The sequence below is a fragment of the Polyodon spathula genome, chromosome 14, assembly GCF_017654505.1.
Source record: "Polyodon spathula isolate WHYD16114869_AA chromosome 14, ASM1765450v1, whole genome shotgun sequence".
Classification (NCBI taxonomy): Eukaryota; Metazoa; Chordata; class Actinopteri; order Acipenseriformes; family Polyodontidae; genus Polyodon; species Polyodon spathula.
In genome coordinates this window covers 33,302,475-33,519,974 of record NC_054547.1, presented here as the reverse complement: position 1 = coordinate 33,519,974, position 217,500 = coordinate 33,302,475, and the positions used below count along the sequence as shown (strand labels likewise).

The following is a 217,500-nucleotide window of genomic DNA, read 5'->3' as shown; positions in this document are numbered from 1 at the left end:
TTTTTTAAGGTTATAATATACTGATCAAATGTAAAATTACATTGTTATTATTTAAAAACAAAAATAAAACTGCTACCCTCAGTCAAGTTTTTAACCATAAGATAGATATTTAAGTTGGGCATTCCTTACCTGTTCTTAAAATATAGGGTGTGTGCCACCCAATACGAGACACAAAATTGTTGCTCCCAGAAAAAAAGGGCTTGTTCCTTTAACTAAAGTAGTAAATCACACTTATTTTTCAAATTTGTCCACAACAGCTCTCAAGTTACCAAAGGTTATTACGCCCTGTACATCTCTAAATAAAATGGTTCCATTGCACCGTGATTGGAATAGAAATAGCTGTTGCAGCATCAAAAACTAATTTACATTTGGCTAATTGGCACCAGTGTGGATATTTTTTTTTTTTTTTTTTTTGAGGGATGACCTGGCACCATTCCTACAGTGAAGATAATGGAACTGTCCCTGGATCACATATCTGAAGCAATGACACCAGCAAATGGCTCTAGCGTTGGGGCCAGAATCAGGGTCCTGCTGTGCAGTATAGTCACATTCTGGCGCTGCTATCAACACCCTTCTCTCCGTCCTGCGATTGATCGTCTACCAAAACAGTGCTGTTAGCCTCGTCTCGACAGTGTGGATTAAACAGCTGTCCCTGTCCGTGCCCCAACCTAGGCGCATCATGTCTCAACCTGTTATCCTGTTGGAATGTTGACACCAACTACTTCCCTTAGTTCCATCAATTTGTCAAATTCGTTTTTTTTTTTTAATTTTTTTTAAGTCACCAAGTAAATAAAGTAGATTTGTTAAACCCTCCATTCACTTGCAGACCAGGTTCACGGCACAGAAATGTCAACAATTAGAACAGGTAAATACTTGCAGATCAAGTGACTTACATCATCATAAATGGGAACTTATTTTGGTTAGTTTTCATTCATACACCCACACACTGCTCCATTCATCTTGTTACTCACATCTGGTGTAATTGCTTTCCAATGGCTTAGTTTCACCAAGGCACTTGCTTTATGTCACCTCTTTATTATACAGGAGGTATTTTCTTCATCACTCCTGTGAACTGATTAAATACACTGCTTAATCATGTAGGAGTATTTCTTTTGTTGGACAAGTTCTTTTTTTGTGTAATGGATTACCAAATTAAACAACTTTTTTTAAAATTAATATTAAAATACACTACAGCTGTGTATTAAACTGGGCTGACTCTGAATTACATTATTACACCCGTGTAACAAATGTTAACCAAATTGTGCAAGCAGTTCCCAAGATGAAGCCTTTAATTCAAGCAAAAACATGTCACATGACAGATGTAAAACCCTTTTGCGCTTAGTCATACAGAAACAACAATGCCAGAACACAGCTCTTGTGAAAAGGAATGTCCATACCAAGTTAACAATTGGGTATGTGGTTCTCAAGATACAACTAAATAATGTTTTATGTCTGTGGAGATCTATGAATGTTAGGCTCCACTAGATTCATCAGGTCCAAAGTGTACACTTGTGTGCATTAGATGCCTAAAAAAAAAATAATAATAAAAAATAAATCATTTGGAATGACATAGTAAACAGAATCATTGGTCTTAAATGTAAGCATCTTGCACAAAATAAGTTATTTACATTTATTTATGCATGTAGACTTTTGTATTTTTTAATTTTTTTTATGAAGTGTGATGTAAAACAACTAAAATGTGCATAAAACACAAGAATGGTTCTTGAATTGGCCTACATACATCGCAACACTGACTAACAAGAGAACCCACACCACAATATGCAATGATACACAGAACAATCTATATGCTAGGCAGGTGAGCTTTTCATCAGCTTTTGTAATACATTCCATAGAATTGCAGACCTATATTTTGTTGGTTCATATAAGGCACCTATGACTGAGTAAGACAAATGATTCACATGTGATTAAACACCAAAAAAAACCTTTTAAAAATCCTAAGGGGTGGTGTGTGCATGTTTAAATGCACACATTGAAAATTGACATTTATTACATTTAACATTTTTCAAATTGTATTTAGGAAATGTACAATTTTAATTTAAATACTCTGTGTACACTACACTTGGGATCTGAATGTTGCATTTATTAAATACATTAAATTCTGCAATGTAACAAAACTTTTCTGCATATGAAATTCATAACACCATTTAAATGAACAAAAGATGGCTCACTTCATTTTTCTAACTAGTGTGCACAACACTAGATTTTCTCCATCAACGCCAACTCTTCGTTCTGTTTTTTTTTTTTCCATTGACATTGTTCACAGACTAATTTATGTTTCAATAAGAGTGCTGAATACAAACATGAGGTAAGAAAGTGGTTTGAAGATTACAGATCATGCAGGACATGCTAAACAGCAACAAAAGATTTCTTGTGAAGAAGAAAGTAACTAAAAACTAAAAGTACATAGAGTGTGTGCATTACAAAATAAAATTGAAGTACACAGCTTTGCATCTTTGGTTACAAAGTAGGTTGAACAATTTCACAGCTTTTTTCCCCCCCCACCCCACCCACAGAAAAATGTACAAAGAAATTTTTCTTAAAAAAAAAAAGAAAAAAAAAAAGGGGGGGGGGGGGGGGGCGGGGGGGGGGGGGGGGGGATTATGGCAATCTTTTTTCTTTTTTCCGATAAAGAAACTAGCAACATAAATGAGCAACGTTTTCTTCATCAAAATAGCCCACCGAAAATTCTTTAAAGGTTTTATATCACAAGAACTGGTGTCTATCTGTACAACTTGCTACGTTCTTTATACTTTACACTCTGTACAAAATTTACATTCAAACTGGGTCTCAACTAAAGAAACAATCCTAAAGTAAAATTGCCATTAGTGTTAGCACTATGCCAGGATTCTTTATTATTGCCTATATATATTTAATTATGTTCTCCAATTCCACCCATTAGTTGTATTACCAATTATTTTACATTTCAAAAAAGCTCAATTAAACTGATTCTGTGACATTGTTCATTTACATTATGAAAATAGCAGCCCTGTAATAAATAAATGCAAACAGTTAAACTGAACTTATGTATGTTAGTTACTCATGTTGAAGTATGGTGGCTCTTAAAACAGACTCGCACTTCTTACAACATGAAACAGCAAGGCTAAAAATCGACCCCCTTGGTTTTCAAGAAAATCACACGGTAGCCTCAATTATTTGATGTATACAATCTACAACACTGGATATACAGTAGTTGCCTCAATCCAACTTGAACCCGCCTAGCAATTGCCTTTTGTATTGCTGACACAACCTGGACTCCACTTGCTTTGCATGAGATGTCAACTTAAAGAAAGCTCTTGCAGGATGATTGTCTAATACTGGGAAGGCCAAACACCACACACACTGAAGCACGCCTCTTCACTTGTAGACTGGCAAGAAACCGTGGCAAACACGATATTCTTTTTTTTTCTATGAAGATTAGAAGCTTCACGCAGAGGAGACATTAGGCTGCTGTGGAAGTTGCGTTGGCTGGGAGCCTCCCTCTGCAGGTGCTGCTGTTAGCTGTTGCTGCGGGGGAGAAGTGCTGCTGGGATTGGTCAGTTGAACAGGAAGCTGGGATAACTGGTCATTATTAGCAAGGGACTTTAAAAGAGCATTCTCTCGTTCCAGTACAGAGTTCCTCTCATACAACTCCTTTATCTGCTCCTTCAGTACTTCGACTTCCTCTCTGACTGCATACATTAAATGGCTTTTAACCAAATCCTATATTTAAAAAAAAAAAAAAAAAAAGAGTAAAAATCAGTCAGCAAACAAGATCACACACTAACAGAATTAACCTAGTAAAAATCTTTAGCAAACCAGGTATAGTATCCACATAATATTCTAATATAATAACTCAATACCATCAGTACAATTTTAAACTACTGTATCAACTAGTGGAACTAAAACACAGAAGCATTTAAAACTATTGCTTGTGGATGGACTACTGTAGGAAACCATTTCCCTTTTTATTATTTGTTTATTCCGCATACACCTTTATCCAAGGCGACTTACACAGACTAGGGTGTGTGAACTATGCTTCAGCTGCAGAGTGACTTACAACAACGCCTCACCCGAAAGACTGAGCACAAGGAGGTTAGGTGACTTTGCTCCCAGTCACACGGTGAGTCAGTGATTGAGCCGGGGGACCTCCTGGTTACAAGCCACCAGATTAACCACCAGACAACACAGCGTCCTATGATTAAGACAGATTCAAGAGTACACAGTATTGTGTAGACTGTTTTTACTTACCATTGCCTGCTCTATTTTGTTATCGATGGCTACAACACTTGCTCCAGATGTACTGTAAAACAAAAACAAATATGAGCATCAGATGAACAAATGGCAAATATTAAATGTAGCATATTCTTTGTTGTGCTTATCGGGGACTTTGACACAATAATAAATAAACCAACTTAACCCCCTTTTCAAAAATACAAAAAAGTGTCATATGTAATGGCCTGCCCCCTACAAGGCATCACCTGTCCTTCCACATGTAGCAGAATTGCAGTTCTGTGAAAGGAAGGGAATTTCATGAGAAGCATTCTTCAGCATTTTGTTTTCTGAGCCAAGATATGAATCATTCTACATGCCCTTACAAGAAACTTCCTGACAAAACTATGAGATCAGCTTCCTTCCAGGTTCTAGCATCAGCCCTCTCCCAAAAGCACTGATATGCAAAATTCAAATTGTTCAGCTTCCTATGGACTTACTACAAACTGATGCCAATTACTAGTTCCACACCTATTCGTTAACCTTTTCAAATTTGTGTTTTTGCAAAAAAACACTTGACAAGACACAACCATGGTTGCTTCAGGACAGAGAATCGGGACAAAAACTGACATCTTATCTACAGTGTTAGTCTGAAAAATATATGAAGCTGTAAAAAACAACTTTAGCATTCCAGTAATGATTAATGTTTAGGATCAATATGGTTTAGGCCAATATGCTGGAATGCCATGGGGATTTGTAACAAATCAGTGTGGGTGACAACAAGCTTCCTTCCACGTACCTTGAAGTATATTTTATTATCTCCACCCACTCACTAAAATTTGGAGAAATAAGGATCTGTTGATACAAGTCACCCCCTATTTTGATAACCATCTTCTGCCTTATCTTGTTTTACTACTTTTAGCTTCTTTCCTTATTCCAAATACAGATACTTGAGATGAGTTTTTATACATTAAAATTAAAAAAAAAATAACTGGCATTTACTGCTAGGAACACTTTTCAGCTCTCTAGATACTATAACACTGATTAGACGCCAATATTTTGCAAATTTAGTAGGGAAAGTGCTAAGTAAACAACACATTTCCATATTTTTGTTTTTAATGTTAGTGTAAATTCAATGGTTTAGTTGAAACAATACAGATTTTTCTAACAGTTACTATATACAGTTCCCTTCATAGCCATCTTACTGTTACGCTAACATATTTGTATTTACGTATGTAACATTAATAAACGTACAGGGATTTATTATTCAGATATACATGTAGTCACTAAAAGCATTACGTCGTGTTTCACTGCCGATGGTAATTGTACTCAAATACAAGCATACTTAACGATTTTATTAATAAAGCGATTAAATAAATAAATAAATACCTTGATAAAAAGGCCTTAAGCAAATACCAATTCCGCATTGATTTTTTTTTTTTTTTCGCTTTCCGATCTATCGGTCAACTACAACTGATTCGTAAGGTTCCAGATGTTTTGGTATTTTGATTTAAATTTTGATTCGGTGTCTCAACGCTCAGTATTTCTCTATCAGTACCGCCCATCACGCAGCAAGCACAGCAACAAGAAGCTCAGACCAAGACAAGGTACACGAGAGGTGCGAGAAAATCGTAATGTAACCCGAGAATACAGTATCCCTGGAGGAACAGATTTCATTGACAAAAACATGGCAAATTACCGTTGTATGTACTGTTTTTACTTACTGGACTACTTCCAATCAAAACAGCCATACATTGCACAGAATGGTGGTGAAAATAATGTGTCACAACACAGTTGTCAGCGCTCTGGGTGTCTGTCTGTATGTAACGCTTTCCGCTGCCTGAAATGCTTGACCATGCTAAGATTTTATTTTGTATAATCTTACATCTGATTGTAACTTGCCAACTACAGTACAGTCGATTCGCTGTAGTAGGCAGAACCCCTTTACCGTTGCAAAGGGTTCACAGTAATGCAATCTGATGACTGTACATTGTTGTATGTTTATTGTTTTAATGCAATCGAATAAGAAGGAAAGACAGATCAACCTTTAAAATCAAAACGCCCGTTAGAGTTTTTTTTTTTATTTTTTAAATCAAAATTGTGAAACAAAAATCCACTACTTTCTCATGTTTCCTGCTCCCAGATTGTAACCTAAAAACACAAATACATTAAGTTATCGTTAGGCGGACCAAAAGACATTTCTGAAGAAAGCGGTTACTCTTCAGAGACGTGAAAATTGCATAGCACATGACGTCACATATATACCATCAGTTTACTAGCAGTTACTTATGTGAACAGAAAAATCAACTGTGTCATCGTTACGTAAAATATGTTAAAGCATAACATTATACACTAACTGTACATGACTGCAAACAATGCAAAAAGTAAACGGTTTTTATAAGTAAATTACCTGCAGCGTCCACGGTAGTGTGTTAGGCCCCGCGAATACCGAGGAGACAAGCCAGGCGAACTGAGCATTCTAGGGGTTTCAAATGTGCTACCCATGGCAAAGAACTTCGGACCAAAGTCTGCAAAGTCTCTGATTGAACTAGTTTCGTCCACTGATCCACAAGCGACTCCTCAGCAGGTACTGGTTGCAACGCCTGGTTATGCAATGTTCTTGTAACTTGAGAGCCACATCATACCCACCCACCCACACACACACTACAAATATGGACATAAGTTAGGCATGCTATTTGTATTTGCATGTTTAGAGATACCAAAAAGAGAGGTGGATTAAGATCAGAAAGACAGACAGAATTGATACACCTGATCTAAAAAAAAAAAAAGACACAGGACAAATGACAATAGTACAAAGCAGCAACTGAAATGAACCACTGTTATTAAATGGAGTCCCTCACGCATTTACGGGTGCTTTTAACCATACTAATGCAATCAATCAAAAAGCCTACATTTCCACATTGTTGCTACGTTATATATAGGTTATTCGCATTTTAAACAAACAGTCACAAAATGTTACCATTCACTACTTGAACTTTAACAAGTTTGGTTCAATAGATAAGAATGTGCACGAAGAGAAAAGCAGGTGCTGACCAGTCCTGGTGCCCTTCCAAGTGTTGTTAGTTTGTGCAAAATTAATCTGACCTTTTTGTGGTGAAGGCGTTCACATGGAGATAATTGGTCCTTGATTAAATGTCCAGAGCATTAAAATAAACAGCATGCATTTTAAATACTTAAGATGATTTTGTTGTGGTTGAGGGTACAGGCAGATGCACAGACAGACAGAGACAGACAGAGAGAGAACTAGGGCGCTGCCAAATCTTTCACCATCAATATATAACTTTCCAAAAAAGCTGATGCATAGATTCATCCACATTATGAAAGTTTTTTTTCTTTTTTTAATGTAATGTGCAACATTGCCAAATGTTAAAAATAGAACGCATAAAAATACAGTACTTGTGACTGTAATTAGGTAGTGTGTTGCTGAGAAAAAAATATTTAGAGAATTAAAAATGTACTGCAGCTTACTTGGACTGCAATAAAATAAACTACATTATCATGAAGCTGGAGAAGGATACAATATGATTTCTAAGCTTTTGAGTATCCCAATTTCAACTATTGTTTCTATTATCAAGAATTACAACACTCATGGTTCCCGCAGTCTGGAAGAAAGAAGGTTCTTTCACCAATAACACGCAGAGGAATTGTGAAGAAGGTTAATAACAATCAGAGATTGACTGCCAAAGACATTCAAAATGAACTGGCTGCAAGTGGGATTGGAGCTCCCATTTCAACCAGAGGTCAAGTATTCCATATTGAAGGTCTCAATGGTAGCAGGCCAAGGAAAACGTCACAAGGACAATTGAGAATCTTTGGTATGAGTTGAAGACGATTGTGCACAAGAGAAGTCCTTTGAATTTGAATGAACTGGAACAATTTTGCATTGAAGAATGGTCAGAAATCACTGAAGAATCATGCCAAAAGCTCACTGACAAATATCGTAATTGTTTAAGACAGGTTACTATTGCTAAAGGTGTCTCAACTGGCTATTGATTTAAATTTTCCTTGTCAGGGTATGAATACTTTTGAATCAGCATTTTTGCAAAAAAAAATTGGGGTATGTAGACTTTTGACTACAACTGTTTGCCAATGCCCTCTTGCTGTGGAGTATTTCATACTGAAAATAGCAGAACTAACACGCTGCAATTAAAACTTGTTTTCACTGAAAAATAAACGGTAACACGTAGCTGTCTGTGTTACATGTTGTCAGATTAGGACATGACTAATGCTGAGCATGGGAGCTGCAGCATGCTGTACAAAACCAGGCACATATACAGTATGGGTCTCCTCCAGCTAGATTCATTCTAATCAAAGTACTGTATGAGCACTACAGTACAGCATCAACCTCCGAGAACACCGATACATTGGTGTGTGGCACTACAGTACAGAATAGCAGTGTAATCAAAGTTTATACAGATGACCGCATTCAGCAAAACAGCTAACCAGGTAGACGGCTGATATTACTCAGCCTTAACTTAGTAAGATGTTGCATCCCCATCATTGGTTGGTCAACAATATGAAAACACCCAGTTAGGGACAATGGTTTACTGATGGCCTAATGATTTACATAAATCCCCACTTTTACCATCATCAGTTCAAGTATCTGCAATTCTGCATTACAGAGAAGACATATGATACATAAACATTATGCCTTCACCTGAATAACACTAAGTGTAACTAATTCATTTTAGGTGATAAATACACACACACACACATCCAAATCTAAAATGTATTAGTTACACTATGTTCTGAGGTACAATGCTGCACATATGTACGTTTTGTTCTTAATGCAGAACTGCACTGGAATGAATAATAATTAAGAAAACACCAGGTTTCACATTAACCCTAAAAGAACAAAACTCCTGTCCTTACCATAAAAACCTAACTTTTCTTGTATGAAGCCTAATTTTAAAAAATCTGAAGCACAGCCTGGAATTTAAAATGTGCAACAGCTGGAAAAGATATTCGCAGTGTGTAATAGCTGGAGGACAATAATCTCACACCCAAGAGATTCTGAGAAAGAAACTTGTTTTTCCATTTACCTGGACATGGATTAACTCTGTCATTCCAAACAAATTAAGGGGCGAAAAAGGGAGACACCTTATACTGTGCAAATTAAAACGAGTAACCTTAAATCTTACTGAATTTCAGCAATATTAATAAACAGAAAAGTGCATACAGAAAAGCAGGGCTTGGCCACACTGTACCAGAAATATGATTACTAGCACCATCTAGTGGTTTATATTGTCCTGTTTCCACTGGAAGGAAAATGTAGTGTTACACTAGATCAAGGCTACTCAACTCCTGGAGGACCACTGTTTTAGCACACAAATAACACAACACAGTATAAGAATGTACTTTTTTTTTGCAATAATTTTTTTGCGTCAGAAAAGGCATCCACAGAGCATTGGTAGCACAAGCAATTCATAAAGAATACTTGCAAATGCTGAAATGCAGATGGTAAGGCCACACCTGACAAAAACAAAGCGACAGAGCAAGAGTCTCCACAGCAGCCCTGCTTTGGCTTGTTGCTTTGACTAAATAATTGTTTCAGTCTCTTGCCTCAGGTGAGGACAGTCAGAATAAGGTGTGTTTTAGATATATTTGATGAATTGCCATTCTTTGCCAGGTTAATGAAGTAAATGCTTCAATACAATTAAATACATTGATTTTTCTTCCCGTCTTAAGATCTTTGACAAACTTTTTTAATTTGTTTTAAGTTTGTTATGATTGTTTAGGGACAGGGTGTAGGCTTTTTTTGCAGGCTATTCCACATCTTCCCATTGTGGCAACAGCTGGGGGGGTTAAGTGTTCATTCAGATCTTTCACTGTAATGCAATGAGTCAATGACTTAACCTCTTTCTTTGCTGATGCACAGAAATTTGCTTAGGCCTACTTGTTGTAATCTGTCTTTAGGTTTTTTTTTCCATAAATTTTTCTACATTACTGCCAGGAAAAATGACAAACCTTTAGGTTTGCCTTAGGGTGCAGGTTAATACAATGCATCAGGAACAGCAAAAGTTGGCAACGGAAAGGAGCCTAAACAGGTCTCTCTAAATAAGGTTTGGCAAGACTCAAATTATAAAAGCCATATCTGAAAAACTAAATATTAGCTTGTACTTTTTTTTTGTATTTTAAATCCCACCGTTTTTAAACATAACTTGTTACACAACACAGTATCTCATTACCATGCACAGATCATGTGCAAGGAAACAACACAATATATTAACAGGCACACCTCATAAGCAATTAATAGCAATTGATTAATGCTGATTAATTGAATAGAAGCTATTCATCACTGGCCATAATGGTAATCTACTGAGCTTAGTTTCTGTTAGTTTTACTTTCCAAGTTTATGTTAAGTGATTGAAGTTGTGAATGACAGTTTTGTTTGTGGGTATCCAATTAATTTGAACACATGTGTAGTTCATTGTGGTATATGCTGTATATTTTTTTTTTTTTTTTTTTTTTTTTTACAAATGAAGAAACTGTATTTAAACTCTACCAGTTTTTCATTTCATATATAATATATAATGCTCTGGAGAAAGTAGTACCAGCTATGTGCACAACAAAAGAAGATGGCAAGAGTCACCACGAGAATATAAAAAGTGCACCAAGATGTGGAATTTCGTGCATACCTTTCCCTGGTTTAACCTTACTGTAATTTAAACAAATCACTTCCATGATTTTTGAGATTTAGCAATAAATGCAGAGAGCTATACAGTGTACTGAAGAATCTGAGGCCACTGTAAAAAAAAAAAAAAAAAAAAAAAAAAAAGAAAAAGATTAAACATCTTACTTCTGCCATCTAAATATTGGTTTGATAAATGTCAAGTAGTAGCATTAGGTAAGCACAACACTATTTCACGCTCATACATTTCGTCGTTATGGTGAAACTAATTACGATTAGATTTCCACAAATGTTTCCACTTAGTGTTTCGAGAATCACCCACAGTACTGCTCAACCCAATCTCACTGTCACTTGATGTTGGTTTGGTAGTAAATTATTTAGAGAGACCTGTCTATAAAGCCACATATAAAAGGCACTTGCAGTGTTTCGGCGTTAACCCAAACATCTATTAGCATGAGTTGTTACAATGACATTAATTGGTGGTGGAGCACTAAAGATTGAGGTCATGGTGAAGAATATCCTTTTATAGATCCTGATCGCCTTGTGCGTTTGTATCTAGATGTGGTGCAGTACCAGTCTGACTTTTCACTCTAACCTCCAAACAAACAATTTTCAGATACTGTACTTTAGTAATTTTGAAGCATGCAGTTTGTGTACCTTCAAGCAGTTCATGACAAACATCCTGCCTCATTGAGAGGAGATGGGCTACAGATGTTTTACATTGTTAAACAAGCAGCCCCTGAAACACAGATCTTAAAAAAAAAAAAAAAAAATCATAATAATGATAAATCTCCCAAAATAAAAATTGATGATCCAAAAGGACAAAATAGTGTGCAATAGTAAAGTAAACCTATTTTTAAAACATCTTTTAAATGTTCATTGAGAATGTTGAGACAGAAATGGTAAACCTCAACTTCCTGTATGCACATTTCTTTTGCAGTAATCTTTCATATCTTAACCGCCTACATTTTTGGTACACTTGTCTAAAGAACTACACAGCAGTAACTGAATGCTCTACATGCAGTACAGGCTGATCTGTACAGAGATTCAACACAAGAACTATCACCAGAATCAAACAGATTTTAAAGGGGTTTAAAGGACTGTTTTTGCTCAATTTAAAAAAGACACATCCCAGACTCCTGGACCACTATATTTATTTATATTTAACATATGGACATGTTACACCATTTCTTAACCTCGAGTTAAAAAATAAGTTATCAAGTATAACAAGAAAACATGCAAAATCATGTACAGATCCATGCTATTAATTCCAATCAAATTAATTGTAAAAAGCACAAATAGCTGGATCAATGAACATTTAATGTCAGCTGGTCACCACACATTGTTTTATTAAACAAGGTAATTTCCTCAGTGTTTTACCAATTTTCTACATACATTTCAAAGACCCTGGAAAGTCACTAAGCTAAACGCTCCCTTAAGCAGCCCCTGGGCTAATCATTAGGTAATTAGACAAATCCAAATATATCTGACTGGCTAATACAATCTATTAGTATTAAGAAATAAAATCACTAAAATAATTCCAGTAAAAGTACATGACTAATTTATTGCAAAGTTATTTCACCGGATGTTCAGACTACAATTTGTTTAACCAAAATACCATGCAGTACTTAGTTGGGCAGACTAACCAGAGTCATTGTCAGTAGTATATTAGCTAATTTATTACTGATAATGTACAAGTAGCTGCATTAGTGCATTCAGGATGGTTCAAGACATATGCTTACTTGTTACCGATTCAGTATTAATAAAAATGTCAGTACAAAAATAACAAAGCTGTCTACTGAGAGCGCAAGGCAAGACAATCAGAATGCCAAGCTTTCCATGCAGACTCAAGACTCACGACTCACAAGCCCTTATCTGCACACACTACAGTACACACTCATACCTATTACGGGCCTTCTTTGAATTCCGTAACTTGTTACAAGGAAATGCTTGGTAGAAAGCAGTTGATGGATTCCTACATAGTTAAGAACCAAACAGAAAGAAAGAGGGAAGTGAAGAAAATCACACAAAAATAATCTAAGTCTTTCTAAAAAAGCATGCACTTTTCCCCCTTTACACAAAAGATCAATAACTTTTAAAAATAAAAACCCAATATAATCCTTACAATTTAAAAGAATAGAAAAGAACAAACATTTTTATAGACTTTTTTTCTAATTTGGTCTTGGTAAAATTTGCATGCAAAGTTCTTTGTATTATAACCTCCCCTCGATTCAGGGTTTGGCTTGCTCGAGATTCACAGCAGGGTTGAAAGTTAGGTTTACCCAGTAAAGTTAGAGCTGATTTATGAAGAGCGCTCGAGGGTACAATTTCTTACTAAAAAGCGATTTTATTTTCGGCTAAACTAAAACCCTTGGTTTGGTCGAAACATGACACTAAAAGTTTTGTCATGTTTTAGAAATCTTTAGATTAATATATATATATATATATATATATATATATATATATATATATATATATATATATTATTACATATTTCACTGGTTTGGGGTTTTGTGTAAATTGTTCATCACCTGCAACAGCTAAAATAAAATTAAAAAATCAGTGCCATCTGGTACATGAAAAATGAGATAACCATGATTTAAATCCATGGTATGCAACATGTAAAAATGATAATGACTGATGCCTTCATTTACCCCAAAGTGCTGCCAATAGCTTCTACATTTTTATCATAATTGAGTAAGTGCTACTCTACATACATGTAAAAATGATCCACTTAACCTCCTTTAGTGTGTAAAGACAACTGGGTGGACAGAAAGACAGCCTATATCTACTTTGAGATCATCCAGGCATTGTATTTTTTTTAGCTATGAACCCATGGCGCACCCATCAAATTTTACTTAAACATATCTGAATTGTCTTACAGCTCAATTCAAAGCAGCTACAGCATACCCCATTTACTGCATCTCTCCCTTAGTGTCTCAAGAATGTTAAGCATAGGCACTACCCCACCCACTACAAATGCAAGGCCAAGTATTACTCATCCTAGAGGAAAAGGTGCTGAAATGACAAATATCTGGAAACAGACTGAAATCTTTTAACAAAAGACACACACACACTAGATGCTAGGTTCAAAAACCTGCTGCTTTTACCAACATTCATGATGTGGACAGGAAGAGGAAATGTTATATTAGGTTTGTAGACAGGAAATAGTTCAGCGTTGACATACAATACATCCGTAAGCCTGCAAATGTTATCAGATTTATAAAAAAAAAAAAAAAAAAAAAAAAAAAAAACACATTTACTTCATAAACTAGTTTACCACAGTACTGCAGGACTGCATAATTCAAACTACTAATCTGTCACAGTTAGAAAGAACTTTACCATTTCATACCCGATTGTCAGTTACAAAAGTAACCAAACTGTTTGTCCTCAATTTTTCAACCTGCTAAGAGAATGAAACTTTACCCAGCATAATTTATTGGTTGATTTCAAACAATAAAACTGCTTGCCATGCCACTCTGAAATTCTAGCTCTGTGCTTATCAGCTCACTGGCAACATTCCAGTTAGTCATTCATGAATACTGTTCAAAGTATTTGGCATAACATGCCAGCATACCTCTGAACGCATCAAACTGCCTTCATTACTACAAATTAAGTTTTAGATTTACTAGAATATTCCTTCTGAAATCATTTACTTACAAGAGAAATCAAGATATTCACCTGCTTGCAGATGCACTGATATTGATCAGTTACGTATGATAGAGATCTACATCTATATAAAGAAATTCCTGCATATGTAGCTGGAAACAGTAAACAAACCTATATTCTTAATGATAATTATGAGTTTGAAGCAATTACTTGGGAAGGAAGAGTCAGTGGAGTCCAATTACTAATACTGTAGGTGCTTGCCTTAGTCATTTTCCTCTGACTCAAACCACCATCTCATTTCTCATACTTCTGCTGGGTCAGCAGCAAAACAGGATATATAGAGTACAAAACAGTTTACATTTATTAGAAAAAAAATGTAATACTTGAATACAGGATCGTGGTGGAATGTGACTGACAATACATTGGGCCAACTTGATGTATTTGACAAATAAGACAATCTACTTAAAAGTTTCTTAATCAACCTCCTATTTCACAGAGTACTGTTTCTCTCCTTTTTCCCATTTGATGTGCAAAGCTGGATGTTTGCTAGAGGCTAACTGGCTGTGGCAGGACTGGTATATCAAACATCAAAGGGTGTGCGTGATTTATTCCGGCTTTGTATTTGAAGGTGCCATGCAAACCGCAGAATAAAAATTAACTGTACAGTAATTTAGCTGTATGCAACAGTAGGGAGTGGATACTGGTTGAAAATTATTTTTTTAAAAATTATAATTTTAAATATATATATATATAATATATATATATATATATATATATATATATATATATACACATATACACACACACACACATATAGATATATATATATATATATATATATATATATATATATATATATATATATATATATATATATATATATATATACACACACACAAAATACACACACACAAAATAAGAGCTGGTTTCTCCACTTAAACATTTTAAAAAATATATATACTTTACATGTAGGAGTACTGAATACAACACTAGAGACAAGAAGTTCATTTAATGTGCTACCACCAATATAAGAGTTTCTATTTTTGATTTTTTTTTTTTTTTTTTTTTTTTTTTTTTTTTTAAAGTGGCGTGGATTTCAAATCCTTAGTTATCACTTGTTTAATTGATGTAGACCACACATTACCAACATGAACATATATGGTTGGGATGATTTCATGCTAGAATTACATTTATCAGCATATACATTCCACTTCTTGTTTACATAGAAACACTAGCACTTGGTAATACATTTGCTGAATACACGTGACTGCTACAGTAGTTTAAAAGAAAACCTGACTAATTATCAAGAATCCAGTGGAGGCACTCCTATTTTTCAAATTCTTTGTCTGGCCTCCAGAATGACATCAGTTAATCCTTGCAATTGATCACATGACCCTCTACCCCTTTAAATACTTACTGCATGCTGCACTTGAAGAAACAAGCAAATTACTACTGCACAGGAAAGAGAATTTAAATATAACAGCTTCAAAATGGGAGGTGAAAAAAGCTGATTTTATATATTATACACACACACACACACACACACACACACACAAGTAGTTCTGGGTACAAACCTAAGAGCACAGAACCCTTTGAACTGAAAACCACCATTTACAGTCTTATTAAATGTTTGTATTTACTTTTGTAATGTTAGCTTTCCTTGTTTAAAGCCAATCATTAACTAAAAGCCATTTGGCCACCCAGGTTAAGGTGCAGAAGCAAGTAGGTCACAGACCTTACATTAACCAACAGGCTTGTCCTCCTCCAGGATATACCAAGCCGCACTTAATCTCAAGTATGGCATGACACACACTTCATTCTTTTAAACCTCCCACAGCCAAACTGCCATTACATACATTAAGACAGACACTTAAATCAGACAAATTATTGCTCTCTATACATTATTTGCGGTTAGCCAATTCTTGGTAGCAAGTGATCAGATTATAGTTATATATTTCAAGGAAAACTAGACTCCTGTATTTCTGTATTCACAACCATTACTTTACATAGACAATATAGCATCACATTCCCTGAACTATACTGAGTCTACTGGTATTGACAGAACTTTAAAAACTGGACTGGCCTGGTATTTGATGACTTAACTGGATATCACTGTTTTCCCAAAATTCTTCTATATCACTTACTGTGCGACAATGCTGCAGATAAATACAAATGCAGGGTACACATTAAACTTGTTACTTAGAAATTGAACATAGGCAAGACAATAATGCATATTAACATCAATGTAACCAAAACCTGGTGCAGTAGATGTCACTAGGTCCAAAATAGTTGAGATCAATCTACTTTGACAATTTGCGTTTCGTGTTATACAAAACTGAACATACATACACTATGTAGTGTATTTATAATTAATTTCCCTTTTGCTGTCACTTACAGGCAAATGATACAATGATGTACTTCCTCTTTTAGTACAGGCAGTTTGTATATGAAAAAACTTTAAAAAAAGGAACAAACTTTAGGAGTAGGAAGTTTGTTTTTTATAATCATCAAATTTCCAAGTGACTTAACCCACTTTTGTCAAACTTAATGAGGAACAGCTTAGTTCTTATAATGGCAAAAAGTTTAAGTGCAAAATTATTTAAACTGTGCAAGGATTATGCTCAACACCTATTAGCACAACAAAATTAAGTATCAATTAAAGACTACAACTTAACATATTTAATAAAATCTAACAATTATAAAAAATGGTGTCATTAGGAAAGCCAATACTTATGTATATAAACTACTAACTAACATAAAAAGGATTTACCTTATGCCTCTGGTACAGTATACAGTACTTTTCAGCAATAAACTGCAATAACCTTTATTTTTAATATAGCACCTGTCAATAAAAATTGCTGCAAAGCACGTCACATGAATAAAAACATTAATACTCATAAGAGAATGCAAGAAAAGCAATAAAAACAAAAAGAAACACATAGAACAGTAAAACAAGGCAGATAATAAAAGAAACAATTTTGCCATAAAAAGAGTGTGTTTTTATTCTTGTTTAAAAGCAGTGACATTTGGTGCTTCCCTTACAGAGCTAGGCAGATCATTACAAAGTTTTGGGGTCCTATAACTGAAAGCAATAACCCCCAATTCTTGGAAAATATTCAAACAAAAAAGGAACTGAGAAGTCTCCGCCTCCTGTCGAGAGTAATACCAGCATTAAAGACGAAGCAAATATCTGTATTTTGCATGAGTGATACTGTACATTATTATATTTGTTAACTAGACAGAAGCAGTCGCTTTTCTATGAGTGGGGTTTGCTTATTGGGATCTTCTGCATCACATTTTATTTATTAAAAAAAAAAAAAAAAAAAAAAGCACTAGAAAGCCAGACTACATTAATGAACAGCCATAATTAGCACCATCGTCTCTTAACAGCTCATTAACTGAACAGTGAAAGACACCCAGGGCAGAGCCCCCACAATCAAGTACTGAGACTGACTCAATGCTGTAGTGGACACTTCACAATCACAGCCATTCATAGAGTTTCTGGAATGTAGGCTGTGTGGTTCATGCAGGTCAGCTATCTCTGGAAAAATGAGCTGTACTCTTGTCTCCATTCCAACATGCCTAGAAAGGCTCCACCAATATATGGGCTTCCAGCGAAACAGGACGTTTAAACAAACTACATTACACCAATCCACTAAAAAAAACACTAAAACCAAACCAAATACTTCAACTCCAGATAAACATCCAGATTTTTTGTCCTCCTCCATTTTTTTCCTAACCTGTTTTAATACTGTATCCACTCAAGACTAAAATGGCTTTTTTTAAAAACCATTTAAAATTTATGCCGTACTTCACCGACATCTATTTAGAAAAAAATTATCATTCTAATTCTTTGGTATTAAAATACTAGGAAGAGGACTATTCTTTCAATGGAACAATATCAGTTAACAACCAGAAGTGTCTAGTGAGAAGTTTCCTAATCTGTCCCCACCAAGCCACACTACTCGTTACCTGATAACTGACTGTTGTTAACGGTTCCATTTTTGCTTATCAGACTGCAGTTAAATAACAGTTTACTGAAATATCTGACTACTCACCCAGATGAGGAACTTCTTTCTCAGTAATCAAAATTTGAGAACTGATCATACCTCAGGTTTACCTCTGGGCTTTAGTTGCTGGTTTCTGTCAAGTCCCCGGTGTTATAAAACAGACATCAATTGTTAAACCTAGAATAGTATTCCAAAACCACTGTGCATTAACATTTCAAGACTTAAAAAAAAAAAATGGGGTAACACTATCTTAGCCTTCTCAGTTCTCAAGCAGCTTGACCATTATCATCTTATTTGTACCACGTGTGGTGTAAAATCCCCAAGAACTTTTTTTTTTTTTTTTTTTTAATAACACCATTCCAAAAAATAGTGAAAATAAAATAAATGTGGCCTATAAAATACATCCTGTTTTAACAAATTGGAATACAGCAAAATTTCAACCCCAAATAGAATACACCACCACCAACTCTATTTATTATTTTGAAACTACCATGCACGTACATTAAAAATCAATTTAACCATAAATCTGCTCCTCCCAATAATTAAGACAGCGAAATGTAGGCCCTTGATTACTCAGCACTGAAGAGAAACGTTTCGCAAGCACTGTAGAATCTGAAAGCAAGTTCTGATAAGTGAACGTAACCCTTCACCTCTCTGAACTAGTCGAAATGGTTCTTCCAAACACACTTCCTATTCTGTTCAGCCCTCATTCATAAATGAGGCCCAACAATCAATACTTGTGGTTTCCAGAAATGTCAGAGTTGCCAGAATAAAGGAATATAACCCAACTATGGGTAAAACAGAGTTTTTAATAAATAAATAGCATTTTAAAATGATTCAGCTAGTCAGCAAAACTATTCTTTTCAGCAGTGATATTTTTAAGTGCCATTTGCAAAAGTTTTTGCTGATGTGAATAGTGAAGAGCGAAGGGGGGTAATTTTATGAAGAAGGGTTTGCTCCAGCATTTGGTATAACTAATTAAAAACACCAAGTGCTCAATATATTTTTGCAATGTGTGCCAACATTGTTAGACTTCATTCCTACTCAAGTTGGTATCCAGCAATACAGTTCTTAAAACCCTGGTCTTCCTCCCCTCAAACTTAAAGGACTTTAACTTCCATGAAACACATTGTGTGTGCGCCTTGGAATTATAATCAGCTACTGCGGTATCTGTAACCTTCCATATTATAGTTTATGCTCAGGTTGCTGATTTAAGGCTCCATTTATTAAACAGCAACTTTATACATTGATGAGCAATATCAAATCTGACACACCCCCTTTACAGAACAGTGAATTAACCTTGTATTGGTCATTTTTTAATTCACTCCAATGCAACTTCATACAGCTTGTTTCCAGAACATAAATAAAAAATGAACAATTGCATCTCAACATTTAAAGGGGTATCTTAATATTAGTATTTAATTAAGTATTGTGCATTGTCACATGTCTGATAGTGAAATGTTCAAACCACATTAACTAACCCTCTTTTTTTCCTGGTATCTGAGGACCCCAAAGATTCAGTTTTCTATTCTTAAACAGTGTTTTATTATTTTAAACTCCTATTTTACGTAGACAAAAACAATTAATTTTAGAATTAAATCTGCAGTGATCAATTTATTGCTTTGAACAGTGCAATGTCTAATGACTTTATGAAATCCAAAATAAAAAGCACACGTACCTGTCTTCATCACCATCAATGGTAATGGGTATGCCAAATACTGTTGTTGTTATGCTGTTCATGGGGGTGGCTGCTGACAGATGCAGGGGCTCAGGAATGAAAGGCTTAATAAGATCTTTTCCAGAAATTACAGGAGGCTGAGGTAGAACATCGGAATTTCTTCGGTTCTCATCCACCTGGCTGACGACAGATTGGGTTTGGGCCTGAAACTGGCTGAAATTGGACTGGGGCAGGTTTGAGGCTACACTTGGCAGCCCTTGCACGCCAGACCCTGCAGTCTGGGCTAAGTTTGCAACCCTGGAGGCCTGCGATTGACTCATCATATTGGATTGTCCTATTGTTGGGGGAACATTTGGCATGGTCACAGGATTGCTGGACACACCTGGCACACTTGTTGAACCACTCAAAATACCAGTAGTGGGCACAACAGCAGGCACGTTTTGGACGCCAAGGACCCCTGGGTGGAGGCCCGAGAGTTGATTGCTTCCACCCTCCCCTGGAGCCTGCTGCTGACTCATAGCCTGCTGCTGCAGTTGCACAACGCCAGGCACTGTTCCTACACACTGCTGCACCACACCTCCTTGCTGCTGAAGGACTCCCTGAGCAGGAGCTGAATGACTACCTTGCATGACTCCAGTGCCTTGCTCAGCTGATTCACCAGTCTGAACTGGCAGTCCCAACACTTGGGCCCCACTGGCAGCAGGTGTCATGACTGGCGAGGGACCCTGGCTCACTGACTGGCCCACCGGAAGACTGGAAACCAGGAGGGTCTGTGCTGTTGATCCTGGGGCACTTTGCAGGTGCAGGTGCTGTCGGTAATCCGGCTGACTGCTGGGTAGGGCAGAGGGCTGGCTTGGCAACAGGTGGGCAGGGGGGAGCTGCTGGGGCTGAACTGGATATGCAAACTGCTGGGGCTGAGACACTGGTGGTACACTGGGTGGATTCTGTACCTGCTGATGCCGAGAAGGCACGGGCATGACAGCCTGTTGCACTGTTACACTTTGATGCTGCATGCTCATTCCATTGTGTCCAAGGGGGATTTGTGCAGTAGCAGGCGGCACATTGACCTGTACCTGCTGCGTTGGAACAACATTTTGCTGGATGCCGGGAACAGCAGGAGTGGAATATACAAGGGGCTGAAACGCACCTTGTGCCATAGTTCCACTGGCAGTCTGAAGCCCCATACCATAACCCTGCTGCTGAGAGGGCTGGCTGCTCTGGTCAGCCTGTTGCAAGTGGGAAACAGCAGCAAATGAACTGTCAGCTGTAGAATCAGGTCCCTGCATTGAGTGTGGGGCAGGGCCAACAACAGAACCGCCAGTGGCACCAAGACCACTATCCCTATCTGTGCTGTGTTCCGAAGTAGTAGCATGCCTCATGCTATCCACAGTCCTGGTAATTACAGAGCCTTCGGAATCTCTTTCATAGAATTCCATGCAGGTCCATCTGCCCCTCCTGAAGGGTTCTCCTGTACCATGATCAAGTTTGATGACCCTGAAACGTGAACTGCAAGTTGTCGTAGTAGAAGCGGCGGCGGCAGTGGGCGGAGGAGACTGGGACGTGACTACTGACACATTAGTAGACACTCCAGTGCTAGCTGCTGGTGTAGATTGTTGCAGACCCCCAACTGAAGCAGCAGGGGGCTGGGCTGACGTTACTCCTAGTCCCAAAACTTGTGGATTAACATTGGGAACGGCGGAATGAGCTGTCAAAACCGTGCTTCTTAATGCCACTGGCTGCCCATCTTGAGGTATATTCGGTGTAATCGCACCAGAGGCTTCAGTCTCCCCAACATTATTTAAGGTTTCTTCAGATGAACTTCGCTCGCAAACTTCTTCTGGCTCCAAATCTGTAGCCCTGGAGACATCAAAGATTTCCGATGACACGTCCTCAGTCCTCGATTCGTCCGGGTCATCTAAACTCTCCGTATCGTCCGTGATGCTGCTAGCAGCCACCTGAGCCTGAGTGACACTTGTGATCTGAAAACAGCTCTTCTTTTTCGCCGGCATTTTAGACATTTTGAGAACCACAAAAGAAATGACTCCACACTCCCCTTCTATGATAAAGTATATACAGTCTACGAAAACAACAACAAAAAAAAAAGATAACGATTTCACAGTGTATAACTGTTAGAAACACGGTTATACATCATCTTCCTTCCTCTTTCCTCCTGTTGCTCTTACGACTTCAAAAAAACATATATGATCCAACCTTCTCTACTCCAGTCGTGCAGTTCCGCCGCTACGTCTTCTCTGTCCGACCGTAGCTTCCTTTTCTTCTCTTCTCAAAAGCCGGCCTGCTCAATCAGCTGATCACCCGGCTCCCGAGTTGTCAGCAGGCCGCTGTCGCAGATATGGATCCCCAGCTGCAGCAGCTACTTTAGTCTGAGGCGGGCCCGCTCTACTCAACTCTCCTTTTTATAACACTTTTTCTACCTGGGAATTAGCATATACGACATTCTGTTGACAGAGTATAAATTCAACGTCCTGCTCAGTGGAAGCTGAAGGTCTCAGCTGTTAGGAAGGTTAGTAAAGACAGTTATACAGCTTTCCCGAACTCTTCGTTCTTCTCTTTTTCACAGACTCAAGGGAACTGAATTTCACAAACTGCCTCCCTTCCTCGTCTCACTCGACACAAGATGGCTATGTGAAAACGCACTGCACTATGGGACTCCAGCGCCGCTGGGTGCGTGGTTAATAGTGAATACAGAACTTGCGCAAGTCTCTGTCTCCTCCTCCTCTGCATCCGCCACAGCTGACAATCAACGCACGTAATTTTGAAATAACGTTTTCGTGACGTCACCGTATATTCCCCTGCACCCACAGTAGGTACATAAATCAAAATTGAGCTCTTTCCTCAACACGGTTACATGATCACTGGTGCTCGTCTTAGTGTTGCACTTGCTGCATGTCCCTACCACGATTCAGTTTTCCACATCAGTATACTGACTACCCTAGTCACATAACCAGTGAGATTCTTACCATCAAGCAAATGTAACTGACAGGCAGGGATGGGCAGTATTGAAAATACATGTCATTGAAATACGTATTTTCATTACATTTGCATTTTTTGTAATTTGTAATGCAAATGAAAATGCTAATGTATTATATTTTGTATTTTGTATTGAAAATACAGTTGCCTGAGTATTTTGTAATTTCAAAATACTCAAAAATACATTGGATTTCATAGGATTTCAGAGACAAACGACCTGAAACAATGTTCACGTATGGTTTGTATCTGAAAAAGAGTTATTTGATTTAAAGCGACATTTTCCCCTAAATTCTTCTCTGTGTGCTTAAAACTTGTCCAGTCAGGAATTCCCACCAGCAGGCCGAAGAAAACTTAACTTGTCAGCACATCAGGTAACAGTTTATATACAGTTGATATACTATTAAGTAATAATAATAATAATATATATTATTATTATTATTATTATTATTATTATTATTATTATTATTATTATTATTATTATTATATTATTCTGTTATATTTATAATTGTGTTCAACCTTTTAAAAAATGATGTAAAAAGAAACTTAGGAAAGTAAAGTCAAGTTTAAAATAAAGATTAGTACTTTTCATTTCATTCTAAAAATAACAAAGGTCAAGTGAGTTAACATCAATCGTGTTATTTATTAAAAATAAAAAAAATAGTTTGTTCGAGTACGTGTTTCGATTTAAGTGAAATGGAAAGTTGATGAAAAAAACTCCAACTTCCTATGTTTAATAATGTAGAGTTAAGGGTGGTTCATACTTCAGACATCATTTCTGGAGTTGAGGGTCTCTGGCCCTGTGAGACAGGTTGGAATTACGTCATTCACACTCTTGCAACGTGCGTCTTTTTTGGAAAGCCCTACTGCCTTTTCTCATGCGTCTGCGACGTGAAATTGCATAGGGTCAAATAATGTTGAAAAATGTCAACATTTGCTGCATGGTCGGAGTGAATCTGCACAGCTTTTATAGCTGTCTGTGCCTGATGTATCGCATTCGTCTGAGACAGAAGTATGAACCAACCCTTGGACTTCTCAATGAGTCACTGCTGAGTGCTGAGGCCCGTGGCCACTGCTATAGATCGCCTTCAAGGTAAGAAAACCTGTTACTATGGTAATCTTATCCCTACTCGTTTTGCTGTGGTAAAAATGATTGCAGTCCACCAACCTACACCAATGTTCCAATTTACTGCAGGTCATCATAACTGGATTCCAGAAACTGTCTGGCAGTTTTCTTGAGCTGAAGACTGAGGTCAATGACAATTTTGACCACAATAACCCTTCGTGGCCCTCCAAGCCAAATTATCTTAGATGCTGTTTTTTTCCACCAAAAGACTCCAGACAGTGGTTCATGGACAATAATTTTGAACATTTACAGTAGCTGCCGCAGAGTTACAATTTTCAAAAAATTTCTAACATTTACAGTTTTGCAATGCTCTACGTACTTATTTAGTGTCTCTTATCATTATGTAATTATTTTATTTAATGTAACCATGTTAAACCTCAGGGACTTTATATGTCTAATGTATGCTGGGCATAATGCAATATAGGTTAAAGCGCTAATTTGACTAATTGCTGAAGTTCAGTGTGAATGTCAACACATCTCTCAGCTACTGTCTGTCACAGATCATTCACCCCTCCTGCTGTGGTGTTCCCTTTCACTGCTCCTCTGTCCTTTTCCATTCTGATTGTTTATATCACAGCTATTCCCTTTCCCTCTCAATACAGCCCAGTGGAAGAATGCTGGAATTACAGGACCTCTAACTCACACTGAGATGCAGGACAGAAGAGTGCTTTTCACATAGTAAATGTAAATGCGTGTTTGTGATCCTTTTAAAAATGGAGGGGGGGGACTTTCATAGGAAAAGGCTTCCTAATAAATTGTCCACAGCCTCACCTTGGTGGAAATCCTTCCTGCGGAACACCAGGAATACTGTTCTGGTTGATACAGTTCGTTCCCATCTGCATTTTGTGTTGGTTTGGTTATTTTTGTACATATTGATAGAGGCCTTTCGGATATCAAAATCCTCTGTATCCCTGTGACAGAGATAGAATGATTCTTGGTGTTAGATCTCCCTCCCAACCTGAGAGGGCACTGTGTAAAGGGAAGAGAGTGCCCTGGACTGGATGGCCCGACAATTCATTCCCAGGGTTAGGTGGAAGTCGGCCATCTACAAAGGGAGCCAAGCTATGGTACACTAAATCATCAAACCGGAAGGGAAACGATGTGGGAGCTGCGGATTGGAGGAGCGGTTGCATTCATTAACCAAGGAGTATGGGACATATATAAGGGAACATAGTGAGGTGATCTGTTCCTTATTATGGTTATGCTAAACCGAAAGGACCTGTGTTATTTGAAAAGAACTGTGAGTGCTTTGCCTGTCTGTCTAAAACCCACTGTCTGTTTGTTTAATAGACTAGACAGCTAACGTGATCCAGAGCTGTCGCTAATGACCAGCACTAAACCTGGACAACACAGCACTATTGTTCACGAGTCAATTGTACTTTCACCACAATCACTGCAGCACTCACTTTGGACTTGTGACCTTGTTTGTGTTTTGTGTATGTACTGCATTATTATTTATCATTCATGGGACTGCAATCAAGAGTTTATTCACTGCGCAATACACTTCGCTGTGTATTGCCAGCCCTCCTTTTGTTTACTGTAGCGGTCATCAGACCATTTGAATTATAAAATAAAACAGAAACCATTTCACCTTTACTTTGCTGTCTGTCTTTCATTACTGGAGTACTACACCTGCCCTGCACCTGCACACTATTTACCACTTTGCCACACGTGGTGTCCGAGAAAGAGATGGACTGGGCCACAATGTCTGCACTGCTGGAAGCGCTGGACAACAGACAGGAGAGCGCAGAGAGACGGAGTGAGTAATGGTACACTGTGCTGATTGAGAGGGTTGGTCTGGCAATCCAGCCCACGGTACCAACGGCTGATATCATGATGGCCCCAAAGGCAAGGGCACAGAAAATGACAGCGGAAGATGACCTTGAGGCTTACCTGGTCGCTTTCGAGCGGATGGCTGCCACCGCGTCATGGCTCAAAACACATTGGGTGAGCTAGCTGAGACCCTGCCTGATTGGAGAGTACTGAAGATCCCCAGATACGTGCCCCAGGGAGGTTGCACAGCAGTTGTGTGTGACCACATAGTGCACTGGCTAAGGTCCACCCAGAAAACGAGGATCAAAAAAGGCTTGTCCAGAATGTAGTGCAGCATGTGCTGCTACTATGAGATCACCTGGATTTGGTCGGTTGTTCGGCCCAGGACAATCTCGAATCGGCTCTTCGCCTGCAACAGCAGCATTACAACCAAAATGCACATATCCGGACCTTTTGGCCAGGAGACAAGGTAATGCTGCTTCTCCCTTCATCAGAATCGAAATGATGTACTAAGTGGCAGGTGCCATATGAAGCGATTTGGGCTGTAGGAAAAGTGAACTTAGACATCCCGATCACCTTCATTAAAGGAAAATTTATCAATAAAGCCCTGGCAGGCAAGGGAGGCCTTATTTATAGCCCCAGGCTAAGTAAAGGATGATTTAGGCCCCTGTCTAGAGTCCCCTAACACTAAAATCATTTCGATGGGGGAACAGTTACTTTCAGATCAGCAACAAGAGCCGCGTAAGCTTATTGAGGAGTTCTGCAATGTTTTTTCTGACTTGCCCAGTAGAACTAACCTCCTTGAATATGACATTATCTCTCCCACAGGTGTCACAGTTCGAGAGAGACCTTACCTTACAAGTCGAACTTGGGGTGATTGAGCGTTCCAGGAGCGAGTGGTGCAGTCCGATCAACTCCACAAAAAAGAACGAACATTTCAATGGCGCCATGTGACCATAATTTGATTTAAATGTTGATTTAACTTTACAAGGCTTTAAGCCTTTAATTGCTCCCATACAACATTTCTGCTGTAATACACGTTCTGCACATAGCTCTCTTCCCTTTTATGTCAGGGTTATTTTGGAATTTTATATTAGATACCTGTACTTTTCCTCATAAAACATCAAACCTAGGCAAGCTTTACCTTGCTTCTTTTGGCAATCATTTTTAAAACGTGTAACTCGTTTTTGGGAACTAAAAGCTGAAAACCTCTTTCTGGAAAAAAAATGAATTCAAACAGTAAAATAAATATGCCCTTTTTTTTTGTTGTTTTTGTTTTTGTTTTTTTTTTGTTTTTTACCGAACTAATAAAAACTCTGTCCAATGTCTTTGGTTCAGATCACAGACAGCGTTTCTTAAAGGAGGTCTTTTATATTAGCTTCGAATTACATACACACAAGAACTGAAGACTTCCTTCTATAGGCATAGACACATCGGACATAGGATATTAAAAACCTTGTAAAACACATAGGTTTGCAAATGGCTTTCACAAGGCTATGAAGTTTACTTTGAAGCACTTTTATTTGAAAAGGGCTGTTTCTCATCCCCTTAAGCCTGAGATGTATATTGAGAGGCAGCTTGGTCTTGCAGGTTTATTCACATTTACAAAACTATTCAAGGTATTCCCATGATAAAATGTGCTTATCAAAATAGAAGCAAACATATTTATAGTGAAATGTAGATAGATGTGGATGATTTTAATACATAATAGGGTGTTATGCAATTGATTTAATAAGCAGGGGTGCATTTTAATAATGCTGCTGTTTAAATAATTAATAATGGCACATAGTTTTAAAGAACAAATTTCCAAAAGTGCATGTCTCTTTAGTTTATTTATATGAAAAAAATTTATTTACTTTAACAATTTCAATGTGATGTGTTTGTATGTGATGTGTTTATATTGCCACTTTTTAGATCAGATAAATGAACTGATTTTAAGTATGACGAACATTATTGCCAAAATGTTAAACCAAATCTCTAATTCAGCTCAGCAGAGTTAAGAAAAGTTATCTGGAACATTAAACACTCCAACAGTGTCTGCTGTTAATGTTGAGGGTTTTTTTTTTTTGTTTTTTTTTTACACATTTAAGCTTGCAAACTTGTGTTGAAAATATGGTTGAGTAGTTCTTGTAAAATGTTGTTATATAGCAAAACGTCACAAGAAAATAGGGAATCTCCTTTTAAAATGTCGGTTCTACTACAAATATAACAAATCTGACAATCAACGTATGAAGCGAAAACTCTATTTTAAAGTAAGCTTTTATTATACATAGTTCTCAACTAGGAGAGACAAGCAGCAAAGCTTTCTGTCAGTTGCCATACAATGCTCTCTGATCCTGGAACATTACAGACACTCTGTTACAGTAACACTGCTGCAGTACAGAGATATTTTATAATGAATTACATTAAAAAACAGAAACTCATCGAACTCAAATGAGTCACTTAAACAGTTCATTGATATGCTGTGCAAATGCATTTGGAGAGTAATGACCATTTTATCCTAAGTGTCCTAAGTACTGGAACTGAAAAGCCTTCCTCGTTTCATTCAAATATGGCAATGTGGCTTTTTGAACTCTTCTCATCCCACTTACTCTACATATATTTATGCACAGAGTTGGTGAAAATGACAGAGCTGTGACATAATTTTAATGAAATGAGGAATGCTGTTAGTCCCAAACCTTGGGGATCTCCAGACAAGCTCAAAGCAATCTCCAAGCCAAGTAAATACAGATTTAGAGAATAGGAGTCCTTACGTGAGATACGTGACATAACTCCTTATGTGAGTAACAGAACCAGGAATCCCTCACAGTTATTGCAAACAGCATACAACAGGGAGAGACCTGAAAGAAAGCTATAAAGGACATCTAAAGCTACATACAGCTATAGCCAAATGTTTTTTGCACCACCTACAATTTTAGGATTGAGACATAATATAAGTTACATCTTTTATTTAACATCTTGTAATTAAAGAGACTGCAAAATTACATTGCAAAAGTCTACTTGAAGCCATAATAGCAGTACAGTATTTCACGTTAGATTTCAAATTGTCACATTTTTTTAAATTGATGTCAGTTTTTTATTAAATACTATGGAAAACTACAAAGCAGTATGTAATTTAATATGTTAACGTAAAATTAGTCAGCAGATTTCAATTCACTTTATGAAGCAAAATGAGTTAATTATATAGTGTGATGCCAAACAATTGGCCATAGCTGTACTCTTTAAATAGAGATGTGCCATTTGGTAGCCTTGAGTTATAATGGACCAGTGCCAGCCTTATTGAATTAAAGAGCTCACAGAGGAAGCATGATGTTTACAGTCAGTGTTCATTTTACATTGGAGTTTATCAAATGATAGCTGGACTCCTTCATTCCTCAACTCCAAGTCACAAGATATCAGAGCTGCAGAACTCCATGAGTCACTGCTACTGAATACTTAGGCCAACCACTAGATTCCTCCCCAGCAGTTTTTGCATGACTGTGGCATTACATCATACAAATGAAGTCATCAATATCATAAGATCACAGCACATGGCAAGCTTTGCTGCATGAAAGAATAAAGACTGACCCATATCATTTAAAAAAAAAAAAAAAACTTTAAAATGTAAAATTTAAAGACATAACTTTTCAGTAAATCCATCTGAAGAGGCTGTCATAAATATGATGTCCTGGAAAAAACTGAATGTCTTGTGCAAAACTAGAATGTAATAGTTGAGGCATTTGCCAATAAGGGAAGTGTTGTATTGAATAACAACCCTGGCCACTCCAACAGCGCAGTATACATTTTGATATGAAGAAATTATTATTATTTGTTTATTTTTTAGAAGATGCCTTTATCAAATGTGACTTACAGAGACTAGGGTGTGAGAACTATGCATCAGCTCAGAATCACTTACAACAACGTCTCACCTAAAAGACGGAGCACAAGGAGGTAAATGACTTGCTCAGGGTCACACAGTGTGTCAGTGAGTGAGCTGAAATTTGAACCGGAGACCTCCTGGTTATAAGCCCTTCGCTTTAACCACTGGATCACACAGCCTCCAAACATGTGCTCTTCCTGCATCATGACTTTTCCAGGAATTTAGAAGGAAACTTGTCATTTCTGAGACTGAGCTCAATGCTCAGTCAATCAAGTCCCATTAAATCACAGGACTCTGTGCCCATCTACACTAGATTTAATGGGCCTGCCAATTCAGAGGCAGTGTGCGACTTTAATTACAAATGGATTGATGCTACATAGCTAAAATGTAGGCGTGATATTTTTAGACACACAGATAAAAAGAAGATGATGCAACTGGAGAAAAAGCTTTGTAAATATGACCAACAGTGAACCCACAGTTTCAGAAAAAGTTTAATTACAAATAGATAATTAAGGAGTGTCTTTAAAAAGCCAATACTGCAGCTTTTCAGGCCCCTCTGACGGTAACTTTAACGATTTACCCCAACCTTGATCTAAACACTTCATAAATGAAATTGGATATTTTGTCAAAAATTGCTTTCGCTTTAAGGTGATCTTTACCTTAAATTAAATTTTTACTTAAAACATTGGCCCTCTTTTACTAAGCGGCAGTAAATCGGTCAGAATTGACGGAGGAGATTGAGACTGGTCTTTCCCAGTGTCAAGCCCTGTTTAGTATTTAGAAGCAAAAACACTGGTTTGAAAAATTCTAATTAGCATACAGATTGTGGGTGGAGCCTACTTACTGGTGGCAGCAGGGATAAAAATATGAGAGAACGTAACCTCCCAACTTTGTTCAAAGTCAGACCCTACACCTACATTGTAGCTATGTTTAGTTACAATTTAGTAACTATGTTTAATTACAACTGTGATGAATCTTGTAACATTGTATCAGACAATTGAAATTAGGTTCTAACACTGTTAGATCAATAAAGGTATTTGAAGGCCATTTTGGTTATATATATAGTTTCATTACGTGCATCTATGTGGAACCGCATGTTCGGCGGTTTTATGAATAAAGGTTGGTGAAATAAAAAAGCTATGTGAAATAAAAGCTATTATTATTATTTATTTGACGTTTTTTTCTAAAGCAAATTCCAATTCGTTTTTATACATACAAATTCTGGTACACATGTATACAGTTTGGGTTTTAGTGGGGTAAAGCAGCAGTAGCGGGGTATTGAATCCTCCAGTCCGGAGCCCCTAACCGCTACTCTACACTGCGTACATATGCGCACCTCTCAGGACTACAACTCAGGACTACAACTCAGGATTCGAGTTCAAACATTTTTTTGCTACATGTTTTTTATTCAGGTTTTGGGGAGGTGTTTCTCAATCGTACACAGACTCCCTTATGCTCTCCGTTTTGCAGCAGCATTCAGTTGGCGGAATTTGTGGGTTCTTTTTGCTTGCGCAAAATCCTTGTCGGACCTTCGTAAACAGCTCGTGAATGTATTGCAGCTCAATCTGTGTTTAACATGCTGCTTTGCATGCGTAAACATCGTGAATTCAATACAAATGAGGTATTCCGCCCTTTTGCACCCATTAAATCCTTATTTTCCATACGGAAATGAGAATAGTAGATAGGACGGAGACAGAACTACACACGGTAATCATGTTTTGCATACGGTAAACTCTTCGTAAATGACACCCTGCTGACTGAATTCCCTTGTACTATTATTATGAAAAATAATTTCAATGCTTCTGTCCCTGTATCTAATAAGAACCAGGGAAACTAATAGAATGGTTGATTGAGTATGGAGTATTTGGGGGACGAAACCCGTTCTGAACTGAGAGATGTGGTCACATACATTACATATACATTTTTCACTGTATTGCCTATAGACTAGGAGAGGAGATGTGCACATAATGAATACTATAGCTGTATTTTCTCTCTATATCATACAGTGCCAAATGTAAAAGCTAAGAGCCCACAGCTAACTCAGCTTCAGACTGCTTTACTGTTAGACTGGTTGCAATATCAGAGGTTGCTATGTGTAAGCTATTAGGAGAACATGGCTGGGTCTTGTTTCTCTGATCTTAATAAATTGGCCTTGAGCTGCACTCCTGGCACTGGAACCATTTTTTAAAGTGGGGGTGCTGAAAGCCATCCAACAAAACTTTAACCCCTGTAATATTGGTATCCCAATGGGTTTGGTAAGGAGAATGTCATTAAAATAAAGATGCTGTTTATTATTGTTTTGGTAGATTTGCATTTAGTATTTCTTTATTCATGCAGATACGAAGACTCCTAGGAATCAGATTATACATTCTGAAAGAAAGATCCTCTGCTGGTTGTTCTTTGATCTGATTCAGATAACCAGATTTACATTTAAAGTTTATGACAGGTGTAAAATGTATAAAATCCTACAACCAATGTTTGGACTGGAAGTCTTTCTCAATGCTATCACTGAGATTTGGTTCTCATTGTTACATCCCAAGGTTTGATGTGCTATTCACCAGCATGTGACACTGTTTTAAACTCTCCCTCTTGCAGTCCCATTAAAAGGAATGTGTATGCTGGTTATTGCACGCATTAGACATTAACATGTGCAGATTTGAATAGGCCAATTCTGGCTAGATGCACTTCATAATTTAGGCAAGGGAGGAAGAATGCATGACACAGTAACGTAAAAAAAGTGATTTGAATATGTCAGTGAGTGAAATAAAGCAAAGCATGGATATTATATAGGTAAGAGAAAGGTCTAGGAAATTTAGAAGATACGAAAGAGTTAAGAGTAAATAGGAATAAAAAATAAATAAAAGAAGGGGTGTGTACTTGTTGTTATTTTATAGCGAAGAGATTTGTGGTGTAAATCCGAAACTGCAGATAGGACTGTATGGGCCTTTGCAGTAGAACTGTACACATATCAATAGAGTATAGTACCTGTGTATTATTGCATACACATACAGATCAGAGGTGGAAAACGAATACATTTGTATAAAATCAGCAGTGTAATCTGTTAAGGATTTCACCACAGTACAGCAAAGCAAAAAAAAAAAAAAAAAAAAAAAAAAGTTAAAGTTTCTGATTTCAGCAGCTGTGCATACGCCTGGAGCCAGTTTAGCAAGCCCAAGGGAAGCATGGAGAATGTCATTTATATTGTAATCAGATACTGTACAGCAACAGATCATTCTTGTTTAACTCTTTCATCACTGTGAACCTCTAATAAGTCTACTCAACACAGCAGACCAGTGTATAAAGGCTTGGCGTTCTGGAACCCAATTGAATTTGGGGGTGGTAGCGCTGCATGCTTGTAGAGTGAAAAAGTAAAAAAAATATCTGTTTTGGTGGGGGTGACTGAAACCTTTTAATCACCTTCCACTGTAGCAGTAGTTCAATAGTTCCCTAGGCTATATTTCAGTTGAATTTTCATATCAGAAACCTCCCGTGTCTTAATCTCTCATGTGTCCTCCCGTATTCATCTTTGATTGTTCATGCATGTCATCTGATCTGAAGAAAGGTTTTGTTGTCAGCAAAGCATCCTACAACATGCATTGTATAACCATCCTCCAGCAAGAACATATTGAGTAAAGTGAGTCCAAATCAATAAAAGCAGCAGGAGCTGCATTTGTAATGTGAAGTTATCAATATGTTTGCATTTCATACTTGGTTATACCACGTAAATGTATCGCACTAGGGCGTTCTGATCGTCCGCTAAGCCCATGCTAGATTCGGGGACGAATTAAATCATTTGCACTGACGTAAACTAATGTGCACGTGTTTGATACCCCTTGGTTCAGTGTAGGTTATATATATAATATATATATATATATATATATATAATATATATATATATATATATATATATATATATATATATAATATATTATCATAAAGTTAAATTAGCATTTTGTAATTAAATAGTCATATTTAAAAAACAAAACCACATACCAGCTGTTTGTGTTCAATATTTTTTTTATGAGAATGTGGAAATTGTTAAGGGAATAACAGGGTCTTTTTAAATACTTTATATTTCTGTAAAAACTTTATTATTAATAAGCCTGCCTCTCCTAAGAGTACAATTATCTATATGTATTTACCAAGACTTCTCCTAGTACCAAACACAACATGGTAACAGATCTATCCTTAAAGAAAGGGTTGAATAAAACCATTGGGATTTCATTAGTCTGCTTTACTGTACCCTACAGATAATCCAGGAAGATCCATTAGCAGACCCCAGTATTACCAGCAATGGATGTGGAAGAAATATTGAACACTGAACCCAAGATGCTAGGTAGCTGATCTAGGCTTAGCATTGCATTGGGTTTATAAGGTGTATTGGTTTGTATACTTTGGATACCATTGTTATATGTGGTACCTTTGTACCATTGGCATATATCGTAGCTGGCCTTTAACTAACACTAGCCCTCAGTGAAGAACCTTTTCATTGCCATGGAAAATGTTTGGTAAGAGTATGTTACTCATATGCAATTATAGGTTACCAGGAGTGGATTGGAAAAACAATATGCTGCATTGGGTTACAAAGTTCTGTTAGTTAGGGCAACAGTGGACATTCCTGAGGGGAAGTAATACTTGATGTGGTCAGTGCACTTTGATACCAAGTATAGAGCCTCCTGGGGTAAACAAAGGGTTCCCTAGTGAGTCACAGCCCTCCGAGGCAAATAATAATAATAATAATAATAATAATAATAATAATAAGAAGAAGAAGAAGAAGAAGAAGAAGAAGAAGAAGAAGAAGAAGAAGAAGAAGAAGAAGAAAACTACTTGAGAAATTACTTACTGTGCATTGTATAGCTTGAGCAAACCGGAGTACCCTGAGGGAAGAAACATTGCTTTTCATCCTTAGATGAGCAGTGATCTTTGATAGCTTCTAAAAGTCATTAATTTCAGGGGGGATTAAACCCCTGACCCCACCCCCTTAGTTACGCCACAGCTAAAAGGCAGCTTTATCACATGCGGTATAACAAGCAGCATGGAACCTCTCTATGATCTCATCTTCTGTTCAAGCAGCACCCCCAGTGTTGAATCAGAGTTTTTCACAGAATGCGGTCCGGAGGATGCTGTAGTTACCAAAGCAGTCCTCCAGATGGCTCCCTAGTGCACGAGCAGGAAGGGATAGCAGAGTTGTGAAATGCCGTGAAATGTGTTTGTGTGTCGTCATTAGCATCAAATAATTTATAAAGTGAAATGACAAAACTGAAATTAATAAGACAGATATGAAAATAATATTAGAGAACTAAAAAGAAACGCCTTATGTTTATGCAGGAGACCTTAAAACGAACCACTAAGTGCATTTGGAGTTTGCTCAGGGGCAAAGGTATTTAAATCTGTCTCCGGGTAGCTGAAAACCCCCCTGAAGCTCGGAAAGCAAAAGCACTTTAATTATAAAGCTTATTTTCCAGTGTTTGTAGCTGTATTAAATATGGCTACAGTTGCTAAAATAAAATAGCTGTACCACTGCTATCACACTACTACATGTTTTATGATATACCATTATTAATAATGTAAACCTGAAAAAATCACTTAGGAAAGATGAGAATGTGATACGCTTGTCTGCTGTAGCTGATCATCAGGCTCTTGTTTAAGATGTTACACACCAGCGTATGTAAGCACCTTGAAGCCAAGGAGACTGCATTTAGCTGAAGGTGCATTTATTTGCATCACATTTGTGAATGGAAAGACACAACATTATTGTTACAGAACTAGTAAGAACAACTTAAATGCGCCTTATTGATTGTTTCTTGATGGTAACCTTTTTTTTTTTTAACTTTCACTTTGATTAAAACTACTGTAGATCATACATTGAAGTACAATTTTTTGGAGAACAAGAAAAATGTGGCTTTTTATACAGCGCTCCATGCGTTTTCCTTATTTTTATATAGCGCTCCCTGCGTTTCCTTATTTTTACAGACAGAAAAAAGACTAAATAGACTAGAATGCGCTTATTTAAATATTTAAACAGTGATGTAATTTAGATATGCCGCCATGGTTTAGATCTATTGAATCGACCCAGACACACTTACCAAAGTAAAATACATTAGTTCTTAAGAACATTTTCTTGACTATGCTCTGCTAGTCAGTGATTAACAATAGTGTGTTGCCATATGTTTGTGCCAACGAATTACGCTAATCCTTGGATTTGCCAATTTATAAACCTTATGTCACGACCCATTCTATCACAGCATGTATCGTCTGGTCACACAGAGATACTGAGTTCTCGTACCTGGCTGTAGGTCTCTTAAGGTATCAGAGAAACAGGAGGACTGTCAGGTTAGCGCCCAGACGTGCATGTGTGATATAGGCGTCTAACAGAAAAGGAGAACGTTCCAAGTTTGAGGATGTCCCAGGAAGAATCTGGGAATCCTGCCATCTAAAAATCCTGTCATCACAATTTAGAGGAGATGGAAAATTAAAAGCCATCCCTGCCACAGTCGAGTCTGGAACTACGAGAACCGTGGCAGTCTGTAGCCCAGGAGCAGCACAGTGGCAATTCTGAAAGGGAAACTGTTGTTCCAATTGACTTGGTGTGTCCCCAATTTCCAGGGTCAGTCATCACTGGGTAATTTGAATTCCCATGGCCTGTACAGTGCCCTTGTGAGATCAGCAACATATAGATTATATAATATAGTGTTGTATAGTATAGATTCATGTGACTTTAAGGAACTAAGGATAATATCATTTTGATATAGTATGATATAATTTTGACCATTTCAATGCATACTATAGCTAACATTTCATCACCACGCCACTGAGTTTTAATGTGGACTGTTTACAACAGTGTGGAAATTCATATTTTTAAAAGGGGAAATTAAAATAGCCTAATTAAAAGCTAATAAGAAACCACATGTGTTCATTTCAGAAAGTTTCTTTCAAGCTCTATGATATTTCTAGTGTAGCAAGTTACTGCACCCAGTTATTTCTTCAAACATTATATAAAATCAGGTTTCTCAAAAGATTTCCTGCATAATTTAGAGAAAGACAGGTAATTATATTCCTAAGTAATACATTCTACTTTGAATAAGTGGCAAGATGAATTGGACTGATGCAAATAACACAAATTTAAACCAGATGTCTCAGGATAAGTCAAGGGCTAGGGTTACCCCCAGATGCTTACTATATTGACTTGAAGGAATACAGTTTTCCTGGTATGGCGCAAGGATTCATATTGAGTCACTGTAAAAATGTATGACATATGGTTACCCTCAAGATGTTTTATTGAACATTCTGCCCTTTTAGAAGAAAGTGAGCAATATCCTTTGAATTTAGTGTAGTCTTCATATTTCCTTTTGACATTGTATAAGAAGAAATATTGTCTGTTTCCATGTGGGACTTTGTGTCTTTTCCCAATCAGATCATCCTCACTTGTATAACAAAAGTATGTGGAACTATACAGTATTTTTGGCCACTGTGATGTCATACTGTTTAGAACTTTTTTTTTTTTCAGTAGTATGACACCATAATCAATTGTAGCTTCTGAAAGCACTGAACTGTGTTCAACTAAGCAAAGGCTTGGCAAGATTTGTTAGTTTGCCACACCTCTCCAGTCTGTCAGCATGTCCAAATCAATGTTCTTGAGTGTCTGCAAACTCTTGCCTTCTTTTGCAGGGCTGCGTTCACCTAAGCTGCTGAGGAATTTTTGCAAAAGTCTTGCCCAGGTTCACACAGCTTTCTGAACTTAGAGTCACATTTTGACTGCTTTGTCAAGCAACCCTGCCCTTTAAACCACAATGCATCAAACCATTAAACCATTAAGAGTTGTCTGGTGTATAATTAGAAAATACAACAGGACTAAGTAATCCATTACACTTTCCTCCACTTGTGAGAAAAGGCCTGTATCTTGTAGCTCTGCCATAAGTTAGTTATTAGGCCTTCCTGATGAAAAATCTGATACATCACTGGGTCCCAATATCTATTCTCTTTCCATAAATACAGTATTTCCCTATAGAATACATACAGTAGAGCCAGTTGGTCCTTCACATTAATTGTGCAAAGACAAACAGAAGAGCTGGTGTGCTGTTGAATGCTAAACTACAAACCAAAGAAGTTTGAAATGAATAAAACTGTATTTGATTGATCAAAACAAACTTTTAAGGAGCACAAAGTCTTTAAATAACCCCCAAGCTGAAGCTCTGCTCTATTTGTTTGAGAGAAGCTGTTAAGTAAGAGTTCCCAGTGCTACTGAGTTTTATCAGTCTCTTTTTCTTTACTTTTCACCGCCAATGTGTCAGATCCAAAATGAGTTTTTTTTTTCCACTGTTAGCTGCCATTGTTCAGGTCTGCCTTGCTAGGATGCAGCTGTTCCCTATGTGTCAAATAGCTTCCTCTGGCTCTGCTCTTCTGGACTGTTTGAAATTCCAAGACAGCATCTGATTACTGTATGATCACTTTGTTTATGTAAATAACAAAGAACAACTAAAACTATAGTTTCACCCTGCCATTCATCATGGAAGTTGGAACAAATCAAACTTAGAAAGGGTGTTGGTGGCATTTACAAAGCCTGATCAGTCATAAAAATACTGTCATTAAAGGGCTCTGTGCATATACTTTACCCTGTCTTTGTTAATCTTGCTTCTGCAGCAGTACCCATATAGATGAAACATTGTATCTCAGACAGATTGCCTGTTCAGAATCCAGTAGGTGAAATAAATATGTGAATAGTACAATGCACAAGCAATACAGCAATGCTATTGACATTCAAGTTTAGTGCAATTCAAAGAAATCGCTAGACGCTGACCAGTATCAAGACATCTAGGTACCTTTATTAAAACTGAGGGCTGAAATCGTTGGTGAATCTTTCATAGTAACAGTGAGCTCTGAATCTATTACACTGAGGTGAACATTTGCTTTCTTTGTGTGCAATTAGCCTTTATTGTGGCCATCTATCCAATCTGTCCCAGTGAGGTCCCAATGTGCTATTTATGTTTAAAAGAAAAATAAAAGGCGTATTTTTAAAAATAAAAAAATTAAAATGTTCTTTTTGGATATTTAGAAATAGTGAGGATATTCATCAGGACATTCATGAGGAGGGGAATGTTTTTAAAGGAGGACCCGGATACCTGCTTATTGCATTACAATAAGAGGCTCCTTTCGTCACCCAAAGACAATGACTTCCAGTACCCTTTCACAAGGCCGTTAGGACTCATCTTCAGAGATAATGCTTGCGACAGTTCAGGGGTCTGCCAACAGGTGGAGACATTGAGCACCCACAATAAAGTCTATGCACTGTACTTGTGGAGCAGAATAGCCAATCCAAATTGAATTCTGTAAATTGGCAAGCCATACAGCAAGGGCTCAAACTGGATTAAGTCATAAACAAATAACACATATATTTATCTAGGGACATGCTGTAACTGGTTTCTTTGACAGGGTTCTTACCTTAATGACATCTGGTAGCCAAATGCAATTATTAAGAGTCAAATCCGAATTTCTGTACATTACAGTTGTTATAAAGTGTTACAAAGCTACTATATATATATATATATATATATATATATATATATATATATATATATATATATACAGATACAGAACTGTAATACAAGACAACAGAAAAAAATAAAACCTTGATAAATAACAACTGTCAAGGTTGTAATCATCAAGCTAATTGAGATTGTTATTGCCGGCTGTTTAATATTAAGGATTGCTGAAAATAATTACTACTTGGTAATTAACAATAGTCTTGATAATTAGAGTTACATAGTGAACAATAGTAAATGCATTGGCTCAGCACAGCAAGTTGCTGTGACCTAGTGTCGCTTAGCAACACAGGAATTTACAGACAGAGAGGGAGAGAGAGCTCTTCAACACATTCTACACCTATCTAAGGTGTTTCTCAGGTATCTCATTTTTGCAGCATGGTCAGAAATATTAGCACAGAATTGTGGCTGATGAAAGTTTAATGGACAAGAAATGAAGACTAGGAGTATACTCAAGGAATGACTGTATAAGACTGTAAGACTATGTTTGACTATATAATATGCAGCTGTATATCACAGACATAAAGATATGAAACATGATACTGCCATTGTCCAAAAAAACAACAATTTGCCAGTAGAACAACATTGGAGATGCAGGGCAAACACCTGCTGTATTGTATGTTACTTCATCCGTTCATTGCTGTCAGAAAACAATCATTTTGTTGAATTGTTTTTTTTTTTTTTAATGTATTCATAGTGAACTTCACAACATGGGCATTTTGTAATGGGGGGCAGAGGTTATCATCCAACCCCTGAACATGTTTCGTAGAGTTTTGTGGCCTCAAACATTCTAGCAACTTCGCCGGAAACTTTTGTCTAATTTTGCCCCGTGATTCATAGTTATTCAGAATTGATGCAGAACAGCACTGCACCATACAGTCGCATCCAGCCTGATTCCTGCCCTTGTCAGACCTCAGAAGCTCAGTTGGGTTAACCCTGGTCAAAACTGCCAAGGAGACCTCCATGAAACAACGGGGGATGATTTAAAATGTGCACAAGATGGAGATAAAACATTGTTTTCACCGGCACAATGTAGCTTTAAGAATCAGCTAATAAATATCATTATATATGGTCATGTCAGTTAACAGATTCCTGTAAAGCAGTCAGAGGGGTTATGTAGCAGGAACGCATTTTAAAAGAATTATGATGCAAATAAATACTGAGAATTATTCAGGGGTTTTGCACTTGTACTTCGCGGGTTATTTCACCTTAGCAGTGTCTTCTGGGTTGAAGCATGTTATTGGCTGAAAGTGTAACAGTTTTCTTTAACCAAGTGTAGTGCATGTTTGCTATATAATATGTGTTTCTTTCAATACTGCACATTTGAGACATATAAAATGGAACTATTTTGTTAGCTACAATTACTTGAATAAAAGATAAAGGATACCATTGTACTACCTATATTCTGCCACTGAGACATTCAAAACATACATTTCTGTGCAACATAGTTTGTTTTATTGTACATGTCACTATGAGCAAAAGACACAGTGTTGAATTTTCATTCTACCTAAAAAAAAATTTAAAAAGATAAACGATAATAAATGATTTGTGATAAAAATGGATTTGTGATTTGTTGCATGTCAAAAATTAAATGGGTTTTGAAAAACAAATGAGTGCTGGCAGGGCTTCCCTGATAAAATGCTTACCTTTCTGCTCTGTGTTAGTTTCCGTACCAGAATGCACCTGGAACAGCACTGCACAGCTGACTGCACACTATTGAATTATACAGAAGCACAATCTCACCCATTCAGTCACACCAAACACTGATTGAAATGGCTCTCAATGACAGCAAATAAGGAGGATATTGAACATCTGAGAACAGGCCAAGACACTTCCTTTAACACCTACCTTTTCATTTTATTCCTAAGCTGTAATGCACACTACAAAAAAACTTTGCTATTTCTGAAGCTCTCATGTATCCATATTTCACACCATTCCCAGATAGAGCTCTCATAAGATATGTTTTCTTTACAGTGCATGTGGATCAGGTGCAATTTAACCCTATTTGAATCCTATACAATTATTAGAAGAACAAGTCCTGAAATTATTCTTTTTTTTTTCCACCTTACCCCAGGGCTTGGCAGCGAAACAGACAATAAGAAAGCCATCATCAATGCAGAACTCAGCAATAGGACTCTATGGCTGACAAATTGCAAATTGCAGAGTTTTAGCAAATAATTTTTTACTGAACAAGTTAGGTTAGCTGAAATAAGGCGTGTGGTATTAAATATAAAGTTGGATGAATTCCAAGATAATAGTCACCATCCAAAGGTTAAATTCACGCAGAGACATGCAAATGGTTTCAGAAAGAGAATAGCACAGGATTCTCTGGCCATAGTTAGATGTAGTGCACCATGTATTCAAATGTTCCTCTCGGTTGCAAATCAAGTTGGTTGCAGCAAGGTTTTTATTTTAGAGCTCAACAGTCAATGATGGTTTGACGACCGAAACCAGCCTAGTGTTTATTTCAGTTTTGCAAATAATAATGGATAAACTAATGATACTCTTGATAGTATAAACTAGTAAAAGGGTTAACATGTCCTTTATAAAAGTGTACTGTTGTACACAGAAAATGATAGTCATTCTCTTATGGTTAATGTGTAGTATAATCATGGAAAAAGCATTGGAAACTACACAATGACAGGGTCAGTAAACTTACCAGATATCTTTTTATAAGGGCTCCTGAAAGAAAATTAAAATGCAGTCTTCACGCACTTTTGTAAAAATGCAATCAGCTTGTCCTTGGAGGGTCAATTAGGAGAAATCCTGAATAGCGGATATGACCAACATCAGCTTTAAGTGGCCCTGAGGTTCCTGCAAACGATGCACTGCTATCTTCTATATAAACTAGTTCATTCTAAAATAAAATGCACAAAATGGATGTACAAGGGAGGTCAAGCCAACTCACACCGCCATGTAAACACAGACCTACAGTATGCTGTGTAATTGATTCATGCTTTTATGACATTGGTTGGAGTTGGTGGAGTGATGTCACACCGATACACTGATTAATACAACCAGATAAATGGCTCTGATCAGGTCCAAGGCTACAGTGGGGTGATTATAGGAAACAGTGGTAACCTCACGCTCTAGTCCAGCTCTAATGATTCAGATATTTGGGTTGTACAAACAGTATGGATACTCATCCACAAGCTGATTGTGTGTGAGAGAGGGGGAGCGGGGGATAGATACATGCCAATCAAATGAGTTTGCAGCTGCACTAGAAAGACTTGCTATGCACTGAGATAACTTCATAGAATATGACGCACATACATTCGGACTGCAAGGATGGCATTTGTTGTTATCGCAATCTATTTCTATTTAAATAAATTAATTAATTAATAAATAAAAAGAAAGTTTTTTTTTTAATAAAACATATATATATATATATATATATATAGATTTATTTATTTTTATTTTACATCTACATTTCTATGGTGGCTTCATGTTGATTTTGATTGATATGATAAAGTCAGTCCTTTTACTTCAGTTCAAAATTAATTTACATTTATTTCTATGAATATTGGCTGAAATCTTGACAGCCCTTTGTTGAATAGAGAAATAGGAAATCTCTGTATTGAGATCAAGTTTTTTTTCCGCCTGTCATCGGTGTTCTGTCATAGAAAAGTCATGAATAAATCTATCTTTTATGATAGACAGCTTACAAGAAAAGCTCTGTGTGAAAGTTGAACACCCGCTTCAATCACAAGCAAAAAGTTGCCAATGCAAAGCGATGCTACCACAGCATTGCAAGTCTGCTCAGTTATAATAATCTTCATATGGCTTTGATTAAACATTTTTTTCAAATTACAATATGAAAAAGACATCATGCTGTTATCTATGGATTTCCCAGGTCCTAACAAAATACCCTTTTAAATAAACACATAAATGTTAAGTTTTAAAGGATGACACAATTGAATTGCAAAATCTTTACAAAATCAACACTATGTGACTGATTGATAGACAATGGCTGCAGCATTCTGCCACATTGTACTGTCCTGTGACATCGCTTCATGTAGGTGTTCTTCATACATTATTGACACAGAGCGAAGGCAATTGGAAAAATCAACAGCATGTGGTCATGCCTCCTCACTGCAAGAAGACTCACAGTGTTAATTGCAGTCAGGCAATACATATTTAATGAACACTAGTTTCGCACTTCTGGGAATGAGTGGATTCATGTTTACGGAGATTAATCATCAAACATTGTATACGGTTTTCGTCTATTGGTTTGTTTTTGTCAAGCCGCTTCTTTAGCTGACAGGCAGGGGGATTGGGGAGGGGCTGAGAATTCCTAATCCCTGTCAGTGCGGCTCCTCAGAGGAGATCACCCCCAGCTGACACCAATGCTTTTGTTTTCTAGTTGTCTGCAGCTGAATTTGTGATTTGCACTAATTTGCAACTGCATGGATTTTTCAATGACAATTAATCGCAATTGAAACTTTGAAATCCGAATCTACGGTCCTTCCATGTCCCACGGGTACGTCAATCTTTATATATAATAGAATATATATATATATATATATATATATATATATATATATATATATATATATATATATATATATATATATATATATATATATCACACACCAACTTTAGCTGAAAATATATTACTTTTATCATATCAAAACTTTTTTTTTTTTCTTCCCTGAGATAAAACAGAGATTACATGTGGCATAGGGGGTTGCTGTTTAGTTAGCAAAGTGGTTAGATAGCTTTAATGTCTGCAGTGAAACCTAGCTTAGGTAATGTAAACAAGCTGGTAAGTCAACAATGGTGAAACATTGCACAAAAGGTGAAGGTATCTGCTTAAAACATGAATAGGAAACATATTTTAGTGTAAAATTGAACATGATTGTAGGACACATCGAATTTAAGGCTTTAAAATCGATGGAATTACCTCTTATTAGCATTTTAGCAGCATAGCATTGGAATTAGTGCTCTTACTTTAGGCATTTTAAACACTGTTACATTTTTCATATGGCTGCAGAAAATGGAAGTGGATTATGTCTGGTGTTGAGCAAACAAGGAATTCCTTCAGGAGGTGTGATACTCAGTGACACAGCGACAGGATGAAAGTTGCCTGGTTAGCTCCTTTATCCTTTGACTGCCTGCCAGGGTTCCTTCAGTCTCACTTCCTTACTTTACACATAGTTTCCTGCTGCTTGATTAACCTGTGAGTTGGTATATTATCCTTTGCAAGCAATTCATTTCCTGACCGATAAGGATCCCGGAAATCCTGGTTTAATTGAAAATGGAAAAAAATGAAGTTTCAAAGAAAATGTGAAAATGCTGACTATTGTGGTGGCATTCTAAAGCTTGTCTTGTTAAATTCCCTTTGAAAGATGTTACTCCACATTGATTTCTCAATTCAATTTTATGAAGATTTAAAATAATTTTACATGGAATAACAGGGGGAAAATCAAAGTAATACTTGCTTTTCAGCATCAGGGTTGAATTCTTATATGGGGGATATTTATATGAAAATGATGACTGTTTTCACTGGTCACGTGGATTTCTTAATTACCCCTTCACCATAAAGCGCTAATTAATGCCATTAAGTCCAAGTTTTCTCGTGATCTTATAATTGGCAGGTACATTTAAGATCTCTCCACAGTGATAATGGTAATTTAGTCTTTTTTTATCATAAAGCTAAAGTGATTGATAGATACTGGATCCAAAACACCTGCATCATTTTGAAAAATGTAATCTTCAACAGACTTCGTAATCAGTCATTTCAGCTAAAAAGTATGTTTGAAGTTCAAAACTTTTAGAATAAATACAAATATCAAAAAGGCAGGAAGTTCCCTTCAAGTGTCAGAATATTTGCTCTGAAAAGGTCTCAGGACATAAAGGGTTAAACCAGAATAGCAGAATCTGCTCTGGACTATGTGCCTTGAAACAAATCAGTCTGGAATTAATTTCTGAAGGGACCATTCCTAGTAGCGCAATAGTATGGCAGGGGTAGCTCTACTACAATGGCATGTACCACTGGTAGAATTGTACCCCAGTTCTAACATGTTTGTAGTTTATTCTTACCTTTTCGTGTAAAATCACAGATGACCATGAATTCATTCCAATGTCCCTATGTTCATGTCAGGAGTGGCAGCACTCTTACTGGTTTGTCTCTTCCTCGTTTCAGTTCATCTTATGCTTCTACGTTTCAGGTTTGAATCAGTGACCTCATAGCTTTGCAACAGCTCTTTGGACATTTATTACAAGTGAGTGCTCTCTCTTGTGAACTAGCTAGTGCAGGGGCAGATGAGGCAGTCTCTGTGCCTTCTCAGGGAGAACAAAGCAAATGGACGACTGGTTTCTTTCAGATGCTTATCATGACGTGACAGAGTTGTGGAAAGCAGCACAGCCCCTGGCAAGTTGGACCCAGCACAGCAGCAAATGAAGGCTGGCTGGTCATGCATCACCTTGCACAATATTGATCTTTATGTGTAAAATCACAGATAAGCACAAACATTACAGGCAGCTATTTTGGTGGCATGATTTGGTAGGAGATGTCAGGGAGAGGTCATCGAAAGGTTATGGAGTGGTCGTGGCTGCTGCCTTCAGCTCTATTCATCTGATACAGGAGCTGCTCTGTCTTATTGCTTCAACCAGCTTCTGTACATACACTGTTGTCATATGCACGAATGCATTTGTCACTCTGAGGGTCCAGTCTTATGAAAGGGCCCTAGCCAATTATCTTTCTAGCTAATAACGCTTTTCAGAAATATCCATGCCTATAATGTTGGCAGTGTTAGACATGTTGAGTCTCATAACCTTCCTACACAAAGAGACCTATGTTAACAATTTCACCAGCAGCAGTATTGATCTGTAGTAGAGAGAAAACACATCGCCCTGGTTTTCAGTGAAGTACCATCTCAATATCAAGGTTTCTTCCTACATATCTTTAGCTGAATTTTATTTCATGAGTCAAGGTTTCAATGTATTCTTTGTTTGGGTTAATCTGTAAGGTAGAGTCTTTGAGCATCAACAACTTATAATATGCGCCTGATTTCCTAGATAAATCAATAATACAATCAGTGCTCTCTATTGCTTTCATGCCCTAAGGTCTAAAAACCTTAACGTTTGTATGCACCTGAGGAAAACTACACCTGTCCAAATGTTCAATTGATCCTGTATTTTTTTACTTCATTGCATATTCAGTGAGTGCTCCACTGAAAGTAAGGTGAAGTGAAATGACAAAAATGATCATCACCGAGTCAGCTAGAAAGGTTGAAATCATCTACATAACAAATAAAGAGTGCATTTGTCACTAATGGAGGAATTGTGTTGTGTTTGCATGTCATGTTTAAATAAAATAGGTTGTCAACTCTTCAGGCTCTTACAGAATACCAGTGCAGTACCCTGAAGAAACTCAGAACTAAACTGCAGCATTGCCACCAATGGGAACACGATGTATAAATACACTGGCTCTAATTTCTGACAGTACAAAAAATGGATATTTTCCATTAATTCTGTATTTTGAACTTAATCAGATGTTCATATATTATACCTTTAGACTTGCTTTTAAGTAGTGATGATTTGATAAGTAATAATTCAACTGTATTCAATTATTAGGACAACATGTTATAAATAGCAGGTGGAAATGGCAGGAGAATGTGTGCAAAGGTGCAATTATAACCCAGAACAAGATCAAAACTATCTGAGCACCATAGATAATAAGGGATGGCAGTGGCAACTGTGTGAGTTATTGCACTGATCCTAGGTGTGATTTAATACATGTATTTTACAGAGCGATCCATGTAACCTTTGTAAAAGATACCTATCAAGTGCATAAGTAAGAATGCATGTGTGGAGCTGGGAGTCTAGAATTACACAGGCTGTTACATGCTAGTGTAGATGAATAATTCATGCAAAGCCTATGTGTATGGTGTCTAAAATATTCTCTGCCCAGGATGTTATCCTGCATTGCTGAATTTTTGTGGTCAACAGAGCATTCCATGTGGTTCCAATGTAGGCATCCTGTAGACCCTTTATTTGATGAGGCAGGGTCCAGCCTTTCGAATGTTTTTAATACTGCTGTCTGTTTAACGAATGCCTAGCAGCACCACAGTAATGACAATAGAACAAGGGTGTGAACTAAGAAGATAAGTTCCTGAGATATTCTGTATTGAATTTTGGAAGAATGTACAGAAGAATTCATTATTTGTGTCTCTAATAGTTTACCATGGTTAAAGCATAGAAAACTGTAGTAAAACACAGTGAAAGAATGGTAAGGCATGGGCAAGCATGTTAAAGTACAATGAGGTAACGCATGGTAAAAACATGGCAAGTACATAATATAATCATAGGAAAGTATGGTAAAACTGCAAAATGACCATGGTAGGCTTTTTATACAGGATGACAAACTGCACCAAACTAATTTGAGGTTCTGTGAGCTATAACTTCAGGATAGCCTGTTAATACTTTAATTGTTCACTCAATGTTTGTTTTATTGATCAAAATAGCTAACTGCTTTTACAGTTTGTTTAATGTTCATTCCTCAAAAGCCTTTTCCCCTTAAACCTGCTTTCCACAGAGGTGTATTCAACCAAAAACTAAATATTTTACATCTGTACCACAATGGGCAGTTTGATTGAATCTAGCCATATAACAATTAATTTTTTTATTATCTCCACCCCACTATGTGCGCCAAATGAACCTGCTCCAAAAGGCAGCTTCAAACTTTGGTTTTGGTTATACTCAGGGATGATACAGAGACCCACATGCTATTTTAAAAACAGATGAGGTTCATTGTAAGATACCAGCAGTAACCATCTTACAATATTTAAAACTAGCCTGCAGAACTTATTTGTTGCACTGTGTATCTTTCTTTTAAGATGTGAAAGTCAGATGGTAGTTACATCTCCTGTTTTTAATTAAATTGAAAGGCTTATTTATAGTGTTTTTAAAAAGTATTCCTTATCTGATAAAAAAAAAAGCACAGACAAAACATCCAAAGATATCCTACTACTGCTGAATTCAGCCAGAACCAAAAGGGCCCACAGAAATTCATAACTCCAAATGTATTTATAGTACTCTATTATACATGATAAAACACCTTGTACTACCCAAGCTCTTAAATAATAATCAGCGCGTGATCATTGTTTGAATATGACAATGGAAGAAGGCAGTAACCTTATCAGAATGTATCACTCATTGAAATGTATATATTCATATTTTCAAACCAGACATGCGTGCTGGGACAGGAAGCTTAAAGTTATAACTACCTACATTTCATTGTTTTTGTTTTAATACCGTCTTTCCTGTTTTCTTGTAAATACACAAATAGTTATTATCTATTGCTACAAAGGGTGGCACAAAGGGAACTTGTCTAAAATTAGAATGTAGTTTCCCAAACAATCCAGGAAAACTGGGGATAAAATGGTTGTTTGTTTTATTATTTGGTACTTTATTAATAAAGGATAATGGTGCAATAATTGAAATGGAATATTTGAGTATTTTTTAAGCTAATATTTATTTATATTATAACTTCAACATTTGGCTTCGTTCCAAAAGATATAAATAATATTATACATTAACTCTGAATGTGGTTGTGAGTGGATTCCAACCTTTAAATTAAATATAACTCTGGGGATGTTTTTAATATATACTGTGCAAGAGACACAGAAAAGACCTTGCTGCACAGCGAGGCTGATTTAATATAAAAGCTTTGTCAAAGATCTTTGACTATACACTACTTTGTAAATTTGGCACAATCAATATGCTGCATGGTTAAGTGACAGTCTTAGCTGTGATGTAAATGGAAAATGATTCAATAAAGAGACAGAAAAGTAAATAGAAATCACGGGAGCATTTTCCTGATAGCGTGACAGTGAGCTGTAAGCGTTAACCTCCAAAAGCCACGTCGCCACCATTTCTCTTTTCTTAAATTCCACCAATCCGGGTTCAGCATACTACCCTTTCTGACAGGACATGCCGACTACTATCAACAACTGAAACACGCAGTATCTCTATGAGCTTTAAAGCCGTCTGGTGCAGATTACTGCAGAGCCAATTCTACTGGGCAGACACCCTCTTCACCAGAACAGTTTGCCATCAATACCACTGGTCGTCAGTTGCTGTGAGACTGATCTCAGCTTTCTAATGGCAAATGGGTGGCCATTACAATTAGTTCAATGGTTAATTATGAAGGTTTATTATTATTATTATTATTATTATTATTATTATTATTATTATTATTATTATTATTATTATTATTTCTAAATTGTTATCACAATGTAACACAATGTTATCTTAAAATACCGTCCCATCCACGTGTGTCCTTTTTAAAATGATATACCTTTCAGTTTGTTATGTTCATCAAATATTTATATACAGGTGCTCTATTGTTGGGCAGACTATGATATACTGCTGCTAACCTCCTGCTGCTGCATGTAGTGTTAGCCAAGTTAACGGTGCAACAAAAATGGCATGGTTTCAAGGAGGGGTGATACAGTTTGTGTGCCTGCTGAATGAAGTAATGATTTGAGGTAGTTTAAATCCACCACGTGCAGTGAAGCATACCTTCACTTCAGTAATACAATATCTGCAGCAATGTACCTAATTCTGATAAGCATTATGCTGTACTTTTTACAACGCAACTGTCTAATTTATAAAAAATGTATACAAGATTTTTTAATTGAACATTTGCAAAACACTATTCTCGTTTATTTTAGTGTGTGGCACCTAAATGTGCAGTGCATTTTCGAAGTGGGCTTTTTTTTAATGTAATAATCCAAGAATAAATATAAAATATGGATGTTAGATGTGTCTGTACAAACCCCATAAAAGCCACGTGCTCTTGCCTGTGTCTAGTCTAGTCTAGCAACAAGAGGGCGAAGTTGCCAGGCATATACTGTAGCCAAAGCGTTGTGAGTGGTACCCTTTTATCATTCCGCCGGGGCTATGTAATGCATTGTCGACTTGAACCGCATTGCTTACAAGCGGAGGGATCTGGCAGGGACTACACCCAAGAGCAGCCCGGTTGCCCAGGCTTTTCTTTCCTGTCTGAGCACACAGATTAAAGTGGGGACGTGACGGAGCTGTCGGTTCAGCTGGAGACGAAACAGCGTTTGAAATAAATACCACAACAGCAACTAAACCGAACGCAACTCTAGTTAATATTTTGAATACATTGTACATTTTAACAAAAGACGCAGATATGTCCTGGCAGAGCTACGTGGATAACCTGATGGCCGATGGCAGCTGCCAGGACTCCGCCATTGTAGGGTACACGGACGCCAAGTACGTCTGGGCAGCATCGGCCGGTGGTACTTTTGTCAGCATAACGGTAGAAACGGAAATATATATATATATATATATATATATATATATATATATATATATATATATATATATATATAAAATGTATATAAAATATATAAATGTATATTTTACTATTGGAAGCAGAACAGAGAGACATAAGATGCCTGGGGTTAGTGTTTTATGGAGAAGGCCTGTCACTGAAAAAAAAGCGTAGGATTGTGAATGTAGGAATAATTGAGAATCCATGAAATTGATTTATTCTGTAATAGCTGGCAATTTAAGCGAGTCGAGAAAGGGGTAATATGGAAAGCAACGACTAGGGCCCCTTTCCTGTATGGAATGGAATTCTGTTATATTTTTATTTCTAGGAAAATAAACTTCCATGGCAAATCAAAAATCAGTTCCTTTTATACAGACTATTCGGGGATGATAGTGGAATACAAAAGGGAATAGACTGGAATCAAGTTGATAAATCTTGCTTGTATTATTAATACAGCCCCCCCCCCCCCCCCCCCCCCCGAATGCGGTGCGGGTGTGTGTTAAAAAAAAAAAAAAAAAAAAAAAAAAAAAAAGAGGGAAAACAGGATAAAATCAGGCCGGCATGAGTACATTACGCCAATTTACTGACGTAAGTTCCTCAGAGTGTCGAGTTTTTTGCGGTTTTGCGCACTGTAATTTACGTAGTTGACTTAGTGAATCCCGGCCTCGCCGCTGCCGCCACCTTCATGTTCCCCAAGATGGCGCCTCCCCTAGTTGGGTTTATTCATTTTTGATCACTCGGTTCCTGCAATGCAACTCGCCGCATTACATTCAGCTATGCAGGTTTACTGCAGCATTGATCGTACAGGAATGCGGTTGTAAAGCGAAGCTTGAGACGGTAGAAATCTCGCCATTACATTTCATAAACATATACCGACACTCCTCCATTTTGTAGGACAGAAATGGGTTTGATGTATTTAACTATAATATAATAACCACAGAGAGCTCGACTACAGTTACGCAGACGTTGCCACTGGCATTATTAATATCATTAAGTGTATACATTCAGATCAATCTCACATGTCAGACAGCACAGGTGAGGTAGAATGTCCCATGTTTTGGTTTTATACAAGTCGTTGAGGTTAAGACCTGCCAAGATTTGGGGGTTTTAATTGAACTTTTTGCCTAATCCCACCTTTTATTGTGTCTAAGTCATTGCGGGGATCAGAATGGTTGCATACATGTGCACATTTTAAAATTAACTCCACTGCAATATATACTGACAATCGGCGATTATACATTTGACTAAGTATTGAACTTTGGTGTTTTATTTAATTCCCACCCCCCACCCCACCGCACGCACAAGCACACGCGGATTGCAGTGCGTATAATAAGATTTGTTTTAAGAGTGGGATTGTCTGCGTTTTTCATGCCCTCGTTTGAAAATACTGACAAACACCACATTTTTTTTCAAAGGAATTGTGGGGCCTGCCATGACTGTGCAGTTCTTCTGGAGGGCGACGCCTTCCTCCCTGTTAACTTGTCATTAAAATAAACATTCCAAACCGCAGCTTTCCCCCTAAGCTGTCCATAGACATACTTTAGTAATAATTGTGCTGATGCCAAAACACAAAACCGAGGAAATGAGATGACAGTTCAAGCCATGTCTTGATGTCCAGAATACAGATGCAAAACGTGACAGCTGCACCGATTTTTAAAAATTGATTCCTCAGTTAATATATATTTAATTAAAGTCTATTTAGAAACAAAGGCTAGCTAACAATACCGTTAAAAACTTGATGATAATATTAGATTGAAACCGAATTTCTGACTGATTTTTATGAAAAGAATGCGCCTAATTTTTCTTTATAAAGAACGCTAAAAGTTAAACAGCCGTTGCCAGTATACAAAAAATAAATAAACGGTGGCCTCTTAACATGTTAACCAGTGGACTAGAGTTTAGAAGAAAAAAATAACAATTACATTAGCATGTTAAGGGTTATTAGGAAACCATTATGGCAGCATAACATGAACAAATTCAGTGTCATCGCCAAAAAATGTTGTCATTTACCCAACTTTTTTTTAAGCCTTCAGAAATAGATGTACTTGTGGGCAAGGACCGGGAGGGTTTCTTCACTGGAGGCATGACCCTAGGTGCAAAGAAGTGCTCTGTGATCAGAGATAGCCTTCATGTTGAAGGTGACTGGACGATGGACATCAGGACAAAGAGTCAAGGTGGTGAGCCAACATACAACGTTTCTGTAGGCAAAGCTGGCAAAGGTAATTTCTATAATTAACTTTGGTCTTTTTAAATGCAAAAATGTGGGTGCTACAAGTTTTTTTTTTTTTTCTGCCTTGTGAAGTTTACATCTCTTGCTTAGTTTCAGCGCTTTACACATGTGAGTGAAGTATTCTGAAAGGAGAGGCACAATGTCTAAATTATACAAGTGACGAAAAACAAACTGGATAGTAACTCAAGCTGGCGCAATGGCATCCCTCAGTTTTGTAGCGCTATGTTAAAAATAAGTTTAAATGACTCAAAAGGAAGCTTTTCTCAGCATTTGTTTTTTGGCAAAGCTATTCCAGTACAATTACAGGTCATAACTTGCAAATCATGAAGTACTGCAGTTTTATACTGTTTTTTTACATTTTTTTTTTTTTACTAAATATTAAGAGAAAGTAGCCTTATTTTAACTAAACTCTAAAGTGTATTATAGTATTGTGCTAGACTGAGAATCCTAAACATTGTAAAGGAGATATGGCACTTGAAAACTGTGAATCCTGAACCCAGGTGTAGGGAACTTCTATTGGCAGCCAGTCCATAATCACTGATGCAGACTAAATTCAGCCTGCTAGTTACAAAAAGCAAGAGAATATCCAAAAGTGCAGCTGTTGAAAAGATGTATGTGTTTGTTTGTTGGTTAAATATAAATTGAACTATATGGGCAGATTTGCATCTGTTTGGTCCCGTCAGTCATAACTGGTGCATCAGGTTCTTGCTGCACTTTGGGGGAAAGAAAATAAAGTAATATTGAATTGTAATAAAAAGCAAAATCTAGTGTTAGTGATTTTTTTTTTTTTGTTTGTTTTAAAAAAACAAACTAAAACAAGCTAACTATTGTATCGGTATAAAAACAATGTAGTAAGGTAATGGTATATTGAATGTAAAAACTACATGTACTGTAGAGTAGACTGCTTGATTTTATGCATACAGTTGGAGGTCAATTTATAAACAGTAAATAAGGGCACTGTAAGTACTCATCCCTGAGGTATCTATTGTATTTGTTCAGACCAGTTCCCATGGAGATTAACCAGCTGCCCAATACAATAGTGTATTTGGGCCTACGCTGATTCAAAATGCCTTTATGGTCCCTATTCCCAAAGATCCGAGTTTAATAATATAGATATATATATATATATATATATATATATATATATATATATATATATATATATATATATATAGTACCTTATATATATATAAATATAACACGTTCATGGATAGCCATCCCCAGTTTGCTCATGTTTTGGTAAGAGAAACTGCTTGGTTGAGTAAAAACTTGCATGTATATTCTTTAACGTATCTTTTTGAAAGTATAACATATAACAACCCCCCTCCACCCTGTACAGACTCATATTTGCATACTGATAATGTACCAGGAATAAATCTTAAATTAAAATTAAACTTGGACATGTCCAGGCATTTTAAATCTTTTGTTTGTTACTTCACATTAGTAGAACTAATAAATTTATCTGCTGGGTTTTACATATTTGAACATTTAAGTTAGCTGGGGTGGGAAACATTCAAGTATTTAAATTATTATGCTTGATGAGTTAAATATTTGAATGTTTGTCTTTGAATAAAGAATGGGTAAGTTCTTTCTAACCTGTTTCAATTTGTAACTTTCTCCTGATTTTCAATTTCAGCATTCTTTTGTGCTAGCACAAGTTTACAGTATCAAACTGTAAAATCCAACTAACTGCCTGACCACCCTCTATACCCTCCATTATTCTTCTGTTTTTATTTGACTTTCTCTAATCTGAATGCTTTCTTCCTAACTTCTGTCACATGTTTCTAAACTTCCCTTTCCTGTTCTTTTCTTTCAGTCTTGGTTCTTGTAATGGGAAAAGAAGGGGTCCATGGAGGCGGATTGAATAAGAAGGCATACTCAATGGCAAAATACTTGAGGGATTCTGGGTTCTAGTTTACATGCAGCTCATTGTTATGTAGTTAATTGAAGAAAAGAAAAAAAAAAAAGAGAAAATAAGAAAACAAATATATATTGCTATTAATTTCCCATTTAAGTTGTCACATTAACGTCTTGGAAAAATTAATAGCAATGAAAGGTTGTGGGGTATAAGAACCTATGTCTCCTTTTGTTATCCTTGTGTTGGTGGGGAAAGGTGGGTTTTTTTTTTCTTCCCAATTATGTTCAATTTTTTTTTTTTTTTTTTTGTTTCCTTGTGTACTCCAGCATTGGTTTTAGTCATGGGCAAGGATGGTATCCATGGAGGGCAGCTCAACAAGAAAGCATATACCATGGCTGAATACCTGAGGAAGTCTGGATATTAAGCAGCTTCACCCCATCCACCTAGCAACTCATTCTCATCACCACCCAGTTGCGTTGGCAGTGCTACCAGACTAGTTGGTAGTTGCATTCTTTTCTTTTTTTTTTTTTTTTTTTTTTTTTACACTTTTTTCTGATGTCTTTTTTTGATCCTTTTCCCCCTTCCGTGTTTATTTATATACTTTAACACTGTGTACCAAATCCATTCTGGCACCATTGTTGCAACATAGTTCATGAATAAGCATGTTATACATTTTAACATTGCAAAAAAAAAGAAAAAAAAATTACAAAAAAAAAAAAAAAAAAAACAAAAAAAAAATTGGCCAATATGTTAAATCTGGGCTCTGCTTAGTGTTAACATAGAGAACTGTTGGCAAAAATGAAGAACAAAAATTAAATGAAGGACAACTAAATTTTAGTAGTACAATCTTGAATTGATTGATGCACTTTGAGCAGAAACTGATCGCAGTTAGTCTTCCTTTTCTAGAGCTTGTCTGGGAGAGATGCATGCATATATTGGCTAGTTTGACTCCTCCCCCACCATTCTCCTTTGTTTTTCGCTTGCCATGCTTGAACCCAAAGGTGACAGTCCAGCGTTACAAGAGGTGTGCTTTCCTCTATTATTAACCACTCTACCTTTCTTTTCCTTTTAATATTGCAGCTGACATCTGTTTGAGTTGCAGAATCCTGCATCAATGCTTTTTTGCTGTTGCGCTCAGACATGGTCTTGCAAGTTACATTTCGAATAAGTTGTCTGATTATTTCAAGTGCAATGGTAAAACTGCAGGTGGCATTTCCTCCCATGACCTCTTCATCACATGCTTGACTTTATAATCTCCATGGACATTCCATCGTTACAATAGCTTAAGCACTTACGTATTGTTTGCCAGCTCCTGTAATATGTTTTTTTTTTTTTTTTTTTTTTTTTTTTTTTTAAAAAAGGCTGCCATTTTGGAAAGTAGATATCCCAACAGAACCACCTGGAGTGTGTCCAGTTTCAATTTTTTCATAGGACCAATTTTAGTTGCAGCTTGGGATTTTACAAAACTGAACTACATTGTTGTAAAGGACAACTGCCAGTTTCAACTACATACTACAGACACACTACTGTAATCCATTGTCCGATGACCTGAAGTGGTAAAAACTGCACAAACACCAGTGTGTGAGTTGGGGATGGCAGTCTCATCATTTGACACAACCTAAAGCAAATTGATTACTCTTGACCCTGTAAGCCTGTGCTTTAGGAAAAGTGGAATAAATTACCTTGTGCTCTAGTCATCAACTGAAAGATGTGTTATCAAACTGCCTGTTAAAACCCGGTACTAAATGTATGTCCAATTTAAAAATAAAAATAAAAACTGAAGTTTAAGTTCTGTATACATTAAATAAATTGGAGATGGTATTGGTTGGAATAAGCAAACTTGGTTGTCTTGTGAAAAACTTTATACGAAATCTGTGTATCCTGTGCCATAATGTTGTAGAGATATGATCTGTTGCTATTGTGAGATGGATTTTAACTGCTGCCCAGCAAGGAGTCAGTCAGATGGCACCTCCTTAGGGACATTTTAGCATATGCTTGAAATGTTCAGGCCTTGTGGAATATGTACAGATTAAAAAAACAAACAAAAAAATAATAATCTTGTTGCTGTTTTACGTTCATTTCTTTCCCTGCACTTTTTTCTTACACTGGGATAGTCTAACTCATCTGATTTTAATATGCATTTAAACAAAATGCCATAGATTGATAAACCACCTTGTTTACAGACAGATGAAATAAATTTATTCCAACCAGAAGAGCTGTGGGTGTGTTCTTGTTTCCTTTATTAACTACCCTCAAATTCTAAATCTTGAATTCAACATTTTTTTGTGTTTTGTTTTCATTTTATATGAGAAATGGGTACAAATTCTTGAAATATTCTGTTAAATATGTGGATTATCAAGTCACAGTAGACCAAAGGGAACAAGGCACCTGAAAACATGGTATTTAAAGCACATGATATGTTTTCTCCCCTCTGTTTATCTGTGTTTTGCATTTATTGTGGGATATCTCAAATATAACCCATTACTTGGTAAAAGTACAGGAATTTGTGCCATAACAATATACATGTTAACATTATTGTTTATGCACCCCACCCACCCCAACTGTTATCACTTTGTGGGCATGATTTGATTTACCCATAAAATGTGTTTCTGCTATAATAGCTGCCAAGACAGGTATGTTAATGGTAATTAGAAAGCAAGTGGTGAGTTTAATGGACAACTAATGTCGCACCCCAGACATTACTATTCTTTGAAAAAAAAACAGCAGGGTATCTTAATGCTATTTTAAGCCACTTTACATACATAATCCATAAACCCCTAATTTGTGTTTATGAATGATTTCACATTAATTTGAATGTTCAACATTTCACAGTATTCTATAAAGGCTTCAAAAGCTTCACTATGCCTCAGCCTGATGTGTGCTTTGTCTGTATTATTTCCTGTTGCTTAAATAAAGAGAATCGTATTACATACTGATATTTTAAGAATGCCTCTGAAAATATTTAATAAAAGCAAGAAACTGAGTTACACACATCACTTTCCAGGGTAAGTTTTCATAGAGATAATCCTACTCCCCATCTGAATTACATTAATACAAGTATAACATTGATTATTAAAAGTGTAGACCTCATAATGGTTTGAGTTAAGATATTAACTGCATCCAATTGTTTATGTGAGGAGTACACTTGGGTTCTGATGAAGACAATCATTCTTAAAACATTTGATTGAATTTACAGAATACATTTAATTATTTGATTATTTAGGGTTAAAAGTATAAATATACACATACTACAAAGAAAATACGGTCTGCACCATTCAATTGTAGGATTTCCTGCCATATGCCACAAGACAGCCGTGTTAAGAATACATGCAATTTGCCATCAGTTTGATTTTGTCATAATTTTCATGCAGGCATGTGTCTTATAATTTACTTAATGGAATATTTAAAACTAAATCAAATGAGCGGAATAAACTTCGACTCTGACAGAATTGATCTGTTGCATAAGTTTTGCCAGGATGCTCTTGAATTTTTTTTTTTTTTTCCCCTTGATAAATCATACTTAGAATTATGAGGTGCCTCATCACGAGGAACACATACCTGGTCTATTACAGCAACATAGTTAAAAAAACAAAACAAAGGCAATATAAGAGGTCCTTTATTATCTACAGTTTGTGCATTGTGCGTGTTATTAACTTCAAAAAGCAAACCTTATTTTAATCCATATAATTTTTAATGGTGATGTGCTAGACATTGATATAGAACAAGCCCGAAAACTGGCAATACTCCAGACAATTATTTATTATATATATTATTATATATATATATATATATATATATATATATATATATATATATATATATATATATATATATAATCATTTATAATCCCATCTCATTGCATAAAGACAACCTTCTCCTCCATTTATATTACATAATCCCCTATTAAGGAAGACCTAATGAAAATCCATCAGGTTATATACACACACACATACATGCACAGTATAGTATGAAAAAGTTTGTTATGTATAGATGATACTGCTGCAGATTCTGTACACATTACATTATTGCAATTACTTTAGTACTAAATTTCATAACCTTCTGACAGTGGCATACAAAATATGTAAGCAACAAATTTGTACTTCTCTATACATTATATACACTTAAACAGTAGCTCTCGATATTAAAAACGGTATAGATGGGCTGTGTGTGTTTTCTAAGTGCAGATATATGGTGCTATTCCTAAGTATGCAAAATGCACTTCTCACAGTGGATATTATAGTCAACAAAACTTTCACTGTACTGTCAATGCAGAATATGCTGAATAACTGAACTACATTCTTTGGCCATACTTTTAACATGACATAGATATGTAATGAGACCCTTGGAAAATGCAATTTTTAAGATTATCTTTTTCTTTGGTACACTAAATGCAACTGCTAACACCTCATTTAGGAAGTGTTGCTTTTCAACAGAGTAATCTAGTGACAAAAAAACCATAACAAAAAAACTGGAAATAACACCTGAAACCACGACACAATTTAGTATGAAGAAGAATTCGTGTGGAGGACAGTGACGGAATCAAGCATTGGCGTGGGTTTTGGTGGCTGTGTCGCCATCACAGTGACTCTGCTGCAGCTGAACAACCACAGTCTCCACACTCGCTGCTTCCTCCTCGGACTGGCTGCTGTCAATCTCAGGATCGTCGTCATCCTCGTACTCCGAGGACTCTATCGCTTCCTGGCGGGACCGAGACTCGGACATGGTGCCGAACGAGTGAGCGCTGGTGGAGGCGAGAGATCTCAGCAGAGGCGTGCTTTCTGAAACGTCGTCGTTCTCCTCGTGACTGCTGTCTGCCTCGTCAGTGTCAGAGTCCGAATCTCCCTGTGAAGGCACCACCTTCTGCTTGCAAACAGGGCAGGTTTTCTTAGTTTTAGTCAGCCAGGGATCAACACATTTGCAATGGTAAGCTAGAAGAAAAAAAAAAAAAAAACACAATTGCAAAATTATTATGATTACACATATCATGGCATCAGCAAGGTAAGGCGGCTGCTTGGGTTTGAACTACTTTCAGAGATGAAAACTGCTTCTGATTTTTACTTATTCCAGGTTTAAATTAAGGGAACAGCATGGACTGGCTGAAACTGCCATGCAACTACATACTATAAATAAAGGAAAATACAATATATATGCACAACACATAAAAACAATATCTGAAATACAATACCTCTCATGTTGCGCAAAAAAAAAAACACCCCAAAAAAACAGTTTGGATATACAAATGACGCATCATTTTATTTCCAACTCCCTTGTGTACCCTAATGCTAAACTGAGTTTAGGGGAACCTTTTGTTCTATTGCTTCCACACATCCGAATGACAGTGTGTTCATTTACAGAGAAGGAAAGAGCCTTGGGTATTGAACGACTTTTTCTAGAAAAGGTGAAACAGAACTCAGGAAACTAATATGTGCCTCTCTTTCAGCAGCTAAACAGTCTTGGTTCGTTTACTTTGTGACACTGTCAGCCAATTAGTCCAGGGAAGGGTAATTATTCAGCATCTAAGTTGGAGCTTCTTGTGCAAGTTACAGAAATACTCTCTCAAGTCTTACCCTGGGGAAGCTTGGTTTTGCTGCCTCTGGGGTGTCCATCATCCACATAACCCCTGGTGTTAAATTTCAGTTGCTTGCAATTTACTGCAGTAACTTGCTATTTTCAACTGTCCTACAATTAAGAAGTGACAGCTTCACTATATTAATAATGCTGCATTTGTAGAAATCATATATAAATGGAATATTCTGTATATTGTTTTGGACGTCACCTACATCATTTTGACTGTCAGCATTTTCTGCGATGTGAACATGGAGGTGTGGGTTTTAACAAGCTAACAAGCACAAGTCACCAATGGAAACTATTATTATTAATATTATTACTGATCTCTGTTCCCACGTTATTCATCTTTGGGAGTTGTGACTCCTAGTCAGTAACATAAATAATTAATAAAACATAATTAAGTAAATACACACATATATTTATACATGATGTGCTCTCTAGGTGTGCTAGTTGGAGAAGTCCGTGCCTTGTTAAAGGCAGTGCATGAAATCCACTTACCATGGGAGCAAGGTAGCACTCTCAGCTTGTCTCCTTCTTCATAGTCATCTAGACAGATGGCACAAACATCATATACATCTCCTGCAACAACAAATAATAATCCATACAACATTAATATAATTCACTTTCAAAATATGTATAAATACACTAAATTTACTAGAAGACTACAAATAAACAACCTCATAACTTTTAGCTTGAGTGACTAAATATATATTTTTTATTGACACCACCAACATCCACCTTCAAGATCACAAGGTATAGTTGCAATGCTGATGCTGCCCACTTCACATCCCCATTCCTAAGCAATAGGCTATTCAGAGTGTAAAGGTCCCATTGGTCATGTAAGCCTGGGGTTGCTGTCTTTACTCTCTTGGAGTCAGATATGCAAACACACACACAAGCTTAAAAACCTCAACTGCTCTCTGAACAGATTCTGGAACCAGAGATGAAACTGAAGTGTTTTTAGTAAAGGAAAGAGCACACCCAGTCTTCCACTCAAAGCAGAATTACATTTGTGATTATCCAAATAACCTTTCTAGGGAGTACCCTCTATGATTTCTATTTTATATGTAAACAATAAATGGATATAATTCAACTAGCAGCAGGTCTGTTGGCCTGATACTAGAGTGGGACATATTAAAATAATTAAAACTTGCCTCTGGTACAGCAACAATTAAGAGTATACTGTAGCAAGTAAGTTCATGTGTGCCGCGTTAGGAAAAACAACAAGCCAGGAGGAAAACAAAAATAAACAGCGCTGCAAGCAGGAACAACTTGCAATCCCAGTTCAGAAGCAGTAATACAATGAATTCATAAAGACTGAGGAGACTGAAAACAAAAAAAATAGACATGACTACTTTAAAACCTTTAAATGAATTCTTTCTTGAAAAGAAAAACGCCTCGGTAAAGGCGCTCTGCTTGAAGTGCAGGATCCGCCCTATAGCCTGGATGTCGCCGGTTCCCAGGGGGCGGCACACCACTGGCTGAGGGGGTTTGTGGAGAGTTTAGGTTGGCCAGGGTGTCCTCAGCTCACCGCGTACCAGCGACCCCTGTGGTCTGACCAGACGCCTGCAGGCTTGCCTGTAAGCTGCGTTGTCCTCCGACGCTGTAGCGCCGAGGTGGCCGCATGTTGAGTCTGCAGTGAAAAGAAACTGTCGGCTGACTGCACACGCTTTGGAGGACAGTGTGTGTTCGTCTTCGCCGCTCCAGAGTCAATGCAGGGGTGGTAGCGGTGAGCCGAGCTTAAATAATAATTAGATATCCTAAATTAACATTGCAACATTATTTTCAAAGACTTAAGCACACTTCTTAAGACTGACCAGTAAAAATACTCCTTTAGTTTCAGCTTATAAAAGGGGGGGCGCTATCCTCAGCATACCAACTTCAGGAACTCATAATGTGCTGCTTTGGAATTTGAAAACACTTTTCATCCAATTTCTGCCAGAGAAGCTCAACTCAAATGACATTTGAATGTTTATGAAGTTATAAATGAACATGTTTTTCCACGCTCTCCCGAATCCTGTCAAGACTTTGTGACCGTAGAAGGAAGAACCTCAATTATTACCCTCCACTGTATTGATGACTCATTTCTGCTGTCTACTGTGCTTTTCTAGGATAAAAGTAAAGCCGAGATAGAAAAACAAGTTAATAGAAACAAAACTTTAAATAGGAATCATTGATGTTAAAACTGCATTGTATTCTGAAAATTGAACTCTTTCATGGCTAAGAAAGCATTTTAGAAATAGACTGTTTCTGGAGCGCTCTGAGAAAGTGTGTGATCTATTTTACATTACATCTGACCCAGTGATTATAGGGGTGTCAGAGAACACATCTGCTAATTTTAAGATGCAAGTATATTACAGCAAACCCCACAGCTTCAAAACACAACTATAGTCAGTTTGTCTTTTTCTGGTTTTATAAAAATACAGATTCTGTTAGCCAAATGGTAATTTCAAAAATAAAATGTTCAACGTTTTTATATGAAACAATGTGAACACCAAGCCTTTTAAACCCTGTACCAACCCAAATTTTTATATTTATATTTATATTTTATATATACACACACACACACACACGCACTAAAAAAATACTCACTAAATTTAAATGTGTAAAAATATGCATAGCAATTTTGCTGCACAGCTTGTCTGCCTCCCCTCTCGTCTCCCCTACAACTTCCACTAACAATTACATTTCCCAGAATACAATGTCTTCAGTACACCTGTACAAAAGAAAAACCAACCCAACAAACATTATCAAATCTCTGGAGCGCCCTGCTGTCTTTGCAGCCAACTCGCAGCAAGAACAAGAATAAGAAATGAAAACACCCCAGAGTCCAGCTACAAATCCAGCTGGAACCATCATCAGAGGCAACAGCTAAAAAAGGTGTCTATATTAAACAAACTGTTTTATAACTTGTTCATGCACTTCCTTACTTTATCTATCTGTATAGCTTTATACTGAAGTTTTAAAATGCTCACTGAGTTTTTGAATGTTAAAATATAAGCAACATAATTAAATTTGCAGAGTCTGTGCGATACCTCGAAAAAATGCGCAGAGTCAATAAAGAACCTTGTAGAACACATGCGTGGTTGTACAGTAGTTCAAAGTAACATGCTTTCTTCCCTTTTTGCACTAGTTGCTACATAAAGGCTGCATGTATGCAATATACTAACAAGTGTGAGTAATGTTCTGCTATGGGATGTGGAACTGATCATATGAGTAAAGGCAAAGCTAAAATAACTCACTTAGTGATAAAGGCATTCGTGTGTGAATGGTATCAACTTTGCACACACCTAGCAACAATTATGAGGTTATATGTATTTATATACCTTGGTTTCCATAACATTATATTATGTATATAACAGTATATAAAAGAACTTCTGGTAAAGGATGCTTTCGGTAAAAGAAAATACTGGAGAGACTGCAATAATAATGGAATAATGAATAAGCAACTCTTTGCAATTAGCTATGTTAGCCAGATTAAGTGGAGTAAAAAAAAAAGGCAAGCTAGCCCTTATGAAACTTTAATACAGTAATTTTGCTTCATCCCACTTTGCAATGACTTTACTATGTGAAACAAAGAAAAGAAAGACATTGTGACAGGTTCAGAAGGAAAGCTCATTCTCTTCTGAAACATACACATCTTCAGCTGTTTAGGAAGCCCAGGTCTAAAGGAAACACAATTATGACTGCCAATATATCAAAGCATTTAATAAAGAAAATGTATGAGGCCCCCTTATGTCTTAAATGTATGCAATTATAACATTCGTTTGAGATAATTAAGCTGTTAATTATGGTAAACAGGACAATTACAAGTTCACTTTCTCCCCCACTATAATTCCCACAAATTTTGTTTAACATCTGTCAGCTTTTTGTGTATGTGTGTTTTAATTAACTTATAATTTATAAAGCCACAGACTGATTTGTAAACGTCAGCAGAATGATCAATGGTTAACTACTGCGTGCTGATTCAACAGCTGGAAATTTCCAACAGGCTTTCTTTCAGTCTTTGGGCTACTGCTGTTTTCAATTGCAACAGCAGCCTTGTCATCATGCTGAAATAGAATTTGTCTGCATCACACTAGTGCCTTCAACAGCACCAGCAAGACTATGGAAACTGCATCATGAATGCGTTTATTTTCCATTTTGGTCTAGTGAAGTGCATTACAATAGCCACATGGTCTCCAATTCTATAGTAAAGCAGTTCTTAGTTTATTTCCTTGTTGGATGAAAGCAATGCTTTTTTTTTTTTTAAATTACACTCTTATTTTTTTTATTACACCCTCCCTCACCAAACAAACCCAGCAGGCCTTAACTGGGAGAGCAAGCGGATATCATTAAAAAAAAAAATTTTTTTTTGAGGAATATCCACAAGGCAGATCAGAAAGTTGAGGGAGATTTGGTTGCCTGCTTACACCACAGCAATTAACTGGCACATAAACAGCCATTGCAATTAATGCAAGCCAGACTTCCTTCTTACGCAGTGCTGCTCCTCTGATATTGTTGACAAAATGAAAAACCAAAGATTTCCAGAAGGATAGCAGATGCAGAAAAGTAACGTGAACCTTTAAGGCGAGCGTTCTAATAACCCAGTAATTATACACCCACCCCCCGTTATATCACCCCTCGCTACACCGCGGATTCGGACATATCGCGGTCCTGGAGTTGGCTCCCCATTTTTACTGTTTAACTGCATGCCTTAGCTGCAATATGTTCATAGACACTTAGAATTACTGTTCGTTTTATTTCGTACTGCACATCACAAACAACATACAAAACAAAGCATTCATAACGTAGTTATCATATACACACGCCTTGCACAATAACACAAAGCAAATTAAATATCTACCTGCTGAAGCACTTTTTATTTTAGCCAACGAGGTGTTCACATGTGGCAGCAATAGCCACAAGGCAGTAACGTCAGCTCCCTAGCAACAAGCCCCCTATGTTGTTGTCGGGAATGGATAATTTCAATGCAGCGGGCTGTGCATTTGAGAAAGGAGAGGAAGACTCATGAAATTAATTGGAGACTGAAGTTGATGAGAAGCAATTACCCTCTGCTGTACGAATTAAAATGGTGTGCTGCTTTTTATACGAAAAATGAGAAAAAGCAGGTTGAGTAGAAGATTTATACTGGACCCTGACGCAACCCGATAAAACGAGGGAGTGGTTGAATATTTGTTGTTATTAGCCTATTTGTTTTTCTATGGGTCTCTCGCTATATCATGGCCCTCGATATATAGTGGATTTATTTTGGACCCCGACACCCACAATATATCGAGTGGGTGGGTATATATATATATATATATATATATATATACACACACACACACATACACACACACACATACACACACATATATATACACATATACACACAAATGTGAATTTACAACATTTGTATTTTACTTATGATACTGGAATGTAATAAAACAGAGACCCAATCACGGGTGATTTTGTTCAAGATAGAAACAGTGACAGTTCAGTTTCCGTGGCAATTCAGTACATAAAATGGATTGGTTTGTGGTGCTTGAAAAGCGCCACTGTGCAGGTTCTTCAACGTCTTAAAAAAACAAAAGTTTGGAAATATGAAGAAAGTCACTTGGAAAATCAGATTTATCTTAGCTTTCCAACAAAAACAAAAATTGTAATTCAAAAACTGTTCAGAACCCCTGATCGGAGTGCTTGGATGCTACATTAAAAGCAGAAGACATTCTTAATCTGGAGAATTAGGTTTTGTTCTTGGCATCACATTATGGAAAATGGCCTGGCAGCGACGTGACCAAAAAAAAAAAAAAAACATACAATAAGAACCAAGACAAACATACTGACATCACCACAGTCTCTGATAAGGCTGAAGCTGCACCAAACATCCCACATAATAACTCCTGCATTGAACATCAATGAGCTTCAGTCCTCATCTGCAGGGTTACACATGGGAAAGGCGCAGTGCAGAACCTGCATGACATTAAAACAATGCCCACAAGCTACCAATCTGCTGTGGTAGATAATAATGTCACTTACTAGAATTCTCAGGTCAGTCCAAGTGCCGAAAACTATTTATTATATTATCCCCACATACATGAGATACATCAAAAAGGCCACCTCTATATAAAACACTACCAGTTTAGCAGAGCGTTCTGATGATTCAAACCTGTACTAAAAGAAACACTTGTACAGTCAGCAACACTATAAAATTTTCACTTCAGTGATGGTTAAAATGCGTGCGACACATACCTGACTATTTCCTTTTGGCCCGTTCCAACCCTTGTATCTTTTTTTTTGTGTTCCTTGAAAAACAGATAATATCAAAAATACATATCTAAAAGGACTGTTTTAAAATAAGCAGGCTTCCATTTAGATGTACTGCACTGGTTTTGTTGGTAGAGTACTATATTTAACAGAAAAATAGTATTTTAATTCAGAACGACATGATTCTGAAAATATCACTTGCTAAAACTAAAAGAGAGACGACAAGATTAAAAGAAAAACCCCACAACACCATTAAAACATTATCCAACAATTAAAACAGTATCCGAAGTCAGTATTTAAAATCGCAGAATACATTGTTCGAGGAGGCCCGAATCTCACAGTTCACTTGCAAATGAAAAAGCTCAAAAGATCACAGAAGAAAAAAAACACCCATCACAGTACCTAAAATTGTTTAATGATTAACTGTTACATTACCCTAGTTTGTCTTGTTTGCTTTGTTTTGGCTGCATTTGTCATGTGAAACTGGAGGAAACACTGTGTAACTACAAAGTACAAGAGACTGATTTGGCATTACATATATATAAAATGGGGATCGATTTTACTCTTAATACAAGGGTGGTAAAACACTATTGATGTGTATCTATGTAATGGATATCTGAGTGCCGACTGTATACAAGTCTCACCTGGCTGGACATAAAGGCAACCTGTCACTAAAGACCTTGTGGTTCTGAAACAGATTTGACAGTACAAACCATACTGTATGTTTCTAGTCTAATAAATGGAGAGTATCAGTTTTCATAGCATATTCAAAACGGTGCTAAAGGCAGTTACTAAAATAGGAAAAGAAGCTGGAAGTAGATTGAGGCAAAGCATTACAAACATTATTTGTAGATATATAAGATCGCATTCACAGTTTTTAAATGTAAATGCACAAATACATTGCTAACAATGTTAGAAACCTACCTCTTTGCATGAAATCAGGTGAATCTCCAGGGCATGAGGCTGCAGCCTCCGATTAAAGTGACAATGCCGTCCTTTGTGTTGCAATGCAGCTGCAGACAACTTTACGAAGCTCAGAAACACAGGGAGGCTTTTGTTGCCAAGACAGTTAACTTTTGCGTTCAAGGACACAACCACAACCAGCCGCAGTAGCAATCAAATCACCCACTTCCACATCAAATGCAGTACTTAACAGCCAGCAAGTTGTTGTTCAGCCTCTGCTTCAACTTCTTGTTTCTGTGACAGGTCAGACAGAGAGGGGCCTGCTCTTTAAGACTTTACAATTTTACTTACAAGGGGAAGGAGACTAAATGTTCATAGCTGGGTTTAGACACTGAAGACATCTGTGACAGAAGACAGTGTAAAGTGGGTGAGCCTATCTCTTTTTAATTTGAATTCCCAGTGTACAAGAACTGATGCACTTAAGCAACTTAGAGCATCAAATATATGATTCACTTGTGTTGAAAGCCAGAAACATCTTGACTTTTGCTGGCTGCTGTTGAAACAAATCTGCTACACAAACTAACCTTCCCTCATGCTCAGGTTGTGTAAGCTGGTCTGAGTGCCCCAAAGCACAGACTAAGTTAAGCCCCTTCACAAGCCAAAAAAGGAATTTGTTATTTTTTTAGGGAGCTTATTACAAAAAAAAAAAAAAAAAAAATGGGGACCCTTCTACCCATATTGCGTCCATCTGTCTGTCTGTATGTCTATCTATCACACGCTACTTCGGGTGTGTCTAATTCCACTCCAGGAACTACTTCGGCATCTGGATGAGGTTTTTGATTAACAACTTAGCAGCAGTGTTGGAACAAAGACCAGGAGTTGAAGGGCCAGCTTTGGCCACCCCTGCTCCACACAGTGAACGCAGTAACTGCATTTCATTGGGATTGCAAATCCTGTGGTGCAGTAGGGATAAAAAAACATCACAAGGGCTCCCCTTCCCAGCACAGCCAGCTTCTGAATGACTGTGTTGAAGTCAGACTCAAGAGTGCAAACAACTTAATAAAAAACATTCTGCAAGAATATAAATACCGCAGAGAAAGACTGACACTTAAGCATAATGCCAGCCAAGGTAAAATTAGAAATCATACTATTAGATACTACGTATTAGATTGTACCTTTCTTATATTTATGTATAGGCAGCTTCTTTAACTGGTCTTTTTGAAGGCGGCTCCTTCTGGCTCTGTGCCTGTCCTGCACAAACTTTGTAATCTGAAAATTAAACCAACAAAAAAAAAAAAAAAAAAACACACGACACTTAAAGATTTATTGCATAAAACATATTATATATTTGTTTAATCCCAAAAATTAAATAAAAATATATCAAAAAGATAAACAGTATAGACACAGAAACTTTACAAGAATGTAGCAATAAGGAAATTGGGTTCTCAAGGGCAAAACATGCCTGAACTTAAATGTTACTTTTGCCACTTGCTTGTACAGATAAGCAGAATATAAAAAGACACTTACCATAAAAACGACAATAAGGATAAGACAAATCCCCACTATGATGAGAAAGGGAATCAAGTAGTATTCAAGGGGTAGACTGAAATCAGGCAGAAGAACTATGTGACCACTGAAAAAAATTAAAGCCAATAACAAAATATGAATTGGGTTATGACTGGAATAGATTATGTGCTCAAAATAATAACGCCCAAATATGAACACAGTTTATGCAAAAGTATTATTTATAAACTGAACCATTTATAAGAAAATGAATATAATACATATTATTATTATTATTATTATTATTATATTATTATTATATTATTATTATTATTATTATCTAAAAAGCATTTGAGGATGATGGCACAATGCTATCAATTGACCTCACTGCTTTAATGTTACAATTTTACCTGTCAAGATCCTATTGAAGAAGTCACATTCGGCATGTAGTTTATATATTTGTTTTTCTTCCAAAGTGTGAATATTTAGATAAAACAGTGAAAATCAACAGTTTACAGTTTAGAATAACAAATTCATTATTAGTAGTAAAATCAGAAAACTGACAAAATAAAACAGAGAGAGAAATACTATGACAATGGACCCAAGAACTAAAATCTGACTGGATTTATATTCCAATAACCCTGCATGAGAACACATCAACACAAAAATAATGATCTATCCACTGATATACAATATAAACCCCTTCCTTTATCCACTATATCAGAATCAAATCAGGGAGTGCACTGTGGTTTGGCATTACTTCAATCCGTCTAGTAATCTAGTCTATCCTTCCGTTTTAAATCGTCTTGGTAAACGAATCAGAACAAGACTATTCGATTTGCCAGGGCTAACACAAGCAATTATGTAGGTCTTACTCACTTGACACATACAAACTTGCACAAACTTAAAACCATTTCACAGACATGGCATGACCTTCTCAGAGGGAGGTTTATCCCACAAATGAGTAAGACCACTTGTGGGGAAAATGGGGGAGGCATATACAAATCATACTAGGGCCCCTTCAAATTAAAAAAATAAACTTCATTCCATACTTATGTGGAATATTACAGAACTCAAAATAAATGCTATTTTATTTATTTTTATTACAATGGTAATGGTTTAGTTAGAAAGAGTTAAACAATAACCAGTTGAGCTGCTTTATGATGTCATTAACAAAACCCTTGTTACATTACAGAAGTGGCTATGACATCATAATATAGAGATGGATAAAGTTGTATTTCACTATACTGGTACATTGCTTTCTGTTGTGGTTGCATGTTTCACTTTTCTTTAATGTATTTTATTTGGTAGGGAGGCGAGTAAGGCTGAAGTCAAGAATTGGGAACCAATTTTACTTGGCCGTCTCATTAGAATGCACACCAATAACATTTAACTCTACGACAAAAGAAAACAGCATACATTAAAAATGAAAAAGCAGAACACTCACCCTTTTTCGTAGGAGTACTCTTCTTTAAGAAAATTGGCTGTCCCTTCACCAATAAATACTGAAGGAATGTCTATTTGTTTCACAATGTCCACTGAATGTAAATGGAAATAAGGAATTATTAAAAGTCTTTAGAAATTGCAATAATTGTGGTGCAGCAGACATTATGAAAAGACAATGAGAGGCAATCTAAACTGAAAAAAAAAGAATTATAAAAGATGCTCAAGATTTTGCTATCACTTATATATAAACATGGCTCCTATTTGCAAACTGTAGTAGTAACTACTGTACAAGTACAGTCTTCTCAATATCCAAAGCACTGAACGGTCATTATTTTTGATGACAGGAGCTCCTCGGCACACAGCGCTCATCAGGGATGAACGAGAGCAGATGATTACATCTCTTGGTTGGGTGATTGCAGAGGGCATTAAAAGATGGGACTGATGCAAAACCCATGCTGGCCAGAGGAATGCACATAGATGGCATTCTCGTGAAGTTGCTGTATCTTAACAGGTTTGAAACAATATCAAAGTGAAATGAAAACAGTAACAGCAACAACTAGAAATGTTTCTTTGTGTAAAAACAACAAACATGATGTGTGCATAATGTAATTAACATTCCATCACTTAGCACACGTTTATACAACCCTGCAAATATGAAGTCAGTGCTTAAATGGGTCTCAGATATTCACGTACACTATCCCCAATCAAACTTGACCAAGAGAATCCTAGAAAACAGATGTGTACTGAGTGGGAAGCCAAAATCTCAAAGTGTTAGGTTTTTCTAATCCAAACACCAAAGTCACATGAGCACAACATGGCAGCTTCAATAACCACACCCATTCACATCCCCTACAGTACATCACTACTGACTTACTTCTGTGTGAGACAGTCAGACTGTTCTGGCACGTCCCTTTTGTGCTAGAAGTCATTAGATCCTTTTGAATGGAAGGCCTCGGTTGCAAGGGTGTGCGGTTCTTTGATGGACCCAGACTCAGTTAAAATGTGTTTGCCCACTGACAATGGGAATGTGAATATAGAGATGGGAGCCCAGCTAACAAGATTTAAGTGTTTGCAGGTGTCAACTAAAAGACCCTGGTCGCTCACAGCTGTGGTTTAAAACACTGGATGCACAGGCCTGTTGTGGCGAGTCACAGAGCCACTTCGAGCTGAGCCAGGAGGAGAATTTGAATCTTGCTGGGAACAAGCAGACTTATTAGCTATGGATTGAACGCTATAGAATGAAGCACATTGCAAAAAGTAATGCTGTAGGATTCTGTATTGTGTCCGTTTGAGTAAGTCTGTGTAAGGTCTGAAAAAGACATCTCCTTGTATCAAAAGGTCAGGCTGTCCTGCTAAAATTCCAAGCCTCCCTTAACGGGCAAAATAATTTTTTGAGATTAGACTCAGAGCCTCAAAACATTCTGATCCAGAGAGAGCAGAATGGCAAACTCTATGGAACAGAGTTAATATACCAGAAGCAATCAAACTAGGTTCGATTATAGTAAGAAAAAGTATTTAAATAAATAAGAAATCTAATATAATAACATTAAGTAAATGTATGAGCAGTCCTAAGTTTTAATATATTTTCATGTTGCATTTGCTGCCAAGCAGGTGCCTAATTAAAAATTAACCTCGTCTTCTGTGTATACCAAGGGAGTAAAACAAAATTACAATTTGTAAGAGTCTGCTATGTTGAAGTACCTGAATTAATAATACATGTTACACAAGTAAAATAATTATTGTTGAAAGAACATATTAAAAGTGTATTATAACAGAAGAGTTGACCTGCTTGACATATGATGTGTTTGTGTGTGTGTGTATATTATATATATATATATATATATATATATATATATATATATATATATATAATAACACACATAAAAACTTGTATTGTATTTTATTACAGCAAGGATCTTGTGAACTTTGGTTCACCTAAATTTCAGGGAAAGGAGGGGTTGAAAATGAAAACCATGAGATCATGTTCCAATATTTTGGAAAGGAGTTATATCCAATTAATTTATGTTTTTTATACAACTTCAACAGCTTTAAAAAGAGCTGACTGCATCCTTCTAGAATACATCATTAACTCAAAAGATAAGAACTGTCAAGGCAGATTGATGATCAAATTTAATTGGGACTCCTTTTGTATTCAATGAAAGGAAAATCCTATATAAGCCCAGAGCAAGACCCCATTCACTACCATTGAACTTGGATCTTACAAGCTGACGTGGTTCATACTCTTCGGGTCTGTGAAAAACGGATTGCTGTTTGGTCTCTGCCTTTTGAAGACAGTTCTTATTTTTCTATATCCTACACTACACTTCCATATACTGGAAGGTAAGCATATACTTGAATTGATATCTTATATATTGGTGCACTGCTATAAGGTATAGGAATTATGTTTTAGTCTTAAGAGAGTGGTATATTGAATGGTCTAGAACATAGCTGTGGGTGCATTAGCTTTTTGTATTTTATGGCCTGAAGGCCAAGCATATGTTAAGCATATTTGTATTACTGTATTGAAGTATTAACGCTGTTAAACCTGTAAAGGCACTGGATCGCCCAGACTGCTTATTACTTAGGACCGAAGAGCACTACTACTGCTCTGTTGTCTGGACATATAGTACGCCCAAGTTCATGAACAAAACCACTTACATATGTTAAAAACATCTCTATCCTCCTTAAAATGTCTCTTCTGAGTTTAAGAGTGTGGTCAGAGCATGCATGCACGCACACACACACACACACACACACACACACACACACACACACACACATATATATAAAGAGTATGTGCAATTCTGACAAGATGCTGAAAAGTTTGGTTGAAAGGTAACTGTGCTGAAATGGTTTACATTCAACTACTGATTTAAACTACCTAATTTAAAACACACACATATAGCACAAAGTTTGATTGCATGTCACCCAAGAATAATAAATAAATAAATCAACCAACCACCATATGCTGTATTTTTATCTGACTTACTAGTTTGGCATTAACTTTAACTTTAGTGATGCTGAAGCTGATAGCACGGTGAACACTGTCCATTTAAATATATGCAGTTGACCTACATGACAGGGAAAACTGAGCTTATCATTATATCTACTCACCATCATTGGATCCCATGCTAATCAAATCATCAGACTCCACATTGTGAACTATTGCTGCCTTATATCCAGCTTTCTGGGCATTAAGAACCTAGTGGAAGAAGAACATATATTGGCATAACATTAATATACAGTTACAGCATTGTTAGCTCTTTCATCATTCACCACTGCACTTGAAAAAGATGTCCAATTTATAGATTAGTGTATAAAGAGGTTTGGTGGTCCAGTGGTTACAGAAAGGGGCCTGTAACGAGGAGGTTCCCAGTTCAATCCCAGCTCAGCCACAGACTCCCTGTATGTGACCCTGAGCAAGTCACATAACCTTGTTGTGCTGTACTTCGGATGAGACGTAAAACTGAGATCCTAGTAGTAGTTGTTGATGAGGATTCACCCTTTAGTCTTTGTAAGTTACTCTGGATAAAAGCATCTGTGAAAGGATACTGACAGGTCACTTTTTCCATGGGTGCCAGTTGACAATCCCAGGCCCACTGTCACTGAAACAACTCTACTGAAGTTCTCAAAACACTTCAGGATTTAAAAGCACTCTATCAAAACAAAAAGAGCGTTCACTTGAACTGTGATAGACAATGGTTTAATTGTTTGGGGCAAGTGCTATTAAGAGCTGAACCTCTTATTAATCTGGCATTGGTGAAGCAGGATTAAATCTGAAAATGCCTGGAACAGGTTAGTTATTTGTATTACCGAACTTTGACAAAAACTCTTACAAATTATATTTCCTAAATAAATGGTGTGAAGCTGGTTGGGCTTGGAATAGCGAGTTTTCTAATGAATGTTCCTCCCCCTCTCTCTATAGAAGTGGGTAAAGCTTTAGAAGTGATAGTTATCAGCAGGGGCCCTGCTAAGAGGGTTACAGCTACAGAGACTGCTGCAGTGTGAAACAGTAAGGTATGAATTATACAGACTGCAAAGACAGTCCTTAAAATCACATGAAGCCAGGGACACTTCATTTACTTACCTTAAGAACACTTATTAACCTAATGTATACCAGCTAAAGACACCCTCGATAAACTAGTCTCACAGCAAAAAGTGCATGACCCAGTCAGGTTTTGTTTATGGAAAACTCCCAGATCACTGGTTCCTAACTCGGGTCTGAATAATTACATACACAATGAGTGCCAAGAGCAACAACCATACAAAACACAAAAGCCTTATCACAGCTTGAACAGCCTCCAGAAATATTGGATAAACACATTGCTACATCCACATAAGATTCAGGTTCGGATGTCCATACACTGTAGGCATACTGCATTTGTATTCTTTTCAACAAGGTACAGGGTTACTGTACACAACGCAATCCTAAATATTTCAATATACTATATAGGTTACACGCAAATGGAACTAATTCCATAACAATTGGTAAAACAACGTCATGTGTAGTTACCAAGCTAAGATGTATTACGTAGCATAGGGTCATTCCAGCTCAAGCGGGCCAAATTCTGGGTTTCTTCCACTTGTGGTTGAGGGTACATAAACCAGATGAGACTGAGAAAGTGCTGTCAAGGTAGTCGTTGGGCACACGTGAAAGAGCTGTGCTACTCAAGCCCTACATGGTGAAAAGGTTTTTGAAGGTCGCAAATATTCTCTCTTTTTTTTTTTTTAATGAAGCACGTTTCAAGGGATTTCCAAGTAAAAAAGACCAACTAAATAAAATTTGAAAAACACAACTTGCTTCTAAGAGTTGTTTCAGTACAGTAGCTGAACACCATAACTATTACCCAGGTATCTTCCCCATTAATTGTGTCTGCTTCACAGACTCTTCTTATTAAGAAACACATTATCTACCTTGCACAATGCTTCTGAATGACTGAATTGTGACAAGCAGCCTGCTCAAGGGGAGAAAGACATCACTGAGGAGGAGGAATCGATATCTTACAATCCTAATTTTTTATGTTTTGTAAATTAACTCAGCTTAGAGTTTTTACAACACGTAAAAGATTTTGTGTGAGCACTGAGGTGGTAATGGATAGGTACTGGTCCAGGATAATTATAAGAATAAGCTCTCATCTGGGTGTAGTCTCTCTTGCATACTATAACAATGCTGCCCATTCATTCCTAATTGTAAAAAGGACATTACAATATACTGTTAACAGTGGTGACCTTACCAAATAAACATTTAGTATGTATTGTGATGGTTTTCAGATATGTTTGTTTTGTCTGTGGGTTATTGTTTGGCAGAGAAATGTATGCCAAATATGGCAATTTAATATACAGTATGTGTGCGTGGGAGTATATCATAGTTTCAGTAGACATTGTTGTACTGTTTGTTTTGTCTTATGTTTATATAAAATATTTTGACAATAATCACTTTGTGTTTTATATGAAATAAAACAATTTTGAATAGGTGCCTTAAAATAATTTGCGCGACTAACATTCGATGATCACAATGCTCACATGGTGTAAATACATCTTAAGCTGGTAGCACAAAAAAAAATACTTCAGTTGATTAAAGTTATTTTAAAGCTACTGAAAAACAAAACCAAAGAAATGTGTTGTCCAGCTTTGACTTTTCTTTTCCATAAATATTCATCAGAACTATTTTTAAAGATTGAAGAATGTGTTTTGGCATTCCACAGAATTTAAGCTCTTCTTAAATACAGTCTATGAAAGATCTCATATAACCTGAATGGCAACTCATTTTTGCTTCAAAACGCCTGTGCCAGTTAGCCTTTGAATGTGCTTCCTAAGCCCTAGCAAGTGTTGCATTCACCACACACACACACTCACCAACTTACTGACTTATCAGATAGGGAGAAACAACACACAGGCATGGCAGAGATGTCATATCACAGCTTAAATGATTTATAAAACTATTACACAGCACGTTATTCCAGGACCACTGTGCAATCAGAACATGGTTTTTGAGTAAACTTTGAACTTCTGTAACAAAAGCTAAGTTTACTCAAGTTTGGGAGACTATTCCTAAACCAATCAAAAGACCCGATATCTCGCAAATGTACACCCTCATGCCTTCTAGAACGCACGATACGGAATGCTCTTACTGTGCTTCATCAAAACTGGAAAACCAGATTTCATTAAAGGGAGGCAAAAACGCAAGTGCAACGCAAGAACTACCATACTTACAAACACAACTGAACGGTTATGCACCTCCAGTAGATGCACAAGGGGGCAGGGTTATAAAAGCAAACACACTTTATACTGATTATTGCAGCTCCAAAATGGCACATAAAGATACAAAGACAAAAAAATGCAGTTGATTTTCTAACCTTGCTCAGCAAGTTCTTGGAAAAAAAAAAACACCCAAAATCATGCTCTTCCACTCCAGTTCATGCATAAACCCAGATCCTCAAGGCCTTATTTTTTTTAAAGATCATAAATACATTATTTCCAGTTTATCTTGAAAATACAGCACAGTGCACGGTCTGTAAAAAGCCGAGTATAACTTCACTGCTGCCAGCCCTGGAAGTTCTGTCATCACATGCTTGAGTATCAAACAATTACATATTGAAGGATTGAACATAACGCAGGTAGAGTAAGAGAGTGTGACTTACAGTTAAAGAAAGATGTTACTTATACATGATGATCCATTTACCAAAAACAGCCAAATGCCTCCATTTCAATATTCTTAAGTACTACCAAAACACACTGTACTCTCGGATTGGTTGAATTAAAAAACGTTACCTCTGCTTGTAAAATTAGTTTAAAGTGAGGCTGGGCTTTTTCACCACCTTATACCACCCTTGTATTACCCATTTACTACCAATGCAGAGTAACTGTGGGACAAAATACGTTTCTGCAATGGTGACTTCCATATTAAATCTGGTATATTTAATGTACTTCAGCACATATGGTATACATTTCTACATATTCTATTTGTGGTATATGAATGCAGTACCTGAGTGCAAAGAAGACTTTGACTCTTAATTGTACGTTAAACCAATTCAGCAACAGTACTTTCAAGATAGTTAGATCAGGGACTAGGAAAATGATCTAATGCAACACATCTGCCAGGTTTCCTGACCTATTTCTCTAAAATGTTTACTTCTACATAAATGCCTCATTTGTATATGTAAATACCAACGCTTTCATTAACATTCTTTTAAAAGCCCAACAATCCAAAAAACATTGAAAGCTTTTATGCAAATGAAAATTCCAGATCAATTAGCATATGAAACGTGTAAATATTACGCACATACAAATAAAGAACCACAGTAAGCGAGAAACAAAGAACTCATTTCTGTGCAATCAAATGACTCTGCTCTCTATGCTTCAGTGCCATTTAATTTGAAATTTCCAGAAAAAAAATCTTTACCTAGAGAATCATAGCATACAGCTGTGTAGCGAGCATGAAGCCATTACATTAAAGCAGTAAGTCTTTATTATATGAAAAACAAAGTCACATGACCCTTATGGCAGGTCACAGAAGTGACGGGTGTGTTAGATTTTGCCTGGGAAGACAAAAAATTGGTCAGCTTCATAATTGAGATATTAGCAGTTGAAACAGTAGTCATGGAGAATTTTCAAATATATACTAAAAATGATGCTTGAAAACATGCCAATTCCCTGCAATATTTAACCTTTAATGTAACTTTTGATCAGCAGAATTTATTGTTAAATTCCAAGGACCACTAAACAAGCAGATACAGGAATCGACTGGAGAAACTGAACAGTGGCATTATAAAAGAGGACTGGATTTCTCAATGAGCTTTGACAACTTGGTAGAAGATGTAGCTTTATCGATTCGTAAGGACATTGTCAAAGGATGTATGGCCTCCAACTAATATTTTTATTGCCTACAGGCAATCATAGGTAATGTGATCCAGCAAACATTCCAGACTTCACCTGTTAACGCACGAGACTGAAAAGAAATACAACAGGTTAATTATCATCCAAGGAACGGAGTAGAATTATTTTTAAAAGCTTGACACAGAAAGTAGAATTTTTAAAAAAAAATGTCGAGGTATTCAAAATTGAGATTACATGCCTAAAAATGTATACAGCACTTTAGATACAGTCAGGAAAGCAATATACTGTGATAAAAGCTGTTTATGTAAGGATTCTCTTTCTGTTCTCTGATGTTTATGTATTCTTACTGAACAGCGCACAAAAGACTTTTTGGAATTCCAGCAATTTCCTTGGCACAAACCTACATGCTGTTTTGCTACTTAAGAGGTTAAAAGCTGAGTTGTTTTAGATTAGATAAGAGCTATTGAAACACAGGGAGGGGTGGCAACAGATAAGACACATTGAATTTTCAACAATCCTACTTGCTATTTATTCTCCCATTAACACATAGACTAATTTCTCCTCCCCTTCTAGTAGTTTTGGAATAAACAAAATCTGTGTGACGCACCGGACACTGTGATTACAAAAGACTTAACAAGATAAGAATTTTTTAATACTTCTTCCGGGTTTCTACCAGGATAACAGTTTGGGTTTCAAGATGAATAGGATACATAAAACATTGCATTTAAGGCATGCCTCAAGCAGGCAAGTAAGGTTGGACTGACACAGAGATGGGTTTGTTTAACAGCAGGGCTAGAAAGCAGCTGTTTTAAAAATTCAGGGGACACAGGTTAGCAACATTTCTGTGGATACATCTGAATGTAAATGTACCCTATACTGTATAGCAATTGCAGCTGATGTATTTTACAGCAAGACAAAGCAATTCAGAGGCCATGATCAAAACCATATGACACACACATAAGCATTACCAAGTATAGCTGTGGCAGCAACAGCAGCAGCAGCAGCAGCATACACTTTAATTTGATTCAGGCCTTAGTAAAAAACAAAGACTTGTAAGGGGAACAGCACCCCTCCCCTCCCCTAATTGTGAGCAGGAATGTAAATGCAGTGTCTCTGCCAAACACTGCAGCAGCCAGTAAAGGGTTAACGATCTGGCCTTGCCCTCACTGATGTGATGCATTGCAGGGCCTCTTGCTTCAGACACACTGGGTGTCAGGTTTCGTGAGCTGTCTCCTCCCACATTTGCTGGGGTCACGGAGGCCACATAACTGGCACATTAACGCTTACTCAAGGAGTGGCAGCAGAAAAGCACAGACTCCTCCTGTATTTTCTACTTTTGCTTTTCAGGATTTGATTTTTCATAATGTTGTTTTAGCAGCAAGGTACATATAAACTGGAACTGCAATTCAAACACTTCTTAACTCAGTCCCCCATATTTGAGCTGGGCAATTGAATTTCTACGTTGCAAAAACATGTAACATACAAAAGAGGGGGGGGGGGGAGAAAAATTATCCCACTGTAAGTTTATCAAAACAACTTGGTTAGAACTTCATAAAGGAGAGGAACAAATAAGGTCACGTCCATTATTATCATTACAGTGTGGATCGGTTAAAAAAGGGATTTTAACTACGCCATGAAATAATTTCATTATGGGATAAATCCACTTAGTAATTTGGTGATGATGATATTTCAATCTGGTTATAGCATTGCACCTCCCAGCTATATACTTTTTAATGGGAACTTGACTTATGGCAACGCCGTTTGTTTTAAATACACTAAAAGGCATTAAACAAATTACACACAATTAAAGAACCCCGTCTATCTACCCGCATTCACTCTCCCTCTCATATCTAAACTGCATCCCTGTACTCTCCAGGAATGTCAAGAAAGCAGAATGCTCCACTTGCAGCTTTCTAACATCACCACTACAGTCAATGGGCAAACCTTTAAAAGCTCACATTAGCCACATCTGGTGCAGAAGTTAGAAAAACAGCAGAAGTCTGGCAGAAGACATTGTCTCATGTGTTTTGAAAGCTACTGTCCCACAATTTAGGAGGTACTGCAGCTGCATGAAATGTGTATTGTTTCATTCATCATGTGCTTTAGAACGCATACCTTAACGTCGAAATTGCAATCAAAGCGTTTTATCAACACAATGAAGGCACCCGTCGAGTTGTCCTTTAGGGGTGGAGGATCAATGCTCTCGCAGGCATTCTCCGGCACTGCACCCACCAGGAATCCCTGGAAATGGAAGAAACCAATTGATTTACAGTACTGGAACAGAATCTGATGACTTGACTCTTAAATCCTTATGAATGTAGATTCTAAGCAAGCGATGCTTTTGTGTGAAACATCTACAATACAAAGAAACACAGGCAATAGGATAAACACCCACTGCTGCTCAAAGGCCACAATCATTTGTACTGTCGTGTGCCTGACTTAGACAGGAATTAGACAGGACACAGACAACAGTGCTGGGGTATGAAACACGCTGGTTTATTATTAAACAGAAAATTTAAAAAGGTTGAACAAAACAAGAAAGGGCACAACGGCCAAACGCTCAGACAAACAAACAAGGGACGAACACTACACAACAAGTGTCGTACTGGCCCTCCAGCATGACAGCAATTGTTAGATTTACTTTTCCATTTTCTCCTCTCTCCTGTTCTCCACTCACAAACACCCAACCCTGAGTGAGTGAAACAATCAACCTTTCGTGCAGCTGTACCAAGATCGGATTGCTAATCAATCATTCAGTTGGAATCTCGGTACATCTGCACGAGAACTAGTTTGTGCACTTCCCGTGCTTCCATACAAATACCCCTTTTATTGTGAAGTGATTGTGCCATCCTCGTGTCTAAATACAAATATACATTTTATAACACTCGTGCTACCCAACCCCACATTACATCCTGTGTACCAATACATATGCACCAACATTAATACACCACACGTAGCAAATAAATAAAAATACACACAGAGGCGGGGCACACTGTCACATTGAGAAATCGGCAAAAATGAAACACAATGCTTAAGAACAAATAGTGTACCAATGTTTTTTTTCATTAATCCAATAAGTACATTTCACAGCTTTTATGAGCACCATTTCATTCACTATAACATTGGAGAATGATCCCCCCCCCCCCCCCCAAAAAAAGGATAAAATTAGCAAAGCCTTTGATGTAGTCTACTATTGTTACAATTCAGAATACCAGTCACATGGCTCAATAGGTTTCCCAAGAAACAGGTGTTTAGCTCTATGCGGAGCCAATGGTCTCCCATTACAAAATGAATACTGACTTACCCTGCCAACTAAAGGATGTTTACTTTTCTTCAATAACAATGCAATCACAACGTAGATGACAAGAACCACCTGCACACTACACACTGTACAGTGTATCAAAGGTTTCTGGTTTATTTAAAAACACTTCCTCGCCTAAAAACGACTACTTAACACAGTTACCGTGTTTTGTTCCTATGAATTCTGCACAACTGAAGTGACTGCTGTATATACCGCAAGCAAGACAGAAGCATGCAGTTTGTTTTCACACATCACAGGTGTGAAACTGCAAATTGCAAAGGAACTCCCCTGCCTCATGTGAAAACGGATTTAATCTTTGAACACTGCAACCCTGTATTGAGGCATGTGCAGCAATTACTTTACAGACACTTATGTGGCCATTAACAGCAACAAATGTATCTGATTACACACACTGATGTGCATGCTGTATATGTGTGTGTGTGAGGCTAGGGGAACCATCCCAGGATCAGCAATAAGATTATCACCCTGTGAGGACTACCAGCTGCTCTCTCAAGGGTTACTTCTCTCAGTAATGAATTTAGGATGTGCCCCGTCAGTGAGGGAATAGGATTAGTAAGTTAATACATATCCCACCAGCACCCACACCGCTAGATCAGCAGCTGTAACTGGCAGATCCCTGCTCCAGCCTCCATGGTGATCCCAGGAGACGCCTCAGTGCATCAGCTGCAGTACAGAACCTACTGTAGTCTTACATTCACAGGATTGTTGCTCAACTCAAATGGGCTTGTATTTGTAGGCATTCATTTGCCAGTGATTTTCATTTTCCAGTGATTTATCTGTCCTTGCATACATACTTCCTCTCCCCTACTCAGGAGTAGTGTTTTACACTAGCAAACAGCAATGGTGCCCTCTGTTGGCTGAATAGCAATTTAACAGAAGTATTTTTTCTTCTAACCAATGGTCAAACCCTACCAAGAACATTACACCAAAGTGCAATCCACACCATGTGAAAAGGAAAATAAAACTAAACTACTGTAAAAACATAGTGAGTACCCCTATAAATTCTGAAAACTTTTCTGTTCCCCATCCCAGCTCTTACCTCTGTGAATGAAAACCTGCCCAGTTAAATAATTATAGTCTTGAATAAAATCAAATCTGTGCTGGTTATGAATTAATTCACAAACCAGCGTGTAAATCTTCATAGCGACATCACAAAGAGAAGCTGTGCTAGGGTTCAGTTGACAGCTGCACCAGACAGCTGTGATGTCTGCGCAACACGAATCGGCCTTCATATGAGGATTAGAGTTTGTCCATTAATGAGATAATTGAGACAAAACTGTTTGTCTATGTTTTTGTCAGTGTGTTTTTGTGTCGTGTATGCTGGGTGTCGTTTAAAGAACACTGGATGTCTGGACTATTTAATTAAAGGAAAAAAACTATTATAAATGCGAAATTCTTAAGTTATCTTTAACCCAAAGGGAAACTTTTTATGCATTAGATCATCCTTGAGGATTAACCTTGCTGCAGGCAAACCTTGGGCCCAGAACTAAAACATGAGAGGCTGCTGCTTCCTTAACAAGCCCATTAAACCATTTGCTTCAAACACAGTGGATGGAAATGCCTGTATAGTCACACTATTAATTAGAATCTTTTTGAACACACACACACACATATATATATATATATATATATATATATATATATATATATATATATATATATATATATATATATATATATATATATATATATATATATATACATTTTACCAATTCAACACAGCTCTATTATTAATCTTTAGATTAAAGCCTTTATTAATATAGTACACATGCAATAAATAATTTAAAACACTAATATAATTATATATATATACACACACACATATATATATATATATATACACACATACATACACACACACAGTACCAGTCAAAAGTTTGCGTACACCTGCTTGAAACCAGGTTTTTCATGATTATCTATGCTTTGGTGATCTTTATAAAGTCCATGGCAAGCTCAACCAGCATGGCTTTCATAGCATACTTCAGAGGCATGCCATTCCATTCCATCAGGATTACGGCTAGTTGGGCAGTCCTTCATTCTTCAGCAAGATAATGACCCGAAACACACCTCAAAGTTGTGCAAGAACTATCTGGCGAAGAAGGAAAGTGAAGGAGAACTCAATCTAATGACCTGACCTGCCCAGTCTCCAGACCTCAATACCATAGAACTTGTATGGGACGAACTGGACAGAAGAGTCAAAGCAAAGCTACCCACAAATGCCCTACATCTCTGGGAATTGCTGCAGAAGAGCTGGGAAGACATGCTGGGCGATTTCCTGCTGAAACTTGTTAACCGAATACCTCGTGTTTGCAAGGCTGTTATTAAGGCAAAGGGTGGCTATTTTGAAGAATCCAAGATTTAGAGACATTTTTCAATTTTCTTGAACATTGCTTTGATACTCCTTATGTTTTGTATACTGTAACATGTGTTTTCATTTTCAAGTATTTACAGAAACGTATACGATGTAAAACATTGTCAATTATGAAAAAAACTTGTTTCCAGCAAGTGTACGCAAACTTTTGACTGGTACTGTATATAGTTTATATTATATATATTTTACAATGTGTGGTTCAGCAATAAATTTAAAGAGTGTTAAAGTAGATCTGCAAGGAAGCAGTTGCTTGGTCAGCACCCTGGTGTTCAGCATAAAAGGCAGCATTAAATATTTGAAACAGATTATTTTAAGGTTGGGACAGATTTATGAAAATTGCATCCCTGGTAAGTATTCTGTAATAAAAAGACAACACAGCATCTCCATGTATAAAAGTTAGTTTTACTCACACCAATTTGACAGTGGAAGATTGTAGGTGATCAGCTGGAAGGTTCTATTATATCCACTTTGGAGAAAACTCCAGTTAATATTCCTCCCTCTTCTTTGCTAAAGCAAACTAAGGAATGATCACAACCATTTAAAAACACACAGACTCATCAAGATATCAAGCCTGTTCTGGCTGTTCATGGTGGCCCATTAGCCTATTGACAGTGATCTGCCCAACCCCTGTATGTAACATTACCATGCTGTACAGATATCAAAGGAATCAGTTAAAGTATATTGGAATAATTGCTGACCAGTGACTAGTCTTATAACTTACAACAAACAAAACAAGTCTACAGTGCAAATGTTTTGTAAACAGGAAAACTACATAAAAGTTACCTTGGATGCTTTAGACAGAACATGTGTGCATGTTCTCAGCCAATGGATGCAATTACATACTTTACAGTATTATTGTAGTACAGATACCAAGGAAAAGTATACACACATAAATGTAACAATTGTGTGTATTATCAGCTATTGGCTCGTTTACGTAGAATGCTCCGATTGCATGTGTACTTGTGACACAAATCTTCCACACAGAACAGGGCCCACGTTGGTCTACTTAAACCATGTATTTGCACACACTGCAAATTCTTACCTTTAATCCCTCACTGGGAAGTCTGTAACCAAACCTGGCTGGCAAATCATCAAAGGTTTGGGTCTTGTTATCAGAAGAGTACTGCAACACAAAAAAAAAAATATTTTAAAAAGAAGTTTCACAACCACACACAACACTTTCCAGTTTCACAAGTACATGCTGTAAACCCTGATAAGTCAAGTTTACTAAAAAAAAAATTGAGTAAGCTCATTGCCTTAATATAAATAAAGCTTAGCTACTAGTTTAGTTTTTGCTATGACAACTTGTTCTGGGGCTGACTAAACTCTTAACATGTATATTCATGTAACTTAATCCATTTCAGTTAGATTTACTTTTTAATAGTAAAGTTAGTTTGAACATTTATTTAATTTAAACAATAAAAAATAAGTTAACTGAGGTAACAGAATGTGCAATCAACAAGCTATTTTATTAACTGCTAGTGCTGTACTTCTGCCTATGTGCTTATGGCAGCATTTACAAGTGCTGGAACCAGGCAGGTGCAGAGATGTGGACAGGGTGAAGGGAGGGAGGTCACATCCGCAGACTGACCACCGAACGGGAGTGGCCTGTAAGGGAGCAGGCAGGCAAGGGGCTGGAATTAGGGGTGTGGTAGCACCCCTTGGCATTGCACGGCTTCCATCATATATAGGGGTTACAGTTTTGTTAAACGGCTTTTAGCACCCCCACTTTAAAAATTGTTCCAGTGCCACTGCAGACAGGGGCACAAGAGACAAGCAAACACAACACAATTGTGCAACTGCACATACACAAAACAACAACACAATAAACAACAAATAAATTGTACAAGTCCCGCAATGGCTGATGGGAATCTAGTCCCCTGATTCTACTTAAACCACTTACGTTTGAACAACTAAAGTAAATTTGAATGTTCAACTAACTTAAAATGGGTGAGTGTTATGAATTTTTAAGTTAATGTAACTTGATTTAATTTATTTTAGAATGACTTTGGGGTTTATAGTGTAGCTTTGGATAACAAAAAAACAGACAGTACTTATTATATAGAGATGTAACTTGTAACACGTTTCTAACAAGATTGTTATTTCAAACATGAGGGGAATGTAATAATCACATTCTAGGGAGATTTTTGGTTAACCCTTTAGTAAATGTTTGTTAGTATAAAAGTGTTATGAGCCACACAGAGGGTTGGCCATTTTTTGATTTAAAAAAACAAAACAAAAACAAAAACAGATTTGATTTAAATCAGTTTCTTGTTTTTAATATAAAAAATATTGCACTCGCATTAGTGCTGTGATCAGAATACAGCCCTAAGAGTTTTAGTTTATTGACAGTAAGAGTTAAGATGTTTGTGTTAATAAAAGGCTTTTAAAACACACTTTTCATGTAGTTTCCTTGAGAAACTATAAAATAGGTAGTAAATAAACAAAATATTTAAAACAATGATTTTTAAATCACTGATTTCAATTATGATTTAAGTAAGTGATTTAAAAGAGACTTGATTTAAATCAGCCAACCCTGGCCACAGAAGCTTTGTTTCCAATTGAAACATCCTTTTTAAATTCAAGTCACTCTTCAGTGTAAAAGAATTCAGTGAACAGTTGCTGGTTCGTTTCCACTTTCCTCTGAACTGGCACTGAAAGAAATCAAACTCAATGTGAACGCTCTGTGCGATTTCAACAAACTCTGAAAGGGACAGAGACTGTCTGGAGCATTAATATATACATTCCTTTACACTACACTGACCTGCGCTCCGTTAGAAATAAACTCCCCAACGAACCCAGGTGTGAATGTGCCATTGAGGGGCACAGATGCGAAGTGATACTGTGCATGTCAAGCATGAAACTCACGACTGCAATGTCTGCATCCACAGACAGAAGGTTCAAGAAGGCAAACAGCTGCACTGTAAAGATGGTGTAGATCTGTGTGGCAGACAAAATCAGCATTCCCAGGGACAGCAGCATCTTTCATTCTTCATGGAGCACCTGCCACTGGAAAGAAAAAGTGAAACTAATCACCCACTCTGCAAACTGCGAGCAGGCAAACCAAGGATTTAACATGCGCTACATGCGTTCACAGAATTACTGATCCAGGGTTTGAGAAAAAAAAATCTGCTAAGATGGAATGGCTTGTAAATTGCAGGTCCAGTTTTATCAAACTTCAAAGCTCATTGCTGAATCTATGATAGAAAGAAACCAGGGGCGTGTCACAAACCATTAACAGACTCTGTAAACAATACCATGTGAACTGTGCCAGAACAAACACATAACCAACTTATTTGTGTGATATTTTGCGATGTATCTTATTTAGACTTACTCTCTTGTCACAAGAACAGCTAAGTTAGAAAAATAAATAAATAAAAAAATTACACACACAAATTATATAATAGTAAATATATATATATTATAATATATATTATAATATATGGTACACATATATGTGTGGGTGTACATACAACACATTATATATATATATATATATATATATATATATATATATATATATATATATATATATATATATATATATATATATATATATATATATATATATATACATATATATAGTGTATATATATATATATATATATATATATGTATATATGTCATATATATATATATACATATATATATATATATATATATATATATATACACACACACACAATATATATATTACACACACACACACACATATATATATATATATATACATACACACGCACACACTACCAGTCCAAAGTTTTAGAACACTCCCGTTTTTCCAGTTTGCAGTTCAAGTCCAGTGAATAACCTGAAATGGTACAAAGGTAAGCGGTAAACTGCCATAGGTTAAAAAACAAGTTTAGGTTACCAAAAACTGAAAAATAATGTACATTTCAGAGTTATACAAAAAGGCCTTTTTCAGGGAACAAGTAATGGGTTAACAACTTACAGCTGTTCTGCAGCAATGGAAGTAAATTAAGCCTTGAAAGTTGATGCTAACAATTCCTACAGGTGTCCCAACTTTTGTTGATTACTTACAAACCCTCTGTCTGTATAAAAGCAGTGTTGGAACAGACTGTGTTACTACACCCTCTTAAGCATTATTTGGACAGTATTGTACTGCAGGAAGTAGTATATTGCTATCATAATGGCGAGAAAAAGGCTATTAACAAAGGAAGACAGACAGACCATTATAACCCTTAAAAGTGTAGGTCTTTCCTTTAGAGAAATTGCAAAGAAAGCCAAGGTGTCAGTGAGTAGTTTCCTACACAATCAAAAGGCACTTGGAAACTGGAGGAAACTGACAGGAAGAGGTCTGGCAGACCCAAAGCCACAACAGAATCAGAAGACAAGTTTCTGAGAGTCAACAGCTTGCGTGATAGGAGGGACAGGACAACAGCTTCAAGCACAGCTTAACACTGGTCGAAGTAAGCAAGCCTCAGTTTCAACTGTGAAGAGAAGACCTCGACCTGCAGGTTTGACAGGTCGAGTGGCAGTAAAAAGCCATTGCTAAGATGGCAAAATAAGAAAAAGAGGCTTGCCTGGGCCATGAAGCACCGCCAGTGGACTACTGAAGACTTGAAGAAGGTCTTATGGACCGATGAATCAAAATTTGAAATCTTTGGTTCATAACGCAGGGTTTTTGTACGCCGTCGAGTAGGTGAAAGGATGGTTCCTCGGTGTGTGACATCAACTGTCAAAAATGGAGGAGGAAGCGTGATGGTCTGGGGCTCTTTTGCTGAATTTAGAGTCGGCGAATTGCACAGAGTGAGTGGCACCCTGAACCAAAACGGCTACCACAGCATTTTGCAACGCCATGCAATACCCTCTGGTATAAGCCTAGTTGGTCAGGGGTTCATCCTACAGCAAGATGATGACCCAAAACATACCCACAGGCTATGTCAGAACTACCTTAGAAGAAAAGAACAAGACAGCAGGCTTCAAATCATGGAATGGCCAGCACAGTCTCCAGACTTAAACCCCATTGAACTGGTTTGGGATGAACTGGACAGAAGGGTGAAAGCAAAGCAACCTACAACTGCAACACATTTGTGGGAACTTCTGCAACAGTGTTGGGGAGAACATTCCGAACAATATTTGATTTCCATTGTAGAAAGAATGCCACGAGTGTGTTCGGCTGTTATATCTGCAAAAGGTAGCTACTTTGAGTAAAAAATGTAATTTAAATTTTGTTAAACAAAACGATTCCATGATTTCTTTATCTCAAATTGTTTATTTGTTCTATGCTTTAATTTCAGAGTACACTGAGGCATTAAACTGCGTAAATTTCAATAAAAACTGGAACAATGGAGTTGTTCTAAAACTTTTGACTGGTAGTGTGTGTATGTGTGTGTGTGTATATATATATATATATATATATATATATATATATATATATATATATATATATATATATATATATGAGGATTGTAATAATCAAGACAAACATCTATAAAAACAGCCATGCTGAAAACATAGTAAATAAATTGTCATCCTTTATACAGTAAATATAATGTAGTCACCTGCTGAAATGCATCAATTAAGACCTGACTAATTACACATACAGTCCGAAATTGAACAGCAATTTGGGTGATGAACCTGTAAAGCACTGCATGAGGAACAATTTCTGGAGGTCTCCAGCGAGTCATGCGAGACTGCTCTGAATTCTGTTGATGTTGAACAGGTCCAGAGGTCCACATAGGGCACTGCATTGGCCTTTGCTTTTCTGTAGGTGAGGGAGGAGAATTGGCTGGGGAATAGTTCTCCTCATCACCTTTTAGCGCCCCCTAGTGTCCAGTTCGATTTATATGCAGAGCAGCACCACCCACCTGATCTCCCCACAGGCTGTTCTACTGTATGTGCAGAACAGAAAGTGAGAGAGTGCAGGTGGAGCCTCTTACCTGCTGCAAATTCATTGGGTTACAAGAAAAATTGTCAGTAAGCACCAATCAGCTGCAAAATTAGAGCCGAATATGCTGCCACAACCCACCCAAATTCTGGAAAAATTTAACAAAATAATAAAAAGAGACTTGTGAGAATGCTGTTATACTAAAGAGCTTGGTTTTAAAAGCCTTGGGTATTCCAAAACAGTTTTGATCCTTTGAATCTGTCTGACAGATAGTCAGGGACTGAGAGCCAGGGCTTTATTACACAGAGACTTAACATTTCCTAGATGAAGTTTTACGACTTGGCAACAGGTTGACTCTCAGTCAAATGTCAGTAAGCCTTGCAGACACTCAGACTGAGCGTGAGAGACAGTGTCAGTCAGACTGCTTTGCTTCTGATAAGCCATGCAAAACATTGTTTTGCACCCCCAGCCCCCTCCAAAATAATAATAATAATATTAATAATAATTAAATAGTAAAAAAAAATGTCATTTTGTCTATAGGTCAAAATACGTGTCTCTGAAAATATCTGTTATAATGTTTTTTTTTTTTTTTGTTGTTTTTTTTTTTTTTTTTTACTATCATTTCTGCAGGTTTAAACAGAAGTTATTATGGCTTATGATGATAAACGCCTGCTTGGGGGTAGTAGCATCAATGCTGGTTGCGTGGCACTGCAATATCTTGGTGTATTTTGCCCACATGCGAGAAACAAAGTACTGTAAATAAATACAAAATAAAATGTATCCCCGGAGTATATATTGTCGGTAGTGACTCAATGTTACTTTTGGGAGTCCTTATACATTACTATGAATATATGTATGTTTCCTTAACGGTAGTAAGGCTCCAGTAGTGCTATCGGTTCGGTACCGACTCGATTCTGTATACATTGTCAATATACTGCGCATAAAAAAAGAAAACAGAGTGGCATGTAAATGCATCCGTCGACTAAATAAAATAATATTTGAAAAAATTCTGCACTTTTCTGCAAGGCCAAATTGGTGCCTGTTTTCAACGGTAACTAAGTTGAACAGAACAAGTATTGCGCTATTCAAAAAACACCCCACAATGTTAAGACAGTGCCACTGCGTTTCTCCTTACCTTTGTCACAGCGATATTTTTGTTTCTTAAAAAAAAAAAACCTTCCAGTTACGTACTGTCTATTTACACGTCCCGGAATTGCATGTGACCGGGGTCTCTATATTCTCCCTGCTGTGAAGAGAATAGCAGAATATCAACAGCGATCACACACCCGCCCTCTATCCACCGCCTGAGGTTCCGCAGAAACTGGAATGCGGATTGGTGGACAGCGCTGCCAAACAAACCAGCAGTTGAAGCGCGTGTAAGAGAAGGGGGAAGAGGTGGTTATGTAAACCAAGCAATCGGAGGCAGCCTCCAAAATTAACAAGGGCGTTTTAGTGCACGAGAAAGATTGCACCGGAATGCAAATGCAAATCCCCAAATGCACTGGTACTGATTATGGGAACACAGCTATAAATGCATTGTCTTAAGACCAGTAGAGCCATGTGATTTCTAGGTATTGCTGTCTAACAGTACTAAATAACCTTCTTATCCAAATCTAATTCCAGTCTTTACGGTGTGTTGTTGTTAAATACTTTGTTACAACCAGACAGCAACGAGTGAACCTCAGAAAATCTCTAAATTTTAAAAAAAAAACATACATAACAGGGCTTCTCAAATGCAACTTTACCACAAGTTTTCATTTCACATCGTTATGCATTCTGGTATTCGTACCTGTCTCAGGTACCTTTCTCAACAGGACTACACTTACCAGAATGCATTGGGGTGTAAATTGAAAAACCTGAACTGTCTCTCTGTCCTAGTGTACATAGAGTCATATGGTATCTACCACATTATAGCCCAACTAAGAGGTATGTGGAAACAAGTATGAGTAATGGTCTGATGCTAACCTTTGATCTTAAAATTTTTATTTTATTTTTGTTAATTCCAAGTGCACCAAATCATTCAGTTGGTCAAGCTTTTAACTAAGGTCACACAAACAACCTGCAATGCGTACATGATCAGATATGTTTTTCTGTCCATTATATAGAATAGTTATTGAGTACATGAATTATGTATATCATGATGTCGTTATCATTTTTGGGGGTTGTTATTAAATATTTGTTATGTATTTTCAATCAAACATCATGGAGACCATTGATTGATCCAATAAAATTGTTGTCAATAAAGTTTTTTTCAACATATACATTGTCTTTTTTTTTTTTTTTCGTCAGACACTTCTGTTTTCATGAAACGCACGTTGAAGGTTTATAAATGAAAAAGACCACCTACAGTTGCCTGTCTCTATGGCCATCCATTTAGTTGTTACATTAGTGGTTGTTACATTAGTGGTCCTGCCTCTCTTCAACAAGAGCCAAGTGTCGCCTCATCAGGAAGTGTACCACAGCAACCATCCTGAAGCCACTAAATGTGTCGAGAGGTGTGTGCTTTATACAGCTCTTAGTTACTCGTTTCTGCAGTGTATACAGATCCTGCCCCTTTCCATGCTCTTTCTTCATTAGAATGCATTTCAATATAATTTTAACGGATTAATGATTGTAAAGTACAAATTAGAAAACGGGTGCTGAACACCATTCTTTACACATGCCACATTTTAGCGACTGGTAAAATCAGACTTTACGGCAGTATTGTGGGGGTTTTGTACCCTCAGATCACTTTGCACGTATCCTTACATCACCCCCACTGACTCAAAAACAGACCTTTCTAAGACTCGCCAAGGGCAGAAATTATCGCAAATAGTCTTTTTGTAATGTTGTCTGTTTAAATTGAATTCCTGCTCTACAGGGAATAGCTGTAAATTCGTGTTTTTCACTGAGCTAGTACACTTTGTTATCTCTGTTTAGATATATAACTTGTCTAGTCCCCCTTTTAAATTGATACAGAATACAAATTATTTATTTTTAAGCATTGGTTAGCATTTCTTTAACATTATCATTTTAGTTGTTGTAACAGTGGTATGTCAGAACTAAGTAGTAATTTATGAAAACACATAGGCTGTGTAACACAAAGCTGTTTTATTATGGCAAAAAGTTTTTCACAAATGTACTGTATTTTTGGATGCAATGAGATGGCTGGAGATGTTGTCAGAAAGTTGCCACTTATTGCATCATGCTGAGGTACATTACTTGTGTTTAATGCATTGGTTGGTTATCTTGGATTGTTCAGGAATGAAGCTAGTGGTACCACTCTGTCATTCAAGTACTGTAGTTGAACTTCTGTTTTAGTTCCCTCCTTTAGTGAAGTTTAAATAGATCTATCAGCTTTTTTTAAAAAAGATGTGGCCTCATTGTTTGCCCTCAAAGAATAAGTGCCCCCTGTCTAGTTGTACATTTAAAACACACCTCATACATGTCATCTGCTTCCCAGTATTCATTCACACTCTTGTTCTATACATCCTGGTGACCCTCGCAGCACAAACACAGATTTCCAGTCATTGCTAGGTTTGCTTTCTGTATTGCTATAGAAACCAACCGCCACTCAGAGCCAAGCTTTAGTTCAACCATTTAAGCCCCTCCCAACATCAGAACCCAGCTGTGTGCTTGTTAACCCTTTCTACAACATACCACTGGAGAATAAATAAGAAAAACAGTCCTGCATCAAGGTTCATTCATCTCTATAGGTCTGGGCTTCAATACAGTTCAATGTCACTAATGAAATAGGATTTGGAAGTTCATAGCCCCAAAACAGCAGGCAATAAAATATAGAGGCCAAGTATCAGCAGGGCATGAAAACTGCCCTTCCAATGCAGGTACGAGGTGTGTTGCCAAGGCAACGTGGAGCAGGCGATAGAGTAATCTCTAAAGCACCCTGTCAATTCACAGCTTCAATTATTTAATTGAAGGGACCGGGTTGGAACAACGTCCTGGATTGGAAAGGACTACCACTGCCCTACAGGTTGACCAGTTAACTACCGTCTGATTTAGCTTAGCATTATGCTCCGGCACTCACAGTGCGGCATAAGCAACAGCGATATATTAAGTCAGATTTAATATGGGGTTCGTGCCTTATACTGCATTAGAATTAGGCAGGTGTGAATTTAATTTCCAGAAGGCTACAGCTAGTAGCAACCAGGCTTTCACAGTGTACAAACATACTATGATGAGAGAATTCAGAACATCTTGTTGACATTTATATTTCATGTTTACTCTGTATACCGCACAAGCAAGTTTGCACATGCCTGCTTAAACTGCTTATTCATGTCATTAAGAAAGGGTGGGGATGTTAGCTTACCCTGTCAGCCGATGCAGGCAAACCAGCACAGCTTAATAGCTGTCTACTTCGGGGTTGCTGTCAGTCTCTGCTCAGTGAATTCCTTGTGCATCATTAAAGCATCTCATCTTTGCAGACTGCAGACTCTCCCACCCAACCACCCCTTTCTGTCCGCTGGCTGAATCTACCACCTGCTTACCTCTCATCCAATCATGCAGTGGGGAATGCTTGCTGATATTACATCCTAATTCGATATTACTCCACGCAAGCGAGGCAAAGAAGTGGCCTTTTTTTCTTCAGTCATGAGGATTTTCATAGCTTATGAAGGCTTGTGCGAGCCGATTGACATTTCGCAGGATCAGACAGTGAGTGCAGTAAAACTGATGATCAAGGTAATAAAACATCAGCCACTGCTGTTTTATTAGGGCACTTCTTTTCATGCTTCAAGTTGTCTTCCTGGGCTTGCTGTGACTTCTTTTTATAAATACTTCACAATAAGTGTGTCTGGTGTATTTTCACTGTCTGAAAATAATAACACAAGGCTTGTTTTTTGTTTTTGTTTTATTTAGATGATGGTTTCCGCTTTATTATTTCCATCACTGTTGTAATGTCTGGTAAAGCAAAGCATTTCTCTCCTTACTTTTCTTTCATTCTTGTGGAGATGGTCAATAGAATTACTGAAACTGAGTGCATTTTTATAAACGATTTCTATTTTTTCTACCAGTACTCTTTCAGCCCTTCTTAAGGACGCAACCAAATTCTTTAATCAAACTTTACATTTTGTTCTTAGTCCTCAAATCATTTATGCAGCTGTTGCAAAAAATGGTACTGTTACATGTGGATTTAACACATAACGACAGTTCTTTTTTAAAGGATCTATTTAATTAACTTAACAATTTGTTTTCTGCTATAATCTTACATCTTGGTTTTCCATTATTAAAAAAAGCATCTGCAAAATGAAAAAGTAGATCTCTATGATCTGTGGTCTCTATATGCACATGTAAAAATGAAAGTTTGATCAACAGTCTGTCAGACAAATGCATTGAAATACACCGTGCTCACAATAACTTGTGCTAAACAATGAAGCTTAATTACAATGGATGAGCTGTCATCCCCTGCTGGTAATATGAATCCCTGAAAGGGGATCATTAATGTGAAAACTGTACTGCATGTATATGCATGTTATTATCAGGCACTTGTCTCCTCCTAATGCCTTGTGCTCTTTTGAAGGATTACTTCCATGTGCAGCTGTCTGACAACAAACAGGGCCACAGGTTTCTAGAGCTGAGCTATGCAGGAGCCACACTGGAGGATGACTGGGTCCTGGCTGATATGGGGATAATGCCCAGCTGCACCATTAAATGCATCTTAAAGGTATACCGGTACAGAAGAGCTAAGGGTCAGATTGAACAACCCAGTAGCAAGCACATACATAGAACACAATCTTTCATGGCAATGCAGGGTTCTGTGCTAAGGGGCTACAGTTGTATTAGCCAATGTATTGGTTATTGGTCCACACACCGCACCAGTCATATCATTATGATCTACACTGTTGTATGCTTTTGATCCTTTGTGTTACCATAGTACCATATCAGGACCACTGTGCATTTGTTCAAAATTACCATTGGTAAAGCAATAGGTTTATAATGGTGTAGCAAATGGTATTCTTATTCTGTAAAATGAAGAACGCAATCTGCTATCTGTCCAGTTATAATATATGGTCATAATGCAAGCCTAAAGATAGTAGAATAGACAACTCCGTTTATGGTGTTTAATGACCGCTAGCGTCATAGAAATGTGTTGCCAAAAATGCAATTCGTTTTTAAGAATGTATTGGTGTTGGGGGGAGGTTTAACAATTTATGTGGCACAAAGCTTCCTACTCTCGGCTCCCGGACAGTGTTAAAACTAGTATCCCTTCCTGTAGGGTGTTTAATATTCAGCTCATATGGCTGTTGACAGTGCGAATGTGAGAATGCAAATGGTTGTTCAGGGGTGAAGCTGGAATGTGTTCTTGTGAATAGTAGTGTGACTTCATCTCTGTTTAAACCCCTGTGCTGCTTATTGTACAATCCTAGAACATTTATCTGAAAAACCATGACATTTCTATCAAAGTGGCACTGATGAACGATGAAACAAATTAATTGCATACTTCCTATTGAATGAACAAGCATACATTATATGAAACTATGCATAGTAAGAAATGAGTCAAGTTATCCAAAATGTATTCCTTAAAATGATTATTATTATTGTTAGTTTGTTTGTCTTTACAGAGAAATCACACTGTACTGTGCTAGACTTGGTATTAATTAATTAACTAGAACGGGGCTTTGCAAAATGTACCAGTCTGTCCTGTGTTATGCATGTAAGTAAAGAGTCATTGTTAACTGAAGCTTTACTCTAGGTGAGTGGGTTGCATCTCTACCACATTGCAGGTGAAACATGAAGTAAATGTCTGCTTCTATTACAGGAAGAAGATAAGCCAGTCCTCCATGTGTACAATGCTGTTACGAGAGAGACTATCCCCATCATGGGGAGCATATTCCTGTTGACAACGACTGTGTCCAGCTTGAAGAGTCTGGTTTCTCTCAAGTGTGGGCTCCCTGTCAGCATGTTCCGTCTCAGCACACAGTGGGGCGTGGAGCTTTACAGCTGCAACAAGCTGGACGATTACAAGATGGATGCAGGTATGGACATCTTCAACACGTTGCTGCCGTCTCTTAATCCTACTAGGTGACAGATCAGTCTCTTGAGATGACAATGTGCTTTGGATTTTATCATGTAGGCTTCTGTTTAGTCAGGGATAGGAACTGGATGTTGTAAAGAACTGCATCGATACAAGCAATCTGTGAATAACCCTGAAGACACAATATGGTCGTGTTTTTGTTTCCTCTGTACAGGGACAACCCTGCGTCTGGATGTATGGGACGGCTGGAGCGAGTTTTTGAGAGGGTGTTTTCTGGGGCACATATGCACTATCCGGCGCAAGCTCTCTGAGGAAGAACCTATATCCAAGTTTGTCTTTTATCAATACATACTTCAATTTACTGTTCATTAAATTTCAGTCACTAGACACAAACCTTTACATAACCACCTCTAATTCTTGATAAATATGATGGATTAGACTTAATCTAGCCCACCAAAACAAACCCATGCCTTTGTCTTCATGGTCATAGCTGCAATAAGACCCTATACAAGCAAATGCCAGGGTTTGCAGAAGGTTTAACAAAGTTTAACTTTTTTTAACCCTAATCCCATATACATTCCACGTGTTTTAGGTCTTACTTCTTATGAAAAGAATATGTATTGTCATAAGATGTCTGGTTTGTTTTTGCTGTGGGGTAAAACTTTCAAATTATATACACTACTACATAACTACAATATAAAAACAATATTTACAGAAAATACATTTCATTCATTTTGGATGAACGTTACATCAGATACGAGTCATGACAATCCAGAACAAGGCATACAGGCCTTCATTCTGCCCGTTTTGTTGTTTTGGAGATTTTAATTTCAGGCCCAAAGATTTCCATAAGCATTTTAAAAGGACAGCTCAGTTCTCTTCATTGCTAATACAAATAAATAAATAAATAAATAAATAAAAAAATAAAAACATTTTGTGCTGCAGGTTCCAGCAGAGAGTGGCTCTTCATCTTGCAGCTTTCTTTGGGCACCTGGAGCTGGCCGGGTGGCTGCTGAAGAAAGGGGGTCGAGCTGACGAGCCGGTGGGGGTTCACCCTTATCGGGCGTGGTGTCGGGACACTGACCACCCGGACATCAGGAAGTGCCCAGTCCACGTGGCAGCTGAGGCGGGGCAACTCCTCATACTGAAATTTTTCATAAACAATAACCTCCTGTGCCTGAAGGTCCCCGATCCGCAAGGGCTTAACCCGCTCCAGATCTGTATCAAGCACAAGCACAAACACTGCGTCTTGTACTTTGTCACAAAAATGTGGTCTGTCGTCTCGTACCCTGGGCTTTCTCTTCCGATCGGAGCCTACTTGAAAATAAAATGCTGGCTTTGCAAGGCACGGAAACAAATCGCAGCCAGAAAGCTCCTGAGCAAGACCGCCACTTTCAACACGAGGGTAGGGGATATCGTTCTGGTAGACGGCTTCACGCCATTGGAAATGACCTCAAAACCGAAAAGGAAAGCTAACAAAGCAGGTGGAGCAGAGAGAAGCTGTGCTCTGCCAGCGCTGCCTCAGACCCAAGGCCAGAAGGGAAACAACCTGTTTCCCCTTTGCAGCAAAGCATCCCAGAATATCCAGCCGCCTCAGGTGCAGGCAGCTGGCAGAGCTCCAGAGAAACTCAGGAACAGGAAGGTTAAAAGTAGGAAAACAATGGAAATCCTGTCAGTTGAAAACAGGAACAGAAACAGAAACATGTGGAAGAACAGAGTTCCTCTTCCTCCCATCTCACGGGACACCAACCCCCGGCCTCAGTTCATCTACGCATCTCCAAATGCTTCCTTCATCCTGACGTCCTCCCTGGAATCTTTTTCCGAGCACAACGGACGAACGCCCAGAGAAAACGCTATTTACTGTTTGGCTCTTGCCAGGTACTAGTTCTTTTTGTATCTGAATTTGTAAAGGTAGACCAGTAGCTGTCTTTGATTTCCCTGCTGCAGTTGCAATCTGAAATACAGACCAATACCATAGCCTTTACCCATTTAACAGCTAACTACTCCAGACCTATCATACTGCACAGTCAGCCATGCTGCATGCTGGGCATATTTATTTCCTTACAAATGTCTTATAAAGCAGCCACTCCAGTAAGATACCACACCAGAAAGAATTAAGATAAATTGAACACAAAAAAACAGGGATTTACCCATTTCAAGGTAACACAGGGAGCACAGGCTAAATTAATTTCAGGCACAAGCATTAAAAAGCAAGAGGTTTACTTTATGAATACATATATTAGACAGCACATATGAGACCTAGATCAATTTAGAAGAAAATAAATTAATAAACCTGTTTAAATCAATCTAGTATTTACTGAGAACATTAAAGGGGCTTTCTTGACCTCTTTGACAGCGCTGCATTAGTAAAATGTGTAATTACCATATTCATTAATTTTGCAGAATAAATTTCAATTTGTTTAATCTGAGACAGGCACTGATATCTTTGAAGTAAGTAAATAGAAGTAAAATAATTGACTTTTTTTTTTTGAGTAACAGAAATATGTCCTCCTTTTCAGTGCCTTTAAAGAGAAGCCTTGGCTCCAGCAACTTGGAATGGCGAGAAGTTTAGCAAGGAGGGCCGTACTGAAACCTTTATAATGAACTGGACCCCGACGTGTCATCACTTGTGATTTATGTGGTTCCTAGATTACAATCTACTATGCCATTTTCTTTTCGCTTCTAACACACTGTGTGACACCGCAGAGCAACACTTACATCCAAAATGTTGTTTGGCATTAATAAAAGGGATATCTTTGCTGAATACAGAGAGGAAGGGGGGCAATGGGTTAAATGGATTTTAAAACCTCAGTACTACACTTTTTTAGGTTACCGATTATTTATATTTACTACATTCTTTGATAGTTTAGCATCGATTATCAAACTTTATAAAAACGAGAGCAGGCCTTCATGACAGTCTGGTTTGTTTACAACCCTTTTTTCTACTTCAGGTACCTAATGATGTCACTGCGAAAACCAAATATGAATGCTCCAAATAAAGTATTACTTGGAACAACAGTATATATCTTTTAGCACTGCTAAAGGTCCGGAAGCAAAATGTAGATAGTGTTTACACTTTTGAGAGGCTGTCTGTGGCAATGCACAGTACTCTGTGCAACAAGAGGCTGACGCTTTAAAAGATGCAGGGCGTGCTGATAGAAAGCTGGCACATAACCAGATAGCACTTGATAGGTTTGGCACTTCACTTTCTTACATGGCTGTGGGCTGGTTTTGCTTTTGTAACGTTGTACAGTGTGACCTTTTGGCTTTAAATAAAGCAGTGCCAAGGGATAGTAACAGATGACAGAAGCTCAATTCCGAGTCTGTTGCAAACACTTTTTACATTTATCACTGTAAGAACCACAAAGGCTAAGCTTAATAAAGAAAAGGATCTGGTTTGAAATGTGTTGCGCAAGGTTTTTTGTTTTTTTGTACTTTCTCTCTAGAATTTCCTGGTAACCCAACATTGCAGTTAACCAGCCTCCTATTCAGAATTCCCATTCTTGAATGTTTCTCTTCCCAGCACCATGCATTGCTTTCTTTTCATTGCTTCTTGTAAGTGATTCTCTAAAGCAGCACCCCCACCCCCCACCCCCCACTATTAAAGCTAGTCAGGTGAGTGGTGCATTGTAAACACTTGCAAGTTACCAATTGGGCAGACAAACATTTCTACTTGTGTCTTTAGCAGTGTTATGACAGTAGTTGTTTTATTTGTAGTGTTTTTATACATTATGTAACATATTTGACCCAGTCATGTGAGAATTAACTGTGAATATTCCCTATTATTAGGAAAGTATATGTAAAAATAAAATATAAATAAATAAATAAATAGAAGCGCTAAGACCAATAAAAAGAGATACCACTAACAGCACTAGTGTCATAGCGGTGGGAGGTGCCAAGTGGTTGAAATGAGTATGAAGATGAATTTAGTTTTATCCATGAAAAACACACACACACACCCACACGCACACATTATTTTTGTTTTCTTTAGATGTACTTCTCTCTTTACCCCTGCAAATTCAAGATCAAGTCTAAGGTACAGTTGTTTAACGAAGAGTGCAAAAGAAATATTGCTAGTGAACTTCTAAGTCTTGCCTTGTAAACAAATATCGGGTTGTCTTGGAAACCAAAGGCGGATGTGAGGGAATCCCAGAAATGATTGTGAAAGAATTGTGAGCTTTAACCATGAAACTAACCACTGCAAAACCCCTTTCAAACCAACTGCTTTGTAGTTTGTTTGTTTTTTGTAAATGATATAAAAATACACAGGCAGTGTACCTATAAAGTATTATGTTCTGATTCAAGAAGACAAAAAGTTTTGGCTATGGCTTCATCAAAGTTGAAAACAACAACTACTCACCAGTAAGGTATCTAATGAGTGCTGGGTAGTGCAAGGACAATATACAGAATGTCAGGGGAATGGAAGGACAGAGGACTGAACTGTTTTGTTTTCCCGAATCCAAACACTTTTTTCCCCTGAAGTCTACATTCAGAGTTTGCCCAGTATCTACTGTTCTATGTATAATCCATCAAAATAAAAAATATTTACAAAGAGCAATAAAATCCTTATCAATACAGATTGTACATTACAGGTTAAAGTTCTGGATTTCAACATAAGATACCCTCCCAGTGTACGGAGATGGCTGTCTTGAACGGTAGCTTGGTTTAATATCTCTGTGATAACCCTAGCACACTCCTTTGATATGATATGATGGCATCTACATCTGATTAATATGCAGTTCTGTGTGTTAAGTGGAATTCATTTCCATGGTCTATGAGCACTGCTTAAAGGGCTGGTGTTTATGCCAAAGCCAATCTACCTAAAGAAGTAGTACTTGTCACTGGCACCTTTTGATGTGAATCTCGACAGAAGCTGCATTATACTTTTAGTACACACTAGCTACTCACCTATTTCTTTTTCCACACGTCTCACCAGGTCTACAGATGTTTTGCATTGCTCTTCCGGTGTTTGTCCACAAGTCGGCGCCCTTTCCTTACTGTAACTGATCGGAACTGAGTTGCTAGTTTCTTGTTTCACACGGAGCTGGGATCGACAGAAAGTGACGGCAATCGGGTGATTACAGGAAGCGGATGAGAAAGTAAATAAACATTTAGTGAAAGATATATTTTAATGTTTTTATGAAACTACACCTAGTAAGGAAAAGAAAATGCTCTTAGTTCTAACCGATGAGCACAAAGAACATTTGGCATTCCTTCTGGAGGTTGACTCTGCAGGTATGTCAACATCCAGCTAGTAAGAACGATTTCAAGCAGTCCTGAACAAGGTCGCGGTTTAATATCAGGACACGTTGGGCATTTACAATTAAATTCTTTCAGATCTGGTCTGAGGTTTTCCGTAGTAACAATACAATTCGTCACTGAAATAAAAAATATTTAAAAAATGTATTTATCGATGGTATGTAATGAGTTTTTTTGAGGTTCTCAATCTAGTGCAGATCTTGTACTTTGGTAACTACAGTAGCAATATTCGTTGTTTTTAAATACAATAAATGCATTCGCTTCCACACATTAAGTTTCTTGTTTCACACGGAACTGGGATATGACGGCAATATATATATATATATATATATATATATATATATATATTAGTTGAATCTCACTATTGAAGTGTTTAACTGTCAGAATCTTAGGTCTGAGGTTTCCGGGGGGGGTATAAAACAATAAAATTCGTCACTGAAATTAAAAATATGTCACAATGTATTTATCGATGGTAATGTCATGATTTTTTTGAGGTTCTCCATCTAGTGCAGATCTTGTACTTTGTAACACAGTAGCCCATATTCATTTGTTTTAAATACAAATAATTGTTTTGTTGATTTTTTACTGTACTCTCGACAGTTGTAGGGGAATTTGGAAGAATCGCATTGGAGTTTTTAAAGAAAGGATCCAATTCTAAAATATACGAAGGAGCAGCAAGTAAGTAGTATTTGTTCGCGTTTTGATTATATCTAACGACAGGGATAAAACTGCGTTCACTGTTAACCTTCCTCCCCCCTAGGATTAATGTGAACAAAGTGGTTCTTTTCTTATTTTTTTCTAAAGGAAAGTTAAACGTTGCCGTTGAAACTGTGCAGCATGGAGTGGAGGGTTTAATGTACCTCCTCACTGAGAGCTCGAAGCTGATGGTAAGTATGACTTATTTCACAAGGCCAGTTTTTCTGGCAATAATTTCAACTAGTTGTAAAAAACCTGCATTTTTGCATATGTGCGAAGTTCAAGTAACTTTCCTGAAATGGAAAAGTTGTCTGAAATGTTGCTCAGCCATTAGTCTTTAGAGGTTATTTCCAAATTGAATTTTGAAAGTTCCATGAACTGAGTTGCAAGTTGCACCTGGGGTAAAATTAATCCTCAAGTGACCTGGCAGCTTTCCTTGTTAGATTTCCGAAGTGGATTTCCAGGACTCTGTGCTGGTTTTGGGATTTCCAGAAGAGCTGAATAAACTCCTGCTTCAGCTTTACTTGGACAACCAGAAGGAGATGCGGAATATCCTCAGTGAACTGGCACCAAACCTGCCTCACTATCATAATCTGGAGTGGAGGCTGGATGTGCAGGTACAGTGACCCTCACTCTTCGTGGGGAGTAATACACAAGTCAGTTGCCTATTAGCTTGAGACTGGTTTTCCTGTGAGTCTCGATTGTACGTTACCTGTGCAAAAGGTCTGTCTTAATTAAGCTGGAATGGCTCAAACTGCTGTGCAAAGGAAGTCTTAAATTCTTTCTGAGAATGATCTTGGTTTTCACATCAGGCCTGTCTCAAGCTTTAACTGCAGTGACAGAGGCCAGCCATTCATTTAGCGAGCAGTTCCTATTGCAGCAGCAGCTCCTCACCTGATTCTTACAAGCAGGTGTTTCCATTTAAGCAGTAATATCCAACACAGAGGGAATTACCAAAGATCACAGTCAATTTAATGGCAGGTATTTGGCAAACCGTTTCACAATTCTGCTGATTCCCAGCGTAAAGGCTATTTCCCCAATTATGTGGCAGTGAGTAATGGCCATTGTATTGCAGTTAGTTTTGTATAAAAGTGTGAAAGTGTCAGTTGATACAGTTTGAATTGGCTAACTAAATGCTAAAATCAGTTTGACAGCAGTAACACGCTATGAAATCATGGGGAGTTTGTCGATTTACTTGTGCATTATTAAACTAGGTAACAATGCAAGCTGTAAAAATAAATAAAAATGCATGATCAAGAACATCTGGGAAATTGGGGAGTAATTAGATATCTAGGAGTTGTTTTTGTTTGTTTGTTTTTATATGGTAGTGATTTTGTTTCTTATTCTTCTTTGTGTGTTTAGCTGGCAAGCAGAGCACTGAGGCAGCAGATCAAACCAACCGTGACTTTCAAACTGCACCTTGAGCAAAATGGAAAGGAGAGCGCCAAAGTGTTACAGACTGACCCTGCAACCCTCTTGCACCTGATCCAGCAGCTAGAACAGGCTCTGGGGGAGATAAAAACCACTCACTGCCGGAGGATCGTGCGCAATATCAAATAGGGTCAAGGAATAAGGATGCACTTCACGCTTGAAGTACTATACATGCTGTATACTGTAGTTTACAGGAATTCAGCACAAAACCAGAGTAGCATCTTTGGGGTTTTATCCCGGGTAAATTAAAGTCAGACGTTGATAACTATGCCAGCTGTACTTTCTGTGCGCTCAGTGCCTGGGTTGTAGTATTTCCATTCCGCACACAAGCAGCGGTTGTATTGAAGTTAAGTAGATCAGGTGTTTAAATACTGAACTGCAATGCCTTATTGTTATGTAAATAGTTGATTGATATGTTACGTGAAGCACAACGTGTATGTGGAACCATCAGTGTTAAACAAGCAAGCTAGCAAAGTTTAATAAAATAAATAAAATCAAATTAAAATTCCATTTCATTTTCCTTCAAATGTATTATTGGTTAAATGCCCACTTTAGTTCTGAATTTAAATGCCTTGTATTCCAGAAGAATTTTAATAATATCACATTGTTACCAAACTTTCAGACAACCATAATAATTGCTCTAGTGTACTTAAAGAGCTAAATTCATACACTATAAGCTGAGAAGTAATGGACCCATGTGAATGATAATACTGTCTGACACTGCAGATTTGTAATGCAGTATGACCTGCACTGTTTGTCAAGATTGTAGGTTGATTATATGGCTGAATTGTTCGGGTTAACTTGGAAACAAAAGGCCACCGCATCTAGAACATGTCGCAACACTACAGTATGTTTCGATGAGCCTTTACACACTGGGGCTACTCGACATTTCATTATAACACGAAGCCGGATATATGTGACTGCATCGAAACACTTACGTACTGTATGGTGTCCTTCATAACGATGTCATCACAGAACATTACACTGCATGAACACAAGGGGGCTTAGGTCTTCCCTAATTGGAGGTTCATATACCGTTTCTTTCTATATATATATATATATATATATATATATATATATATATATATATATATATATATATATATATATATGTGTTTATATAAAATAATGTTAATTAGAATTAATATAGATTTAAAGATATAAGTAAAAATGATGTCACATATAGAACACCATTACATCATGTAGGAATAAATCATGGATTTGAATATAAACAATAACAAGTAGTTGTCATGCCGTCAAACACCTATAAATACTTCCAATGTTTTGATTCAAACACAGGCTCCCTTGAGAAAGATATGCACAACATATCGAAACGTTGGGCAGCTGGCTCTTTGAGCTAATATATATATATATATATATATATATATATATATATATATATATATATATATATATATATATAAAACACAAATGCTTAAGTGCATGCTTCCCTACCATTCAAAGGGAGCCAAGACTTGGAATTCTGTAAGGCAGCCTACATGGTGCCAAGCAGCAACAGGAACTGATTATCAGTGTATTAAACCACAACATAATAACATACTTAAACAAATAATAATGTCCCACTTTTTTTTTACCTGCTTGATTGAGTGATTGAAGTCACGGCTTCATTAATGAATAGTTGAATGGGAGTTTTAACACAGTTGCCATCAAAAGTCACAATGTTTTACCTGGTAGACAAATAAAAAATTATAATTCAACCAGATAAGGTTTATATTTTCACAGTTACTATGGAAAAAAATCTGACAATCATTAATATATTGGCACCGTGTATTTCTACCTAAGCAAATTTGTAACCGTGTTGGTCAAACATAGAGTTCCTTAATGTGAAGCATGCCCTGATGCCTAACAACAAGTGAAGAAAAACATGCTGCCTCAAAAACTGATATTTTATGTATTAACTTTTTAACAACAAAAACAACTGCATGTCCCCATTGAAAACAAGGGCATGTCATACTGAGCAACTCGGAAAGAGCAAATCCTTCCCTAAAGGTCATTGGTATGCTCTTTACCTTAATGCTGTTAAGCAAGAAGACTATCATCTGGAAGTGTGTGTTACCTGAAACAGAAATATGTTGAAAAGAGATTAAACATACTGTATGGAAATGCATTCTAGACATCTGTGAATCCAGTAGTGACAGTGGCATTAAACTAACCAGAGAGATGAAAATAGATTTTAAAAGCCAAGTCATTTTCCTTGAGAGTGGGATAGCTACAAGCAGACCTGCCCCCTGTATAGACTGACTTTACAATTAAACAATTGTAAGATTAGATAAAAACTGGCGACCACTCCCGGTTCTGGATATAAATGGTGTCCTATAACTGATGCATGCTCTGCATATTGCTACACATGCTATTTCCTTACCAAGTGATCTTCAATTAATAGGAAAGCAACAGTCCTGTACTCCTGGGCAATGGTAGCCTAATAGACAGACACAATGTGAGAATATTAGAATGGACTCAGATTGGTTGTTCAAATCATTTATATTTATATTGTGTTACACTGCATGCTGTGCAGAAGCCTCTATAAACATTCTTTTTATTATGATTATTACTATGAATCACATATGATTTTTATTAATTTTTTTTAATTTAGTCGTCATCAATTTTTTTTTATTATTATTATTATTTTTCTCCCAATCTAGAATGTCCAATGATTTTTTAGCTCAGCTCACCGCTACCACCCCTGTGCTGACTCAGGAGGGGCGAAGATAAACACACGCTGTCCTCCAAAGCGTGTGCCGTTAGCCGCCCGCTTCTTTACACACTGCAGACTCGCCATGCAGCCACCTCAGAGCTACAGCGTCGGAGGACAACGCAGCTCTGGGCAGCTTACAGGCAAGCCCACAGGCACCCGGCCAGACCACATGGGTTGCTGGTGCGCGTTGAGCCGAGGACACCCTGACCGACCTGAGCCCCCCTCCCAGGGGGCGCCCACTGGGAGCTCCCGTCCACAGTCAGCAATGGAATAACCTGGACTCGAACAAGTGACGTCCAAACTATAGGGTGCATCCTGCACTCCATGTGGAGCACCTTTACTGGATGCGCCACATGGGAGCCCACACAACCAGTAAATCTTGTGTTCAAATATCAGCCCGTGCATATAACAGCTTTTCTGTGTTTTATAGCAAATGAAGTGTTTTCAGCCACTGTATTTAGATATCATGCAAATACTTTATGAGAGCACATCCACTGTTGGATTCGCAATAATCACACCTGCTGTTATCAAGTAAGATATGCATACTGTAGCGGTAAAGAAGAAGGGAAATGAAAATATGCCAGCAACTGGTATGAAACACCAATGGGGTAAAGCACTGTGCGACTGTAAACGATGTTTAATGTAGTTTACTACAAGGATTCTACTTCGGTTTAAAAAGGTACTTTGAAAGATCCTAGCAGTATTTTCTGGTTCTGTGCTTAGAAGTTCTTACAATAATTCTCTTTAGGCTCTGAAAAGGCAAGCATAGGAAAGACGTCAATAAGGAAAATGCCTGGTTTGATTCCTTTATGCCACACCATACACAAAAGAACCTTTTCATGTACCGTACACAGCTCAACCAACACAAGTTCAACCAACACAAACAGATGAGGCATTGTGTGGTTAATTATGTTTACAACCAGATTTAAACCATGTATGGTGCTTACATTTTCCCTGAAAACTGCCATTGTATACAACATCAAATGACGTCCCTGTGGGCTTTACTTTGGTCAATGTGAAACTCAAAAATATTCCTGTGATTCTCATACAAAGAGTCATCTTCTGAGATGATTTATTCAACATGTCCCACTATGGCTAAAGGAGAGAGAGAGAGCACCTTCATCCACATTAATGGACTAGTTTATCATGCTGGCCTACACACATTAACTGTATTTAAAGCTGAATTCCTTGTACAGTGACTGGCCAGATAATAGGGGATTGTCCTTATTAACAGGCGGGCCCACGTAGCTCCTGAGACAGAGTTCAAGTGGAAGCTGGTGGGGTTCGCTATTGAAGATTTCTGTGATTTGGGCTGCTGTAGTCGGTCTATTGCTTGTCCAAATAACTGTTATTCTAAAGCCTTGGTTATGATCCCTTGAACCCTTTGAATTTGAGAGTAATAAAGTAACTGAAGGTTAAACCTACATGGCAGAAAGAGTACAAACAGTACATACTGCTCCTGACCCTTTCCAACTTTGATAAGAACTGAAATACATATTTCAAATTGTGTATGATTGTTACAATAGCAACATTCCTGGCTCCATAAATAAATACACACACACACACACACACACACACACACACTGAAAACTCACTATTTTAATAATTAGCTACAACATTTTGTCTTCCTCCTTCAGATAGCATGGTAGATACACCATGCTACCTTTTCATCTTCATTAAATATTTCTAGGGATTTATGAAAATCCTATTGGATCCTGATTCTCCTTCTCTCTCTCTCTCTCTCTCTCTCTCTCTCTCTCTCTCTCTCTCTCTCTCTCTCTCTCTCTCTCTCTCTCTCTCTCTCTCTCTCTCTCTTTCTACCTCTCGCTCTCTCTTTTTCTAGCTAGCTAGTTAGATAGATAGATAGCTAGATAGATAGATAGATAGATAGACATTTCCAAATTATTTAGATCCCATCCCTGAGTATCATTTTACTATTATCTACACACACAGGCACACTACACATAATCAAACAGTCTGCACACATGCACACACAGTAGATGTAATCTGGCTCTTTCATCATTAAAACCTGACTCTAACGACTTTGTTGTCATATGTCCTCGGTCCACCCAGCTGTCTTTGAGCAGGATCCTATAGACTCTGACATGGGGTGACAAGGCGCATGATTGAGGTTTCTCTCCACAGGGCTGTCGAGTGAGGGAAGGCTGCACGCGAGCGAGTTCTGTCCCCAGTGACAGCCTGTTGTTAGATTGCCTGCTTTTAGTTTGGATGATGAAGGAGCTCAGGCGACGATACTGGATTTGTTTCAACCAAGATTAAAAAGACATCTGTCTCTGCTTTTGAAGTCGTCTATATTCCCTTTGTTTAATTTAGGGTGCAAATATACTGGATAAGGTATTACAGACACCATACGGTGTGTGCTGTAAAATATATTTGACTAAATATAATAGCACTTTAAAGATAAAAATGCAGCTGTGTGTGTGTGTGTGTGTGTGTGTGTGTGTGTGTGTGTGTGTGTGTGTGTGTGTGTGTGTGTGTGTGTGTGTGTGTGTGGTTTACTTTGGTCTTTTGATAAGTAGATAATTATCTGTCGCCTCTCAATAAGAAGAAGCTTCTCATTGTTGAAGTAAGGAATTTTTTTTTTTAAAGATGTAACAATGAGTACAGTATGTACAACCATAAGAAATGTTTAGAAATATCAGTTTTCACTGTAAACTGACATTTAGAAACAGAAAACAATGAAAAGCAAGGTCTGCACAGTAAATGCTTTTCTTTTAATCACACAAAAACACCTATTGATTAATGATTTGTTATAATTTTTGTAAAAGTGTATTACAATTAGCAGTGTTACAAAACTAGTGACGAACTACACGAGAAAATAATATATATAACATATATATATTGTAATATATATATATATATATATATATATATATATATATATATATATATATATATATATATATATATATAATAAGATATATATTTAACATCCCTGGAGTAAAACACTGAGATCTGTGTAATTCCATCTCCACTCTTTAGAGGCTGTGGTACTTAATAAAACTGTCACACTAGATTTTGGTACGAATGTGACACCTGTTAACATCATCAGAGGCAGTGTGGTCTTCCAGTGAAGGCCAGAGGAGCTCATGCCAAGGGCATGACCTTTGACCTGCCCGTGCTTCAGTCCTCTCATCATTAAATTGAATTATCAGGGACATTAAACTGCATGAGACAGGTATTAACAGATGGCGAAGAGTGCTATTATGATTTATTATTATTATGATTAATTAATATTAAGGTATAAGCTAATTGTACTAATCTTAACTTAACACCTACCTACCTCAATCTACAGTTTTTCTGTGTGATAGATTTATGTCACTGAAACAGCCCTTTTTTAAACAGTGCTATAATGGACTACAGTCCAACAGCTTTTTTTTTTTTCAATTCTAAATTTATACTACTTTTCTTATTAAAGGATTGAAGCTCTTAATGAGTGATTTTTGGTGAAATAATAAATAATAAATACAATCAAATGAATGCGTTTGAGGATCCCCACACCTCAATCTTGAAGGCAGCCTGAAGCTCTCAAGGAAAATTATTATTTTGTGTTTGCTTGAGTAAGACATTATTGAACTTTAATTGCAGGCATGTGCTGATGCAGTAGGTTCTTGTCTCAACTATCAAATCTGTGTCTTCCGCTCACACTTTTGTATATGCTGAGACACAGTCTGAGAGTTAGCACAGCCTGTGCTGAACAGGATGCTTACTTACAAGTGTCCCCTCTACTACTTTACTTTCATAACGCAGATGTGTTTGTAGTTACAGCAATATTAAGTAGATGATGTTGAAATGATGCATGTTTGAAGGAAGTATGCAACACTCTTATTTATCTGCAAGCATAGCTGGTTCAGGAAACTCGGTTCAATGTTCCCAAAGTAGATGGATAAACCTAGATTGGGTTTCAAGGTGCCATGTTTTCAATCCTGTGTTCTTAAATGGAAATCAAGCACAGGAGTTTTCAACATCAAAAAGGAAACGTTTTGGTGTTTATCAAAAAGATACAGAGTTTAGAGCCAGCCAAACGAATATATGCCAACATAAGCCTTCTTTCAGAGACAACAGGCAACGTGACTGGAAGCTGTCTAGGATGGTTTCCCTGGGCAATTTTGGAATCAATATTTTAATGACACCTGGAGGTTCCTGTTTTCTTTGGCTGAGGTTAGTCAGGACTGCATATCTTGGCCATATTAAATTAAGAATTATTTGTCAGTTATAGTTTTGACATATTTATATGTATACAGTAATTTGTTTATAATTTACACTTTGTTTGAAATGTAGGCCTACTGTAAAAAAAATAAAAAAGGTCACATTATTTTTTTTTTTTATGTTTTATATGCATTTCCTTTAGTATATTATAACTTTTGCAGATGATGTAACTGCAACAATAAAGATAAACTAGCCGTTACTGAAGCTACCTTTGCCCCAAATGATACAGCTGCTAGTATGATGAAACAAAGTTATACAGCAAAAAAAAAAAAAAAAAAAAAAAAAAAACGTATGTGGGCGTGGATTTTACTTACTCTGCCTAAATATGGTAAATTTAGGAGCCACTGGGAAAATTACTTCCAGCCGCACAAAACTATAGAAAAACACATAAATACTGAAAACCTGGGAACGGGTTACTATCTGATTCGACGATCGTGATTTAATTTAGGAGTAAATGTACTTAAACATCAGGAACCAGTAAACCTTATGTTACCTCCGGACAGCTGATGTCAAGCGGGTACAACGTGACAGCTTTGATTTATTGCAAACAGTTTTGTGAGGGGGGGGAGACAGCTGCTGACTTTGTTTTGAACTTTTGTATATACTTTATATATATATATATATATATATATATATATATATATATATATATATATATATATATAGTAAAAACATTTATATCCCCCCCCTCACAAAACTGTTTCAATAGCAGCGTGTCTCCCCCCCCTCACAAAACTGTTTGCAATAAATCAAAGCTGTCACGTTGTACCCGCTTGACATCAGCTGTCCGGAGGTAACATAAGGTTTACTGGTTCCTGATGTTTAAGTACATTTACTTACTGTAATTTACTGGTTCCTGATTTTTAAGTACATTTACAGCTTTTGATTTATTGCAAACATTTTGTAACGGGTTGAGGGGGGGAGACACGACGACTTTGTTTTTACTTTATATATATATATATATATATATATATATATATTAATATATATATATATATATATTTATATTCAGCAAAACAGAGGTCGTCGCTGTCTCCCCCCCCTCACAAAACTGTTTGCAATAAATCAAAGCTGTCATATATATATATATATATATATATATATATATATATATATGAAATAATAACTTCCTGCTTTCCGCAAGTTCACTTTAAGTTTTCTGTATGCAAGTAGTTTTGTTGGTGTTGTTACTATGATCACACAGACCGAACTTGTTTATAACGTTATCCCCCCCCCTAGCTCATGAATAATTAATGAGTTAGTGCTGCCAGAGACGCCTTTAGAAAGTTGAGTTTACAAACTTTGTTGAGGAGAGTCCCAGAACAGTGTAGGAACGTTGACACAGTGGTTAGGGAGAGGCAAGAGAAGTTTTAAATAACTTTTTTCTTCCCAATCTGGGAATACAAGCTACCTGGTATATCAGGAATTAAAGCTAAAATCGATACAATAATATTATTTTTCATGTCAATGATTTGGAGAATCGGAAAATACACACGGGATATAGTCTAAGTATAAAACTTTGTTTTGAAGAAATATAATCTAGTGTAGATTTTGGACGGACTGATCGTAACTAAGCGTAAAGATTTTAAGGATTTTAACGTTTGGGTTTTTTTTTTTGTATTGTCTATTTTCCCAAAGAAAATGAACACCAATTCTCTCCACCCTCTGCCGGGACAGCAAGTCATCCATGTTGCCCAGGACCTCGACACTGATCTGGAGCAGCTCTTCAATTCGGTCATGAACCCCAAGCCGAGTTCCTGGAGAAAAAAGCTTCTTCCAGAGTCTTTTTTCAAGGAGCCAGAGTCCGGCTCGCATTCCCGGCAGTCTAGCACCGATTCGGGCAGCCTCCCTCCCCGGTTGACGGTTCAACACGTCCGATCACATTCCTCCCCTGCTTCACTCCAACTTGGGACCGGAGCCAGCGGGACCCCCAGCCCGGCTCAGCACGCACATCTCCGCCAGCAGTCGTTCGATGTCGCCGATGAACTACAGTTACCACCAGGTTGGGAAATGGCATTCACCCCGTCCGGACAGAGATATTTTCTAAAGTAAGTGTTGCAAAATGCATGCATAAAAGTTAAAAGTTAAATGGAAATGGTGGCACTATTCTATTAATTGCCTTCACTGCGAAACCAATGTTAATTTTAGAACTAAAATACTGTATTTTATTAACCGTGTTTTAAGGCTGCCTTTTTTGACAGGTCCACCACACACACTTTTAGTGAAACCTTCGTGTCTAGTAACTTTACAGACTGAAACTGTTTGGTCTGTAAATGCGTTATAGTACCCATTAATTGTTCATTTTACATTTAAAATAACATTACTGTTTACTAAAATAAGTATCTAATGTGTGCTGTTAATGAATACGTAATAATAATTCAAACTTCTAATACACGCGGCTAATTCTCGGCTCTGTGCTGTAGTTGTTAGATGACCTGTCATGTCGGGGTGTGATAAGTTCCAATAAATACAACACCAACAAGAGAGGGGACGGTATGGCTGCTAAAGGTCCTTAGTGTCAGCCTGCCTGCCCAGTTTGATGGAGTACACGTTCATTGTGTCTTTGTTAACGCACAAACTCAAACCCATTCTCTTTGTAACTAACTGAACTTTTAAGTCACCTCTCGCCCTGCGCTGTGAAGAACGTGATAGAAACCCATATTCTCTTGAATTGTGGCCCTAGCTGGGATTTAATTTTAATTATGGTGTTACAATCCTCATACAAACTGTGCAAAAGATAATTTCAGTTCGGTTATGGTGAAACCTCTAATTTCCCATATCAAAATATCAATTTTCCTTTTATCACATGATTTTCGTCAGCTGTTACGTGGTTCTGCTTCAAAGCCGATTTAAGGACAGTGGCGCCAAAATTTTAATTCAACCAGTAAGTAAGCAGGTGGCCACACAAGAGGGTCTGGAGCATATATACACACTGAAGCAGAAGCCTCCTCCTGGCGGGTCTTGTTTATATTCCGCTGGACTGTCATGACTAGGCTGTTTTGTTTTAGTGCCTGAGTTTGTTTTCAAGGCAGTGTTTAAGGAACGTCTTTTAAGAATAATGCAGTTTTTCTGGCGTCAGATATTAAGAGCCCTATTCCTTTCCGTGATGATCTTGGTGTTGTGAGACACAGCCCATGCTTTTGAAGAATGGGAACGGTTTCTTTCTGTCTGGGCAGGTTTTGCAGCATACTGTAGGAATAACACATAAAAGCGTGTTGGAACTTGTTGAGGTGCTGGGCTTGAGATGAGGAAAAAAAAGTGAAACCAAAGTCTACCCCACCCTGTAATTAAATCTACAGGAAAACAAAGCCTCCATGTTGGGATAACTACCATTCTTCTTAACAGGTAAAAAAAAAGCCTCAATGGCTCTAAGATCTACCCTTTTCCATAATACAGGGCACATACACATTAATGGGGCACTGTTCGATGTAGGGCAGTAAATGTCACTATTTATCACATGCTGTGCTGTTATGTAAAGAAGGCCTCTTTGCTTGGTATTCAAACCAAGAAGCCACACCACAACATCACAGCTGTGGGTTACGGTTTCTGCATTGCTTGTTTTCAGCTGTTAGAAATGTTTTCAGGGAACGTTATTTGTTTTCCCGTACAATTAATAAAGCTTTAAAGTACGATAGGGGGTTAAAATAAGACAACCACACACTTAGGGCGTCATAATGGCCAACGCAAAGCCAGGGACCGTTACCCTTCAGTGTGTGGTTGTCTCATGTTAACACGTTCCCTGGAGTGCCTTAATGCTATTATAAATCAAATTTAAAAATACTACATTTGTTTACTTTTTAAATTAACACTGCAAATTAAAAAAAAAGTTCAATATCAGTAAATATCACTACACACAAAAAATTTGCTGCAGTGTAATGTAAACTAAATTTGTTTAAATGTTTATTTTTATATATTAACATACATGTAATTGTTAATATAGCATGTGTTTATTAATGTTAAGTACATTTGTGTATATCAGTTACATTAACCTGTTTCACTAATTCATTAATGGCCATATATAACTTTGTAAATTGCATAAGTCTGATACAATAATAATAATAATAATAATAATTATTATTATTATTATTATTATTATTATTATTATTATTATTATTATTATTATTAGCTTCTCCAGGTCTGCTGGTGTTATTGGGATAAATACAAAATAATGACTTTAGTGAGTGATCTCTCTGAATTCAGTGGGAAATGTCTAAATGTTTAGTTTAGTCCATATTCTAAACCGTGTACAGCGTGCTCGGGTCCTCTTATAACTGCTAGATACGCAACATATCTAAAATATTATGGGACATACTTAAACAGGTACATTAACTATGTGGATTTAAAAAAAAAAATAAAAAGATAATTCAATTAAACTTTAAACTAAATTAAACATTCATAGGAGGTTGCTCCTAAACACACCTCTGCATTACCTTTTTAAGCTTTATTTTTCCAGGTAAAAAAATGTTTAAATCAAAACAGTTTTGTAAACTTTCCTTCTAAGTATTTTTGATGGTAGACGGTCATGCTTATATCCCTGTCAAAGCTGCCTATGTCTACAAAATGCTGGTAAACAGCACAGTTAAAGACTTTTGAAAAGATCAGGAAAGGCAAATAATCCAACTGTATTGCTTTCTGTACCTTCTGAGGGTAGTTCAACGCAACAGATTTTCTGTTGAACAAACACAATTGAAGACCTCCTTTATAAACCACTGGCATAAAACATACATTACGATCCTCATATCTGCCTTTCATTGCAGAAGTTTAAAGTTTCTGCAAAACTAGTTAATGAATGCCTCTTGGAAACTTCTTGTGTAATTCTTGAGTCTAACTGAAATACCTTTTAAAACTCAGAACTTGTTAATGAGTGAGTGAAGTTCTGAAAGCAACACTGGACCTGTATCTTCCACTGTTCTGTAGTCATAAGGTATGACCTATTTAATTTAGTAAGGTCCGGCAATGATGCAGTAATCGCACTTTCTGTAACTCTTAAATTAATTAAATTTAATATATGTTGCTTAAACCGCTTTATTTAACTTCAATGAAGGGGTATTTTTGACACAGCCTTATAAAATAATTTATATACGCCAACTGTAGTTCATTATGCACAAATAGTACCATTGCTACTCCCTCATACTTGACTGTAAAACTTGTACATAGTGAAAACCAAAGTGTGCATATTATTAGTGTGATAAAAATAATGAACTAAAAATGTCCTGGCAGTGTACTGTAGAGCTAGCATGAGCCATAGTGGAGTTTTGATGTTTGTTTCTCACTTTACCTTTGCTTAACCTGAGGAAGCACGTTCACGCAACATTCCCTCACTTGGACAGGCGACTTTCTCCGGTGACCACTTGATTTCCTGAGTAGCCTGCTCCCCTTTACGGACACAGTAATAACAGCCTGAATAACAGCCTGTTTTATTAACTTCTTCCAGTAAAACGGGGGAGTAGGAGGTTTTGTTCTTGCTGGCCTTTAGTTCTGGAAATCCAGTGATTGAAACGTAGGAAAGGTCAGCTCTTAATAGTCAGTTGGAGAGAAGCGCATTGTGCAAGGAGCATGCAGTGCTTGCTGAGACATGCAGGGGCCAAGGGAGTGCTGTGCGACAGTAGAAGTAGAAGGGGACGAGCAATAAAACTAGATGGATGTTTTGCAATTAAGCTGGTCACTTTTTAATTCAGCGAGGACAACATGCAGCTTCTTAACACACTACACTTGTCATGTAAAGTAAGAGTTTTGCCAAGACATATTGACGAGGGACTGAAATGTGCGGAGCACAGCATTGCCTTGGTTATGAACCATTTGAGATTTTGTAAATGACCGCCCCTTGGGTTTTTCTCAAGACACAAGGTGATTTCTTATACTCAAATATAAAGTGTGGTTACAAGCAAGGCTGTACCTTTTTCATTCAAACTAATTAAGGTTATCCTGTTGTTACACCTGGATTATTCTGCAAGAAGTAATGAACTAGTCAACAACGCAGTACTTTGTTTATAGAGGTCTGTGTTTTATTCCCAATATGTTTGCAGGTGCGGGATCTAATCTTCAATTACATATCAAACAGCACTTCGGGAATTTGTATCCCCTTGTATCCCGATGGAACTGAAAGGCAGTCAGGAGCAGTGGGCAGACAGACCTAGGATGTGTAATCAATATGATAGACATTGAAATCTTTGTTCGCTAAGTTTGAATGTAGCTTACGTTTTAATAGCGGTTGAGCTGCTGACATTTACAGTAGGGATGGTAAACAATAGGTCCTGATACAGATTCCAGAGGTAACGAGTACCATGTGACCAATTTTTTGGACGGCATGCTGTGATTTGTGGTACAGTCCAATTCTGTTTCAGTCTAAATTCCAAAAGTTCTTTCTGAAGTATTGTTTAGGTTGTTTCAAAATATCGTTTTATTTTATAGCAAAGGTTACTATTTCAAAATATGCAATTTGTTGCTTTTGAAGCGCATTTGAAGTACAACAATTTGATAAAATAAAAACACACATTTGTGAGACAGGGCTAACCTTTGGCAGGTAACAAAGAAAGAAACAAGAAAGCAGTTTAATGGGGCTGTCGCAGGAGAAGCAGATGGACAGGATTTGAGCTCTGACTGTGGAAAGTGAAGGATTTCATCCAATAGTGGGTTTCAGGGTTGAGGCTATGTTTGTAGGGCAGCGTTAGGAACCTTTATTGTGCTGTACTGGAAATAATGATCAGTCTTTAGTCTCCCTTGCCATCAAATTTTCAGTAGCACTCAATTTCAGTCATGTTCCATGTTTAACATACGGTGTGACATGTCTGGAAGTTTTATACAGAAATCAAACTTATCCCACTGAGATTCCTAAAGACAGACACATATACACAAGCAAAAAAAAAAAAAAAAATCAATCACCTCAAGAAAAACAAAGGACTTGGCTCACATTTGTAACATCATCTGAAGTCAGACCCCATCTGTTGAACAGACATAATAGATTTGTCAAGAACTGGTCGTTCTCAGCAGAAGCAGTGTGCTACTCACTCTATCATTTCAATTTTTTTTTCTCTCAGACTTTTAGTGGAAGAGCCAGTGGCGAGGCTTGAATCACTTCCTGTGTAGTGTGTAATTTGGAAGGGCTTGAAAACCTGTTTGTTTTCCACAGGCCTCTCTTCTGCTGATGGAGGGTATTACAGGACAAGTGTGTCTTTGTAACAGAGCGTGCTCAGCGCTCTGGGGCCTAGCGTGACTAGGAGATATAAATTGTATGGAAGCAATTAAACTTGAAGGAAATGTCATGTGGGCTGAATTTAAACCTACGGCTTTGTGGCCTGGTTAAAGTTTTCTGTCTTTTTATTTTTTTGGCTGGATAATATAATCTGCTGTATTGTATGTCGTGACTTCAGTTCGGTGTGCTTGTGTTGTAATACCCTCAAACATATTATTGGAAAGCTCAGGTGGTGTCTACTGCTGTTGTGTAGTCATGATTATCAATGCAATACTTTTATCAGAGAATCAGGGAGCCTGTTGGGAGTTTTGTGTTTGTACCTGTTAATTTAATCCTGGCACCCCTTCAGAAAACCTAAAAATAAAATGTGGAGACACACACGCAGAGCTTCACGACGTAAAACGTAGCAGCTGTACAGGGAGGAGAGAAGATCTTCCTAACACTGAGCAAAGGGATGGAGATACACAGGATGTTGTTGGATTTGCAGGGCAAATACATTGAACACTGCGGTTAGTTTTTTAACACTAGTGCCACCTGAAAGTCTCACAGCAGCTGCTGTGTTAGTTTTCTAGATACCCCTGGCTCGGGCCTCCCGGCACAGTTATTCAGTACACAGAAACAGTTTGTTATTTACAGTCAGTGGGAACCAGACAGAGACTGACAGATCCTGTTTGACTTATAACCTTTGACCTTTTAAGAGAAATAACCTCAGATACCAGATCTAGGGCTGTATATAGATCAGGATACACTCTCCAGCCTTTTGCTAGTGTACCATCTGAGCTTGCCATAAAAAAACAAAACAAAAACAAAGAGCAATTAATTACTGTACCTACAGCTATATTAATGGCTGCCAGTCATTCAGTAATGAAATATAACAAACAACAATTAACCCTGTTCTACCTTCTTGAAATGATTGTTTACATTGTAATGTATACTGTCCTGGTAATTGAGTACTATGTGTGAAACTGAAACAAAAGCAAAATATAAATTTGACAGTAAGTACTTAAATCTTGTATGCCTGATTCTGTTCCTCCTGCCATTTTTTTTTTTTTGCCATAGCTTTTTAGTTTTATTAGGGATTTTATTCAGTGTTGGGTTTTGCATAACCAAATGTAGGTGTCTCACTCTTTAATTGTATTATGAAAAGCAAGCCTGTATCTGGATTGGTGTACTGAATCTCACTCACAGATTGTTGCTAAATGATATCGTAAAAGTCTACCGGAAGCCATAATAGTAGTACAGTATTTCATGTTAGATTTCGAAATGTCGCATCTTTCTATTTTTGGGAATTTTTCATGAAGTATATGGAAAACTCCAAAGTGGTATGTAATTGGAACGTTAATGGAACATTGTTCAGCAGATTTCATTCGGCTTTCTGAAGCAAAGTGAGTTTATTCTATAGGGAGTATGGTAGGGCAGGAGCCCTGCACACGAAGAGGGTTTTTTTATGCATGTATATATTGTAAATAGTATTGTGTGTAATAGTTGTAAATGATTTAATGAAGTGCCTGGTGCTTCCGGGAGAGCTTGCCTGCTGCGGGTGATTACCAGCTGTGAAATCTAATCAGCAGTTAGGTGTGTCTCAGCTAGGCGTCTGGTATAAAAAAGTTCCTAAATCTCTATACTTTAAGGGAATCTACAATCCCTGAACTAATCTTGACTTCAATAAACAAACCCCGACTCTGGCTACACATCTGGCCGTTGGTGGTTTCGGTTTCTTGTTTGGGCTCTGATCCCAGGTTACCCTCCTGGCAATCTGAGGCTTTCAGCAAGGTGATCTGAGGCTTGTCCAGGTAGCGTGGACGATCTTCAGCCCCTTGGCTATGGCTTCGCAGCTGCCCCGAGGTGTATAAATGGGGGCCATAGTTGTATTTCCTCTATTGCTCACAGCTTTTACCTTTAACTCGAACAGCTTTTTAGAAACAGGAATGCAGCTGACTGCTTCTTAATAAGTACAACAAGGAAGATGAATATTTTCTTTCATGCAGTTTTATTGCCAAGCAGTTTTTAAGTTTTGGGAGCAGTATAGCAGTCTGATTTAAATGCTATCATTTGTACTACAAGCTTTTCTGAAAATATACTTACAATGGTTTATTTTACAGTAATACCAGATTTTTGCTTGGTATAGATGCCATATTCTGTTTGGTTCAAAATTCTCAGAAGCTATGAGCCCACATTTATAGTAACTTGTGCAGGAATTTCAGATGTTATGTAAACTGGTTTTAGACTTGCACTAAAACTTGTATTTATACAGGGTGATTAGAAAGTAAGTTTACCACATCAATGATATGGTGCGTTTTTGTGGTAAACTTATTTTCGAATCACCCTGTGTACTGAAATCCCAAACAAGGATACTTTTGTAAATAAAAAGTGATTTTTACTTTACGTATTTTTTCTTAAAGATGTCCGAGTGTGCTGTCTGACCGGCTTACCCTTCTGTGATCTAATTGGCCTATTACTCGTGCACGGTATCAGAAGGAAAACACACACCAAGGTTACTTGTTTCTCAGAACCATTACATTAAAATTGTTTTAATATATATTTTTTAAAAACCAACACAATGTTCCATGTCCCCCCCCCTCCCAGTAAGCCCAGAGAAATATCTCTATCTGAGGATAATGAGTCATGGTCATTTTCTTTGTTGCAGGAATAACGGGTACAGCGACAGCATTGCTCGTGGATTTTTTTTAAAAGCAAAAATAACAAACATGATTAGTTTTCCTTTTAAAAAACAGGAAGAAGCAAAGTAGTGCCTCACTGGAAAAAGGAAAAAAAAAAAGATGGAAAAGCTATCCTTTGCTGTTATGAAAACAGAGATATCCTGTTAGGTACTGTAGAGCCAGACAGAGCTGAAACAGCAGTGCATATCTGCACTCAATTTGTACTTCAAGATAACGCTTTACAGTGGTGCAGAGTGCAAAAACACAAACCTGTTTTAAATATTGTTTACATGGTACGCATACAGTAAGGACTATATAATAATGGATGTGTAAAGCTGAGGGAACGTGAAGACACTTTGTGCCTTGGAAGTTGGTTTCAGGAGACTAGGTTTTAGGCCACTGCATGGCACACCAGGGGAGATTTGATGCAGAAAAGTTGCTGCAAACTAGGTCTCCTGGAACCAGATTTCAAGCCACTGTTCCTGAAAAAGTGGCTTTGTGTTTCTAGCTTCTTTCTCAACTTGGGGTGACGGGCAACAATGTTTTATATTTGAAAGTTTGCTGTGGTTTGCCATTAAGCAAATTGTTAAAAAATACTTAAAGTTGTAGGGTGGCTCAATGGGTTAATTCACCAGCCTCTCTTTCTTTAACCTCTGACAGTTGGACTGTATCCATTCTTTGCTTAAGAGGCCCCAGAGTGAATCATGTTTCTGACTGAATTGAAACTGCTGGGTCCATGCTAAATCTGATGCTGACTAATTGCACTTGTATCAGCATGACAAAGTCTCCCCTGAGTCTGTACAGGAGGGTCACAATGTGGAGTTTAACCTGCAGGTACAGAAGATCTGTTTGCTCAAGTTTCAAGCTTCTGATCACCTAAGTAATATACTTAACAGTGGGCAGTTCTGAACCCAGGCCAGGCTGCAGGTGAATGTGGAGTTCAAGCTCTGCTTAGACCATTACAATAACCTTGCATTGACTCTCTAAGTGTATCACTATATGCAATCAGTAAAGTGAACAAGTTGAGTAAATAAACATTTGCTGTAATGGGCAGCAGTTAAAAAAAGAGTGGGGGTGAAAGGTCATTGAGTAACTTCCTTATGGAAAGAAAACAAAAGTAAGAGTTAAGACTTCACAATGATTGTCAGCATTTTCACCAAGTGCTGCTTTAAGCATTAAACCCAATTAGTGCTTTCCTTTGGCCAGTCCATGTTTCTCACAAGCCTTTTCTTTCACCAGAGGGATATTCGCAGATGCAGACAGTAATTCCTTCTCTGTGATTGCACAACATGTCACCTCTTAAACACACAAATAGTTATTTCGTAACTTTAGAAGCACTGGCAGCTGTGCTGTAGAATTGAATAAATCCGTAATGCAGCTCCTTAGGGTTTCACATTTTCTTAGAGCTGCAAACTTTTTTTTTTTTTTTACCTGTCTAAGAGAAATTGAGATTTATTAATATGCTATAAAATAAAAAAAATATATACAAAAAACCTGTGAAATTACATGCCAACCCCCAATTATTAATTTTTTTGTACACACTGTAATATAGAATATATCCAGAATTACACATTCAAATACTGCCAGAAAGAGCACAATTTCCAGGATATCTACTTCGTATGAATGCATTGGGAGGTTTCAAGTGTGTCTCTTATTGAGTTTAAAGCCGTGTTGTGCTGTGCGGTGAGGAGAGTGAGCACTACAGCTGCTGCAGCCCTCTCTGTTCATCACCAGGAATGTGAGCAGTAGCTATGTGGGTGTATTGTTCCCAACAGGAGAAAGGATTTATCAAACCCAACTGCAGTTCTATACTGTTGGCATTTCATTCACCAGTCCAGTGGTTGTGTGCACATTTGGCAGGCGTTGCAAAGATAAAACACCTAAAGGATTACACAGCCTCATTTTATTTCATTAATAAATCAGCTGCCTTTAACCTTTGGACACTTCTTGACTTCACAAAACAGTAACTCAAAGATAAACAGGGAAAAATCATAGGAAATATTATAAATGGGAATAGCCAAGTCTGGTTTACTCACCTGCTGTTTACTGTGCGTTATTGAGTTATGCTTATAGACTTAATAAAGCCTCAATGGATATTTCAGTCAAAAATGAATGGTAGGAACTGGCATATTTTACAGGATTTGTTTCTTAAGACCAACAAGGCAAGTTTAATGCAACACCAGGAAACTTTTTTTTGCTTTTCTGGCAACTTTCCAATCAACTACGGGTTATTTTCAGTAGTTCAAATTAAGATTGTTTATGTATTGTGGCTGAAACTATTCACACGGTGAAAATTGATTAAAAATGTCCACATGAACACGTTGCCCAGAAGTTTCCCGGTAGTTTAACATTTGAACCAATGTATTGGTCTTATTCCTACTGGATACACTGGGATTTCCAGGTGTTCAAGTGGATGTGTCTTGATTTGAGTTTCTGACCGTACAGAGGAAAGAAAGGGCTTGAGTGGCTCAGGGGCCTGGGGGTCCTGGTTAACAGCACATTCTCCTCCTGCCACACAGATGGCTTTCCCAGTATCAGTTTTGCAGTTTCTTTTTTAATTATTACAGCTGTAACATCACATCCTGTTCACCAGGACAACATCAGCTGGTGACAGACAAAGAGTCTTATTCATGCACATAGTTGCAGGATCATAAATCTCAGAAAATCGTGAGAAAGTTGCTCCCGAGCAGCTGTCTCAAGTTTGTTTGTTTATTTATTTGTTTATTTTTTCCTGGTTCACTTTGCCTTGTTGAGTAACATACAAGTTACAATAGTGGCATGACTGTAGAATATCTTTTGTATCCTGGGCCCATTGCATTTTGCAAACACAAGTAGCTTTTGCTGTAAGAATATGTTGCTTACGATTCTTGAATGTTATCACAAGAACTCTCGATTTTAATCCCGCTGTACTGCTTGTGAATTATCCCATTGTTTTGTTCGGTCAGAACTTCTCGGGTTGTTTCAGTAGCGACTGGTGACCAGTTTCAAGTGGTAAAGTGCATTGGGCCATATCCTGAAAGCAGTATTCCAATGCTAAGTTTGCATATGTTTGTACTGTAAAAGTAAATACAAAATGTTAATGCTGCAAAACTTTGAGCAGGTAACTCGGTTGAAGCCAGCATAATCTCAGAAGGTTAATGAAACAACTGTAAGAGTATAAAACTAACTTAGTTGTAATAAAACAGCAATGAAATGGTTGTTTGACGAAGTTTCTTGCTAGTCTTAAACTGTTAAAATGAGTTTTATTCCTCCCAGACATAGGGCCATATACTGTATATGTTAGGAGTCCATGGTGCACATACCCTAGCTCTGTAACATTACCCGTTTGTTTACCGGTGAAAACTTAGCACTAGAGTAAATGCTTTGTGAATCTGTCCAGTTTTATTGGTATTTATTGATCTTGTAATACATGTATGCATATATTTCTTTATTTAAAAAAACAGAGCAGCTTGTTACTTAAATCTACAATGGGCAAGTGCAAAAACAGTGGCATTCAAAGAAAAAATGAGAATGGCTATTACTGACTACGAAAGCTATTTAATTACACAGATTAATCTTAAAAGTCTGCCTTTGTTCGTGGCAGGCTATAAAAAATGCAAATAGAAAGAAATAGGAAAAAAAGCTTAGTAATTGTATAGCAGGAGGTCCCTTATTCAGTGTACATGCGAACATATTTATCTTAAATCTGTACTGAAGGCTGGATTCCTTATGGTGCCTGTCTTCATTGGCATGTCTACTGTAGGGTTTTTTTGTTTATTTATTTTTTTTACAAAGGGCTTATTGTGTCCTGGTATAGCTAAATTCAAAATGATTTATTATTTCTCAGAACGAAGTGTATATTTAAATGTTTGTGGCTGTTGTGTATTGGAACATAATGGTAGAGAGTTCCTTAGCCTGAATGTACAGTACAACAAGTTCTACCACACAAGAAGCAAAGAAAGTGTTATTGGAAGCATTCTAATGGAAGATACTGGTACAGTATGGGCCGTGCAGCTAACTGAACGTGAAAAACGTTTTACAGGCTTTTGTATAGTGTAGTTTTGTCGAAGCTGTCTGAGTTTTGTCATTTTGATGCGTCTTTCCTCTTATTTATAGTACATCATTACAGAGTTGCAGCGATCAGCTCCTACTAGCACAGCACTAATGTTTGCAACCCAGCTGTCACGAAGAATAAGGAAAAATGGAATTTCGGGAAGCCATTCATAACGACGGTGTCAAAAAAACACAGGAGGCCGAGTGTGCAAACGCATCCCCTGCCCAAGGTTTAAGTTCTTGGACCGACACAGCTAGTATGACAAGAGCCCTGCTACCTTTCAAAAGCAGGGGTCAATTAGCTGCTAGCAGACACAGTTTCTTTATTTTGGAAGGGTTTTCTATAGGCACAGGACTTTTTATCCAGGCCTTGCCAAAGTCTGTTTTTGATGGCAACAGACCTTTTTTTCCCTCGTCTTCAGCAAAGAGCGACTGTCTGGTAAGGCTTCCTGCAAACACCACACCAGACTAGCAAGAGGACATCTCTCCAAACGAGTCTCTATGAAAAATTACTTTTAGGCACCCCGATCGCTCCTCACAATGATGTTATTTTTGTACTGTTGTTTTGTTTCAGTGGCAAAAGCTACTGTTTGCTAACATTTGCTAACGTTGCTAACATTCTCTTTAGTACATGATTTGGTGGTCCTTTTTGAACACTTGTGGTTTGAAATGTGTGTAGACAATTGCCTACAGGTATCTGTTGAATTAGTTGTTTATTCATTTTGTGTAAAATGATTGTCTAAAAATAAAGATGAATAATTGACAAATTGTGACATCAATAGATCACAAATTTAACTAGCTACATGTGTGTGTATTTAAAACCAGTGATTTGTTGGGTGTTGCAACTTTCCAGCCATTTTCCACTGCATCTTAAAATCAGGAATGCTGGGCATTGAGAGCTAATACGTGGTAACCATGGCTATGACAGAAATGCAGCTTAGGCCCAGTACATCTCTGCATGGTCCGATTGCACTGCATTCCTATTTTCTATTAAACACCAAAAGAGTGCTGCTGCCCAAGGTCACCAAGGTACAGGCTGGAAGCTGTTACCATTTTCTGTAAGCTAATCAATTTATTGACCTGGAAACCAAGGTTGTGAGAATGGATGGTGTACCAGACTCGGCTTTGTACCAGTGTGTACCTATTTCTCTGTGACCAGCTTCCTGTTTACAAAATTCCTGGAGACCCTGTGGTCTTATCAGCTGCAAATGGCCTGACGTTCAAAGCAGGGAGGAGCCAAGACGGTGGTTCGGACTTCCATAGGGGAACTGCCGTGAAAATTCTGGATCTCTCTTAGTTATCAGTTTCAACGTGTGTAAAATACTGTAGTTAACATCCTTCACTCTTGCAAAGAAAGCACTTAAGCACAATGATTTTAAACTAATGCAGAAATGACAGAAGTTTAGCTGAATACTACCAACTAGCTCCTGCATTTGATAGACTTGTGTCTGTTGTCTTGTCTTGTGGAGTTGATTCTTTTGTTTAAACTAACATATAGACCTGACCTTTTCTTAGATATTCATTTTAATCATTACATGTTCTACATAATTAATACTTTATTAATATGGTGATCTGGGTGACATGTTACGACAGGAAATGGGTGTTTCCTCATTTTTTTGTATTTATTTGTTTTTAATGAGAGCATCTGATTTTGAAGCCAGTGTAATTTGATTTTAGGTGTACCATTTATATCTTCTAGTTGTTGCATGCACTGTGGTTGACATCCTGCGTCACTGTTACGGTGCAGTTAATTATTCCTAACTTTTCTTCTGATTGCCATCATAGGCCATGTTTGATACATATGTCTCTGCTCTACAACTCTATAGAGTCACATGCACTTGTAAGGTAAAGAACTGCCAAAGGATTAGTATACAATTTTTTTTATGATATCACCTTCTGATCGTTTGACGCGCTTATTTGCGGCAAGATTCACTGGGTTGTTTACTTACACAATTTACTTCCGCATGCATGTTGTAATTACAGCTATCTCATGATTTCTCTTATGAACATTTTTTTTTTTTTTTTTTTTTTAGCTTATTAAGTGATTCCTGAGTTGAGATGCTTGGCATATGTTTAATCATTTAATAATGTTCTTAATTTTGAACATTCCTGCAGTGTAGGCTTAGTTGTTAATTTTTTTGTTTTATGTATGTGACATTTTTATGATGTGCGCATATGCTTTTTTGATTTAAAACAAAAAATAAATAAATAAACAGTACCGGCAGTGTTCATGGTCACCCAGCAAGACTGGAGATGCAATTTGATTCTCAGAACCTCTGCAGTGACACCAATGCCCTTCAAACTCTGGGTCTTACTGAGTTCTGTATAGTTTTTAAGATCATACTGCAAATGCATTGTAACACAAGGTAATAAACATGCACATGGAGATCAGGAAAAAAGATCTTTTGTGTTCCCATCTGAAGTATTTCTGCATATGAATGTTTAACTTGACAATTTTCTTCTTGTTTGACATGAGCCCCTTTCATGGAGTCCAGCAGTTATTTAGCATACTGTGCCTGTAGCCAAGCTCTTCAGATTATGTTATCAATATGGCTGAATGGTGCATTTGTTTCTAGCTCGTGCTGCTGTGTCGCTGTATGGTGAGGTTCACATGAATGAATCTAATACAGGAAAATTAGTCTGGTTAGTGTTAGCTGTAATTAATTAAGTCATTAGGAGATTTGTTGACGGCACGCACTGTCTACCAAGCTGTGTCTGTGGTAGTCGTCCTATGAAAGGAGCTGCTTTTAAAGAAGGTTAAGCTAATTTCCTGAACCCTGTTCACTTCAACAGGTTGTTTGTTTCTGTGTGAAAACACTTTAATGGAAAATTCATTTAAAGGGCTTATGCAATTATGTTGCTGTAAAGACAGTGGTGTATATAGTGCAACATTGTGTAGTTATTTTTCACATTTTAACTGGGAGTGTATTGAATATATTTTACTTTGTTAAAATGTCCATATCCTGGTATAATGTTAAGCCAATGAAGATTAAAAAATAATCAAATAAATTATTTGAAAAAATCAAATAATGTTTGTTGCTTTATAGCTGTTTGGAGGTTAACAGAATTGGCACGAGACGCATTGTATATGTGTACGCCCTTGTTTATTTAAAGTAATTCTATATCTACAATATCATATAAGGATTATGAATTTGTAAGAAGGTGTTTACTGTCTTGCGTGTACAGCAATATTCCTCCTTGGGGTTCTGGCTGTTTGAGTTTGATGCCTCACACTGTTTCTGTGCGAGTTCCTACTGTAAGCCCTCAGCTAGTGACTGATACTGGCAGAGAAGTGTGATAGCTATAGTTAGAACGCTCCATGAACAACTGTGCTTCAGTGTCTGCTGCAGGGTTCCCACCAGTTGTTTCAAGGGTAACAAGAGGAGCCACCAGTAGTGCTTTGCAACAGCTGTACAAGTGGACCTGAGGGAAACTAGCCCATCTATGAGCCTACAGATATTCTCAGATCACACCAAGAATACACAGTGGATTAAAGATTAAGCATCGGTATCACATCTGCATATTAAGAAAAGCTTTGCTCAATAGGTTTTATTTAAATTTTATTGCAGATATCGTTCTGTCGTAATGATATTAGTATATTTAATGACCGGATACTTCTTTTTTTTTTCTTAGTTTTAGTTTTTTGCTTGAAAATTCATGCCGCCTATTCATGTATTATTTCAATAGAAACTTACTATAAATCTATAGCACTCACATTCTATGGCATTGTAATCCTAGTGCTACAGCACTGGTGAAGGCATAGCTGAAACATTTATCTTCTTGACTGTTTAATCCTTGGTTAGCCTATTTGTCATTAGTAGAAAAATGTTACCAGCATGTGACGTGGAAAAAAAAAAAACTCATAAAATATAATATTCGTTTACAGTAAGGGCTGAGATTACAGCAATATCCACTTCAATGAAATTCTAAAGCTGATTCTGATTCTTGTGTGCTGCTTTGTTTCAAAGAATTTAAGGGTAGACTTGAGTTCCCAGGTGCTTCTGTATCTGAGACACACACATAACTGATGTTTCTCTTCCAGTGAGAACTTACTTTGTCACAAATAACCCTAACAAAGAATTGGCATGTACTCTATCTCTCCAGAACAGTGAAACACCTTGCAGACTCATCACATTGAATCTGTGCTGATATTGCCAAAATATTAGCAACCTGGGTGTTTTCTAATGTAATTCAGATAAACATTAGGATAGAGAATGACTGACGTTACTTTCTTTAGGTTGAGCAGAGACATGGTTTAAAGTTTCATTCGCAGTTTGAGTTGTTCAGACATGTATTTGGTTGGCGCTGCACTGCAGTCCCATACTGTCTTGATTATCCAGAGCAGCTCTCACAGTGTTGTGTTGGTTAATGGAACAATCTATTAATAGCCCCGCATTCCATTTCCTTCTCCTCCCTCTCTTCCATTTTGTAATTCAATTTAATACATCTGGCTCCAAAATTCCAACTGGTGTGTCTAAATATGCTGCAGCAGCTACAAACAATTTGAACCCTAAGATTTCTCTGGGTGGGGAAACATGTATTTACTCGTTGTACTTTGAATAAAACAGTGGTCAGCAGAATTGCATACTTTTTTATGTAAGTTACAAAATTAAATCAGACATTGATGTGACTATTTCTAATTAATGTGTCTGGTCGAGTGGGGTCCCAACATAATACCTTGCCATAGTCATCAGCATAAATGTACATTTCCAGACTGGTCAGGTTACAAATAAACCTGTATTTTATATATTATACGTATTATAAGGAGTATATTGCCATTAGAAATGTGGAACAGGTTTAGGTATGTATACTGTAGGGCTTCCCTACCATACCCCCAATGTGTGTGTGACAATTTAATTACCAAACCTCACTCTTTGTTTTCAAAAGAGTCTCAGCTTTTGTCTTTGTCTAGAGTTTGCCCTAACAGAAGACTGGGTGTGAAATGTATCGTATTAAAAGGGAGCGGGGAGTTCGAATGAAACCCTTCAGTACTAGATTATTGTTACCTGTCTCTGTCGAGTCCGTTGTGGAATTAAGAGTTATTGAGAGAGGCGTCAGTAGGTATGTAACAAAAGCAAACTGGCGTCACATAGAAGCTACATTAGGGGATCAAAAGCAGAGAGAATTTAAATCCTTTTAACTCCTTCTAGTCCATATCTGATAAATTGCCATGTTTAGGTATCTGATGAATTAATGATTTCATGAATGGTTGCAGGGATTTGATAGTTTGATCGACTCTCTGGTTTGTCTGTCTTTAATAGAAGGCCAATTTTAACCCGATAAGATCTCTTGTCCTCAGAACAGCCATATACCGGCATTGTACTGTTACAGTTTTGTTTGTGGGTCTGTGCCAAACTAAAGGATTACACTGCACAAAAGATAAAATAAAAAGATTGAACAGGTTCTCAAATATCCCTATGTTATTCTGTGAAAACATAAGTTCAAGATCAAGAAGCTTTGCGAATGTCGGTGGCACAGCCCCCATAGCCTGAGACCTGACTCAAAGCCTGATTCCGGTACGGCCCTGCAAAAAGGACACTTTTTCAGTGGAAACGGTATTAGTGCTGTGCACTGACCACTTGACCAAATAGCCTCCCGAGTTAGATAATTCCAAAGTGTCCTTTGACCACTGCCCCTACACTGACATATGCTGTAAGTAAGTGCCTTTAACAAAAACAGCAATGGATCTGGAAACTAGTCTAGAGCAGGATAGAAATTCCCAACAGCTGCCCATAGCTGCTGACTGATTACACCCAGCCTCAGAATCTTCATGGCCTGTTTATTTTTAGTAGTCTTTATCCACATTCTTCAAATAAGTCTGTATACTTGGTATGACAACAGTGGCAACTAGACACCCCATAGGAACTTTAGAATCGCCAATATTATTTTGTATAGTCTTACCAACGGAACTTTAAAATCTTACACTGGCGATCATTTAGGAATCCAAAATTCTGTATTTATTATCCCCCTCCAGAACCCACCATGACTGTAGTGCAGTGGAGATGGCCATACATCCAAAGGTATGACTGTCACACAAAATGCAGGATTAACATTCCATAGCACAAGTTCTTGAAAATCTAGTAAAACATAAATTATGGTTACGTACTTAAACATCATTTCTGATTTGTTGGGCTAATGAAGCCTACATCATAACGGCTTGCCTGGAGTTAATGCATGGACGTTAGCCTATTCTATCTTGGGCTTTTGTGCCAAACCAAGTTGCATTAAGTAAAATAGTATGACTGACACAAGCTAGACTGCTGATGCACTGTTTCGTTTATGTTTTGAACAAAGAATATAGTCTGTAGGTCTGGTCCAAAAAGACTAAGAGCAGGGCGAGTTGAGTTTAGAGAGCAGAGACAAGACTTGCAGTAATTATTGTTCTCCCTCTGACAGGATGTGCTCAGCAGAGCTGATATCTGTCTGGCTTAGATACAAGAGCCACGTGACTGCATGCTGTTTCCCCAGACTCGTGGTTCACAGAAATGGCTTGGAAACATTGTTTCTGTGCATTTCCTTCACCAACAAAATCAGAGTCACGCAAAAACAGAAACAATCACTGCAGCTTATAAAGCATTTGATATTTACACAGCATACAGTACAAGCATATCTAACTAAAAGTCTCAGTCATGTGCAGTGTAGCTCAGATATTGTAACCTGGACCTTCTCATGTACAGTAAATGTGTCCTGCAATAAAACCATTAAATACATTAGGGCTCACGAAGATGCCCATTTTAAATTCTGTGTTTTAGATTTGGTAGTGGCAAAAGCATTTATGCATTCAGCAAAGCGCTAGACGTCCATTGTAGCAGGTGAGACCAAACAGGTTTTTTGACTTCCTGGAAAAGAAGGCCAGTTGATGAACTGCTGTGATTTTCTTTCCTTCTTTCTTTCTTTCTTTCTTTCTTTCTTTCTTTCTTTTCTTTCTTTCTTTCTTTCTTTGGGGTTATTATATTATATTTCTGAATCCAGTAATTTGATCGTTTTCTACATTACTACTGTGATCTGGTAGTAAAATCTGAGACCGGTTCCTCTCCTCTTGGGATTAGTGAGCATTTCGCTCGCCCCTACCCTTCATCCCTCATGGGAGCCTCGCTCTGCAGCTCCGCAGCTGCCCAGCACCTGTTTGGGTAGAATCCTGGGGGTCGCAGGGCCTCCTAAGCAGCAGGGAGTGACTCCGGCAACATTGGCCTTGTTTCTAGAGCAGGCAGGCAGGCAAACCGGGAGAGGGCTGTAGATCTCTCTTGTGGGAAACAAGGACACACAGCAGCTGCACTTTTATTTTTGTGGTGCTTTTATATCTAAAGAAAAGAAAATAATTTGCAACAAGCAGCAATCAATTAGTTTAAGCACTTAATAGGTTGTATCTGTATTTTTATTCAACCTCAATAAACCAGCTCTTGTGTTGTGCAACTGCATTGATTTGCATAAAATAAAGGAGCGACAGGTTTCCCAGTGTTTAAAGTAGGCAGTCTACAGTGCAGCAGGAAGTGGCTAATCTTTTAAATGCATTGTGAATGGTGCAGAGTGAGTCACTCTGTGTGAGTTGGTTGTTGGTGGTGGTGAGTCAAAGATTTGTTGCCTGCACTGCACCGGGTTTTCTTTTAAGTGTGTTTGTGTACAACTGAGTCAAACAAGAGAAACTCCCGCCTCCCCACCTCCAGACACACAAAGCCAGCCTGGAAGGTGAGGTGGTCATAACTTGATTGCTCCTTTGATGCCTGAGAGTGTAGTAACTGCAGGGGCAAGCTTCTGACATGTTGCCAAGGCAACCTGGGGAAGCTGACTCTTGTGCTTGTCCCTGGTTTGTTAAATACTTTGCTGCCAACACTGCAACTTTCAGGAATGCCAAAATGCTATCTGTTTGAGTGCAAAGACCTTGGTACTGCTGGCCTACTGTGTGGTGTTGTAGTTTTAAAAGTCTAATGGTGGTATTGCGAAGTGACAGTTAAGTGTTCATGCTTACTTAAGGGGGCACAGTTATTTAGAACTTGCATTTAGAAAGCTCACCTAAGTGTTGTTTCTAAATGTGGTAATTAAACTCAGATTGCCTATAACTGTGCCAATTGTTCAGGATTGAGTGCAGGGATGGAAAGTGCATAGCAGATTGATCCTTTCCTGGTTTAACTATGAGTTTAATAAGATATTCCTGAGCTTGTTGCCTTTTACACTGTAGCTTATCAAACACTTAGTAATACCGCAAATGGCTGAAACTGCTATGCTCTTATTTCCATCCTCGAAGTGGTGAATTAATTGAGACCAACTGGCCTCCAAAATCTTTTCATTTATCAACAGACTTCAGTTCCCAGATGAAACAATTTAATACGTTTCACAGTACTTTAACATATTAGAATCTGAAACTACAGTACACCCTCGTTATAACGGCTTTCATTATAACGAACCTTCGGCTATAACGAACCTGCCCTCTGGAGCCCAAATATAAAAACATTTAAAAAGATAATATAAACACACTGTCAACATCCCGGTCTGTATGCATGGGATGTCACCTCTGTAGTGAAGTCAGCTCTTTTGTCTTTTTTAAAAAGCACGTAACTATGCCTCAAAGTTGCAACAAAGCTGGAAACTATATTGATTGTTGAAAAAAGGAGTAACGCAGGCATATCTCTGTCGTGAATATAGGTTGTCAAAAAACACTCTGTTTTTTGGCAAAATTGATTAAAAGAAAAAACAACAACAACAAAAAAACTTGAGAATCCAAACTTTTCATGTCAGGTTGATTTTGAATAAAAACGGGGCTTTTGCTTTTTGTACTGTGTTTTAATTATTTAATGAATAGGATCAATCAAAGTCAGAATACTGCATACATGAGACAAACGGGTACATGTAGTTATACTTTTATTCACAATCCATCTCATTAACTTACTCTTGCAGTTTATCGTTTACTTTGATTGTGCTTTCGCTATAACAAACCCCTCGATATAATGAACAAAAGGCTCAGACTCCAACAGGTTCCTTATAGCGACAATGTACTGTATGTAAATTTAAGTCTTCGGTCAATAGCCACATGGTTAAGGAGTGCGACTAATATACCCTTGTTTTTCATGTAAATGGCTTCTCAGAAGAAGTAATTCAGCCAGGGTACAGTTTAAAAGATGGGAGTGCCTCGTTGAGTGCTAGTGACAGGCTAATTATTTCACAAGAAGGGCAAGCCATCAGGCTTCATGGTTTTGCAATTCAGGTCATATATAATGAATTCTGAAAAGTCAACTCTAAATGGCAAAACCTGATTGAAAAACACATAGTGACAGGTGGTAAACAACACAGGACACATTTATAGACCAAAACTGGTGTGTAATATCTGGCTATGTCCATTGTTGGATATTATAGTTTCAATATAAATGCACGACTGAATTCACTTAGGTTTACAAAACAAAATGTGAACATACTGAAAACGCCTGTTGTAAGTATGCGGTTGGAACAATACATTTTCTATAAATTGAAAACTGTTTTTTGCTTATTTAGTAAACTCTGCCAGCTTTTGAAGCAGGAGCCTAAACAATAGTCAATGGGCAAAACAAAATCTATCTTAAAAGACGGGGTTGTTCTTACTTAAGTGTTGATGCAACCTACAAAAATGCAGGACAGCCGGAATTTCAAAAAACAGCAGACGACTTCCGAGGCTGAGAATTTGAGACTCGGGTGCTCAAGGAAAGTCAGCCTCTGTCTACAGACTGAAAAGTAGAACAAAAAGAAAATAAGGAAATGACATTGTCCTCGCAACAGCAGAAGAACTTCCTTACGGATTCCAAAGTATGGATCGACGACCTACTGTAAGATTCAGATAAATCTCAGAACATAATATTGCCTCAATGCTTCCAAAAATATATATAAATGTAGATTCAATTCACTGTCTTTTAAAGTTGTAAGACAACTGAGGATGTGGGTTTCATTTTGGTAGTGGTAAATATTTTATTCTATTGCTCATTAAAACAAGCTGGGGTTGAGAGCTTCAGTAGATCATAAAAGTACAACATGAATGAGGTGCTGCTGTGTTGCGAAAACGGTTTAAGATTCAAGGATAATTACTGATTAATGAAGAGTGTGCCAATACATGTAGGAGGAGCAGTTTAATAAATGACTTTAAACTACAGGTAAAGGATGAATCAGCCATGTTGCATGCTTCCATGACACATTAAATTGGCAGAGACTGAAAGGCCCACCCTTTTAATGAAGATGCCCTCAGACGGTAGACAAATTTATATATATATATATATATATATATATATATAATATATTATATATATATAAATATATGATATATATTTGCCTACATAAACGGATGTCAAACTATTTGGTTTAACCATACTAATACTGTAGATTGCAAAGCAGGTCATATACTGTAAGGGAGTAAGCCTCGAATAAGAGATCTGTAAGCGTATAAGCGCCATCAGTTCCTTCATTATTCTTTCTTGGAATCTTTAAATAAAGACTCTAGCATTATGATCTCTGTGTCACATCCTAGGAACATAATCTTTTTTATTTTTTTAAAGGTTGACCCACCCTAGTGAATTAAAAAGTCTAATTTCTTTACAATTCTGTACCATTACTTTTATGCTGGATAAATCTTGTTTTTAGCATATTTGTTAAACGTAAAATTTTTAGACAATAAAGAATTCGATACCTCACCATTTGGCTTATCGGTGGTCGTTTTCAGACAGTGCTAATGCATCCAAAAGCGTGTGCTTTCTACATAAAAGCAACCATTAACTTTACACACTGTGGTGAGACCTGGCACTGGAGTGTTGTTTTTGAGTCTGGGTGAAAGTCTTCATTCACAGCCATGATGCTTATTGTATGTAACTGTTGGGCAACCTGTAGCATGTAACTTGGAGTTGATTCCTTGTAACACCGGCTAAACATTACAGGGTGGAGTAGCCAATGTCTTATACACCCTGCTGTGCAGCATTCTTCAACTGATGAGTCGATTAAGGAAAAACCTGTGTGTTTTATTTTGTGTACAACTGTAAGTCGTCTTGCTTAAGGGCATCTGCTAAGAAAATAATAATAATAATAATTATTATTATTATTATTATTATTATTATTATTATTATTATTACTATTATTACTATTATTAATCGAGCAAGGCAGAGTGTGTGCTGTCATCAGATAGGCGTTGTCAGTAAAGCAAGGCATAGGTGAAAGATTGAATACACTGTGAGGAGCCAGCATGAGCTTCTGCATTGTTATTCTGAAATATCTTTAGCTACAAAAACATTGTGTCATTGTTTAGCATATAGCTTCTTTTTTTACACGCTGAGTAGTTTGTTGAATTGCAGGACCCCCCCACCCCAGCAGCCATCGCATAAACAGACATAATACACAAACCTCCTTTTCATTCATGCATTTCAAATTTGAAAAACTCTTTTGTAAAATCAATGCCTTTTTAAAATGTTGAACATGAAGCAAACATAACAAGTAATACAATAGACAGTTAATGTGTCTTCTTTTTCTCTGCCCTGTACAGCCACATGGAAAAGATAACCACATGGCAGGATCCACGAAAGACCATGAGCCAAGCGATGAACCAGATGAGCCTCCATCCACCGGCCGCATCCACCCCAATGCAGCAGAGATCGATGGCAATGTCTCAACCAAACCTGGGTGAGCCTCTCTTTTTGACACCAATCTCAAAACGCCAAGAGCAGGGGGTTGTTTGGGGTTCAGCCTGTTGGCCTGTTCCCGTCCAGGGGCGCTCCTCACCTGGACGAGCCACACTGACTAATGCTCGCTGTCAGAGCTTCTCATATTCTAGCCCGGGAGTGTGTATTGGGTTCAGCAGGACTATGCAGTACCAGCATTCCTGTGGGCCCTGCTGTTTCAATATACCGGGCCATATTTTCAAAGCGTTCTGCTCCAATCTTTAATTAAAAGCTGTTTTTTGAAAGCGGTACTCCTGTTAATTTTACAAAACTAGAACCAAACAACTATGTTCTGTATTTCCAAGTTCTCTTCAGCACTCTTGAGGTGTCTTTTGTAACTTTAAAAATATTTTCTTCTCGATTTTAAAGTTAATAGAGGAAGGTCTTTTAAAAAAGATGTCGCATAACTTTTTAATCCCGTGATAGCAACATATTTGTCTCAAATGCTATGTAGATGTATGTAGTGTTCCACCATGCATGTATTTAAAGCTTATCTTGACAGAACGTCAGCTTGCTTTAATTAAATCAACAGTCTTGAATTTACATTTTGAATCAGTTTAGATATAGCATGGTAAATGAATGAGTCTTTGATGTAGCATTATTTTTAATAAGTTCTGTGGCTTAAAACAAAAACAGCTGCTCCAAAGCCATTACGTTTTTTGCTTCAAATAATTTTTGACTTGACATCCTGCTCGCTACATGTGTGTGTGTCATATCTTAGTAAAGCCTAAAATGTTCAACTCATCTAATCCCATTGACTGTACAAACCTTCTATAACTTTGCTAACTTAACATCACTAACATCTGGAGATGGTAAAGGATATGGTTTAAAAAAAAAAGAGGTAGTTTATTTGAGTAACTACAGCTTCTTACGCACGACAGCATGAAACATTAAACGCTAAAGTTCGTCAATTTCAAATATGACTGGAAGGGAGCTGGAAACTAGATAAAACTGAAATCTTGGCAGCAAAACAAGTGGCAACGTGTTGGAAAGAGAGTGTATGACACTTTTCTTTGTTACTTTCCCGCTGAAGGCAAGCTTAAAGAATAGCTGCCTTGCGGCATGTGTTTGAACTATTTCTCCTGTACAGTAAATTACTACCAAATGTGAGTTCCTTGTTAGGCGTCTTGGGATGAAATGGAAAAAGGTGTCTGCGAGTTTTGCCAGTAAGCACTTGAAAAGCTCCTTGAAGCTCTGTTATCTGAAGGCTTATTAGGGTGCCTGAGAGGAATATCAGAGGAATCAAGAACAAGCAGGTGTGTGAAGCAAGGCGTTTCTACAGGGCTTGGGGCAGTGATGGAAACAGGATTAAATACCCTGGAAAATCATCTTACTCATTACTGCAGGATCAGCTCAAGATGCAAGAAACAGGCATCCAGATATATAATAAATCAGAACTGAAAGCAGGCAGTGGAACAACAGGCTTTCGCTGTGGGCAGCCTTCCCTCACTTGACAGCCCTTGAAACCCCAATCGTGCGCCTTGTCACCCCCTTGTAAAAATCTATAGGAACCTGCTCAAAGACAGTTGGATGGACCGAGGACTTATGACAACAAAGTCGTTAGAGGCAGGTTTTAATGATGAAAGAGCCAGATTACATCTACTGCTAAACAAGTGTGCATGTGTGCAGACTGTTTGATTCTGAAGCTGCAAATTATGTGAAAAATGTGCCTGTGTGTAGATAATAGTAAAATGATACTCAGGGATGGGATATAAATCATTTGGAAATGTCTGTCTCTGTCTGTCTGTCTGTCTATCTATCTATCTATAGTGTGTGTGTGTGTGTGTGTGTGTGTGTGTGTGTGTGTGTGCACAGCTTACAGGTTTTGTAAATAAATGGACCACATTCATGAAAGTCACCCTATCGTTCAATATTTCTTATGTACACATGTATAATGTTTTTATCTTTTAATGAGTTGAGCCCTAATGTTTTGGAAAAATATCTAATGCTGTTGTTGGTCGTGAAAAAGCACCAGTGAATACCTCATGATTTATTGAAAGTAAAAGAGCTGAAAATCTGAAGTGTGGAACATAACACCAGATCAGGAGCTTTTCATTACTCCCCTTTCAGTGTCTCTGAGCTGTGAAGTAATTGGTAACCCTAACGCTATTGTGTTAATCAGGCATTCCTAGCAGAAGTCTCTTATGTTTGCTAATTCTTCAGCAGTATTAGACACCATACAAGTCCACCCATCTTACACATTTGGAGACTGTGTTCTATAGTTTCTATTTAAACTGACATTGTACAAAAACAACAACCAAAAAAGCTGAGCTGAGGTATGTTTTTCACAAAGTTGACAAGCTCTTTCTGAAAGGTAAACAACCAAGTACAGTATCACCTTTGTGTGCTGTTCTGTCTACATTATCCTAGCTTATTCTTTAGGGAATGCTAGAATGGATAAAACACTTTTACTGTGCATGTGTGCATGGCAGAGAAAACAATTTACCAGGTGGGGGCGGGGGGGTTTAAAATCCACCTCCACACGTCAACAACGCAGGGGCCCCTTGTTCTGAAGAGGGGAATTTTTTAATCGCCTGACTGCCGCAGGGAGCAGTAAATTCACACTGGGATTCTGCAATCAGTCTTAACAGTGTATCTGGACTGTAGTGTCAACAGGCTGGTAGCACCCCTGTCTCGTCTAGTAGCTGAATGGAACAATGCTGGAACAGATCCCGATGTTTTTAAAGAGCAGTTCTATTGGCCATGTTTGTTGCTGTTATGATGGGTATTTTCCACCTTACTGCATATTTTTTCCTTATTTGAAATGGGTAAAACAGAAATGTAGTAAAATTCACCAATAAGTAAGGATTTTAATCACTTTATTGATCATCTGTTTGTATACAGGGAAACTTGTTCTCTTTTTAACACTGATATATTTATATTCTGTTTTAAGTGTTATATTTATGTTTTAATAGCTGCTGTTAAGTCTGGCAATTTGTCAATTTGCCATGAAAACCAGTAGTAGAGTTTGACATGGGTTATTATCACCAATGAACTACAGAGTGACATTGTCCGCTTTTACCAGAATAGCTGGTTGTTGTTTGTATTTAGTAGTTTGGTTTGAATGTAACCTGTTAATAGACATGTACAATTTTAAATAAATACTAATGTCTGCATCTTTGTAACACAGCGAACCCTGCTGGCAAAGTTATTTCATGACTACCCGTGGAGATTCCTCAGACCAGTCTTTGCTTTTTTTTAGCAGCAGCAAATAGATCATATATAGTTCCCTTTGTCATTAAACAGAACCAGGCAGATATATCTTTTTAAAATGTGTATTCCGACTGGCAGACCTGGGTTTGCAACTAATATCCTTTTGAATGTAGTGGATTAAACCCAATTCTTTCCCTGTGTGCGGAGCGATACGCATGGACTACTGCGTGATACGATTTAATCAGTTAAGTTGCATTGACAGTATTCTATCTTCTTGTTTGAATTCACCTTCAGAATGTCTCACTGCAGCATGGCATCAGCATCACAAACTCCAGGTGTAATACAGCTGCCCTTCCCTAAATTAAATAATTCTGAGCTTGAAAAACACGCTTTAGCACAGACTCGCAAATGGATCGATACTATTGGACAGACCACTGATCAGTGAGTTTGAACTGTTTTCTTGAAGGACATACAGTATTGGCTCTTGATACATGAACTGAATGCAGCGATCTTGGCATTCATTAAAAAAGTAGTACAATACAGCACCAACTAAAATACTCAAAAGTACTCCAAAGGCCTGGAGCCATTGTTGACAGTTCTTCTGATGTTCCTGCTTGAACAGGACAGTTGCATGAAGGCTGGGAACAAGCAACGACATCTCAGGGAGAAACATACTTCATTCACCACAAAACCCAAAGCATGTCCTGGCTCCACCCACGGTTGGATGCAAGTAAGTACCACCGTTGATTGTGACCTGCCCGATCCAAAACCATGGAGCTAAGGAGCAGGACACCTCCCCACCATCATCACCCTGTGACCTGCATCCTACAAACACAGAATTGAGGGACTGCTTTGAAACGTACCCAGATGAGTCTACCAGAGTGTGAATTGAGTGGAGTGCCGTGCACCAGGGTCTTATAACCTGGTCCAAAGATGTGTTTTCAAAATAGCGTTCTGGATTTCTGGTGCTCACTATGCTGTGTCAATAATTGTCAATGAATTCCTTTGGTCATGCACTAGTTCCTGATGGACAGAATCTCAAATTACCACCAATGCCATTTACACCAAAGCAGATTCGTTACAATCCAGGATTTTGAAGTCTAGCAAGGCACTGGAAATGGTGCCATTTGCAAACTGTGTCTTGAAGTCTGGTGCCAGGTGTTGCCAGTTAGTAGGCAGTGTACACGGTTCAAGCAATGGGTGTGCTGGTTTGTAATGTATAGGTCCCATTTTTACACCAAAATCTCTTGGTTGTGAAACTCTGGCAACAGATTGCAACAGTCGTCATGCTCTTTTTACATGCTATTTTGAAACAAGATTAATGCAAAGCTCGGTATCTTTGCTTTATGATAGAAAGTCCTTGTTCTTAAAACAAACAAATCTGGATACATAATTTAGCTTTGAAAAGAAAATTGCTGGAGGTTAAATATGCCTATCAAGGCCTGATGCGAGAACGTTTCTGTATTAATAGATCTGGCAATTTTCATTTCACATAGAAGAATGTCACCATAGAGCAGGCAAAAAAATTACAAGCATTATTTACTATTTACTTGCTTTAACAGGCTCATTTCATGAATAATAAACCCTCACATAAATGAGAAATCTGAGAAATAAAATATCCGGGAGATGTAAGCCTCAATATGGACCCTTTAGAACCCTGTGTTGACCAAAGCTTGGTCTGTTTGAAACGCTTGCGAAAGCAAGTGATTAAGGTGTTATAAACTCTCTTTAAAGCAGGAGGATGTTCATAGAGATCACTTCTTCTTGGTTGGTTTTGGCTCAGGCTATGAAAAGAAGTCTTGTTTGGAGAGGGATACTGCAGGCTTTATGCTTAACAGATTTTTGGACTGAAAAAATCCCCCCCACTCCCCTCCCCCGCTAGAAAGCAGTGTTTTTTGTTGACCGTATTGGATAGCTGACGCTGTTTCTGGGAAATAAATGAATCAAGAAGCTCTTTGTTGGCAGGGCTGGAGTTCTTGCTCCTTTTTCTACAAGATGTCGTGACTACGTTGGGAAAGTAGTTCTGGCAGGCTTTCCTGTCTTCTCTGCAGACATATGTTTTTCATCAGAGTGCTGGGTGACACCTAGTGCTAGCCAGTGGAGATGAATTGAGCTTCAAGCTGCCTGAAAACTGGGCCTAAAGTCTTCCACAGCTGGTCTACTACACTTTAGACACTGAAATAATAACTTGTACAAGTGAGACAGTACATCTGTCAGGGGCAATTTACACCTGTATATTCGGAGTTCTGTCAGCTTTAGGTTAAATAATGTGTTCCCCTTTAACCCTATAGAATTCCTCGATTCATTTGTAGATTCTCATTGATGTCTCATCCGTATGAACCACTCTATAGAAATGTTTGTTTGAATTGAAATGCTATTTTTTTTTTTTTTTTTTTTTTTTTTATTAAATCAGTAAAAGCTTTTCATGGAAGGCGTGTTAAAATAAATAACTGCTTCAGTATTCAGAGCTAGGCCCAGCCAAAGATTCTCATTTGGCATTGAGCCTCAGAACTTCATAGTAATAAAAATAAAATAAACATTTTTATTTGAGTTAAAATTTCAAGTGGAACTAAAAAAACAAAACTCGATACCCTTTAAAATAAACGTTGGTTTGTTTAGTTGAGCTAAACAGCAGCAGATCCAAATAATTTACTGCCTCTGTTTGAATCATTAAAATGGACCCTTTCCTGATCCCAGAGGTGCTTTTTGTTGGTAGAAGTGTCCTGTTTAATTATTCTTGAAGGACTGGAGATAATCTCTATCCCATTTTTTAATGGACTATCTGTGTCACTTCAGTTCTGATCCACAGACATCCCTACATTTTAATCCCTACATTACAAACATATTTGTAATATTCAGTCAGGTACTTTTTAATTTTTTTTTAAAGCATTATCCACATTGTCCACTATTCTGGAAAAGTTTTCTGCAGTTTTAAATGAGATCGAGCAGTGTTTTGTTTTAGCCCAAATGGTCTCCAGCAGTAAAACAATGGGAAAGGAGCTGACGTAAATGCCTCCCATTGTTAATGCAGCAGCTGTAATTTCCTTTTCTTTTTAGCATTCGTGCCATTTTCTAAGAAGCCGATTTCAAGGTAACCCAGGCATTTAGCTGAAACCTCAAGGGGAAATAACTCAAGGGGACTTATCATGCAAACCGTAAAGACCCTGCAAGAAAACAAGAGCTGAACCTGCTTTAACCTGAAACTCACGGTCCAGCGCATGCTCACGTCTGTTTAATTATTACAGTGTATCGGTTGACAGCAGCAACTCGCTGAACCAGCAAAACCACCCTGTGTTTCAGGGCTGACCCCCTCAAGTGTAGCAAAGGTTACATTGACGGCTGTACTTTGTTTATTGCTGGCGCTGCTCTGTCAATGTTCATGTGTGAAGGATTAGGTAATGGTCTAAGGAGACACTTGCATCATTTGATATTAAACAGATCTAAAGGTTTATTTGGAATACAGGCCTGCAGTGTGTTCTTCATCTTCAAGCAGCTGGGAAAACAGCCATTTGACATTGACTATAAGCAAGTTATTTGGTTTCACAAGGCAGATTTCTTTTTCACGCATCTTTTTTTTTTTTTTTTTTTTAAATACCCCCCCCCCCCCCCCCCCCGCCATTTGATTGGTATGATTTTGACTATGTGGTCCACCTAACTAGTAATTCTGTAACAGACCTTTCCTGTGGGCTTGTCTCCCTCTTAATCACTTTACATTATGAATAGATTATGTTAAAGAGAAGAGTGCAAACCTAATTATTCTAATAGTAATGATGGTGCCCATGTGTGTGCGCTGCTTTGATGTGCCCCCCTCATTGATGGTTTACCCACTTAGACAAGATGTTCATTGCTGGCAAGCCTCTTAACATCCATTTTGTTTCCTCCTCAGTAGCTTTAGTACCACAGCTCTTCTTGTTTATTTTATTTATTTATTTATTTAAAAAAAATTTAGTTACTTTTCCGTTTTAGCACCAAAATAGTCAAACTGGTATATTGTTGACCTTGATTTTGTAAATCCTCTGAAATTCAAAACAAATGTGTTTTTGGTCTTTCTGCAGTGATGCACCAGCATCATCACCAGCAGCAGCAGCAGCAGCAGCAGCAGATGACCTCCAGTCCTCCAGTCTCCCAGCAGAACCTCCCAACCCCCAACGCCCAGGCCGGGATGATGAACCTGCCCAATGCGCTGACCGCCCAGCAGCAGCTCCAACAGAAGATGAGGCTGCAGAGGATCCAGCTGGAGAGAGAGCGCATCCGCATGAGACAGGAAGAGCTCATGAGACAGGTAGCGTAGCAACACTGGCCTCGCGCGAGGTGATTTAAAGCAATTTGTTTGTTTAGTCAGCTGCACGTTTTATCCACGTGGTCGTCCAAACGAATGACTAAAGTCACTTTCCCTTTTAAAATGTGTTATCTGTTACCTCTGATGCTGACTGGATTTCTACTTTACCACCTAGAGGCAGAATACTGTAAACCGTCTCCATGGATCTACTCAGAACACTTGTCTCCCTTATGTTCATTTCTCCCTGTAGGTACAATTGAAATGTGTTTAGCTGACAAATCCCCTGCTAATTTATAGAACAGAATTAAGTCTTGTTGACAAACAGAACACTAACATCGTGACATACTGTACTGTGACTTGTGCACGAGACGTTAAATACAACAGTAAAACATGCCATAAATGAACCGTGCATGTTTATGAAGGGTTGTGTTCAGAGGCGGTTCAGTACTGAGGGTGCAGTTTGCACTACTTGCTGTTTGACAGTGTTTGGCCTATAAGGAAGGAATGCAGTTGGCTGGTTGTAAGAATCGGTCCCTCAGTCGCTGCTGACTGGATTTTACTGTGCTGACTGAACGCTGCAGCTGCAGTGTGGAGCCACACCCTGCTCTGAGAGCTTATCTCCAAAATAGCTCCTTTGTACTTCAAAAACAATAGCTATAGAAATCAAATATAGCAGTGGCCACCAGGACAGGGGTAAAATACTTTTGTTATTATTAAATCAACCAGAACACTGATTTCTGCTTTTAATTGCAGATATATACATATTTAATGTCCTGTTATGTATAAAGGGTGCATTGTTTGCAACGTGTTTTGGACACTTAAAACAGTGTTATTAGGACAACAACAAAAAAAAGGAATTAATTTGTATTTGGAAAATTGTGGATTTGAACTGAGAAATATTCTTAACATTTAGGAGTAATACCTACTAGTGCATTTTTTAAGGTAAAGTGGCAGTTGCAATTTCAATACATAAAATATCTTACAATACTGCTGTCCAATTAGAATTTTATTAGAATGCGTTATATTATAGTAGCAAGTGTATTTTTCTGCTCTATTCATGTTTCTGTAAAAATAAACATTGAACCTGAAAAAAATACATCAGTGAAAAATGATCTTTTCATTCATTGGCTTTGCCCTAAATTAGGCACCCCCTCTTGGCGCCTGTCGGGAATTAAAATACAGACGTGGTTTCTCACTAAATGTGTTATCCACTCTGTGACAAGAAAAGGGTTACTTCTAATGCACCCGACTAGGAGCAATTATCTAACATTAAAACAGTGTTGAGCGTCAGATTTCTAGTTTATCATTACCTGTGGTATAAACAGCAGACACCTGAAAGACAGCACTGCTAGCAATTTGGCAGCAAAAATTAGGTAGAAAATTCTTATTTACATTGAGTTATTGATCATCCCTGCCTTGTCAAGAGCTTAGTGTTACACTTAAATAATAGCCTCTCTGTTTGGAAAATTCCTCACATTGATTTTCTTTAAAACAGCACTCTCTTTGAAACACTTTGAAGCATAATTGATAGCTGGATTTTTATAACGTCTTATTGAGATTACAATCTCTGCAACAAAATGCAGACAGGCAGGTAGTGCAGGTGACTAAAATACAGCGGGTTCTTTTCACATTCTGTCGCTTAGTTCCCACCCAAAACCAGAGCCAGACATGTCTGGTTGTTTTACGTGGTTTGAAAATGCCTTCTGAAAGCAGGATCAGAAGAAGACGGTTTTGTTCACACAGGAACCTGGTTGCTAGTAAAACCTTGTTTAACCTTTTTCAAGTGTGGAAAAATGTGCCATTTAGCTGTCGCAGTTAAGAGGGGCAGTAATGCTAACCCTACTGTATGTCAAGCAAACTTCAAAGAAGAGTATTGTTGAGAAGGTTAACTGTGTTGTTTTGCCCCAGGAGGTGGCGCTGTGCAGACAGCTTCCCATGGAATCGGACAATCTGGCTCAAGTGCAGACGGCAGTCAACACACCCGCCATGACGCAGGACATGAGAACCATGCCAACCAACGGCTCTGACCCCTTCTTAAACAGGCAAGCGCTTTCGTGTTTACTGCCTCCCTCGCCCACATTCTGAAGTGGGACCTCAGTACTGGGTAGTAGCTTCAACCCATGATGAACTATTGCCATTATTCTTTGTTGCTTACCCATTTTGAATGCCTCCAAGTGTTCCAGTTGAGTAGGCAGCCCTTTCTTGGGGCCTGTTTGCAAGGTTGCATTTCCAGCTTTGCAAAGCAATTCTGTATTTGTAGTAAATGAAAACCCTATTGAAATATGTTCTGATGGCAGCCGTTTGAAAGGCAGGTTCATGGAATGCGTGGTAATGAAGTGTTCCGCTGTTGTTTTTTCATTCGATTAGCGGACCATACCACTCCAGGGAACAGAGCACAGACAGCGGGCTAGGGTTAGGCTGCTACAGCATCCCCACCACTCCCGAAGATTTTCTCAACAATGTCGATGAAATGGACACTGGTAAGAATGGGCAGATGGATTTATTTTTCTAAATGGCCTGGAATAGTAGCTCATTTCAGATACTGGTTGCTGTGTCTCACTAACATTTTGCATATAACACAGTGTAACAAATTTTATTATTTTTTTGTTCCTGGGTAGTAAGTGTTATTTCCTAATTGCTTATGCCTCAAAAGTATAGAAAATGGCTATTATTCCCCACAGACTTTGCTTTTGTGACCAGGACAGTGATATTTCAAAATATCACTATTTCCAATGGGAAAACGGGCATATGTGTGTCTTTTTGTTCACATCAAGTCAGAAAAAAACAACATATGAATCCAAATTAACATGTATTTATACTAAAGTAATACTGTTATTTAGAAGTGAGCAGTTTTTTGAGATTTACGATTATACTGTATTTACAGGAAATAACACTTACTACCCAGGAACAAAAATTGTGTTACATAGTGTAATCCGAGAATTTAATGCAGATGATTTTGCAATGTGAGTTATTGTTTTTATATCCTTGGTGGGGCAAAGGATCAAATTAAAAACATGTTAGTGGCAGCAGTATTCAGGAAATACAGCTTGTTCATGATTCCGCTTGTTGTATATCGACATTCGCTCTAACTCTCCAGAGGCACATTATATTTAAGTGACTGTTGAATGTTCACATGCGTTTCTGGAATTGTACTAATTATAGAGTGATTGAATAGCGCCACAGAACTAGGAACTAATGCGGTCTGAAATTGTGATTGAGTGTTTGAAGCTGGTGGAAAGCGTTCATTACTGTGAATGTTCTTCACATCCCCTTGCAGGAGAGAGCATGGCTCAGACCGCCATGTCAGTAAACCAGCAGAGCCGCTTCCCAGACTTTCTGGACTCGCTCCCGGGAACCAACGTGGACCTCGGCACGCTGGAGGGAGAAGACCTGATCCCGATCCTCAACGACGTGGAGTCCGTGCTCAACAAGAGCGAACCCTTCCTCACCTGGCTCTAGGCTCCAACAAGCACAAACTGTTCTGATTTCCTTCCGGGATTAGAGGGCGAGGGAGGCAGAGCAAAAAAACACACCACCCCATCCAGCTAACAAGACTTTCTATTTCCACTTTCTCTCCTAGCCTGTTCAAGTGACACTTATTTTGTCATATGTAGCCAATATTTACTACATTTAATGTACTCCCTTTGTGGTCTATCATTCATAACTCTAAGCTAGAATATATACCTCCTCTGCCCCATGGGAATAAACACCCAATGCTTGTTGCTCATAATGAATCAAAGGACACGCTGCATTGCTGACAAAGGCTTGGTTTGGTTCAGGCACACTGATGCAGAGTACAAGTTTGGTGAACTTATTTATAGATGGTACCAAATACTTTTATATAATGTATTTGTGAAAAAGTAAAGCTTTAATGATTATACATAAACTGTATGTTTACAGTTTCTAGTCTTTTTTTTAATTTTTTTTTAATTTTTTTGAAGGCATTACAATAAACACACTTTGCTAGTCAATCAAAGAAACCAATTAGTTATTCTAGTTTCTGGTGCCATTTTAGATTTCTAGATATACAGCCTGTGTTTTGATATTGATCACATTAGGGACATTTTTTTTTTTTTTTTTTTTTTTTTTTTTTTTTATTAGGATTAATTTGAGATGAACCATTGATTTTTAAAAGTAGATGTGTGATGTTTTAAGCACTAGAAGTCAGCGATGAATTGTAAGATTTCTCCAAAAAATATATAATCAATGTATGTTTTGAGAGAAGAATTTAAATACAGTTTTTAGGGCCCACTTAGTAAATTTTAACTTTTGAACACAAAAAATAATAATAATGTGTTTGTATGGCATCATATTAACTTCAGCTTGTGAGAATTTTATATTTGCAAGGTGGACTAGAATTATATACCTAAAGAGAACAACATAGAAGTGTGTGCTGCAGGGATTCTGAAAAAAAAAAAAAAAAAAAAAAAAAAAAAACGTTTTGTATAACTTGGTGTGTCCAAGTATTAATGTACATGAAATTAGTGGTATCTTCAGTTAGAAAAAAATATATGGGTGGGATATCACAAGAAACTCTGAAGTCTACCTGCAGCCCAACTTGATCATTTGTGATGGTAATCTTTAATTTTTTCTTGCATGTTGGACGCCTTACCTGCTATTCCTGATATAGGTGATTTATAATCATGTTATTTATCATGTCCTGTTTTATTTTATTTTGTACAGTCCTATTCATGAAACTGTAGCATATGCCTTATTTAAAGACTGTTTTCATTTTTAATTTGGTATCAATGAAACTTTTCGTTACTGTTTATTAGAGTCTATGCAGTTATTTTTTTTAACAGTCTCTACCTTTTTTAAATGTTTACAAACACTTTAAAAAAAAAAAAAAAAAAAAAAAAAAAGACCGTCTTTGAATGAAGAACCAGCTAGAGTTTCATGTGAAGGGCTTATAGACTTTAAAGGACTGAGAAAGCAACAGAGCTGCTGGATTATTAAAAACAGAATGAATGCGTAAAGCAGTTCCTCCAGCTCTGCTCATGACGTCCAAGCAAAGCCAGCTTCTGTAAACTGAATCTAAAGTATATTAATTTTATTTGTTGGACTCTTTAAGTACACAGGTGTCCAGAGCTCTAGTTCCTGTGACTCATCTGTTATAAAGCTAGGAGATCACAGTCTGCCAGCTTTTCTTGCATGAGGGAGAACAGTCTAAACATTCGCAGGATGTTGTGTTGTGTTTGCACAGGGAGAACTTTTGAGTTTATTCTGTCTGACAAAGGGGGGGGGGGGGGCAGGTAAAAGAGAAGTCAGTGTGAACGTCCTTTGCAAAAGATTGCAGTGTCTTAGAATTAATGGATGGCTACATCTATACAGAAAGTCAGTAAATCATACACTAAATAGAGACAATGCTCAAGGAGTATCCCCAACTAAACTGGGTCCATGGAAATTAAGCTCTGTTATTTTCTATTATATGGTATTATTACGATAAAAAAAAAAAAAAAAATGGTAAAAGTATTAGTTATCCAAATGTAGATAACCGCCAAAGTCATTATAGTAACCAGAATCGCCCCAAAATGGTATTTGTTTTTCTGCTAACGTTGAATTAATTGCTGTGCAGCAGTCCGAAAAATGCCCCATCAGTGAGTTAGATGAACAGGTGGAGCCAGTTGTTCTATAGGTTACTTTCCCAGTCATGACACATGGCGTGCCTGGATTTCCTGGGATGCAATGGCAAGTCCTCCCTGTGCGCTTATCAGTAGAAGGGTGTAGTATATGTGAGTGGTGATAGCATGTTAGTGAATGCTGGAATCACAAACTAATGTTGTTACATGCAACAGTGTGGAGTTCACATATAAGAATGTAATCCTCCATGTGGAGACTGAATAGTCATGTAATGCTATATATATAATGTTTTAATACAATATTGATTGTTGATATTAGATATGTTTCTCTGTAAACGTGAAACATACTGTTTTGCGCCTGTTGTTTTCAAGTGAAGTGTGTTTCTATTGTTGTTTTAGCATACAGAGAGTATGCATGCTAAACCAATCACATTACAATTTATTATACACACTTGTTTGGTACTGGTTTTTATTTCTTTGGTCTTGTACTTGAACAAAAAAAAATGAATAAAAACAAATATAACTGAATTAAACATTCTACCTTCGAAATTATATGTGATACCATGTTAAAAGAAAAATGGGGAAAGTCAGCAACAAGTGAAGTAACAGCATCGTCCAAGGAATAATTATTATCTTATATTTATTTATATATATATATATATATATATATATATATATATATATATATATATATATTATAATATAGAAATATTATATATATATAAAATCTATCAAACTGGATTAATCATGGTGGATTAGTTTGGTAAATTAAACTGAGGGAACGCAAAGCCACTTTGTGGATTGGATCTTGGTTTCAGGAAGCTAGGTTTAAGGATACATGGCACACCAGGGGAGATGTGGGGTTTTATATAGCAAAGTTGCCTCAAACTTGGTCTCCTGTAACCAGGTTTCAAGCCACTGTTCCTGAAAAAGTGGCTTTGTGTTCCCTCAGCTTAGTGGACGCAACTCTTAACACTAGAAAAACAGGCTGTAACTGATGATAAATCCTTGCATCTTCAGCGTTTATTTTATTTCAGTGAACATGAAATATGTATTTTCCTGTGTGTTACACTTGTTCTGTAATATTAACTTTTTAAATGCATATTTAACACATCTATAAATGTGTTATAAACTGTTATTTGTAGTGTTAGACATTTCAAAACTACGTAAGTTAGGTCTCCAATCTGTTTCGAAAGTACAGCACAATACAAATTGACAAATGAAATATATTTACGATGACACCCGAGAGCATGTGCCATAGACAGCACTGCATACATTTACCAAAGTACATTTGGCATCTTCATCGAGACATCTAACTCACAATGTGCAGAGGAGCTCTGGATCCTAAAAGCGAGACCTTTGAGAATCCTAACCTTCGGACGAGAGTTCAGCGGCACCCTGCATAGGCAGCATGAACCTGCGTTAACTCATTTCAGCTGTCTGGTACAAAACAACAAGGAAGAAAACAGCCTTTTCCAACGCAACGTTATGTAGGCTGCAGAATCTATCACTTAGACACAGCAGGGGTTTTCACTGGGCGGTTTAGAAAGAATCTGTAAAAATATGATTCTTCCATTATAAAAGGTGAATTTGAAACCAGGCCATGTTGGCGTGTCTGGTTTGTGGCACATGACTAGAAGTAGGTCTTAATGATAAAGCAGCCCTGCAGCACGATCATTGCTTCCCCAGATTGCGATACACTGCTCCAAACTAACAGATCATTCCTCCTCAAATGAAGTTCTGTAACAAAACGTATTTTCCTCTTAATTTCATACGGAGATCTATTTGGTCAAACTGTAAAATTTTCCCATTTCCTTCACAACACATCCTTAAATATATAAGTTTTAAAAACGCAGACATTACTTTCTTGTTGTTAAATGTTTCTGTTGCTCTGTAGGAATTGTACTCAGGCTGTTAAAACACAGCTAATTTTTGGTCATGCATGCAGGAGAAGGCAGCTGCTTGGAGCTTGTACAGGGCTTTTTTTAATCTGACTCGTAAATCATTCGGGGTGATGGCACATTCGGATTTCATTCAGCTTAATATCTCCATATATAGTAAAAGATGGCCTTTTGCAAAGGGATGGGGATTTCAGGGATCGGACTGAAGCAACAGCAGCTGAGTGGAAATGGCCATGTTATAAGAGGGGCTTGGTTTGTAGTGAGACAAATGCTGGACCACGGTTATTACAGACTATCCCATGGCTTTTTTAATAAATAAACCCAATGCAGTATTTTCTTGCAATAAAGCTGCCTCCTCTTAAGTGCCCAAACGATGGCACTGCCCGTTGCTTTTCACTAGCTCTGAAGAAACTGAGGAGGGAGTATCGTATCTGAATGGCAGTTGCAGGGAGTTTCTAGTTCTAGTACTAATATAAAGAATAAAGTATCTTCTACACAGGACTTTTTTTTTAAAAGGAGATATAATAAAAAAGGAGATATAAAGTCCTAATTAGGAGATATAAAGTCCTACATAGGAGATAGCGGATCTATATATAGATATATATAGTATATATATATATTATATATATTGGCACGAAGATGCGACTAGGATGCTTCCGTTGGGATCAAAGTGTAACAACAATGAGCACAAAACAAGAACTGGTTCATTTTTGCACTGTGTGTTTATAGGTTAAAATCTAAATATGAAACCTTATTCAAACATGCCACTTAGTGGCCAGTATTGTAATTGAGGTTTCTTTTGTCAACCCTTTGAAGAGTAGGCCCTTTTTGAGTTATTGACCTGCCTTTGATTTTTGGGGTAAATGTAAGGTCTTGATATGAAGGATTTTGAGGGCCTATTTTAATGTGAAGCTGTACTTGTAGTAGTTGTACTTTCTTGTAAAAACTTAATTATTTCAGAAGACCCATTATTATTATTATTATTATGACAATTATAGCTGCCAATTATCAAATGTACATTTACAAATGACTAGAAATATATTTTAGATAAATTCCATCAGGGCTTCTATATGCCAGTTAGTTTTTAACAGCCTCCCGCAATACTGATTGATGTCCACTAGATAACGCCACCAATTCCTTTTTCACGAAAGTAAAAATGCAGACCATTTTTAAACCACCATTCAAAGTTTGAAAGAAATCTATACTATAACCCCATCTGCTGGACATAAGACAACATTGTCATGTAATCAGTATACTAGGGGCATGTGTTTTTAATGGTATTGTGAGATCTCAGCTTCAAAGAAAATGGCCCTTAGCAGCTCTCATGACCAATAATACAATAAGAAACCCAACATAGCAACTACGGATGAGCTGGTGACCAAGACAGCATATGTACACTGGCCTCTGGGCACCCAGCAGGTATGTACATATTAAAAAAAAAACATTGACTTTAAAACTTTACAGCAAAAGGAATTTTAATATACAGTAAATGTATTTTCTTAGACCATCTTAGCTAGCTTCTCCACCAACAACCCCCTGCACTGGCTAGACCAGCTTAAAACCAGTAATCCATGCGCTCTGACCAGTACACACCAGTGCTGATCACGGCTGGATTCACTCTCCGCTTTACTGCTCTGCAGATTGTTTTCATTCAAGGAGGCTGGATGGGATCAAGCTAATTATGTCAAAAATGAGTTTTACTTCCACATTTCCTTTTCAGATTCTTACTACACATAAACACTTCACCAACCTACTCGCTAACAAGAACACAGTTTCTAGTAAAGGTCAAGTATCATGAACTGGTTCACGAAATAATAATACGGAACCCATTTTACAAACGGTTTCAAAGTATATCTGGAACTAGATCAGCTCTTTTCTTGAGTGTCATCTTCACGCTGGCTCAACGGTCTGAAAAGAGACAAACACACACAGGTACAGCAATGCGAACAACAAAGTGGACATGCAGGAATAGTTTTTTCAACAGTGTAGTTGTGCCTTCGTAGAACCAATTTTCATACCAATGTACATATATTCAATGTAGATGCTATCTAAGCCAATAACACTTGCTGGGTATATTATATAATTCTTTAAGAAATTACTATAAGAATGTATATCAGGTGTTGCACATGTGGTTAATTGTCTTATTTATGAGTTTATGATATAGCGGGGAATTTACACTCACAATAATCTATTGACCAATATATTACATGAAAGGGATATTGTTCTACATTGGAATGAACAAAAAAGGGAAATTCTTATCTCCTGCAATACAAAGTGCTTTGGAATACCTGCTTCCAGCAGTTACAGTTTCCACAAAGCCCGACCAGCATCCCGTTTATTAACTGAACTAAGCAGAGGATGAACTCCATGCCACTGAGAGCCAGGAGAGCCGAGAACAGAGTCCCATTCCACAGCACGATATTCGCTGGTTCAGTGCATGTTCTCCATACGGAGGGATCAAACAGGTAGCTGTGAAACAAAATAAAAACAGAATCTTTCTGAGCATTCTATTTCTTATTTTAAATGCCATTATTCCACTGGTATTACACGTGTAACATGTGATGGGTTATCTATAACAATGTGAACGTTTTTACTTCATTTTACATTCGGACAGGCCTACATGCGAATATTATTTATATGTGAAGTGAAACTATATTATTTGGTGTTCTTTAATCTTTATTTTTGCTTGCAAGATCTGTGCTAGGTAAGACATATTTCCTAGCATAATAAAAATCTGCAACACGGTTACTGGGAATCAGTGAGTTATAAATAAACATGCTGTATGGTTCAGGTTTGGATAGTACCTGCCAAAGCTATTTGCAAAGGGATAGCGCCATCCTCTGCTGGTTAAACAGTAAGGCCCTTCAGTAAGAGCCAGGGCTGCAACAATGAAACAGTATCCCGAGCCACCTATTCCAATCAGGACAATCAGCAGCCAGCAAAGCATCTGTTGGGGTCGAGGGAAACAAAAACTATTGTACTGTGATACAATGACATTAGCTTTATATTATGATTTCAAGCAAAACGAGTCTTACAGAACAGCCACTCCCACACTCAGCGTTTCCATAGCAGCCACAAGAAACAGTTTTTTCCAAACATGTGAACATGACAGAAGATGAAATCACCTGGAAATTAAACAAACAGAACTTTTATTTGTGGCTAATGCATATATATATATATATATATATATATATATATATATATATATATATATATATATATATATATATATACACATACACATATCTATGTATATATGTGTGTGTATATATGCATGTATGTATGTATACATATACAATATACAAATATACATATTGTTTCTGTCATTATATTAAGTAATGACAGAAACAAAAACTATTATCGCATACAATATATATTTAATTTACATCAGATATAAACATAAAGCCAAAATGTTATTACTCTATATTTAAGTTACAGTTAGTGCAGAGCACCCAAACTAAACAAGACAACCTTTTATGGTAAACTGAAATAGTGATTTGTTATATGGGCAAAGATGTTCATATGAATTTCAGTGTTTAATACAGCACACATCAAGTCTCCAGATCTCAACTATTTGGCTGGAAGAGTCAGATTCAGAAAATGTGTTACCTGTTAAATAGTTCCCACGATGAAATTATTCTGGCAGCATAGTGCCAAAACAGATTACTGTTTATATTTTGGGCTAAGAATTCAAATGTGTAAAAACTGTAAACATTCTTATTGAGACATAATTTATTTTTTTTTAAAATACAGCAAGCTATTTTCCTTTATTAGATGTTTGGAACGTGTGCATTACAATTTTCTCCAGAACCCATGAACATATTTATCATAAACACACTTAGCGGTGCGCTGTAGCATATTGCCTGTATTGAGAAGACTTACCAGAAGCCCGGCTCCAACAATCCCTTCAAAGAACCACACAAAGTTAGTGAGCTTGTTGTTGATGGCAAACTGGATCTCCCCATTGGGGAAATAGAGCAGCAGATCAGCAAGGACACACAGCACAGCCAGTGGAATGAGAGCCACTGCAATGTATTTTGTGCATTTCTCAAAACACATTCCGAATTGTGTCTCCACACCTCAGCATTGAAGCTTCAGAGTTATCAGTTTTACTTCCGATAGTGCAGTATGAGGAAACCTGTACAGATCTCTCCCTCGTTGGTTGTGCACATCTGTCTTCTATTTGTACAGGCCTGTGTGCATTGTGTCTATTCCCCATATTTTATTAATTGATTTGGTTTCTATGGTAGGAGAGTTTATTGAGAGAATATGAGCAAAGCTTCACTTCTAACAACAGAATCTATCATTTGCACACGGCTAGATTCCTATGAAAAATATTAATGAAATGTCTTTTTATTTATTTATTTATTTATTTATTTTTTTAAAAGATAATTCATTTGAGGATTTCGCAATTGTTTGGCCTACAATTCTAATTTGAGTATGGTAGACCATCTCTCAATCTGAACTGGTCATTGATTTGTTTTGTAATGATCCAGTGGGGGCTTCATCCACCACACAAAAGAGCAGTAAGAAAGTCTCTTGTATTACCTTCGATCACCTTGTCTTAGCTGTAGGGGTCAGTCACCTACCAATACTCTCACAACACTTTTACCATCACCACCCACAATATTAGGGTAACAGATGCTTTGGAGTCCAAAAATAAAAAAAGCAACAAGGAGTTTCAGAGACATTACAAACTGAATTACCAGATGGCTTTTCAAGCGTATTCTTTTGGCTTCTGTTTTTTGTCATAATACAGGGGAGTACATTCAATTGATTTGAACAGATCTAAATACTGCCATATTTTAAGGACCAAATCAGTCTTTTTTCTCTAAATACAAAAACACACCAAACAGATGTTGCTCTCAAAGTAGCCCTTTTAGAAATGATTAAACAATGTTGGTTTTTAGATCCTCCATGGTTAAGACCAATGTAATAGTCCCCACAGTGTTGTTATTTGGCTTCTTTGATCTCGTCATGAGAAATGTAGACCATTTTAAGCAGCTATTGCAATTACATGTGCTGGCTGGAGCTATAGCGCCCTCTATCATAGGCCTGTAGTCCTACAATCTTGTAGCCTGTCTGAAGTAAACAAGTGACTTGTGTTATTTATCACAGCAAGTCTATCACGATGCAGTCTGACATATATTAATATATCATTTAATAAACTCAATTGTAGAGATTACATCACTTGTTGTTGATATAAATATTTATTTTTAAAAAAATCTCAGGTCATACAAGATGATGCAATACAATTTCCACAGATGGTACACAGTACATAATGTGTGAACATGTAAACAACCCTGAAATAATAACCTCTTGTAATTGATTTGTGATTAATGTTAATAATATAAAAAAAGACATGCCATATATAATTATATAGCTGACTGAGCTTTTTTTGCTGTATACAAATACAAAACATTAAAGGTAGCATGTTTGTATGTTTATGAGTTAGTTAATGGTCGATTAAGATCTTTGGAATCACTTTAAAATACAGGTCCAATGACTACACTATAGCTACAACTTACACATTACTTACACAGTTACCACTTTGTTAAACACACATGGTTAATGTTGGAGTTTCATGCTCACAGTCATAGAATTATGTACTAAATGGACAGGATAACTGCAATGCCATTATGTATCGTTAATATACCTGTATTTTGAAGTGTATTCAGATCAATACTCCAAAAGACTAAAGTTGAACGTAAATCTGCTAAAGTTTTAATAATCAAAAAATAAATATATATAGGAAAAAAATGGCATCCGTTTTGTGCATCTGTTATCATAAGACAACCATCCTCCAACAAAGTGTAAAACAATGCCCCATTACATTTCTGAAATAGCAAAATAAAATGTAACATTTTTATAAGAGACTTGCCGGCTTGTTTACAGCAAGAAATGTGTCACACTGCCTTCTTTTTATTCAGTGCAGTTAGACAGGTCCATTGCCCTTTAAAAAAATAAAGAATACAAAAATGAATTACATAGAAAACATTTAAAGAGGTGCTAGCATGTGTGAGTGTGTGTTAAGTGCCATGTAATTAACTGGGAATTGAACCATTAATTTTGTCCCCTCTCTTTGTGGGAAAGAACGCTGGTGTGCCTTTATCAATCAAAAAGCAAAGAAAAAAAGAAAATGAGCGAGTGAGAGAGAAAGAAATACTAACTAGAGAGAAAGTCACAATTAATGTCAGTTAAAACATAATTTTAAATAATTGGGATTACTGGGATCATTACAGCCCAACTCTACAGCACAGGTGATCAAAAACAGATACATGTTTGGCCTAATAAAGTTGCATACAGGATTCTCAGACTGTTGTTTGTGGGGTATCCCAGATAAAAAAAAAAAAAAATGTGGGGTACAAAATTTTACAATGGTTTAAGGCCCACTACCCCACAGACAGGGTAAAACATACCTACAGTACACCACATTCATTTTATTATGAAAACACAATATCAACTTTATAGAAACAAACAGAAGTGGAGTGTGTTCATAAAATAGTTACCCCACAGCAGCCACAACAGTCTCCACATATTGTGCCGATGAGCCCGTTAATGACCTGGACTGCGCACAGCACCGCCTGGACACCGGCCATTATCAACAGCATAGAAAAGAGGGTCAGGTGCCAAGTGACAATATCTCCAGGCCCTTTACACTCAGTCCATAGTGTGCTGTTTGACAGATAATTCCTGTAGAATAAATGCATGGTCATTACATAATTCAGTACAAATGAACTTCACATGTAAAGGATAATATATTGCATGGAGCCATTATATATATATATATATATATATATATATATATATTATATATATATATATATATATATATATATATATACACACACACACACACACACTGAGTGATTTGAACGTTTTCTTAGATTTTGAAACAGACAGTTGTGTTAATAATTATATAGAGAATAATGCATGGCGAAGCCCAAGCAGTTTATCCAAGCATCTCTAGGGTGGGCATTACATTCTCATTTATCACACAAAACCCCATGCAGTATTTTTTATAATCTCTGGTGAGCATTTTTTTCCTGCCAGAGTTCTAAAGTTCTGTGTTGCTTGTAGTGGGGGGGGGGCTAGTTAATCTATATCAGTGAGTGATTAGTTAACACGTGTTTTCCGTAATAACCATCCGGTTGAGCCTATTGAAAAATTGCTCAGCAATTATAATAATAATAATAATAATAATAATAATAATAATAATAATAATAAGTCTTCTAAGTTTTACATCACATTTAGAAGCATGTTTCTTACCCATTATCGAATGGATACATATATCCTGTATCAGTCTTACATTTTGGACCTTTATTAATGGCAACAGCAGACACTATGAAAGAGTATCCTGCTCCTACCAGTCCCACTGCAGCGAATATAATAGAGGTGAACATCTAGAAGAACAAGATGCATATACATTTATACAAGGAGGTAGAGTTCAGTACGCAATATTGCGTTATTACAGATCATCTGTCTACATGCATTTCTGTTAGCTCAACAAGGAAGGATACTGAATTGGGAACAGAGAAAGTACAACAAAGGCAGCTACAGTCAGCTTTCCTCGCATGGTACATACAAGCATATCTCAACCCTGCCTGGGACCGACTCCAAGGCAGGGGGTGAGAGGGTCTCCAATTTGCCTATCCAATCTTTCGCCTCTGGGAGACCGTCAGACTACATTTAAAATAGGCCCTCAAAATCCTCCATATAAATACAGTATGACTTTTAGTCACAAACCAGTCCTGGTGCTTGTTCAAACCATGTTCTAAATTGTTTAATTGAACCAATTAAAGCTTCATTCAGACCCTGAAGTAGTTCATTATCTCCTTTTATCTGTTTAACCTGGAGCGGAATTGAACCTCCAGGACTGTGACTGGACACCCCTGCTCTTAACAATGACAGATCTAAATGCTGTCACCCTAAAATAGGGTCTTATTAAAAATACACACATTGGTTTCATGACCTAAGTACATAAAAAGTTCAATTTGAATTAACTTAAAAGAGGCTGTTATTATTTGACCTACTGTAAAGGTTAGAGTGTAATTAATGTCCAATTTCCAATCCACTAGGCCAATAAAAAATAGGAGTTAATTAAAGACTAGCGTTAACGCTTGGAAAATATCTAACACCTGTTGGCTGGATTACTGTACAGCCCCATGAACGGGCCATCATTACGAAGTACAGTCGTTTTGAGGTGTGCTCATATTTGATGTTTTTATTCATTTTGTACCGCAAAGCGTTTCCCGCAGCTCTCATTCCCGCAGCAACCACAGCAGTCATTGTTTTTCAGACCCAGAAAAACCAAGGCAGGGAATATCATCTGCAAAAGAATGCAAAGCACATCTGAATTGAACCCCAGTACTGATAACACATTTCTCAGGATGTGTCGTGATACAGACTGCTTCAAACTGTGCAGTCTGTATAGAGTTTAAATATTCTGTGCATGTAATACAGACACCATGAATTCCAATAACAGGAGAGGCAAAACATTAATAATCGTTTTGAACCTTTTCTAACAAGTTCTCTTCAACCAATTACTTGCAAGTAAATGTTTATTTTGCCTGATTATACATGTTACAAACTGAATTTAGGCAACAACAGAAAAACATCTTTGAATGCAGTTATAAGTAGATCATTCATTGGAAGATTTTGGTCATGCTCTGTCTCCTCTCCACCTGCTTGTGGCCAGAGCATTTAGTTATTTAAAATTGTCCGGTCATACTTTATATTAACTAGGCAATAATTACCAATGATTGCAGTTATTAATGACATAACTGCAATCCTCTCTAATGTTATGATTGAGGCTAGTGTTGCGACAATACCATTTAATATAACTAAATTATTTGGTAATATCAATGGTAATATGTAGTATTAACTAAAACAGATATTTGACTTATTTATGTATTTATTTATTATACTTCAAACTTACTAGAACTCCAGACCCCATTATTCCTCCGAAGCACCACACCTCGTCTGTGATGTGTTCATTGTTACCTGCTGTTTTCCCTCCTGGAAAAAAAAGTAAAATGTTTGCAAGGGTGCAAAGAATAGCAAGAGGAATGAGAGTGATGCCAAGGCATTTGGCAAAGCTACCAGAACACATTTTTCAGAGAAAGACAAAAAAGAAGAGCCAATCAAATATTCTTGAGGTTTGGAATTAAATCTTTTTTCCTTTCTTAAAAGAATCCAATGTAGTATGACAACCAAAAATCTTCCAATAACTTTGATCATTTCTGTTTGGTGGACTGTATATATAGATCCGGATGCCCATGATGTCATTGTGACCCTCCTTAAAATAATTAAGGTCAGTTTCATGCGCTATGGCAACCATCTGCTTCAGTTAATATTCTACTTCACTGGTTGAGACACTGTCATGCAATTTCAGAGATAACCTCATAATGTCTGGGTTATCACAGGCTAATACGAACCCACCCCCATCAGTAATATAACGTTGTGACAAAACGATTTATATCAGTTAAAGCTTTGCTTTGACCAATTAGGAAATACATCTTTAACCATGTTAGGTTAAAACAGAACTGACGTTTGGAACGCTCTATAGAAATATTTAACCATTTATTTAACAAACAAACAAACAAACAAACCTATGCAGGTGTGTTGTTATGAAGAATACCCTAAACAATAATTGAAACTGCTTAGGTCATTTCGTCTACAAGCTGACTTTTTTATTTTTATTTTTTTTTTTACCAAAAATCAGCTCAGCTGCGTCTTCTTCCAAAGTCCACATTAAACATTTTTACAGCCAATTGAAAGAGTTCTAGTGCTATCAGAGCTGTTCCTAAAGTACTTAATGTTGGGTGTGAAAAGCTATAGTACCAACAAAATTAGCAATTATTAACCAGGTGCATGAAAAATTAATATATTTCCACAACCAATAATCATGTTGAGGGTGTGAGACTGTTACCCTTAATGAAGTAATGAGCAACAAAGAAGCTCCTGCCAACTGAGCAGGGAGATGCAGCCTTATATATAATTTGCAAAAAATATATAAAACATGAGAAAAAGGGTAGCCCGTTGATACAACAAACAGCAAGCGTGTGTTGCATTGCAGGAAATTCCCCGTGATCTAAAAACGAAAATGTTTCAACATACATTCCCATTTAAAGCGCTTAACTGTGTTAATGTGACAACCGATCATTAAGGGAAATACTAGTCATGTTAATGAACAGTAAACAGCCCTTAAAAAATTAATTAATTAAAATTAAATTAAATTAAATTAAATTAAAAAAATTAATACAAAAAGTGTACCCTAACACCCTACATTCCCCACAATCCTTTGCAACCTACACCGCTGTTGTTTGTGAAGAGAAAGCTTTCTCTCTTTTCATCGGCTGGTATCAGATACGATAGTTTGTTCGTTGTCGGGCTAGCTATTTAACATTTTATTGCACTGGGATCACAAGGGGTTTTTGCCTTTTGTTGTGTACAGCATGTTTACATGTAGTGTAGACTATTTATAGCGCGTAGTCTTACAACAGAAAGTGACAGCTGCGAGTTAAAAAACAGCACGGCTCTCGAGTCTTTTTAGTAACTTTGTTTTATTGAAAACATTCTAGCACACTAATAATACTAATACTACTACTACTACTACTAATAATAATAATAATAATAATAATAATAATAATAATAATATTATTATTATTAATACGCACACACAGAAAGCTTAGTGTTTGTAATATGCAGTTTTGTTTAAGATGTCACTGCAAGAATAGTGTTAAAGCCTTTTCGCAAACATGATTGCAGAGAGATTATTCATTGAATTGTTTAAATGATTCACAAAGCATGACCATTGAACTTTTCAATCTCTCCGGCCTACTTTTACCTGAAAAAGAGACCTTTGACGCCTTGAAAGCTTGTGATTAATTATTGTTTAGTCAGTCCAATAAAAGGTGTTACATCTCCTTTTATCTATAGGGTGTTCTCGCTGTTGCATTTAGGAAGACATGTCCTTCCCACAGCTGGCTTTCACCTCTGGACGATCACCTGTTGTTTGCACTAATGGCTGTGTTGCCTCAAGCCAGCCATTAGCAACAGCTATTGGCCTGGGTAAGTTGTTTTTTTATTTTTTATTTGTCTTGGATGTTAGAAATAACAACAAAAAACCACTAAATAATAAGTATTACACTGTCTCAAAAACATTAACCTGGCTTCTGCAGGCACCTGGAAACATATGCCTTAGAAATGACACAAGAGTGTGCTTATAATGTAAAACCAGGATAATTCCTCAAGGCTTCCCATAGTAAAATGATATTAATATGTAGCAATGGTCTGTGGTACCATATTTATTGCACAACGCGGTTTATGTTTCTTATTTGTATAATATTAGAAAGCACAACATTAAATACATTTTTTTTTTTTCATTTTTAAGGTAAAAAAAGAGTTTATGAGTTAAACATCTGAAACCTAAATATATGGGTTAATTGCTAGATACCCCCTGAGAGGGATTGTCAAATCTGAAGGGTCATAATTATTGAGCAAATTCTGCTTTTCATTTTACAACAAATGCTGATGTAGAAGATGCACGCAGATATAGAAAAATACACCTTGCATATGGTGCATACATTTTTTTATCGATCTTCAGCAGGGTCAGTGAAATAATCAGGAACTGGTTGGAGCAGTCATGCAATGGAATCGGTGTGTTATAAGCAATTCTGCACAGCTCTTGTGTCTGATTTGCTGGCACTCAGGAACAGTTGATCTTAATGCATTGCAAAGACACATTACAAACGCACAATACTATAAGATTTGTGTATTCCCATGCAAAAAAAAAAAAATATATAATATACATTGTAATATGTAATTATCCAAATCCATTTGACTTTTTTTTTTTTTTTTTTGGGGGGGGGGGGGGGGTTGGGTGGGGGTGCTGTGAAATACCTCCCAGATGTATTAAAGAGAGGAGGGAATGCTGCAGATGCTGCTGTGGCTGTGGCGGCTGCTTTAAATGTGACAGAACCCTGCAGCACTGGCATTGGTGGAGACTGCTTCTGTCTCTTTTACGATGCTGAAAGCAGACAGGTGAAAGGACTGAATGGAAGGTAGGGAAAACGGAATAAAATAAATATCTTCTGCAACTGTCTGAGAACTAGTTTAATTAAATCATTTAATGCCCTGTTTCACAGACCCTGATTAGCACTACTAGTAAAGTAAATAGCACAGGTGGTGTTGGCATTTTTAAAAATTAATTAAAGTGGACATGTATAATATATAGACGTGGTCAGATTTGTTGGTCAGTTTCTGATCACGCCATCTGTCGCTTTTTGAGTGAAAGTGGGCTCCATGGAAGAAGATCCAGGAGGACTCCACTTTTGAAAGAAAAACATAAAGGCACACTGGAATTTGCTAAAATGCATATTGACAAGCCACAATCCTTCTGGGAGAATGTCCTTTGGACAGATGAGTCAAAACTGGAGCTTTTTGGCAAGTCACATTAGCTCTATGTTCACAGACGAAAAAATGAAGCTTTCAAAGAAAAGAACACCATACCTACAGTGAAACATGGAGGAGGCTCGGTTATGTTTTGGGGCTGCTTTGCTGCGCCTGGCACAGGGTGCCTTGAATCTGTGCAGGGCACAATGAAATCTCAAGACTATTAAGGCATTCTGGAGCAAAACATACTGCCCAGTGTCAGAAAGCTCTGTCTCAGTCTCAGGTCATGGGTCCTCCAACAGGATAATGACCCAAAACACACAGCTAAAAGCACCCAAGAATGGATAAGAATAAAACATTGGACTATTCTGAACTGGCCATCTATGAGTCCTGATATCGAATATATATATATATATATATATATATATATATATATATATATATATATTCATGTATTGTTATATGTGTAGTGTATCAGAAGTTTAAAAAAAATAAAAATAATTGTGAGCTGTATTATTGACTGGTTTGTAGAGACCAGTAAAGAGAAATCAGTGAGATCAGTACAGAGAGAGTTTGTTAGCTGTGTTTTTGAGCTGTTAGGTTGAGTGTGAGTGTGCAATCCTTCTCCGTTGTAATTTGTTCTGGTTCAAGATAGGCCATTTGTTTGATCTCTCCCCACAGTGGCAGAAGTCCTCGAGCCCTCACTCTCAGTGTGATTGAGCAGTGTGGTTTTGATGAGGCAAACCCCCTTCATCCATTCCATGCCCTGAACATCACTGTACCTGGAGCAGCAGCTGGCTGGTGTGACACTGTTGATTGCTTTGGCAGCAAAAAGGTACACTTGATATAATGGGCTTGACCTGACATTACTGCTATTAAAATGAAGACCAGAGAGTGTGCAAACAGTTACTAGCTACCAGACCAAGTATAAACACAATGCACAGATGCAATAATGAAATGTAGCTTATTTTTTTGTCTTGTGTTTTTATGTATAGAAACTATGGAGTGGGCAGCCCCAATAAGAGTTGCAACAATAAGGTCCTTGCCCTAAGTAATGTGTTTATTAATACAAAAATAGACAATGTACTATATTTACTCAAGTACACTTTTTTACTTAAGGCAGTGGAAAACTGGTAATGTTTCAAGAAAAGAAAAAACAACCCCCAAATTTATTATGTATTGCCATAGTTCCATATTTAAACAGTTTTATTCTTGGCTTAAGAACAATGATGGTAGATTTCAGGAAGTCCCAGACCAGTACAAACCACACAACTGAACAGTTTTAACTTAGACATACAATAGCCTCATTAGGGACTCACATAAATGTATTATAGGTCTAGAAATGTAAAAAAAAAAAAAAAAAATCCCCTTTTGCAGTTACAACACAAACAGTGTGATAAGTATTCGTTTAACACAGGATTACATTGGCCTGGGAGTATTTTGGATGTTTTAACAAAAATCCAAAAGTTGTTTTATTTTATATGAAAATAAATACATTTTCAAAAAATTCAGCCTCACCGAGTTTGATTTGTTTTACTAACTAATTTATCAGTAATGCACATTTTAAACACATGCTTGTTGCAGCTTTCTCTGAGTGACATTCTGCAGCCTGCCATTGAGCTGGCAGAGAGGGGGTTCCCGGTGGCTGAGATCACTGCATTCCAGTGGGCAAAATGGATGGGTGCCCTGGAAAAATTCGGAAAGAAACCGGAAGCTTTCCTAATCAATAACCAGCCGCCAAAACATGGACAGGTGTTTAAGAACCCACTGTTAGCTCAAACATTCAAGGTATTTATTATTGAGCATATGTGATTTGAATAAAACATTTATTCTGTTCTATTCCGCTGTCTTACTCAGTCAATGTAAACTACTCAAGGTAGGCAGGCTTTCTCTGACCAGCCCCTCAAGACAAAAATCATGGAGACACGTTAAAACACTTTATTACTTATGTTGATTTCAGTCACAATGCGCAAAGAGATTCTCTTGTGTAATGTGGTGCTGGCGCTTGTAGTACATGCTTTACCAACAAAGTAGAGTTCATTACTTTTTTGTATAAGATGAGTCTGATTCATAAGAGTTGGGTGAGGGTCATATTTTTTATGTGGGAATTCTGGCTCCCATTGTTTGCTTGGTATAGTGTAGTTGATAACTATGTCAAAGGCAATCCACTTACTCTGATAATGGCAAACAAATGTAGGGATCTAAATACCCATGTGCTGTGTTAGGCATACTATTAAGAACTGTTTATTTATTTATATGTTTATTTACCTCTTGTTAGGCTTTTAAACTACAGTATGATAACTTAAGTAATTGTTTAATGCCAGCTCTAAAACTAAAATTGCTGTTAACAAATTAATTGCATGTGTATAAATATGTAAAAATGTACTTAAAAAAATAAATAAATAAATAAATAAAACTTAGCGGCAAGCAAGTAGCAGAAAAAGGGGTCTATTAAGTATTTCATTTATTTATTTGTGAAATAAAATGTCACTGTCTTCCATTTTAATAGACATCACAGTAGAGAGTACGGTCTGTTAACTTTCCAAGCCATGAGATGCTTTGGTAATTTATTAACTTCCATATCTCCGCCGTTACTGTGGAAATTCCTGTATAACAATCAACAACAATGACTAGCTCTCTTTCTTTGATTTCTAAATTGGTACTAAAATAAGCAAATTAGCCATTCAGTTCAAACGCTGCGCTGTATATACTGCGTCCAATGTCCACCACAAGGCCTCCGAAAAATACATTTCTTCCATAATATGCAAATGACTAGGTTCAAAAGGACAAGGTGGAACATATTACTTGTATAACTTGATTATGGGTGTAAATTATTTTGTTTTGAACCCATTGTATGTTTTATTTGTCACAATTTTCAGCTTTGTATATTCATTATTTACTGATTTTGAGGGGAAAGGATTCCCTGCCCATACAGTAGTAAAACCATTGACATGTTCATTTTGCCTTTTAAAGCAGATTTTAATGCAATTTCAGTCACTAAATTGTAAGTCAGGTAATGTAAGCAAACATACTTCTGATTAGTCATTTTTGGGGGAATGAATGAATGAAAGAAAACGATCACGACATCAGAAAAAGACTTTCTTCTGAAGAGCTGCGCTTGTGTTTCTTCTCCAGGAGCTTGCGCAATATGGCAGAAGGGGCTTCTATGAAGGAAGAATTGCTGAGGCCATTGTAGAGATCATTCAGCAGAATGGCGGGGTCATGTGTTTAGATGATCTTAAGAATCATGCCAGTTTGAATGTAACGCCGATTTGCACAGACTATAAAGTAAGCAAAAAAAAAAAAAAAAATAGAAGAGAAAAACATGCACAGTCGACCCAAGGTGTACGTAGAATCAGAATAACAGAAAAATGGTTTTGTATGAAGTTTGCTCTTAGAACTTCATTATTATCAAATGTAGATGAGTTTCGGGTGACTATAGGAAGATGTTTATTATACAAATGTATGATTTAGGACATTTGAACTTTGTTACTCAGTTCAGTGGTCATATGACTTGAGTTAATAAACCAATAATTTGTCAAGGGGGTAATGCCACAAAAATTGTACCCATGATTTAAAAAAATCTGAGTGTTAGTTACTCTTTGTTGGTATTGTTGTATATTTTGTTTTAGGGAGTGAGACTCTGGGAGATACCTCCTAGTGGACAAGGAATCACTGCCCTGATTGCTCTCAACATATTAGAAAACTTCTGCATTAAAGGTATTTTACACATATCTATCATGCAGTAGTGATATGCTGACTGGGTAATTTACTCATCTTTTTTTTAAATGAAAGCATAAAATATCTAATGACTGATTAGCCCTTGTAAATATTGTACTCAAATGTGATTACAAAAAAGTATGTTTATTGTGTTTTGAGACGGAACCCAACGATATTCTGTGTTATAGTTTTTCTTTTTTATTCACAGATATGGACCACAACAGTGCAGATTACCTCCATGTTCTGGCAGAAGCACTGAAGCTCAGTTTTTCCGATACGTCTCATTTCTGTGCCGACCCTGACAAGGTTAAAGTACCAGTTCAAGAACTTTTGTCAAAAGAGTATTGCAAACAGCGTTCAGAACTTATCAGCTTTCAAAAGTAAGCTTAAAGTTTAAATGACTAATTGAGTCATTTTTTTTCTATTTTTTTTTTTTTTATTTTTATATTGGGCATGGTAATAGGGAGAAACTATAAAGGGTTTTTGCTTGTACGTGTGATAGTTCTGTGTGAGCACCACACCAGCACCTCCCTTGTGAGGTAACTGCTAGTACCAGGGACCAAATGTTTATTTAAGATAGGAGTGTTTACTCAAATTCACTGATATCTTGATAAGCAGAGCTTGGCCTCTGCATGAGCTGTATAAAGGTGTATATTGATTTAGTTAATAACGTTTCATAAGCTTCTGTGGACTTTACTCTGTTTAGTAGCGTTGCCAGTTTAAGTGCAATTACATTTTTATCCTACTGCCCACCCTATAATGTGACGCTTTTCACTTTATACAAAAAAAAAACCTTCCTCAAGCTGTTCTGTTTTGTCATTTATATTACCTGGTGTTGTATCTGTCTGTCTTTAACCTTCCCAGAGCAAACAGCCAGCTGGAACACGGCATCCCTGCAGGAAGTGACACGGTATACTTCACTGTGGTGGACAAAGAGGGCAATGCCTGCTCGTTTATCAACAGTAACTACATGGGGTTTGGAACGGGCCTAGCTCCTGAAGGTTGTGGATTTACTCTACAAGTAAGCACTAAGGATGAGCTGGCTCACAGCTGACATGAAAATTAATATTTCTGGAAAATGACTATAACTGACTGTACTTAGATGTCACACTTTAGATCTACACTTACACATTAGCTTGTTCAGGGCCTAGCCAATGTTGCCTTAGGTAAGGTAGTCTAAGAATAATGCTAATCTGGGTCTGTGACACCAGACATCAATGGTAAAATCTGATTAAAACGAAAGGAACAGAGTCACGTCTTCCCGAAATGTATCAATATTGCCCTTGTATATTCTAAATGTATGAAGGCTTCATTACTCTTATCACAAAAGTTTATTTAAATATCATAAAAAATTAATATTTTAGGAGAGGTTTGAATAATACAAGATAAGTCTTGTTTCAGATATTGGACTCTTAATAAGTAAAATCATGCTCTTCAAATGTATACACACTTTTATTTATAATGTTGGTACTGTTGTTCATAAATCATACAGGTTAAAACACCGAAACAAAATACAAATAACACACACAAAAAAAAAAAAGAAAACATGACCAGAACTGGAGGAAAAAAAAAAAAAATTGGATTGGAAAAATCTTGATAGCCATATAAAACTTAACAGCTAATTAAACTTTTAGAAGGAAATTGAATGCACAATGATATCGAGTCAAGAAAGAGGCTGACTTTGAACAGAAATCTACTTGCCCTGTCCAGCCTGCCTCTAGTCTACTGTACGATTTCCTGTGGAAAAAATGATTTGAATTACAAACTGTTTTTTTTTTTTTTTTTTTTTTTTTTTTTTTTTTTTTTTTTTTTTTTTTTTTTTTTTTTTTTTTTCCCTCTGTTTCTAATAAAACGGTTCTCTTGTTGCTACATTTAGAACAGAGGGGCTTGCTTCAGTTTTGCCCATGACCATCCAAACTGTGTGGCTCCAGAGAAGAGACCCTATCACTCGATAATCCCTGCACTAGCAACATCCACAGCGAGTGGAGGGCTTCTGTGTTCCTTCGGAGTCATGGGGGCTCTCATGCAGCCTCAAGGGCATGTACAGGTAGCAACTGCTCTGTGACCTGTGACCTGTGGAGCTAAACAAAGAGAGTATGGTTGAGTGATTGTCAGGAAACCATTCAAAATAATAATCCTGCACGATTTGAGACAGTTTAAAAAAATAATTCGGCAGGTTTCATTCGACAAATTGAGTTAATTCTATAGAGCGATGCAAAACCTTAGGCCATAGCTGCAGAGCTTATTGCTATTGTCCTGTCATCTCTACTGAAGAATAATGGTCCAATTTATTTTTCCACAAAGGTGTTGCTTAATATGTTTGAGTTTGGAATGGATCCACAGCAAGCTGTTGATGCAGCTCGTCTTTATGTGCAGTACAAGAAGCCTGGTAAGTCGGTATTAGTAATCAGGGAAGATGTACATTTATACAGTTTTTTGAAGGCTCCTTTTCAGTTCCAACATCTATGCAACAGTATGTGGCTTACACAGCAAGCTTTTATCAAGATACAATAGTCATATGATATCAATGACACTGGAGTACAGTGGTCCCTATTTATCAAAACCTTTTACACCAGTGGAAAACAAATTGTAACATAGGGAAAAATAAGCTTTAAGCAATTATTTTACTAGTTTTGTAACGTTATTGGTATTTTTTCATTTGATCTAAATTGATTCCTGGGGTAAATATCTTCAATAAGTATGGGTTATTGTGCAGATTTACATAATAACACAATGCAATTCCCTAGCAAAAAGCTTTGATTTATTTTTTCCACATTCAAAATAGTTTTCATATTTTTGTGATTCAATAGTTACATTCTTGGGTGTGATTACATGTGTACTGCCTGAATGAACTAAAAACAACAGGGTTTAATCTTTAAAGTTTTCTTTCAATGAGCGAAAAATCGAGTAATCGCATATCTTATAAGTCGCAAATGACATGAAATTGCAATAATACATTTTCATACATTTTCTGTAAAACAAGAAGTTATACTTTAATGCCAGAAGAACAGTTTTGTTTACATACATTATTTTATAAATTTATAACAGCTTATTTAAGTTGTTTAAATCGACCACATTTAATTGATTGATTAATCTTTAAAAAACAAAACAATCATTTATGCTACAAAAAAAAAATACATGGTATAAGACTCATTTTTTAAACCAGTCTGCATTTTTAACACAGACAAAAAATGGCATGTGTCGCTGGAAGATGGAATTGCAGTTTCTGTGGCAGAGGATCTCAAGGAAAGAGGTCATGATGTGCAGTGGCCTGTAACTGGACATGACCGGGCGCAGTTTGGACGAGGACAGGTTATTGCCAATGGGAGTTGGTGGGAATCTTTGAGTTCATGTGATTCCAGTAAACAAGAAAGGGTTCTGTGGGCTGGATCCGATCCACGGGGAGACGGCTGTGCATTGGGATATTAGGGTTTTAACTCTCACCTCCTGTAAAAAAAAAAAAAAAGTTTAAAGTATGAATCGTTTTGATTGTTTAATAATGGTGCATTTTAACTGATTTTAATAAGCTGCAGAACAGTGCTGAAGGCTGGTCTTTGGGTATTTGTACTAAAGTTTATTTAATTTAAAAATCACTCTCAATAAAGACATTTTCTTTTGAAGACTCTGCGTTTGATTTGTACACCAAGGATTAAAAAAAAAAAAAAAAAAAAAGATATCACTGTAACAGATTGTGCTTGGGCGGGTACACTTTTGTTACAGACACTGCTGTCCCCTGTTGGTAATGTGAGGTCAATGCAAAAAATTAAACCTCTATAATGGGTAAAGTATAAAAATTGGTTACTGTAAGAATTGATTTTAAAATATAAAAGAAATTGATTTGATTATCAGTGAGATCTGGCCTAGGGCATTGCTTATTTAAATATACAACCAGCTGGGAAAACAAAGGTGTAAAGCAAAGGTGAATGAACATTATTGACACCAAGTAAAGCTAACTTAACTTAAAGATAATCTAACTTTAGCAAATGCCATATCTTGTTGCGTAGAACTACTAACACCACACCATTGTGTATGGACGTTATGTTTCACCTTCATCATGTGCTCACGCCAGCAACAGGCTGAAGCCTATGTAAAGCAGCACTTACTAATTTGTTTGGGGTATTACCCAGATATAGTTTTACCTCCCATATCTAGAAACGATTGTTGCTGTACAGTAGACCCCTTAGTCTTGTGCGTATATAATGTAACCAACGCTGCAGTGTGTTTTTTTTTTTTTTTTTTTTTTTTTCACTAGCATGTCTAACATGTTCGGGGTGTTTAACAGTTTATGTCAATTCTGACATAGGTAAAAGTCCACAGAACCCACACAATTTAGTACCGTTGTAGGTAGTCCTAACCAAAAATCATCACAAAAATGATTTCAATTAGTGTCTGAAGTTTGAGAAAATGTTTTATTTTTATAAATAAGTTTTCACAAATTGTCTGTTTCAAAAGTTTACAAAGCAAATATGCATAGCCAAAATATATATAAATAATTTTCTCTACAAAGTACACCTTGTTTCCAGGGAGTGGTGGTATTACTGTTCAGGGCTGATAATGCAGTCATTTGTCAGAGATCGGGCATGTTTTTATTGATCTTCAGATTTGCTTAGACAATCCCAGTTGTTATAAAATGTTCCAGAAAATATCCCTTTTTCAATTGTGTTTGCATCGACATTCATATTTTAATTGTTTCTCTGACCAAGGTGGTCGCAATTGTCTCATTTTGTGGCATCACATATGCAGTGTTTCTTTAGAAGAAGACTTGAACTTCTTAGTAGGGTGAAATTAATACAGAGAACATAGGCACAGCATAGGTGAACATGCATGCATGTGTTTACCAAGGTTAAGCATAAGAACAAAGCCTCAGTAGTGATTAGTTATATTCTGTGATGCATAATACCCCCACCTTCATCCTCCCTTCCCTTTAGCCTGGTGACAACTCTATGAATCATGTAAGTGGCATTTAGTGATTGTCATTGTTGACAGAACTTTAGAAGTGCCTGCCTAAACAACTGGTTCATTGCCCTGGTAACCAGCTCTAGTTTGCTGTATTTAAGGACTAGCACTCAGAAGTCCTGAAAGGCTGTTTGTCTGGCTCTGCTCTGATTGTCCATACGCATTTCACTTTCTACTTCCTACCATGTGTTTTCGGGGATGTGCAAAGTGTCTTGGTCACTCCTTGATACCACTGGCAGTGTGCTGCATTGTTGCCAACATTTTGCTTTATTTTCCAAATGGAGAAACTAAATATGCCAACGACAACAACCTGACTAACTTCGTGTGGTTCTTTCATGGAATAGTGGGAGCTGGTGTTCTGGTGAGTAATATTTCTAAGTACATATGCAGTGTATGAGAGTGCTAGCTAGCTTCCCAGGGAAGATTGTGGATCCACTTTTATGGATAAAACCTTTAATGTAAACCTTGTTTTGGTTGTGTTTTTTACAATCTTTTTACAGAACAACACATCTATTATTTAGTCATTAGAAACAGATATACGGTAGGACAAGACAGGTACAGCAGATTTTGTTTTCGGTTTTGAAAACATTCTTTGAAATCATTTATGTTTTTCACTAAGAGACGAGTGACTGACATCTCATAAGAATTGTATACATATCTGTCTTTCTAGTCCTCTGGAGTGGTCTGTTCACATCATTCTTTATATTTCACACAGAGTACAATGGGGTGATATGTTTGCAATATTAAATAGACTGCATTTTAGTTTAAAAAAAAAAAAGTCTTGCTTTTAAAGGAGAATAGCATTAATTTCAGTAAAAGGGAATTCAGTGTGATGTGCTGCAAATGCTGTTAATAAATTAGTTTAAGGTGTGTGATCACCACTGTTTCAAAGAAACGCCACTTTGTAAATATCATTTGTATTGCCCGTTGTCTGTTACCATTGGAGTGAGTATGAAATAAAAAGCCATTGTATTCAGCAGGTGTTCTATGATGACCATATCATCTTAGAAAAAAGCTTGTTCAAACAGTACCTTTCAATATTTCTTTTGCTTGCCAAAAGCACTGTCTTAAAGGTTTAGAAATTAGCAATGTTACATCTAGATTATCAATGCTCTTCTCTGCAGTTTGTCATTAGCACAAGAATAAAGTTACCAGAACAGAAACAAACAAATCAGACATTTTGATTTAAGGAGGGTGGTAAATAATCCTAAATTGTTTATATTGTTTAAAAAAAAAAAAAGAAAGTGTTGAGCAGTAAAAAGCTTTGTGAATCTGCACCCATATTTTAATGGTAATGTAAAAAGGACATCGATTACATTCTCTTAATTAAACTGTTAAAAATGAATGACTGGTGAACAGTGACCTTCCTTAGAACAAGGCTGTTAAAACTGTGATTGCTCAGGAGTGTGAGTGTCTTTGTTTTTAGTTTGAATGCCTTTTAGGAATTACCCATATGGAAAAAAATATATTTCACAAATATATATATATATTTTTTTTTAATGATGTATTTCAATATATTTTTGCGGCCATGTTTATATATATATATATATATATATATATATATATATATATATATATATATATATATATATATATATATATATCTCCCAACATATAGTATGAAATTTAAGGGAACATATTTCAAAGTATGCTTCCATATATTTTTACAACATTTTGATTTATATTATAATATATAATAACATATCGGGGCATTACTTCTGCACATCCGTATCACTCAGAATTGATTTCAGGTTCAACAGAGTTACATCAACCAAGTTTTATACATAGAGCTGAAAAGCATAACACAGGTCAAGGAATTCAACACACAGTATGGAAAGACAAGGGGTCACACCAAACGACTCACACACACTATATGGTAACACATCACACTTACACCAGACAGGACAGGACAGTGGTACACAAAGGGAACTAATAACATAAGAAACATCCAAAAAGGGGAAAAGTCCACCTGTCCTTCAGAACCAATAGAAAGTCAAATCACCCAGTCCCAGCATGCCATGATCTTGAGCTATTATTTTAAGCAGTTGTTGATGCTCACTTGTTCTGTTGTTATCTTCTACCAAAAACAGTGGTGGAGCCTTTCTTAATGCTGCAAGAGCAATTTCAATTGAGCAGTGTTCTAGATTTGATATCTCAAATGTTTCACTTTTCCTCCAACAAATATCCTAAATCTAAAATAATACAAAAAAGAAAGATTACGTCAGATTGCTTGATCGATTCCCTTATTTCTAAATGTCACTGTGTCTGCCTGTCTTACAGGTTGAATTCTGCTGTGCCTTCTCTTTTTCAGAATTTTTGCAATTGCTCAATCATACTTTCAGAATGGGTGTGGTGATGCAATATTCATGGCCACTGTTACGTGTTTGTTTTCCTAGATGTTCCTGCCCGCTGCAGTTTTTATCAGACTGGAGCATGACAACTGTGCCGGTTGCTGTGGAAATTATGCTTGCGGGGAAAGTTGTGTGGTAAGTGGTGGTGTCGCCTGTACTGGAATGAACAGATGGCCAGGGGCTTCAGTAACGTGCTGACCTTGCCTTGCTTCTCTTTAGATGCTGTCCTCCGTCTTGGTGGCTCTGATTGGATTAGCTGGATCTGTGTACTGCTTTATCGTTTCTGCGCTGGCTCTGCAGGAAGGCCCATACTGCAGAACAGGAGCCACGTGGGAGTACCCTTTTGCAAATGGAAATGGAGGGTATGATTGCATTGCATCCTGTGTGTTTTTATTTTAAAAGAGAATGCATATTTCAGACTCAAGGGATGGCTTGGTGGATTACCAATTTGTTGAAGCACCCCACCAGGTTGCCAATGTGCTTGCAGCTAGTTCTGATGCTTAAGATGTCCTGTTTTCACAACTGAACTGGCTAAGAGAAGTATTTTACATTAGGGTCTATTTTAACAATCGACACAGTGTAATATTACATTTATATTTCCTCTGCTTGTGTTATCCATTAGGGGTGATTTGCTGTCCTCTTTCTTAAAATAACTTAAAATATAAATACAGTGGTTCTGCAAAGGATATTATCAGTTTAGATGGCTATAGACACCCTGTTGTCTTGTCCTGAATTGATCATTCATTCGTATAATAATGCAGTGTATTTGAACATTCATTTCAATAATTGACAGGTACCTAAAAGACCACAATATGTGGACCAGCTGCCTAGAGCCTGCACATGTGGTGGAGTGGAACGTCACTCTGTTCTCTATCCTGCTGGCCCTCAGTGGAGTGCAAGTCATCATCTGTGCAGTGCAGATCATCAATGGCTTGATTGGAGGAATCTGTGGACCCTGCTGCTGTGGGCAGGAGTATGGCATGAAGGCATAAATGTAGAAATGCAAAGAGAAAAAGAAAAAAAAAGTCACTCAAATACGGTTCATAAGAAATTTTGGGGCCATCCATAAAAGATAAATCCCCATCACTTGTCCACAGCTGTCTGCATGGTTCCAGTCCCTTCTGCCATGAATGCGCTTCATGGCTGACCTCTTTTACCAAGTGAATTTATAATGAATGAATTGTTTGTTTTCTTTCAGAAGTACTGATATGTAAATTTCAGCCACTTATTGCAGGGTGATTTTTTTTTTTTGGGTGTATGTTTATTTTAAATATTAATAGTTAATATAAATAGTTTGACTATATTTAGGCTGAATATTGTAAAGTACTGTGGGGTGTACAGTATAACTGCAGCTCTAATTCCTGACAGAAGAATTAAAACTAGTCATACAAATAATAGATCTAACACTAAATGCCTCCTTGTTTCCTATTTCGATTTATAAAAATGTTTAAACACTGGGTAGGGTCCTATAATAATTATTTAAACAACTTTGATCAATTGAATTGAATGTGGTGTGTGTCTTCTTGTCACAGGGAATATTGAGTAAGCACTCTCATTTAAACAGAGGGCATGACTTCTGTGTCTACTTTTACAATATATCAGGAGTTCTAGCTAATGGACCCGGAAGCTATAATAACCCCCCCTTTTTTTTAAATATTAAATATTAATATGCTTATTATACTATGCTTATTATACTTTGAGATTTGCATATGTAAGCTACAGTATATACATTTTATATATCATATATATTGCAAAGCACTGATGTTTATTAAATATTCTGTGTCTGTTTTTTCTTCTTTTGAATGCAGTTCTGTAGACTGCAGTAAATATTTATTTTATACTAAAAGAATCTTACATTTTTTGGAGAACAGGGTGAATTGAACTTGTCTATTGTAAGTTGTAAAGAGAAGAGGTGTATTAATAAAAATTTTCCATGTTAATACTTTGTTGGTTTTAATATTAAAATATAAAACGTGTTTCCCGAAGCTGGGTATTCGTTTATTGTTGACTTACTACTTCCTAGGCAACAAGCCAGGCAGTACATCAGACACAGAGGTCATACACTGCCTCAGAGCTAGGATGAGCTGAAGTTTATTCAAGTTACATTGTCAGTGTGTCTCATAGGATCACAGCTTTTTAAAACAAAATGTTTTTAGATCGAAAGCACAATATCCACACGCACTTGAACAGATTGTACCATTACAGAAACTTGTATTGCTGTCAAAGTTTGTGATGGAAAGCATCACTTTGCTTGTAACAGAAATTACATAGATTCTAAAGGCATGTGTTTGTTTAACTGGTGGAAACTGGAGAACCTCTCTGGTAAAGCAGTCTGTACTAAACTGTTACAGAAACTTTACCAAATAGGTATCGCATCAGTTTGCTTCGGACCTTGAAAACTGTTAGGCAATGCTTGCTAGCAAACTATTCAATAACTTTAGTAGTTAAAGACTATATTATTACATTCATTTCTTTTAAAATGGTGACTGTGCATACAAAGGTACTTCTGCAAATAGAATATTTTATTTTTGTGCAAAGGTACAAAATAGCAAAAATAAATTGAAATATCAGCGTTGTTTAATTCAAGTCTTTTGATACTTTATGTTGTTTTTTTTCTTCTTTGTAGTGGATAAATGGATACTGCTTCACCACAAAAGAAACTACTGTGAAAGAACTACAGTATAACAAACTGTGTCAGACCACTTTCACAGTACTGTGCTGGCTCTGGGCCGCCACACATTTAGGTCTGCAACCTCGTTCAAATTTGCAGTTTAAGGCGCCTTTGCGCATTTACATATGTGACGGAAAAGCAGGCCTAAAATGTGGCGAATTGCTTTTTTTTTTTTTTTTTTTTTAAATGGAACGATAGCCTGCACTCAGAATGGAATGACTACTGGGATATACAGTAATGCTTTATTTGTAAAAGATGTTGCTTATTAACACTAGAACCACTGGATTTATGAACTACCCAGAACCGCCACGCAGTCACTTTGACCCATACGTTTTTAAACTGCTTCGTTATGAAAATGAAAGACATACTATCGGTTACAACTGAAAAGTTGTATTTATGAACACCATATCTAACATTTGCATCACAGAAACACTGTATTTAAATGGAAAATTAAACATAAAATGCTTTATTTTTTATAATGAGCGCATATACAGCACAACTACAAACTGAAAAAATATAGTAAAATACACTTTTAAAAAGAAACTGGTATATACATATACCCGTGTATAAGTGTAAATGGGTATATGCACACACAAAACTATAAAACTGAAATCTTTGTTTCTAATACTACATAAAAAATAAACTATACACTGATACCGCTGTACAAAAAGAGCTGTAATCTTTGTATGCGATTATGTCACCTACCAGTCCTGCTGCTGCCTTCCCCCTACAATATAATGCGATATCCCCCCTCTCTCTCTCTCTCTCTCTCTCTCTCTCTCTCTCTCTCTCTATATATATATATCTATATATATATATATGTATATATTCATTGCATATTTTTTTTATTGCAGCACAGTAGCAATTTTATGGTAATTTTATGGTATACACTGTTTTACAAAAAAACATATTTTGACAATGTTATGGTGTGTAACAGGGTTACGGTCCAAGCTTACCCCAGCCCATAATCACATTATTCTCTCAATAACACAGAGGTATTTGGAACGGAGGAAACAGCAACTTGCTGTGTTCACAGGAATAAATATTTATTTTCTTAATGGGTACTCCACTCAGATTGCAAATGACTAACCGGCTGTACCATACAATGACCGACAGTAACAAGACAAGCTCACTACTGACCGCCTAATACAACTGCTCCCTCCTAAGGAAAGACACGGCATTAAATTGAATTGTGCTTTGTTTTTGTGTAAACTCCCTGTGGTGATACTGAAACAAAGAAAACTTGTGAGTTGTATTCCTGTAGGTACAACCCTATCGCTAAACACAGACTCTCTTGATTTGTATGAAATCCTTTTACAATGTGAAATCTGCTGTGATTATCAAATACAGGAAAAACCCTAACTACTTAAATAACTTGTTCTCTTTTATGGTAAATTCAACTACAAACATATAACAACTCAGTACTGTTGAGGTCATGCTGTATTTTAATGATTAAACTGGAGGCCATATTCAGACTGTTTAGATCACTAAACTATGGTCCAATGCTGCAAAACAATATTATTTATATAAATGTGCATAGTATTATTATATGAGTAACCCTATACTGTAATCACTATTTACTGTACTTCGCTATCCTCTTAAAAAAAATCAAACAATCAAGACCCAGGGTGTGTTTCATTAAAACAAGCTTTTATTCATTTGGCCTAAATTATGGAATAGCTAGTTTATTCTAGAAGGTACGAATAGATAAAGCTTTGAAAGCTTTTGTTTATTGGTAGTAACTCTGGCAACAAGGCAAGTGTTATTTACTCTTGTGGCTGCTTTGATAAAAAAAAAAATAACATATAAAACAGCAACTGGTTATCTGAGCCTTGTTTTGGTCTGATTTTCTGATCTTTTCTTTCAATGCAAAAGCTATAAAAGGTGCAGCAGGCCTCACTGGAGAATTCATTTTTAGATGAGTAGGATGAAGAGCCCAGCCATCACAATGGCACTCACATTGCCTCCTCAACACATGTTAGATTATAGATCCAAGTTTTTTTTAGCAGCACGAAGCTTTGGAAACAAAAGCATCAGTTGTTCTTGAAGATCACACCTCCATCGGTAAGCGAATCGTCACAATGATGAGTGCTGATGGACCACATTTTCACACAAGCAGCGCAACGTTAGATAATGAACATAAAGAGGAGCAATGACAAGACAAGTAATCAGACCTGCTGTACATGAAATACTTATTCTCCTCTTTCCTTGATAACACTGGCCAGGTCATTGTGAAATCCTTGTCCTGCTATTGGTTTAAGCAAATAAAGAGCCACTGTGTGACTGACCTATAAAAACCAAACAAGTTACTTTGAGATGAGAAGCCTCTGCTCTTAGTTATATTCTTAATCCAGAATAAAAATGAAATACTTAAATCTCCTTTTATTGTCATTTTATTTTGCTGCTGCTACCGTGTGGGCAGCAAACAGAGTATATTATATAGGAATTGAAGAGATAGAATGGGATTACGCACCGAAAAAAATGAATTTAATTTTGAACAAGTCATTAAGTGAAGACGAGTAAGTATTTTTTACTTTGATAAGACTGAACGTGTTTGAATCTTTTGTTCAGTGGTCTGTGAGCTTGCAAATGTATACACAGTTTTAAAAAAATTGCTGAGAAAATATAGGAGTTATATATGTTTTAAACTAAAAATTAACAATTGTATTCTGATTTCAACGTCTTGTAAATTTTGCAATGCCACTGATTTTATTTATTTATTTATTTTTAATAACTATAAATGACAAATATAAGGTGTATGGGTATAAGTGCAAACAGGTTAATGAGGATTACTTTCATTACAGGTGATACTTCACTACAGTGAGGTGGCATAATACATGCGACTTAGCAATACAACACGCACTCATAAGAAAGCATTATTGTCTGTCCTTCAACGGACATTTTCATATAAAAAAAAAAACTAACAAAACAAAAGGGGCTTATAAATGAAACAGTGCACCTTTTGAGACAGCAAGCTCCAAACACGTTTCATGTTACAGTGAAATAAAAGTTATTTTGTGTTTCCACACACCTAGCCAAGTGCTAATATTTAGAATTGGCAATGATGAGGAACCCAATGACGCAATCATTTCTTTTTACATAGTGGCTCTGTAGAATCTCTTATTACATGGCTGATTAACTGGTACAAAATGTAAACAGATAAGAGAGAGCAAACTGAAAAGAAACAAGAGATTTAAACAAACTATCAAATGAAGCACCCGAGCTTTGCTAACACTTCATCACTGCTTCTCTGGCCTGGATCCTAACAAGAGCCCCTGAACAAAGGGAACTGTCTCTTTTTATACTTGTGAGCAGATTCAAATTGGCAATCAATTATCCAATTTGAGCCTGACCACAGTCCAATATATACAACTTTATTTACAAATGCACACCGGCACACAAAATATATATCATTGTTTACATGTGCAGGGTCTTTATTCTAATCCTGTTCTAAATTGTTTAATTGAATCAATTAAACCTCAATCCAGAACCTGAAGTACAGTAGATAATTATATCATTTTATCTGTTAAACCTTGAGTGGAATGATCCTCCAGGACCGTGACTAGATACCCGAAATTCAGCACTCAAATTCAAAGTCTATTTGCTGCATGTTTTTTAAAGGCACGCTGCCACCTTTCTGCAACGAGGGACAGACCGTATTGGAAGTGTTTACAAGAAGGCCACGTACAAGCAGTATACCAACAGCAGCTACAGAGAGGAAGTGATCAAGCCAAACTGGATGGGATATTTAGGACCATTAATAATAGCAGAAGAAGGGGACACAATTATTATTCATTTGAAAAACTTTGCTTCCAGGCCTTACAGCGTCCACTCTCACGGAGTGAAATATACCAAAAAACACGAAGGTAATGTACACCCAGCCCAGCAACAGCACATTTTAACAAAGAACACAAAGGTTATGTACACCCAGCTCAGCAACAGCAAATTTTAACAAAGAACACAAAGGTAATGTACACCCAACTCAGCAGGACATTTTAACTGCACATTGTTGTATTGTTCTTATAATGTTATATTTTTGCAAATTACAGCAATATAGCTTTAAGGTTTTTGCTTTTTTTGCACCCTTTTCTTCACAGTTATTTGTTTTATGAGGGTGTGTTTAAGCCAAGAGTATTTAGATGTAACAGTCGATCATTTCTCTTTCTAAAACAGCATGGAGTAAAGTTGTTTAGTTTTCCCGTATGTTCTGTGTGCAATTATACTTGCAACTCCACTACAAAATAAAACTTTGATGGAAATTTACCTCTTTACGGAGGAATACAGTGTGTGTGTGTGTGTGTGTGTGTGTGTGTGTGTGTGTGTGTGTGTGTGTGAGAGAGAGAGAGAGAGAGAGAGAGAGAGAGAGAGAGAGAGAGACGTCGTCAAAAGTTTGCATACCCCAATGTGTGGAAACAAACATACGCTGGGGATTTAAACTGTTGACGACAACTTTGTGCTTAAGCATTTGTTTATTTCTTTCTAAATAAAACCCGGCTTCTATCAGAATATTTTTTTCTTTCTTGATTATATATTTTAAAAAATCCACCCGATTTTTTCATTAAATAATTCTACCCAATTTTTAAAGAGCATTCGACCGAGTTTGAAAAAAACAAAATCACCCTTAAATCAGATGCCCTAATAACAAATAAACAGACATTGCAAAGAGATAAATGCAGCAAGTTGTATTTAAGTTTACCAACATGGATAGACTTATCACATTCTGTAGCAGCCACTTAACTTCCTGTCCTCAAACTTTAAAGAACACCAAACACAACACAGGGATACTGGCCTCGTGTCAGGGGGCAAGACGGCATCACACAAGTTAGTTCACAGCATACCAAAGCACTAGTCTTCATTGATGTGACTGCTTGAGGAAACGATCTCTTTAAGTGAGGAAATAATAGCGTGAAACTACTTCTGAAGCTACGTTGTCATTTCTTGATCCTCAAGGTGCATTTTACCCCGACAACACCTCAAAGGACCAAAAGAATGACGATCATGTTTATCCAGGGCAGAACTACACCTATGTGTGGGAGGTGACCGCCGACCACGCTCCAGCGAAGGATGACATAAACTGTCTGACTCAGGCTTACCATTCGCACGTAGATGGTCCCAAGGATGTAGCTTCTGGGCTCATTGGACCTCTGATCACCTGTAAAAAAGGTAATGAATACTGTATTTTAAAATGGGTACAAAGTAGGTAAACGTTTTTGGATCAAAAACAAACAGCAAACATTCCAGTTAGTAAGCTCCTATACACAGATGCTGTCAGGTTCATTGAATATATCATATTCATGGCTTCAGGTTCTTTGAATATATCACATTTTTGCTGTCAGTTTCATTGAATATATCACATATTTGGTTTTAGGTTCATTGGCTATGTACAGTGACAGCAAGGCAGCCTACATATATACCTTGCTGTTTACTGTTACTGATGAAAACCTGAGCTGGTACCTGGATGAAAACATTGAAACATATTGCTCAGCGCCCCCTGGCACAGTCGATAAGGGCAATGAAAACTTCCAAGAGAGCAACAAAATGCATGGTGAGCAACTAAAAAAAAAAACACAATGCAGTAAATAAACAAATAGGCTGTGCAGTGTAGTCCAAAATGAATAGTTAAACCAACCATCTGTGCAGGAGTGGTCAGGGTTAGAAATCCCACTCTGAGTTAGAACTCTACCAAAGAACCGTACTGGTGTGAGGGGCACATTGCCTTTATAAACTAAAGTTCTTGTGGACATTATTAATCATACTGCGTTAACCCAAGAAAGGCCTAAAGTGCCTTTTTGTCCTACTGTAAGGGACTCTGCATATAACCCACCTCTGTAAAGTGCTTTGTGATTGTGGTATGAAAGGAGCTATATCAAAATAAAAATACAATTATTATTATATTCTTTTTGTTATTTATTCCATTTCCCTATGCAAACCTTTTCAATTTGAAAACTACATACACACACACACACACACACACACACACACATATATATATATATGTAATTTTAGTTGCTGTTTTTAAACACACATGACTTGTATTACAGCAATAAACGGTTTTGTTTATGGAAACCTACCTGGTCTGTTAATGTGCACTGGAAGCAAAATACACTGGCACCTCTTTGGAATGGGGAGTGAAGTCAATATCCACTCTGTCTACTTTAGTGGGCAAATGCTAACTGATAGGACCCATCATGTTGACACCATCAGCCTGTTCCCTGCTACATTTGTCAGTGCTGAGATGGTGCCCCACAACCTTGGGAAATGGCTGCTCAGCTGTCAAGTCAATGATCATGTTCAAGGTATGAAACAACATAAACTAGAAATAGTTTAGTAACACTGAAGTTATGAAATTGCCATCTGAAATGGTTTTGGAGAAATTAGCATACATGCTCATACAAACTTCCATTATGTGGATGCTTAATTACTGTGAAATATATATTTAATGTGAATCTTAAGCTACTGCACAGAACATAAATTGTAAAGATCTTTCAAAAGTCTATATTTACAATAAAACAGTAATAATAATAGTAATAGTACAAGAGAAAACGACGACTTTTACCTTGACATAGATGTTTTCAGTTCATATAAAACAACTTTAAACCCACATCCTATGCTTTGTTTCAGCTGGCATGCAGGCTTTCTTTGAAGTGAAAACGTGTTTCCCACCCACGCACAGAGCTATACCTAATCAAAAACAAAGACAATACTACATCGCTGCTGAAGAAGTGATTTGGGATTATGGTTCATCAGGGATCAATCATTTCTCTGGAGATTCATTAACCACTGACAGGTAAAACAATGTCATTGCCATTTAACGATGCATAAGAGCGGCACCTGCAGCTGGCGACAGTGCCACACTGAAGTTTTTGTTCTCAGCTAACAAATATTTCACCATGCTTTTACATCTCTTGCCCTTTTGACTGACTTGACTGTCTCTTCAGTGAATCGCGGCCATTTTTTGAAAAGGGTCCACATAGAATCGGAGGGAAATACAAGAAGGCTGTTTACACTGAGTACACAGACGTGACTTTTACAACTCGCAAGCAGCGGACCAAGGAGGAGCAACACCTCGGGCTGCTAGGTGATAAAAGCTGGCATACATTGTATTGCTGTGCTTCACTGTTATCACGCTGTGAAGACAGAGACAAGTATCTCACCTTTTTTTGTTTTTTGTTTACAGGGCCAGTGATAAAAGCAGAAGTTGGAGATACCATCCATGTCACATTCTTTAACAAGGCGACTCACCCTTTCAGCATTCAGCCTCATGGTGTAGAATTCAATAAATATAACGAAGGAGCTTTCTACATCTCCATTCCGGGAGGTACATTAATTTAAAAACAAACACTCCAGTTATCGGGCAGTATTCATTAAGGAATGTGACCAATGAACTGTGTGAAAAGATTCACTTTGTTGTTACAGTATGTAATGTATTTAACTACCATGTGTGTTTTATCTCAGTAACATTTTGTATGCTACAATATTTACCAACAGGTAATGTAACTCCATCCTCTGCCTCCCATGTACTTCCCGGCTCTAATTTTACCTATGAGTGGACAGTTCCAGAGGATGGAGGGCCAGTCTCTGATGATCCAGATTGTTTAAACTGGCTGTACTACTCCGCAGTGGACTCTGTAAAAGACACCAGCTCGGGTTTAGTGGGACCCCTCTTGGTCTGCAGAAGAGGTAGTCTCAAGTCTGGTAAACAGGTACAGCGCTGTGTTCTTATATACTTTGAAAAGGCAGAAAGCTAAATGTTTTTGCCTTTGACAGCTGTGATTTGGTATTAGCAAAGCATTGGGTTATACTGCCAGTAAAATATCTCTAATGCTTTTAATAGCTGTATACGACCTTGTCAGAAGTCTTTTATGGAGTGATGTGGCTCATCCATGTGTATTACACACTCAAAAGGGCTGTACTTAGAAATCCCCAAAGAAATCTAGTAGAAGTCTTTTTCTTCATTGTGTGGGGATTTTTTCTTTTATTCATCTTTAATGAGGGCTAGGCTTATATCCTCATTCACTGTAACAAAGCCCTTTGTTCCACAGAAAAATGTAGACAAGGAATTCCATCTGCTCGCCACTGTGTCTGATGAGAACCTGAGCTGGTATTTGGAGGACAACATTAAGATGTTTGCAGGGAAGCCTAATGAGGTCAACGTAGATGATAAAGACTTTCAGGAGTCAAACAAAATGCATTGTAAGTGTCAGAGCTTGAACAGTAGTCTGGAAGTGAACTACTTTGTAAAACAAAAAGACAGTCAAGTAGATAAATGTTTTATCTAATGCATTTATGAGCGTCAAATGCCTTTGTCAAAATATTTCTTAAGTTTTGCCTCAGAATTTACCATTTGAGAATTGCATTAATGTTTGAGGTCAGAACCACTTTTTAAGCTATTCAGTACTGGGTGGGAAAGGGTTAGTTCCAATGGTATTGTAGAGATAATCAGCCCTTCATTATCCCTTTTGAAAACTACTGTATAATATCTACTTTTCTAATACAGCGATCAATGGGTACATGTATGGTTCCCTGTCTGGACTGAACATGTGCAAAGGAGATAAGGTTTCCTGGCATCTTAATGGTATAGGATCTGAAGTTGATATCCATGGCATATTCTTCAGTGGGAATACTTTCATAACTAAGGGGACCAGAAGAGATGCGGTCAACCTGTTTCCACATATATCTCGAACGCTTATCATGGAACCGGACTCCATAGGTAATGTACATTTTCCTTTCTGTCACCCTGCACTACCTGTGTTAAGGAGCTGTGGCAAAGTGGTGTGTGGATACAGGTGAGTGCAGTTCAGGTAAGAATCACACAGGCAATTACGAACAGGTGCAAGGGTGTTTATTGAAATTACTGCAATGTCCAGAGCCTTATAGCAAACATCTGTAAATAATATGATGGAGTGATACAGTGGTGTGTATCACTCAGTATTTCTAATTCCTCGGGTTTGACCCGTAACCCAAAAGTCCAATTTTTACACACCAGCACTAAACACAAAACGCAAACACAGTTCCTAGTGACAGTGAATAAGTGCTTTTGGTGTATTTACAGTTCTCCGTGAAATGCAGGGGTGAAAGTGATATCCGGGTTTATGCTGGCTTTCTCTCCAGCTCCAGATCGTGTTACTGGTAGTCTATTAACAAAACACTAACAAAACAAAACTCACGGTTTCATAATACGGCAACACAGACTCCTTGTAGATTAAAAAACTAACCATTTACCAAGGACAGGTCACTTACACTACACCCCTTATTTATACTCTCACTCATGACCCCTAGGTTAACGAGCGCATCCACTCCTCCAATCCTCGGATGCCACGCCGTCTCCAGTCTGAGTCTTTGAGCTTGGGTGCCGTAGCTCAGCCCCCCTCCTAAATGACCAACTTCCACCTACCCTAAGGATTAAATTGCCATACCATTTGATTAAGGGTACTCTGTTCCTTTTACATAGTGCCCTCACAGGTCGGGAGGGAGATCAAACACCAAGAATCATTCGATCTCTGTCACAGGAGTATAGAAGGTCGGATGAGTTTTTATCAAAGACTACTACCTCACAGTACATTGACATTACTTTAAAAATCGGTTCATTTCCTACACTTTTTATTTCCAAAGAAACGCTCACAAATATTTTGGTTGTGATCTTGACAGCAGTTCTCTCCCCTATTACGTTCAACCTAACTTTCCTTAATTAGTCTGAATGACCATCTAAATGAAAACAGACTTGCTTTGTTAAATTTAAAGGGACACTTCAATGTATTTTGTTACACATTTTGATCGCTTTAACACTAACCCCATCTACAGGCTGTAGCCCTGAATTACATAGTGGCACAGAGATTAAAAAGTACAAAATTGATGTCCAGATCATTTTTAGGACCTACAAATAGGTTAAAAATGTAAGATGTCAATGCTATTTCTTTTTGAAATCCATTTTTACTAGATGAGACCTATGCAGGATTGAAAGCTTGTGCTTGGCAATTGCATGGGTCCAATAAAAGGCTGCTCATTCCTAATGAATTCTGGTTGTTTCCCACAGGAATAACACCTGCATAACTGCTTCTGACTTCTGAAGTCCTTCGTTTTCCCTGTTAATTCATCTGGATTAATGTTTCTTTGTATCAAATGATGCTGATCACATGTAGAAGGGATGCACTCATGCATGAATTAACAATTCTCAATTGTTAATTGAGAATTAAAAATTCTCAATTGTTAATTGAGAATTAAAAAAAAAATTTTTAATGCAATAAAATTAAACAGACTCTAACACAACGATGCCTATAACGTCTATAAACAGACTCTAATACAACGATGCCTATAACGTCTACCAACAGAAACATACTAAAATTATACATTTGCTTGCAGGTTTCGATAAATTGTTTACAAGCTCAAGGTTTAAACTTGGTCAGTCGATCAGGAAGTTTTCTTTGTGTTTGTGTTGCAGGAGAGTATGAGGTGGTGTGCAGGACGACAGGCCACTTCACCGGTGGAATGAAGCAGCGCTATAAAGTGGAAAACTGTCACAGGTGGAATACTAAGCTGGACCTCTTTACTTTGCATGAAAAGAAGTTCTACATTGCAGCTGTTGAAATGGACTGGGATTATTCACCGAACAGGACCTGGGAGGATGAGATGCACCAGCTCAGTGTGGAAAGGTATAGAAAGCTGGCCACTTCCCATACAATATATGTTCTTTAATTGCTTGACAATTTAGCTTTAAGGTCAAAATTCAACACCTCTTTGACTCTTATGGGTTGGATCGGTTTCCTTCACTGTTTATTTTCTTTCCAATATCTGTTTTATTTTGAAGGCCTGGAAATGTCTTTCTATCCAAAGAAGATAAGTTCATTGGCTCCACGTATAAAAAAGTTGTGTACCGTGAATATAGCGATGCAACATTTACTACACCCAAGGAGAGAGGAGTCGATGAGGAGCATCTAGGCATCCTAGGTATGAAACAAAATAGACTGGAGCAGTTTCTACTCTACCCCAGCTCTCCTTTCCTTATTGCCCCTATCTCATTTTATTTCAAAGTAGGCTCTGTAATAAACCTGTCTTCTTTCCACAGGACCGATCATTTATGCCAATGTTGGAGACAAAGTGAAAATTCTATTTAAGAACATGGCTAGCAGACCTTATTCTATACATGCTCATGGAGTAAAGACAGATAGTCCCAGCATTCACAAAACTGAACCTGGTAAGGTTACTGCAGGTTTTGATACATCTTTGGAAGTGTGTATCTGAGTATAATTTGTAGTTGTCAGCATCACAAAACCATTACACAATGTGAATTAAGAAGCACCTTGGCATGGTTAAAATTAGACCATAATGAGCACCAACATTCACTTTCCTGCCGTATATCAAGGTAGAAACACTCCAAAGTGTTGTAAACTTTTGTAAAAGCATAGTGACATTATAAAAACAGACACAGCAAGCTTGGTAAATCACAGGTGTATGTCGGGCAAAGCATTGCAAATGTGTAAAAGAAAAAAACATGGCAGGCTTCAAAATGATCATGCAAATTTCCAGGTTAACTTTAAATTCTATTTTTTAATTTAGTTTTCTCTACATATAAAAAAAGTAACCGAGATGTCTCCGTCATCCCCTTCCAAAAAGCAGATTTGGACTACCAAACAATTACTGAACCAATAGTTGAATATACTGTAACTTCATTGCCCTAAAGCATATTTATCTTCTCTTAGGTGAAACTCACACCTACACTTGGAGCATTCCTAAGAGATCAGGTCCTAGCCAAGGAGACTCGGAGTGCAGTGTTTGGGCTTACCACTCCACGGTGGACGTTGTCAAGGTAGGTAAACCAAGAGTTGTGCAGTTATGTTTTAATGGAAATTAAGTTTTAAGTCTGATCATGAATGATTTGTAATTGGCTGACTACCATCTAGTATTCATCAATGTAGACATGGGTTTGTACCCACCAGTCAATGTCAATCTGCACATCATTTTCAAGCATTTCTTTTTCTGATCTTTGTTTTTTCGTAATTCCAGGATATGTATAGTGGATTGATAGGACCTCTTGTGACTTGTAGAAAACGCATTCTGCGAATGATAGGATTGAAGAAGCAATTGCAAGAGTTTGTTCTTCTGTTTCTGATCTTTGACGAGAATGAATCCTGGTACCTAGATGAAAATATCAAAACCTACGTGTTGAATCCACAGAAAGTAATAAAAGATGACAAAGATTTTATTGAAAGCAACAAGATGCATGGTATGTTGAACTGGAATTTAGTTTGAAAAGATTAGATGTTTTTAGGTCTTTGCGAGCTGAACTTCTCTTGATGCTTAGTGTCGCCTGTGTCTAGAAATGGCTGGTTATCTTTTTGCAGCTATTAATGGCAGGATGTTTGGAAATCTACATGGCCTGACAATGCATGTTGGAGAAAAGGTATACTGGTACCTCATGGGGATGGGGAATGATGTGGACATACACACTGCTCATTTCCATGGTCACAGCTTTGATTACAAGGTATGCCATTCATTTCAAATTCAAATCAAATCAGCACCAAAGCTTTATTGATGTAAAATTAATTGTGTAAAAATCTGAGGTGGACGAGTTTGAGACAGTGGTCAAAATGGTTACTTGGAAATTATCTTTGCACCAGGTCATTTCTTATATGAGACTTTTTAGTTGACTTTTTGTCGAATTCCAGTTTGTTTTTTGTCTTTCTAACCAGGTGAGTGGTACCCATCGTGCAGACGTGTTCGACCTGTTCCCAGCGACTTTCCAAACAGTGGAGATGCAGCCTCAGCACCCGGGAACCTGGCTCCTGCATTGTCACGTGACTGACCACATGCAGGCTGGCATGGAGGCCACTTACACAGTCCTGGAGAAAGAGGGTGAGTCAGGAAATAGGGAAGTGTCCTGTACTAAAGCCATGCAGCACCACAGGCTATTTAGAATACATGTATTACTTAACATTTTTTCTTGTGCTGTCTATTTTATCATAGTTTTGTTTTACAATAAATATTTTTGGTAAAAACATCCAAAGCAATAATAATAATTAATACTATTATTATTTTACTATAGATTTAATAAAAAATAAAATAAAATAAAAAATAATTTTACTATAGATTTCTTATGGCTGATTGGAGTGAGTTAGAGCATACAAATATAGTACATTACCAACAAAACCAATACATCTAAATGGAAGCCTACTTAACTTAAAACAGTCTTTTCAGACATGTATTTTTCATATTGTATCTTTTTTTATGCTCCCTGAAAAACAAATAAGGGTTGGAAAGGGCCAAAATGAAATAATCAGGTATGCGTCACTCGCATTTAACTGTCACTAAAGTCAAAATTTTATAGGGTCAGACGTGGGTGCTGACACTATAATGGATAGATGGATGGATGCTAAGCAGTTGACCGATTTTTAAAACAGATCAATTTTCAAAGACACACAACACAAAAAGGTTTTACACACTGTCTTTGTTCTGGATACCTCATTATCAAACATCTAAATGACAGTTACACAACTGCCAAAACCAACACATTTTGTTTAACATTTTTGTCTTTGCAGAGCCCAGTGGCCCTCTATCTAATGTGAAGGTGTTTATCAAAGAACAATGTGGATTCACAAAGGTCTAGAGGAACAATGACAAATACAGAAATAAAACCATTTCATGTATAAAATGCACTGAAGGGTTTTTTTGTTTGTTTTTTAAATGTAAAAGTTGAGCCTTGGTGGCTTGGTATTTTTATTTTTATTTTTTTAAAGTTAATGGATATTTATTGTTGGAAATTGATTTAAGTCCAACAACTGTATCAGGTTTGTCTTATCAGTTTATATGTATTTCAAGTAAAAGCCAGTAAGCAAGTTTGTTTTACATAACACGTTTCTCGCATTCACGCTGTGTTTCTGGGTGAATTTCCCCATACTTTAAATCTGTATATGAAATGTGTATACTGTACAACATATGCCATAATGACTTACTTCAGTACCTTTTTTTATTCAGTTTTCAAATAAAATGATTTTTCTTGCAATACTACAGCAGTTCCCAGTAGTTTATGCTGAACTGCCTGTTATCTGAGAAGATAATAGTTCATACATTTTGAGACACAACAGCGCAGAAGGTTTAAGTCTGAAATTAATAATATAATACTGGAAAAAAACTGGGGGGGGGGGGGGCTTGTGCAGTCCGACACCCGGTGGATTCTTCTAGCCAGTACAGCTTATCTGTATTTCATTTAACGTTTAACAATTCATTTTGCAATAACCACAGAAATATTTGTTTTATTACCAGTTAAATATGTTTGTTTATTTGTTTATTTTTTAAAAGAGTATGTTTTACATACAGAAGTCAACTTCTCCAAAATCTAAAAGGTGGCCAAAGCAGAAACCAATAAATTAAAATGAATGTATTTATATAACACTGGACTTAAACTCATTAATACAGACATATATAATTATTGATTATATAGACTGTATATATATATTTGTTTTATCGACAAACAAGTAATTGCTACAAATAATACTTTTAAATAGTAAATAGCCTGTAATTATGATATATTGATTACAGAACTTGGGTGTAGCAGCAAGAAATCAATGTTAATCAGCAGCACTCTATGAACTGAAGGGATGGACTCCCTAGATGTACAGCCATGGAGTGAATTTATCCCGGGTCAATACCAGTGAATGCTTGTACGGTTCATTTAGCTATTATATGAACCTTGCTGTAGTGCTTTTTTTGTTTTGGTGTTACAAACAATTGTTTCAATAGCGGGCAGTTTTCTTCACGTCACCAAATTCTTCTGACTGCATTCAAGCACATAAGGCACAAAAAATGCTGCTGTTCCATCATCTGGTATCAAATTCAGGAACTCCAGGGGGTCCAGCTCCATGGCAACAACCAATAATGTTTCTACATGCAAAACAACAACAACAAAAACAACATTATCCGAATGAAATAGTGCACACAAAAAGCTTTAAGCCAACACCAGTATATATGACCGTAGTAATAGTCCTGTACAACTGCAATAACTATATCAGGACTAAACAACTCTATGCACATTCATCATGTGCAAGTTAGCGGTAACTGTAGTTATTCTTGAGATAAGCATCATAAAAAGGTAACGCAAACTGTCCCATACCTTTCAGTGAAGACAAGAAAGTGTTGCTTTCATCCCCCTCATATTTAGTTTTTTTACAAAGTTCAGGCAAAACCTTCTGCCACCAAAGAGGCTAGAAAAGAGAAAAAAGTCATTGTAATAACATATTTACTGTAACCTAAATTTATAAGGCAGCTTTTCCACACAGACCTGTTTTTCACGCTGAAGCTCATGGTTTGCATATGGTATAATGGCTTGTGGGCATCTCTCCAGTAGCTTGTCAATGCAGCTCTCATGGTCTCCCAGTTTTGTGGCACAGAGAACATGTATACTGAGCCCAGGGCTCTCGTTATCAGACAGTTGCTCCAGTAAAGGAAATATTGATGATGGATCAAGAGAGGGACCGCTTAACAAAGACTTATGGAAACAAGACAAGTTCAATCAGTGTAACAGCACTCCAAAAAATCTTTGAATAGGTTTAAGAGGCAAATTACAGATTAACAATAATAGTAATAATAAATATATATTTTTAAAAGGTTCGTAACATACCTGTAATTTTTGCAAGTCTTCCTGGTAATGGCGATCCATGTTAAAAACAGACGGGGTTATAACACTCACCCATGGGAAAATCAATCCATAGTGAGAGCAAGAATTGATCTGTAAAAGAGAAACACAAAGAAAACAATCCTTACTTTTTTTTTTTTTTTTACAAAATGTTACATTACTCCGCCAGTACTATTGGGACTCAAACTAGTTACTATATGCAATTAAACTGATATAAATACAACTGCTTACCAGATCTTCTGCTGTTTTTAGTGGCTTTATGCCAGAGTTCTCTTTAGTGGATATTCGATCAATATACACTGTTGACAGTTTAAACAGGAGCTCCTGGATTATTGCTTCCTGGGTAGAAGCCACTAAGAGTGCTTCCCAAAAATCAACTAACAGCTGAGGGCCAGCTTTCTCATCCCCAGTCTCTCTGGAGAGCTCCTGAACACACAGACATGAATGGCACAGTAAAGCATACACTAGATCAGTTAATAATGCTACCTCTTTAAAACAAATTAATAATGGTACCATTTAAAAAGTCAGATGATTTATTACTGATGTATTTCTAACATCCACTAGGGGCAGTGTTGCAGGGGGCCATATTAATGGTTACACTCTGATATACCAACTGTAACTGGAGAGAAGCAATAGAAAACTCAAGTCAGGCGGTTCTTTAAACATTTGTGTTTTAAAATAGCACCAGAATATGATGACGGAAGCAAAACATAATATAGAAACTAAACAAGTATACATCTGTCATGATATTTCATACCTGCACCAAGTTGCTCTTCAAGTCAAAAGATCTATTCACAGACCATTACAAGCAGCATTACTAGTAAGGCATTAAAGACACACCTTGAAGAATGTATCTGCCTCCTCCAGCGTCATTTTGTTATTTTCATGCAGTGCTACTGCCGAAGCCACCAGCAGCCCCTCCTGCGTCTCTTTCAGATGGTGTGCCAGCGAAGTGGGTTCAATGGATTTACCTTCACGATTCAGCAGCAGCAGCTTTGGCTCTTCAATGAAACCATAGACTTGCAGCATCTAGAGAGAAATAAGCTGTCCCTTAGTTGAACCAAAGTGTATGTAAATTGTTGTGTGCATGTAAACCAGTTACCCCCAGCCCAAAACCTGAAAGAGTTTTTAACACCTGTAATTTCTCTCTCTTTCTTGGTATACATACATACATATACATATCTCACCCTTACCTCTGTATGGCACCCCATTTCTGTTTTGTACTGTTGCAGGTTCTCCATTTTCAGTGCAATGGCCGCTTTGGTCAGTGTAACGACCACAGAGGGTAACGTTGACTCCAGCTTCTCCAGACTGGCAAACGCAGTAGCATGGTTTGCATGAAGCATGCATGGACTGCATACAACATGGGGCAGCTGGCTGGGTTCTGCTGTGCTGAAGATGTGCAAAACTTGTCCTGCGGTCTCCTGTTCAACAACCAAATTATATATATATATATATATATATATATATATATATATATATATATATATATATATATATATAATATATATACACACACACACACACACACACACACACACACACACACACACACGTGTCATCTAAGTATATATATATATCTATTATATATATATATATATATATATATATATTTATATATATATATATATATATATATATATATATATATATCTTATATATATATATATATATATATATATATATATATCTATATATATATATATAAACAGGCCATACTTCATATCAAATAAAGTACTGTACATGGATGTGTACATGTCTAGTATTAACACTTTTAAAGCAGGGATTGCTATTAAGTAAAACACCTGTGCGATAACATCAGAGTTTTACATCCTTTCTATAAACAGGCAGGTTTTAAGGCAGCCGCACTTCTGCTTTCAGTTTTGAATGGTCATGTTTCCGCTTCTAGTTTAGCGTCAAACTCAGTTATTCATGCAGATCCAAAATACTGAACAATAACAAATAGACCTACTTCACTTAGTTCTTCGCTTGACTCCTCATAAAGGGAGTGCTTCAAAAAAAACAGAAATCCTTTTCCAAAGCTTTGGGATTTCTGTGAAAACGTAACATTTCTCTCAATGACTTCCGTCACTGACAGACCAGACATCTTGTAGTAGGGAAGGGCAAGATGAAAATCTCTTTTATCAAACCTAAAAAAAATTAATAAAAAAAACTATGTGATGTTGCACGGTGTAAGGAGAATTGACTGCTGACAATGGTTTAAGTCCTCCAGAGAGCTGGGGTCTCCCACCTGCTGTAACAGTCTCCGAGCTGAGCACAGCTCTCCTTGAACGCTGCCTCTAGCTCCCCTCGTGCTGGATCTCTCACTGCAGGGTCCAGGAGAGCCGCCCTCAGGAGCAGGTGGGCCTCACTCAGGAGATGGATACAGCTCTGAGCTTGGGGGCTGTTGGTCTCGTACTTCTTACTGTACTCCACCTAAATCAACACATTTAAGGATAAAAGAAAATAAAGTTTACAACAGTACTTTTAATTACACACACACCCTGCCCCCCTCCCCGAATTAAAAGTCCAAAGTCTGATGGGGAACAGAGAGGCTTAAGATAGGACAGCAAAGAGGAACGTTCACAAGCACATTTTGTATTTCTTATTCAGAAATAGTATAAAAGTACCATTTCACTGTAGAGGTGAAGTGTTGAAACAGTATTCACAATATACAGATTCCATCCGTGGCCACTTTCAGACACCTTTTGCTTTGTACTGGTTGACTTTCTAGACCTGTAGCAGAGTAAAACACAGTACACTAAAAAGTTTAACAAAGCAGGTTTATATGCAGCGAGAACACTGTCTTTACAACGAGACTGGGGATTGAAGACAAAGGAAACATCCAGCCAACATGTCTGTAATGAAAGCACTACCCTTACAGGGATTACAGAAAACAGCAAAGTTACACCCAAGCACAGCACAGAAGCAATCACAAAGTGGTTAAAATTCACAGGATATCAAAGAGGATATTCCTTGGTCATGAATTAGCTCGAACATGTAAGCAGCATGGTATTAGTTCTTTAGTACTAATTTAAAACAATGCCCAGTGGGTTAGAGTAAGTTGTCATCAATACGCTACAAAGACTGCTGAAGCAGAGAGAGGCTGAGAACTTATGAGATTGATCTGGACAGGAGTCTCTCTAGTCCAGGTGAAGGAGATTTTAGACCTATTGCTAGGAACATCCCTGTAAGGATTTTATGATCTTTCACTTGGCTAAAACAAAGTAGTCAGATATTTATGTATCGAATATACAAGTTGCATACATTATAGATTTGCATAAACATTTCCGAGATGAGTTTTTATAAAAGCAACAAGCAGCCCAGTACTAGCCAGTCATTCTGGTTGTTTTTGCAAAACTGTTGAAATATTTTTGGGGGACAGAAAGTATACAAAAATGTTATAGAAGCAAATCTAAGAATGGGACCAGTTAATTGGTCTGCCGTTTTTAGAGTTCAGACCTGCAAATTTGAGAGGTCAGGAAGGATTGTATTTCTGTAGATAGAATTTTGACTTCTCTCTCAGCCTGCCTTGGACCAGTTCCAAAGCGCAAGGATGCTGGTGCTCAGTCAGCAGATGAAATCAAATACCAGACATTTCAAAACACTTGCCTTACCGAGTTGCAGCATTGTGATTTGTAATGCACGCATTACAATTACCTGGCTGACAGAGAGTCATGTCACTTCTTAAGTGATTATTTTTTAAATTTGTGGAATAAGAAATGAGTCCTTTCCTGAGGACAGGTTAAGCAATAAGTAAATACAACTAAAAGCAGTTTATAGCACCTAGAATAGCTGCCTTTAACTATTAACGTCTAGAATACAAAGATGCTCTACATTTTCTAATGTGCACATTAATATTGAAGATATTATCAGATGTGTATTATATGTGTGTATGTATGTATGTATAATATATATTATATATATATATATATATATACACACACACACACACACACACACACACACACACATCACACCCACATCACCCACTCAATACATCGCAGGTGTCGGGGTCCAATACAAATATAACGCGATATAGCGAGAGACTCATAGAAAAACAAATAGGCTAATAACAAATACTGAACAACCACACCCTCGTCATATTGGGTGCATCAAGGTCCAGTATAAATTCTCTAAGCAACCTGCTTTTTCTCATTTTTCATATAAAAAGCAGCACACCGTTTTTAATTTGTACTGTGGAGGGTAACTGCTTCAGATCAACTTAAGTCATCAATTAATTTCATGAGTCTTCCTCTTTCTCAAATGCCGCTGCATTGAAAGAATCTCATTCCCAACATAAGAGGCTTGTTGCTAGGGAGCTGACGTCACTGCCCTGTGACTTTTGCTAGTGCATTGCTTAAAAAACAGCTTCAGCAAGTAGATATTTAATTTGCTTTGTGTTATTGTATAATGTGTGTGTATATCAGCAGTACAATATTAATGCTCTGTTTTTAATTGTTCTGTATATTTTTGGTTGTGATGCAGTACAAAATAAAACGAACAGTAATTCTAAGTGAAATTGCATTGTATATTGCAGCTAATGCAGGCGCAGTTAGAGGACCGTGATATATCCAAATCTGCAGTGTAGCGAGGGGTGATATAACAAGGGGTGGGTGTATACACACACACACACACACACACTTACTGTGCCTTTTTTGGCCCCCTTCCACTCTCTCCATCGCCATCAACAGCAGCTTTAGTGAGCAGGACAACGTGGTTTTTAAAGTGGCACAGGGCTTTCAGTCCAATGAACAGCTGTATCCGGAGCGCACAAACGTCCATTGTAAAGGGAGGGCAGGCCTTAAAGCAAAGCATGTGTGTTGTATTAACTTAATCTCCTGGACTGTTATAAACCATGAGAGTCCTTACAGCAATGCTGTAGTTTCACATGAACTTCATCACATAGGTCAGGTCAGAAATGCTGCCTGAGTGTTGCAAAACCGCAGAACTTCCAAGTTTGTTTTTAATAGCTTTTATTTGTTTAAATGCTCATTTTAAATACTCTGCATGAAGCTATCTGGCATCAAAGACATAACAATTCCTGTTCAACACTGTTAGAAATTCTATGGGAATTGCACCTTCATGGTTGTGTCAATGTAGGGATCCTCAGTGCGGGCTGCTACTGCGCTGCACCTCGCTGTAAAGCACTGCAAGGCGTTTCTGGAAATCAATGAAACACACAGATATATTGTATGGTACCGTAATACTGAACAGTAGTTCACGAAGAGGGGCACTGCCAACAAACTGTTGCACTACTCTTTAGAAAATGAAATACCTGGTGATGACATGCAGGAACTGATTGCTAAGCACGGCCTGCTGTGCCTTTTCTGGATACTGGTAAGTGGAGGTCAGCTCCACACCGTTTCTGATGCTGTACAGGTAGCCAGTGTTTGGCAGCGAGATAAAACAGAACATGCTCAGAGGCTCTCCCTCTTTCTTTTCACAGGAAAGATCCTGGCTGCCTATCAAAGAAACAAAATTTAAATAAGACACAGTATGCCAAACTAGCTGTATAAAAAGTTTCTGCCTAAGGGTAGCAGACTGACGTCTGTACCTCTCTGCACTAACAGCTGAAGGACTTACTGGTTACAGTAAAAATGGGCAGCAACTGAAGAGAATGTAAATGTGTCTCCTCTACAGTATGACCCTGAAAAAAATCAGGAGCAAAACGTCTGAAAGAAAAAAAGAAAAACAATTACGAGCAGTAAAACCCGAGTACTATAAAACCATATAACATTTACCTGTGGCTGTGCCGTGTCATACAATGTACTGCACTCCCCACCAGAAGCTGTAATAAACAGAAGCATGCTTTTACCTGTACAGAACGTACGACACTTCAATGTCTCCAGCCTCAAGTTCCATGCCTGTCCGCTCCAGTGTGACCGACACTCCACATTCCCGTGCCTCCTCTCCTAGCAGCTCCTGGTTTTTCTGACAGACATAGAAATCATCCTGCTCCAGTTGGGAGATGTCAGTCTGGGCCGCTTCTCTCATCAGACCTGAATGATAATGGTAGATACCTAGGCTGCTGCTAGTAAATTAGATTTTACTGAGAGCTCACAACTTCCAAATTCAATGAAAATATGGCACAGATTACCTGTTATTACCTTTGGTAATGTACTAAAATCAGTGCTAAAACATGACTTGTGCAACTGGTCATAAGATTTTTATCTTTGGAAATGTGTTTCTCAGTTATTTCATGTTTCAGTGCCTTTGAACTTGATTACATTTATAGCACGGTGTCTCACAATCTAAAGAGACTGTTTTGTATATAGTCCTCAAAACAAAAAAAAGTCTTATATACACACACACTTTCATACACTCCATTTACCTTTCTCTTCAATATCTATGGAAGTATTAATATCCTTGGGCACAGGAACATTGTCATTTGTAGGCTGTTGATGAAAGTGTTCCAGTTTTACTACTAAAATTTCCAGTTCCATCTGTATAGCCACGTAACCGTCACAGAAACAGACCTGTGAGGGAGTCCAGCCCGGCACATGCATAATTAGGGACCGCTCAAAATCGAGAACAGACAGCGGATCGTTCAGATCCTGTTTCTTTAGGCTGAAGACAACCAAGCTCTTTCTGCAGCCCACGAGAAGATGACCTGTGACAGGACAGCATGAAAAGCACAGGGGAGGGTCGTAGAGGGGAATCTCAATGATTTCCATCTGCTCTTTGGGGGCTACTCGAAAGGATGAGCCACTCAGAAAGTGCCCCAGCATGCGGACAGCCACCCTTGTTTTTTCTACAGCCTGGTACCTCCAGTTTGTGTAGGCCCGTAAATAAGTGGCTTTGCTCTTCTCTTCGATTGTAACAAGATAGTCCCCTGAGAAAAAAGCAGACAAGAGTAAAGATGCATTAACATTCTTTTTTGAGAGCTGGCTTAACCCTTCCAAGTGCTGTTGATGTGATTTTAGCATGGTTCACCTCTCCATAGCAGTAGTGAAAGCAGCCCCCTCATGTTAACTCCCAATAACCACAGAAACACAATATAACAGCACCGTCCAAACACACTAGTTTCCCAAAAGTATACTGCAATACCCTGTAATATATTTTAGGTAACTACATTATATTTTAAATTAAACTATGTTCTGTCTAGAATAATTCCTTCCTCTCACAGGAAAGGAATAGGGATGAGGAGATTTATAAAATGCTTCTGAAAATGTCCCAAATTAAATACATTCCACTGCAAATGTTTATGAATGTACACATCTTGTCCTCGTATTCAATGAAAAACAATGTAATTCACTGTTCTTGGACTTCTAAATGCATCCTATTCATTAAAACCCACATGGTCTGCAGCATGTGATTTTTAAAAAACGAATTTACTTTCTGTTAAATTGTCGGTCATCTGTGTTTATATGCATACACACTGCGGGGCATTTTTGCAAGAATCCTTAAATTGTTTACAATAGAATCAATGCCAAGTCTAGTGATTATTATTCCTAATTTTAAATCATCATCATTATTAACCAAATATGACTAGCTAATACATGGAGCAGAAATATGTTAATTTATTTATGAAAACTGAATAGTGCAACAACTTTTCTTTGTCGAACCTAAATTGACCTGTTTCAGAATACAATGCACAAGCAAAAACAGCTACACCAGTTAGCAATATTTATTTTATAACGTGGGGGCTCAACTCGTTTGTATTTGGCATTCGGAATACTACCTATTCCACTGTGGGCGATGCTCAGCACTTTCCCCATCGTTGCAAATCTGCAAAGAAGTGTGCATTCTTCCTCTTCCTGCAGCTGAAACACCTCGATTCTACACCCTCCCGCAGACACCACGAACAGAGCATCGCCTCCGCAGCAGAACAACCCGGGCTCCTGGTCTGTGGGCACAATCTGCTGGGATGCAAACGGGTGGCAGTTGTACACGTGAACCATCTTCTCATCTATCCACCAGTCACACATTTACAATCCATAACATGCTCAAAACGACAACGTCCTTCCGTGCTCGACAAACCGCCGTGTCAAGTACAGTCTCACTGCGTGTTCCAGCTGCTTACTGGTGACTTCCGTGTTGGCTTTTGCGTCGTCATGTCACATGGGCTTTTCTGTCTTGTGATGCCCTTGTTTGTTATGAAAATCGATTCGTTCCGCCTTTATTATAGCGTCGATGGTTACATTTTAAACCAGGACTGCTGTAAGCAAGACTAAACTTATACGATTGCTGTCAATTTTAATGTAATGTGTTGATCACAGAACGTCGTTTTAAACTTCAATAGTACAAAAAGCAACCAACTTGTATGTGGGCGGAGCCATTACTATTTGCAATCTTGTACGATATGTCAATCGCCTTGGTCGCTATTCCTCTCTTTAATAAAACATGAATGATATCTGTTGGTTAAATATTAAAAGTCCCGCCCATGCTTCATCGATGGACAGTTTAGATTGGTCAGCTGACCAGCGACCATTACCACCTGCCATTTTTTTTAAATGTTTTCAAAGTAGCGGTTGGTCTTCAAAATGTATTTTTTTCCCCAGATTTTTTTCTTCTTGCAACTTTTGATGTTATTCAAGCAGAATACCAAATAGGCACTAATGAAACCAGTTTGTAGTACCACATCTTTTAAACCGTACTGCGAATCAACTGTGTACCATAACTTTAAAGGCGGAAGGGTGTGTGTGTGTGTGTGTGTGTGTGTGTGTGTGTGTGTGTGTGTGTATATTCATATTTTGCATCAAGGAGGTTAAGTACATACATATGTGGGTCTGTATGAAACCTTATTTTAGGTGCTTTGAATGAAAGACACTTGCTATGTCGCTTATAATATGTTAACTCCTGCTGGATTTAAAGGTAGGGAAAGTTTTGCCACAGTCCTCAAAGTCTAATTTTAGAGGGCACAGAAGACTAAAATACAAAAGAATGTAGTTAACAGATACAAAAAGACTATTAAACTATTAAAATTTAAATTATGGAACACTGCAGTTTTGCATGACTTATCTAGTTGTTTGACAGCATAACATGTATTTATAATGAATGTTCTAGTGTATTCGTTTGCTGTTTTTAGTTCTCAGCCTTCTCTAGCATTGTGTTCACTTCTGCGTTTATGCACAATATGGATCAGAGGGTGAAGCAAAAATAACTGTAGGTGAGCTCTGAAAAATAAAAATAAAAAAAATAGTCATTGAATTAATATAAAAAATAAATTCAATAGAGTTGTAGTCTTGTACAAGGGAAAAGTATAAAGGCATGCTGGACATTGATCTGTGGTCAGTATTGTTTTTCATGGAAGGCAGCTTAAAATCCAGCCCAAAGTACTGAAAAATAATGGCTTCAAACTCTAATTATTGGCACCAACTACAGTATTTATCACAATAAGTACATTTATTTTACAAAAGAACAGGTAAAATGGTTCTGCAGGACACAATTGTAGTTCATATTACAATAGTTGGTTTTTTTTTTCGATTTTCTTTTTCAGGCAGAGTTTTCCATATGGTTAGCTATGTGTTTATTGTATCGCTGCTTCTTCTAATTGCACATGGCTTTACCGTTACGAGGTGAAAGACATTTTTTGAAGGTTAATTAAAATTTGTAGAATATTACTAAACACTGTCAATGTTACTACTGTAATAATAATAATAATAATAATAATAATAATAATAATAATATACTGCATCAGTTTTGAAGGTACTTGATTTCAAATAATTAATTCTCAGCTAATCATTGTGCGAGTGTGACTGATATTTTTTTTCTTAAATTATAAGTATTTGTCTAATTCTTAACATGTTCTACTATATGTTCTATAAATTCTAACACATTTTAAAATACATTCTAAGCTTTGTATATGATTTACAACAGAAATATCCTACATATAATACATAAACTAAAAAGCAGAGTGAACATAAAAGCTATTTTAGTGTTTATAACAGCTCTTTTGTGTTATATTGAATATAGATTGGAAGAGGACATGCCATTGGAATTTGTATGTTGGTTATTGTAATTTCATTACTATACATTTGGTCCTGCATTAATAAAAAGCATGTAACTAACTAGTATCTACTAAACATATATAGTGGAGTGGCGCTGATAAAGAATGTGCAAAAAAATATATATATATATATATATATATATATATATATATATATATATATATATATATATATATATAATGTGTGGTGTGGATAGTTTGTATAGTTTAATAATTAATTATGTAGTCAGTCACCTACATTCAAATAAGTAGGCAATTGCAATGGTCTGGCAATACACAACATTATGGATACTATTTAATTGCTCAATATGCTTATGTAGGTATTTCTATTTTAAACATTCTGACGTGTTTATTATGTATAGTGATTTTCTTTAAGTAATGTTAAATTGTATTTTTTTTATTTTTTTTTTTTTTTTTTTACATTCCAGGTTTCTTGCAGTACCAATTGTAAGATTATTAGCTGAGTTTGCAATTCTCCTCTGGAGAAGGGAATTTATCATAAATGTATTGTTTTACACCTGTATGCATTTGTATTAATGTTGGTAAGTCCAGCAACCTCATTAAACTCTATTTTAACTGTAGTATATATTTTAAGGATGGTTTTTTTTTTGTTGTTGTTGTTTTAAGTCAAGTAAAATTAACACTCAGAGGTGGAAAATATGGGTGTTCCTAACATCAATAAAGATAGAGAAGAGCTTTATATGTTTAGCTTACACTGAATTATTAATGCTCAAATTCACTAAAAGGTGAGTTATCGGCTCAGCATCCTGTGACAAATTATAAGGAATGTGACAGGTCATACAATGAAATTGGTGTACATTCTAAGTTTTGGGTGTACATTGGGCATTGGAAAGTGATGGATGGTGCTCCACCATTGTGGACCTGTCTCCTCTGTGAATATTGAAGAACCCGGGAAAGAGGCATGATAATAACACCTTCACTTTTTCACTTAAACTTAAAAGCCATTAAAACAAACAATAGCCTATTGTTTGTAATAGTTACTGCATAACAATTATTATTGTACCTGTTTAGATGTTATATATAATAAGACATAATCACAAGTAAACATTGAAAAAAAAAGGGGAGTAAGTCTGAAACTGATTATGGACAGCAATCTAGAAGCTGGTGCAGTTGTTAACATACTGTATATAGTTTTATTTAGCAGGAATTTAGTTAAGATATTTAAATTGCTTTAATGAAAGGCCCCATGCAGAGAGAGAGACGTTGTTGGGTCTGGCGATACTTAAAACCTCAATTGCAGCAGAAGGAATTTCCTTGCCGGACAAAATAGGCAAGGACACCGCGTGGAGTTAGCACGATTGAAAAGTTATAATTAATTCTTACTGGTATAGACAAAGAGAACTACAAACTATTCATATTTTCACATCATGTTGATTTAAAACCCCACGAGCATGACATTTCCCGGACAAACGCAGAATATCCGTCAGCAGATCCTCTGCATATAGAAACTATAAACACGACCAAGAACCTATCCTAACATGAAATTATCCTAAAGAAAGGTCATTTCTCGTGGCATAAATATAGAATAAATTATGATACGTTTAGCAAGAGTTATTATATAACTTATATACGCTTATAAATTTTCCATCTTAACTCTTAGAACGCATCGGAAAACGGGGAAGGCCAGAACGCCCTGTATTATTCTTAGGCAACCCTCACACAGTGTAACCAGTAGGTAAGCGCCGAGGGAAACTTACCAATTTTATTAGTTTAAAATAGTATAAAAACACTAGTTATATTTGGGCAGAGTTAAAACTGAGATTGTGTTGGCCCTGACACAAGAAATAAACGAAGATAGACTAAGCTGCTCACCATCTCATCTGAATTTAAATATGTTTCTTAATTCTTGTCTTCATTACTAGGGCATAGCTAGGTTATCGTGGGCTTGGTGTGAGTTGTGCATGCTTTCAGCGTGTATTGTGTGATGCTGAACACGTCCCATTGTTTAATGCATTCCTATTAAATCAGCGACGTTGTAGCAAACACGATTTATGACCTTTAGATGTAGTTAATAGTGTATAATGATGTGTGGATGTGATATCGTTTTCAGAACTAATACACTGTATTGTAATGCCTGAATTACCACTAAGATCCATTTAAGAATTTGCAGTAAATAACATATTTTTATTACACCTTTTTAAATCCCAAAAATAAACTATTGCAAAATGCTTTTTGGGACGTGTTGCAAACCAAATTGGTGAAAGTAAGGCATAGTTAAAATAATGGGCAAAAACTAAAGTTTTACACAGTGTAAAAATTATAACCAGGGGTATATAATTAATCCACAACAAATTGTTTATGGTTTATAACAGTGTGGAACGGCGTGTCCAGGGTCACAGTTATTGATTAGATATTGCAGAACTTTGATATTTGTCAGCAGTAAACATGAAGGGTCAGCATAGCAGTTAACGATGAGCAGATTGCTGTTTTTTTTTAATGTTATCCAGGGTAAAATAATAATAATAATAAAAAAGGATTAGTTACATTTAAAGTATGCAAGTACGTTCAATAAAGGTGCTTTTTTTGTCTTGTATTCTCTTTTCAATAGTTATTTGGACCTCACTTTGTACTATCTGTTCACTTAATTCTGAAGAATAACGCATTTTAACAGTACTGCTCTATGATAACATTTTTAGACGTAGATGATTAAACTGGGTTGCTATCAGTATTTGTTTTTGCAGAACGTTGACCGTTGACCATGGCTAATATTTACCTTTTATAAGAGTGGGCAGTCAAACAAACAAGTTCTCTACCTATATGTTAGGCAGGTGCATTGAGAACAGTTTAGTTTCTCAGAAATTTATTTTCTTAAATATCATTAAGAAAAGAACTGTATTGCACGTTGTTAGATATCACAGACCAGCACAATGAATCTTCTAAGTTTCCTCGTTATCGGGACGCTGCTGGTTAGCACCTGGTCTCTTCCTCCCACAAGTTTTCCATTGCAAACAGTTTCTTGTAATGACACCGATGTGGAAAGTGCTGCTGCTTCAGCTTTGCAGAGTATCAACAAAGAACGAGAGGAAGGCAACGTTCTTAGCCTCTTCCGCATTGATGCTGTCCAAAAGCAGCACTGGGTAAGTCTCGTTCATGTTTTTGGGACTGAAGTCGTAAAGGCTGGGACAGTTTGGAAATCAAAATAAAATAAAGGATCATTTTACACTATTGCAACGTTACTCTGGCTGTGTTCTGATGCTGAAACAATGAGAAATTGTGACGCTTATTTGATTATGTGTTGATGCATTAGAAGTAGCTGCGTTTTATCTGTAACACCTTTTTTAAAATCTTTTTAGAGAAGGGGGACTGTCTTCTACCTTGCCTTTAATGTTATAGACACAGAATGCCACGTCCTTAGCAGGAAGGATTATAAGGAATGTGAAGTCAGATATTTACATGAAGCAGTAAGTATTTGAGTTACTTCTTCTTTTGCAGGGTCACTGTTTAAGTATTAAGTGTGGGCTGACTATCCCCCCCCACCCACCCCCTTTTTAATTAATTCAAGAAATACATTTAAAACCTGACACGACCACTCAGTAGAATAAGGTTCCACTTCCAGTAATAAACAATTGCCACCAAGGTTATAATTTACAAACCGTAAAGCATATTGTTATATGTTTGACTTTTTTTGATCAAATATTCATAAATATTTTCTTCTGCTCAGTTTTGCCTTGAAGCAAAAAGGAGCATCCTAAGATTTCAAATGATAGCTTGAAGTTTTATAGTTTGGAAACCATACAAAATGGTCAAAGGAATCTGCAATTTGCATATTTTAATGCATGTTTTAGGTGTGATTGTTTATCAAGTCTGACTGGTTTCACAGAGCATGAAAATGAAGCAGGTCAGACAGTGCTTTTGTATTTTTTGGTTGAATCCACCGAAAGTTGACATTGAAAACAACAAATCATATTAATACACTCTATTTTACCAATAGGTTTATGGAGTTTGCAAAGCCATGATATATGTTAGACAAGGAAGAAGTGGTGACCTACTCAGCTATAACTGTACTTTAAGTCCAGGTAAAACATTTTTAAACACTCACTCACACCTCCAACAGTCTCATCAAACCTACATGAACTAATATGTAAAGTATATTAACTGTATAACTAATTTCATTGCAGTTGCAAGAAGAAAGATTGCTTCAATTTGTCCAGATTGCCCACCTAGTGACTCCTTAGACAAGCCAATATACACTGAAATTGCAAAACTGTCCCTTTTAAAATACAACCGGGAAAGCAACAACAGTAAAATATTTGCCCTTAAAAACATCACAAGGACTTCTATGCAGGTAACACTTAATCATTCTATAGAAAAATGAACCTGTTTTTAAAGCCCCTTTTAAAATAAAGGGCTATGTTTGTTTTATAAGAGTTCCTTAACTAGCCCTTTGAAGTGAGTTGCACTGACTCCCATGCTGTTGTCTTTATTGATGATGGATGGTGTGCTGGAATAATTGGCTTACGCTGGATTACCACATCCTGGGTCATGTCAATGTCCTCGCTGATATAACTGGTTAAACATATATTGATGCAAGGTTTTATTATTATTATTATTATTATTATTATTATTATTATTATTATTATTATTATTATTATTATTTTTGCAGTCTTTGTTTGGAACTTTTTATTTTGTCGAGTTCACTGTCTATGAGACTGGGTGTACTAAGGATAACCTTCTTGAAGGTGACATCTGTGAGATTGTCGACCCATTTAAGGTAAGTTGACTTGCTTCCTGATAACTATCATTCTACCCCGGTCGTAGTGTTTAAAATGACACTGTTTTAATGTGATGATATACCCCACCGTTTCATATCCTCTATCTGCAGCCTGAGGAGTTTCCTTGTTGGGGCCATAACACCATTGTTTAATCGCATAATAAAAATGGAAAGTTCTGATTCTAGAAGATTTCACTGTTTCTTAATGGTTGCAACACAGATTCCACTTCTGAGTTATTGAAAGTCTGATGTGACAGTCTGTTAAGATTGTAATGCTTTTTTTGTGACCAATGTGGTAATAACTGTATTTTATTTTCAGCGCTACGGTTACTGCAAGGGTTCAAAAATTTCAACTGCAAAAGACCCCATTGTTTCCGCATTGTGTACAATTTATGAACCAGAGGTAAATGCTATTGGACTTCAGATGTCATTTAAATTGAATACAAACCTGTTAATTACACAAATCTAAACAAATCCTCATTTGTGCTGGTCTAAACAATTATCGAGTACTAATCAATAAGTGAAATTTTCATTTGTTATAAAACCATTTTGATTTCCTTTTGATTTTTTTTCCCCTACTTTGCTCATTTCATATAAATATAACATATCTGCAGTGAATTCCAGGATTGTAGTCCTGGGCAAGATTTAACCTCAACAAACACATCTCTCAATATACACTGTGGAAGATAATTCAGTTAGTGATGGGCTTTTAAGGAATTGCTAGTTTTGCCACATGTGTTGTGCCTTTATGGCCACGGTACAACAGAACTCCACGATTTGAAAGGAAAATTCCATGCAGCTTATTAAAACACTTAATGCAGAAGTTAATATCAATTGATTGGCACTCAACTGTGTAGATTAGTTCAAACAAGAAAATTTCAACTTTTCTAGTTGTGAAATTAACACTTTTTAAATCAGTTGTTGGGTTTCAAACATATTAAAGGGAATTACTTTGAAAATCTAAGTGCTTGCCAGTACTATGTACAATTAAATAAATATAATACATTGGTTTAACTGTACCTGATTATCAGTTAAACACTGGTTTTGGATGAAGGCCTTGGTTAGCTATGCAATTTTTCATGTTCCATTTCTTTATAACAGGACAGATCAGAGCATTTTCACAGACTTACCCATGATCACTCACATGGGCATGAAAAGAGACATGGGAAGAAGCAGAGATGTGGACAAGGGCATGCACAAGAACATGGTCAGAAACATGCCCCTGATCACTCACAAAGGCACAAACAGGAACATGGTCAGAAACATGCCCCTGATCACTCACAAGGGCATGGACAGGGACGTGGTCAGAAACATGCCCATGGTCACTCACAAGGACATGGTCAGAGACATGCCCATGGTCACTCAGAAGGGCACAAACAGGAACATGGTCATGGACATGCCCATGGTCAGTCACAAGGACATGGATTGAGCCATGGATGTGATGAAGGACTTGTTGAGGAAGGACTCATTGCGGAAAGCATCCAAGAGAGTCATAATGACTCTTTGGAAGGTCATGGCTTTCATGCCTACCCTAGACGCCCAGTAGGATCTGTGATTGTTCTTCCTCAGAGTACTAACCAGGTGGATCTTCCAGATCCTGTTCTCAGTCTCCCTGAAATCACCGGGCCTTGGATTTCCAATGCGGCCATCCTTCCATTCCCTGATAAATCTTCTCCACAATGCCCTGCGGAACCAAAGCTTCCACAGCTGTGGGTTCTAGATCTATTAAAACCTATCAAATGATAATGTTGCTGTCACCCCGGCCCATTAAAAAAAAGAATACTAGAATTGAAATGCTAGACCATCATTTTTGTTTTTACGTTTTAATTAAATGTTATTAGCACAAGTTGAAATACAATGGATCATTTCATTAACTACTATAAATACAGTTGTGAACATCCATCTGAATTAAAACATACAATGGGCTTAATAAATCAAGTATATGTGCTCCGTTCTTAATTGTCTTCACAAAATAAAACAATAAAAAAAATTTGTGTTTTGCTGAACACTTTTTTTAAGCGTATCTACACCCTGCTCCATCTGCCTTTACTCAGATTGTTCACAATCATTGTCTTTTTTGAATGCCAGGGATACATTTTCATTGGCTCGTTTTATTCTATTAAAATGTATCACAACTTTTATATTTTTGTTTAATCAGTTTTTTTCTAGTACATGCTTGTGACAGAAATACAATGAATCTTGGTTGGAAATCTCCTTCCCGACCTGTGAGGGTGCTAAGCAGCAAAAACTGAGTTCTTTGGACAAACTGATTTGACAAGTCTTTCCCAGGGTCGGGAAGTCAGCCAGTCTGGAAGAAGGTGAGACTCCATTGCAAGAACATAATGACCCAGAAGGGAAATGACATGACAGCCACAGATTGTAGAGGCGGTTGCACGCGTTTACCAAGGGGTCATGCATGACAGCATAAAAGAGGACAGATAATCGTAATTTGTTTGTCTGTGTAAATAATCGTCTTGTTTGTTGCACTAGACAGCCAACAGGATTCCAAAGCTGTCACCGTGGGCCAGCACTAAAACCGGAACAGCACTGCACTTACTGTCACAAAGCGATAAACTATCACCCACTATGAGCACTACTGCACTCATGCAGTACTGGTGACTGTGTATGTATTATTGTGGGGCAGATACGTCTGAGTTATTATTGTGTGTTTGTTATTGTTACCATCACCAGACCTGGAAATACAAATAAAATACCCCTTTCCAAACCAGATTACAGTGTCTGTTTCATTCCTGCACAGCATCACCTCTGCACCTGTGTCCACTCAGCTACCTTGTCACAATGCTCAACATAACAGAAATTCAGCAAAACAGTAACAGTAAAAAGTTTTGCTTTCTATTAATGCATTCATTCATTCAGGGAGTCTGTTCTGTTATTTTTTTCCTTAACTACCACAATAATAGTAACCAACAACAAAAACCTGTTTGAGAATATACAACGTTTATTTCAGACACTTTTCCTAGTTTTAGCAAGACAAGAAATATTAAACATTTAAAGCAAATTAAAAACCTGTATTTCAGGAAACAGGATCATATTATCACTTTGAGTAAGGTCACCCAAGAATGTCAACAGGGTGCCGGAGATCTGGATCCTCTATAAACAGAGACTGAATGAAGTCCACTTGCTTTTTTGGCTGACCGGGACACTCTTCTGAAATGGTTTCAGGGAATGGAAAGATGACCACGTCACTCTCTGCCTCTGCATCGGAATCCTTTTTCCCACCTGCTGCTTTACGAGGTAGGACAACTGGTCTCACTGGTTCTGAAACAACAGGAAGATCCAATAGGGATGCTAGCGATGACTGGTCTATAGCTGGGAGCAACTGCACAGTACCCAGTGGGCCGGCCCGTTGAGGCTGACAGGAGCCATCACCATTGTGATGCTGCTCATGGGCGTGCAGGTGATTTTGTTGGTCCTTTAGGTCAGGCTCACCACCAAGCAGGCGTGGCTGTTCTTCAGAATTTGAGGCCTAAAACAGACAAGAAATTAAAAATCTTGCACTGAAAGGTATGCTTGTTTTTTATTCAGAGTTTGCAATGGACATGTTACCTCTGGTACCTCGAGTTTGCAATGGACATGTGACCTCTGGTACCTCACCCCAAAGGTTTTGTTGATTGAAGACAAGCTGTTGGTGGCAAATAAACCAAATAATATTAAGTAACTTCATACCTTTGGCTCAAAAACTTCACAAGATATATCCATATGAACTTCTGGGCCATTCCTATATGATCCTTTGCAATGACCTTTGTGCTGTAATAAAATAAACACTTTACTATAGCAGGGTATGAAAAATGCCCAAATATTCTACTGTCTGGTTGCTATTCCCCCCTTATACTGAAATAAAATATTAATATATTTTAATATTTTAATATCCTTGGAACCCTGGAAGCAACCTGCTAGACTCAACATATGTAAACAACTCTGAATGTTACTGGAAAGACATCAGTGTTGCTTCTTATTAACATTAACATTAAAATAATCACATTTTTCCAAATGAACAATGAGCATATTATATTGTTCAAAGTGAATTGCACATTTTTACTTACAGCAAATTTGCAGCTCATGAATTCACATTGGGAAAGCTTGACATCTGCCATGTCTTTGGTGCAAACAGTTTCCTGGATGGTGAATTGCATAGAGTAGGATGTACCAAAATTCCACTAAGACAAGGCATAAGAAAAGAATCACCATTTTTAGAAACTTGTTACACTACATACGAAGAGTTTATCAGAGAGTACCAATACTGTGCCACTGGAACAGTAACTTGAAATGTAATTAGATTTAAAAAAAATAAATAAATAAGAAAAAAGGACCCTTTATCAACCTTCTTGACACCTGATTCTCACAACATATATAAATAGATGTACAGGCTATATATCTTTTCTGAGTCCCCACTCACAAAATAGCGCTAGAACCATTGATGTCATATTACCAGAGGTCAAGTCAAGCAGACCAACATTTCAGCAGATTGAAGGCATTGCCAACTGGATTCATTTCCTGTTGTTTAATATTGTTACCCCTTGTCATTAAATGGGACCCATTGCTTATAAACTTGAAAATGACAATAAACTAAATAGTGTAGAAATATATGGTATGATATATGGAACAGTATACAGAGCTTTAATGAATATATATATATATATATATATATATATATATATATATATATATATATATATATATATATATATATATATATAGATTCATATCATTGTTTCGTGTATATGTACTGTATTATACATTATATTTTCCTAAGGGTTCATAAAAGTAATCTCACCTGCACAGAAGCCCTTGTTACATTCAAAAGGCCAAAATAGTTTGCATTTCCATTTTCATTGTTATACTTATTAAGGAGCAAATCTGCCATTGTTATTACACCAGAGTCGACTGTGTGTAATATTGGACAGTCTGGGCATCTATTCACAATTTTTTCAGCTGGAACTGTGAATAAAAATATAAATAGCAATAAATTCATAATGCTGAGTCAAACATGGATAAGCTTCCTTTGATTTTTTGCTCTGTTATAGTAGGCCTTTAATAAAAACAGAGGGGATGTCATGTTCAGCTTTGAGGAATGACATTACAAAAGAATGGTCAACTACATAGCTAGGATACATAGCAGTAATAGGCCTCAGTGATACGGTATGTACCACACCTGCTTGGTTTCCTTTTTTTTCTTCTACAAAATAAGCAAAAGTCTTAGTTTTATAAAACTAAGAAGACATATCTAATCTCAAAAATAATATATTTATGATGTCCCTATCAAAAGCATAATTTTTTATCTAGTCCAATTTAAACATGTGCATCAAATATATTATACCGTACCTGGTCTTATGGTGCAGTTGTAGCTGTAGAGGTTATTTATTCTTTGAATACTGTTAACGTAAATTATTGCCTGACAGTGCCCATAGACCTGCCAATAAAACCAAAACTCAAATCAAAATCCACGACCAAAAAAAGATTGACATCTGTATGTTGATAAACATCATTCAGCTCAACATAATCAACTTGACGATTCATTTTAGTTACAATGTATGTATGTGTAGAAATCATTATCTGAGCTTCATCACCCCTAAAAGGTTTCTAAAACAGGGCCCAAATGTTCTGTAACATTTAAAGAGGGGTTCAGTGTAAATGGAAACACAAACACTTACAGACTCATGTTCTGGTCTTTCTTTGCAGCTCCTCCACTTCTTCTTGCTGAGAACATGGCACTCTGTTTCCAGAACATCTACCGTCAGGTAATAAACAGTCCCCTGGGATCTCTGAAAGCACAATGGAAACAGTTGTTGAAACCCAGTACTGTGCAACAAAGAATCTTTGACAGCCACATGCATTTTGAGAAAGAAAAAAACCCTAAAATGCCCAACCCAAATATGAATATATATAGATATTAATTATATATATACGCAACCCATATATATATTATATATATATATATATATATATATATATATATATATATATATATATATATTATATATATATATATATATATATATATATATATATATATATATATATATACACTCTCACCTTAAAAACATGTCCAAAATTAATGTCCTGAAGTTCAAATTGAGCTTTCTTCAAATATTTTGGAACTGGCTGTATTTCTCATTAGGCGTGTTCATACATTTACTAATACAACAAAGTCTTGCATTGTACTGCTTTGGACACGAGTCAGAATTATTTTAGTATTCAGCATTTTAAATGAAAACTAATTTGTTTTAAACCATATAAAGGTTTTGAATGAGCTACCGTTGGGATTTTAACATCTTTGTAAGTTTTTGTCGTTTTGTGCAATCCATTATTTATATCAACCTCTTCTGTGCAGTTGACCACTCCACCTGCACTCATTGTAGATTTATGTGGGAAATATGGTCTAGATAACAAACGGCATTACTGTGTTTTCGTGGGTGGTACAAACCTTCATGCTTGACTCACCTGCTGCATTAGATTGACATTGGAGAGTCGGTATAAGCTGAATATGTAGCCTTCTTTCCTGTCAGCATTGATCTGTCGCAGGGCCAGGTCAGCAATACGTCCATGTTTTTCACAGGAACCTGTTTCCATAGGATTGGAAGGATTGTCTGTTGCCCAGACCGACAACAGCTGTGTACACAGCAAAAGCAAGCAGACGAGTTTCATCTTTGAATCCTCAGTCTCCTACTTCTTATCCCCACTGTGTATGTGAAGACAAGGTAGATGGCAGTACAGCGAGTCAGTTTATGTACACACATTGACCATGGCTGTCCTGAGATACAGGCAGTGGTTGTAAACTTTGATCCCTGTCCCCTTTGCTGATACAGGATTAGTAAATGATCTTTGCGACAAGGCTGTGCAGATAATGAAGTTAATGACATGATGATGCAGTGCAGTTTTCGCATTTTGCAAAGTTTGAGTGAATTTGGATAAGAACTTTAATTGAGACGTCCTCACGTGGGGGAGCTCACCTTACCACGGCCTGCACTGCGGACAATCGTTTTATACAAGTTTACTCCAGGTGAACTGTGGTAAAAGCATTGAAAACACTAATTACACAAACTACAATGCAAATTCGCCATGATTTACTTTTATATTAGAATAGAGAACTCATGCCTGCATTGCTGCAATCTAGCACCCTGGTTCACCATTAACAAATGAGATTTTTTTTGTGATTGGGATAGATTTACAATACAAGTATTTAGCTACCCTTATTTACTACATACACCTTGTTTCACCTACAAAAATAGTGCAGTTTAAACACTAATATTTTTTGCTTCATCTCTCTAAAAACAAGTTCTCTTCACAACAGTATATTTGTCTAACCTTTTTATTTATTTAGCGGTAATCTATTAACCAAAAGTCATCGGCAGAGATGTACCCAACCTTGAGTCAGTCAGACATGAAGAATGTATTGGAAGAACTGGGACTCACACAGTAAACATACACGTTGACAACATTATCACAAACATCTAAATGTTGTTTTGTTTTCCAAAGCTGTATCCTGTAATTCAGTTGTCATTTGAGCATGACATGATTAGACTGTCTACTGAATGAAATATGTAAGCAATCGCATAAGGAACTAAGGATAGTACTGTATAATTAGTACAATCCACAAATCTATTCATGTTTTTCTAAATATTCGTTTCCCTATTCGTGTACTATATGGATTGCTTGTGTTTATTTGTTGTGTACTTCAATTCATTTTCATAAGAGATTTCAGTGCCACGATTTGTCCACTTGGTGGCACTGTGTCATATAGAACAACAACCACATAAAAAGATTAATACCAATAAATAAATATTGCGCTGTAACATTTTGAAAGGCTGATTATGTCCTAAAGCTAATAGTTTCAAGGTCTCGAGAAGGATGAGTACTGTAAGTTGCTTATCAGAAACTACATATTTGGCACATACACATATGTGGTGCTAGATTCACTGCATGAATAACAGACATTAAAGACATATTCAGTAAAACAAAAACAAAAACAAAAAAAAAAAAAAAAAAATTCACAAACTGTTTGCAATTTTTTTTTATTGTATTGCTTTAATTGAGAAGATTTAGAAAGCCACCTTTAATTTCGTCTTTAACTATATTGTTATGATAGCTTACTCTCATTTTAAAAACTGCAAAAGTTAGGTCTAAATGCAATGTATCAAATTACAGAAATATAGCTTGCACGGTAATTTTATCAAAGAAAAATATATTTGGTAATTAGGGTTAAATAAGCATTCCCTATTACTTACCATTGCTAACACCGTAACAATAACAGTTTGTGGCATGCTAACATACAAAACGTATACAATACAAAAGTATATAAAAATATACAGAAAGTGCAACATGTGGGATGAGACCCACTATTTTGCGAATACTGAATCTCTCACGCACGCGCGCGCGCGCTCTCGCTCTCGCGCTCTCTCTCGCGCTCTCTCTCTCTCTCTCTCTCTCTCTCTCTCTCTCTCTCTCTCTCTCTCTCTCTCTCTCTCTCTCTCTCTCTCTCTCTCTCTATCTCTCTGTGTGTGTGTGTGTGTGCGCAGCACCAAACTCAGCTCACTGCACTCCCCGACACGCCCTGGAGGGCTATGCTGGGAAAGGAGAAAACAGTGCCTGTCTGGAACGGTTGTTAATTCTTTTATTAGTATTATTAACCCCATTGTGCCTGATTCCTGGTCGTTCTGTGCTCGGACAGAGACCATGTTTCATTGTTTCACTACATGCTCCCGTTTAGCACACATGTTTAGTCTTTTAGCTAGTCTTTTTACTGGTATTAATCTGATTTTTAATACCACAGTTTTTATTCTCTCTACCAGTTATAGGAAACAAAAAAAGGGAACGTAGTGTTAACATTAGTTCATTAAGTGCCATCAGACTAGAATTCCTAGTATAGGAATCTAAGCTGGGTTACCCTGGACTAGGGCTACCGTATGACTCCATGTACACATGATCAATCAGTTCAGGCTTTTCAACTCACACCCGAATGCATTCTGGTAAGTGTAGTCCTGCTGTGAAAAGGTACCCAAGGCAGGTAAAACATACTAGAATGCATTGTGGACACTAATTCTTTCATACAACACTTGCCAAAGTGAGGTAGGACCTGTATTAGCTTTCTACATCTTTCTATTTCCAGGCAGGAAAACCACCTAGACCAGCCCTAAGCCACGCTCCGCTGTGCGCGATGGAGACCCGAGGCTTCTCTGCACAGCTGGGTTGAATCTTGCTTGCATAGAGAATGCACGACTCTGGCACAAAGGCAGCTCTGCAGACTGGTGCCCTCACAAACTCTTCAAGTGTTTGCAGGTATTGACAGCACACCCAGTAAATGGGGTATGAAATATAGAAATGTAGTAAGAGTCAAGACCCCTACCAGATATTCATTTCCTTTAGCTGACCAAAAAAGCCCCGAAGAAACTGGACTCTTCGTCCATGTCTACTACACTGATGTTACTGACTG

The 217,500-nt window shown here is 37.2% G+C and overlaps 15 protein-coding genes across 24 annotated transcripts in view; 8 read left to right on the top strand and 7 right to left on the bottom strand.

The window, feature by feature from the left end:
• Positions 1–2,604: 2,604 nt before the first annotated feature.
• On the bottom strand, positions 2,605–23,091 carry LOC121326562 (TSC22 domain family protein 2-like). 2 transcript variants are annotated; one of them, XM_041269902.1, is made up of 4 exons: positions 20,159–23,091; positions 12,765–12,836; positions 4,249–4,300; positions 2,605–3,720 (listed from the first exon to the last, which is right to left on the bottom strand). In XM_041269902.1, exons 1-4 carry the CDS (start codon positions 22,174–22,176, stop codon positions 3,445–3,447), a joined length of 2,418 nt encoding a protein of 805 aa, XP_041125836.1. In that variant the 5' UTR covers positions 22,177–23,091; the 3' UTR covers positions 2,605–3,444. The 2 variants fall into 2 exon arrangements, with proteins under 2 accessions (XP_041125836.1, XP_041125837.1); XM_041269903.1 differs by lacking the exon at positions 12,765–12,836 and having other exon boundaries at positions 20,159–23,088.
• A 27,300-nt stretch (positions 23,092–50,391) lies between these two features.
• Positions 50,392–56,184, top strand: LOC121327375 (profilin-2). Of its 2 annotated transcripts, none has more exons than XM_041271359.1 (3): positions 50,392–50,736; positions 52,778–52,970; positions 54,798–55,158. In XM_041271359.1, exons 1-3 carry the CDS (start codon positions 50,608–50,610, stop codon positions 54,893–54,895), a joined length of 420 nt encoding a protein of 139 aa, XP_041127293.1. In that variant the 5' UTR covers positions 50,392–50,607; the 3' UTR covers positions 54,896–55,158. The 2 variants fall into 2 exon arrangements, with proteins under 2 accessions (XP_041127293.1, XP_041127292.1); XM_041271358.1 differs by lacking the exon at positions 54,798–55,158 and adding an exon at positions 55,166–56,184 and having other exon boundaries at positions 50,405–50,736.
• A 2,480-nt stretch (positions 56,185–58,664) lies between these two features.
• LOC121327373 (E3 ubiquitin-protein ligase RNF13-like) lies at positions 58,665–94,277 on the bottom strand. Of its 4 annotated transcripts, none has more exons than XM_041271355.1 (10): positions 94,195–94,277; positions 86,906–87,046; positions 85,080–85,160; positions 80,460–80,585; positions 73,623–73,710; positions 70,510–70,600; positions 69,087–69,192; positions 68,735–68,828; positions 60,906–60,986; positions 58,665–59,767 (listed from the first exon to the last, which is right to left on the bottom strand). In XM_041271355.1, exons 2-10 carry the CDS (start codon positions 87,017–87,019, stop codon positions 59,379–59,381), a joined length of 1,170 nt encoding a protein of 389 aa, XP_041127289.1. In that variant the 5' UTR covers positions 87,020–87,046; positions 94,195–94,277; the 3' UTR covers positions 58,665–59,378. The 4 variants fall into 4 exon arrangements, with proteins under 4 accessions (XP_041127289.1, XP_041127288.1, XP_041127290.1 ...); XM_041271354.1 differs by lacking the exon at positions 94,195–94,277 and adding an exon at positions 91,024–91,149; XM_041271356.1 differs by lacking the exon at positions 94,195–94,277 and adding an exon at positions 87,773–87,793.
• Positions 94,278–94,470: 193 nt separating this feature from the next.
• Positions 94,471–100,261, top strand: LOC121327372 (protein ANKUB1-like). The gene is made up of 6 exons (XM_041271353.1): positions 94,471–94,565; positions 95,404–95,547; positions 96,643–96,859; positions 97,073–97,187; positions 97,804–98,736; positions 99,378–100,261. Exons 1-6 carry the CDS (start codon positions 94,476–94,478, stop codon positions 99,457–99,459), a joined length of 1,581 nt encoding a protein of 526 aa, XP_041127287.1. The 5' UTR covers positions 94,471–94,475; the 3' UTR covers positions 99,460–100,261.
• Positions 100,262–101,900: 1,639 nt separating this feature from the next.
• On the top strand, positions 101,901–104,744 carry commd2 (COMM domain containing 2). The gene is made up of 5 exons (XM_041269741.1): positions 101,901–102,093; positions 102,718–102,795; positions 102,922–103,004; positions 103,257–103,430; positions 104,176–104,744. Exons 1-5 carry the CDS (start codon positions 102,027–102,029, stop codon positions 104,371–104,373), a joined length of 600 nt encoding a protein of 199 aa, XP_041125675.1. The 5' UTR covers positions 101,901–102,026; the 3' UTR covers positions 104,374–104,744.
• A 7,743-nt stretch (positions 104,745–112,487) lies between these two features.
• On the top strand, positions 112,488–147,686 carry wwtr1 (WW domain containing transcription regulator 1). Of its 2 annotated transcripts, none has more exons than XM_041270168.1 (6): positions 112,488–113,238; positions 136,560–136,696; positions 143,943–144,169; positions 146,078–146,208; positions 146,534–146,646; positions 147,444–147,686. In XM_041270168.1, the coding sequence occupies exons 1-6, from the start codon at positions 112,832–112,834 to the stop codon at positions 147,623–147,625; spliced, it is 1,197 nt and encodes a 398-aa protein (XP_041126102.1). In that variant the 5' UTR covers positions 112,488–112,831; the 3' UTR covers positions 147,626–147,686. The 2 variants fall into 2 exon arrangements, with proteins under 2 accessions (XP_041126102.1, XP_041126101.1); XM_041270167.1 differs by having other exon boundaries at positions 112,489–113,238; positions 146,075–146,208.
• Positions 147,687–153,254: 5,568 nt separating this feature from the next.
• On the bottom strand, positions 153,255–155,705 carry LOC121326593 (transmembrane 4 L6 family member 1-like). The gene is made up of 5 exons (XM_041269925.1): positions 155,529–155,705; positions 154,682–154,771; positions 154,451–154,593; positions 153,935–154,115; positions 153,255–153,554 (listed from the first exon to the last, which is right to left on the bottom strand). The coding sequence occupies exons 1-5, from the start codon at positions 155,703–155,705 to the stop codon at positions 153,537–153,539; spliced, it is 609 nt and encodes a 202-aa protein (XP_041125859.1). The 3' UTR covers positions 153,255–153,536.
• A 1,135-nt stretch (positions 155,706–156,840) lies between these two features.
• On the bottom strand, positions 156,841–160,862 carry LOC121327184 (transmembrane 4 L6 family member 4-like). The gene is made up of 5 exons (XM_041271042.1): positions 160,585–160,862; positions 159,886–159,975; positions 158,916–159,049; positions 158,156–158,339; positions 156,841–157,599 (listed from the first exon to the last, which is right to left on the bottom strand). Exons 1-5 carry the CDS (start codon positions 160,756–160,758, stop codon positions 157,582–157,584), a joined length of 600 nt encoding a protein of 199 aa, XP_041126976.1. The 5' UTR covers positions 160,759–160,862; the 3' UTR covers positions 156,841–157,581.
• Positions 160,863–162,319: 1,457 nt separating this feature from the next.
• On the top strand, positions 162,320–171,395 carry LOC121327277 (glutathione hydrolase-like YwrD proenzyme). 3 transcript variants are annotated; one of them, XM_041271216.1, is made up of 11 exons: positions 162,320–162,719; positions 163,558–163,711; positions 164,724–164,877; positions 165,627–165,830; positions 167,178–167,330; positions 167,675–167,762; positions 167,971–168,142; positions 168,627–168,783; positions 169,639–169,809; positions 170,067–170,151; positions 170,947–171,393. In XM_041271216.1, exons 1-11 carry the CDS (start codon positions 162,617–162,619, stop codon positions 171,189–171,191), a joined length of 1,686 nt encoding a protein of 561 aa, XP_041127150.1. In that variant the 5' UTR covers positions 162,320–162,616; the 3' UTR covers positions 171,192–171,393. The 3 variants fall into 3 exon arrangements, with proteins under 3 accessions (XP_041127150.1, XP_041127151.1, XP_041127152.1); XM_041271217.1 differs by lacking the exon at positions 167,178–167,330 and having other exon boundaries at positions 170,947–171,395; XM_041271218.1 differs by lacking the exon at positions 169,639–169,809.
• Positions 171,396–172,794: 1,399 nt separating this feature from the next.
• Positions 172,795–177,009, top strand: LOC121327278 (transmembrane 4 L6 family member 1-like). The gene is made up of 4 exons (XM_041271219.1): positions 172,795–173,079; positions 175,115–175,204; positions 175,289–175,431; positions 175,863–177,009. The coding sequence occupies exons 1-4, from the start codon at positions 172,903–172,905 to the stop codon at positions 176,059–176,061; spliced, it is 609 nt and encodes a 202-aa protein (XP_041127153.1). The 5' UTR covers positions 172,795–172,902; the 3' UTR covers positions 176,062–177,009.
• Positions 177,010–180,065: 3,056 nt separating this feature from the next.
• Positions 180,066–191,678, top strand: LOC121327014 (ceruloplasmin-like). Its single transcript, XM_041270763.1, has 19 exons — positions 180,066–180,259; positions 181,362–181,606; positions 182,691–182,903; positions 183,109–183,285; positions 183,782–184,036; positions 184,362–184,527; positions 184,679–184,818; positions 184,918–185,058; positions 185,229–185,443; positions 185,783–185,933; positions 186,238–186,450; positions 188,179–188,389; positions 188,545–188,684; positions 188,803–188,931; positions 189,437–189,543; positions 189,741–189,960; positions 190,079–190,218; positions 190,427–190,589; positions 191,273–191,678. Exons 1-19 carry the CDS (start codon positions 180,102–180,104, stop codon positions 191,338–191,340), a joined length of 3,252 nt encoding a protein of 1,083 aa, XP_041126697.1. The 5' UTR covers positions 180,066–180,101; the 3' UTR covers positions 191,341–191,678.
• Positions 191,679–192,250: 572 nt separating this feature from the next.
• Positions 192,251–201,668, bottom strand: hps3 (HPS3 biogenesis of lysosomal organelles complex 2 subunit 1). Of its 2 annotated transcripts, none has more exons than XM_041270765.1 (17): positions 201,050–201,668; positions 199,700–200,200; positions 199,184–199,388; positions 198,952–199,040; positions 198,644–198,830; positions 198,447–198,528; positions 198,014–198,168; positions 195,996–196,101; positions 195,617–195,801; positions 195,338–195,515; positions 194,559–194,789; positions 194,206–194,394; positions 193,597–193,791; positions 193,351–193,458; positions 193,012–193,218; positions 192,844–192,934; positions 192,251–192,614 (listed from the first exon to the last, which is right to left on the bottom strand). In XM_041270765.1, the coding sequence occupies exons 1-17, from the start codon at positions 201,294–201,296 to the stop codon at positions 192,487–192,489; spliced, it is 3,084 nt and encodes a 1,027-aa protein (XP_041126699.1). In that variant the 5' UTR covers positions 201,297–201,668; the 3' UTR covers positions 192,251–192,486. The 2 variants fall into 2 exon arrangements, with proteins under 2 accessions (XP_041126699.1, XP_041126700.1); XM_041270766.1 differs by having other exon boundaries at positions 192,252–192,614; positions 199,184–199,367; positions 201,050–201,667.
• A 4,404-nt stretch (positions 201,669–206,072) lies between these two features.
• LOC121326464 (fetuin-B-like) lies at positions 206,073–210,190 on the top strand. Its single transcript, XM_041269738.1, has 7 exons — positions 206,073–206,415; positions 206,632–206,739; positions 207,270–207,354; positions 207,457–207,623; positions 207,942–208,049; positions 208,369–208,452; positions 209,151–210,190. Exons 1-7 carry the CDS (start codon positions 206,206–206,208, stop codon positions 209,790–209,792), a joined length of 1,404 nt encoding a protein of 467 aa, XP_041125672.1. The 5' UTR covers positions 206,073–206,205; the 3' UTR covers positions 209,793–210,190.
• An 800-nt stretch (positions 210,191–210,990) lies between these two features.
• LOC121327344 (fetuin-B-like) lies at positions 210,991–214,805 on the bottom strand. The gene is made up of 7 exons (XM_041271303.1): positions 214,512–214,805; positions 213,722–213,832; positions 213,393–213,480; positions 212,845–213,008; positions 212,114–212,227; positions 211,737–211,817; positions 210,991–211,536 (listed from the first exon to the last, which is right to left on the bottom strand). The coding sequence occupies exons 1-7, from the start codon at positions 214,713–214,715 to the stop codon at positions 211,120–211,122; spliced, it is 1,179 nt and encodes a 392-aa protein (XP_041127237.1). The 5' UTR covers positions 214,716–214,805; the 3' UTR covers positions 210,991–211,119.
• A 1,709-nt stretch (positions 214,806–216,514) lies between these two features.
• The window catches only part of LOC121327343 (tumor necrosis factor ligand superfamily member 10-like), a 3,522-nt gene continuing 2,536 nt past the window's right edge, over positions 216,515–217,500 (bottom strand). The window contains exon 5 of the mRNA XM_041271302.1: positions 216,515–217,500. This exon is cut by the window's right edge and continues 369 nt beyond it. Coding sequence (XP_041127236.1) covers positions 217,430–217,500 — 71 coding nt within the window. The 3' untranslated portion in view covers positions 216,515–217,429.

What these genes read in the sequence shown, in the direction of transcription:
- LOC121327184 (XM_041271042.1), bottom strand. Translation starts at nt 160,758, where the DNA reads ATGTGTTCTGGTAGCTTTGCCAAATGCCTTGGCATCACTCTCATTCCT. An exon ending in TAATGGGGTCTGGAGTTCTA is followed by an intron (nt 159,976 to 160,584) that starts GTAAGTTTGAAG and finishes ATTCTTTTGCAG; the next exon opens with ATGATATTCCCTGCCTTGGT. An exon ending in GCTGCGGGAAACGCTTTGCG is followed by an intron (nt 159,050 to 159,885) that starts GTACAAAATGAA and finishes TTGTTCTTCTAG; the next exon opens with ATGTTCACCTCTATTATATT.
- commd2 (XM_041269741.1), top strand. Translation starts at nt 102,027, where the DNA reads ATGCTCTTAGTTCTAACCGATGAGCACAAAGAACATTTGGCATTCCTT. An exon ending in TCTGGAGGTTGACTCTGCAG is followed by an intron (nt 102,094 to 102,717) that starts GTATGTCAACAT and finishes TACTCTCGACAG; the next exon opens with TTGTAGGGGAATTTGGAAGA. An exon ending in AATATACGAAGGAGCAGCAA is followed by an intron (nt 102,796 to 102,921) that starts GTAAGTAGTATT and finishes TTTTTTCTAAAG; the next exon opens with GAAAGTTAAACGTTGCCGTT.
- LOC121327014 (XM_041270763.1), top strand. Translation starts at nt 180,102, where the DNA reads ATGAAATACTTAAATCTCCTTTTATTGTCATTTTATTTTGCTGCTGCT. An exon ending in GTCTCAAGTCTGGTAAACAG is followed by an intron (nt 185,444 to 185,782) that starts GTACAGCGCTGT and finishes TTTGTTCCACAG; the next exon opens with AAAAATGTAGACAAGGAATT. An exon ending in GGAGTCAAACAAAATGCATT is followed by an intron (nt 185,934 to 186,237) that starts GTAAGTGTCAGA and finishes TTTCTAATACAG; the next exon opens with CGATCAATGGGTACATGTAT.
- LOC121326593 (XM_041269925.1), bottom strand. Translation starts at nt 155,705, where the DNA reads ATGTGTTTTGAGAAATGCACAAAATACATTGCAGTGGCTCTCATTCCA. An exon ending in AGTGTGGGAGTGGCTGTTCT is followed by an intron (nt 154,594 to 154,681) that starts GTAAGACTCGTT and finishes CGACCCCAACAG; the next exon opens with ATGCTTTGCTGGCTGCTGAT. An exon ending in TTTGCAAATAGCTTTGGCAG is followed by an intron (nt 154,116 to 154,450) that starts GTACTATCCAAA and finishes TTTGTTTCACAG; the next exon opens with CTACCTGTTTGATCCCTCCG.
- LOC121327344 (XM_041271303.1), bottom strand. Translation starts at nt 214,715, where the DNA reads ATGAAACTCGTCTGCTTGCTTTTGCTGTGTACACAGCTGTTGTCGGTC. An exon ending in ATGTCAATCTAATGCAGCAG is followed by an intron (nt 213,833 to 214,511) that starts GTGAGTCAAGCA and finishes TTGTGCTTTCAG; the next exon opens with AGATCCCAGGGGACTGTTTA. An exon ending in CAACTGCACCATAAGACCAG is followed by an intron (nt 213,009 to 213,392) that starts GTACGGTATAAT and finishes TTTTATTCACAG; the next exon opens with TTCCAGCTGAAAAAATTGTG.
- hps3 (XM_041270765.1), bottom strand. Translation starts at nt 201,296, where the DNA reads ATGTGTGACTGGTGGATAGATGAGAAGATGGTTCACGTGTACAACTGC. An exon ending in AGGGGGCCAAAAAAGGCACA is followed by an intron (nt 196,102 to 198,013) that starts GTAAGTGTGTGT and finishes ACTCTGCTACAG; the next exon opens with GTCTAGAAAGTCAACCAGTA. An exon ending in CAAGCGAAGAACTAAGTGAA is followed by an intron (nt 194,790 to 195,337) that starts GTAGGTCTATTT and finishes GTTGTTGAACAG; the next exon opens with GAGACCGCAGGACAAGTTTT.
- LOC121326562 (XM_041269902.1), bottom strand. Translation starts at nt 22,176, where the DNA reads ATGTCTAAAATGCCGGCGAAAAAGAAGAGCTGTTTTCAGATCACAAGT. An exon ending in TCAAAGAAGGCCCGTAATAG is followed by an intron (nt 4,301 to 12,764) that starts GTATGAGTGTGT and finishes TTTGTTTTACAG; the next exon opens with TACATCTGGAGCAAGTGTTG. An exon ending in ACAAAATAGAGCAGGCAATG is followed by an intron (nt 3,721 to 4,248) that starts GTAAGTAAAAAC and finishes TTTTAAATATAG; the next exon opens with GATTTGGTTAAAAGCCATTT.
- wwtr1 (XM_041270167.1), top strand. Translation starts at nt 112,832, where the DNA reads ATGAACACCAATTCTCTCCACCCTCTGCCGGGACAGCAAGTCATCCAT. An exon ending in GGACAGAGATATTTTCTAAA is followed by an intron (nt 113,239 to 136,559) that starts GTAAGTGTTGCA and finishes TGCCCTGTACAG; the next exon opens with CCACATGGAAAAGATAACCA. An exon ending in AGGAAGAGCTCATGAGACAG is followed by an intron (nt 144,170 to 146,074) that starts GTAGCGTAGCAA and finishes GTTTTGCCCCAG; the next exon opens with GAGGTGGCGCTGTGCAGACA.
- LOC121327373 (XM_041271355.1), bottom strand. Translation starts at nt 87,019, where the DNA reads ATGCTGCTGTCCCTGGGAATGCTGATTTTGTCTGCCACACAGATCTAC. An exon ending in TCCTTATTGTCGTTTTTATG is followed by an intron (nt 68,829 to 69,086) that starts GTAAGTGTCTTT and finishes TTTAATTTTCAG; the next exon opens with ATTACAAAGTTTGTGCAGGA. An exon ending in TATACATAAATATAAGAAAG is followed by an intron (nt 60,987 to 68,734) that starts GTACAATCTAAT and finishes TTGTTGTTGCAG; the next exon opens with GAGATGTATATGATGTTTGT.
- LOC121327277 (XM_041271216.1), top strand. Translation starts at nt 162,617, where the DNA reads ATGTCCTTCCCACAGCTGGCTTTCACCTCTGGACGATCACCTGTTGTT. An exon ending in CGATTTGCACAGACTATAAA is followed by an intron (nt 167,331 to 167,674) that starts GTAAGCAAAAAA and finishes ATTTTGTTTTAG; the next exon opens with GGAGTGAGACTCTGGGAGAT. An exon ending in GTTGTGGATTTACTCTACAA is followed by an intron (nt 168,784 to 169,638) that starts GTAAGCACTAAG and finishes TGCTACATTTAG; the next exon opens with AACAGAGGGGCTTGCTTCAG.
- LOC121327375 (XM_041271358.1), top strand. Translation starts at nt 50,608, where the DNA reads ATGTCCTGGCAGAGCTACGTGGATAACCTGATGGCCGATGGCAGCTGC. An exon ending in GTACTTTTGTCAGCATAACG is followed by an intron (nt 50,737 to 52,777) that starts GTAGAAACGGAA and finishes CTTTTTTTTAAG; the next exon opens with CCTTCAGAAATAGATGTACT. An exon ending in TGTAGGCAAAGCTGGCAAAG is followed by an intron (nt 52,971 to 55,165) that starts GTAATTTCTATA and finishes TGTGTACTCCAG; the next exon opens with CATTGGTTTTAGTCATGGGC.
- LOC121326464 (XM_041269738.1), top strand. Translation starts at nt 206,206, where the DNA reads ATGAATCTTCTAAGTTTCCTCGTTATCGGGACGCTGCTGGTTAGCACC. An exon ending in TCACAAGGACTTCTATGCAG is followed by an intron (nt 207,624 to 207,941) that starts GTAACACTTAAT and finishes TTATTTTTGCAG; the next exon opens with TCTTTGTTTGGAACTTTTTA. An exon ending in AGATTGTCGACCCATTTAAG is followed by an intron (nt 208,050 to 208,368) that starts GTAAGTTGACTT and finishes TTTTATTTTCAG; the next exon opens with CGCTACGGTTACTGCAAGGG.
- LOC121327278 (XM_041271219.1), top strand. Translation starts at nt 172,903, where the DNA reads ATGTGTTTTCGGGGATGTGCAAAGTGTCTTGGTCACTCCTTGATACCA. An exon ending in TAGTGGGAGCTGGTGTTCTG is followed by an intron (nt 173,080 to 175,114) that starts GTGAGTAATATT and finishes TTGTTTTCCTAG; the next exon opens with ATGTTCCTGCCCGCTGCAGT. An exon ending in TTTGCAAATGGAAATGGAGG is followed by an intron (nt 175,432 to 175,862) that starts GTATGATTGCAT and finishes AATAATTGACAG; the next exon opens with GTACCTAAAAGACCACAATA.
- LOC121327372 (XM_041271353.1), top strand. Translation starts at nt 94,476, where the DNA reads ATGAGGATTTTCATAGCTTATGAAGGCTTGTGCGAGCCGATTGACATT. An exon ending in CAGTAAAACTGATGATCAAG is followed by an intron (nt 94,566 to 95,403) that starts GTAATAAAACAT and finishes GCTCTTTTGAAG; the next exon opens with GATTACTTCCATGTGCAGCT. An exon ending in CGATTACAAGATGGATGCAG is followed by an intron (nt 96,860 to 97,072) that starts GTATGGACATCT and finishes TCCTCTGTACAG; the next exon opens with GGACAACCCTGCGTCTGGAT.